Consider the following 288,358-nt stretch of genomic DNA (forward strand, 5'->3'; position numbering starts at 1 on the left):
AATGAATAGAGAATTGTGAAAGTATTGACAATGTTAGATACCACCAACATGCAAGGGGGTCTCCCCAATGAAAATTCCCAATTACACTTCACATCATTTGGTGTGGGGGCCCTTTCAAAAATGAGGCCCAACTACCATATATTATTAGAGATTTTCCTTGGCTACAATGTTCAGCATGAGAGATTAATGCACAGGTACTTTTAGATTAGCAAGTGATTATTGCTTGTGGAATGTTCAACTACAGAATGTATCAAGGTTATTCTACTGAAAGGGGAGAGAAAAGTGATGCTTTAAAAGAAAAGTAATAGTAATAATCTAGTAAAGGCACACAATAATGTACATATGAATGAATCATTGGACAACTAGAGAAATAGTTCACATAGAAGCAACATTTATTAAAACGTGTACAACACACCTTCAACAAGGTAAGTACCAAAGCCACCGAAATAGTTCAATTTCCTTAGTACAAATGAAAACAACATACATCGTAAACATTCAAATAATAGTCTTACAATATTTATGACATGTTCACGAAAATGCGTTGGCTCAACGAGCTTCAAAATTAATCAAAAGTTCCAAGATATATCAGTACAATGAACACCACTAGCCCCAATAGTGGAGCATTAGAGAAACCACGTGCTCCTCCAAAAGAATTATTTTCATCTCTAATGCCTGGTAGGAGGATCCAAGGTGAAAAGTCTTTTGCATGAGCTATGATCGTGTATATATAACAAGTGGGGTGACCATTCACCTCCCATGTGACTCTTGGACTACCCTCATGACCGTTTGTCTTCTTTATGAATCTTTGACTCCTTCATGACTTTTCACATTCTATGGATGACTCTTGGACTTCCACTTTACAGTAAATTTCTCCAATATTGAATTTACACAATCCAAAAATGATGTGGAAAATAATGACTCATGACATGACATGACATGACATGACATTGATGACATGGATTTCATGATGACATGGCAATGCCAAGCCATTCTTTGTTGTTTCTTTCTTTGTGTCTCCTTGAAAGATGGAACATGCTATTATTCTTCCTCCTCCATAGGGCTTAAAGTTAGGGAGTCTTCAATGTAATATTTATCTCCAACTGTTGTTTCAATTTGGTGTCCCTTTGTCTTTCTTGATTGCTCAATTTATTTTTATGGCTTCAAAGGTTTCTTCTAGCATGATTTCCTTCTTCGTCTCCTTCATCATCATCCTATCATAACATGACAGAATACGTACAACTGAAATCTGATCATGACAAGATGACATTAGTTTGATTAACCCCTAGTCTAGCATGCTTCATGAAAACTATTAATTGAGCTGGAAGTAGGTGATAGGCTATGAGACAGGCTCAGGGATTGTGTAGTTTCACAACTTAAGAGGTCAAGGGAATGGATTGAGACTTGATATTGTATAGTGCACAGTTCAGGCAGGCCAAGGCTAGACATATGCGTAGGTGAGGGGCTCAAGAAGTCAGGCTTAGGGATTAAGGCTTGAGGTTTCCCACTGCATGGTTCTAGAGGTAAAAATGCTAAGGGATTGTGCAGTTGCACAGTTCAAGAGGTCAAGGTTGAGGCATCATGCTTGAGAATGCACAATGGACAGAGGAGGATGACTAGAGGTAGGGGTTGTGTAGTTCTGCAGCTCAAGGGTTGAGGTTGAGCACTAAGATTTCACAATGTGCAATTATGGAAGGTAGGGACTATGAATTTCATAGTGCCAAGAGGGAAGGTTGAATCTTGAGCACTGAAACTACGCAGTGCGGTTTAGACTGGCTGAGTGAGGTCAACTTGTTCGGATAGGAAAATTTCCATATTTGGCTAAGTGTGCGATCAGTGAGGCCAAAGTGAACAATGAATAAACTTAATCATGATCACACACTTAGAAACATTGACGACACAACATTGATGACTCAAAACACATGAAATACATATTTCCCTGAATGTGATGATATTGTGATGGCTTACCCTAAGTGCGACACCAAAGATACACTTTGCGACGATTGTGACGACACTTGTGCAAAAGTGATTGAAACGTTTGGAATGAGTGCAATACATATCTACATGATAATAATGACTCATTAGCACCAAGTTTACCACTTGAAACAAACCAAAACTACATTTTTGCGATATGTGACACTTTCCATGCTTAAAGACAACACTTTTATTTATTTTTAAATGGGAAAATAATACTTAGAGAAAACACATGTGATTTCTCTTTATACGTGCAATGGAAACATGCAAAGTCAACGTTGGATCCAAAATTTTAATGTAGGCTAAAAAATTTGATGGTTTTGTAGCAGCAACAACACTTGGTGACACACTAGTTGAATTCCAGCTTCACTACCTTGGTCAAATATTTTGTGCAAGGTCCAGTTCCTTAGGGAGTATTAATTCATCATTCATATTACTCTAGTTTCCCCACTTACCCTGTGTATAAACATAGTCTCCTTTATCCTTTCTCGGCTAAACACAATAATTAATCCAGTCATATCACAATGTTTCGAATTATGAGAAGGGTAATGTGATTCATGAGCTTTAGATTTTCAAAGTATATTTTTTCATCTCTGGTGTTGCTCTACAACCAATAGGATTGTATAGTACCGTGACGGAGTCACTTCAGGAACACAATCATTTCTTCACTACCAGTGGGCATGGATAGTACCCTAGCAAATTTGATTGCTTCACCTCCCTGTGCAGGAAGCCTTTCTTTTCTTTCACCCTTAATTTATTTATTTTATATAGGATTGTGCATTGACATTTATTCATTTAATGGGGAAGAAAATGGATCCTGACTCATTGAGAGAAGAATAGGTTGTTCCTTCAAAGAAGCATATATAAAACCTTTGATATTAGTTTCATCATTTATATTTCCCCTTGTCCTTCTCTATTTCATTGGATCAACGTGGAAAATAATGAAACATACAAAACTGAGTGTAGGCATGAGGTTGCTAGAATAGACACAGATATCATGGTTCGACACAAAGCTTTACTTATGCAAGGATAATATTTTCAATCAGAACATAATCAACCAAAAGATGTAAACAAGATGAAGGAGAAGGATTGGAGGTTAGCCAAATGTTGTAGTGTCACAAGACTTTTCAATTTTTCCACGCACATTGGAACTGAAAAACACAATTGCACATGACACATATTTGCATGAACAAAAGACAACTGAACAAAAAGAATGAACATTACAAACAACAAAAATAACAGACTATGTACATAAAAAAGAGCACAACCATAGATTCTCATTGAAAATATTGTTTCAAATCTTGGATATTTACAAGAAGAGAATCAGTATTTCCATCCAAATATTGGAGATGATAAGTGTGATAGCCAAGCTTCGCATGAACAAAAAATGGTTTGATCCATAAGGATTGGAACTTAGTGTGTTTCCCATTCTCTTTGTGGGATTTGTACCACTTAATTACCAGATCACCCACATTGAATTTTCTTTTCCTAGTACACTTTTTAAAAATCCATCTCTTGATACGACTTTGGTGAGGAGAAAAAAAATCTTTTTTTTTTTTCTTTTTTCCTGTAGCTTGAGGAGAGTGTCTATCCTACTTTGAACCAAGAGACAAGGCTTACCCTGTGATTCTTATGAAAGTTTAAGGGTAGGCAAGTAGATGTTCATAGGTAGGATGGATTATTTCCCATACACTAGAAAGTAAGGAGAAGTATTCAAAGAAGGTTTAGATGTGACATGATTAGCCCATAGGGCATTCACCAAAGGAGTGTGCCATTTCCTTTTTTCAAAGAAGATAGCCTTTTTAATGATGTAGATAAGATTTTTATTGGTTAACTCAATAACATTGTTCGGTATGGATAGTAGTTAGCTTAATGTTTGAATATGATTCCAATTTCCAATCCAAAATCATAAAGTTTTAATGATGACAAATACCTTGCATTTTCAAAAACAGGTGAAGTCAGAACGTCGAAACTGGTAATAATATTCTAATTGGGGAATTTAAGGACTTCCTAATCATTCAATTTCTTGAAGGAAAGTGCTTCTTCGCATTCTGTTAAGTAATTTGTAGCAGTGTTGAATCAATAAGCGTGGAAAGATCTCATCGATAACATATAAGGCCCATTGTTGAAATTGTTCTTCTACAACGATGGGATGCAATGGGGTAGCTAATGCCTTTTCTCGGCCAACACATTTCTGACAAATGAAACATTTATGGGCATAAGCATGAGCATCTTTGAAAAATGTGGTCCAATATAAACTATCGCACATAAATTTGTGTGCCATAGTGTCACCTACAAAATGTCATCTAGCTTGTCTGTCATGGAAGTCATGTAGCACCCTTTCTGAATCTAGTGGTTCCAAGCATTTGAGTAGGACTCCGTTGTGGTACTTCCTGAAATGCACTCCATGTACCAACTAATAAGATAGAGATTTCAATTTGATTTCTCTATTCTGTATCATTGATAAATGAGAGGGCAGAGCACCATTCTCAAGATATTTTTTCATGTATGTGTACCAAGAGGTTGGTGTGTTAATAGGGGTAGCTTGTTTGATATTGTACATTTCAATCTCCTACTCCCATCTAGAAGAGTCATTTTCTAGTGCATTTGTCACTTATGATGCTAGCTGGCATAGACCATGGTCCTTGATTGTATGAAATTGTTTGAACTTAACATCGTACTCATGTAAACCAATCATCCATTTCACTCTTCTTTCACCTAGCTCTTGTTTAACAAACAACGATCTTACAGGTGGTTGTGACACAAATATAATAAAATGATTCTTCATAAAATAAGGTTGAAAGTATTTTATCACCTTGTAGACTTAGTAATATCGTTTATCTATGGTGAGATAATTGAGTTCATTTCCTTACAAGTTGAAGCTCATGAATGATATGGGTCGCTCGTTATTTTGATCATCATATTTCTTTGTGAGAACAAAAGTAAGAGAAGTATCAAAATCAAAGGTGTAAAGAAGGAAATCTTGCTAAAGTTTGGACTATATAGTGTTTTTGCTTCTGCGATCACTTGCTTTATATGAGAGAATTCATCCTTTTCCCATTTATCCCACTTGTATATCACATCATTCTTTATCATCTCCTATAGTGGTTTCATTATCTATGCATAGTCAGAGATGAATTTGTGGAGAAAATTGATTTTCCCAATCAAGGACTGCATGGCTTTATTTTTCACTAGGATAATGGTTTTGGCCCTTTCAGGGTCCACCTTAATCCCACTCTTTGTGATGATATGGCGCAAGATATTTCCCTCGAACACTGCAAAAATGCTCTCCTTGGGACTAAGAGATATCCCGTATTTGAGACATCACACAAAAATTTGTTTCAAATGGTGCAAGTTGTCATATCTTCTTTTTGCAAACACCATTACATCATCAAGATAGACCACTACGCTCAATTCAATCAACCGAAAAATGTGATGTTCACCACATATTGAAAATTTTCACCTGCATTGATAAGTCCAAATGAAATTGTTTTAAAAAAAGGCATACCCACTTGGTTTAAGGTGTCGCTTTATGTCTATCGGTTTTTGACATCAGAACTTGGTTATAGCACAAAAATCTAATTAGCAAGGAAAACATTTCAAACCCCAATATTGTTTGTAGAATTTGTTACATCAACAACTCTGATTAATTTTCCTTGTTCGAGGCATGATTCAAATTCTATAAATCCACACACAAGAATATTTCCATGGACCTCTTCGCCACCAGCACCAAATTTGAGACCCATGTTGAATGTTGCATTTTAAAGATAATCCAAGCATCCAACAACTTCCTCTACTCTTTCTACATTAGAGGCTTAAGTGTTGGATGGAATTTATGTAGCTTTTGTTGAAAAGGCTTGGCCCTTTTCTTGCTTGGAATTATGTACTAGATTATTCACGTGTCGTAAGTTTTAAGATCATCATATGTCCACACAAAAATATCTTGGTACTTCTTGAAAAGGTGGATGAAATCTTGTCTCTCTTAAGGTGTGCAGAAAGTGCCGAGATTGATAAACTTCAGATCTTATTATGTACCAAGACTAATTTGTTCATGCGGTAGAGTCGAGTTATGAGTATTCATGTTCACTGACCCCTTAAAGTGATTTCGCAAGTCATACATCTTTTCCAGAGACACCACAAAATTAGGCATGGGGTTTTCTTTTCTTTCTTAAGTTTCATTCTGTAACACTTTATCGTGCCCATATTTAGCAATGGATGCATCTTTGAACACATCAGCATTCACCATAAAATCCAATATTTGTTGGTTGTCATTGAAAACGTGAAAATTATTAGTATTATCAGGAACAAATGGCGTATAAATAATTTCAATAGAAAATCCATACCTTAGCGGTGACAACCTAGTAGTAGCATTTTCTAATGTAACAGCAGCAGCGTTGCGTATCCTAGGAACATAAACAATATTGAAATCTTGGAATTGGGAAATTAAATGCCATACATCTTGTTGATAACTTTTGAGATTAGGTGACACATAGTGTATAGTCTTCCTTACCTATCATACAACTATTTTAGAGTCACCTATTGCTTTAAGAAACCCAAATTTAAGGTCGATGGGTTTCTTCAAACCCAAGAGGAGTGCTTCGTACTCTACGATATTACTGGTGCACTCAAATTCCAAGCAGAAAGAGATCAATTTTTTTCTTTATTGTGGGTCTAATAAAATGCAATGAGATTCAGAGCCCTCCTACATTTTTGAACCGTCAAAATACAAAATCAAAGTATTAGAAATGCTAGAGCTATGACCTACAGTAGTACTACCTACATCTACTATACAAATGTAACTATCACTAGTTAGATTTCTAGGATGGAGTTCCAACTATGTATCTAGGGGGACTGGAAAAGGTTGAGCTAGATAACATCCATGATCTACTCAAGAAAAGAATTTCTAAAGATCACTTATGCAAATCCCATTGGTTCATTTTTTCTTAAAGTTGTGTCATAGTACGCTTCATGTACGACTCACTTTCAACTCGAGTCTAATTATTTTTTCCCTTGTACAGAAGCCATAAATGAGACCAGTCTATCACAAATTATCCTTGGAGTTTGCTGGAACAATATATGCTTAACAGTAATCCATAGGCTTCTGGAATGTCCACAACTACAATATTTATACACTAATGAACTGTATGATCAAATGACAAATGGATAAGAACATTTTTTAGTTCACCTATAGCCTGAATAAGTGATTTGTCTAGTTTTATGATCTGTACATTAGATTTATCCCATTTTGCATTAATGTTATTAACAACCGATAATGGCATAACATTCACAGATGCACCAGAATCAACTAAACAATTGTGAACCTTATAATTAAAAAATTCAAAAGTTAATAGAAATGGGGGGAAGAGAGTGTTAGAACTTAAATTTACAGCATTTACAACATATTCAAGGATATTACGAGAGTTACCAGACATTACTTGTGATGCAAAAAATTCTTTACCTACCAGAGTGTTTCCTAGAGAATCAGTTCATGCTGACCCATTATCTTTGCGAGATCGAAGAGTGAAATGTTGGCACAAGCTCTCTTCATATCTTCAACGATGTTGTAATCAACGTTTTTCATTGCAACGGGATATGGCAAAGAGTTAGGTGGTGTAACTTTGTCCGCTGTAGTAGGAGTAATGGACTTGTTTTTGTTGTTGTTGTAAGTGTTCTTGGAAGAAGGAGCACCTCCATACTTGTTCTGTGAATTTTAAGTTGGATCCAAAGGTGGAAAATTTCTATGCAACAATTGCTTCTTAATTCCTACTTAGAATGAGGTCCCTTTCTCCTTAGATTGTAACGATTAGATGACTGCTTGGGAGGAGCTTCACTAGTTGTTGGTTGATCAACACTCTATTTTTTAGTGTTGTATATAATACTAAATATGTTTACTGAATGTCCAACACTTGAACTATCTTTCGTCGTGACAGGTTCACTTGTTTCTTGATTTTTCTCAGGTTTTTCTCATGTTAATAAGATATATATGATATTATCCATCATATTGTTCATGTTATGATTCCACTGCGGGTATGTATTTTCTGAATGTTTCTCTTGATGAAAAGTGCAAAAATTATCCATGCCTAGGCTTTCTATATTAAACATTGTTATAGAACTTTGAGAAGACTTGACTGGTTGCGAATTCTTTTTTCTTTTAAACAACAATGGCCTAGAAGATCTATTGTTGGTAGTAGATGCCTCTCTTGACCGCCTCTTCTATTCTGAAACTTCATTCTTGAGAAACTTCAAAGACTTGGTCAATCCTTCCATATTGAAAGAGTCTTTGTCTTTAATTCTGCTGGAAGAGGCTTGGTTTTTCTTACCAACTTCTTTGGAGTCTTTGGGATCATCATCATCTATGATGACTCTAATAGATCACAAATATTTTTCTACAAAAATAGATTTTTCAAATTTTAAGGCCAATGTTTCCTTCACAACTCTCTTTACGGAAATGGAAGTGTTAGTTGGCAAGGTTGATGTGTAATAATACTTGGTAATAGCATCGTGAGGTTGCACATCGGTGGGGAAATTGTTCAATAATCGCATAAATTTGTAGTTAAAATATTTGACTCTTTATTTATCCACCACTTTCAAATTCCAAAGTTCTTTCAACAACATGGCGAAAGTCTTATCATCAGCAAATTTTTCAAAAAAAAGCTTCTTAAACTCCCTCTAGTTTCGAATTGAATTGGCTTGAAGACTATGATACCATACAAATGCTCTACCTTCTAAAGCATATGGAAAGAGTATATAAAAAACATCATTGAAACATACCTCAAGCATCTGTAGATACATGTAGAAATCATCTATACGATCTTCAACTTTGGTCTTCTTGTCCGGATCGAACTTTGACAACAACTTTTTCTGGATGTTTGGTCATCTTATGAAGATTGTCTTGAAGAGTGACTGGCCCTTGGGACATCCAATCCAAATTTGTGGTATCCATGTCTTCACCTTTATTTTCCTCCTCTTATTCTGAATCTAAAGAATTGTCTCCCCCGATGTTCAGATTTTTGTTGTAATCAGGGTGCTCCTCATCAAAAAACTGAAAATCCTCTCCTTATTATCTAGATTCTGAAGAAGTGGAAGTTCCCCTCAATTTTATGTAGGTTCAATGACTAAATCTTCCACCAAAAAATCTAGTACACCACTAGTAGTTAATTCTTTATTTACATGCTTATGAGGTAGAATCACAATGATGGGGAGTAGACAAAGAGCTCTCGCAAACTAAAAAGTGATGGGTTTTATAGTCTAGAGTTGGTAGTAAGTAACCTCAAAGGCTTGTCATGGGCTAGACTAAATTGTTTCTTCATTTTCAAGAGTATGAGTGGGTGTGGAAATGGGAATATTGTTTCCTTGCACTAATGTTTTTTGGTTAGGATGTGGTGATATTTCAGCCATACAAAGGTGGTTTCCCTCCTTCTAGTGCCAAAATGTTGATGGTGTTGGACCAACATGCAAGGGGTTTCCCCGATGAAAATTATGAATTAGACTTCACACCATTTGGTGTGAGAGACCTTCTAGAAATGAGTCCCAGTTGCCATATATTATTAGATATTTTTCTTAGAAACAATGTTTAGCATGAGAGAGTAATGAACAAGTACTTTCAGATTAGAAAGTGACTATGCCTTATGGAATGTTCAACTGTAGAATGCATCAAGGTTATTCTACTGAAATGGGAGAGAAAGTGAGCGTTTAAAGAAAAGTAATAGTACTAATATAGTAAATACACACAAGCATGTAGATATGAATGAATTATGGAACAACTAGCGAAATAGTTCACATAGAAGCAATGATTGTTAAAACACATACAACACACCTTCAACAAGATAAGTACAAAAGCCACTGAAATAGTTCAATTTACTTAGTACATATGAAAACAACATACATTGACACCATTTAAAGAATAGTTTTAAAAGATTTATGACATATGCATGAAAGTGTGTTGGCTCAATGAGCTTCAAAGTTAAGAAAAAGTTCCAAGATACATCAATATAGCGAACACCAATAGCCCCAATAGTGGAGTGTTAGAGAAACCACTTGCTTCTCCAAAAGAACTATTTTCCTCTCCAATGCTTGGCAAGAGGATCCAAGGTGAACAATCTTATGCATGAGTTATGAGGGTGTATATATAATAAATGGGATGACCATTCACCTCCCTTGTGAATCTTGGACTACTATAGGGGTTAATGCACGAGTGGTTGTGGCTAGAATACCCTCAACGATCTTCCTAGGATCCTTGGCAAACATATCAGATTAACTATAGATCGCGAATGACTTGAGGGTCCTTATGTTCCACCTGTCATCTTGTTCCCAACATTATACATAGGGTTTTCTGAATAATAGTTTCCTTGAGGAACAGTCATATAGTGTGCTTGTCCATATGGGTTGTTAGACTGGGGAATATGAGATTGATTCCCCCCAGGATAATAATTTCCCCCTTGACTCAATTTTGGTTGATAAAGAGGTGCCCAAATGGATTGAGCGAGACCGGGTTGAGGGATCTTGCTAGCCACGTAGTTGGTCATCGACACTTGACTGACATATGGAGGATTGATGTCAATCAATGAGTATCTAGCATGTCCTATAAGTAGAGGGAGAACCGTAATGCCCCCTACCGGTATGTGCATGTTGCGAAAAGTGCCCCCTAGAATTTGAACCTCAGGTTTTGAACTAAACAAAGGATTCCAACGAAAGCAATTACTGAAGGGACCCATGCTAACAACGCTATTTGGAGCACTAGCTGAAGGTCTAGGAGCAAACACGAAAGGGGCAAAAACTAGTATGTATTGGGTTCCGCTCATGTTAGGTGTAACTAAGTTGCACGGACAAGGAATAGTTTGGATAGCGGGGTTTCCGATCATTGGTGTATTACTGACTATCGGCTGGGGAAGTGAGGTTGGACCAAATTTGTCCACAAAATCCCATGACCCGTTAGTCACCGATGGAATGGTAGATGTAGGTACACTGGAAGACATGGTAGGTGCAAGTGAAACTTGAATCAATAACGGTCCCAAAGGATTAATGATAGGAGGATTATTAGTGTTGAGTCACGAAAAGGGTATGCGTTTATTATTAATCTCATCATTCTTTTCCTTTATTATTATCTGTTCTATATCTTAATGTGTTAATATATTAAAGAATTATGGAAAAAATGAAGGAATTATCTGCAGTTACAACTTAGCTAATTATTACCCTTCTTTATGCAGGAAAACAACAAAAGGGACAAATGTTGTTCCCTAATGAAGGAATAGCAAAAATCAACAAGCCAAGGAAGGAACATGGCTGTTATGGTCAAGGCTAAAGATGAATCAGGAGAATCAGTGTAAGAAAGGAAAGGATGTCTGAAGTTGGAAATTGGTTGCGAATCCCTCAGGATCGGGAGATCCTAAGGGATCACATTTACCATTTATCTTTTACCCTTTCTGATTATGAAAGGGACGATTGTAAAAAGAAGGAAAATCTCTGTTGTTATTGAATTTGTGATTTAATTACAGACTCTCATTGTTAAGAGAACATAGTGATATTGTAATGCTACTTATATTCGATGATTAATACATAAGTGAAGTTGTTGTTCCCTCAAGCTATCTGAAGTAACTTAGCAGTGTTCACTGGTGGCTATGGGCCCAGCCTCTGGTGGATTCAACTGCTTTCTTTGTGTCATACATTTCCAATTCTCACAAGTGTGATGGTTTGATAGTATTCTTACTTTCTGTGATTTTATCTCCTTTGCTGTTTATTGTTTTCCGGTGTTGACAGAATATCTTTGCTTTATATAACTTAGAGTATTGTCATTGATTCAGTTCACTTTCATTTCGAATTGAGTTACTTAGATAAATATTCTACTTGATTTAATCAACTGTAAAGAGTTTTGACTATCGTTGTTGAAACTCTCAGATTGATATCATTGTTGTTTAAATTATTTATTGAAGATTGGGTTTGATTTAGATTAAATCAGTTAAGAAGAGATGAGTTATCACTACTGTACTCTCAACTGATGTTGTTGTTACTTGAATTGATGTAAGATTTGATTTCATTGGAGGATTAAGTTTTATTTAATTGCAATTGGAATTTAGTAGATGCATCTGTTTATTCTTTTATTTAAAGATCTATACTGCAATTTAGGAAACATTACTCTCTGAATTAAATAGCAGCCACATACTGTGTACACTCTTGAAATAAGAGGACTTTCCCAGATTGATAATTAATCTGAGGATAATTAGGAGTTTTAAAAGGCACCTTTTATCACCTTTCAAATTGTGCAATGCACCTACCACATTCCAGAGGGCTATACTCAGCATTTTCTCAGACTTGATAAACGAAGGGCTCGAGGTGTACATGGATGACTTTACACCTTACGGAGATGACTTCGAGCTAGCATTACAAATGCTAGAGAAAGTTTTGCAAAGATGCATTGCTACCAAGCTCTGTTTAAGCCATGAAAAATTCCACATGTTGATGACTGATGGCCTCATCCTGGGTCACTACATCTCAGCAGCTAGAATTCAGGTAGATCCAACAAAAATTCAGATAATTCTTTTAATACCTACCCCCTCCACACAAACTGAGGTACACAGTGTCTTGGGATTTTCTGGATATTATAGGAGATTTATAAAGAATTTCTCTCAAATTACTACACCATTATATGCATTAACATGAAATATCGATTTCATGTGGACTGACAAATGTGACACTGTGTTTGAAGATTTAAACTGGCTTGTATCAACATCCCCAGTATTACGGGGCCCAAACTGGGATTTTCCATTCCATATTTCATCCAACACTTCAGATACAGCCATTAGAGCAGTTCTCAGCTAGGAGGAAGATAAGAAACCTTATGCGATATATTACATCATCAAGAATCTATCTCCGGCTGAGTTGAATTACACTATGACTGAAAAGTAATTTTTGGCTGTAATCTATGCTATTAATAAATTTAGACATTATATAACAGGATACCCTGTGGTTTTGTATACTGATCACTTTGCTATTAAATATCTAGCTAATAAACCTATTACAAATGGAAGAGTGACAAGATGGTTGATCCTTTTGCAGGAATTTGACATAACAATTAAAGATCTACTAGGAAAAGAAAATCCAGTAGCAAACTTCCTTTCACGTATGCCAAAGATAGACGACTCGACAGCAGTAGAAGACCAGTTCCTTGACGAAAACTTATTCGTTATCACCGTGAAAACACCATGGTATGCGGATGTCACAAACTACCTAGTAGTGGGAAAATTACCCAAGCACTTGACGCCCAGTGAAAGAAAACAAATTGTATAGCGTAGCACTCGGTTCTACTGGATCAGAGAATATTTATTTCATACAGGGGCCGATATGCACATTCGAAGATGTGTTAGGGAAGACGAAGTATTCGACATCCTGAAATCTTGCCACGATGGGCCTTACAGTGGATATTTTGTAGACCGCAGGACTGGTGACAAAGTCTTACATACGAGGTATTATTGGCCCACCATTTTTAAAGATGCCAAGAAGTTTGTCCAGGCATGTGATAGTTGCCAAAGGATGGGATGCCCTGGGCAGTCTGATGAGATGCCCCTACATCTGCAGTTAGTCATTAAACCTTTTGAGTGATGGGAGTTAGATTTCATTGGTCCAATAAACCCATAATCTAATCAAAAGACATACATACTAGTCGCAACAGAATATGTGACTAAATGGGTGGAGGCAAAAGCATTACCAAGGGTAATGTAGGAATCAGTCAGCCACTTTATTTTCCAACTGTTTGTGTGATATGGCTTGCCTAGAGAAATAATCACGGATGGAGGGCCACAATTTATAGGCCATAAGATTGCTATGACATTAAAAAATCATCATATCATGCACAAAATGACAACTCCATACCACCTACAGGCAATTGGCTAGGTAGAAAGTACCAATAAACTAATCGAGGCAATACTCACAAAGACGGTTGCATCACATAGACATGACTGGGCTACCCGATTGCCAGAAGCCCTGTGGGCATACCGCACAACATGGAGAAATACCACGGGATATTCTCCATATCAGCTAGTGTTTGGAAAAGAACCTATCTTCCCAATCGAATTTGAAATTCAGACATTGAGGATAGCTCAGGAGGTAGGCTTGGACTTAAATGAAGCACAGATTAATAGGCTACATCAAATCAATGAATTGATGAAATCTGGCTATCAACTCTTCAACATACTGCACTGATCCAACAACAAAGAGAGAAATGGCATGATGCCTTATCAAGAAGAAGATCTTCCACGAAGATGATTGGGCACTTCTGTATGATTCTAGGTTCCAGGATTTCCCGGGAAAAATTCAGACCGGATGGTTAGGCCCCTATGAGATAAAAGAGGTGCATGATAATGGAACCCTCACATTATCCACCATTGATGGGTCTGGCTACTCTTTTAAAGCAAATTGACGTCGAGTACAACTCTATCACAAACCGCTTACCAGGGAGTCATTTTGCCAATAGTTATGGGAAGATTCCAGTATACAAATTCTTGTTGAGGAGGGAAACCCGTCCACAACATTAGTCCAGTGAAGAATTCATTTGTTTTTGAAATTTGTATATAAATCTTCCTTTCTGATTGATTGAATTTGCTTGTATAAATTGTATATAAGTTGTTTTTTTTCTATTATTCCTTTGTTGTTCCCTCTAAGGAAAAATTGTTGTTCCCACTAAGTAACAACTGTTGTTCTGTCTAAGGAACAACAATGTTCACATGGATTTTCTTCTTGTTGTTCCCTCAACAGCCGCTGTTCCCTCTAAGGAACAACAATTTTGTGTGAAAATTTTCTTGCTGTTCCCTCTAAGGAACAGCCGCTGTTCCCTCTACGGAAAAACAATTTTGTGTGTAAATTTTCTTGTTGTTCCCTCTAAGGAACAACTGTTGTTCCCTCTAAGGAACAACTGTTGTTCCATCTAAGGAACAACTGCTGTTCCATCTAAGGAACAGTCACTGTTCCTTCTAAAGGAACAATCACTGTTCCCTCTAAAGGAACAACAATTTCGTGTGCAATTTTTTCTCTTTGTTGTTCCCTCTAAGGAACAACAATTTTGCGTGCAATTTTTTCTTTTTCTTTTTTCTTGTTGTTCTCTTTAAGGAACAACTGTTGTTCCCTCTAAGGAACAACTGTTGTTCCCCTTAAGGAACAACTACTATTCCCTCTAAGGAACAACTGTTGTTCCCTTTAAGGAACAACTATTGTTCCCTCTAAGGAACAACAATTTCACATCTAGTTTTTTTTTCTTTTTCTTGCTGTTCCTTACAAGGAGTAGCTGCTGTTCCCTCTAAGGAATAGCCACTATTCACTCTAAGAAACATTTCCTATGAAATTTTCCTTGATGTTCCCTCTAAGGAACAGTAGTTTCGACATGCATTTTGTCTTGCTGTTCCCTACAAGGAACAACTGTTGTTCCCTCTAAGGAACAAAAAATTTTCTCAGCATTTTCTTCGTTGTTCCCTATAGGGAACATCAAATTTTTTGGCGTGTATTTCCCTTGCTGTTCCCTTCCAGGGAACAGCTGCTATTCCCTCTAAGGAACAACAATTTTCTTATGTATTTTCTTTATTGTTCCCTACAGGGAACAACTGCTATTCCCTCTAAGGAACAACACCTTTTTGTGTGTGTTTCCTTGCTGTTCCCTATAAGGAACAACATTTTTTGTGTGTGAGGTTTTATTTTTCTATTTCTTTTAGGAAATATAACTTTGTGAATATTTGTTTGAGAACACCCTTTCTTTGCTTTTCTCACTCTTTATGATCCTCTATAAGGCACAAGTGTACAAATATATGTGTAAGGATACAAATCTGAAGTTTACTGGAACAAGAAAATATATTTAATATTATCATCTTTAACAAGATTGCTTTGTATTGATCAAAAATGAAAGGACACAACCATCTATCTCACTTCATTGCCCTCATTTCCACTATAAATCGAATTGATTAATTATTTGTACCATGCTGGTTCTCCCCTCCCCCTATAATTCTCTTTGTTCATTATCATGAAATAAGGTTAAGGACATACCTTTTTTCTATTGATATGTTCAGACTTCTTCCGCCATCCCTACTCCTAAGGAGTGTTGAGCCACCCTCTATATATAAATAGGAAGTGTTGTACAATATATATATATATATATATATATATATATATATATATATATATATATATACAAATATATACATATGTTTACTAACAATTCTATGATTTTTATAGATGGATGATAGGGCTCTCATCATTAGCCAACCTACCATGATCATAAGGAAGCAACGAAGTGGCATTCCCACTATGGCCACCACACCAAGGATATGATCCAATGGATGCATCAAGAAATAAAGTCCTTGGAACAGGAGGTCTCATTACGAGCCGAACTATCCACTTTTCACTCCTTCCCAGTGAATGGCAGTGTGTTCATCTGGTTACCATGCTAGCACATTAGTCTCTACTCTGATATCATAATGCACTTCCCCAATTATACATAGAGGATCATGGTTCCAAAGGGTGAGAAACCAACTCTATCGAGGCTATAGACGCCTGCAGGCAACAGAAGCTCTGCTGATGGTATTGAAGTCGTATTTTGAACATCAATAGTTATTATAATTCCCTTTTCTTATTTTTTATCTTTACTATAGAAAGATTATGTTCCTAATTTATTTTGAACCTTTATGCATGTGATACCTTTTAAAAATCAATCATAATAGCTTTAAGTGGAATGATGACGGTAAAGTATACTTCCTGCTTTAGTTTTCCTTTTTCCGTTTCAAATCACCTCACGACATCTCCTCACTTATTGATACTTCTCGTTATATGCATTGATTTCAGCACTCTGATATCTTTTGGGATCCTTTCATTAATATGTGTACCTTGCCACTTTCTTCATCCCTATACTTCACCTCCAACACGTTATTCCTTCACTCATTCGGTCGAAAGCGACCTATTATTTCAAAGGGGGGCGAGGAGAAACCTCTAGTGTACTTATGCATGTGTGTCAGCTCTTTATTTGATTTACAGGGCAATATGACTTTCCATGATCACGAAGTATGTGGTATAATATCAAGTCCTAGATAACGGTATTTAAACTTGTAAAGTATCATCTAATATAACCATTATAACAACTTGTTGTTCCATCACTAGGCTCTATCTATTGCTGTGCTATCTCTACCACACTAACTATTTGTAGAATTCAGGCAGCATGGGAGGAAGAACAGTGTGCAAGGAGCCGCTAATACTGGCTGTTTCTAATGCAGCCAGAGAAATTTTAGCCCGAGCTGGGTGGATAGCATACTTCACATGATTTCAGCCACCCAACAAAGAAATTTCCATTGAATTCCTATAAAATTTATAGAACAGACAATCCATGGTAAGGGGCAGACAAATCACAGTATCAGATGCTGTGATAGCAGAAGTATCTGGGTTGCCAGCCGAAGGACCCATATGGGCTAACAAACGATTGAAGTTGCATGATGCCATCGAAGTCTTTAAGGACAAAGGACAGGAGCTGATCATCAAAGGCAAAGGTGTTTGACCATCATCCCTTGGAGAACCATGGGGAGAACTAGCCAGAGTCATCCAGAATTACATCACATGTGACGGGTGAAAAGACGTGGTAAGGCCACGTCAACTTAAACTCTTAGCAGTCCTGAAACAAAAGTGTTCTGTGAATTTACCTGCATATTTGAATTTTCTACTGCATGACACCGCTGAAAGGATAAAAAAGTCCCAACACATAGAAACCGTCGTAAGCCACCACTGTTTGATTAGGTTGATAGTTAGCTACAACCTCGCCCAGTAGCAATCAAGTTGGGAGGAATTAATATTTGCTATTGAAGGGGGTTTAGCTCTGCCTGTGCCTAACCCTGTTCTGAAAAGGAAGAGGACTACCCTTATAGAAAACATTCCCCAAAAGCGTAGACATTTCGCCAGGCTGAGGACAAACTTAGGAGCGACTGAAAATCCCCATGGCAGTAGCAGCGAGCCCATAGAACTATCCAGTCTAGGAAGTGAGCAGTATTTGCAATTAGAAGGACGGGATGACCCTGAATCAAACCATGAGGAAGAAATAAGGCATTCTGAAGACAAGGAATGAAATGAATTAGGACTCCCCTCAACATCAAATACAATTCCCCTAGGAGATTTATTACATGATATCGAATTAGCCCAGATCTTGGCCAATATGGATGATTTCATATAGCCTGAAAGCCCACTCAATTTTAATTTGGGAGCAACCCAATCTTTAGAGAACTCTGGCCACGATAGAATTACATCAGAAAATGTAAGTTGTGAAGCAGAAACAAGGGCAGAGGCAACTCAAGAAGAGGTGAACCAACCTAGTGACATGCCTCCAAGAGAACCCAGCCAGGCAGGCCTAAACACAGAGAATACAGGCCAAATAGAAGAAGTAGAAATAAACCAGGAATATGACTACCAATCTGAGGACACGGTTCTTTTAGAACAGAGCCAGGATGAGCAACCGGGCTCGTTAGGAGAAAAAACTATTAACAGAACAGTTGCTTCTCCGAAGAAGTACAGAGCCAAAATTAAAAATCTTAGGAAGGAGCAGTAGAGGCTTCTGAAAACTATAAAAAGGCTCAGACGAAACATAAAGGAATTATCAACGGGGAAGGTTCCAAACAAAACCCCGGAGATAGTAAACGCAATAGTTAAAACTGAATTATATGAAAGAAGAGCTACAGGGACTCAAACTAAGCCCATACTCACTCAACCTGTTAAGGAACAACATGCAATTCTTGCAGAAATAGCTACCCAGACAGAGGTTGTACCCTCTTATGACTTAGCTATTCAGATGGAGGTGATACCCTCCTACAGCATGGCTACCCAGATGGAGGTTTGGACCTCCCATCATAAAGGAACACAGACAGTAGGCATTCCTTCTCATAACAGAAGTACTCAAAAAACCATTCAAGCCAAAGACATCATGACAAGCAACGACCCCAGTATATTGAATCTTCAAGAAGATTTAGCACAGGTTCGGCGTGCCGTAAAACGGCTTGAACTAGAAAATGTCTCCTAGCAAAAATACCAAGAATTACAGAGGCAGCTTCAGGACATGAATACATCAAAGAGTGAGACCTTTGACAAATACCAAAAAGTAGAAGAGAAAATTGAGAAAATGAAGCTCAGATTACAGAAGGTCATGGGTCAAACGGATACTATATGTTCATTATACACTGATGTCTTGGCATGCAGATCTCCTGCCAATAATTATGCCTTATTTTTGTTAGACTGATACTTGCTCTTAAAAATTAAAACTATGAGAGCTGCGAAACCCATCAAGTTAAAAACAATTGAGGATTTTATAAATTGTTGCAAGCAACATGGGGTAAAAGTTTAAAGGTTATTTTGTGAATTTTACCTACATAATTTTGTATGAGAGGAAGAGGTGGAAAAGAACCCCAACCTTTTTGTGGGGATGTTCAATTCCAAGCCTTTATCTCATTCACTGTCAATCAACTGAAGTGGTTCAAGTCTCATAACGCATTCCAAAGACAAGAGCATGGACTAGATCTTTGGGTCAGAGGTGAAACTAAGCACCCTTTACAAATGCTGGCCAATCACAAGAGTCTAATGACAAGGGAAGGAGTGATCAAAATTTTGGGGCCTATTCAAAAAGAGATAGTACAAAAGGGAGTAGAATACTTCCTCTCCATTCAGGAAAGCTCCTTGGCTACAGCCAAGCTTAGGTGGACAGTCTCCACTAGTAATGTACAGAATATAGAGCCGTTTAATTATAAAAATTTTAAGTTAGCTGCAGACCGTTTTTTCACATATAGCAATCTCATTTTGATAGAAGGTCTTTATTAGCTAGGATGTCAGTTCCGTAAACCTATCATTTGGTATCCTCCTGAAGGTTATCAGGCTATATACGAATTTCCTGAAGGACAGACAGGGCCCATCTTTGAGCTCTTGGCCAAGAACCATGGTTTTAGACCACTTTATGACATTCTTTCTCCAGCTTATTCTTTAACTTCTCTACATACAAATTACTTTCTTTTCATGAGGACATGAAACAGGGTAAGCAGGGGAGTATGTTGAGTCACAGAAAGGGTATGCGTTTATTATTAATCTCATCATTATTTTCCTTTATTCTTATCTTTTCTATATCCTAATGTGTTAATATATTAAGGAATTATGGTAAGAAATGAAGGAATTATCTTCAGTTACGACTTAGCTAATTATTACCCTTCTTTATGTAGGAAAACAAAAAAAGGGACAAATGTTGTTCCCTAATGAAGGAATAGAAAAAATCAACAAGCCAAGGAAGGAATGCGGTGGTTACGGTCAAGGCTAAAGATGAATCAGGAGAATCAGCGCAAGAAAGGAAAAGATGTTTGAAGTTGGAAATCGGTTGCGAATCCCTCAAGATCGAGAGATCCTGAGGATCACATTTACCATTTATCTTTTACCCTTTCTGATTATAAAAGGGATGATTATAAAGATAAGGAAAATCTCTATTGTTATTGAATTTGTAATTTAATTACAGACTCTCGTTGTTAAGAGAACACAGTGATATTGTAATGCTACTTATATTCGATGATTAATACATAAGTGAAGTTGTTGTTCCCTGAAGCTATCTGAAGTAACTTGGCAGTGTTCGTTGGAAGCTAAGTGCCCAGCCTCTGGTGGATTCAACTGCTTTCTTTGTGTCATAAATTTCCAATTCTCGCAAGTGTGATGGTTTGATAGTATTCCTGATTTCTGTGATTTTATCTCCTTTGTTGTTTATTGTTTTCCGGTGTTGACAGAATATATTTTCTTTATATAACTTAGAGTATTGTCGTTGATTCAGTTCACTTTCATTTCGGATTGAGTTACTTAGATAAATATTCCTCTTGATTTAATCAACTATAAAGAGTATTGACTATTGCTGTTGAAACTCTTAGATTGATATCATTTTTGTTTAAATTATTTATTGAAGATTGGGTTTGATTTAGATTAAATCAGTTAAGAAGAGATGAGTTATCACTACTGTACTCTCAACTGATGATGTCGTTACTTGAATTGATGTAAGATTTGATTTTGTTGGAGGATTGAGCTTTCTTTATTTACAATTGGAATTTATTAGATGCATCTGTTTATTCTTGTATTTAAAGATCTATACTGCAATTCAGGAAACATTACTCTCTGAATTAAATAGCAGCCACATACTGTGTACACTCTTGAAATAAGAGGACTTACCTGGATTGATAATTAATGTGAGGATAATTAGGAGTTTTAAAAGGCACCTTTTATCACCCAACAATGAGGTACAAAAATTTCAGTGAGAAAATCTTCGGATAGTATTGAGTTTTGGGATGTATTGATTTATTTGGTGTTAGATACTAGAGATTGATTACCCGAAGATGGGTAATCCGGTTCATCGAGGTTCGGTGGATCCTCCACAGTCAGGAGAGGAAGAGCTTGTTGTCACTGAGATTGATGACGAGGGCCATATGTAGCCACAATGACCAATATATTTTATCAAAAAAAATTATAGTGATATTGATTATAGTCTCAATGATAACAAATCGACACCTAAAAAGTAAAACATACTCTAAAAAGTCAATCGGAAAGCAGGGGATATGACTCTCTCTGATAACCACCATTTGCTGGATATGAAACCCATTATGACAATGGATAAAAGAGAGAGATGGCCAAATTTACAGTTGCGATTAGTCTTGAGCTTTACCCGAACCTCAAATTAAGGGGCCAAGTAATCTTGTCAAGATGAGCACCCTCACAAAAACCAAAGACAGAGTAGGTTCGTCTATTTAGATACTAGGGCAGCCCACCCCAGTCACCTTATGTTCATCCCTAAAAAGTGTGAACAATATGGTTACCTCAAATCACAGGCACTACTGGGCAGGACATGGTCGCAGATAGTATGTTGTGTGGGAAGGATACCTTAGTCCCCGACTCAGCTCCAATATCCACGAAGGGATCCCCGATACATAGAATACCCAATTGATATGAAATCGAAAGCGAGCTACCTTCTTTCGCATTCCAATGTTGTATCACATTTAGATACGCTTTGATTGGAGTGCTCCCGGATAGTATGAGTGCAGCATGATTTTCCCTCTTTAATGACACTACTCTTGATTTTACAATCTTGGACAATTAACTCACAACTGCCTAACCCAGGATCCTAGACTAGACTAATATGTGTGTACCGGGACAGGGTCCCCTGGGGTCAGTTTTGTAATAATTTTTGTTCTGAGGAAGTGGAGCACGAAGGTTATTAGAAGTCAAAGGGGCTTTAGGAAGGTAAATGCCCCTTAGTATGTTAGAAGTTAAGATGTTTTTTGACCCACCCATGGTTCGCGAACCATGATATTGTAATGAAAGAAGTTATATAAAGGAGTCATAGCGATTCATACGAAGTGGTTAATCATTGAAGACCTATTTATGGGCAAGTGATATAAGGAAAAAGAGTCTCTTTTCTATACTTAGGTGAAGGGGAAGTCTCCTAAAGCTGTGTGCACGGAGACCTTGGTATGTCCACAGCTGAGTGCGCTAGCCCCTGCAGTTGTGTGCGTAGTTAAGAAAGAGTCTGTAACATAATGATTGAACATAATAAAGGCTATTTTGAAGCAATATCTATGTATCTGTGCCTTTATGCTTACTTCTGCATTTTCTGTGCATTCGCTCTGTTTTCTACAATTATATTAAGAAACACTTAATTGATGCACGAAAGTAGTAGATCTGTTAGATTACTTGATGTTATGGATGTTTAAAGAAATCTGCACAGAGTTAGGAGTTGTTATCTGTAAGTTATATTAATCTCCGCATTTCAAGGGTTAGGGTCCGCGAAGGTTGTAATAAGGCCCTAGAAGTAAGAAAAACCCATCACACAGACCTTGAGATGTAGAAATCTAGTTTTTTCATCTCCCATTACTACCTTAGGTGAGACTGTAGCCTTCTCTATGCAGATTGTTGCCGAAAGGGCCAGAAGTTTAGGGTTTTGTTGGTTGGTGCAGCTAACTCTGAACCTGGGTCCAAACCCCCTTAAGCCAACAAATGGTTTCATTACCAGGACCAGGATCTATTTAAGGAATGTGTGTTGTCGAAAAAATGGTTCCCAATTAAGAAGGAAATTGAGAAGTGGATAGATCGGAAGCTGCACGAATTTGCATCCTAGGAAAACAGGAATCTGCACCTGTCTAAGGAAGAGTGGTTGAATAGATATCTATATACAGATGAACAATAAAAAAATTTCTTCTTTTTCCCATGCAAATTACACCAGTGGATGTCTAAATTGGAGGACAATCAAGGTACATAGAAGTTGGAAAAACTTATTGTCGTGGCGGAAAAAGTCGTTTGTGCGGACACAACTGACCTCCCTAGGAGTCTAAACTCTCTAGCGACAAACAAGACAAAATGGAGTGATCTTTCTCTAAATACACCTTTTAAAACATGAAAACTACAAGTGTTTAGGCTTACCTTATTCCAAAACGCTGTTGTTGTAGTCCGTCCTTGCCGATCCGGATGAGCTCCTCCTTCACATCAATTCCTGCAACCACAAACAATCAAACAATTACCAAGCACTTGCATTTCATATAATAAAACATATATCCAACATGCAGACCAAGGAACACATGAAATAACTCATTAACACAAGCTATTGAGAAAAATAAACCAGTTTGTATTAATAACGAAACAAAGGAAACTCTTACAACCTGGCCTTGGTGTTGTGCAAGTTCCTCCCAGGGTCCACCAAGGGTTTTCCTCTACTTTGACAAAGCTCACCCACTTCCAAGTAGAATCAAGCAAAGACAATCTCTCCTCACAAGGTTCTAAATGGGAGTCCTAAATTCTGCAGCATTTACCCAAAGAAAATGTATAGCTCCAACCTCCCCTCCTTCTGGCCCAAGGTCTTTATTTATAGTGCTGTAAAGAGGTTATTCAGGTCCACCATCAATGGGATAATCCCCCTCTTTGGGTGGGATAGCTCCCTTATTGATGGGATAAGTTCCTCCTTAATAGGGATACATGAACCAGCTGGAGGCGCATCCATTTCATCAAACCGACCTCTAGAAAGTTCTAGAAGTAACCACAAGTAACTTTTTTAAGATGAAACTTGCGCATTTTGCCTTTTACAGAAGGACGCACCTGTCCCTTGACATACAGAGCGTCCAAAGACGCAGTTTTTGTGAACATTGTGAGCGTCCCCGTAGGTAAGGCTTGAGAGAACCTGCGACCCCAGAGATAAACACATTTTTACAAGACTTTCTCTCATCTTTGAGTTTGAGATGGATAGCAGAGGCATAAGACTTGCCTAAGAGGGTAGCATGACTGTTGATTTGAGCCATACTAACTGTAAGTGGTCATGGTGACATTTTTTAGTGTAACAGATTGCCCCCTAAAGTGCGAAGCCTGGAATAGATTAGGGTTTGTAATTCTAGGAAGGGTGAAGCACTTTATCTTTTCAAGGATTGTCTTGTGGATGACTTGGTTGGAACCTGCAATTTTCAACACAAAATACATGTATAAGATTATATCATCACTGAGGTAGGCATTCCCATACTCAGGTTCAAAACTTTAACTAATGGACTAACTACTCTGATACAGGAATGATCTTGCAATACATCATTTTTATAGACTTTTGTAGACACAGTATGGACACAGCCATCTGTTTATGATTAGTCTACATAGATAATGAATACAAAACTCCTCGCAGCCTGGATGGTAGAAACTAGATCCAGGGTCTTCACTTCTACTTCCCGAATTGGTACGATTCTAGCCATGTGATTAAATGATTTGATGTCGAACATGGTAGAAACCACTTGATTACCAGTCAATGATGTAAACTGTTAACAAGCGTGAGAGAGACCACCAGTAATGTCAATGGTTCTCAAAGTACCAAGCACAACCCGCGAAATGTGAATAGATGTTTTGATGTCGAACCTTTCACGGAGTCCTTTGATCGAAAGTCAATGATGTAAACTGACGTCAAAGGCGAGAAACCTGCCATTGATGCATGCAGACTTCAAGGTACTGTCGATTCCTAAGTCATCTTTCTAGATAATGTGTCGATGTCGATAGAAAGCGACCCGTTGCAGGCAAGCCCACAACAAGAAATCATTGTTCAAGTTGAAGAAATGTTGCTGTGAGGACTGACTCAGGGATGGTCAAATGGATGACAAGTATTTTGCAGATGAAAGTTTTGCTCGCAGACCTCTTGAACACATAACGACACAACAGATGGCTTGGTGACGAATAACTCAAAGTGATTCCCGAAACCCGCTAAAGATTTTCAAAGTGGTTTGGTTAACTGTGAGGTAAAAGATTTCCCAACCCAGGTGAATGAAAAAGTGTCGTGTTCAAGAGTGGTAATAAAGTTTCTTTTGAGACAGAAGGTGACAAATAGGTTCATTTTTCTCTCTTTTCCCCCACCATTTCTGGCAAGTACCTCTTTATTTTTAACAAGCTTGAGGAGGATAACATATGCTTGATTGTAAGCTCATCCTTCGGACGAGTCCAACCTAGTTTAAATTCGAACCCTAGGAAGGAGTGGTTCGTTCCTGTTTGTAATTGAACAGGTCCTCTACTGTAAAAGTTTAACGAGCCCAGTATAGGAGAAACTTGGCGTTTTTCAATTTTAGAGAGTCTGAAAAAACTAAAGAAGACTCCACGTTGAACTTTTTCGTACATTTGTGTCCCTCAAGCCCGAAAAAGTATAAAATAATACCTGGGGGAACCGCTTGATCTTGCGACCAAGGAGTACTTTCATAATAGTGTCGTTGACCTAAAAAGTAAAAAGCGATCAAGGACACGTCGTTTTATTTCCTTATCGAGTTTGAAACGACAAAAACCCGGCAATCTTTTCCTGATTTTACGGTCAGAAAAGAGCTAAAAGGGGACCGTCTTTTAATTCCGTTTTAACGAGTGTAAAAGAAACGCTCGGCGATCTTTTCATATTTTAGGAGTCAGAAAAGGGCTTAAAAGATGACTCTGGTATTTTTGTTTGTGAAAAATGACAATTTCCCTTGAAATCCCTTTGTCCTGCACAAAAGCAACACATTACTCATACCTGTCTAAAATAGGCAAAAATACATCGAAAAACATCTTTTCATGGTAAAAAATGAACTAATTCATCCAAAAAACCTATAAAAGACTTTTACCATGTCATTTTTACCGTTTCACTGTTGAGGTTGAAAAAGGAGCTTTTGACAAGAAACTTCCCGTGGCTGCTGCGGAAAATCTGACCGTCGGAACTGAACACCGTCTTATCCAGGTATTTTACACATCCTACTCTGCATTTCTATCCGTTTAGAATTAATTTTTAGGTCTTAGTTTCATTTTTTGGGGGGGTTTTGGTTTTGGAATGCGCTTCTCGGCGGACGCGGGTGCCCTTCGGGTGACCTGCGTCCCCCGACTTTTTCCTACACAGGAAAACGGTCGGAAGACGCAGCCCGTCTTCGGAGAAGCCGCGTCCGAACGCCCTGTGCTGCAAAGTCGGGGTGCGTCTTCTGTGAAACGCGCATTTCAAAACCCCAACCTCCTCAAAAAACCATAAAAAATTCCCAAATCAATTTCTAATTACTGTTTTTGATGTGCAGGGCATTAACCATGTTAGATTGGAGAGAAAGAGAGCATGTAGATGATGATGAAGCTGCAATAAATCATCAACCTTCCCTGGACGCCCTAAGAGCATGTGGATTATACAAATATTGGACCATACCGGGCATGAGGGGCCAGGTAAGATTCTTGGAATGGCTGGTTGAGCGATGGAACGTTCAAGAACAATGCTTTTACATAGGAGGGCACCAGCTCGAGATAGAGCCCTCGGATGTATACTTTCTTACTGGCTTGCCAAACAGAGGCGAGCAACTTAGTCTTGCGGGGACTAGGCCGGGTGGCCAATCCCTTGATAGTCTCCGCGACGAGTGGTGCACACCTGGGGCTCACCATGCGAAAGGCATAGAGATAAAACACATCACTCTGCGTGAACTCAAAGTCATAGCGTTCACGGTTACCAGAATTTGCGGCGCGGCCACTTTACACATTGCTTCCAGATCCCAAATGCGGATGGCAATTGACTGTTACCAAGGCACCATTTTCAACTGGTGTGAAGCTGTGTCGGCTCATATGAAGAGCCAACTGACCAAGGTGAAGAACGGACGACTAAAGACTTTTGGATATGGGCCTCTAGTCGTGAGCTTTGCCTTGGAGAGAGTTCCAATGCTGATCCCTCAGCAACTCACTGTTGATACGTTGGGTCCTCGGGAGCCAAAGCCGATACGATGGGTTGCGGTGATGGCCCGGCATCCTGACGAGGGCGCGACAGTGGTTCGGTTCTCAGATAGTTACTTTCACTGGTTAGAAGACCAGGTTTTTGTGATACAGGACTTTCCGTATGCCGGAGTAGACTTTCGACATGATCCGGACATGATTCTTCCACAGGGAGAACAATGGGATGACAGAGGTATTTTATTTTCCACAAGTTTTCAAATTATGTATTTTTTAATTTTCATATATATCGTCTCAAAACTAACAGTAAAATTTTCAAAATGCAGATGTTGGTCCACAGCGTCCAGCCAACCTCCGGCCTTTTGATAGACTACATCCAGCTGCACCGGTACCGGTCCCACAGGATGCGGCTGCAGAAGTACTAGCTGAGTTGGAGCATGATCTAGAGCGTCTCACGGCAGATATACCTGAGACAACAATGGACGATATTCCTATTCGGCTTCAGCGCTTCGTAGTCGCGGTCCCTGGACCGCTTAGGAGTTTTTTGCGTAAGGTAGCCCGTGCAGTGGTGTATTTCAGAGAGCACCACCAGTGATCGACCAGTCACTTTTGTAGTCACATGTGACATTTTGACTTTTTGTACTATCATTTTGCCGATCATAAGGTGTTTTCAACCTATGATCGAAGACGATGTATATCTTTTTTGACACACTTCTATCTATATATATCACTATTACCGGCTTATCCTGTTTAACATATGTGATGAAATGTTTTTAAATTTACTTACATGATTATTGTAAATGTCTGTCCAACACTCGAGAAGAAATTGCATCTGCTAATGTATTCAAAGACCTTGGAATATGTTGATATTCAATGTAATCAAATTCACGTTCCAAGAGACGCACTCTCAAAAACAACCTTAATAACACAGGATTTCTAATGGCATAAACTCTATTAAGCTGTAATACAACAAGTTCAGAATCTAACCTCACTATCAAACGTCGAATTCCAAATGAAATAGATTCGGATAATAATTCAATCATTGCACTGTATTCTGCAATGTTGTTCGTTGTTTGACCGAGGCTTACCCCATGCATAGAAACTAACTCGTCAGAGGGCGAATAGATAACCCAAGCTGCGGAAGAAACATTCCGTGTACTACGACAAGCACCATCAGCAAATCGAATGTATGTTTGGAGAGGCGTCGACATCTGCAATATCAAGAGTAAAACCAAGATAAGCCAGAATAACGACGAAAAACCACACTCTCTAAGCTAAGTACACTGACTAAACTAACACACTTTGCTAGCTAGAAAGAAAATCTAACCTATCTAAAAATTTCTCCATACCCATCATTTTAAGCATAATACCTCTTTAGGTAAAGTCCATTTCTGGGTTTACCCAAAGAGTCCCCATCAAAGTCAACTAGCTCATAAGCCCCTTTTACTAGCTTTCGCTTTACAATGTAGGGCCCATGCCACATGGGAACGAATTTTCCGGCACCTAGCTTATCGTTAGCTTGATCATATAATAATACTAGGTCTCCTTCCGAAAAACTTCGAGGGGTTACATTTTTATCATACTGAGCTTTCATTCGTTTCGCGTGAGTCTCGATAGCTAATATAGCGTCACGTCGAGTCTCATCTAATTTAGCTAAGTATAATAACCGTTTCTCCTCTTCGGAAGTAGCTGGAAGTAATTCGACAGCCATTTGAAGTGATGGGATCTCGCATTCAATGGGTAACACAGCTTCCAAGCCATAAACTAGCTGGAAAGGAGTGAACCCTGTTGAATTTTTCACTGAAGTTCGATATGCCCATAGCGCCGAAAATAACATGTTGTGCCAATTCGTTCGATGGATACCAATGATCCGTCGAATCATGATGACTAGAACTTTGTTGATTGACTCAACCAAACCGTTGGCTTGCGGATAATAAGGAGTAGAGCTATCGTGGCGCAAACCAAGCTGGCTTGTTAGCTCAGTCATCATGACGTTTCGAAAATGGCTCCCATGGTCAGTAATGATTGCTTGTGGGACACCAAACCTAGTTATGATATGATTGAATATGAAAACTGTAGCTGTCTTGCCGCTTGCGTCGAATGTAGGCATCGCCTCGGCCCATTTAGTAAAATAATCAACCGCAAGGATGATATACGCATGCCCCCCGGCCGAGTGAGGGTTACAAGTAATAAAGTCAATACCCCATTTGGCGAATGGACTAGCGGCAATTATAGGGTGGAGAGGAGCAGGTGGAGCACGCATCTTGCGATCAAACACTTGACAGTTGTGGCATTTCCTGACGGCAATGATACAATCCTTAAACATAGACGGCCAGAAATAGCCAGCGCGCAACACCTTCTGAGCTGTGGCATACCCAGACATATGACCGCCACATGCTCCAGAGTGACAATCATTCAAAACTCTCTCAGCCTCTTCGTGAGTTAAACAACGTCGAAGAACTAAGTCTGCCCCCCGGCGATAAAGTGTATCTCCAATAATTTTAAATTGCTGGGATTGAAACCGAATTTTTTGACGTTCTTCCTTAGAAGCTTCAGGCCGAAAGGTTTGGGTTTGGAGATAGATGATTATATCCCCGTACCACGGATCTAACGTACTGATAAGAAACAAAGATTCGTCCGCAATGGACTCCTCTGCCACAGTCTCTGTTTCAGCACTCGGGAAATCACACATCAATTCCGCAAAAACTAAGGATTTCTTAGACTTGGACTTCTCGAACTCCAAGTCGAACTCTTGCAGGATGACAATCCATTTAGAGTACTTGCCCCCTAGCAGTTGTTTTGTCAAAATATAAATCATAGGGTTGCAATCCGAAATAACTGTAGTTTTGCGGAGAAGAATGTAGTGACGGAAACGCTGGACAGCTTGAACGGCTGCCAGAGCCAATTTCTCCACATGTGAATATTTTAACTCAGTGGGATTTAAGGTCCTACTAAGATAATATATTACATGTTCCGCTCCGAACTCATCTTCTTGAACTAACACCATTCCGATGGTGGAATGCGAAGCTGCGAGGTATAAGAAGTAGTCCTGGTTGTAGTTGGGAGGATGCAACAACGGTGCATGGGTCAACGCGTGTTTAAGTGCATCAAAAGATTGTTGGGCAATCTCGTCCCAAAAGAATTGTGCATTCTGTTTCAACAACCGTGTAAAACCTTTAGTGACCTCGGCGTAGTTTGGGATGAATCGGCGTAAAAAGTTCGCTTTCCCTTGCAAACTTTGGAGTTGGCGCAAACTCGAAGGAGGAGGCAATTTGATGATAGCTTCGACCTTCGAGGGATTGACGCGAATACCGGTTTCTGAAACAACAAATCCCAGCAATCGACCTGTTTCTATACAGAAAACACACTTGTGGGGATTCAACCGAATTCGATAATGCCTACACCTCATAAAGATTGCTCGTAGGTGGACAAGGTGATCATCTCGATGTAAAGAATGAGCAGGCAAATCGTCGAGATAGGGTTGCACAATGTGCTTGATGTCATGAAATGCATAAGACATCGCCCGTTGAAAAGTGGCCCCGGCATTCTTAAGCCCAAAAGGTAACTTGCAATAAGCAAATGTCCCCCATGGACAAATGAATGCCGTTTTTGGTTGATCGGCAGGTAGAATATTGATTTGATTATAGCCTGAAAAGCCATCCATAAAGGAAAACAATTCACTTCCGGCGCAATCATCAATAATTTGATCGATATAAGGCGTAGGATAGTTGTCTTTTGGACAAGCTCGATTTATATCCCTATAGTCGATACAGATTCTTATCGTTCCTTGTTTCTTGTTAACCGGAACAATATTCGATACCCAATCCGTTAACGGGATCGGATAAATGAAACCTGCTTTCAGCAACTTTTCGACTTCTGCTTTAATCGCAGCCGCTTTTCGAGGGTGGATCTGATGCAACCGTTGCCGGACGGGTTTAGCATCTGGGTAGGTCTTTATTTCATGAACAACAATGGCAGGATCAATTCCCGGCATTTCCTCATAAGACCAGGCAAACACGTCGCGGAATTCTTGGAATAGGGCCTTGTAAATTTGGATTTCATCTTCTGTACAAGCGGCACCTATATGAATGTTTTCCTCGATTCCGGGCTTCACTGAAATATCAACGGGAATAGTACGAGAAATATTCCCTAAATTCAACTCTGAATCAGAATGTTTCGTTGGATCCTGAGCGTCTTTGACATATTCAGCGGTAAAGATAGATGAAAAATCATTTTCAAATGCATCATCCTTAGGTAAAAACGAAGATCTGTGATGGAGATCCTCCCATGGTAGATCATCTACACTTAGGATTTCGCGAAGTTGTTCGTCAGATGACACAACTTCGGGAAACGCTATCCGTTCCAAGGTTGAGGTGAAAAGTGATTCTTCATTGACCACATTCATTTGGTCGATTTCGGTTGAAGGCGAGTCGGCAAAAGACACGACAGCTTCATAAGCAATTTCATACGGACTCAAAGGCATAACATCACCGAATGAGTCTATCTCAGAGTCAGATGGGACAATCCAAGGATCGTCGTAAATAATGTTTTCTGATGTAATCATATGAATTGTCGCGAATGAAGGGTCTGCGTTAAGTGGAGGGAGAGGAAAAGTTCCCAGTAAACCGGAATCTTTAACTAAACCTACACCAACGTCCCTATAAGGGATTGTCGTCTTACCGACATGCTGGATACTCTCTGAAGAGGCTGGGTCGGATGAAAAGTATGTCAGCTGATCAATAATCACGATCTTACCGTTATATGGAAACTTGATTATTCTGAAGACCGATGAAACGATCGCTGTCATAGCATATGACCAACTTCGACCCAAAAGAAGGTTGTAGTCTAGAGGGGCATCAACCACTTCCACATCTAGACTAACGGTTTTACCTTCTACCCCTATAGGCAATTCTTGTAAAATACCAAACGGACGGAACCCACGGCCATCAAAGGCCTTAAGGATGGTGGGGGATTGGTTCAGCGGAGGAGAACCAAGGGATCTCCAACATTGAATCGACATAATACACGTTGAGGCTTCCTCATCAATCACAGTCCGATGAATAGGCTTGTTTTTGACTATCACTGGAATTTGGAAAGCCATTTGATGGGGGAGACACGGTGTACTATTTTCTAGATCAAAGATCATTAGGTTCGGGTCCTGAACATCGACAGCTCCGATAGCCGACAAAAGTAATTTCCGTTGTGCTGGACATGATTGCAGCACTTCGAGCGCCGACATTGCTGAAGGTGAAACAGCTAAGTCTTCAACAATGTTGTAATTCTGGGCTGCTCTCGCATGTGGATTGAAAGCAGACCTTCGAAGTACACCCTTGGCGGGCGGCTTTATCACTAAGTCTGGGTTAGGTTTTTCTATCTGTAGTGGATCGGAACCAGGAGTTGAAGTTGATGGATTAGAGTGAGAAGATTCTGCTTCCTTACCATCAACAGGAGCCTTACTACCATAATCTTGCGATCGAGTCGCAATCCTCACATGAGACATCATCAAAATGGGTTCTTCACTGGCATTCGAAGAAGAACCTATCATCTTATTCTCCTGCTCCGGAAATGGATTCTTTAACACAGCAGGGGTGGGAGAACCTTTGACTATTTTCACAACCTCGGCCCAATGAGGGCAATCTCTTGTAAAATGATCCTCTTCACAAATAAGACAAGGATATCGAGGTTTGCGTTTTTCGTCATTGGTTTCTGACTTTTCAGTTTTCTCCTTTGGAGCCTTGTCTGCTTTAGCCTTCTTCTTTCCTTTCTTCTTTCCACCGTTTTTTTATTTGGCCGTAGATGACTCTATAGCGTGAATGTCGGCGGTAAGTTCAGGAGGAGAAGACTCTCCTGTCGGAGAATCAGGCAAAGTGATTATTGGAGTATTGGAGGCCTTGGAAGACTTCTTCTTACTCTTCGTAGTCACTATACCAATCATACCATCAGCGGCATGAGATCCCGAAGGAGCAGCAGCGATTTGATTCGACTTTGGAAGATCCGGAATCTTCTCGTGTAACGTACCCGACTGAGTGTAAACTAAGTCAAGGTATTGCACTTGAGCAATGACTTGCTCCTCAGTAACTACTCCGGCCTTAGCTACGTCTTCAGTAATCTTTGGTAATAATGATTTGACAAACCATTCAGCTAAGATTTGGTCCAGAATAAAAACTTTCACTAACCTCCTACGACGTCTCCACTCATGGATGTGATCAGAAATGTACGTGGACGTCGATTGTTTTAGCGAAGTTAATAATTCCGTGCCGTTATCGTATCTAACCGGCAATTGAAAGTGAGTTAAGAACGAGGTAGCTAACTGGCTAAAGTTGTAAAAGGAGGCCCGTGGCAACTCAATGTACCACTTGGCCGTGAGACCAATGAGTGTACGCTGAAAAAGACGTAAGCAGATGGAATCATCAGAGATAGAATTCGAAGCACACCAGAGGTGGTAAGTCATCACATGATTGGACGGATCCTCTCCAGACTTACCTTCGAACTTGGGTATATCGCTGGGCAACTTATTTGGCATTGGCAGCCAGAACTGAAGATATTGAATTGGATCATTAGTTAGGCGCGTCAAGTCGGGTAAATCCAAAGTTGCGATAAACGGTAACTGCCGGTTAGGATCTCTAAAACTCTGGGTCACAATACCAGCCCCAGGAGGAGGATATCCAGGATAACTAGGAACAGGAGTCGCATTTGGGATATTATATCCTCCTGGAAAACCAGGATTAACCGGACCGTACTGGGGTTGTTGAGGTTGTTGATAAGTGTACCCAGGATACGGTTGATACTGGTAGACCGGTTGTTGGACAGCTTGCCCATGTTGGTACTGTCCCTGGTATGGAGGTTGAACAAATTGAGGTTGAGTAGTGACAACCGTACTTATACCAGGCTGACCTACAGGCATCTGGACCGTGGTTTGAATCGTAGATCCAGACAACGGTAAAGATGTCTGAGGTGTGGTAACAGGGACAGTAGAAACTGGAGCCGTCGATACTCCAGAAGTGAGTATGGTAGATGTAGCAGTAGTTGCAGCAGCCGTTTGAGATGGAGTACTAGGTGCAATTGCCGGCTGAGTAACTACCGAAGCTACAGAAGTTTGAACATTGGGCTGGATAGGTTGCGGTTGCTGGGTTGGACCAGAAACTACGGGCTGTCCAGCTTGAGGAAGCATCTGTATACTTGGTTGCAACACCTATTGACCCTGTGATGGATCCCACACTAACATTCCAGGGTATTGACCCGTAACAGGTTGAGGATACTGAGATCCATAACCAGATTGAGGGTAGGATTGATAATTGTAAGGTGCAGTTCCCATACTTGGAACATATGATTGACCTTGAGGCGGTTGATAACCTTGACCTGAGTATTGACCTTGAGGTTGATAACCTTGAGGTAAATACTGATACTGGGGTTGTCCTTGACCTTGAGGTTGGTACCCTTGAGGTTGATAACTTTGGGGTTGATACCCTTGAGGTTGCCATCCTTGGGGTTGCCATCCTTGAGGTTGATATTGATACTGAGGTTGACCTTGGGGTACATATTGAGGCTGAGGTTGACCTTGAGGCACGTATTGCACCATAGGTACATACTGACTTTGAGGTTTCCCCCCAGACACGATTTGTGTACCTTGAGGTTGCCCCCCAGGCGTTAACTGCGGTTGCCCCCCAGGCGGTAATTGGCCACCTTGAGGTTGGGAAACGGGAACTGAACCTGACATCATGTAAATGTCTCCTACACCCAATGGTACATTACCACTATTTCCAGCAAATAACCCATGATCAACGGGTTGAGGAGATGCCCCCGCAAAGGTACCAGAAAGTGACTGATACCCAGTGGGAACAGAAGGACCGCCGTGTACAAAAGATTCAGGACTTTGAGTAAACACGGACGACTGACCAGACATATTTACAGGATTATATATACCTCCAGGTGGAAAAGGAGTACGAGGTGTAGAAAAACCTACTGAGTTGTCCAAAAAGTTGGTTAATGCAAGGTACCAAGGAGTACTTCTAGGAGGACTGTAAAAGATGGATTCACGCTCCCTTAGATCAATAGTAAGTTGACCTTCAAGGTAAGAGACACCTATATCCTCTTCTGGAGCAAGTTCTTCTATAGCAATCAAACCAGAGGGAAGATCTTCGGTGATAATTCTTTCTATTCTCGGTGAATCAGGGACACTAGAAGTTGGAGTAACAGGTTCAGAAATTTCAGGTTCTTCGCCTGTTTCACTGGCAGATGAAAAACTACCAGCAAGCTCGGAAACTGTAACAGTTTCGGGATTGTAACCTGTTTCTAAACTTTGGTAATCTGGATGGACTACCAAGGAAGATTCTCCTTCTTCAGGCGAACCTACTCTACTATCACTAGGAGGAGTTACAAGGACCTTTAAACCTTCTAAATTACCCGGGTCGTCTCGAGGAGGTGATCCCCTAAGTCTACGGGATCTTCTCAACAATTCGGCCACAGAAACAACTTCAGGAGACTGGCCCCGAAGTCTACGGGACTGTCTCGGTAATTCCGCCACAATTAAAGATTTTAACACACGAAAACAAAGTAAAAATTTCAAATCAAACCACCTAAAGTCTTCTAAGAAGCAAACAAATTTGAAGCACACGCCTAAATAATCTAGAGCGTCAAACCAAACACAAACAGTAGTCTTCCGGACCAAAAGCGCTAGTTGGTGATTAGGCCCAACATCGCTGGATTCAGTACAGAAATGGCGGTTGAAACAGTTACCCCGGCAACCTGCTTAATGAATAGACCGGCACAAGTTCCTCCACTTTAACCGTCTCGAAGTGAAGTGAACCCCCCGGAAAATCCAAGTGAGTATAACCGACGTCTGCTCCAGGTACAGTGGGACCTTCCCTCCACCGTCACCTCGGTAGAACCCTAAAGATTATGGTCACTAAAGTTACCAATCACAACAATTACACCTGGGGGAACAGTCTAAACTCCGACAGCACGCAAGGGCAGAGTAACTAGCTCAATCCCCTTACCGGCTCCTTGACAACAATCCAAGGTTTACCGATAAGTGACCCCTGGCTCCTCGACAATGGTTAATCCGAGGTTTACCGTTTGTAATACGTACTGTCTGGCGTCGTTCCCAACGAGGGAGGAATGATCCCCTCACTGGTTCGGACACGAGCTCATGCTTCTCCTTTAAGAGGAGCTTTCCCAGAGTGTAACTGAAACAATTGGATTTATTCTACTCAAGATAAACTATCTGTTTGGTTTTGTAGTGTTGGAGAGTTAAGTACTCACCTACTCCAAGACCGTAGCCTAAGCTATGTTGGTGTTTCAGAGCCCTAGAAAAATAAAGATTACTAGATTGATTTTAATTTAAGCGTTACTTTTAAGGTTGTTTCTTAAGTCAAAAGGTGATGGAAGTGAAACCGGTGGTGTGTTGACTCGACTCGAAACCACTACAAAATGCACCTAGAATGATTTACCCACTACTTTACTTTTTCGATGAATTGCTTAACTAAAAAGTTGAGAGAATGCAATCTTTATAAAAGCAACTTCTTAATTAAAGACAATCAAAGAAACAATTCGTTTGTCTTTTCCAAGCATAAAAACATGACCGCTCTTTACATGCACGAAAAAACTCTTTTTCTTTTTCAAAAACAAAAAGCTACTTGAAACAAGACTTTTTAAAGAAGATGTTTTTGTATTTTTCTTTTAATAAAGCAAATAAATCTAAGGTAACAAAAATCAATCTTAACAACTCTTAAAATCTACGAAAATTCACTCACAAGCAAACTAAAAAGTAAATTTACTCTAAGCAATCTTAACGAGGCCAAAACTAACAATGATTATTCTAAGGTGTTTTACTTGATCACAATCAAATCAAGGACTAGCTTATTGCAGAACCAAAAACTAGTCAAAACAAAACTCTAATCTTTTTGTTCTTTTGTAAAATGGAAATCAACACTTTATAAACAAGTAATTCGAAATTTGACCCAAAACAACTTAAATGGAAAGCTGCTCACACAAGGAGACTTTACGACAGGCCCGACTTCTAAGAAGGCTGACAAACCAGAGAGATCTAAGGTTGGACAACTTTCTACCGTCAAAGTCACTACAGGACCTATGTAAAAATCAAACCCTAGGCCTAAACTTTGTTGAAAACCACTAAAACACTCAAAGCTCACAAAACAAGTTCAGGTGAAAATTTTTGACAGGGTACTAAAGGATCTGGGCAGAAAACACTAAGAAAAATCAAAATCTAAAAGCAATTAAAGCAAAAAATGGAATTTTCCTAAATTTTACAGGAAGACGCAGGCAACCCGTTGTCACAGGTGCGGCCCCGCTCTGTGCAAACGGCAACAGCGCATCCAAAGACGCACTGTGCAGTACTTAGAGGATGCGTCCTTCGGGAAAAGTTAAGAAAAACCAAGACTAACCAAATCTAAAGCTAAGCCACCCAAATACTAATTCTCACAGTCAAAAACCAGAAAACAAAAATGATTTTCTCAGAGCAAAGTTCACACAAAGGAAAAGACTCTCTCATTAATGGATTCCCCAGTGGAGTCGCCAATTTGTCGTGGCGGAAAAAGTTGTTTGTGCGGACACAACTGACCTCCCTAGGAGTCTAAACTCTCTAGCGACAAACAAGACAAAATGGAGTGATCTTTCTCTAAATACACCTTTTAAAACATGAAAACTACAAGTGTTTAGGCTTACCTTATTCCAAAACGCTGTTGTTGTAGTCCGTCCTTGCCGATCCGGATGAGCTCCTCCTTCACATCAATTCCTGCAACCACAAACAATCAAACAATTACCAAGCACTTGCATTTCATATAATAAAACATATATCCAACATGCAGACCAAGGAACACATGAAATAACTCATTAACACAAGCTATTGAGAAAAATAAACCAGTTTGTATTAATAACGAAACAAAGGAAACTCTTACAACCTGGCCTTGGTGTTGTGCAAGTTCCTCCCAGGGTCCACCAAGGGTTTTCCTCTACTTTGACAAAGCTCACCCACTTCCAAGTAGAATCAAGCAAAGACAATCTCTCCTCACAAGGTTCTAAATGGGAGTCCTAAATTCTGCAGCATTTACTCAAAGAAAATGTATAGCTCCAACCTCCCCTCCTTCTGGCCCAAGGTCTTTATTTATAGTGCTGTAAAGAGGTTATTCAGGTCCACCATCAATGGGATAATCCCCCTCTTTGGGTGGGATAGCTCCCTTATTGATGGGATAAGTTCCTCCTTAATAGGGATACATGAACCAGCTGGAGGCACATCCATTTCATCAAACCGACCTCTAGAAAGTTCTAGAAGTAACCACAAGTAACTTTTTTAAGATGAAACTTGCGCATTTTGCCTTTTACAGAAGGACGCACCTGTCCCTTGACATACAGAGCGTCCAAAGACGCAGTTTTTGTGAACATTGTGAGCGTCCCCGCAGGTAAGGCTTGAGAGAACCTGCGACCCCAGAGATAAACACATTTTTACAAGACTTTCTCTCATCTTTGAGTTTGAGATGGATAGCAGAGGCATAAGACTTGCCTAAGAGGGTAGCATGACTGTTGATTTGAGCCATACTAACTGTAAGTGGTCATGGTGACATTTTTTAGTGTAACACTTATTGTGTGGACTCTACAATTTGTCAGGCACCTGGAAGATTCAGAAAACAAGATCATGAGGGTTTTCGATTACTGGATCGATAGCATTTTTTGGTGCTTTCACCATTGAGTTTGTGATTGATACATCTATCAGTTATAGTGAAGCTGAATGCTGTTTTTTCAAAGGACCAAGAGGTAAGTATATGAAGTCCTTGAAAACTTGGATTAAAATTCTATTGTGCAAGAAAAGGGTTATGCCATGGAATTAATGTTTAGAAGAGATTTGAAGGGGGCTACAGGAAGAGGAAAAACATTCCAAAGAGATCTAGATTTAGGTGTTGATTATAGTCCTCTGTTGGTAGAATCTGATAGTGATGAGGAAAGTAGTGTTCTGAAGACACCTCTAGGTGCGCTGCAGACAGTGAAGCAGGGTATTGCAGGGATACCACATCCACCCACTCCACTTCCACCATCACCTCCACCTCACAAACCTACACCTACACTTTCGCTGCCACCTCCACCTCCACTATTCAATATGACCAACGCTATGAAGATGCCCATATTCAAAGGTCTAGGGACAGAAGACCCTGAACAATTCTGGTTTGTAGCAAATGTTATGTGTAAGTCAGAATAGATTACAGATGATGATTTGAAGAAAGCGCAACTAGTTACAACACCAAAATATAGAGCACTAAGCTGGTATATTAAGTATTTTTTGGTTCATCCAAATGCAACACTGGAAGAAATGAGGAAAGCGCTCAATAATGAATTCAAGAAGTCCAAGTCGCAACCTTAGTCGTTAACAAAGATAAAAGAGATATAACAGAAGGTAAATGAGTCTGTATGGGACTTTGGTCAAAGATTGAAATTTCTGCTACAATAGGCTAATATGCAGATCATGGATGAAAAACACAAGGGCTGGTACATTTCTTCTCTATTGCCCCATTTGAGATTACCACTGTCATAACAGAATATTCGAATGTAGGCTGAAGCACTAGAGATTTCCATGAAAATGGAAGCCTCACCTATTGAGGATACAAATCTAGGAGTGCATCAGATTCAGTCACAGTTGGCTAGCGTGCATATGGAGTTGCAGAGCCTCAAAAAGGGAAAGGAAATCTAGAATGAGGTTCGTGTAGAGGTATGGTGTTTGAAATGTAAGGGCCATGGTCATGAAAAGGACCATTTCCTGGTGTATCAAAATTACCTTGTTGGGGGAGGAATTGTCCCCCTGAATCGAGAAAAGACTTCTGGGCCAAGTACGAGTGTAGTACAGTGGTGCATTATTTTCTAGATTACAAGGAAACATATGACAAAAAAATTTCATTTTCTACAGAAGTTTGTGTAGACTCCACAATAGTTGTTCTGTAATTTCTGTAAGTCTGTGGGTCATGATGAGCGCAATTTCTGAAGTTATGAAATGATGATGGACATAACACCAATGTATAGAGTACAAATGGAGGCTCATCCTTAGGATCAAGGAACAACTGCAGCGCACAGAGGGTTTCAAGGACAAGGAATAGGATATGGAGGAGGAGTTGGAAGAGGTCGTATCTAGATCATTTGCTACAATTGTGGAGAACCAAGTCACTTTGCGTGAGATTGTCAGTATCTAATGCACCCCTCATGTCAATATTGTCGCAAGTTTGATCATGTCATAGAATATTGCCTCATGTTCATTGCAAATGTGAAAGAAAAGAAGACTTAGACTCAATATCCTACCCAAAACATCTAGATGATGAGATCTAAATTGCGTGAAGAGGGTCCTAATGTCAATATTGTCATGCGAAGTGGCATAGCGACCAGGGAGGATAAAGGGAAGAAACCAGAGGAAAATGTATGGGTTCACAAGGTTATTGATAAGGAGACTGGATTTGATGTAAATAAGGTGAAGGAAACATTTATGGAAGAAAAAAAGAGCTTCACGGATCCAGGGGCTTCTACTTCAAGGACTCAAAGTACACACACAGAGAAACCTAAAGGAGTCAGCACTGTGTGATCAGAAAATTATCCTAGATGACTTTTTGCTCAAAAATGAAAGTCAAAGGATGCTCCTGAAAATAGTCTCATTGCATAGATCTCTTCATTTTGAATCTAATGCAATTTGAATGGACCAAAATGGATTCTGGATGAAGGAGTTATTGTAAAAAGAAATTTTCCCAATGTCCTTAGAAAAGGAGGCAATTTCTTATAAATGGGACTTAATGGAGAATATGCATTTCTTAAGGAAATGTAACATCAGAAAGGTTCCAAGGGAGTACTTAGACCAAAGACCTTAAGGACCCCCAATTAGCAATCTCTAATATATCGCATCAGATGAAGGTCTACATGCAATATTGAAACCTTGGGCAAAGCCAATTGCAATTGCGATGAAGCAGGTCAACGATTGGCGATATCCATATATCACATCGAAATAATGCATCATATGTGATACAGACCTCGGGCCATTGGACAAAGCGATTGCGATGGGCCGATAGCACCAATCGGCGATTGGCGATTGGATCACAACAATACAAAGGGCCAGTGCAAAAGTGACTTGCAATAGTGTGATGAGTGATGATGCGATCACATATTGAACGTTGGATCGTGAGCTTGATCTAACGGTGGATGATTGATGGTGGAGTATTGCATTGATATTGTGTTAAGTTCATGAACTGGGGCTCCTACTTATTGCGATTGCGATATGCGATCAGAGTGCGGATCCAATAGGATTATGGATGTGATTGAATCCCATTTGAAATCCCGCTTTGCATCTAAACATTGGATTTCTGTATTTTTTTCCGTGTATTGGTCAGTTCATGGGTTTTGAGCATTACGCAATGCGATTGCCATATTGCGGTAAAGGAACAGACCCGAGAGGATTACAAATGCGATTGCATATTATTTTAGTTGTGGCTAAATGGATCGTGATGTGTTTTTGTGAGTTTCACCTGTGTATTTCCATTATATGCCTAATTCAGGATTTCTGCATAGGAAGGTCAAACGACCAGGTTGCCCATGCCCGCTCGTTCATTTCAATGGAAAACTGCTTCTTATAATGAAACAGTCAGTCTTTGATGATGGAGGCAGACTGTAACTGATGTGTTACAAAAATCACAGAGAACACAGTTAAAAAAGGATTCACAGAGGTTGAGAGATAACACAAAGAGCTTGAGAAAGCCAGCGAAGCCACCAGAGGTTGGGGGCGATGGAAAAGGGGTGATTCTCAGAGAGCTTGAGTGTAGTAGAGTTGCAGAGCCAGAGAGCTTGAGCGCAGCAGAGTTGCAAAGCAAGAGAGCTTGAGCGCAACAGAGTTGTAGAGCCCAGAGCCCAAAGCCAGAGCCCAAAGCCAGAGCCCAGAGCCCAAAGCTAGAGATGAGAGCCAAGAGGCAAGAGCCAAGAGCCGAGAGTTAGAGCCAAGAGCCGAGAGCTAGAGCCCAGAGCCTAGAGCCAGAGTTGAGAGTCGAGAGCCAGAACCGAGAGCCAAGAGCCGAGAGCTAGAGCTGAGAGCTAAGATCCTAGAGCTAAGAGCCAAGAGCCAGAGACGAGAGCCAAGAGCCAAGAGTGAGAGACGAGAGCCGAGAGCTAGAGAGCCAAACAGCCAGGAATAAAGATGGTATTCTAAGCCCATTGGTTTAGTTGTAAACCTATGGAGTTGAGTGTGAAACTTATAAAAGAAGCATTACCATAACCCCAAAGAGCCAAGTCAAGTTGACAAGAGCTCACAGAGACATAGCCCAAGAGGTTTGGGTGAACTCCTAATTATATTGTTATATGCATTATTTGTTGTTATATGTTTTTATATCAGTTTAAGAAAATCAACTTAAAGCACTTAACAGTGAAAGGAAAACACAAGCGTACACCTATTTCAAGTTCTTTTAATTCCGCAAATTATCAATCATAAGCATAGATCTTGGAAATATATAAGCTTTGGAGTGGGAGAGGTTCTTGTAAGCTGACAAGAAGCCTTCAGTGCCCCATTTTAGATTAGGTGGTATCAGAGCATCAAGTTGATTAACCCCACCTTCAAAGAAGGTGATATCAGAACAAGTTATACGAGACCAAGTTATACTAGAGCAGGTGGTATCATGAAACAAGTGGTATCATGATGCTTGATTGATCAAAGCAGGATGATTGATTGACAGAGTAATCTATTTTCTTGCTTAACTTGAAAGGTGTTTAAACAATCAAGGATTGATTGTTTGATTGTTTGTAAACTGATTGTTGTTTGAGTTTGCAAAGGTGAAGGGAAAGCTATTGATAGCTAAGTCTAGGAGAGGAAAAGAAGGAAGAAGAGCTAAAGGCATTCTTCTTATCCCAAAGGACCTAAAAGAAATCCTGGAAGCACAAGAGGTTTGTTGCAAAAGGTTGCTTGAATAAGCTCTTTGTTAATCTTGTTTGAAGTTCTTTTTTTCATTTTCATAATGACAACTTCTACAAGTGAGTCCTCAAAATCCTCCTTCATCACAGGATTCTTTGATGAAGACATGAAGCAAGACTTGTTCATCATGATGGATATGGTGAGAGAAATGTATGAGGATGGAAGGAAGAGCATCATACTTCGAGAGCAGTTGAATTCCATGAAGGAACAGAAGCAGTTGCTTTCTGACAAATTGCAGCAAATGAAGAGACAACTTCATATTGCAAATATGAATCTGGAAAGGATGCATGAGTTGGAGACATAGTTCTTTGTTGCCAAAGAAGACTTAGTCAAGTATCAGCTTGAAGAAGAGGTAAATAATTCTAGTTTGTCTTCAATTTCCTCTAAAAATGATTATGTTGGTTCTTTTGAAAAACATACCAGAGGCGTAGGTTCCAAGTTAGTGTCCAAGATGGGATATGAAAGAAAAGGCTTGGGAAAACATGCACAAGGTATAGTTGAGCCAATAATGGTTGAGGAAAGGCCTAAGTATTTGGGTCTTGGCTATGGAAAATCTTATGGAGAAAGTTCCAAAGCTGCCATGAAGACAATTGAAACAGTTCCAAGAAGGAGTTTCATTTCAGGTCTTCCACCTCAAGAGTGTGAAGATTGTATTCTTGAGGAATGTAATAGTGTGAAGCATACTTTGCAGAAAGAAGTTGTTCATAAGCATACACTTGAACCAAAGAGTTGTTGAAACTCTGAAACCATTAAAGAGGTTGATGGTGTTCCAAAGGGAGCTACTTCTTCATTCGATTCACCCCCTCATGAAGGCGATAAAGGTGAAAGAGAAACATATAAATCTGGTTTTAACCATATCCCTTTTGATTATGTTCAGCATGGTAAATTTCCATTTAAGTATGGGAAAAGAATTGCATGTTCCTTTTGTGGTTTGGATAACCATAGTGTTTCTAGATGTTGGAAGAGAATGGCCACATATAGGAAACTTTTAAAGGAAAGGAAGCAAGAAGCCAAAGGTCCACTAGACAAGGCAAATCATGTTGTGAAGAGGATGCACATGTGTTGCACTTACTACCATAAGCAAGGACATATTGCTGCAAAATGTTGGACTCTGAATCCAACAATGCTTCCACGAAACTTGAAGAGGGTGGAAAGAGAGAATCGCAGGAATGGAAAGAAAGATGCCATGAATGATGTGTTTCAGGATGATTCACATGTTGATGCTGACATGTAGACAAAGGTAGCACCTTTGAAATGGATTGTTAAGAAATGGTTAGAGTTGTTATCCAATTAAGGTTGCATGTCTTTTGAAAATGCATCAAATCAATAGAATGCATTTCTTTGTTAATGGAATGCAAGTTGCAGGGTTTTACCAACAAGGTGAATGGAAAAGTTGAGTAGGATACTCACTTTATTGCTACAACATTATGTTCATTTCAGCTTCAAAAGTACAATGTATTTAAGCGAATGTTGAAGGATGAAACATTATATTTCATTTCAACTTTGAAAGTACAGTGTACTTAAGCGAAAGTTGAAGGATGAAATGCATGCATGAGAATGATGTGCATGAACATAGGGATGTTGATGATTTCCTTGTATTTGAACATGTATGTGTAATTAACTTGAAGGGTTGATTGCTTTGTTTTTAAGCATGCATGTAATGTTAATGTTGATTGGGAAAAAGTTGATTTGGTCTCCAAGATGGAGATGATGATGAAGTGTTTCATATTTGAAAAATAATCCTACAGTTATTTTTCTGCATGCTTGACTTGAAGGGTCAATTGTTTTAAAGGCATGTTTTGTTGGCTTGTTATCTAGTCAATCATTTGTATGCAGATGTAAAGACATGGAGGTGTTCACAAGATGTGAAATCTGTTTCTTTTGATGAAGCAAGAGTTTAGGCCATCTAGTTTTGTCTGTAATTCTGTTGTTCTTGAAAAGATGTCAATAGAAGATTTTTGTAACAGGTACAAATGAAAATTTTTGTGAAGAAGATGTAACTTCACATTTTTTTGAGCCACCTTGGATCAATGATCAAGGTAGAAAGGTTTAAACTACCTACTATAACGTTCTCAGCAGGAGTTCTGTATGAAGTCAAGGAGGAAGACAGTTCTTAACTGGAGGACAAGCACACATCTAGGAAGGAAGGTGTTGACTATCTTTGAGTTTTGGTTTAGAGGCACTATGCAAGGCAAGTGTATGGAGGCTGAAAGAAGAGGGTGTTGTTACTCTCATCTACTATTCAGATCAATATATCAAACTTTTGGGGTCCAAAAGATTTCCAGTGGGGAGGAGTGATCAGAAAATGATCCTAGATGACTTTTTGCTCAAAACTCAAAGTCAAAGGATGCTCCTGAAAATAGTCTCATTGCATAGATCTCTTCATTATGAATCTAACGCAATTTGAATGGAACAAAACAGACTCTGGATGAAGGAGTTATTGTAAAAAGAAATTTTCTCAATGTCCTTAGAAAAGGATGCGATTTCTTATAAATGGTACTTAATGGAGAATATGCGTTCTTAAAGGAAATGTCGCATCTGAAAGGTTCCAAGGGAGGACTTAGACCAAAGGCCTCAAGGACCCCCGATTAGCGATCTCCGATATATCACATCGGAGGTATGTCTACATGCAATATCGGAACCCTGGGCAAAGCCGATTGCGATTGCGATGAAGCGGGTCGGCAATCAGTGAATCGACGATATCTATATATCGCATCAAAACAATGCATCTGATGTGGTACAGACCTCGGGCCATTGGAAAAAGCAATTGCGATGGGCCAATAGCGTCGATCGACGATCAGCGATCGAATTGCAACAATACAAAGGGTCGATGCACAAGTGACTTGCGATAGTGCGATGAGCGATGATGCGATCACATATTGATCGTTGGATCACGAGCTTGATCGAACGGTGGAGGATCGATGGCAGAGTATTGCATTGCTATTGTGTTAAGTTCATGAACTCGGGATCCTACTTATTGTGATTACGATATGTGATCAGAGTGTGGACCCGATAGGATTATGGATGCGATTGAATCCCATTTGAAATCCGGCTTTGCATTCAAACATTGGATTTTTGTGTTTTTTTTTATGTATTGGTCAGTTCATGGGTTTTGAGCGTTATGCAATGCGATTGTGATATTGCGATAAAGGAACGGACCCAAGAGGATTATAAATGCGATTGCATATTATTTGAGTTCTGGCTAAATGGCTCATGATGTGTTTTCATGAGTTTCACTTGTGTATTTCGGTTATATGCCTAATTCAGGATTTTTGCATAGCAAGGCCAAACAACCGGTTGCCCGTGCCCGCCAGTGCATTTCAATGGAAAATTGATTCTTGTAATGAAATAGTCAGTCTTTGATGATGGAGGTGGACTGTAACTAATGTGTTACAAAAAGCACAAAGAACACAGTTAACAAAGGATTCAGAGAGGCTGAGAGATAACACAAAGAGATCGAGAAAGCTAGAGAAGCCACCAGAGCTTGGGGGCAATGGCAAAGGGGTGATTCTCAGAGATCTTGAGCGCAATAGAGTTGCAGAGCTAGAGCCAAGAGCCAGAGCCGAGAGCCAAGAGCTGAGAGCCAGAGCTGAGAGCCAAGAGCCGAGAACCAAAGTCGAGAGCCAGAGCCTAGATCTGAGAGCCAGAGCCCAGAGCTGAGAGCCAGAGTTGAGAACCAAGAGCAAGAGCCCAGAGAAAAGAGCCAAGAGCCAAAACCCAAAGCCAAGATCTGAGAGCCAAGAGCCAAGTGCCAAGAGCCAAGAGCCAGAGCCAAGAGCCAAAAGCCGAGAGCCAGAGCCGAGAGCCGAGAGCGAGAGAGCCAAACAGCCAGGGTAAAAATGGTATTCTGAGCCCATTGGTTTAGTTGTAAACCTATGGAGTTGAGTGTGGAACTTGTGAAAGAAGCATTACCATAATCCCAAAGAGCCAAGTCAAGTTGACAAGAGCTCATAGAGACATGGCCCAAGAGGTTTGGGTGAACTCTTAATTATATTGTTGTTATGTGTGTTGGTTATTATTTGCATTATTTGTTGTTCTATGTTTTTATATCAGTTTAAGAAAATCAACCTAGAGCGCTTAACAGTTAAAGGTAAACACAAGCATACACCTATTTCAAGTTCTTTTAATTCCGCAAATTATCAATCATAAGCATAGATCTTGGGAATATATAAGCTTTGGAGTGGGAGAGGTTCTTGTAAGCTGACAAGAAGCCTTTAGTGCCCCATTTCAAATCACTGTGCCAAATACATATCCCTCATTGTTGGCATCTTTTTTACAAACCTACATGAAGCTCCTAAGGGATAAAAAGGTTGTAGATGGACTGCAAGAATTGATAGATAACTACACTGGAAAGAATAAGTCATTACCGGAATAGTGCATGGCACATAAGGTGGACAAAATTGAGAAAAGGACTGGTCGCGAAATGAAATTGACTACCCAGATTGGAGAATACGAAATGGACAAGGTAATTCTTGATTTAGACTCTAATGCAAATGTTCTGCCAAAACAAACTTGGGAAAGAATGGGAAGACCAATGCTACAGTGGTCCCTAATCTAGCTGAGGATAGTGAATCAGCAAAATATTATTCCTATGGCGCGCCTACATGGAGTGACTGTGGATATCGAAGGGGCACGCGCTATCGCCGATTTCGAAGTGATTGAAATAGTGGACGAAAGTAACCCATATCTAGAACTACTTTGAATCGATTGGGAATTTGATATGAATGCAATCATCAACCTTAAGAAGCACAGTATGACATTTGAAAAGAAAGAACTGAGAGTTATTGTGCCATTGGACCGAGCCCAAAGTGTGTGATATACTGAAGTAGTCCACGATTATGATGAGGAGGAAGATATTGAGAATATCTATAAGCTGACAGCGTAAGATAAATATTGGATCAACCCTACGACGGATGGATGGATTACGTGGGAGAAGGACAACTCCTGCAATTCAGATTCAGATGAGGAGCTTGAACAATGGAAAAAGAGGTTGCATGAGGTATCGTCATTGCAATTTGATGAGCCTCATAAATGGGTAATTATATGGGTTCATTTTACCTCCTAACCTAGTCAAATCAACCATTCTCTTAGCTTATTGTATGATTTTCTGATTATATTTATGCTTATAGAGTGAGTTGAGTTAGTTATGATGCCATGTGGTCTAATATGTGTTTAATGCAGATTATTGATGAATTTTGAGGTCAAAGTCAAGGATCCAGTGGACAAATGGCAACAATAACTTGAAGTGGACAAAGGAGAGGACTTATAGGAGGGAATCCCCCTCATTTATTACTCCTCACTTCGAATTCCCCTTCATTCAGCTCGGAGTACAAGCAGCCAAGTCATGCACTAGAAGGCAGTCGAGCAAGTGGAGGATGACTGATGATTACCTCGATTTTTGGGAGCCAAGCGTCCCTAATTTTAAGGAAGCTATTGGAACCTTCATTTGTATAAGTAGAGAGGCCTAGGGCCTTACTAGGGTAAGATTTTTGGCGGATTTTTGCTTATGTAAACCCTGATCAACTTCGAGCTTATTATTTTGTGACAGTTTCATGCAATCTTGTTATTGTTTCGATAATAAAGATGGAATCCTTTTTGAGCTAGCATTGAAATACCTCAGAGGGCTGAAGCACTTGGGTTAGGAACCAATCCAAGTAGCCAAGCTCCTCTTTACTTGTATTTGTATGTTTTATTTCAGTTTGTAGATCAGGTTGTTGTTAAATATATTTCTTTTATGGTTAAGAATAGGTTTTTGTTTTGATGATTCAGTAGAATGCTTCCATTTGTGCTTTCTATAGCAGGTTAAGTAGTGATAAAGAGAAGATTAAAAAGGCTAGTAATAGTGCCTTGGCCTCACTTCCTCCCTTTGGGGACCATGATTTGAGGCAAAAACCCTCTTTCTGCCCCAAAAACACAGTTTTTCTTCCTTCATAGGACTTCTAGTGTTTGCAACATTTAGTAGGTTAATAGTATAGCTTTGTTTTGCTTCAGATATTATTCATCATGCTCGTTTCCTTATTTACAATAGTCTTCTTTCATGCTTTCCTTTCTTGTAGCATTTCTTAGAATTTACTTTCATAGATCATAGTTTAGACTAGTTTGATGCAAAACTCTATTTTTCTAGATGCACTCATTTCATTGCTTGTTTGATCTTATTGGTGGACTATCAGTTCCTTTGCAGTAGATATCTTCTTGAAATATGCCATCTTAGCAGCCATCACATCCTCCATCTGATACATGCCCAACAGGTTTCCCAAGTCTCCCCTCCATTCTACCTTAGTTTCCTGCATTTTCCATAGAATTTCTTCCTCTCTCCTTGAGAAAATCCAATCATCTTTCTCTCCTGATGACTCTTGGTAGACCCTAGGTGCCCTAACATATCATTCCACCCTTCATCCACCTCTTTCACCCACTCTCACACCCTCAAAATAGTTAAAACTGCTCTCGGCCTCCTCCTATAGGCCTCCTGTAGAACATTGTTTTTCCTCCTGTAGATCCCCTGTGTCCTCCTGTAGATTTTCCTGTAGGCTTTATTTTGAAGGAAGAGTATGGGAAAAGCCTCCAAAAAACCACCTGAGACCTCGTAGGACCCATACACACCATCCTACATCCTCTTAAGTCCCAAAACCGCCCTTCAACACAACCTATTCGCTGCCACATTCACACACAATAAATTACATGCATGAAAAATTCACATAAAAATCCAAAAAGATGTTTTTTGCTCATTTACTTCCAAAAATAGTTTAGTTAGATGTTGTTTAATTCCTTGAGTAGGTAATGGAATTCTTTTCATGGTTTTCATACTTCTTTCTGCAAAATTATGATTAGTTGGTTAATTAGGATTTACTTGCTTTTCTTTACATTTTAGTCTTTCTCCTTTCTGCAGTTAGAGTAGTATCTATAGAATAGTCTTTCTCTCCTTTCATCACATATAGAGCTTCTTCTGGAATCCATAGAAGTTGGCTTGAGCTCCTAGTGATCTTGTGTCGGCTGACCAAGTGACAACCTGTAGTAAGAACTAGTACTTGTGCATACATCATCGTCGCTTCCAAGTTTGTTACGAACTACCGGGTTGATAAGAGTAAAGTAGGCAGCACAGGAGTTGCAGCATTATTGTTGCAACACTGGTGCTCACCACTTTTTGCCGTCGTTTCCAGGGAAGCATCAGAGTATTCTGTGATTACTGCTTTCTTCTATTTTCTATTGCAACATTCTGCTAATAGTTTATTTCAGCAAAAGTAGACTAGTCCTTTCCTTGCTTTCCTTTTAAATTCTGCAAATTTCATTTCAGCAAGAGTAGACTAGTCATTTCTCTCCCTTCAAGTTCTACATTTCCTTTCTTTCCTTTTCAATTCTGCAAATTTCATTTCAGTAAGTTCACTTCAGCTAGTTGCAATTTGTTTTGTTCAATCAATTTCAATTTTGTAGGTACTATCAGTGTGGGGAAAAAGAAACAAAAACCAACCAAAAAGATTTCCTTTCATGCCTCATAGGAATAGAGATAACTCAGGAAAAGTAGTACCCAACACCCCCACTGCTGCACACAGCCAACCTTCTCTCTTCTTCGGTGGCTACGATCAAGAAGAACCTTTAGGAGAACAACCAGACATATTTGAAGAACCTATAGGGGAAGAAGAAGAAGAAAACATTCCTTTGGAGCCAATGGATGAACCCAGAAATGCTAGGGGGAATGGAGAAAGAATAGAGGGTACCTTTCCCATTAGAGAGACCAATGGGGATACCAAAATGAAGAATATAAGCCCTTCCACCCTACCTCATTTCCATGGTTTGACTACAGAAGATCATAACACCTTTTTGTTTGAGTTTGTTGTTATCTGTCGAACCTATGACTATGCAGAAGATGAGAAAAAGTTGAAACTGTTCCTTTCTACTCTCAAGGATGCAACATTGCACTAGTTCATGGGATTACCTGGCAATAGCGTCACAACTTGGGCTCAGATGCAGCAAGCCTTTAACAACAAGTATCAAGACTATTGTAGGTCAAAATATACTAAAGAAGAAATTTTTCGAATGACTATAGGAAGTGATGAGTCCCTGGAAGGCTATGAGGAGAGGTTCCAGCTTAGTTACAAAAGGGCCAAGTGTACACTTGACCCTAAGTCTCTGAAGTTGGTCCTGCTCAGGGGAATTCGGGAAGATCTTTTAGACACTCTCCATGTATTGGCTGAGGGAGACATCTACCAACTGTCCTATGAGGACATAAATACTGTTTTTATGAACCATTCTAGAGTAGCCAAAAAGAAAGGTAGGGGGAGTCAACCCATTGCCAGTACCTCTTCCTCTAACTCATCCATTAAAGGATAAATTGGAAACATGCTGGAAGACTTCAAGAGTGAGATGCTGTAGACTCTTGCCATGCAAATGGATACCTTGCATATCAAAAGGAAACAAGAGGAAGTAGAGAGGGCTTTGGCCATTTTTTTCCCTAGATGCACCAGGAGGCATCCTAGGAATGAATGCCCATTGAACTCTATAGAGGTTTATTCAGTCTGTGAAGAAAATCATTCTACAGATAAGTGCCTTTCCTTACCCGGACTTAAAGCTGTATATCAAGGGGCTGAGGGAGTCACTAAGTAGCTCTATTACATAAACCAAAGAAGGCCGCATGGACCTAGACCATACCAATAGGGGATGCAAGGGACATCTCAGGCATACTACAACCCCAACCAAGTCACTTCCATACCTTCTTGGGGCTCCCCTGCTCATCCTTCCTGGTCCACGCCTCCTCCTTGGTTCTTCACATCTCAATGTCATGCCCAACCAGCGAACCATTCATTTCAATCCTATGCTCAACCACAACCTCAGTGGAATGGACCTCATTAGTGGTGGAGGCCCCAATACAACTCTCTTCCCGCTCTTTTACCTCCACCACCTTCCCAGCCACAACCGTTACCTCCTACTCCTCCAAAGCAACCCCAAATGTCTTCCCAGCCAAATCCAAACCAGAACAACAGACAGGCTCAGCAAGTGTATAGTGGGGAACCATCATGCCCAACTTATGCTATGGAGATTTAAGAAATTAAATTACGATCTGGGAAAGTTCTCCCAGATAGCCAGCCTCCACCCAGGGAGGTTGAGGAAGATAGAGAGGAAAGTGAACCTAAAGCAATTCCACCCTTTCTTGAGAGACTATCCGTGATAGTCCACCCTACTCCAGAAGAAACTGAACTCCTGGGGGAATTGAAACATTTATGTGTGAAGATACCACTTCTCTAAGCCATAAAATATTTTCCTATCTACAATAGGTTGATCAAAGAGAAGTGCTTTAGGCATCCAGGAAGGTGCAAGAGAGATGCCCCAACCATCAATTTCATAGGGCAATTGTCCGACCTGATGTTGGGGCAGGTAATCTGTCTAAAATATCTGGACCCTAGAAGCCCAGTAGTTGATGTCCACATCAATGGCACCATGATCCCACACACCTTGATTGATCTAGGAGTTGCCATTAATGTGATGACAAAGGACACAATGCTCAAAATCAACCTCCAGGGCTCCTTGAGGAAGACCACGACCATGCTACAATTAGCAGACTACTCCACTGTGACCCCTGAGGGGATTGTGGAAGATGTGATGGCATCCATTAATTCTTGGGAGTACCTTGTTGATTTCTTAGTTCTCCAACCAAAGGCAAAGCTCACTGGGTATCCTCTCATTCTGGGAAGACCCTGGTTGGCTACTGCCAATGCCTACATCAGCTGTCGAGCTGGGAACATGACCATAAAGAATAGGCATATGTCCAAGTAGTTAATCCTATATCCTCCTGCCCAACCCTTGTTAGAACATGATCTACCTCTCTAGTTGGAGGAGGAAGATGAGGATGAAGTCTATTCTGCACCGCTTTGTGCATTAGGAATCACCATGGGGGGAAACAACAAGATGAGGATGTTATGATTGAAGATCTGATTCAGAATCCACCTCCCAGTGTATCGCCCTTAGAGGACATAGTAAGAGAAACCCATAACAACCCCTCAACTCATATCTGTGTGGCTGACTCCACCTCTCTCCATGTTAAGAATATAGAGTTCGGCCCAGAAAGAACCTTGAAAATCAATCCATCCCTATCCACTTCCCAGGAGAAGGAACTATGTATCCTACTGAGAAAACACCTAGATGCCTTCACCTGAAGTTATAAGGAGATGAAGGGAGTGCACTCTTCAGTATGTACTCATCATATATACATCAAAGAGGGTTGCAAGCCAGTCAGGCAGCCTCAAAGGAGGATGAATCCAGCACTTAAAGATATTGTTAAGGAAGAACTATAGAAATTGCTTGATGCAGCATTCATCTATCCCATCTCTAACAGTGAATGGGTCTCTCCTTTGGTGCTAGTGGCAAAGAAAAATGGTAAGTGGAGAATCTATGTTGACTATCGGAATTGAACAAAGCCACTAAAAAGGACAATTTTCCTTTACCTTTCATAGATCAAGTGTTAGACGGTCTAGCAGGGAATTTTTTTTTCTCTTTCTTAGATGGGTTTAGCGGGTACAATTAGATTCAAATCAGCCTGGAAGACCAAGATAAGACCACTTTCACTTGCCCTTGGGGTACCTTTGCATACCAGGTCCTTCCTTTTGGTTTGTGTAATGCTCCCGCCACTTTCCAAAGAGCGGTATTGAGTATATTCTCTGAATTAGTTCATGATGTAGTAGAGATATACATGGATGACTTTACTCCTTATGGCTCTGACTTTCAGGAAGCCTTATCTAATCTAGGAAACGTTATAGACAACTATATTGAGATGAACTTGTCCCTCAGTCTATAAAAATGTAAATTTTTTATGACTGAAGGGACCGTGCTAGGTCATGCAATATCTCAATAGGGACTGCAGGTGGACCCCAACAAAATTGCCATCATCCAAAGGGTCCCACTCCTCAAAAAGTGAGAGATGTCAGAAGTTTCCTAGGCTTAGCTGGGTATTATCGGAGATTCATTAAAGATTTAAGCAAGCTAGCCTCTCCTTTGTTTGGCCTATTAGGTAAATATGTCGAGTTTATATGGTCGGAAAACTGTCAAGAAGCCCTAGATACCTTGAAGAGCAAGCTCATGACTGCCCCAAGTCTGAGAGGCCCAAACTAGGCCCTACCTTTCCACATCCACACAGATGCCTCGAACAAAGCAATAGGAGTAGCCTTGGAACAAATTGATGAAAAGTTGCCTTATGCCATATACTTTATAAGCAAAAACTTGTCAGAGGTAGAGTTAAACTATATAGTGACCGAGAAGGAACTCCTAGTTGTCGTGCATTCCTTAAACTAATTCAAACATTATATCACAAGCTATCAAACCTTTGTGCACATTGATCATGTTGTAATTAGATATTTAATGAACAAACCAGATGTAAATGCTCACATTATTAGATGGTTGCTTTTACTGCAATAGTTTGATTTGACCATTATTGACAAGCCTGGTAAAGAAAATGTTGTTACTGACTTTTTGTCTAGACTAAATTTGTCTGCAGGTGAAGAAGGAATGGTCGATTACCAAATGATAGATGAACATCTGTTTGCTATCTTAGTACTCTCTCCATTGTTTGCTGATATACAAAACTACTTGGTTTCAGCACAGTTCCCACCACACCTTTCCTCAAAAGAGAAGAGCAAGATAGTAAGGAAAAGCACCCCTTTTCACCTGGATTGGGGAAAATTTCTTCAAACTTGGCCCAGATCAGATCTTGAGAATATGTGTCAGGGAGGAGGATGTCTTTGACATCCTCATGACTTGTCATGATGGGCATTGTGGAGGTCATTTTGCAACAAAAACAACTGCCTTCAAGATACTGCAAGAAGGCTACTACTGGCCCACTCTTCATTCGGATGTGAGGAGATATACCAGCTAGTGTGATCGGTGTTAGAGGATGGGGAAACCTACTCCAAAGGATGAGATACCCATGTAACCTCAAGTGACCTTTGAGCCATTTGAGAAGTGGGGCATGGAATTTGTGGGGCCTATCAGCCCTCCTTCAAAGCAGAAGCAATACATCATTGTGTGCACTGATTACCTGACAAAGTGGGCAGGGACAAAAGCAATCAAAGCAATGACAGAGGAAAAAGTAGTTGAATTTTTGAGAGAAAACATATTCTACAAGTTCGGGTATCCAAGAGAGGTGGTCATAGATCAAGGTAGTCATTTCACTTCCAATTTGATTGAGGACTTGCTCACACATCATAGAATCAAGCATAGGACTTCGACCCTTACCATCCACAAGCCAATGGGCAGGTGGAGGTCACTCAGAGAGCATTGGAATGGATCTTGACAAAGGTAGTGAGCAGCAACAGAAAAGACTGGGCGATAGATTATTTGAGGCCACTTGGGCCTGCAACACAACATGGAAGACCACTATAGGATTCACACCCTATGGGCTGGTCTATGGGAAGAAGGATTTGCTGTCAATAGAATTTGAATTCAATACCTTGAGGATGGCAGCTCAGCTGGACCTAGACCTTAGCCATGCACAGAAAGAAAGATTACTTTAGCTCAGTGGATTGGATGAACACAAAGTGCAAGGCCCTTTTCCATACAGAGGTAGTTCAGCTTCAGAGAAAGATATGGCATGACAAAAATATCAAGGAGAAGCAATTCCAAGAGGGAGATTGGGCACTACTCTATGATTCAAGATACAAAGATTTCAAAGGAAAGCTAAGGACAAGATGGCTGGGACCCTACGCTGTGGAGAAATGCAATGACAATGGTTCAGTTTTGATCAGAACCATTGATGATGAAGCCATCCCCATGCTTGTCAATGGACACTAGTTGAAAGTCTACAAGAAACCCCTCTCCAAGTGAGAGTTCATTGAAGATTTGAATAAGAAAATGATGGTAGTGGAGCATGTCTTAGCCTCCACTTCACCCACTCACTGAAGAAAAAGAAAAAAATAACACAAAAAAAATAAGGACTCAAGTGAAAACCTCCATGAGGCGCTTGAGTCCCATCATTGGCTTGAAAACCTCTTCTGAGGTGGCCCAATGATGTCAAAAAAAAGAAGAGAGAAAAATAATATCCCTGGGTGAAAATCTCCCTTGGAGGCACCCAGGGTAGGAAATTAGGGTGAAAACCTCCCTGAGGCACCATAGTTGTTTAAAAAAAAAAAGGAGGTAAAAAGAAAATGGATTTTCAATTGCATTGCAGGTTTGCAGGAGGACTACAAGAAGCAGTAGAAGGTGCCAAGGGAGCCCTGAAACCAACACTAGCACCTATCCTACCTTCCCACACCTTTCTCCATCAGTCTTGGCATTTTTTCACCTCACTGTGCTTCTTTTTCAAAAATTGTGTTTTCTACAGGAGGCTCCTGTAGGAATTACAGAGAGCCAGAAATGGATATAAAAGGCAATTTGAGGGACATGGAAGCTTCATAAAAAATCTATGAGTTCTCCTATAGTCTTCAAACCTCCTTGCATTCATTTCCAAGCTGGCATCACATCCCAAGCATCATCCTTCTTCATGTTCAAGAAAAACACAGAAAAATTAGTTTTTCGGGAAAAGAAAAAAAAACAAAAAAATAAAAAGGGAACAACACCATCCACCTCACCTGAAGCCTACCTATTACCTCTCCATCTCTATCTACATCTATGGCATCATCCTCACAGCTCCAAGCATAGAAACAAGATGAAGTTTCAAGAGGAGAAGCAGCTATAGGAGCTCCTGTAGGAATTCTTGTAGCCGCTGATCCCATTAAAATCTAGCATCAACTGCAAGAGGGTTCAAATATGAAGGTTGAAGAAGACACCTGAAGCTCAGATCTAGCAAGAGAAGAGCCTGCACAAGGCATAGCCATACATCAGCAAGCAGACAACATGCATCAAAAGAAACAAAGGCATGCAGTAGAGAGAGAGAGAGAGAGCCACAACACCTCACAACAAATGCATTCGGATCTCAGGTAAGTAACTAACCCGCACCTCTGTTTGCATTTGTGTAATTAGAAGGCATGCAAAAACAATGAGATGGTTGAGGTTGAATGAGGGAATGGTGGCCAATTAACTTGCCACCTTCATCTAGTTGACTCCACTCATCTGAAGATGTCACCCACACATGCACACAGTCAACTCAAGAAAGATGTCAAGGACAGGTAGTGGAGGAAGTGTGAACTCCGATGCAATCATGAGGGATGATTACGACGAAAGGGCCATGATGACAAGGCAGGTGGGGACCAACAGTCCAAATATGGCCAACACACACTTTGCCAGCTCACCCTCCATCACCGGAAATATCCATAAAGGGAAATAAGTACTCCTCCCAAAGCACTCTCACCACCTTTTCCTTCATTCTCTCCTTGAAAATATTCTCTTGCAATCTCCTCGTGCCCCCACAGCCTCGTAACCATCGTTCTCCATTGATCTCTCCCATATTCCTAATCTCAGAATTTTCTACAGGAGCACTTATAGGTTCTACAGGAGCACCTACAGGAATTCTACAGGAGGGACAACAGTCTTATACAGGAAGGCCAGTGAGTTGTTTTGAAGGGAGAAAACATGGGTTGTAGCACGATTCTTGGGTTGAGGAGGTAGGCTCCATGCATACCCCCATTGAGTATCAAAATATTCAAGAAGTGGTTTAAATTCGAGGGTGAAATCAAGGCTTTAGGTGGAGGAAATACATTAAAAAAAATAAAAAAAATAAAAAAATAAAAAAATAAAAAAAAATAAAAAAAAATAAAATAGATAAAAATAAAAAAATAATAATAAAAAAATTGCTTATTTCTTAAAAAAAACACAGTCTCTCTGTTTCTCTGTTTTTCTTCAAAAAATTGTTGTCTCCTTATCCACATTTGGTTTCCCAACAAAGCATAAACAAAATTACAGAAGGTTCTATGAGGAAGGAGCCCACCAACTACTCCAGGCTCCATGCACATCCCAAAGTAGTGAACATATTCACAAGAGAAAATTGGATGAACTTTTTTGACAAATTTCGAGGGTTTGATGAGAAAATTGCTCAAGAATTTGCCCACTCTTTGGTCCCTCACACTACAACACATGCCACTGTCACCTTTAGAGGTCTTTCCATGGAGATAACCCCTGAATTTATCAGTAGGGTCACTACCCTTCCTCTTGGGCTGCCTTAGAGTAAGGATGAGAAACCGATTGGCCAGGATGCTAAGAAAAACTTTTTCCAAAACAATGAAACCCTTGTAGAGGATAGAAATGGAATTAGAAGGGCTAGCATACCATATCCTTGGGATGAGGTTAGCTACCAAATAATCAAATATATTTCCTGTGACGGGAGGTACAACATTGTCTATGGTTACCACTTTAGAATCCTTCATGAATTAAGGAATGGCATGGACACTCCAGCCCCTCAGAATCTTAGCATCCCCTACTTCCTCCTGCAGTCTCTCATTGACCCGAGCACTAAAGTTCAAGCAGGAAATTCAAAGCAGCTAGCTCACCATGCGTTAATCAAAATTTTAGTGGAAGAAGCCCTCCATACATTTACACTCCCTATAGCATGGGAAATCTTCTGAAACATGACAGTTGAGGATGACATAAAGAACCTAACCTATGATATCAGTCCTACTAGAATTGAGGAGGAAGAGAAGTAAAGGGGAGAAGGTGAAGCAACTGGTGATTTAGTAGAACAAGAAGGGAAGAAGGAAGAAACTAATATAGAGGAGGAGAAAGGTGAAGAAATAGAGCAGGAAGAAACAGAGCAAACAAAGACAAAAAAAGAGACAGAAGTAGGAGAAAAAGGGGCAGAAAAGACAAAACAAGGAGAAGTGTCCCCTGAGACTATGGAAAGAGAAGCAACAGCTGCTCTCATTGCCCTCAGTACACCCATAAAGCCAAAGCAGAAGAGTAAAAGGAAGGCCTCCATGTATTTTAGGGCTAGGAAGAGCACAAGAATCAAAACAGGGAAACCCTAGCCTTCTTCAAAAGTGCCAATTATAATTGAAGATTCACCCTCTGCCCAAGGAAAGGAATCCCCTTCTAAGGCACCTATCACATATGAAAGGGGGACTCCTAGATCTCCCACATGGAAAGAAAAGGTAGAACTACAGGACCCAAAAAAAGTCCTATAGGAGGCACAGATAGTTTTACAGGAGACACTGTCAAAACTACAAGAGACCCAAAAGCTTGAGAAAAGGATAGAAGGATAGCCATAGGGAAAGGAGGAATAAATAGAGCTACAAGAACCTGATACCCAACCTAGTCTTGGATCCTACTACAATATTCTTGAGGGGGAATAATAATTCCACAAAAATTTACAATTCCACTATTCTTTGAATTAGAGAAAGAGAGAATAAGAACACATAAGTAGATGCAAATAGCCAAATCCAAAGGAGTTGAGGATATTGGCCATATGGAGAACAAACTCAAAGAAATGGGCAGAGAGTTGAGTGCTATCAGACACAGAGAAGAAATTACAGGAAACCAACTTGAAACTGAAAATGAATTGCTAAGGAGGCAACTAAAAGAGAAAGACACCCAACTGGCATGCATGGCCAGCTGGTCCATGGAGGCATTGTAATGTAGAACACCAACAAAATCCTATGGCCTGTATCTCAAGGACCAATGGTTGCAATTTCAGATAAAGACTTTGGCACAAAGAGGCACAATGCCTTTCCAAGATTACAGTCAGTTTATGGACCTGTGTGACCAAAGCACATTAGAAGATAAGGCAAATATGGTAGAATTCTACCTACATGACTTGGCCCTCACAGACATGAATGTGTGGGACCCTAATGCCAGGCTAGGGGACCTGCAACTAATGGCCATGGTTTCATGGGTGAACCATGAATAGTTAAGGGCAGTAGAAATAAGAAGGTTGATGATAAAGGAGCAGAATGAGCCATTAATGATCAGAGCTGAGCCATCAAACCCCATGTCACTCATCATCACATAACCTGCTTGCCAATAATCCTCAGATTGCCCCTAGATATATAAGTGATCAGGCACAAGCCATTGCACACTTTGAGGATATGGAAAGGCTACTTGGGGATGAGTGTGTGCATGCATGTATGATGAGATGGAACACCTTACCACACAGTCTACAGATCAAGGAATATCATTCCCAAATGAGGATTAAAGAGGCATTAAGGAGAGTGCCAATGTATAAGCACTCCATGCAGAGGCTGAAGGTCAATTGGATTTGGCCTCAAATTGAGTCCCCCACTATTGCTAGACATGCTAGAAGGCAAAAGAGAAGAAGAAGAGCAGGAGCAGTGGGAAGAGATAGACAGGAAGGTGGGATTCTATGACAAGGAAGAGGAGACCACATTAGAACCATGGGATGATAGGGAGGCCACCAGGGCCATAAAAGATGCGGAGATGGACTAAGTTGCTCAGAGGATGAGTAACACTTTCAGTAGGGGGTGATGATGAACCTCATAAATGGGTAATTATACGGGCTCATTTTACCTCCTAACGTAGTTAAATCAACCATTCTCTTAGTTTATTGTATGATTTTCTAATTATATTTATGCTTATAGAGTGAGTTGAGTTAGTTATGATGCCATGTGGTCTAATATGTGTTTAATGCAGATTATTGATGAATTTTGAGGTCGAATTCAAGGATCCAATGGACAAATGGAAAAAATAACTAGAAGTGGACAAATGAGAGAACTTATAGGAGGGAATCCCCCTCATTTATTACTCCTCACTTCGAATTCCCCTTCATTCAGCTCGGAGTACAAGTAACCAAGTCATGCACTAGAAGGAAACCGAGCAAGTGGAGGATGATTGATGATTATCTCCAGTTTTGGGAGCCAAGCAGCCCTGATAAGGAAGTTGTTGGTAGCTTCATTTTTATAAGTAGAGAGGCCTAGGGCCTCACTAGGGTTGGATTTTTGTCGGATTTTTTCTTATGTAAACTCTGCTCAACTTCGAGCTTATTATTTTGTGACAGTTTCATGTAATCTTGTTATTGTTTTGATAATAAAGATGGAATCCTTTTTGAGCTAGCACTAAGTTACCTCGGACTGCTGAAGCTCTTGGGTTAGGGCCCAATCCAAGCAGCCAAGCTCCTCTTTACTTGTATTTGTATGTTTTATTTTAGTTTGTAGATCAGGTTGATGTTAAATGTATTTCTTTTATGGTTAAGAATAGGTTGCTTTTTGATGATTCAGTAGTTTGCTTCCATTTGTGCTTTCTATAGCAGGTTAAGTAGTGATAAAGAGGAGATTCAAAAGGCTAGAAACAGTGCCTTGGCCTCACTTCCTCCCTTTGGGGACCATGATTTGAGGCAAAAACCCTTTTGCTACCCAAAAAACACAGATTTTCCTCGTTCATAGGACTTCTAGTGTTTGCAGCTTTTAGTAGGTTAATAGTACAGCTTTGCTTTGCTTCAGATCTTCTTCATCATACTCATTTCCTTATTTGCAATTGTTTTCTTTCATGCTTTCCTTTCTTGCAGCATTTCTTAGAATTTCCTTTCATAGATCATAATTTAGACTAGTTTGATGCAAAACTCTATCTTTCTAGATGCACTCATTTCATTGCTTGTTTGATCTTATTGGTTGACTGTCAGTCCCTTTGCAGCAGATCTCTTCTTAAAGTAGGCCAGCTTATCATCCATCACATCCTCTATCTAATCCATGCCCTACAGGTCGCCCAAGTCTCCCCTCCATTCTGCCTTAGTTTCCTGCATTTTCCATATAATATCTTCCTCTCTTCTTGAGCAAATCCAATCATATTTCTCTCTCTTGATGACTCTTGGTAGACCCTAGGTGCCCTAACATCTCATTCCACCCTTCATCCACCTCTTTCACCCACTCTCACACCCTCAAAATAGTGAGAACTTCTCTCGGCCTCCTCCTGTAGGCCTCCTGTAGAACGTTGTCTTTCCTCCTGTATATCCCCTGTGTCCTCCTGTAGATTTTCCTATAGGCTTTCTTTTGAAGGCCGAGTATGGGAAAAGCCTCCAGAAGGCCACTTGAGACCTCCTAGGACCCATCCACACCATCCTACATCATCTCAAGTCCCAAAACTGCCGGTCAACACCACCTATTCACTGCCACATTCACACACAATAAATATTATGCATGACAAATTCACATAAAAATACATAAAAATTCAAAAAGATGTTTTTTGCTCATTTAATTCTAGAAATAGTTTAGTTAGATTTTGTTTACTTCCTTGAGTAGGTAATGGCATTCTTTTCATGGTTTTCATAGTGCTTTCTGCAAAAGTAGGATTAGTTGGTTAATTAGGATTTACTTGGTTTGCTTTACATTTTAGTCTTTCTCCTTTATGTAGTTAGAGTAGTATCTGTAGAATAGTCTTTCTCTCCTTTCATCACATATAGAGCTTCTTCTGGAATCCATAGAAGTTGGTTTGAGCTCCTAGTGATCTTGTGCCGACTGACCAAGTGAAAACCTACAGTAAGAACTAATACTTGTGCATATAGCATCGTCGCTTCCAAGTTTGTTACAAACTACCGGGTTGATAAGATTAAAGTAGGCAACCCAGGAGTTGCAGCATTATTGTTGCAATACTGGTGCTCACCACAATGCAACCAGATTTCAAAGTCACTCCTATGTATATCCATTGAGATACGCAACTTATCGCATTATGATGGTTTAGAAAATGTCAATTTATTTCTCGATAAATTTGTCAAAGGGATGTATTGGAGGAACATCGATTCCAAGCACTAGACATCACATTGTGAGCTATTCCTACTAGATGGTGGGGTACCCATAAGAAAAGGTTCACAGATTGGAAGGAATATCGGCGGATGATGAAGCTTTGGTCTGGGTATGCCAATACCCACATTACGAAGAAATATACAGGGAAGGACGATCCACGCGAGCATATGGCTTGGTGGGTGAAAGCATGGGGAGAAGAGCCACATCGAGAATGGGTTCATATATTTTTCCACACATTGGATATGATCTCGATGAATTGGTATCTAGAAATGGCGCTGTGACATAGACCCTTAGAATGGGATGTTCTGAAGGAAAGTTTTCTATTAACATTTAGCTTTGAAGATGTACTTGAATGTATTGATGAAGCTTTACAGGAGATCAAAGTTGTAATATTCAAAATTCCTGAAGAACCTGTTGCATGGGTACAACTAGATTGGATCATGGAACTACGCTATGCACTTGAATGCTACAATGTGACCACTAAGGAAGGTGAAGAAGATCCTAGGAACATCAATATCACTGAGTTAGAAGGACAACACAAGGTCACAGGGCCTAAGGCAGAGGTCCTTAATACTTTACAGCCCTTGAAGACCAAGAAGGTGAATATTGGATCGGAAGTGCAACCAAAGTTTGCAAACATAGGTCACTATTGGGACGAAGATACAATGGACAAAGTTGTGGAGCTACTATGAGAGTATTAGGACTTGTTTCCCACCAAGTTCACTGATTTGAAATGGATTTTAGGGGATCTTGGCGTCATGAAGATCACTATAAAGCTAGATGTGAAGCCAGTGTTGAGATTGCAACAAGATGATGGCGCTTAGTGAAAAGAGTCGCCTTCACTAAGTGGGCCCGCAGGCTATTTTTGGCGCAAGTCTATTTTTAGACATATGTATCATGTCTATGGATTGCAAGTTGCTGTTTATGGATGATTGGTCAAGTTGGGAAAAATAGATGGACTTCTATTTTTGATGAAAGTGTGAGTGATCACAGTGTGAGTGATCAAAGTCTATTTTTAGACTGGCTGTCAAAAATAGAAAAGTCAAATATTATTATCTCATAATAATATTTGGACTATAAACTTGATCTTATTCTCTTCGAGCACTTCAGTTTGAGCTACAGAGGTGGCACATGCAGCTATCAGAAGGAAATACGCTTTTCTTATGAGTCAGTTGAGTTGTTGAATGCATGACTTCAGTTAGAACTCATTCAGTTGAGTTTGGTGGAGTTGATTGTGGAGTTGATGGAGTTGTGTTCAGTTTAGCTTTGTTAAACTGGTTGTATTTAGTCTAACTGGCAAATAGACTAGAGATGAGTTGGGTGAATTAGTTATTAATTAATTCACAAGTTATTAACTCATAATACAACTAATGAATACATCAGTTAACTCAGTTGCATGTCAGTGCATGTTCAGTTCAACAGGGACAGGTGATAGAGAATCAGATTGCTATCAGTTGTGACTATAGTTGTGCACCAGATCTTGCACAATCAAGGGATTGAGTATGCCAATGAGTTTGCTCACGTCCAACAAAGTGTGAGTGACTATTTGCAGGTGAAAAACGAGTTTGGTGAGCCATTCTCATGAGTTCTTGAGAAGGTATTGAGCAGTGGAGGCAGGCAAGCAGTGGAAGAGATTTGGAGATCAGATCTGAGCTGTATTGTGTGTAACAGAGGTGGAGATACTTGTGAGAAGTATTATGTTGTGTAATGTTACATGAATCAATCATTAATATACAGATAGTTGGGGTTTTTAGCGAGATGCTTTCCCCGGGATACATACTGTGTTAATGTGTGAATGCTCTTGATGTTTTATTGTTATTGATGCTGCTATATTGATGATCAACGTAGAGGAGCTTATGTATTGTGTATGTTTTCCGCAATAGTACATGATCAGGATAATCTCCATTGAATATGTGTTAAATTACTCAAAATTTCTACATGGTATCAGAGCTAGATGATTTGTAGAAAAAGTTTCTACATGGTATCGGAGCTCCCTGATTTGTAGAAGAGATTTTTACAGGATATCAAGTGAGGATTGATCATCAGATCTACTATTCATGAAGTGTTTACATTCTATGTCTCTAGGCAGAGCCTGTAATTGGGCCAGGCAGCCTCTGGATTCATCCTTCCTTTGGAAGGTGAAATATCCGGTAAAAGCCCATACAGTCAATCTCTGTACGAGAAATATTTTGTTCTCACGAATTCTAGATCGGAAGCAGTTGAGTTGGTGCTGGTGGAATTCGAATTTGCAACAGTGTTGTTGAAATGTCTTTCAACGGATTGCGAATGTTATTCCAAAGCAAGAGCGACCTGGCGCTCAAGGATAAACTCAGTAACAATAAGGATGAGAATGGATCTTCATCAAAGGTATCTGATGAAGAGAATTGTGATTTGGCTGCCAAAGCAAAGAAAGGGAAGAGCAAGAAAGCTTCTCAGTCTGGTGCGAAAGGCAAGAAGCAGGATATGTCCAAGGTGAAGTGTTTTCACTGTCACTAGCACGGACACTATGCCACAAATTGTCCGCAGAAGAAGAAGAACAAGCAAGCTGCTGGATCTACAGGGGGAGAGGCCTTAGCTTCTCAGTTTGAGCTTGATTTTTCATTGATCGCATGCTTGGTTTCAAGTGTGATGGGATCAGTGTGGTTCTTGGACAGTGGTGCGTCTTTTCACATGATGGGAGATAGAGATTTGTTCTCTGATTTGGAGGACAAAGATCTTGGAGTGCACATCGAGATGGGCGATGATGGTAGATACAGTGTGACCGGTATCGGTACCATTTCCTTTGAGAGGGAGTCTGGTAAACCCTTTGTATTGAAGGAAGTCATGCATGTTCCGGGATTGAAGAAGAATCTCATCTCAGTGGCGATGTTAGAAGACAAGGGGTATGATGTTGTTTTCAGTGAGGGAAAGGCCTTCTTGCGCAGCAAGACAACTGGTGAGACCCGAAAGATAGGGGTTCGAGTGAGGAACCTTTATCAGTTGCATGTAGATGGATGCGCAGCAATGGCAGGCAAGGCAAAAGGATTGGTGAGCCGGGATGATGGCGAGTTGTGGCACAGGAGATTGGGTCACCTTCACCATGGAGCCTTGAAGATACTACAGCAAATCACTACAGGGCTTCCTAAAGGCACACTTGCGCAGTCAGATCAGTGCAAGGGGTGTACTTTGGGGAAGTTTGTGAAAGCCAGCTTTCACGAGAAGGATAGTCGCGCCACGACGATCCTTGAGAGAATTCACACAGACGTGTGTGGACCTTTCTCAGTTGCTTCGACAGCAAAACACAGGTATTATGTGATTTTTGTTGATGATTTCTCTCGTAAGTGTTGGATCTTCTTCATGCAGAAGAAGAGCGAGACATATTCAAAGTTCTGTGAATTCAAAGCACTGGTCGAGAAGGAGTCGGGGAAGAAGGTGAAGGCTCTTAGGAGTGATAATGGTGGTGAATACATCTCGGACGAGTTCAAGGATTTCTGCAAGACAGAAGGGATTCGTAGAGAGCTCATAGCTCCCCATAACCCACAGCAGAACGGGGTAGTTGAGCAGAAGAACAAAACGATTGTGGGTGCTGCATGGGCAATGTTGCATGATCAGGGCCTACCCCTTCACTTGTGGGCGGAAGCATGCAATACAACAGTTTATGTGCAGAACCGTTGTCCTCATAGGATACTTGGCATGAGTACACCTGAGGAGACTTATTCTGGTAAGAAGCCTGATCTTTCTCATTTGAGGATTTTTGGTGCTAACGTTTACATGCATGTGACGAAGGATGCCAGGAGGAAGTTGGAGCCGACCTCAAAGGTTGGGATATTTGTGGGGTACACTGATACGCCCCACAACTATCGTGTGTATTTTCCAAATAGTGGTAAAACTGTTGTGCGACGGGATATAAAATTTCATGAGGAGAAAGCCATGAAGTGTTCGCTTGAGAGGGAGCTACACTTGCATGCAGATGAGGAGCTATTAGTTCCTAAGGATGAGCTTCAGGACGTGGATCAGCCATAGGACGAGGTTCATGGAGTGGAAGAGACCACTCATGCAGTGCCAACCATCAGAGGGCGAAAGCGCTTGACGGAAGCTGAGCGACTGGCTCAAGATGCAGAGAAAGTTGTAGGACCACCTACAGCCCAACGCAGGCAGAGACAGTCACCTGATCGGTACACTGGATACATGGCTCTTATGAGAAAGTGTGTTGTGACTGAGCCATCCTCTTTCAAGGAAGCTGTGGAGGATCCCGCATGGGTAGATGCCATGGTGGAAGAGTATGATTCTATTGTCAGAAACAGTGCATGGGAGATTGTTCCTAGACCGGAAGGGAAATCAGTGGTGGGTTCGAGATGGATCTACAAAGTTAAGCAGGCAGCTGACGGGAGTGTGGAGAAGTACAAGGCAAGATTTGTTGCCCGAGGCTTTTCACAAATTGAGGGGATCAATTATGAGAAGACCTTTGCACCTGTAGCAAGGTATTCTTCCATACGGACGATTCTTGCTCTCTCAGCACAGATGGGATGGCACATTCATCAGATGGATGTGAAGACTGCGTTCCTCAATGGAGTCATTGAGGAGGAGGTGTACATTGAGCAGCCCGAAGGCTTTGAGGTCTTCAGCAGCGAGTCGCATGTGTGCAGGCTCAAGAGAGCGCTGTATGGGTTGAAGCAAGCACCACGTGCTTGGTACACATGGATAGACAGCTATTTCACAGGACTTGGATTCTCCAAGAGCGAGGCAGATCCTAACCTATACCAGATTGTGGTGGAGGGTAAGTTGCTTATCATTGTACTGTATGTTGATGATTTGATTCTAACGGTGATGAGCTGTTGATACTGTCATGCAAGAAGGATCTTGCTACAAAGTTTGAGATGAAGGATTTGGGCCTCCTTCACTATTTCCTGGGATTGGAAATATGGCAGCGCAGTGGTGGACTATTTGTTTCTCAGGGCAAGTATGCTCGGGAGATACTAGAGAAGTTCAACATGCATGGCTACAAGCCTGTTGATACTCCTCTTCCTGGAGGTTGGAGGAAGGAGGATGCCACTTCGGGAGAAGAAGTGGATGCCACTGTTTATCGACAGTTGGTGGGGTCGCTGATGTATTTGGTCAATACACGACCTGATATATGCTATGCAGTTAACCAGCTTTCACAAGCTATGGTTAAGCCTACCAAGCTCTTCTGGAAGGCGGGCAAGCATGTATTGCGCTACTTGAGAGGCACATCGGGATATGGTTTGTGGTACAGACAGGAGGATGAGGTGAAGCTATGTGGCTTCACAGATGCAGATTGGGCAGGGAGCCCAACAGACAGAAAAAGCACATCAGGAGGGGTCTTCAGTATTGGATCGACAACAGTTTCTTGGTACAGCAGGAAACAGAGATCCGTGGCACTCAGTTCAGTGGAGGCCTAGTATATGGCAGCAAGTTTGGCTGCATGCGAGGCTATATGGATGAGGAAGATCTTAGTTGGTTTGTTCGGTTCTCATTTGGATCCTACTGTGATTTACTGTGATAGCGAGAGTTGCATTAAACTCTCGGCTAATCCTGTATTTCATGATAGATCTAAACATATTGACATCAAGTACCATCATATCAGAGATTGTGTGCAACGGAGGATCATGTTACTTTCGTACATTCCAACGGAGGATCAGGATGCTGATATTCTGACGAAGGCTCTCACTAGGAGCAAATTCGAGTACCACTGAGGCAGGATAGGGGTTGCTGATAATCCATATCTTTTCGAGAGGGAGTGTTGAGATTGCAACAAGATGATGGAGCTTAGTGAAAAGAGTCGCCTTCACTAAGTGGGCCCGCAGGCTATTTTTGGCGCAAGTCTATTTTTAGACTATGTCTATTTTTAGACATATGGATCATGTCTATGGATTGCAAGTTGTTGTTTATGAATGATTGGTCAAGTTGGGAAAAATAGATGGAGTTCTACTTTTGATGAAAGTGTGAGTGATCACAGTGTGAGTGATCAAAGTCTATTTTTAGACTGGCTGTCAAAAATAGAAAATTCAAATATTATTATCTCATAATAATATTTGGACTATAAACTTGATCTTATTCTCTTGGAGCACTTCAGTTTGAGCTACAGAGGTGGCACATGCAGCTATCAGAAGGAAATATGATTTTCTTATGAGTCAGTTGAGTTGTTGCATGCATGACTTCAGTTAGAACTCATTCAGTTGAGTTTGGTGGAGTTGATTGTGGAGTTGATGGAGTTGTGTTCAGTTTAGCTTTGTTAAACTGGTTGTATTTAGTCTAACTGGCAAATAGACTAGAGATGAGTTGGGTGAATTAGTTATTAATTAATTCACAAGTTATTAACTCATAATACAACTAATGAATACATCAGTTAACTCAGTTGCATGTCAGTGCATGTTCAGTTCAACAGGGAGAGGTGATAGAGAATCAGATTGCTATCAGTTGTGACTATAGTTGTGCACCAGATCTTGCACAATCAAGGGATTGAGTATGCCAATGAGTTTTCTCACGTATTTTCCCATATTATAGCTTTTTCTCACGTCCAACAAAGTGTGAGTGACTATTTGCAGGTGAAAAACGAGTTTGGTGAGCCATTCTCATCAGTTCTTGAGCAGGTATTGAGCAGTGGAGGCAGGCAAGCAATGGAAGAGATTTGGAGATCAGATCTGAGCTGTATTGTGTGTAACAGAGTTGGAGATACTTGTGAGAAGTATTATGCTGTGTAATGTTACATGACTCAATCATTAATATACAGATAGTTGGGGTTTTTAGCGAGATGCTTTCCCCCGGATACATACTGTGTTAATGTGTGAATGCTCTTGATGTTTTATTGTTATTGATGCTGCTATATTGATGATCAACGTATAGGAGCTTATGTATTGTGTATGTTTTCTGCAATAGTACATGATCAGGATAATCTCCATTGAATATGTGTTAAATTATTCAAAATTTCTATAGCCAGTGATGCGACTCCCCTACAATTGAATCCTAATATAAATAAAAGGTGCTCAAAGAATTAAATAAGATGCTTACAGCTGGAATTATTGAAAAGGTTGAAGAATCAGACTAGGTTAGTCCTATGGTGGTTCAAGAAAAGAAAACACAGCGTGAAATTTGGATATGTGTAATGATACTTGTGTCCATGATCCATTTCCTACGCCATGCACAGACAAAGTACTAGAAAATGTTGGAGGTGAGGAAACTTATTCCTTTACTAATGGTGTTACACAAAATATTGTCACCGTGACTATTTGCAGTCAGTATGGGTCTATCATCATTCATACTGTCCTCCTAAGCAAGTCTCAAACCTCAACTCTTCATGTCAAGCTTTGAAAATGAGAGAAAGACCTTAAAAATCATTAAAGTTTTGGTTCCGCACTTTCTCTCATTGTTGCCTGCGGTCCCGCACCCCCTGTTCATATTACCTGCGGACCTGCCCGCTCTGTCTCTAAAGGAGTGGGTGCAGACCCCTATGAAAGTCAAAAAGGCGCAAGTTTATTCTAAAAAACTCACTTTGGGTTAATTCTAGATGATTCTAGAAGGAATTTTGATGTGGATGGTTCGCTCTTAGGTGGTTCATGCATCCCAAAAGAGAAGGAGCTAATCCCTTGATGAGAGGAGCTATCCCTTTGAAGGAGGGCTTTATCCCTTTGAAGGTGGACCTAGTAAATTCCCTCCATTGCACTATAAATTAAGGCATTGGGCTGGTTGCTAGGGAGGTTAGAAGCTGAACATTTTTTAGGGTAAATGTTGGTGGAATTGAGACTTCCTAGTTAAGCTTGAGAGGAGAGATCACATACCTTTTGGCTTCATTGGGAAGAGAGTGAAACTTGTCAAAGTAGAGGAGACTTCTTGTTGGACCCTGGGAGGAGCTTGTACAACACCAAGGCACAGGTTGTAAAGTTCTTCTTTGATTTGAATTAATACAATCAGATTCATTTTTCTCAAGAAATTGTCTTATGTCATTTGTTTCATGAATTCTTTGATCATCATGATAAGTATGCTTTATGATATTGGCTTTTCAGGTGCTATTTAATTTGTGTGCTTGTTTGTGTTTGCACATTTGCTACAAGGGAGCTCATTTGGATCAAAGGAGCGAGGCTTCCACAAACTTGCATTGGACCCAAGGTAGGCCTAAAACACTTGTTTGCCTTTGTTTATAAATTGCATACTTAGAGAAAGATAGGATTTGATTGGCTTGCTTGTCACTAGATATCATTAGATACTAGGGAGGTCGATCTTGTCCACAAGAACGACTCATTCCGTGTGACAAAATGGCGACTCCACTGGGGACTTGATTTCTTGATTTGGTTTACTTTGACTTGAGAAACTATGTTTTTGTTTCTGTTTTTGGCTTGTTGTGTGTGGAATTGGGTAGATTTAGTAGATCTTGGATTATTTTTTGTTTTTCATACTTTTGGGAGAGGACCGCACCCTCTGCTTATAACACAGTGCGGACCTACCCGCACTTTTGCTTTACACACAGAGCGGTACCGCACCCGTGTGGTCTGCGGACCTGCGGACCCTGTCAAAATTTTGGAAAACTTAAGATTTTCTCTTTTAGTCAGCTTAGGATTTGTTTAGGTATTGTTATCCCCTGCCCAGACCTACATGTGACTTGTCAGGAATTTTTCTTAGGTTAATTCCATTGGTGTTAGGGTTTTAGGTGAAATTCCTAGAAGTTTTGGTTATCGGGCTTGGTTTTCATTTTGGTCTTGTAGTAGCTCAAAGCTTAGAAGCCTTAGAAGCCTTAGATCACCTTGGTTTTTACTGGCCTTCTTATGAGTCTGACCATTTGCAAAATCTACCTTTCTTGGGGAATCCATCTTGTGTTTTCTCTTTGCAAAACTTCGAAAAGACTTGTGTTAAAAGTTTGGATTTCATTTTTAGAAAAGAAAACAAAAATTGGTTGTTTTTTGACTGATTTGTGATTCTGGAAAAATTAGTCCTTAGTTTGCTTATAGCTAAGTAAAACATCCTTGAAAATAAATCTTGTAAGCTTTTACTTCAATTAGTTCTTAGAATTTGTAGATCTCAAGATTAGATTTTTCCATAGTTTTGAGTGTTTTATAAAAATAAAAAAATATCTTTTGGAAAAAGTTTGTTTTTGTAGTATTTGAGTGTTTGAAAGAAAAATGAATTTTTTGTGAAGCATAACTAGTTGTCTCGTTTTGAGTGCATTGGAAAAGACATAAAGCTCTTCTTTTGATTTGTTTGTTAAGGAAAAGATTTGTTTTTACAAGCATTTGCATTCTCAACTCTTTCCTAGCTAGAAATTCATTGAAGGGAAAAGATTGCTTATCATCTTAAGTGCATTTTTTAGTGATTTTGAGTCGAGTCTTCACACCATAAGTTTCATCTCCGCACCTCTTGACTTAAAGAAAAACCAATAAAAATAACACTTAAAGTAAAATCTATCTAGTAATCTTTTTATTTCTAGGGCTCTATTACACCAACATAGCTTAGGCTAGTATCTTGGAGTAGGGAGTAATTAACTCTCCAAGATAGTAAAACAAACAAGTAGCTATATCTTGCAGTAGGAGAAAAATCCAATTGTTACATCTATGCTCTGGGAAAGCTCCTCTTAAAGGAGAAGCACGAGATCGTGTCCGAACCAGTGTGGGAATCAATCCTTCCTCATTGGGAACGACGCCAGATATTCACGTATTAAAAACGGTAAACCTCAGATTAACCATTGTCGAGGAGCCTGGGGTCACTTGTTGGTAAACCTTGGATTATGTCAAGGAGCCTTCAAGGGGATTGAGCTTGTTACTCTGCCCTTGCGTGCGTATCGGATCGTAGACTGTTCCCCCAGGTATATTTGTTTCTGTTGGTAACCATAGTGACCATATTCTATAGGATTCTTTCCTAAGGTGACGGTGGAGGGAAGATCCCACTGTACCTAGAGCATACGTCGGCTAGACTCACTTGGATTTTCTGGGGGGTTCTCTTCACTCGAGACAGTTTAGTGGAGAAACTTGTGCCAGTCTATTCATTAAGTAGGTTGCCGGGGTAACTGTTCCAACCGCCATTTCTGTATTGAACTCTGCGACGTTGGATTTCATCACCAACTAGTGTTTTCAGTACGGAAAGTTACTGTTTGTGTGTGGTTTGATCTCCTAGATTCTTTAGGCATGTGATTCAAAATTGTTTGGTTCTTTAGAGGCTTTAGGTGGTTTTCATTGAGATTTTTCTTTGTTTGCGTGTGAAGTAGTTAAAATATTTAATCGTGGTTGAATTATCGAGGAAGTCCTGTAGACTTCGGGGCCAACCTCCTGAGTTTTCACCAAGCCAGCCTGAAGGGTTACGAGCCCTTGTAACTCCTAGAGACAGTAGAGTTGGGTCACCTGAAGAAGGAGAATCTTATTTAGTGGTACATCCTGATTATCAAGCTCTAGTAGCAGATTATAATCCACAATCTGTGTCTGTTTCCAAAGTTACTGGTAGTTTTTCATCTACTAGTGATTTAGGTGAGGAACCTAAAATATCTGAACCTGAAACTAAATTTGCTGCTACTCCAACATCGGGATTTACCTCTCCAACTTCTAGTGGTCCTAGTTCACCCAGGGTAGAAAGAATAATTACCCAAAATCTTCCTTCTGGACTTATAACTATTGAAGAACTTGCTACTCCGGAAGAAGAAGGTATCCCTATCCCTGAAAATCAACCTGTTATAGAACTTAGGGAGCGTGAATCAATCTTTTACAGTCCACCTAGGAGTAGTGCTTGGTATCTTTCATTGACCAATTTTTTGGAAAACCCGGGACTAAGTTTTTCACCACCTCATATTCCTTTTCACCCAACACCTAGGGGTTACTATCCTCCGTTAAATATGTCAAGACAGTCGTCCATGTTTTCTCAATCTCCAGAAACCTTTTTATACGGCGGTCCTTCTATTCCCTCTAGGTATCAGTCACTTACTGGTACTTTTTCGGGAGCATCTCCTCAACCTATTGAACAAGGGTTATTAACTGGAAATAATGGAACTAAGCCGTTGAGTGTAGAAGATATTCTCATGATGTCAGGTACTATTCCTAATCCTCAACCTCAAGGTGGCCAGTTACCACCTGGGGGGCAGCCTCAAAGTCCTCAATTATCGCCTGGGGGGCAACCTCAAGGTACCCAATTTGCGCCTGGGGGGCAACCTCAAGGACAGTACATACCTACGGGACAGTACGTTCCTCAAGGTCAACCCCAGACTCAATATGTACCTCAAGGTCAACCCCAGTATCAATATGTACCTCAAGGTCAACCCCAGTATCAGTACGTGCCTCAAGGTTATCAACCTCAAGGTCAGTACCTGAACCAAGGTTTCCAACCACCTTCCGGTCAATCATATGTCCAAGGAACTGGAAATGTACCGGTGAATTATCAACCCTACCCTCAACCCGGTTATGGTCCTCAATATTCTCAACCTGTTATGGGTCTGTACCCTGAAATGAACTTAGTATGGGATTCATCTCAAACTCAAGAGGTCTTGTAACCGAATGTACAGTTGTCATCTCAAATTGGACAACCCTTGGTTTTTGGTTCACCCCAGCAACCTGTCCAGTCTACTATTCAAACTTTTGCTCCTTCTGTAGTTTCTCAGTCTGGGCCTAGTACACCTCGTACTCCACCTCAAACGACTGTTGCAACATCTGTTCAATCTACCCCACCTACTTCTGGAGTATCGACAGCTCCAGTTTCTACTGTTCCTGTATCAACTCCTCAGACATCTTTACCTCAGTCTGGATCCACAATTCAAACTTCGGTTCAGATGCCTGTAGGACAACCTGGTCCAAGTACGGTTGTCACAAGTAAACCTCAATTTACTTATCAACCGTACCAGGGACAGTACCAATTCGGTCCTGCTGTGCAGCAGCCAGTCTATCAGTATCAACCGTACCTTGGGTATACATATCAACAACCTCAACAAAACCAGTATGGTCCGGTTAATTCTGGTTTTCCGGGAGGATATAATATCCCAAATGCAATTCCAATTCCTAGTTATCCTGGATATCCTCCTCTTGGGGCTGGTCTCGTGACCCAGAGTTTTAGGGACCCTAATCGTCAATTACCGTTTATTGCAACTTTGGACTTGCCTGACTTGTCGCGCCTTATGAACGATCCAATTAACTATCTTCCGTTTTGGCCGCCAATGCCGAATAAGTTTCCTAGTGATATTCCTAAGTTTGAAGGAAAATCAAGAGAGGACCCGTCGAACGATGTGATGACTTATCACCTCTGGTGTGCGTCTAATTCCATTTTAGATGATTCAATCTGTTTAAGGCTTTTCCAGCGCACTCTAATTGGTCTTGCGACCAAATGGTACATTGAGTTACCGCGAGCCACTTTTTATAATTTTAGTCAGCTAGCTACTTCGTTTTTAACTCATTTTCAGTTGCCAGTCAGATATGACAATGTCACGGAATTATTAACTTCATTAAATCAGTCAACGTCCACCTACATTTCAGATCACATTCATGAATGGAGACGTCAACAGCGTTTAGTGAAAGTTTTCATTCCAGATCAGATCTTAGCTGAATGGTTTGTAAAATCTTTGTTACCGAAGATCATTGAGGATGTAGCTAAGGCCGGAGTCGTTACTAAGGAGCAAGTAATTGCTCAAGCTCAGTACCTTGACTTAGTTTATACACAGTCAGGTATGTTACACGAGAAAATACCCGATCTTCCTAAACAAAATCAAATCGTTGCAGCTCCTTCAGGGTCTCATGCCGCTGATGGTATGATTGGTACGGTTAATACCAAAAGTAAGAAGAAATCTTCCAAGAATTCTTCTCCTATCATAACTTTACCAAATTCCCCGACAGGAGATGCTTCTGTGGAAATTTCTGCCGATATTCATGTTGTAGAGTCATCTATAGCCAAATCAAAATCCGGCGGTAAGAAGAAAGGGAAGAAGAAAAATAAAACAGATAAAAATTCGAAAGAGAAACTAGAAAAAGCGGAATCAAATGATGAGAAATGCAAACCTCGTTATCCTTGTCTCATTTGTGACGAAGAGAATTTTACAAGAGACTGCCCTCATCATGCAGAGGTTGCGAAAATTGTCAAAGGTTCCCAAACGCCTGCTGTTTTGAAGGATCCTTTTCCAAGTCAAGACAGTAAGATGATAGGTTCTTCCTCAAATGCCTCCAAAGAACCCATAATGATGATGTCCCATGTTAGGATTGCAACTCGATCGCATGATTATGGAATTAAAAGTCCTGTTGATGGTAAGGAAGCAGAATCTTCTCATTCGAACCCATCAACCTCAGCTCCTGGTTCCGATCCGCTACAAATCGAGAAACCTAACCCAGACTTAGTAATCAAACCGCCCGCCAAGGGTACACTTCGAAAGTTAGCTTTCAATCCACATGCGAGAGCGGCTCAGAATTATAACATTGTTGAAGATTTGGCTGTTTCACCTTCAGCAATGTCGGCTTTGGAAGTGCTGCAATCATGCCTAGCACAGCGTAAATTACTATTGTCGGCTATAGGAGCTGTTGACGTTCAGGACTCAAACCTTATAATTTTTTATCTAGAAAATAGTACACCGTGCTTACCTCATCAAATGGCTTTCCACATCCCAATGTTAGTAAAAAACATACCTTGTTATAGGACTGTGATTGATGAGGGAGCCTCAATGTGTATTATGTCGATACATTGTTGGAGATCGCTTGGTTCTCCTTCGCTAAATCAATCCCCGACAATTCTAAAGGCCTTTGATGGCTGTGGCTTTCATCCTTTTGGCATTCTACAGGATTTACCTATAGGGGTGGAAGGCAAAACTGTTAATCTAGATGTGGAGGTGGTTGATGCCCCTCTAGATTACAACCTTCTCTTGGGTTGTAGTTGGTCTTACGCTATGACAGTTATCATTTCATCGGTCTTTCGGCTATAAAGTTCCCTCATAATGGAAAGATCATAACTATAGACCAGCTGACTTAATTTTCATCCGACCCAGCCTCTTCTGAAAGTATTCAGCATGTCGGCAAAACAACTATCCCGTATAAGGATGTTGGAGTAGGACTAGTTAAAGATTCTGGTTTACTAGGAACTTTTCCTTTTCCTCCTATCAGCACATCGTCTTCTACTGCAACCATTCATATGATTTCGTCAGACACCATTGTTTATGATGATCCTTGGATCGTACCTTCTGAATCTGAGATAGACTCATTTTGTGATGTTATGCCTTTGAGTCCATATGAAATTGCGTATCAGGTCGTGCAGTCATTTTCCGACCTTTCTTCAACCAAAATTGACTTAATGAATGTGGTCCATGAGGAATCACTTTCAACGTCAAACTCGGATTCAACAAAATTTCCCAAACTTGTTCACACTGATGAGAAAATTCGTGAAATCCTATGTGTCGATGATTTACCATGGGAAGATCTTCATCATTGATCTTCATTTTTACCCGAGAGTGATCATTTTGAAAATTATTTTTCATCTATTTTTACAACTAAATATGTCAAGGAACCTCAGAATCCAATGAAAAATCCTGATTCAGAGTTAAATTTGGGAAACATTTCTCGAACTATTCCTATTGACATTTCGGTTAAGCCTGGAATTGTTGAAAACATTCATATAGGTGCCTCTTGTACGGAAGAAGAAATTCAAACATATAAGGCCCTATTTAAAGAATTCCGCGACGTGTTTGCCTGGTCATATGAGGAAATGCCAAGAATTGACCCCGCAATTGTTGTTCATGAAATCAAAACTTACCCGGATGCTAAACCCGTCTGGCAACGTTTGTGTCAGATCCACCCATGAAAAGCTGCTGCTATTAAAGCAGAAGTTGAAAAATTACTCAAAGTAGGTTTCATTTATCCAATTCTGTTAACGGATTGGGTATCGAATATTGTTCATATTAACAAAAAGCAAGGGACAATAAGAATATGTATCAATTATAGGGACATTAATCGAGCCTGTCCAAAAGACAATTACCTAACTCCCTATATCGATCAAATCATTGATGATTGTGCCGGCAGTGAAATATTCTCCTTCATGGATGGTTTTTCTGGATACAATCAAATCAATATTCTACCTGCTGATCAACCAAAAACGACTTTCATTTGTCCATGGGGGACATTTGCTTATTGCAAATTACCTTTTGGGCTCAATAACGCCGGGGCAACTTTTCAAAGGGCCATGTCTTACGCATTTCATGACATCAAGCACATTGTGCAACCCTATCTCGATGATTTACCTGCTCATTCATTACATTGAGCTGATCATGTCATCCATTTACGAGCAATCTTTATGAGGTGTAGGCATTATCGCATTAGGTTGAATCCACACAAGTGTGTTTTCTGTATAGAAACGGGTTGGTTACTGGGGTTTGTTGTTTTGAAAGCCGGCATTCGCGTCGATCCCTCGAAGGTTGAAGCTATTATCAAATTGCCTCCTCCTTCGAGTCTTCGCCAACTCCAAAGTTTGCAAGGGAAAGCAAACTTTTTACGTCGATTCATTCCTAACTACACTGAGATCACAAAGGGTTTTACCCGGTTGTTGAAACAGAATACTCCATTCTTTTGGGATGAGATAGCTGATAAATCTTTTGATGCACTAAAACACGCGTTGACCCATGCACCATTATTGCATCCTCCCAACTACAATCAGGACTACTTCTTCTATCTCGTCGCCTCTCATTCCACCATTGGAGTGGTGTTAGTTCAGGAAGATGAATTTGGTACTGAACATGTGATATATTACCTTAGTTGAACTTTAAATCCAACTGAGCTAAAATACTCACATGTGGAGAAATTGGCATTGGCAGTTGTTCAAGCTGTCTAACGTTTTCTTCATTACATTTTACTACGCAAGACTACAGTAATTTTTGATTGCATCCCTATGATCTATATTTTAACCAAGAAATTGCTAGGGGGCAAGTACTCCAAATGGATTGTGATCCTGCAGGAGTTCAACCTGGAATTTGAAAAGTCTAAGTCGAAGAAATCTTTAGTTTTTGCGGAGTTAATGTGTGACTTCCCGTGTGCTGACACAGAAACTGTGGTGGAGGAGCCCATTGCGGACGAATCCTTGTTTCTAATCAGCACTTTAGATCCATGGTATGGGGATATCATCGTTTATCTCCAGACCCAATCCTTTCGGCTAGAAATTTCAAGGTCAGAACGTCGAAAAATACGATTCCAATCCCAACAATTCAAAATTATTGGAGATACTCTTTATTACCGTGGGGCAGACTCTGTTTTTCGACATTGTTTAACTCATGAGGAAGCTGAAAGGGTTCTGAATGACTATCACTCTAGAGCGTGTGGCGGCCATATGTCTGGGTATGCCACAGCCCAAAAGATATTGCGCGCTGGCTACTTCTGGCCGTCTTTGTTTAAAGATTGTATTAACGTGGTCTGAAAATGCCACAACTGCCAAATTTTTTATCGAAAGATGCGCGCTCCACCTACTCCTCTCCACCCTATAACTGTCATCGGTCCGTTTGCAAAATGGGGTATCGATTTTATTACATGTAACCGTCACTCGACCGGGGGTCATGCGTATATCATTCTTGCGGTAGATTATTTTACCAAGTGGGCCGAGGTGATGCCTACATTTGAGGCAGACAGCAAAACAGCTACAATTTTTGTGTTCAATCATACAATTGCTAGGTTTGGTGTTCCACAAGCGATTATCACTGATCATGGGCGTCATTTTCGAAATGTTATGATGACTGAACTTACAGGCCAGCTTGGCTTGCGTCACGATAGTTGAACTCCATATTATCCATAGGCTAATGGTCTGGTTGAAGCCATCAACAAAGTTCTAGTCATCATGATCTGACGAATCATTGGGATTCATAGGTCTAATTGGCATAACATGCTATTTTCAACACTTTGGGCGTATCGAACCTCAGTAAAAACGTCAACAGGGTTCACTCCTTTCCAACTAGTTTATTGTCTGGAAGCTGTGTTACCCATTGAATGCGAAATCCCGTCATTGCAAATTGCCATCGAATTACTTCCAGCCACTTCCGAAGAGGAAAAACGTTTGTTATACTTGGCTCAGCTAGATGAGAATCGACGTGATGCTGCATTGGCGATCGAAACTCAAACGTATTAAAGCTCAGTATGATCGAAATGTTACCCCTCGAAATTTTTCAGAAGGAGACCTAGTCTTATTGTACGATCAAGCAAATGATAAATTAGGCGCTGGAAAATTCGTACCTATGTGGCATGGTCCTTATGTTGTCAAGCGAAAGTTGGCAAAAGGAGCCTATGAATTGGTAGACTTTGACGGTGTCTCTTTAGGTAAACCCAGAAATGGTCTTTACCTGAAGAGGTATTATGCTTAAAAATGGGTGTGGAGATTTTTAGTTAGGTTAGTTTTCTTTCTAGCTGGTGTGTTTTAGTTTTTAAAAGTGTGCTTTAGCTTAGAGAGTGTTTTTCGTCATTATTCCTGCTTATCTTGGATTTACTCTTGATATTGCAGATGTCGACGCCTCTCCAAACATACATTGGTTTCGCTAATGGTGCTTGTCGTAATACACAGAACATTTCTTCCGTAGCTTGGGTTATCTATTCGCCCTCTGACGAGTTGTTATCTATGCATGGGGTAAGCCTCGGTCAAACAACGAACAACATTGTCGAGTATAGTGCAGTGATTGAGTTATTATCTGAATCTATTTTATTTGGGATTCGGAGTTTGATAGTGAGGTTAGATTCTGAACTCGTTGTATTACAGCTTAATAGAGTATATGCCATTAGAAATCCAGTGTTATTGAGATTATTTTTGAGAGTGCGTCCCTTGGAACATGAATTTGATTATATTGAATATCAGCATATTCCAAGATATTTAAATACATTAGCAGATGCAATTGCTTCTCGAATGTTAAGTAGACATTTGCAATAATCATACAAGTAAATTTTAAAACATTCCATAACATGTTTTACAAGATAAGCCGGTAATAGTGATATAGTATAATATAGGAGTGTGTCAAAATATACATCGTCCTCGATCATAGGTTGAAAAACACCTTATTATCAGCAAAAATGATAGTACAAAAAGAAAAAATGTCATATGTGTCTACAATAGGCGATCATCCTATCACTGGTGATGATCTCGATAAGAAACCACTGTACGGACCACCTTACAAAGGAACCTCCTGAAAGGTCCTGGGACCCCAATCACATAGCATTGTAGCCTAAGAGGAATGTCATCTATGCCGGTCTCCGAAATGTCTCCTGTCAAACGCTCTAAATGGCTCTCCAATTTGGCAAAGGTCTCTGCTGATTCGTCCTGTGGGGCTGGTGTTGTTGCAGCTGGTTGTTTCCTCTCATAGGGCCAGAGAGCGGCTGGTCACCGTGGACCTACATCTGCATTTGAAACTTTTACTATCAATTTTGGGACGAGATAAAAACAAAAAAAAATTAAATTAGAAAAATGTTGAAAATGATTTTACCTGAGTCATCCCATTGTTCTCTTGGTGGAAGAGCCATGTTTGGGTCACCACGAAAATCTACCCCAGCATAAGGAAAGTCCTGAATAGAAAAAACTTGGTTTTCCAACCAATGGAAATACTCAGGAGTGAATCGAACGACCTCTGTCCCCTCCTCAGGATGACGGGCCATAACTGCAACCCATCGCATCATTTTGGGCTCTCGAGGAAGTCCAGCTCCAATAGTGAGGTGCTGTGGGACCAACATTGGAACCCTCTCCAGACCAAAGCTCACGACTAAAGCACCATATCCAAAGGTCTTCAGTTGTCTTTTCTTGGCTCTAGTAAGTTGGCCTTTTATATTAGCCAACACAGCATCACACCAGTTGAAGATGGTGCCTCGAGAGCAGTCAACTGCCATCCGCATCTGGGACCCAGTGGCTACATGTAGTGTTGCGCTCCCGCAGAGCCTGGTAACAGTAAATGCAATTACCTTTAGTTCAGGAAGGGATATGGTTTTGATATCTATCCCTTTGTCTTTAGTCTGGTTGTTACAGAACTCTAGCCGGAGGCTATCGACAGACTGGCCACCTGGCCTAGTCCCGAATAGAGTTAAGTGTTCACCTCTCTTAGGCAAGCCAGTCAAAAAGTAAATGTCTGCCGGCTCCATTTCGAGCTGGTGACCACCAATGAAGAAGCACTGGTCCTGTATGCTCCACCTGTCTACCAGCCACTGCAAGAAGTCCACCTGGGCCCTCATGCCAGGTATGGCCCAGAATTTGTATAAGCCGCATGCCTTCAATGCATCAATCGAAGGTTGATGATTTATCGCGGCAAGATATACATCCTCATGCTCCCGATCTCGCCAATCAAGCATGATGTAGACTCTACATTCAATAAAAAGGCGAATTAGAATCTCTAAAAGCAAAGTTTTTGGGTGAATTTTGTGAGATTTAGGTTTAAAAACCCTTGTTGCGGGGACCGCACCCTCTCTGTTAGAGACAGTGTGTGGGTCTGCACCTTGCCTTCATGGCAGGTGTGGACCCCTGACTTTTTTCCCATTGCGAAAAAGTCAGGGTCCGCAGGTTACCTGTGCTATGCCTGCAGACCCCCGCGCGCGGGTTTCTATCCTAAAAATCCTTGAAAAAATGAAATTAAAACCTAAAAACAAATTTGAAATGGATGAAATTGAAGAGTAGGATGATGTGGATTACCTGGAGGAGACGGCGTTCTATTCCAACAGACGGATTTTCCGCAATCTTCACAGGAAGTTTTTGACCAAAAGCTCTATTTTCTCACCCAAAACTCAAACGGTAAAAATGAATTTACAAAAGCCCTTTTTATAAGTTTTTTGAATAAATGAGTTGTTGATTTGTTTATGTTTCACTTTAAAAAGGTAACTTTTGCAGCATTTTTATCCATTTTAAACAGGTATGAGTAATGTTTGAGTTTTTGTTCAGGATAACGGATTTTTCAGGCGAAATCGGTCATTTTCGACGAAAAACATTAAAGTCACCTTTAAGCTCTTTCTGACTCCTAAAACATGAAAAGATTGCCGAGTTTTTCTTTTTAAACTCGTTAAAACGGAACTAAAAAGACGGTCCACTTACAGCTCTTTTTCTCACCGTAAAAACATGAAAATATTGCTGGATTTTTGTCGTTTAAAATTCGATATTGGTTATAAAACGACGTGTCATTGATCGCTTTTTTACTTTTTCGGATCAGAGGCACTAATTACGAAAAGTACTCCTTGGTCGTAATGATCAAGCGGTTCTCTCAAGTATTATTTTATACGTTTTCGGGCTTGGGAGACACAAATTCACGAAAAAGGTCAACCATGGAGTCTTCTTAAGTTTTTCAGACTCTCTAAAATTAAAAAATGCCGAGTTTCTCCTATACTGGACTCGTTAAAATTTAACAGTAAAGGACCTGTTCAATTACAAACAGGAGCAAACCACTCCTCCTTAGGGTTCGAATTTAAACTAAGTTGGATTCATCCGAAGGATGAGCTTATAATCAAGCAAATGTTATCCTCCTCAAGCTTGTCAAAAATAAAGAGGTACTTGCCAGAAATGGTGGGGGAAAAGAGAGAAAAATGAGCCTGTTTGTCATACTTTGTAACCACTCTTGAACATGACACTTTTATTCACCTGGGTTGGGAAATCCTTTGCCTAACAGTTGATCAAACCACATTGAAAGTCTTCAGCCAGTTTCTGGGTATTAACTTTGGATCAATTGTCACCAAACCATCTACTGTGTCGTTATGTGTTCAAGAGGTCAATGCAAATAAGCCATTCATCTGTAAAATATCTGGCATCCATCTTGACCATCCCTGAGTCAGTCCTTGCAACTAAATTTCTTCAAACTTGATCTATGATTTTGTGTTGTAGGCTTGCCTACGACGGATCGCTTTCTATCGACTTCAGCTCTTTATATAGAAAGATGATCTAGAAATCGTCAGTACCTTGTGATCTGCATGCCTCAATGGCAGGTTTCTCGCCTTCGACGATAGGTTGCATCATTGACCTTCGATCAAAGGATTCCATGACATGTTCGACATCAACACATCTATTCACATTTCATGGATTGTACTGAGTACTTTGAGAGCCATTGACATTACTGGTGGTTTCTCTCACACTTGTTAATAGTTTGCATCATTGACTGGTAATCAGGTGGTTTCTACCATGTTCGACTTCGACACATTCATTCACATGGTTAGAATTTTACTATTCTGGGAAGTAGAAATGAAGACCCTGGATCTAGTTTCCGCCATCCAGGCTGCGAGGAATTTTGTATTCATTATACTATGGACTATTCATAAACAGATGGCTGCATCCATACTGTGTCTACATGTGTCTATACTTGTGATGTATTACAAGATCATTCCTGTATTAGAGCAGTAGTTAGTTTTCTAGTCAGTTTTGATCTGAGTATGGGAATGCCTACCTCAGCGATGATATGATCTCATATATATATTTTTCATTGAATGTTTTTACAGGTTCCAACCGGGCTCTCCACAAAATGATCCTCGAAATGATAAAGTACTTCACTCTTCCTAGATGATAAATGAAATCCTCATCTACTACAGACTTCGCACTTTAGGGGGAAATCTGTTACACAAAATATTGTCACCATGACTATTTGCAGTCAGTATGGGTCTATCATCATTCATACTGTCCTCCTAAGCAAGTCTCAGACCTCAATTCTTCATGTCAAGCTTTGAAAATGAGAGAAAGACCTTAAAAATCATTAAAGTTCTGGTTCCGCACTTTCTCTCACTATTGCCTGCGGTCCTGCACCCCCTGTTCATATTACCTGCGGACCTGCCTGCTCTGTCTCTAAAGGAGTGCGTGCGAACCCCTGTGAAAGTAGAAAAGGCACAAGTTTATTCCAAAAAACTCACTTTGGGTTAATTCTAGATGATTCTAGAAGGAATTTTGACGTGGATGGTTCGTTCTTAGGTGGTTCATGCATCCCAAAAGAGAAGGAGCTAATCCCTTGATGAGAGGAGCTATCCCTTTGAAGGAGGGCTTTATCCCTTTGAAGGTGGACCTAGTAACTTCCCTCCATTGCACTATAAATTAAGGCATTAGGCTGGTTGCTAGGGAGGTTAGAAGCTGAACATTTTTTAGGGTAAATGCCGGTGGAATTGAGACTTCCTAGTTAAGCTTGAGAGGAGAGATCACATACCTTTTGGCTTCATTGGGAAGAGAGTGAAACTTGTCAAAGTAGAGGAGACTTCTTGTTGGACCCTGGGAGGAGCTTGTACAACACCAAGGCACAAGTTTTAAAGTTCTTCTTTGATTTGAATTAATACAATCAGATTCATTTTTCTCAAGAAATTGTCTTATGTCATTTTTTTCATGAATTCTTTGATCATCATGATAAGTATGCTTTATGATATTGGCTTTTCAGGTGCTATTTAATTTGTGTGCTTGTTTGTGTTTGCAGATTTGCTACAAGGGAGCTCATTTGGATCAAAGGAGCAAGGCTTCCACAAACTTGCATTGGACCCAAGGTAGGTCTAAAACACTTGTTTGCCTTTGTTGATAAATTGCATACTTAGAGAAAGATAGGATTTGATTGGCTTGCTTGTCACTAGATATCATTAGATACTAGGGAGGTCGATCTTGTCTGCAAGAATGACTCATTTCATGTGACAGATGGGTTCTCAGGGTACCATTGAATCAATATCCCACTGGAGGATAGATGTAATACTACATTCACTACTGAATGGGGGTGTTTCCAGTATATAGTTATGCCTTTCAGAATTAAGAATGCCCATACAATTGTTTCTAGGGTAGTAGTCGCAGCCTTCGAGGAGTTTATTCACAAGTTTTTGGAGGTTTACTTCAATGATTGGACAATGTTTGGGTTGGTAAAAGGACATGTCTCCAGTCTTTGCCTCATGTTGGATACTTGTCAAAAGTATTAGATATCCCTTGATCTAAAGAAATGAATATTCTATGTACCATATGGGATATTGTTGGGTCGTGTCATCTATAAGCAGGGATTGATGGTGGACCCTACCAAAATTGCAGTGATTATTAATTTGGAGCCTCCAAAGAATGTCAAACAACTATGCATGACGTTGGGACACGCAAGGTATTACAAAAAGTTCATATAAGCATATGTGCATATCACTGTGCCCATGGAAAAATTGTTGAAGAAGGATGCAACATTTTGCAGGGATGATGATTGCCAGAAGAGTTTGGATGTTTTGAAGGAAAAAAAGGTCACTGCACCCATTTTAGTGTTCCCCGACTGGAAGAAGGAGTTCCACGTCCATGTTAATGCATCTTGAATAGTCCTAGGAATTGTGCTGACCCAACGAGGTGAGGGTGATATCGACCATCCGATAGCATTTGTGAATTGGAAGTTATCGAAGGCATAGAAGAATTATTCAACCACGGAGCGTGAAGGACTAGAAATGGTGTATGCACTGCAAAAATTCAAGTACTACTTATTGGGTGCGCACTTCAAGTTGTACACTAGCCATTCTGCTTTGAAGTACCTGGTCAACAAGCCTATGTTGCGGGGGGGTGTATTTGTAGATGGTTGTTGCTCTCCCAAGAATATGACTTTGAAGTAATTGTGAAGCCAGGGCTATTAAATGCTATACTAGATCACCTCTTGCAGATTGGGAATGGTGACAAACCTACAAATCTGAAAGAAGGATTGCCTGATGCACAACTCTTTGTTGTGTGCATTGCTAATGACCATTTTGCAAACATAATCCAATTCTTATCTACAGGTACAACTCTTGAAGGGTATTGCACACAATAGAAGAAAGAGTTGGTGGTCTGGGCTGCAGATTTCTTTGTTATCGCCAAAGATCTATATAAAATGAGATCTGATGAAATATTGCACGGGTATGTCCCCAAGTATGAACGACAAAGTATCCTCAATGAATCGCATGGAGGAGTTGTAGGAGGACATTATGTAGGAAGAGAAACCATGCAGAAGATTTTACAAGTAGGACTATGGTGGCTGACCGTGCACAAGGATTCAAAGGCTCATTGTAGGGCATTTTATGTCTGTTAGAGAATGGGGAGACCATCGTGAAGAGATGAATTACCTCTAAATCCGCACATGTCTTTGCAGGTGTTTGATAAGTGGGAAATAGAACTTCTGGGACCAATTCAGCCACTAGGAAAGAATACAGGAGATAGGTACATCATTACAGCAACCAAATATTTAACCAGGCAGGTTGAGGTGAAGTCTGTGAAGGATTGTAATGTGGGCATAGATGTGAAGTTCATCTTTGAGTATATTTTGTCTTGGTTTGGATACCTGAAGATCTTACTGAGTGATAGATGTTCACACTTCTTAAATGAAACAATTTCTGCTTTACTTGAAGAGTTCCAGATGTATCACCAGAAGACTACGTTGTATCATCCTCAAGCGAATGGCACAGTGGAAGCATTTAATAAAATTATGGAGAATGACTTAATGAAGATTTGAAATGTGAAGTGGAATGATTGGGATGTGTGCATACCATCTGTTCTATGGGTGTATATAACTATCTGCAAGAAATTGACTCAACAAATGCTGTTTAGATTGGTTTATGGCTAAGAAGTTAAAATGCCGATGGAGTACATAGTGCCTAGTTTACGGATTGCTGCAGTTACATACATGGCCGATCGGGATACCATGGAAGAATTCATTATGCAGCTCATTGAGTTGGAGGAATATCGCTTCTTGGTGGTTTTTCATTAGCAAGTGCAGAAGGATCGCGAAAAGGAATGGCATGATCGCCATATCAAATAGCACACCTTTAAGAACAATGATTTGGTATTGTTGTGTGATAGTAAGTTCACAAAGTTTCAAGGGAAATTCCAAATGCATTGGCTAGGTCCATATATTATTAAGGATATTATGGATGGTAGCACAATTTAACTCGCAAATATGAATGAAGAATTATTTCCAAGAAAAGTCAATGGGAGTGAGTTAAAGTTGTATAGGGGTGATCCCACCCCTGTGCAATGACTATATGGATGCAGGATAGTCTTAGTGCTCTAGGCAGCTGTAAGGGAGCACGGGACTATAAACTACACTGCCAAAAGGAAGGTTGGACAGATTGATTAGGCGATGCAACGAATCAAGGGTAGGCGAAGAGAAGAGCTACAACGAAGATGTTGCGCTCTGATGGTGGGTCCTAGACAGCCTGGCCAAAAAGTGACCATTGGAAGCATTGTAGTTGATTAGATGACAATTTTTCCATTAAAAGGAGCAGGGGGGAGCATTTAAGATGCATATCTTTGGAAATATTCCACCAAAAAGCATTAATGATAGGGAATTGGAGGGAACAGACGAATTTGAATTCAAATTGAGCTCTAAATATGGCATCCTACTCCACATTCGAACACTTTGCTTCCATATAATTTTCCTTAAGATGTTGCATTTTCAGTTGTGTCTAGAGCAGTGATATATGTATGATAAGGTTTGGGAGAGAATTATTTCCCGTCGAGCTTCACAAATTTTCCTGATTGGCAGCGCGATATATTCCTTGAGAAAATGGCTACAACAAAACTTGAGACAAATCTGGCCTAACCTGTACCTACAAGGTTACCTACTATCACGCCCAGGTGGCTAAGGCCAAAGCCATCTACTTTCACGGCGGGAGATAAGAAGCATAAGAAGTCTCAGAAATCACTGGTGTGACAATCGTCGTGGAAAAACCTGACCGAAACCCACCAGAAGGGAAAGATGGATAGGTCCAAACAGCTGACAGAGCCCCTGGACCTGGATGAGGAAGAACTGTGTAGGGAAGTAGAGGAAATTGATGAAAAATAGCTTGAGCTGATAATTCAGCTACTGTTGTATATTCCCCTAAGAAAATCCATAGATAAAGTACCCAAAGACCCAAATTCTGCGAAGTTCATGGTCTCCACACCTTTGCTACCAGAGAACGTGTTGTTTGAGGGCTAGTTTCTGGCTCGGATACCAAACTTGAAAATAGAGGATTGTTGGCATTATGATTCAAGTATTGTCCTTGATGGCAACTCACTCAGAGGTTGGTACAGGTGCTCAGAGGTTGGTACAGGTGATGGCAACTTAATCAGAAGACAGATCTTAGTACAGCAGGCCAAGAAAGTTCATACACGCAGGTTCATTAAGCCCAAGTCGCGTGTACACGCAGGTTGGCTTCAGTAAAAGAGCGTGTATGTGGAAAACTTATCTTTGGTCCACGGCGGTTATTCCTTGGAAGTTGTGCCTATGGTTTTGGACCTTGGTGTCTCGACGGACGTGTTGATCCCTAGTCTTAAGGCTGATGGTATTAGATTTCTATGGTTTTGGCTCTTGGTATTGAACAAGGCCTAAGGCTATATAAGGAGAAGATCATTAGGCAAAGAGATAAGGAATGTGTGTGAGCTGTGAAGATCTGAGGTAGTGTGAGATCCAAGTGCTGGTTATGGGTTGGTGATCTGAACCAAGGTTTCACTCATGTGGAGGATGATGAAGGATGGAACGAGATCTCAAGGCTTGAAAAGATTATCTTCATATGGTTTGACTGTTAATAAACTAGATCTATTGACGCATGTTTATTGTTATGATCTGGGTATGTTTGGATGTTTGATATAGCTGCAAAGTTTTAAGGTTGAATTTACAGATCTATACGCGGGTTGTCTTTGGTAAAAGAGCGTATACACGCAGGTTGGGCTCGTCAAAGTAGCGTATACAATGTGAAGTATGAATATGGAGTTGGATCTGGTTGTTGTTATGCTATCTGTGTTCTTGACAAGGTTTCAGTGATACAGTATTGGGTGATTCAGAGATTGATGATGCAGGTTGTTCTACAATGGTGATTGTTTCATGGATCCAGTCTGAAAATTGATGAAACGTGGTCCCTGAAGGTTGTAGGGTCAGCACCTACGTACTAGTAAATGGATCAGCTAGTACAAGAGCTGAGGGGGTTGTAGCTCCCTTCCAGAGGTAGTTGGAAAACGAGAGAGGGTTGTAGCCCTCTGCAGGTTGTAGCCTGCGTACTGGTAAAGGACTGCACCAGTACATTGTAAAAAAAGTTTCTCATTAAAGAAGAAAGAGACGAATTGCAGCAGGTGGTTTTCACCCACATTGGGTTTCCACCTTATATCATGGTGTTCATGTGTGTGGATCTTGTGTGATGTTCTGTTCTGTTATACTGCACCTGTTTACTGTTAATATGCTTAATAATGTTCTGATGCATTTACAGAAGATTAAAGCTAACTGAATTATAAGATCTCTGGGTATACGCTTGTTGCATTAGACACAGTCGCGTGTACACGCGGGTTCACTTAACGAAAGTAGCGTGTATGTTTCTGAGCATTGAAAAAGTTTTATAGTTCTGATAATACTGATTCACCCCCCCTCTCAGTATTATTTCCAACAATTGGTATCAGAGCAGGTCCTTCAGAGAAGCTTGATCGCTTGAAGGAGATTCGTGGAACAATGGGGAAGAAAGCACGTCAGAAGAAGAAGACAGCTCAAAGGAACAATGACAACCTGCCGTTGAGTGGAAGAAAGAATTCAGATCCTGAATCACCTCAGATTGAAGATGGACAAGCAAATGAAGCATCAGATCAAATCATAGATCAGCAAGATCTACCTAGCAAAAGGGAGAATGCCCTCAAAGAAGAAATCATCATATTAAAAGATCAGTTGGAATGTGCATCCAGAATTCGAGAAATGCTGCTAGCACTAAATAAAGAGCAAGAGAACGAGATCTTCAAACTAAAGCATCGGTTGGATGAAGGAAGGAAAGCTGAAGAGACCTTGAAGAAGCAATGTCTTGAAAAAGAAGAACAACATCAAGTTGAGGTAAATATCTTGAAAAGTAAATTAGAAGAAAAGGATAAACTATTACGATTTCAAGATAGTACTAAGATCTTGGATGATATTCTTAGTAGTCAAAGGTCCCCTGCTATCAAAACTGGACTTGGTTTTCATGAGTCTATTGAAGGTGAATCTGGTTCACAAAGTAAGACAAGAATCTCTAATGAAAGGGTCAACAAGGAGATGAAAGGACAACTCCATCAACAATCAAGGAAAGAGACTCCTCAAAGAAAATCTTTTACTCCTCCCATGAATAATTTTGAATGTTATGTATGTCATAATCTTGGACATGTTGCAACCATATGTAGAAGAAGAAGGTTTCAAGACCATCATGTAGAAAGATCATCACATTCAAGGTACTTTAATGGATATTGCTTTTCTTGCAATATGTTTGGCCACAAAGCTGCTGATTGTTATAGGAGGAATATGAAACATGTAAGATGCTATGCATGTAACAAGTTTGGACATAGAGCAAAGGATTGCAGGAACAAAGCTCATGATAAGAAGAAATCATCAACATGCCTGAAGATATGGAAGAAGAAGGAAGTTCAGTCAGAAAGATGTGGCACAGCACAGGGTACTCAGCACAACACAGACATAATAGACTCAGGGGGAGCTGAAGGTATAGAACTTCAGTGTTCTAATTCTCATACGCAAGTTTCATGAAGGAAATATGCGTATATACGCGAGTTTCACACTGCAAAATTGCGTATATGTCAGTCTGAAGAAATGCAGTGGGGATAGGCTTAGAAAAGGGGTCTGATATGATTCAGTCCAATATCTGCTCTCTTGGTTAATGGTTACAGTCTGCTGAGGATGTTTGGAAATGTTTTGATACTTGTAAGATGTTAGAAGTGTTTAATCCTAACTTGATGATGATGAGATCTTGATGCTTATGTATGCATGATCAGATCTAACTACAGATGGCACAGGCTCAGGGGGAGCATATACTTCAAATAATGCATTGTTGGCATTATGGCTAGAAGTTGTTGATAAAGTCTATAAAGCTAAATGATACATCTCGTTGTTTGATCAAAGGAATGGTATTGCAGGCTGATGCTTATGGTACAGATCATGATGCTGCTGGTGGCTTTCATAAGTCTTGGTCTAGATATTTCATCACTATGTCATGTATCTCTTTTGTGATATCTCTTTTATGATGTCAAGGTCATGTAATGGCCTATGTTGGTTTCCCCACTATGCTTGGGATGAATGATGTAATGTTCATGTCTTATCATGAGTAAACTCTTAATGTATCTCCACATTGTTAGGTGGATGAGTCAATATTGGTATATCCCCACTAGGTTGGGTGATGAATGTATGTATTGAGTCTTTTGGTGATAGGAAGGTCTTCTATGATGTATAAGTCTTTGTTCTTCTTGAAGAACATCTTTTGCAGATCTTGCCTACAGTCAAGGCGAGCATGAACAGCACAATTCAGCAAGAGCAGGATGGATAGATTGGTACACTTTGGCATACACAAAGGGGGAGCACATTTGGAAATTTCAGCAGGTACTCAGGGGGAGTATGGACAGCAGAAGGTATATCAAAGAAGAGAATATCTTGGTCCGCCCTTTGCCCTTGATGTCAAAGGGGGAGAGTGACTTGGTGTGGTGGTTGCCATCAAGTCCAAAGGGGGAGATTGTTGGCATTATGATTCAAGTATTGTCCTTGATGGCAACTCACTCAGAGGTTGGTACAGGTGCTCAAAGGTTGGTACAGGTGATGGAAACTTAATCAGAAGACAGATCTTAGTACAGCAGGCCAAGAAAGTTCATACATGCAGGTTCATTAAGCCCAAGTCGCGTGTACACGCAGGTTGGCTTCAGTAAAAGAGCGTGTATTTGGAAAACTTATCTTTGGTCCACGGCGGTTATTCCTTGGAAGTTGTGCCTATGGTTTTGGACCTTGGTGTCTCGACGGACGTGTTGATCCCTAGTCTTAAGGCTGATGGTATTGGATTTCTATGGTTTTGGCTCTTGGTATTGAACAAGGCCTAAGGCTATATAAGGAGAAGATCATTAGGCAAAGAGATAAGGAATGTGTGTGAGCTGTGAAGATCTGAGGTAGTGTGAGATCCAAGTGCTGGTTATGGGTTGGTGATCTGAACCAAGGTTTCACTCATGTGGAGGATGATGAAGGATGGAACGAGATCTCAAGGCTTGAAAAGATTATCTTCATATGGTTTGACTGTTAATAGACTAGATCTATTGACGCATGTTTATTGTTATGATCTGGGTATGTTTTGATGTTTGATATAGCTGCAGAGTTTTAAGGTTGAATTTACAGATCTATACGCGGGTTGTCTTTGGTAAAAGAGCGTATACACGCAGGTTGGGCTCGTCAAAGTAGCGTATACAATGTGAAGTATGAATATGGAGTTGGATCTGGTTGTTGTTATGCTGTCTGTGTTCTTGACAAGGTTTCAGTGATACAGTATTGGGTGATTCAGAGATTGATGATGCAGGTTGTTCTACAATGGTGATTGTTTCATGGATCCAGTCTGAAAATTGATGAAACGTGGTCCCTGAAGGTTGTAGGGTCAACACCTACGTACTAGTAAATGGATCAGCTAGTACAAGAGCTGAGGGGGTTGTATCTCCCTTCCAGAAGTAGTTGGAAAACGAGAGAGGGTTGTAGCCCTCTGCTGGTTGTAGCCTGCGTACTGGTAAAGGACTGCACCAGTACATTGTAAAAGAAGTTTCTCATTAAAGAAGAAAGAGACGAATTGCAACAGGTGGTTTTCATCCACATTGGGTTTCCACCTTATATCATGGTGTTCATGTGTGTGGCTCTTGTGTGATGTTCTGTTCTGTTATACTGCACCTGTTTACTGTTAATATGCTTAATAATGTTCTGATGCATTTACAGAAGATTACAGCTAACTTAATTATAAGATCTCTGGGTATACGCTTGTTGCATTAGACACAGTCGCGTGTACACGCGGGTTCACTTAACGAAAGTAGCATGTATGTTTCTGAGCATTGAAAAAGTTTTATAGTTCTGATAATACTGATTCACCCCCCCTCTCAGTATTATTTCCAACAAGGATTGGGACCTAGGGGGCCACGAGAGGTTTCCACAATTTTCATCGAGCAAGTACCTAAAGAAGGCTTATTATGAAGAGTCAGACATCATGCGGCTTGAGCCGATAAAATGGGTGGCTAGAATTGGGGGAGCGAGGCTCCTAAATATGTTGTGGGTGCCATATTTTAGTCGTACCATTATTAATACAGTCTGTGTGTGCCAATCGTTGACACTGTTGCATGATGGGTTCCTCCGGTTGGGAGGGCTCATCTAGATCACTGACATGATGATCCAAAGAATAACGTTGATGCCATACCAAGGCATGGACCCTGCAGAGGCATTTGTAGGGAAATCGTAGGAGAAGAAGTTAGAAGAACAAATGAAGAGTGATTTTGGTCTAGTAAATAATTTGCATGGGTATTCCATACAGTCAATCTCAGATGGTGTAGTGAATTTTGCTACACAAATCCTGGTTGGTAAGATCATGAGGAAGTGTCGTGTCGATGAAGTGTTGGCACCAATCATCTCTTTGGTTGCGCAATGCACCAAAGGATTCCATTATAACTAGGATCAATATTTATGTCATGAATTTTTGGAGGACTGTAGAGAGGCCTAGGATGAGGGCAAGGCATTCCAATATGCGTGGTTTTTTTTTTATTGATTGCGTTGGTAGTCTGGAGGATGCTCAAAGAAAGCCAATTCCCTCAGTAGGACTCAAACCTGCCATGGAATTATGGACCTCACTACAGGAGGATCTAACTATGCAGAAGATTGAAGCAGACAACAGAGAGAAGCATATATATATCGACAACGTGAACCTTATCACTCGTGCAAAGGTTCACCAGATTACAGGAAGACAAGCTCATCCAGAGAGAGATTGATGAGCTACGTTGCAAGGAAATCATCATATCTTCAAGGACACAACCCTAGGCGGATGAGGCAAGTCAGCTGACAATATAAGTGCAGAGTAAGCTTAAGGAAATCCAACACACATAGAACCATGGGCCTTGCAGTTGAAGGCCCCACCACTAAAAAGTTGTTTGAAGAAGTCTGTCAGGCTATTGCACAAGGGACAGTTGACATGCAGGTGTTAAATATTGAATTCAGTGAGTTGCAGGTGCAGATCGAGGTGCCACAAGTAGAGTGACTGTTGGGCACGGGATCCTCCAAGGGCAGTTTTGGGGCTTAAAGCCCAGATTTTGGTCCAATTTTGTAATCCAAATGTAAAGACTCCACATTTTGTGGTCATGGAGCACGTAGTTGTTAAAGAGTCATAGGGTTGTAAAGGATCTACCCATGGTCCACAGACCATGGGATTGTATAAATAGAGCTAAGCTCTAAGTAGGTAAAAGAAGATATATCATGAAGATGTATGAGGGATAGGTCTGAGTAGAAGTCTAATTTTTGGGTCGTAGTGTAGGTAGAGGCTCTGCAACTGAGTGTGTTGAGGCCTAGAAGTCTATAGTAGAGTGTGTGGACCCCTGTAGCAGAGTGCGCAGGGTGAGTTGAGTCTGTAATCACCTGAAATTATCAATAAAGAGAAGTATTCTATAAATTCTACGTCTTTATTTCTTGTTTATGCTTCTGTTATATTGGGTATGAATTTCACTTCTAATGCTTATATGATGCGCAAATGTGTATAACTGTATTGGTTAAGTGAACGCAAGTAAGAGCATCCGTTTATGTGAAGCTAACTAAGATCTGTTAATAAATCAAGTAAGATACTTAGTGTAGTTTGGGGAATATCACAGTTCGCTGCCCTAATGGTGTGAAAGCATATCAGCCCCTGGTTAGGGTTGTGCAGAAGCTGATTGTAACACTTTATGAAGGTAATGAAGGATAGAATAGAGGAATAAGAAACCTACGTGAAGGTAGGTATAGTTGGAATAAAACGACATCAAATCCATCTCAAGGGTGCAGAAACTTGGCTACAGCATCCCCCCATACTGCTTCAGGTGAGACTTCAGCCCGCGCTCCGTGGGCTGATGCTGAAAGGGCCAGTAGTGTAGGGATTTGTTTGGCTAATAAATGATGAACCTGGGTCAGGCCCCCACAAGCAAACAAATGGTTCCATTTCCGGGACCGAAATCTGAATGAGATATGTGTGATGTCGTATGACTGGAATCCAACTAAGAAATAAATCGAAGGCTGGTTGGACAGAAGGATTCACGAGTTTGCGGCGTAGGAGAATAGGAACCCACGACTATCAAAAGAACAGTGGTTGGACTAATAACTGTATACGGAGATCCACAAAATCTTTTTCACCTCTTTCACTACTGAGCTATACAAGTGGATCACAAAGCTAGTAGATAGCCAAGGAAGGTGGAAACTTGACGGTCCTATTGTGTGGACCCCAGAGCTAGTGCGAAGGTTGGAAGCATCAAGGGATAAGATCACACGTGCCAATGATCATTGGCTTGATCATATTATAGGAAGATTTGTTACTGAGTTCGCATTGACGCCTCAGTCAGCTATAGCGAGGCAGAATGACACTTTCAAAGGATCGCGAGGTAAGTATGTAAAATCTCTTAATAATTGGATTAAAATGTCGTTGTGCGAAAAATGGGTTATGTAGTTACCTTGATGTTTGGGACTACGCGAAGTGGAAAAAGTTACAGAAATGAAGGGAATAAGGGTGTAGAGGGATTTCTGTGAATACCACCTCCACTGACACCACCTACACCTTCACCGCCATCACCTCCAACTTCACGCATACCACCACCTCCACTACCACTGCGATTTAGTATGGCAAACATAGTGAAGTTGTCTTTGTTCAAAGGCTTGGGAAATGAGGACCCGACCCAATTCTAGTTCATTGTGAGGGTTGTATGGGAAGCTCAAGGTGTTATAGATGATAACATAAAGAAGGCAACATTGGTTAGTGCTCTGCAAGATTGCACGCTAACTTGGTATATTAAGTACTCAAGCGATAACCCAAATTCTAGAGTAGCAGACATCCAAAGAACACTTAATAGGGAATTTAGCAAGCCTAAATCTAAAGCACAGTTGATTGTGGGATTCAAAGAGATCACAATGCTACCAGGAAAAATGACTTGGGAGCTATATCAAAGGTTGAAATGTATGATCCGCGAAGCCAACATGAATTTGATAGATGGACATCATCACGAGTGGTTTGTGGCTTCGCTACTACCACATTTAAGGAGTGCACTATCGCAGCAGAAGATAACAACTCAGGCATAGGCCTTGGAGATTTCCATGAGACTACATGAGACTCCATTGCAAGATCCTAATCTAGGAGTTCCACAGATCCATGTGCAGCTAAAGAATCTATGCCTTGAGATGCAAATCTTGAAGCAGGATAGGATGGTTCAGCCAGAGGTATGCAAAGAGGTATGGTGCATGAAATGCAAGAGCCAGGGTCATGACAAAGGCCACTACGCAGTCTTTACAAATTACCTTGCAGGAGGAGGACCGATATCTTTAAGGTTGGAAGCTCAAGTAGGACCTAGCGCGGTGCCTTCTTTGTGGCACGCTATCTATCAAATAGACGAAAAACATGCCACATATAACTACCACCTATTATAGAAGTATAAGCAAACTCCACAATAGTTGTTCTGCAACTTTTGCAGATCGGTGGGACATGACGACTGTACTTGTAGAAGCTATGAATTGATGATGGATACAAGTCCCACCTATAGGGTTCAGGCTAAAACACAGCCCCTTGACCAGAATGCAGGGATGGTGTGGACAAGATTTCACACACGCGGACGAGGCCAAGGTGGAGGAGGACCTGGTAGAGGTTGTAAATAGTTGATTTTCTACAATTGCGAAGGGCTAGGACACTATGCGCGTGATTGTACAAATCCAACGTTCCCGTCTGCAAGTATTGCACACTATTTGATCATGAAACAGAATATTGTCCTATGCTGCTAGCCAGGATATGGGACAAAGGAGTGCTATCACCTCCCCTGACTCAGAACCTACAGATGATGAGGTTTGACCCACGGGAGGAAGACCCGAATGTAAATATAGTGCCCCGATGTGGAATTGTGACAGGAGATGACAAGGGGAAACAGCCAGAAGATAGTACATGGGTTCGCAAAGCCTTGGTGAAAGAGGTCGAGTTTGATTTGGGGCACGCTCGAGAAACCTTCATGGAAGATAAGAAGAGCTTCGCTGAGGCCTCCACTTCAGGAAGCAAAGATAAACCTGAGCCGGAGATGGACCCATCCATGCTCACAACTTTCCTGGAAGCCTGTATGAAGTTACTGCGCAATAGTAAGGCTGTGAAAGGATTACAGGAACTTATAAATAGATGTGTTGGGATTGCGCCAAGTGAACCGTGCGTATTCCGCAAGATTGAAAAGCATAAGACAAGGACGGGTCATGAAATGAGACTCACTGCGCAGATTGGAGAATATGAAATGGATCAAGTCATTCTGGATTTGGGATCAGATGCGAATGTTCTACTGAAACAGACATGAGATTGAATGGGGAGACCTGTTCTACAATGGTCTCCAATTAAGCTAAGGATGGTGAATCAACAGAAAATAATACCCATGGGGCAACTGCAGGGAATAACCGTGGATATTGAGGGAATGAGCACGCTGGTATATTTTGAAGTAATAGAGATTACTAATGACAACAATCCCTACCCCCACGCCATTGTGAATTGACTGGGATACTGATATGAATGGGCTAATCAATATGAAGAAATGAAAGATGATATTTGAGAAGGTATCACTGTGCATAATAATACCCCTGGATCCTGCTGAAGGATCGCGCTATACGGAGTCAGTCTGCGATTATGAGAGTGATGATGACTTGGACTGCATCTATAAGATAATAGCATGAGACCAAGACTGGGTAAGTCCCACTGTGGATGGGTGGATTACATGGGAGCATGAGAGCTCTTGCACTTTCGATTCTGATGAAGAAATAGAACGATGGTAAAATCGGTTACATGAAGTAAGTACACTGAATTGCAACATGATGACCCAATCACTGCACTGTGTATCATCAGAGGTAAGAAATATGCCTATCTATGATGGTCTAAATGAGGTAGATATCTTTTGGATGCATTCGAAAGGGAGGTGCCAGAAAAACAATGCTTCCAGGCCTTGAACTAGGCACTGCGCACTACACCCGCAAGATGGTGGGGTACGCACAAGGGGAGTTTTGATGAATGGTGCGAATGTAGGAAAATGATGAGAACACAATTTGGGAAGCCTAAGATGTGACTGACAGACAAGTATGATGGGTAGAATGATCCGTGCACATGGATGCAGGCCTATGAATAAAAGCCCCAACCTGAGAAGGTGCACCTGTACTTCGTGTTGAAGTACCTCGTCAATAAGCTTGTGTTTGGGGGTCACATCTGGAGATGGATCTTATTGTTTCAGGAATACGATTTTGAAGTTGTTGTGAAGCTTGGACAATTGAACGCAAGACTAGACCACCTGTCACACATTGAGACAGGGGAGGAACCCACTAATTCAGAGGAAGGATTACGTGACGCGTAGCTCTTTGCTGTGCGCATTGCAGATGGACATTTTGAGGATATAATACACTTCCTAACAACTGGAATTGTGCCAGAAGGATACTCTGTCCAGCAAAAGAAGGAATTAGTGTTGTGTGCAATAGATTTCTCTGTCATTGTTGGGAATCTATACAAGATGGGGAATGATGAAATACTGCGAAGATATGTACCTGAGTTTGAATGAAGAAACATCCTCACAGATGCTGATGGGGGCAGCGTGGGAGGACATTATGCAGGGACAGAAACTACACAGAAGATTCTACGCGCAGGTTTGTGGTGGACAACCTTTCATCAGGATTCAAAAGCATATTGCAAGACATGCGACGCATGTCAAAGAACAGGTAGTCCATCGCAAAGGGATGAAATGCCTTTGAATCCACAAATGACATTAAAACCTTTTGAAAAGTGGGCAATAGATTTTGTAGGACCTATTCAGCCTGAAGGAAATATAGGGCTGAGGTACATTATCACTGCGATGAAGTACTTGACTCGTTGGGTAGAAGCACAACTGGTGAAGGATTGCATGGGCATGACTACAGCGAAGTTTTTATTTGAACTTGTACTGAAGTGATTTGGCTATCCAAAGATCTTGATGAGTGATTGTTGTACGCACTTCCTAACTGACACAATCAACGCACTGATGGAGGAATTTTAGGTGTATCATCAAAAGAGCACACCTTATGACACAAAGTTCTTGAAAATGCGCTAACCAAGGTATGCAATGCTCAACAAAGTGATTGGGACCTATGCATACCTGCAGTATTATGGGCTTATCAGACAACTTGCAAGAAGTTAACGGGACTGACACCTTTTAGGCTAGTATACGGGGTTGAGGTTGTGATGCCTATGGAATACATCGTGCCTAGTGTTATAGACATTTTTGGGCACTGCAACCCCAATCAAATATGTCCATAAACCGAGCGCTCCTAAGTCCCTAAAAGTGTTGTTCCATCCCCTAAAAGAACAAGTTCAGTTGATTACATCATCTCCCAGAAATTCTCCATGAAAAACTACTCAGAACTGGTCAAAACTGGACCATCTCACCTGCTCCATGGTCAAAGTGCGCTGCATCCCACCTAAATGCACACGGGAGGTGCGATGCATACTAAAAGGCCCTTCTATGGGATGCAATGGGCAAGAGTGGACAAATGGCAGAGTCAATTTGCGAGGTGGATGATCATGGAATCTTCCAGAAACTTCTCTTGTGTCACTTGCCTCTCTGCATTCGCCCAGGGATGAGTAAGAGATCATCAATCTCCAAGTGGAATCAAGAACTATCAGAGAGAGGACACTAATCAAATCTCAGAAGCTGACTCACCTCCCTGCAATCATCTATATATGGATCCCTCATCCCAGAGATCTAGAGGCTGGAATTTTGTATCTTGTAAGGAAGTGCTGCTGGTTTCTTGGTGTAACGTCATAGTGTTGGGTGATCTAAGTTTTTTATGAGGTAAAGAAGGTCTTTCTTGCTGAGAGGATGACACTGGGTTAGAACAATTGGTTGTAATCCTCTTTTCTATTCTTGATATTAATAAAGTTATTCAAGTTTTCCTCCACATTCTTGTATGATTGATGATATATGCATTTGTGTGGACAATATATATCTGGTCCTATATTGTTTATGATAGTAGATCTCCGTTCTTGGATAGTGTTATGCTGCTTTGATTCCACAGGTGCTCTTTGAAGCTGGGTAGACGAGGAAGCGAGTGGCAAAGATCTATCAGAAGGGAGAGGAATCAAGCAAGAAACCAAGCGCAAGACAGAGGTTGGTGTCCTTTGTTTCCCTCTTATCTACTTCTCATAAAGGAAAACGAAAGTAGTTTTAGTTTGTTTGTTTCTAAGATAGCTACCAGTCTTAGTGGGACTAGTAGCTCTGCATAGACACTAGATTTCCTGATAACAAAATGGTGACTCCACTGGGGAGCGAATGGATTGTTTGTTTGTCTATATTCGTTTGCTTTATAAACTTACAGACGGAGCCTAAAGTCAAGCCAGCTAGCCTTCGAACTGCATTTTCTATGCAAGTGCAAAGTAGATCAATGTTGCTTCAGTCTATCTCCAAGTTTTGTTTATGAACTGAACAATCGGTTTACGAACTCTCTAATTGCCCTTGTGGTGTCTCTAGTAACCTCCTTAGATCTACCCCTGTGATTTATTTACTAATTATCACTTGCTTGGCCTAAATCCCTGAATTGTGCTGCAAACTGTGATCAAGAACTGGATCAAAAGTCTCGCACTATACCATCGCACCCTCTCTTCAAGGATATCAGTATGCATCGCACTTCCCGTGTGCTGTGGGTGGGATGCATACTGGAATCCCTGTGTAACAGGTGCGCTGATCAGAAAGGGCTAATTTTGCCTCCATACTTTGTTTTTTCTTCACTCTTTTCAGTTCTATTCAGGAGTTTTGTTGTCTATAGTCAGTATACCTCTGTTGGAAACCTCGTTCCTTGCCATTATTCCGCCTCCATTGTGCAAATAACTGTAAATGTTTTTATGTATTGTAAGCCATTTTTAGTTCTCTTTTACAAAGAAGTAGCGTAATTGAACTGTCATTTCTTGATTTGGAAGTGTCGCAAGTGTCGTTTTCAGTCATAGAAGAGAATCCGACTGTTCTTGATAGTCGATTACACTATTAATCTTGTATTTGATTTGAATTAGTAGTTTTTCAAGTGTCGAAAGCAAGTTTTCCATTCCAAATCGCAAAGTGTTGTCATTGTCTTCATTTTGTCTTGAAAAGAAGCTTGTTAGTAATGTCGCTTTGAAAAATAATTCAGATTTGTGCTTAGCTTTCTTTTTATCATTCACACATTAAGAAGGCTGAAAACAAATACATGCATGTGCATTTGCATTTAGACTGTTTGTTGGTTTGATTTAGGACAGTGCATATAGTGTGTGCTCTCTACTCTATGTTGAAAGAATATCATCTCTCTTTCTTTAGTAGCTAGGATTTTCATTGCAAAAAGAAGATTAAATGATTGTTTATCATCTTAGATTGCTTTTAGGAATTGTATATATACATCACGCGGTGAACCTGAAAGGAAAATTTCTTAAACAAGATCAACTGTAAAATAAATTTATTGAATCTAAAAATGCTTTGGAAGCTAACGCACAACATTTAGAAGTCTAGGCTAGAGACGTATTCCGGCATCGTAAAGCCTGGTAACTGTTGTTTTCATTGCTGGTTGGGTGATTCCTCCACTTTGAGACAACAAGTGATAGTACGGACTTGTGCTCCCACGTACTGTCGAGTATATATTGGGAGACCACAATAGGCTATATCTTTTATCCATAGGAAGCCGTGTTTGCCGCCCTATGATCGCAATGCACTGAACACAGCATTTGGGAAGATTGACTGCCATACCGTAAAAAGTATTTTGCAGTTTTGCGATTGGTTTGGTAATCCCTCTATCTAGATTTCTAGAGTAGTCTCTTTCATTCCTTTTCAGACTCCTTAAAGGAAAAGGTCCATCTGAGCACTTGTCACTTCAAGCTCATTAAAAATCGAAGGCGACTAGAGTCATCTTTTGTTTTTTCTCGACTCTTAAAAATTGAAAAAACAAGTTGTGTCAAAGCGTCTAAAATTCATTTAATTTGGAAACATATTTCCCCTTTATTTTTAGTTGATCAAGTAATACGCAATCGTGGAAGAAAGTCAATTGAAACCCCATCATTCGCGAAGGCTTACGAGTCAACCGTCTTTGTCTCCAGAACCAAAACTGTTACAGACAAAGCCAACTCGTTTAACCAGTTCAAAATCTCCTGGTAAAGTTGGAACAAGTGTTCCGACATCATCGGAGGCTCCGGTTACTCCAAAAATTTCTGGTATCCCTACCTTTATAGAAGAAGTTCCGCAGCCACCAAAGGACAGTAGGGCTGATCCTAGTGTGAAGGTAAACACTTGTATTACTGAACCAGCTCCATCTATAGTTGATTTGGAAGGTGTTATTCCCCAAACATCTGTCGCTGCAGAATCTATACCTTCTTCGACATCGGAGATATTTTACAGACCTGACGGTCTACCTCTTCCACCTAGTCTGATTGCTATAGAAGAGATTGTGGAGGATCCTCCATCTAGTACTCCATCGCAATTTGGAGTCGAGATCAACCTATATCCTTCTTCATCAGAAATTAGTCTACCGTTATCAGAAGCTCCTGTAGAATCACTAGGAAATCTTTTGGATAGACTAGAAATGTCTGAACAACCGTCGACATCTAGGACTATGTCGTCTGACAAAGCGGCGACAGAACTTCCTGCTGTCACTCCAACAATGTTCACCGGCATACCATCTGTCCCAACTAGCTCTCAATCGCTAGATGGGGCCCACTCAGGGGCTCAACAATGTGGTTTGTTCCTGTTTGTTCATCCGGAATAATATCCGGGAGCTCTTATGTTGAGTCTCAGCAAATTGATCCTTCACGGTGTCAATTTGGGCAGTCTGGTCCTCAAGGACAAATCTTTCCTTTGAGTACCATATTACCACCGTATGGGGGGTAACATACCCTTTCATTGTCTCCTCCGGGAGAACAACCATATGAGAGTTCACAACAAAATTCAGGTTATGATGGAATTACATCTAGCGGTTGGGTGCCAATACTGCCTCAACAACCAAGAGTTGTATACTCGATGCAACAATGTTTACCTATGTCAAATATACCAACTACACCGGCTATTGTGATGGTGTCGCAAGTACAAGCGTTGCCTATTGTATGCCAACCTCAGGTTTCTCAGGTCATAATGCAATAACCTCTTATCCCTGCGACTCAACCACAATCACCAACTAGTGGAATGACATAGGCCCAAACGGGTACAATTACCCCTCATCTTGGTCAAACAGCCAGTATTGGACAACAGCACATGGCTTCACAACCATGGCTGGTGCAATACCAACAACCGTAATTCCAACAAGTTTACCAAGGATCTGAGCAACAAATCTTTGCAAATAATGGGCAGCCGTATATTCAAAACGGTCAAAATCAACCATTCTACAATGGTTATGCCCATCAACCTTACCAAAGTTACCAGCATCAAATGCATTATGCTGGTATGCAAAGACTAACTGCCCAGGCAATTCCATCTTATCCTGGGTATGCTTCGCCAAACCTGAATCAACAGTTACCCTTCGTGGCGACTTTAGAGTTACCAGATCTAAATCGCCTAACGAACGATCCAATTGCTAACGCCCCTTGGTGGCCAGCGATTCCGCATCAACTTCCATCAGATATTCCTAAATTTAATGGAAATCTGGGTGAAGACCCGTCGAATCATGTGATGAACTTTCATCTGTGGTGTTCATCAAACACCCTAAACGATAATTCAATTAGGCTTCGCCTTTTTCATAGAACATTAACTGGTCCGGCAGCAAAATGGTATATCGAATTACCTAGAGCTTCGTTTGATAGCTTCAGTACCCTAGCCACAACCTTTTTGACCCATTTTCAGTTACCCATAAGGTACGAAATGGGAACAAAACTTCTTACCAATTTCAAGCAAACAACGGCCACTCACATATCCGATCATATTCATGAGTGGCGACGTCGTCGTAGAATGGTAAAAACGTATGTTCTTGATCAGCTTTTAGCTGAATGGTTTATTAAGTCATTATTACCTTCCATTACAGAAGATGTGGCAAAGGGAGGAGTCGTCACTGAAGAGCAAGTTATTTCTCATGAGCAATATTTAGACTTGATTTATACTCAGTCTGGCACGCTCTACGATAAAATCCCTGACGCTCCTAGACCGAAATTTTCCATTCCTCTTCCTCCTAAATTGAATAATGACTCTCATGCTGGCAATGGCGTGATTGGTACGACAGACATGAAATCAACAAAGGCTACATCTAAAAAGGCTCGTAAGATTTCTAGTCAAAATGCAAAAGAAAAACTTCTCGCCTCGGAAGTAAATGCCCTCTCAACAGACAAAGGCAAAGAAACCAAGAAACCAGGAGGCAAGAAGAAAAACAAAGGGAAGAAGAAGAAACAGGAGGAATAATCACCTAAAAAATCTTCTGCAAACCCTTCTAGAGATGAGAAACCAAATCGTCCATGCCTTATATGTGATGAGGATCATTGGGTAAGAGATTGTCCATATAAAGCTGAGCTTAAAAAATTCTTCAAGAATTCGAAAAACTCGGTGGTATTAACTGATCCGTTTCCAAATCCAGGAACAAATCTGGTTGCCAGTGAAAATGCTTCCCCATCCCAAGTGCTGATGTTTTCGGTTTCGAAACAGCAAAATGATGCTTTGATAACAACAAGGAATAAAGATTACGGGAATCCACAGCTATCAAACAACAAGGATAAAGATCAACCTAGTAGTTCGACAACAACTTCGACAGAAGTTGCACCGCCCATCATTCCAGAGCTAACAATAAAACCGCAAAAGGGAGTAGTAAACAAGTCGACATTTAATCCTCATGCCAGAGCAGCACAACATTATAATATAGTGGAAGATCTGGCCCAATCGCCATCTGCTATGTCGACACTTGAGGTACTGCAAAGTTTCCCCTCCCAAAAGCAGGCTTTATTATCAGCAATAGGTGGGATTGACCCAAAGGATTCTAATCTTGTGTCCTTTAATCACAAAGGATATGATCCTCAGTTACTAGCTCAACTAGCTTTCCTCATTCAAGTGAAAGCCCTCAACAAAACTGTTCATCGAACAATTATTGATGAGGGGGCATCTACATGTATTATGTCGATGAGTTGCTGGAAAAATTTAGGATATCCAACCTTGTCGCGATCTTCGACGACATTAAAAGCATTTTATGGACGAACATATACCCCATATGGGATTTTAAGTAACTTGCAAGTTGAACTGGGGGGGAAACAGTAGAAATAGATGTTGAAGTAATCGACGGAAACCTCGATTACAACATCCTACTGGGAAGGCCCTGGATATATGCTATGGCTGCGATTGTGTCGACCTACTTTAGGAAGATTTAATTTCCCTTTCAAGGGTGAATTACAATCGTCGACCAACAAACATTTCTCCCCAATAGTTCCCAAGTTACGGGAAGCATTCCGATGATCCATGGAAGCCTCCATTCGCTTCAAAATATCGGAGTAGGCCTACTAAAAGACCCTATATTAATGGGGACTTTTGCCCTCCCACCTCCAATCAATTTGGCGGAAGTGGCAACGGTAGGAACCTGCAATATGATATCTTCTATTCAAAAGATCTCAGAAAACAATATTAGCATGGATCATCTACAGGTTTTGCCTCCAAGCCCAATAGAAATATTGTAGCAATCAATGTTTTTAGCATGGGAGGCAAACCCAAATCAATGCTCATCAAGCGTTTGGATAGATAGGTCTAAGGAATATGGCACCCCTTCAATCCTTGGTCGCAAGTACATTACACAGACGAAGGAATTGTTCAGTCAATGATAATTGATTGGGCGCCATGGGAAGATTACCACCATCGTTCCCATCTTCCGGATTGTCAGGAAGATACTCCTAATGACCTTCATCGTCCTTCAATTTTTGATTTCCTATTAAATACTGTAAACACGGTGGATTCCGAGCGAAACTTGTCCAATATCAAAGAGACTATTGCCATAAATATCTCGACCAAAACAGATGTTGTAGAGAATATTTATGTTGGCAAATGTTGTCCTCCTTTAGAACTGGAAATATACAAAGTTCTTTTTCGCGAATTCAGATGTCTTTGCTTGGTCATATGATGAAATGCCAGGCATTGACTTGAGTATAGTTGAACACAAAATAAAGATGTATCCATATGTCAAACTAGTACGACAACGGCTACGGCAGGTGCACCCCAAGAAAGCCACTGCCATCAAGGCAGAAGTCGAAAAAATTCTCCATGCTGGTTTTATTTACCCAGTTCCTCTAACCGATTGGGTATCAAACATTGTTCTTGTAATGAAAAAACAAGGAACGATTAGAGTGTGCGTCGATTATAGGGATGTAAATCAAGCTTGTCCAAAAGACAACTACCCTACACACTTTATTGACCAGATAATTGATGAATGCACCGGATGTGAAATCTTTTCATTTATGGATGGATTCTCCGGGTATAATCAAATAAATATCCGCCACAGGACCAGTCAAAGACTGCATTTATTTGTCCGTGGGGCACATTTGCATATCGCAAGTTACCTTTGGTTTAAAGAACGCAGGGGAAACATTTCAGAGGGCAATGAATTATGCCTTCCAAGACATCAAAAACATCGTTCAACCATATCTCGACGATCTTCTGGCTCATTCGCAAAAGAAGACCAATCATCCGCAGCATTTGAGAGCGATATTTCTACGTTGCCGACACTACAAGATACAACTCAATCCACACAAATGTGTGTTCTTTGTCAGTTCTGGTCATTTGCTTGGCTTTGTAGTCTCAAAGGACGGGATTCGTCTCGACCCATGTAAGGTTCAAGCAATCATAAATTTGCCTCCATCTTCAAATTTTCTTCAGATTCAGAAACTCCAAGGGAAAGAAAACTTTCTAAGGAGGTTCATTCCAAATTATGTCGAACTTGCTAAAGGTTATACACGTCTATTGAAAAAAGAAGTACCCTTCGTCTGGGATCAGGTCACGCAAGCTTCCTTTGATGCTTTAAAGGAATCCCTAATAAAATCATCATTAATATCCGCTCCTGATTATCAAAAAGACTTTAACCTATATCTGGCTGCAGTGGATACAACCATTGCAATGTTTTTAGTTCAAGAAGTCAATGGAATTGAACATCCTATATATTATTTGAGTAGAAACTTAAATGATACAGAAAGCAAGTATTCCTACATTGAAAAGCTGGCTCTCGCAGCTGTTCAAGCGATACAGAGATTTCGACACTATGACCTCTTTCGAAAAACTACCATTTTGTCAGATTGCAACCACATGACTTATATATTGTCGCGACAGTTGCTGGGGGGAAAATATTCAAAATGGATAGCAATTCTTCAAGAGTTTGATCTGGAATTTGTAAAATCCAAATCGAAGAAATCCCCGGTTTTCATGGAATTAATATGTGATCTCCCATCATCATCCAACGATGAAACATCCGAAGAAACCATCGTGGATGAATCTTTGTTTTTGATATCTTCAAGTAATCGTGGTATGGAGATATAATCATCTATCTCCAAACCCAAAAATATAGGTCTAGTACCTCTCGCTCGGAATGAAAATGTATTCGATACCAATCAAAAGACTACATGATCGTCGGTGATACGCTTTACCATCGTGGTGTCGATACAATTCTGAGGAGGTGCCTCACCCATGAGGAGGCCAAAAAAGTCCTGAATGATTGCCATTCAGGCACGTGTGGGGGGCATCAATCTGGTAACGCTACGGCGAAAAAAAAAATTACGAGCAGGATACTTCTGGCCAACAATGTTCATAGATTGCATAACCACAGTCAGAAGTTGCCATGCATGTCAAATTTTCGATAGCAAAACCAGAAGACCACCCGCACCCCTACAACCAATAGTTGTTGTTGGGCCATTCGCCAAATGGGGCATAGATTTCATGACATGTAACCCCACCTCGATCGGGGGGCATGGGTATATCATAGTCGTGGTAGACTATTTTACCAAATGGGCTGAGGCGATGCCTACATTAAACAACACTGGCGAAACAGCTGCCCTTTTCTTTTTCAATCATGTAGTCACCAGATTCGACGTTCCACAGGCCATAGTCACAGATCGTGGATTGCATTTTCACAATCACATGATGGTTGAATTGGCTGCCAAATTGGGGTTGTCCCACGACAGCTCTACTCCATATTACCCGCAAGCCAATTGACAAGTTGAAGCAATCAACAAAGTCCTGAAGTGGATGCTGCAAAGGATGATTGGAGTCCACAAAAGGAGTTGGCATCTGATCTTGTACTCAGCCTTGTGGGCATACCGAACATCGGTAAGGAATGCAACTGGGTTTACACCCTTTCAACTGGTGTATGGCCTAGAAGCAATCTTACCAGTTCAGTGTGAGGTCTCGTCCCTCAAACTCGCAGTCGACCTTCTCCCCGGAACTTCAGAAGAGGAGGCTCGTTTCTTGGAACTAATCCAATTGGATGAAACCCGTCGTGATGCCGCTTTGGCTAATGAAGCCCATAAGAAACGAGTCAAGGCGTAGTTTAATAAGAATGTCAAACCCCGTGTCTTCTCAGAAGGTGACTTGGTCTTACTTTATGACCAGGAATTCAATAAATTGGGAGCAAGTAAATTCAAGTCTTTGTGGATGGGCCCCTATATTGTTAAACATGTATTAGCAAAAGGGTCCTACGAGTTAGTGGATTATGGCGGGATTCCACTGGCGCAACCCCGTAATGGGTTGTACCTTAAGTGTTACTACACATGATTCAGTGTAGTAACCCCTCCTTGCGCCCATCGCACCCCCAGCAGTGTACTGTGTGGGATGCATGCTGACTGGCCAATGGCCAAGCCAGTATGCATCGCACTTTTCGATATAGGAAAGGTGCGATGGAGCCAGGGTGAATTCTTCAAACCCCAGGGGCTCAGAAAAACCAGGAAACATGCTCAGAATTCAAAAAGGAAAGAATGAAACTGAAGAGATCAGGTTTAGCTCTTACCTGGTCCAGACGGTGCCAAGAATCGTCCATAGAATCTCCCGGAATCAGCTAGTGAAAATCAAGGGGGAAAGCACCTCCAAAGCTCCAACAAACCAAAGTTCAAATGAAATGGTAAAATGAGAGGTAAAAACCACTTTTAAATTACTTTTCACATAATTCAAGTAAAATATTAGTGTTTTGACTCATCTTTCAAGAATATATTATTCGTTTCTAACTAGTTTGATGAAGAAATGGAATAGGCAGTACAACCTTTGAAGGAACAAAGTTGTTAATGGTAAAATCAAGGTAATCAATGACCATTGTATCAAGTAGTTTTTATGTGGAGTTCAAGCTCTTTAAAAATTAAACATAAGCAGTGAGAAAATGTTTCCCCCAGAGTTTAAGCTCATTCATTAAAAAATGAACCAATTTCCGGTAAATAACCATCGTGAATGCATTATCATCAGCCTTTGAAGCCTTGGTCGTGTTCTCATCATCACCTCCACTCTGTATTGGCCGATCATTCACCTCCATTTGATTGTTTACCCTTTTTGAGGAACAGCTGCGAAGAGTGATCCTGTTAGCCATCCTTGTGACACTGTCGTGATTGGAAAATTCCAAACCTTACCTGGAATTAGCTGCTACCCGAATTTATCACTTGTTCCTCGAAAAACGAGTCTCCTTTAAGCTCTTTTCATCTGACTTGTAAAATATGAAAAGATTGTCGAGTAATTGGCCTCTCTAGCTCATTAAAGTGATCGAAAGTGCTATCCCTCCTTTAGATTTTAATCTTTTTGGACCTGAGGAATTATTACACAAAAAGATCGAGTGCTTGTTTTGTTCGGCTCGTTAAAATTACCGAAAATTCATCCCTTTTGTATTATTTTATACTTTTTCGAACTTAAGGGATTATATGACGAAAAAGGATTGTTGGAGTTTTCTTTACGTCCCTTTCAGACTCTCTAAAATTGAAAAGGACCGAGTTATCTTTGTCGTTAAACTCGTTAAAACCGAATAGTGACAAACTTGTCCATACCAACAAGAACGAGTTTCACTATCGCTAGGCTCGTTAAAACATAGCGATGGGTTTTCCCAAAGGGCAAATTATAGAAAAAGCATATTTTATCCTCCTCAAGCTTGACAAAAATAAAGAGGTACTGGTCAGCAACGACTGGGGAAAAATTGGGAAGAAAAGTTGAAGAAACTTTATTGGTAGCAAGTCACTCTTGAACATGACACTTTCACTCCACATCCGAGTCGGGTTGGGTTGTTCCATTCACTGGTCATATCACCATTGGTCCATCACACCATCCACATTTGGGGTTAATGCTACCAATCCATCATGTCAATGTCGCCGATATGTTCAAGAGAAGTCTCTCCAGAGAATTCACCTCTGTCTCATCCACTGCAATACATTTACGCTCCATTCTTTCATGACCGCCACCCTGAAGCTTATATCATCAGATCGTTTTCACCTCCATTAAAATCATTTGCTCCATTTCGTGTCGTAGATGTGGGATTCATTAAGGCCCTCCTATGACGGATCGCTTCTTGTCGACATCAGCTCATTATCCAGGAAGTCGATCTAGGAACAACCCTTTCAGTACTTTGAAGCTTGCATGCCTCAATGGCAAGTTTCTCACTTCCGGCGACAGGTTTACATCAATGGCCTTCGACCAAAATATTTTGCGTGGTGTTCGACACCAAGTCCCTTTTTCACACCACGTGAATTGTACTGTCGTACCTTGAGGGTCATCATCATTATCAGTGATTCCTCTTGCGCCTGTTAACAACTTACATCACTGGCTGGTAATCAGGCAATGTCTTTCCATGTTCGACTCCAGAACATCTCTCACATGGATCGGCTTGTACTTTAAGTGAAGATCGAACGAGATTGAAGACCCCGGATCTACTTTCATCCATCTGGGCTGCGATATATATTCAGGAAAATAAAGACATCAAATGTACATCATTGCTGAACAGATAATCATCCAATCTAAGGGATGATGGCTCTACCAGAATCATCAGTCTACACTCAGACGATTGTCTGTCTTATGTACATGAAAATGAATTTATAAAGCTGAGCATGGGAATGCCCGCCTCAGCTAGATCATGAAAATATTATAAAGATAATGTATTGTATTGTATCTTATTACAAGTTGCCTTCCAACTCGAAACAACTTCGGATCCTCATGATAAAGCATTTCACCCGACATCAAAAGATTAACGACCTCATGCTTTAGGGGGCAACTGTTATAGACATTTTTGGGCACTGCAACCCCAATCAAATATGTACATAAACCGAGGGCTCCTAAGTCCCTAAAAGTGTTGTTCCATCCCCTAAAATAACAAGGTCAGCTGATTACATCATCTCCCACAAGTTCTCCATGAAAAACTACTCAGAACTGGTCAAAACTGGACCATCTCACCTGCTCCATTGTCAAAGTGCGTTGCATCCCACCTAAATGCACACGGGAGGTGTGATGCATACTAAAAAGCCCTTCTATGGGGTGCGATGGGCGAGAGTGGACAAATGGCAGAGTCAATTTGCGAGGTGGATGATCATGGAATCTTCCAGAAACTTCTCCTGTGACACTTGCCTCTCTGCATTCGCCCCTGGATGAGTAAGAGATCATCAATCTCCAAGTGGAATCAAGAACTATCAGAGAGAGGACACTAATCAAATCTCAGAAGTTGACTCACCTCCCTGCAATCATCTATATATGGATCCCTCATCCCAGAGATCCAGAGGCTGGAATTTTGTATCTTGTAAGGAAGTGCTGCTGGTTTCTTGGTGTAACATCATATTGTTGGGTGATCTAAGTTTTTTATGAGGTGGAGAAGGGCTTTCTTGCTGAGAGGATGATGCTGGGTCAGAACAGTTGGTTGTAATCCTCTTTGCTATTCTTGATATTAATAAAGCTATTCAAGTTTTCCTCCACATTCTTGTATGATTGATGATATATGCATTTAACAATGTAAACTTTGAAACGGGAACTGATACTGTTACCCATTTCGTAGAGATAGCAAAAAATTGACCCGATTTTGAAACGGGGCGATGCAGAATACACATTTTTTTTAGAACATAGTTTTTGGCACTTTAAATAACCTTAAATAACCGATACGATTACCCGTTTCATAGAGGTAGTAAAAACATGACTCGATTTTAAAAAGGGGCGATGCAGAATACACATATTTTTTTTAGAACATAGTTTTTGGCACTTTAAATAACCTTAAATAACCGATACGATTACCCGTTTCATAGAGGTGGTAAAAACATGACCCGATTTTAAAAAGTGGTGATGCAGAATACAATAATTATTTTTTGGAGCATATTTTTGACAATTTAAATATTCTCATGTATCAAATATAAATATTCGTTTTTAAATGTTAGTGATTTTTATGTTGATTTTGAAACGTCGTTATACATCATACTTTTTTTCTTAGAGGACTTATTTTTCACACTTTAAAATTTATTATGTCCATTTTTTTTTTTAATTATGATTACTTAAAGAATTTTTAAGTTGTTTTATTTTTATTTTTTTAAATGTTGATTACTTCAAGAAAGTCATATAAAAATATATATATAATAAGACAAAATAAAAATGTTAATAAAAAAAAAATTATTTCATAAACTATAAAAGAATTTGGCAAAAAAAAAAAACATAATTTAAAATATATATATATATATATATATATATATATATATATATATATATAAGTCAAAATAGAAAAAATAAAAAAAACATTAATAAAAACAAGAAGAAAAAACGTAAAAAATAAATGAAAACAAACTAGATTAAAAAACAAAATAGAAAATTAACAAAAATAAAAATAAAAAACTAGTAAAATTAACATTAAAAATATTTAAAAAAAAACTAAAAAAACAAAAATACACTGAAATTTACAAAAAAAAAAACCATAAAAATATAGAAATTTTAGAAATATATGTTTAAAAAAAACAAAAAAAAATTAAAAAAGCATGTATTTAAAATTAAAAATTAAAATTTCCAAGAATTATGTATTTTCTATTTAAAAAATAAAAAACAAAATTGACTAAACACGGAAAAAAAAATAAAAAATAAAAAATTTGAAGAAAATTTAAATTTTTTTAAACTTACCTTTTTTTTTATTTAAAACACCCCAAAAAATATATAAAAAAATTTATACAAATTTGATATTTATAAACAAATTTGTTTTTTTTTATTATTTAAAAAAAAAACAATTATTAAATTATTTTTTTTTAAACACCATTTTTGTTTTTTATTTTAATATTTGTTAAAAAACAATGATTAAAAATTTTATTTAAAAAAAATAAAAAAACAAAACAAAAACAAAAATAAAAATAAAAAACAAAAATTTATTTTTGAAAACAAATTTTTTTTTTTAAAAACAAAAATTTATTATTTTTTTTTAAAAATTATTAAAAAAAAAAATTCATTGCCCTCGGGTGTCCCGCGGCGGCGCGGCCCCGGGCGGAGGTCCTACGTGCAGGCCTCCGCCCTGGGCCGCGCCGCCGTAGGCCGCCCGGTGGGCGGAGGGTCGATTCCCAGAATTTTTTTTTTTTTTTTAATAATTTTTTTAAATTAAAAAAAAAAAAAAAATTACACATTTTAAATAATAATTTTTTTTTTTAATCATTTTTTTTTTTAAATATTAAAATAAAAAACAAAAAACATTGTTTAAAAAAAATAAAGTTTTTAATAATTGTTTTTTTAAAATAATAATAAAAAGCCCAAATTTGTTTATCAATTAATTTTAAAAAAACTTAATATATACTTTTTTAAATTAAAAAAACGATATGTATTAAAAAAAAATATTTTTTTTTTTTAAATAGAGAAATAAATGTTTCTTTAAAAATTTTAAATTTTTTGGTTTTTTTTTTTTAAATTTGAAAAGACATATTTCTAAATTTTTTTAAATTTTTTGGTTTTTTTTTGTTTTAATTTCAGTGTATTGTTATTTTTTTAGTTTTTTTTAAATGTTTATGATGTTAATTTTGCTAGTTTTTTATTTTTAATTTTGTGGATTTTCTATGTTTTTTTTTTTTTTTTTAGTTTTTATTTTTATTTTTGTTGATTTTCTATGTTTTTATTAAATTTAGTTTGTTTTTAATTTTCATTTTTTTTTAGTTTTTTGATAATGTTTTTTATTTTTTTTATTTTTTACCTGAATTTTATAGTTTATATAATTTTTTTTTCTTTTCCATATATATATATATATATAGTTTCTTTTCTTTTCTTTTGACAATGTTTTTTATTGTTTACAGATTTTTGATATTTTTTATTATTATTTTTTTTTTCCAATTTTTTAAATATGTTTTTTATTATTTATTTGTTTAATTTTTAACTGTTTTTTAGTTTTTTTAATTTAGATTTTTTATGACATTTCTATGATTGATTTTTTTTTTTTTTTTTTGTTTTAGTATATGCTCGAATTTATGTTTTGTTAATTTAAAAAAAAAAAAATGTTTTGTATTTTTTCATTGTTTTAATTTTTTTATTTTTAATTTTATTTTATGTCTTCATTATTTGTTTGAAATTTTAATCTTTTTCAGGGTCATGATAAAATATTTTACACTATTATTTCGAAATGTTGAAATATTACCCTTGAAAAAAAAGGGAAAAAAAAAGTGTTATTCCAACGTTAAAACTTTTTGTTTTGAGGGCATTTTTGGGACAATTTTTGCATAAAAAATTGGTTTTCACCGCCATTTTTAAAACATGCTCAAAATTTACCCTAGAAAAAAAAAGTGTTATTCCAGCATCAACACTTTTTGTTTTTAGCACTGTTTTTGATGTTTTAAAGGGGTTTTTTGGCTAGAGTTCTCGTTTTCAGTTTACAGTTCCCGTTTCAAAGTTTACATTGTTATTTATGTGGTCAATATATATCTGGTCCTATATTGTTTATGATAGTAGATCTCTGTTCTTGGATAGTGTTATGCTTCTTTGATTCCACAGGTGCTCTTTGAAGCTGGGTAGACGAGGAAGCGAGTGGCAAAGATCTATCAGAAGGGAGAGGAATCAAGCAAGAAACCAAGCGCAAGACAGAGGTTGGTCTCCTTTGTTCCCCTCTTATCTACTTCTCATAAAGGAAAACGAAAGTAGTTTTATTTTGTTTGTTTCTAAGATAGCTACCAGTCTCAGTGGGACTAGCAGCTCTGCATAGACACTAGATTTCCTGATAACACCTAGTTTTCACACAACAGTGCTCACAGGTATGATGGATCGCTTAGCCCTGGAAGAAAGGCTCGCGCAGTTGGAGGAGCTAGAAGAAGAGATATTTTTGGTTGGATTTCACCAACAGGTCCAAAAGCAACACGAAAAGGCATTGCACGATCGACATATTAAGCTTCACACCTTTAAGGTGAATGACTTGGTGCTATTATATGATAGTAAGTTTGATAACTTTCCAGGGAAACTCAGAATGCATTGGTTGGGGCCGTACGTTATTAAGGATATTACCGACGGTGGCGCGGTCCAGTTGGTCAAGTTGAATGGAGATCCCTTGGCAGGAAAAGTGAATGATAGTCGTTTGAATCCATATAAAGGTGGCCCAACCATTTGACTAGCCAATAGAATCATAGACTTAGTGCTCTAGGCAGCTGAAAGGAGGCGTGGAACTCTAAACTACACTGCCCGGGAGCTGCACGATTTAAGGACTGCGCGAAGCAGCAAAGTGTCACACGGTCCGCGACAGCATGAAGACGGTTGCGCTCGCACGCAAGTATGCCAGAAAGTGACCATTAAAGTCACTATTCACTTTTTGATGGTTGGTTTGAGGCCAAATGGAGCAGGAAGCAGGCATGTAAGGCAAACTTTATGGGCTAGATTCTTGAAAATCTGCCGCCAATCTAGCATTAATGAATCGAATATGGGGGGAACGGTCAAATTCAAATTCAAAATACCCTATAAATTACAAGTGGTTGTCCAGGGGAAAACACTTGGCATTTTGAGAACTGATCTGTTGCGCTTTCAAGTGTGTATGGACCTTTCGAACTTTGAGGCTTTGAGAGAAATTTTAGTGTTTGAAACATTGCCGAAGGAGACGTAGGACCTCCTGACTCAAATAATGTCGACACTCGAGGAAGCCGTGTAGGAAATTGCGGTAGTGGAAGCCCCAGAGAGTGCTAGAATAATTGTTGAGGTCCCTAAATCACCCCACACACCGAGACCTGAGAAGGATAAGCAGGCTATGATCCCGGTGCTCGTCTCACCACAAAACCCACAGAGTACCAGGCTCACATTGTAGGAAAAGGGGAAGGCCATTAATCTAGAGGCCGATGAGGAAGAGTCTGAAGAAATCCTGGTGGAGGAGGAGGGCAAAGAGATGGAGGCTGAAACCCAGGGTGCAGACCCTATTACCAGGCTGCCAAAATATGTTCCTCTGCACAAGGGTAAAGCCAAGGTGTCGAAGGACATAGATGAGAGCAAGAGCTCTCTGCAAACTCTGCTGCTCCCAGACGATCTTGTTTTTGAGGGACCACACTTGGGGCGGGTTCCTGTCTTGAAGTTTGAAGATTGGGACCTCACAGACCACGAGAAGTTCCCACATTTAGCGACTGCGAAGCTAATGTGCCAGAGGATTGATGAGACCGCTAGAACAATTCAATTAGAGTCGTGGACATGGCTCACAGATGTAGAGAAATTCGGGTTTCTTAACTTGTTCTGGGTGCCGCATTACCACCGTGCACTAGTGACCATTTTCGTCATCAGGTAGTTGCTCTGCTTGGTGCATGATGGGTGTTTGTGGCTGGAGGATCCCATTCCCATCACAGACCATTTGATTCACCAAATTACACAACTGTCTTACTCAGGGGAGGATCCAGCTAATATTTCTGAAGGAAAAGGTGGCGAGTTGGCCCTCGTGAAAGCAATGAAGAAGGGGTTCAACTTGGAGAAGAATAAGCGAGGATACGCCATCTCCATCATTAACAACCATGTCATCAAGGTCGTGACACAAATCCTAGAAGGGAAGGTGATGCGGAAGTGTCACATGGATGAGGTGCCCATGCCCGTAGTTGCACTTATGGCCCAATGTTCGGAAGGAGTCCAGTTCAAATGGGCGAACTATTTATGCGTCGAGTTCCTTGCGAATTGTCGCGAGGCACAAGAGCAGGGCAAAATGTTTCATTACGCGTGGCTCCTATTGTCGATAGTACTAGTAGCATGGGAGCTACCTGAAGATAGCTAGTTCCCTTCGGTCGCGCTGGACCTTCCATAGGCAACAAATTATGCTTCGCTATGAGCAACTAGGGATGTGCAACAGATAAAGGAGAGAAAGATATTTTAGATATTAATGGAGATGAATATCCAGATGGGGATCAATTGCAAGCCGCGATTGTCGCCCACAACATACGCCAGTCTACAGAGCTTTGCAGAGTTCAAAGTGGATTTCCACAATGTTTTTATCAGGGCACGAAGGACCCTGCAAAGACATGGCACAACCTACCATACCTGGTGACTGACGATGTCATTTTTGCAGTCCTTAAGTCTTGGCCACCAGAGTGGCGTGCTCCAGTTGGCTCTTCGGTGGAAACGGATAAGTTTTCCACGTAGCACAAGAAGGAAGAGATAAAGCTTCAAATGGTGTAGCTGGCAGAGAAGCACAAGAAGGAGAAAGTAGAAGCTAGGGCCCAGGAAGCACATGACGTTGCGAAAGTGGTGACATAACAGAAAACAGGGGAAGAAGAGCGCAAAGGACAAAAGTCACCTTTGCTCGGAATTGAGGTAGAAACAGAGATAGAACAAGGTGGCGTGGACCCATAGAAAAAATCCACCCAACTCAAGCGTCCGCAACTGCAAGAGCAGACAGTGCCACGAAAGAAAACAAAGGCCTCAAAAACGTCTTTCGACCCAATCAACCTCACTGAGGGGGATTTGCATGACATCAACAAAACGGTGAGGGATGTCACGCGGAGGCCCTCCAACAATTCTAAGAATAGCAGTAGTTGGTATTGGGGGCTCTCAGGACATATTTTCAGGAGTTGTAGGTACGTACTCCACAGGCTGGCACAATGTCCACCAACCTCGCGATCGACACATTAGTTGCCGAGCAGATGTTGCGCACAAGGGTCACCAATGCGATACTGCTACCAGATGGGGTGATCACTACAAACATTGAGGCCAACAGGCCTATGGTTAGCAGTATGAAAGGGGTAGGGTTGAACATGGCCGTGCTCCCTCAGGAGACACTCTACTTCACCGTAGAACTCAGGTCCTAGGAGAGTCGCTCTCTGCATGTGATGAGCAAGTAGCGCATCAACATTGAATAGTTTGGCCTGCAACATAATGAGGTAGTGGAGCAGAATAGGCAGATAATGTAGGTTGTGGAGGAAGCCTCCTGGATAGTCCCGGAGTTGGACATCCAGGCAGAAGAACTAGTGGCGGCATGTGTCTGCAAGTTGGCCACAAGGGTCCGTGATGCCAGAGCAGAGATGGCCAGTGTTCAGTTGGAACTAAGCCTCCAAATCACAGAACTGCAGTTGAAGGCTTAGCCTTCAATTCCACTAGAAGCGAGGGAATAGCGAACCATCACTATTACAACAGCAATAGGGGTAGTTGACAGTGCAGTGGCAGACTGCATGCAGTTGTTCGAATAGTCATTCGAGGTCCTAACTACCCTACAGGAGAACCCAAATGTAGAGCACCTAGAGACAGAGGCACGCGAGCTACAACAAAATTATGTCGAGGTAAAAGGGACCGCGCAAATGGTTTCCCTTACACAGAGGCTTGCACGGATGCAGGAAACAAAGGCGCTCAAGGAACAGGTGGATGCCGCTCGACACAAAGAAGTGGTCTTAAAAGTGTGCCTACAACCATGGATTGATGAGGCTTACGTGATCATAGGCTCCATTGAAGGGAAGCTCACAAAACTGCAAGCAGCTCAAAAAAATATTCAGAGCAGCAGTTCAATAGCAGTCACCGAACAGTGCGTGGAAGAAGTCCGCGAGGCGGCTGCTCAGTGTGCTGCCGAAGTTGCGATGATCCGAACAGATTTGGGAGGTCTTTGCGCTAAGATCTCCACACCTACATAGTGACTTGAGGGTGAGTCACAATGTTTGTGTTGGGGGCCTGTTGGGCGCAAGATCCCCTAAGGGCAGTTTTTGGGCTTAAAGCCCAGATTTTGGTCCAATTTTGTAATCCAAATGTAAAGACTCTACATTTTGTGGTCACGGAGTGTGTAGTTGTTAAAGAGTCATAGGGTTGTCTACCATTATTTTGATAATATAATGTCGGTTTCAAAGGATCTACACATGGTCCGCAGATCATGGGATTGTATAAATAGAGCTAAGATCTAAGCCGATAAAGTAATATAGATTGTGAAGATGTATGTATGAGGGATAGCTCTGAGTAGAAGTCTAAGTTTTGGGTCATAACATAGGTAGAGGCTCTACAACTGAATGCGCAGAGGCTTAGAAGTCCGCAGCTCAATGCACGGACCCCTGTAGCTGAGTGCGCAGGGCGAGTCGAGTCTGTAATCACCTGGAATTATCAATAAAGAGAAGTATTCTATAAATTTTGCCTCTTTATTTCTTGTTTATGCTTCTATTATATTGGGTATGAATTTCACTTCTAATGCTTATATGATGTGCGAATGTGTATAACAGTATTGGTTAAGTGAATGCAAATAAGAGCATCTATTTACGCGAAGCTAACTAAGATCTGTTAATAAATCAAGTAAGATACTTAGCGTAGTTTGGGGAATATCAAAGTTCGTTGCCCTAACAGTGCGAAAGCATATCAGCCCCTAGTTAGGGCTACACGGATGCTGATTGTAACACTTCGCAAAGGTACTGAGGATAGAACAAAGGAATAAGAAACTTGCATGAAGGCAGGTATAGTTGGAATAAAATGACATCACATCCATCTCAAGGGTGCAGAAACTTGGTTCCAGCATCCCCCCATATTACTTCGAGTGGGACTTTAGTCCGCGCTCCGTGGGTTGATGTCGAAAGGCATAGTAGCGTAGGGATTTGTTTGGCTAACTAACGTTGAACCTTGGTCAGGCCCCCACAAGCCAATAGTGAGTCAAGGACAAGTCACAACTTTGTGTTGGGGGATTGTTGGGACAGGGTCCCCTGGAGTCAATTTTGTAATATTTTTTGTTTTGAGGAAGCGAAGTGTGAAGGTAATTAGAAGTCAAAGGGGATTTAGGAAGGCCAAAGCCCCTTAGTATGTTAGAAGTTAATATTTTTTGTGACCCGCCCATGGTTCGCAAACCATGCTATTGTAATGAAAGAAGTTATATAAAGGAGTCATAGCGAGTCATAGGAAGTAGTTAATCATTGAAGATCTATGCATGGGAAAGTGATCGAAGGCAGAAGAGTCTAGTTTCTGTACTTAAGGGAAAGGCTCCCGTAGCTATGTGCACTGAGACCTTGGTAAGTTTACATTTGAGTGCGCGGGCCCCTGCATCTGTGTGCATAGGGAAAAAAGAGTATATAACATAAGGATTGAACATAATAAAGACTATTTTGAAGCAATATTTGTGTATCTATGCCTTTATGTTTACTTCTGCATTTTCTGTGTATTCACTCTATTTTCTGCAACTATCTTAAGAAGCACTTAATTGATGTGCGAAAGTAGTAGATTTGTTAGATTACTTGATGTTATGAATTTTTAAAGAAATTGGCATAAAGTTAGGAGCTGTTATTTGTAAGTTATTTTAATTTCCGCATTTCAAGGGTTAGGGTTTGCAAAGGTTAGAATAAGGCCCTAGAAGTGATAGAAACCCATCACATAGACATGTAGATGTAGAAACCTGGTTCTATCATCTCCCAATATTGCCTCAGGTGAGACTATAGCTTGGGCTACACAGGTTGTTCACGAAAGGGTCGGTAGTTTAGGGTTTTGTTGGTTGGCGTAGCCAACTCTAAACCTGGGTCTAGACCCCCTTAAGCCAATAGTGTGTATACTCAAAAAAGAGTTTCTGATTGATTTTATTACGAGATATATTTTAAATGTACTTTGTCAATGTCTTCGGAAGGGGTGTTTACGCATGGTGTTTTGTGGGACTCTGACACAAACCATGCAAAAAATGTTTTTCAATTATAGTTCAATGAATGAGTTATTTGTACAAGGAGAGAATCATTTATAAATCAATCAATATCATGCATCCAATGTAATAAACACAAAAACAACTTGCAAACATGCAACACTCTCTAACAACTTACCCAAATAAATGCAGAATCTAACCAACTAAACAAAAAAAACTTTAACAAATTTTTATTTTTATTTTTCTGAAAAACATAAGCACTTAAGTTATTCTCCTAAAAAGGAAACATTCTCTGGAAACAGGCAACCAAACAAAAGTGCATAACTGCAGATCCTTGAGTAGACTAAAGGCAGCTTTCCCAACCCAGGAATTCATAGAACTAGTTGTTTATCAAGGTATAGATGGCTGACACACTTTAGAAGAGAGCACAAAGAGTTAGTGACTATAATAACGCTCTGTCTCCAAGCCAGCAGAGCATTATAACTCTTTGTTTGCATTACTGGGGTGCGTTAGGGGTAGAGAACCTCAAAAATAATCTTTCAGGGTCAGAACAAAGGCTAAGCACAGTGAGGAGGGTGTTGAAGAGCCTTGAATGGTCAGAGAAGGAACCAAGAAGTATAGGAGGGCCTAGAAGAAAGAGAGATCCAGGAACTTGGTAGGAGAGAACTGGAACTAAGTATACTCCCCAGCAGAGTCACCAATTCTGCTATAGGGATTAATGCACAGGTGGTTGTGGCTAGAATACCCTAAAGGATCTTCCTGGGATCCTTGGAAGATAGATCAGATTAACTGCAGTTGACACAAAGGATCATATACATATCCATATTAAGGAATGATATTCAAAGCAGAAGGGATGATATTACCTCAAATCTTGATGGATTTTTGCTGGAGAACTCAATGTAGTGGAGCGGAAGACCTCTCTACTAGCTCCTATCTCAACTCCTGCATATAAATAAGACAAGAAATAATGCTAAATCATATAGACTCTGATAATCAAAACAATAATATATAAGGAAATAAAATAACAAGCATCTAAGCTACTCATAAACTATGGCATCGCATCAACTTTTAACAGAACACAACATAAACACCATAGATAGGCAACACAACTACATGTCTATATTATTAATAGGAAAGGGTGATTACAACCATCTGGTGAATCAAGCTTCCCTTAATCCTCTAGCTCCTTTCTCTCTCTCTCTTCTTAACCTCTTCGTAAACCACGATGTCTCATACAAAGTTTCGATAATAAGTTGGCAATACTTTAACCTTTTGACCTCCTTCACAATGCCCCAAGCCTCCAATATATACAATGAGAGGCTAATCCTTGCCAACTCTCTCATGAGTTCCCTTTGGAAAAAGATATAATTTTTCCTCGCTTTATTACTCCTTCCCTTTTTATTAGACTCCGTTAGAAATAGAAATATCCTCAAACAGGTCGAAGATGGAATTTTCCTACTTTTCAGGCTGACATATGAGTAAAACGTAGGATATTATTTAGTCAGTCCACTCCTTTAACCTTTGGAACCTCACAAAAGTTGACTAACGCTGCCCCTAACACAACACAAAGAGTTACTCTAGGGACTAATGCCCTTGCCCTTGGCTCTTGCATGGGGAGTGGTATAACTCATCGTGCTAGTTCCTCGAGAGCGTTACCCTAGAAAAAAGGACTGTGAACTTGGTCAAACCTTCAGTCAAACTATCTTCCTCCTCTGAGCTGATGAGAAGGTCATTTTCCTATATAACAGATGCCCCCTAAAGTGTGATATCAGAGACGAAGACGATGGCCGAAATACTTCAGAATTTTCATGTTGGAAAAGAGAGAGAGAGAATCGAAGCTTCGAGACTATGAGAAACCTGATACAACCACATATGTTAAAATCTAAAATCATGTCTAGAGTCAGGCATTCCCACACTCAATATCTATGCCAGAGTTATTTTTCAACAAAGAGGTATGAGGATCATGTCCACCGATAAGCACAATGTGGAATTGTGTCATAATAGGATCATTTTGACGAGTTGTCTTCGAAAAACAATATACGTAGCTTGGGAGTGGAAACAAGGTTGAGTGATGTAAGACTTTACCCAAGGTCTCGATCGCCGCTTCATCTCAACAACATATTTCGATACATGTGAATAAAGGCATTGAGGTCGAACATGTGCGAAATCATCTAATTACCAGTCCATAATGAAAATTGTTAACAAACACAAGGATGGCCACCAATAATGATGATGGTCTCCAAGATGCACAGTACAATCTAGGGAGTGTGAATAATTATGTTTTTGTTGAACACTCTTATACTCATTCAACTGAGAGCCAATAATGAAAACCCCCAATAAAACACAAGATAACCTACGGCTAATGACTACAAGTTCCAAGGCACTGATATGACTCTAGATCTGCTTCCTAGATAGAGTGTTGAATTCGATAGGAAGAGATCTATCTAAAGGTAGGAAATGATCTTTCCTACATCAGTTGGCACAAAAAAGGACAAGAATGATTGTTTTTGAAGATAAATTTTGAGCAATGGGTCAAATTGACGAAGGGCATGATGGAAGTATATGAGCGATGGTTGATGCAGGAAGAAGAGGATAAATGAATCCCTTGAACAACAGAAGGCATGAAACAAAGGTTAACGAGGTAACTTTAGACTCATGAACACCAAAGAGTGTTAGGATATAGAAATGCAGGAACATCAAAGTATATAGGCTAAACTCATAAGATGGTAATGTTCATCTGAGAGGTTGACAAAAAGGAGGATTTTTTGAGGGACTACCATGTTCAAGGGAATGATTGCTGCCAAAAAATATTTCCAAATATAGACATAGAGCCATTGTGTTGTCCAATTTTTCCCCATCTGATTAAGTTTAACGAGTCCAGATGGGTAAACTCGATGGTCTTTTCATATTTAGAGAGTCTGAAAAGATTGTAAAGAGCAACTCCAGGGGGGCCCCTTTGTCATAGTTGATAACCAGGAGAAACAAAGGTTTAATAGTTTAACCAACACATTTCCTTTTCCATAAGTTAGTCTATTGAGTCTGGATAAAGTGATAAACCTATGCTCAATGGAAGTTTACCTCATTTTGTTACGAGTATGAGGGGATGGAGTAAACTCAATATTCTTCGCGAAATTTTAATGAGTCATGCAAAGACAAACTCAATAGATATTCATCAAATTTTTAATGATTTAAATGAAGAAAACTCAATATATCTTTTTCATTTTAATGAGCGAGGAAAAAGAGATCAAAGAAATGCTCATTCCTTCTTCATAGATTTAACGAGCCTAAAGAAGAGATAAACTTAGGGATTTTTCAATTGAAGAGTGAGAAAAGGTCCCAAAAAAGAAAGCACTCATATTGTCGTCATAGGAGTTTTATGAGCCTCACAATGATAACTAGGGGTTGTTTCAATTTTACGAGCGAGAAAAAGATCCTAAAAGGAATGCTCGAAGGTTCCTCATAAGATTTTAACGAGCCTGAAGAAGTAACTAGGGGTTTTTTTGATTTTATGAGAAAGAAAAAGTCCCTAAAAGGAATGCTCGAACTATATTTTTAGTTTAATGCTATAAAAAGAGAGAAAAAGAGTTTCTTAGATCTTGTTCATAATATTTTAGCAATCCTGAAGAAGTAACTCTAGGTTTTTTCAATTTTATGAGCGAGAAAAAGTCCTTAAAAAGAATGCTCATATCTTTTTTGTAGTAGTTTAATGAGCCCAAAGAAGTAGACTTGAGATTTTTCAGATTAATGAGAAAGAAAAATACCATTAAAATAATGCTCGGTCTTCTTTGTCATAGTTTAACGAGCCCGAAGAAGGAGACTCGAGGTTTTTTCAGATTAACGAGCTAGAAAAATGCCATAAAACGAATGCTTGAAATTTCTTGATCTCATGCTCATCAACAAAAGGGCCTACTTCATGCATTTCCTCATAATACCAATGGAAAACATTGCGGAATTACTTAAAAGGATAGGTGAAGCATGAAATTTCCTAAGGATTGCAATCAGATCCAATCTGTATATTTTCCCCTATGACTGCCTTGACTGGGATATCAATGAGCATTGCCTTTGAAATATTGCCCATGTTCCCTTCCGAATCCAAAGTTTGAATGGTTTTATAACTTAATGGAATGGCCTAAGGTGGTTCAAAGGAAAGGATTTGTATCGGGGTCACGTCTGAATCAAATATTGAAATGTGATGGTGAGAGTTTTCCCAAGCACTCCTCTAAACACATGATCTCTCGAATAGCTTTATTTGAAGGTAGGACTTGATTAAGTAGATCATTAGAGGAAGTAGTTGTGGGAGAGGATATGGCACCATTGGTTGTGACCAAAGTGATAGGAGAATCAGATGTAGATTGAATGGCTTGATAGGCCAATTAGACTGGTGACAACAGCATTTATTCTCCATAAAAGTCAATGTCTGAAGGGATCGGGAGGATCCAGGGATTTTTTGGGTCATGAGGAATAGTGGAGACCATAGAAACCATCTGTGGAACCATGGGCGACGGGAGAGGAAAGAAACCCATCAGGGAAGAACCCTTCAAAAGACTAGTACCAATACTGACATAACAGTCAGGTATGCCACCCACTAAAGGTACAGTGTTGCTAGGCAATGGGGAGTAATCTAGGGTGCAGAAGGACAATTGGTCCATCGCGACTATTCTTCCATCCAATGGAAATAGGATGATGTAGAAAACCATAGACACGATGGCAGCGATGGCGTAAGTCCAACTGCAACCCAAAAGTTGATTATAGTCAAGTTTTCAATCCACAACTTCAATGTCCACCGTTACCATTTTCCCACTGAAAGTGATGGGGTAGTTGGCAAGGTAACATTTTGGGATGAATGTATGGCCATCGAATGCTTTAAGGGAATTCAACAACAGAGAGAGGGTTGGAGAACCCAAGGTGAGCCAATATGAAGTAGACATGACGCAGGTCGAAGCGCCTTCATCAATGACAGTTCTATGTACACCTCAGCATTTCGAAAAAAAATTCACCTGAAATGTAAGTTGTTGGGAAAAGGGAGGTTTACATTTCTCCATGTCAAATGTTGCTAGCATGGAACCCTGAGGGTCAACCACACCAAAGCCGAAAGAAAATATTTCCTTTGTGCTGGTATCATTTGCAATACTTCAAGTGAAGAAATAGCTGACGGTGCTTGCGCCAAGTCTTCTACAATACTGTAGTTTTGGGCTAGATGTGCAGATGTATTATGTGTTGTACGATGAAGTTTCCCCTTTTGGGGGGAAAATTACAAGATCTACAACATTCCTTTCGATATGAAGATCGTTGGGTGGTGGTGGGTTTGAACTCAAGGCATTGTCCTGAGCGTTAGCAACTGGAGCTACATATGTTTTGGCTCATGTTTGAAGATCAACCATTTCAAAGGTGTAAACGATCGACGATCCTTCACGAGAGGAAGGATGATTTGAACCGTCATTTCCCCTTTGCAGGGGTTGAGGCGGGTACACAATAAGATGTTGTTGTTGCTGAGTAGGGAAAGGGTTGCGTAGGACTGCAGGGGTTTGCTTAATGTTCTTTTGAGCAAGAATATATGTGCATTGTTGGAGACATGAACAATGATGTGTCATATTGCCTTCCACACAGATTTTGTAGGAGAACTTGATAGCTTTGTCCTTTCCACTGTCAGATAGTGCAGTAGCTTTCTGCTTTGGGTTGGATTTCTTGGTTGGTTGCTCCTCATGAGGAGCGACATTTTTCTTATTCTTCTTATTCTTATCGTTGGGTTTTTGTGTAGACTACATAGAGTTTATAGCAGTGATAAGAAAAGTAGCCGATTGGGTAGCGGGATCAACAGACAACTGGGCAATTTTCCCACTAAGTTGTTTTACAATAGACTCAGAGGTAGCGCCGATAATACCATCATCATTTTCCTTGGGTTGCTAAGTAGCGAGAGCATTGGAATTTCTAGGGGTATTAGGGATTATGTCATATAATGTGCCAGACTACGAATCAATCAAATCTAAGTGTTGGGCATGAAGAATGGATTGGTATTCAGTGACCATATCACCTAAGGAAACGTCCTTAGCAATTTGGGGAAGAAGAGATTTATAGGACCAATCTGCTAATAGATAATCTGGAATGGGAGCTTCAACTAGCCTCCGCCTATGTCTCGATTCATGAATGTGATCGGAGATGTAGGTGGAGGTGTCTTGGCATAAGGTAGTAAGGAGTTCCATCCTGGTTTCATAGTGGATGGGTAACTGAAAGTTCTTTAAAAATTCCATCATCAAGGCACCAAAGGTATTAACTGGCACACGTGGTAACTCAATGTACCACTTGGCAGAATTGCCACTAAGGGTGGAGGGGAAGATTTGGAGCTGGATACTATCATTCACCATTGAGTTTGATAATCACCATAAATGATAGGTGGTAATATGTATACCTGGATCATCCCCTTGTTTTCCTTCAAACTTCGGGTTGTCAGATGGTATTTTGTGCAGGATTGGGGGCCAATATAAGTTATGGTAGATCGGGTCATTAATTAGCTTGTACAGATCAGGGATGTCGAGTGTTCCCAAAAAAGGAAAAGCATTTGGTGCCCTCGACTTTGACAAGGGTAATGACGAATGACTTGAGGGTCCTTGCAGTATTCCCATCATATTGTTCCCAACATTATATATAGGCTTTGTTGAATAATAGCTTCCTTGAGGAACAATCATATAGTGTGGTTGCCATATGGGTTGTTAGGCTGGGGAATATAAGCTTGATTTCCCCTAGGATAATAATTTCCCCCTTGACTCAATTTTGGCTAACAATGGGGTGCCCAAATGGATTGAGTGAGACCAGGTTGAGGGATCCTGCTAGCCACGTAGTTCGCTATCGAAACATAATTGACATATAGAGGATTGATGTCAATCAATGACTGTCCAATTTGTCCTATAAGCGAAGTGGGAACTGTAATTCCCCCTTCTGGTATGTGCATGTTAGGAACAATTCCCCCTAGAATTTTAACCTGGGGGTTTGAACTAAACAAAGGATTCCAACCAAAGGTATTACTGAAGGGACCTGTGCCAACAATGTGTTGGGAACAAGATCCCCCAAGGACAGTTTTGGGGCTAAAATCCCATGTTTTGGGTCAAATTTTGTAATAAACTTGTAAAGTCTCAACATTTTGAGGTCGCGGAGTGCGAAGGTGTCATGAGTCATAAAGGGTTGTCCGCCCTTATTTTTGTAAAGTAAAGTCAGTTGTAAAATATCTACCCATGGTCTGTGGACCATGGGATTCGGGTGAGACTTCAGTCCACGCTCCATGGGTTGATGCCAAAAGGGCGAGTAGTGTAGGGATTTGTTTGGCTAACTAACATTGAACCTGGGTCAGGCCCCATCAAACCAACAAATGGTTTTTTTGTAGGGACTAGAATCTACATAAGAGATGTGTGATGTCGTATCACTGGAATCCAACCAAGAAAGAGATCGGGGATTGGTTAGATAGGAAGATCTAGAAATTCGCGGTGCAGGAGAACAAAAGCCCATGACTAACAAAGGAATAGTGGTTGGACAGATACCTATATACAGAAATACATGAGATATTTTTCTGGTCCTTTTTGGTTGAGCTATATGAGTGGACTGTGAAGCTAGCAGATAGCCATGGAAGGTGGAAACTTAACGGTCCTATTGTTTATACCCTGGAGCTAGTACAGAAATTGGAAGAATCTGAGGATAAGATCACCCGAGTTGTCGATCATTGGCTCGATCGTGTCATAGGAGTATTTGTAACTGAATTCATGATCGACACCTTGGTCAGCTATAGCGACGGAGAGCAGTGCTTTTTCAAAGGTCTGTGAGGTAAGTATTGAAATCTTTGAATACCAAGATTAAAATGTTATTGTGTGAAAAATAGGTTATGCAACTACCTTGATGTTTGGAGCTATGCGAAGCGAAAAAACTTAGAGGAACGAGGGAAGAAAGGGTCCTGAATATAGTCCATTGATTTCACCTCAGCGAAGTGACGAAGAGGGAATAGCGCAGGCTTCTCCACAAAGTGCTATCCAGTTAATAAGACAAGGATTCCCATGACTACTACCTCCACCCACACCACCTCCAACTTCACCACCATCGCCTGCAACTTCACCCATACCACCTCCACCTCCACCGCAGTTCAGTATGGAAAATTCAGTGAAGCTGCCTTTGTTCAAAGGCTTTGGAAATGAGGACCCGAACCAATTTTAGTTCATGGTGAAAGCTGTATGGGAAGCTCAGGGCATTACCGATGATCACATTAAGAAGGTGAAACTGGTTAGTGCTCTTCAGGATCACACACTAACCTAGTATATCAAGTACTCTAATGATAACCCAAATGCTGGAGTGGCAGACATCCAGACCACGTTGAACAAAGAATTCAGTAGGCCTAAATCTGAGGTATAGTTGACTGTGGGGTTCAAGGAAATTGCGATGCAACCAAGTGAGACCCCTTGGGAACTAGATCAGAGGTTGAAGTGTAAAATCCGTGAAGCTAATATGAACCTAACAGACAGACAACACCGTGAGTGGTTTGTGGCTTCACTTTTGCCACACCTAAGGGTTGTGTTGTCACAACAGAAGATAACGACTCATGTAGAGGCTTTGGAAATTGCAATGAGACTGCATGAAACACTAATGCAAGATCCAAATCTGGGCATTTAGCAGATCCATGTGTAGTTGAAATCTCTTTGCCTTGAGATGAAAAGTTTGAAGCAGGACAGAACAGTTTGACTAGAGGTGCGTGAAGAGGTATGGTGCCTGAAATGCAAGGGTCAAGGGCATGACAAATACCATTGCCCGGTCTTTGCAAAATACATTGCAGGAGGAGGGCCGATGCCTTTAAGGACAGAAGCTCAGGTAGGACCAAGTGTTGGGCCTACATTGTGGTGCACTATATGTCAGGTAGCAAGAAAACATGCCATGAATAACTATTATTTGTTGCAGAAGTTTGTACAAACACCACAACAACTGTTATGCAACTTCTGTAGGTCGGTAGGGAATGATGAGCACAACTGCAAAAGATATGAATTGATGATGGATAGAACACCTGCATATAGGGTACAGGAACAAATGTGGCCCCCTGACTAGAGCGTGGGGATGGCACAAACAGGCTTTCAAGGGCGCAAACGGGGCCGAGGCAGAGGAGGACCTAGCAGAGTTTAGGGACAACTAATCTGCTACAATTGCGGAGGACCAAGACACTATGCTTGCGATTGCATTAACCCAACACGTCCGTCATGCAAGTATTGCACTCTGTTTTATCATGAAATAGAAGACTATCATATGCTAATAGCAAGGATACGTGACAAAGGGGCGCTACCAACTCAGCCGACTCAGAACCTGCAAATGATGAGGTCTGAGTTGCAAGAAGAGGATCCAAACGTGAATATAGTGCTCCAAAGTGGAATCACAATAGGAATAACAAGGGGAAATAGCCTGAAGACATCACATGGGTCTGAAAAGCTCTAGTGAAGGAGGTTGAGTTTCATTTGGAGTGTGCATGTGAAACATTCATGGAAGCAAAGAAGAGCTTCAATGAGGCCTCCACCTCAGGGAGAAAGTATAAGCCTAATCAGGAAATGGACCCCTCTATGCTTACAACCTTCCTGGAGACCTGCATGAAGTTACTGTGCGATAGTAAGGCTGTGAAGGGGTTACAGGAGCTCATAAATAGATGCGCCAGAAGCACTCTGGGTGAGCCACGCGTAGTATGAAAAATTGGTAAGCATAAAACAAGGACGAGACAGGAGATGAGACTAACCACATAGATAAGAGAGTATGAGATGGATCAAGTTATCTTGGACCTGGGATCAGACACAAACATCCTACCAAAGCGGTCTTGGGAATGGATGGGGATACCCATGCTACAGTGGTCTCCAATTCAGCTAAGGATGGCAAATCAGCAGAAGATCATCCCCATGGGGCAGCTGCAAGGGGTGACTGTAGATATTAAAGGTACGAGCGCGCTGGCTGACTTTGAAGTAATAAAAATTGTGGATGACAGCAACCCCTATCCTGCGCTCCTTGGAACTAATTAGGCTACTAAAATGAATGGGGTAATCAACCTAAAGAAGGTAAATATGATATTTGAGAAGAAATTGCTCCATGTAGTAGTACCCCTAGACCCTGCTGAAGTATCCTATACTAAACCATTCCGTGATTATGAGAGTGATGAAAATCTAGACTGTATCTATAAGATAACAACGCGAGACCAAGATTGGGTGAATCCAACAGTGGATGGATGAATTACATGAGATCGTGAGAGTTCATGTACCTTGGACTCTGATGAAGAATTAGAGTACTGGTAGAATCGGTTACATGAAGTAACTACATTAAGCTGTAGCATGAAGACCCGATTGCTGCGCTGTGTGTTGTAAGAGGTAAGAAATCTACCCACTTATGATGCCCTGGATGATTTAGATATCTTTTTGGATGAATTTGTGAGGGAGGTACTAGAAAAGCAGTGCTTCTAGGTGTTGGATTGGGCACTGTGCGCTATGCCCGCAAGATGGTGGGGTACACACAAGGGAAGCTATGATGATTGGTGTGAATGTAGGAGGATGATGAGAACACGCTTTGGGAAGCTGAAGGTGCATGTAATAGACAAATATGATGGGCAATATGATCCACGCACGCACTTGGCTAAATGGGCTTAGGTTATGGAGAGAAGCCCCAACTTGAATGGGTGCACTTATTTTGTCACACCCTAGATGTTGTACCAATGAACTAGTATGTAGAAACAGAGCTTTGCAAAGGATTCATAATGACATTCAACTTTGAAGATGGGTTTGACTATATTGATGAGGCACTATAGGAGGTGAAAGCAGTGATCTTTAAGGTACCACACGATCCTTTGAACCTGATTCAGCCTGATTGGGCTACTCAGCTGAGTCACGCGCTGGAATGCTATAAAGTAATCATTGAAGAAGAGGATAAGGATCGGCGGAAGATTAACATCCCTGAAACAGAAGGTCACCGCGAGGTTGAAGGACCACAGGTTGAGAATCGTAATATAATCGTGCCACCGAAAGCGAAATGAATAAACATTGGTACGGAGGTAGAGCCCAAGTTTGCAAAGGTTGGAGATTACTTAGACAATGGGATAGTGGATAAGGTCATTGAATTGCTCTATGAATACTAGGATTTATTCCCTACCAAGTTTACGGATCTAAAAGAGATAATCGAGGACCTATCTGTTATGAAGATCACGTTGACACCCAATGCAAAGCCTGTTAAGTGAAGACCTTACCGTCTCAATCCCAGGTATAAGGAGAAGGTCTGCTTAGAGTTAGACAAGATGCTTGCAGTAGGCATCATTGAGCCCGTGGAAGAATCTGACTGGGTAAGACCAATGGTGGTACAGGAGAAGAAGCAAAAGGATGAAATACAGATATGCATGGATCTTAGAAAGTTGAATGATGCTTGCGTACATGATCCTTTCCCGGCTCCATTCATGGATGAAGTATTGGATAATGTAGGTGGCCAGGAAGCATATTCCTTCACTGATGGGTTCTCTGGGTACCATCAGATCAAAATCGCGCTGGAAGATAGGAGAAAGACGACCTTCGCAACTGAGTGGGGGTGTTTTCAATACACTGTAATGTCATTCAGATTAAAGAATGCACTTGCGATTTTCTCGTGTGTAGTTGTTGAGGCATTCAAGGAATTTATTCATAAGTTCCTAGAAGCATACTTTGATGACTGGACTATGTTTGGATTAGTGAAATTCCATGTGGCAAGTTTGCGCCTGATGCTAGATACCTGTCAAAGATACTAGATAGTGCTCAATCTGAAGAAGTTCTTGTTTTGTGTTCCTTTTGGGACCTTGTTGGCTCATGTGGTTTGCAGACAAGGACTGATGGTAGATCCCGTGAATATCACGGTGATACTAAACTTGGAAGTGCCAAGGAGTGTGAAATAGTTGTGCCCTACCCTAGAACATAGAAGATATTACATAAATTTTATTAAAGGCTATGCCCAAATCACCACACCTATGGAGAATTTGTTGAAGAAGGATGTCACATTCTGCTGGAACGAGGACTGTAAGAAGAGCTTGGATATATTGAAAGAAAAGATGGTCACCGTGCCAATTTTATTCTTCTCGGATTGGAAGAAGGGGTTTCATGTACATGACGACGCATCATGTATAGTGTTGGGAGCAGTACTACCACAGGCTAGTGGAGGAGACTTGGACCATCCTATTGCATTCGCAAGTAGAAGGTTATCCAAGGTGGAGAATAATTATTCCACCACCGAGCGTGAAGGTTTAGCTATGGTATACGTGCTCCAGAAGTTTAGACACTACTTTTTGGGTGCCCATTTTAAGATGTATATAGATCATTCCACATTGAAATACCTAGTCAATAAGCCTATGTTGGGGGGGGGAGAATCTACAGATGGTTGCTATTATTCCAGGAGTATGATTTTGAAGTTATCGTGAAGCCTAGATGACTGAACATGGGACCAGACCATCTGTCGCACATTGAAATAGGGGAAGATCGCACTAATTTGGGGGAAGGGTTTCCTTACGCGAATCTATTTGCAGTGTACGTTGCGGATGGTGATTTTGAAGATGTCATGCACTTCTTAATGACAGGAACTGCCTCGAAAGGATACACCGTCCAGCAAAAGAAGGAGTTAGTGGTGCGCATGGAAGATTTTTCTATCATTGCTAGGCATCTATACAAAATGGGTTCAGATGAGATATTGAGATGATATGTACCAGAGTTTGAAAGAAGTAGCATCCTCGTAGACACTCATGGGGGCACCGCGGGAGGACATTATGTAGGGAAAGCGACCGTGCAGAAGATTCTATGCACAGGGTTGTGGTGGCCAACCCTCCATCAGGATTCGAAAGCATACTGCAAAGCATGTTATGTGTGTTAAAGGAATGGTAGGCCATCGCGGAGGGATGAACTACATCTGAATCCACAGATGACATTACAACACATTGAGAAATGGGCGATAGATTTTGTGGGACCTATTCAACCCCAAGGAAAGATGGGAGCGAGGTACATTATCATCGCGATGGAGTATTTGACTTGTTGAGCAGAGGCACAGCCTGTGAAGGATTGCACAAGTGCGACTACTGCAAAGTTCCTCTTTGAGTATGTATTGATGCGATTTGGCTGTCCAAAGATTTTGATGAGTGATCGCAGTATGCACTTTCTGAATGAGACGATCAGCACTCTGACAAAGGAATTTTAGGTATATCACCAGAACAACATGCCTTATCACCCACAAGCTAATGGGATAGTGGAAGCATTCCATAAAGTGTTGGAAAGCATGCTGACCAAGGTTTGCAATGCTCAGTAAAGTGATTGGGACCTACGCATACTCGCAATACTATGGGCCTATCAGACAACATGTAAGAAGTTGACTAGCCAAACTCCATTTAGGTTTATCTATGGTGTTGAAGCGGTAATGCCTATGGAATATATTGTGCCTAGTCTATGCATAGTGGCACTCACAGGTATGATGGATCACAGAGCCCTAGAGGAGAGGCTCGTGCAGCTGGCTGAGCTTGAGGAAGAGAGATTTTTGGCTGGATTTCACCAACTGGTCCAAAAGAAACGCAAAAAAACATGGCATGATAGGCACATTAAGTTGCACGCCTTTAAGTTAAATTACTTGGTTTTGTTATATGATAGTAAGTTTGATAAATTTCCAGGGAAGTTCAAAATGCACTGGTTAGGGCCCTATGTCATTAAGGGGATTACCGACGAAGGAGTGGTACAACTGATCAAATTGAATGGAGAACCCTTCCTAGGAAAGGTGAATGGCAATCACTTAAAGGCATACACCGGTGGTCTAGCCATGTGACTACTTGAAGGTAGCACAGTCTTAGCACTCTAGGCAGCTGAAAGGAGGATCGGGACTATAAACCACACTGCCCGGGTTTGGGAGTTTCACGATTGGAGGATTGTGCGAAGCAAGGAAGTGCCACAAGGTTCGCCGGAGTGTGAAGGGAGTTGTGCTACCCAGGGAGAAATCACGCAGGTCGACCAAAAAGTGACCGTTAAAGTCACTGTTCATGATTTGACGGTAGAAATGTGGCCAAATGGAGTGGGCATCTGACATTTAAGATGAAATTTATGGGTCATATCCTTGAAGATCTGCTGCCAATCTGGAATTAATGAACCAAATTTGGGGGGAACAATCGGATTTGAATTCAAAATTCCCTATAAATTACAAGTGGATGTCTAGTGAATAACACTTGGCATTTTGAGAATTGAGTTTTCAAGCTCTCATGTGCACATGAATTGTGAGCACTATGAACTTTTGATAGCCAGTAAAGTATTTGAGACATTGCTGAAGGAGACATAGGAGTTCATGCAAAAAATCATGTCGGCGCCCACAGAAGCCATAGATACTGAAGCAGAGGAGTCAGTGCTGAAATGGAGATGGGGGTAGAGGAAGTTGCTCCAGAAGTGGCCGAAGTATTAGCAGAAGTCGCTAAATCACCGAGGATTCCCAGACCAAAGCTGAACCAAACCAAGTAGACTGCAAAGGATAAGAAGGGAAAGTAGCCTGCAATACCAGTGCATGCATCGCCAAGAAGAAATCCACCAAATCCTACCACACAAGAGAAGGGCAAAGCCATCAATTTGGAGCCAGAGGAGGAAGAAATTGGAGACATCCCAATGGATGATGAGGATGTGGGAGTAGAAGTGGAAGAGGTTGAAGACCAGGGTGCTGACCCTATCACTCGGTTGCCTGAGTATGTCCCTCCCTGCAAGGGCAAGGCCAAGGTGCCGAAAGACATCACTGAGATCAAGGTCCCTGTTAGGTCCCTAAAATATTAGTGATTACCCCATTACTATTGTATTTGTATCCCTTCTTAATATTGTTGTGCCCCTATTCACCCCATATTGTTATTACTGTGCCCCACAGAATTCCTCTATTGTTATTTTTGTGGCTTTATATTATTATTGTTAGGTCGGCTGGGTTATATTGTGACTCCTTAGACTCCTATATATAGAAAGGAGGTTTTTTCATTTGAATCATCCAAGAATTGTTCATTTATGTAATGTAAAGGAGGTTTCCCCCTCAAAGAGGCTTAATTCTAAGGCGTTCAACTATCTTTTCTATCTTTCTGTGAGCTGGTTTCATAACATTTGGGATCAGAGCATTGGATTCTAGGGTTTTGCTGCTCTAAATAGGTCATCGTGGCATTTTCGCTATAACATTTTTTCTGCGACGTTTCAGAAGCTAAAAAAAAACCTAATTTGAGACGAAATCGCACTGAACGTCAGGTCCGAATTTCATAGCTTTTCGCACTAGATTTGCGGAGATATGATCTAAGGAAGTTGGTCTTTTTGCAGACTCCTTAATTACATTCCAAACAGGTGACCTGGGGAAAATTGTAATAACTTTCTCTCTGGTCATCAGATTGAAATTTCGTAAGAAGTTATAGAAAGAAGATGGACCGTAGTTTCTTGTATATATTTTTCAGAGCCAAAGGTCGACATAGTGATTTGTGGCACATCGTACAAGTTTTCTCTACTAAACTAGTCTATAATCAGGTCACTATGGAAGATTTGGCATAACTCTTCTGTGGAGAACCCAATTTGGATCAGACTGGTGGCATTGTAAAGAGGACACAGAGGGCTACTGCAAGTCGCAATTTCAGAACTAGATGATCTGAAAGTACAAAGATACATCAGATTCAATATCAAGCTCCTACAAAGTGAAGAAAGGTGTGTAGTTTCTTTTAATTTTTTCATAAGCTTGTTTTGAAAAATTAGTTTGAAGGAATTCAAAGGGCATAGTAAAGAATTATTATCAATAATTGATTGCTAGAGGAAAGAAAATGCAAACACCTAGTAAGAAACCTGAAAGCTCTAGCATGACTCATGAAGAAAAGGAAGAAATGCAACATGATATATCAAAATTACGAGACCAATTGCAACAAGTGTCACTTGCACAAAAAGGAACAGAATCTAAGATGGATGGTTTAAAGAAAGATGTAGAACCTAAGATGGATGGTTTAAAGAAAGGCATAGAAGCTAATATGGATGGTTTAAAGAAAGGCGTAGAAGCTAATATGGATGGTTTAAAGAAAGGCGTAGAAGCTAATATGAATGACATGGAAGCTAAGATGGACAATTTGAAGATAGATTTGAAGATAGACATGGAAGATTTGAAGACAGGCATGGAAGATTTGAAGACAGATTTGAAGACAGATTTAACAAATTTCTACAAGAAATGCTTAATAATGGTGAAAGGGTAGTAAAGGAAACTCATGATGAGAACAAAAGAAATGGTAATCATGATTTCATAGACTCTAATGTTGGATCGAAGACCCACCATATTCCAAAAATCGATATGATGAAGTTTGATGGCAAGGATCCCGCAACATGGATATTACAGATGGAGCAATTTTTCGATCTCATTAATGTGCAAAACACACAAAAGGTACGTATTGCCACTTTATATTTGGAACCAAATCAGTTTGTATGGTATCAGTGGCTTTGCTCTCGTAACAAATTATCAATTGGGCAATTTTTACGGAATAATTGATAGCACATTATGAGGATACAAAAAGCAACACTTTTTTTTAGCCAATTGATAAGTCTCAAACAAAAGGGTTCAATAATGGAGCACATTGAGGAGTTCCAAAAATTGAACATAAGGGTAAAAAATATTCCAGAGGAGCATAGGATTGATGTGTTCATAGGGAATTTAAAGGATAATATCTAACATGATGTTCGCCTTTGGGAACCTGATTCATTAGAGAAGGCATTCAGGTTAGCAAGAAAAATGGAAAGCAAAATTATGGCAACTAGGAAGCATACCACTCACAACTATAAAGATGGAAGTGTTGTTGCCCCTAGTCTTCCACAACCTATAAGGTTGACACCACAAAAATTGGAAGAAAAAAGAGCAAAAGGACTTTGTTGTAGTTGTGATAGCAAATACACTAAAGATCATAAGTGTGCTGAGAAGAAATTATTCTACATAGATTGTGAAGAGGAAGAAGAAAAGGAGCAAGAAAGGTCAAAAGAAGAGGATATACTCCAGGAACAAAGCCTAGATAAAGAAGAAATGAATCCAACCATATCTTGTAATACATTGGCTGGAATTACCACTCCTCAAACCATCAAGATAGAAGGAAAAATCAAGAAGAAAAAGGTAATAGTGTTGATTGATTCAGGAAGTACCCACAATTTTATTGATTGTAAGATAGCAAAAGAATTGAATTGCTTCCTATATCTAGCACCAGAGTGTCAAGTGATGATTGCAAATGGAGGAACAATAAATTGCCCTGGAAAGTTCCATAATATCAAGCTATCCATGGGAGAATATGTATTGACTAGCCCAATTCTTTCCATTCCAATTGGAGGTGCTGATGTTGTACTAGGAGTCCAATGGCTACAATCATTGGGTACAATAGCTTTTAATTTTCAACAACTTTTCATGAAATTTTCTGCAAAAGGAAAGGAAGTTGAATTAAGGGGTATTGCAGGGAAACCAGGAAAGATAATAAGCTCTAACAGTATGACAAAGCTTCTAAAAAAGCAACAAAGAGGTGTAATTGCACAATTATGTTCGCTAGATGTTTCCACATCGGAATCATCTATTTCTCCAGATCTCCAAAAAGTCTTGGACAATCATTCCAAGGTATTTGAGACTCCCAAAGGTCTACCACCTATTTGTGATCATGATCATGCTATTCATCTGATTCCAGGAAGTGTTCTCCGAACATCAGGCCGTACAGATATCCCTATGCCCAAAAGAGTGAAATTGAATGTATGGATGCAGAAATGCTAGAGGATGGTATAATTCAACCTAGTCAAAGTTATTTCTCTACTCCAGTAGTATTGGTGCACAAGAAGGATGGATCATGGCACATGTGTTCGGATTATAGGGAGCTCAACAAGCTCACTATTAAAGACAAGTTTCCCATTCCTGTCATTGATGAATTACTGGATGAATTGCATGGATCAATTTACTTCACCAAGTTGGATCTTCATTCAGGATATCATCAAATCAGAATGAAGACTGAAGACATTCCAAAAACATCATTTAGAACTCATGGGGGTCATTATGAATTTTTGGTCATGCCTTTTGGCCTTACCAATGCACCTTCTACATTTCAATGTTTGATGAATTCCATTTTCAAACCCTTCCTTACAAAATTTGTGCTAGTATTTTTTGATGATATACTAATCTACAGTAAGTCTTGGAAGGATCATGTTGAACATGTTGACAGGGTGCTACAACTATTGGAGGAGAAGCAATTATATGCAAAAAGATCCAAATGTTTCTTTGGAGTACAAGAGGTGGAATATCTGGGTCATATTCTATCTCATGAAGGAGTTAAGGTAGACCCTAGCAAAATTAAAGCCATTAAGGAATGGAAAATCCCCACATCCATAAAGCATCTATGAGGATTTCTCGAGTTGATAGGGTATTATTGCAAGTTTGTTAAGAATTATGGGAGAATGGCAGCACCTATAGCAACATTATTGAAGAAAGATGCATTTTCATGAACTCCAGAAGCAACAAAGGCCTTCGAACATCTTAAAGAGGCAATGTGCCAAGCACCAGTCTTAGCGACACCAGACTTCACAAAAACCTTTATTGTGGAATGTGATGATTCAAGAAATGGAATTGGTGCTATTTTAATGCAAGATGAAAGACCCATTGCTTTTGAAAGTCGTCCAATCAGGGGAAAGATTTTACACAAAGCTATTTATGAGAAGGAAATGTCGGAAATACTACATGCACTTAAGAAATGGTGACCCTACCTAATGGGAAGACACTTCAAGGTAAAAACGGATCATGATAGCCTTAAATACTTTTTAGAACAAATATTATCCTCTGAAGAGAAACAAAAGTGGGTCACAAAGATGTTGGGTTATGACTTTGAAATCATCTACAAAAAAGGGAAGCAAAATGTGGTGGCAGATGTACTCTCAAGAAAGGACGAGGATGTGGAAGCATTGTTGTGCGCCATTTCTATTATCCAACCAGATTGGATAAACGAAGCAAGGGAGGAATGGAAGAATGATGAAGAAGTGTGGGCACTTATTCAAAAGTTACAACAAGATTCCAGTACATCTGATACATTTAGCTAGCAAAATGATTCGTTATGGTACAAAGACCGCTTATACCTCTGTAAGAATTCCCAACTCAAACAAAAGATTCTTATGGAATTGCACACTTCTCCCTTAGGAAGGCACTCAGGATTTTTAAAAACTTACCACAGGGTTAAGAAGGAATTTTTTTGGGATGGCCTTAAATCAGATATTCAAAAGTTTGTGGCAGAATGTTTGGTTTTCCAACAAAATAAAGTGGAAACAATTAAGACCCCAGGTCTATTACAACTTTTATCCATTCCAAGGCAACGTTGGGAGGAGGTTTCAATGGATTTTATCACAGGTTTACCCAAGTCTAAGGGAAAGAGTGTCATTATGGTGGTAGTTGACAGACTTACCAAGTATGCACACTTTTGTGCATTATCACATCCATTTAAAGCCAATACAGTTTCTACTGCATTTATGGAAACAATTCAAAAGCTACATGGAAATCCAAAGATTATTGTAAGTGACAGAGATCCGATTTTCGCTAGAAATTTTTGGATAGAATTAATTTTCTTGTCTTGGTACTCAATTAGCTCATAGCTCATCTTATCATCCTCAATCAGATGGGAAAACTGAGATAGTAAACAAATGTTTGGAAGGATATCTTCGTTGCTTTGTATCTGATAAACAGACACAATGGGTCAAACGGTTGCGTCTGGCTGAATGGTGGTATAACACTTCCTTCCATACAACAACAAAAGTGACCCCATTTATGGCACTTTATGGATATCAACCACCATCCATCACATCATATTTAAGAGAAAATTCTAAGTTTCAAGCAGTGGAACATCACATCGAACATCAACAACAAGTCCTCCAACTCTTAAAGGATAACCTCGTGTTGGCACAGAATAGAATGAAACAACAGGCAGATCAACATCGCAGTGAAAGAAGTTTTGATGTAGATGATTGGGTATTCCTACGGCTACAACCATATAAACAAATGTCCCTCAACCAAGCTAAGAAGGATAATAAATTATCACCAAAGTATTATGGTCCGTACAAGGTGTTGAAAAAGATTGGTACGATGTCATACAAATTGGAGCTTCTTGCAGCTTCTCGAGTGCACCCAGTTTTCCATGTTTCATGTTTAAAGAAGGTTATAGGTGACAAGCTCCCAGTTTAAACAATATTGCCAGAACTTGATGAGGAAGGAAAAATTATATTGGAACCGGAAACAGTCACAGAAACAAGAACTTGACAGCTATGAAATCGATCAATTTCGGAGTATCTCATCAAGTGGAAGAACTTATCCACTGAAGATTCCACATGGGAGGATGAGAATTTTATACAAAAGCATCCAGAACTACTCAAGCATTAAGGACAACACTGTTTTGAAGGAGAGGGGCATGTTAGGTCCCTAAAATATTAGTGATTACCCCATTACTATTGTAGTTGTATCCCTTGTTAATATTGTTGTGCCCCTATTGTCCCCATATTGTTCTTACTATGCCCCATAGAATTCCTCTATTGTTATTTTTGTGGCTTTATATTATTATTATTAGGTCGACTGGGTTATATTGTGACTCCTTAGACTCCTATATATAGAAAGAAGGTTTTGTCATTTGAATCATCCAAGAATTGTTCATTTATGTAATGTAAAGGAGGTTTCCCCCTCGAAGAGGCTGAATTCTAAGGCGTTCAACTATCTTTTCTATCTTTTTGTGAGCTGGTTTCATAATAGTCCCCTTGCAAACCCCTCTATTGCCGAATCAAATTTCTTTTGAAGGACCGCGCATGGGGCAAATTCCTCTGTTGAAACTTGAAGACTGGGACTTGGCCAATCAAGTGAAGTTCCCACACCTGACGACCAAGCAGTTGATGCGTCACATCATCAATACAAACACTGGAATGATTGCATTGGAGCTGCGGGGGTGGCTCAAAGGAGTAGACAAGGCAAGGTTGTTCAATCTGCTTTGGGTGTCGCACTATAACCACACCCTCGTTATAGTACTAGTCATCAAGCAGCTGCTATGCTTGGTGCATGATGGGTGTCTGTGGCTGGAGGAGCCAAACCCCTCATGGATAGGTTGATCCACAGGATCACGTGATTGCCCTACACTGAAGAGAATCCGGCCATGATATTTGGTGGAAAAGGTAGTGAGTAGGACCTTGTAGAGGCCATGAAAGAAATGTTTAAGTTGGTGAAGAAGCTGCACAGATATGCCATATCCATCATCTGTCACCCTGCTGTAAAATTAGCTACGCAGATTTTAGCACGCAAAGTGATGAGGAAGTGTCACACCGATGAGGTGCTAGCACCTGTCGTCGTGCTAGTAGCCTAGTGCGCCAAAGGAGTCCAGTTCAACTGGTCAGACTACCTTCGCAGTGAGTTCCTAGCAAACTACTGCGAAGCGCAAGAGCTCAGCAAGACATTCCACTATGCGTGGTTATTGCTGTCAATTGTGCTGGTAGCGTGGGAGCTGCCAGAGGATATTCAATTCCATTCTGTCATGCCATACCTACCAGAAGCAGCAAAGTACACTTCATTGTGGATCACCAAGGATGGGCAAAGCGCCAAGGACAGCAAGATCTTCTGGATCTTGATGGAGATGAACATCAACATGGACATCAGTCGCAAACTACAGTTGTCACCTACGATGTATGCCAACCTGTAGGGCTATGCAGATTTTAAAGTGGAATTTCACCATGTGTCCATTAGGGTGTGGAAGGACCCTACGTAGAAATGGTATGACTTGCCTTACCTGGCAATGGATGACACCATTGATGCAGTACTTGATCAATGGCCGACAAAGTGGAATGATACAACAAACTTGGCAATGGGAGGAAGCAAGTCTGCCATGCAGAAAAAGAAGGAGGAGGCCAAGCTTAAGATGACATAGTTGGCCGAAAAGAGGAAAAAGGAGGTTGCTGACAAGGCCCAGGCAAAGCATGATGCTGCTCAGTAGACCGGGAAGCAAATAGGTGGAACAGAGCGAGGCTCTGACAAAGGCGCGAGGTCACCTTCACTTGAGACAGAGGAAGAGACGGACGAGCAGACAGAATAGAATGACACAGACACTTAGGCGACGTTTTCCCACATCAAGCATCTAAGGGAGCAGGAGAAAGGAGGGTTCAGGATGAAATCAAAGGCTACTAAAACATCATTGAACCCTATCACACTAACAGAGGGCTATCTGCATGACATCAGTGACACGTTACGGGATGTCACCATGGAGGCCCTACAACAGTTTGAGTTGCAGCAGTAGAAAATCTTGGGGGCTATCTGGACATGTCTGTAGGAGCTGCAGACCCGCACAGCATAGGCTAGTACGGTGTCTACCAGCCTTGTTATCGGAACTTCAGAAGCCGCCGTGATGCTACGTGCAAAGGACTCTAGCACGATAGTGCTGCCGAATGAACCACTAACCACAGAGAACGAAGCTAACAGACCCACTGTCAGCACCATAAAGGGAGTAGGGTTGAATCTGGCAATGCTCCCTAGTGAAGCGCTCCACCTCTTACATGATGGAGTGATTGCAAAAGTGAGGGCCCATGATCGCCATGCCCTCCAACTGATTAGTGAGCAATGGATCAAAAATGAGTAGATGGCCCTATAGCAAGATTCTGTCATCACCGTTGTGACTGAGGCAACCAACTAGAATAAGCACATTATGCAGGTTGTCGAGGAGGCATGCCGAATGATCCTAGAGTTCACCATTCCTGAGGAGGAACTAGTCGAGGTGTGCATCCTCAAGTTAGCCACAGTGGTGCGCGACGCTCAGATAGAAATGGAAAGATTTTAGTTGGAGTTGAACCTGCAGATCACAGATTTGAAGTTGAAGGCCCAGCCTTCAACTCTGCCAGAATTAAAGGAGTAGTGGGCGACCACCATCACAAAAGCAGTAGCGGTAGTGGAAAGTGTAGTGGTAGACTGCATGCAACTTTTTGAGCAGTCATTTGAGCTCCTCACAAGCTTGTAGGATAACCCCAACGTACAGTGACTAGAGACAAAAGCGCGCGAGCTACATCAGTGCTATGATGAGGTCAAGGGCACTGCGCAAACCATTGCGCTAACACACAGAATCGAAAATCTATAGGATGCCAAGCAGTTGAAAGAACAAGTGGATGCAGCGCTGCACAGGAAGCAGTGTTGAAGGCACGAATGAAGCCCTGGATAGATGAGGCTTACATGGTAATAGGCTCTATTAAAGGAAAGCTTGCAAATCTGCAAGAAACTTAGCAAAAGCTTCAGGCCGATAGTTCATGAGCAGTGACCAAGCAGATGGTTGAAGACACAAAGCAGGCGGCAATTCAGTGCATTGCCGAGGTTGGGGTCATATGAGTTGAGCTAGAAGGTCTTCGTGCTAATATCTCCACCCCTGTTGAGTGACTCGAGGGTGAGTCATGCTATTTGTGTTGGGGGCCTGCTGGGAACGAGATCCCCCAAGGACATTTTTGGGGTTAAAAGCCCATGTTTTGGGTCAAATTTTGTAATAAACTTGTAAGGTATCTGTATTTTGTGGTCGTGGAGTGTGAAGGTGTCATGAGTCATAAAGGGTTGTCCTCCATTATTTTTGTAAAGTAAAGTCAGTTTTAAAATATCTACCCATGGTCTGCGAACCATAGGATTGTATAAAAAGAGCTAAGTAAGTAAGCTCTAAGGCGAGAGGAGTCAGATAGTCATAGCATTGAAGTAAGAAGTCTATGTTTCGAGTCATAGCGTAGGTAGAGGCTCTGTAGCTGAGTGCGCAGAGGCCTAGGGTGGAAGTCCACAGCTGAGTGCACACACCCCTATAGCTGTGTGCACAAGGTGGATAGAGTCTGTAACCATCTAAAGATATCAATAAAGAGAAGCATTGTACGAATTATGTGTCTTTGTTTCCTGTTAATGCATCTTGGCATTTCATGTATGAATTTCATTTATAATGTTTATATGATGCACGAATGTATGTAATTACATTGGTTAAGTGAACGCAAGTAAGAACATCTATTTATGCGGTGCTAACTGTGATTATCTAATAACATAAGTAAGCCACTTAAACTAGCTTGGGAATCTTCACGGTACGTTGCCCTAGCAGCATGAAAGTATCTGAACCAAAGGGTAGGGCTGCACAAAGGTTAGTCATACGCTTTCACGGAGGTATCAAAGGGAGGAATAAGGGGCTAGGCAGATAGAGCCCTAAAACTTAAAGACCTATGCAAAAGCAGGAATAGAAGGAAAAAACTAACATCACAACCATCTCAGGGTGCGGAAACTTGGTTCTAGCATTCCCCCATACTGCTTTGGGTGAGACTTTGGTCCGTGCTCCATGGGCTGATGCCGAAAGGGCGAGTAGTGTAGGGAATTTTTTGGCTAACTAACATTGAACCTGGTTCAGGCCTCATCAAGCCAACACAACGTATTTGGATCACTAGCTGAAGATCTAGGAGTAGACACAAAAGGGGCAGAAACCAGTATGTACTAGTTTCCGCTCATGTTAGGTGTAACTAAATTGCTCGGCCTTGGAAAAATTTGGATAGAGGGGTTTCTGGTAAGTGGTCCATTACTGATTGTCAGTTGGGGAAGTGAGCATGGATGAACGTTTTCCAAAAAATCCCACAGCCCGTTACTTTCCGACAGAATGGTGGATGTAGGTATAGTGAAATACATGGTAGGTACAGGTGCAACTTGAATCAATAGCGGTCCCAAAGGATGAGTGATAGGAGGATTATAAGGAGGTACAAAACCTTAAGTAAAAAAATCTTCCTATAGTATTGGGTCTTGGGATGTATTTATTGATTCTGTGTTAGATACTAGAGACTGATTACCCAGATATGGGTAATCCGGTTTACCGAGGCTTGGTGGATCCTCCCTAGTCAACGAAGGAAAACCTTGTTGTCGTCGAGATTGAGGACAAGGGTTGTATGTAGCCATGGTGATCGATATATTTTATCAAAAAAAACTATAGTGATATTGATTATTGTCTCAGTGATAACAAACCGACACCTAAAAAATAAAAAACACTCTAAAAAGTCAATCAACAAGTAGGGGATATGAATATGTCTAATAGCCACCGTTTAGTAGAGATGAAACCCAGTATCAAAATACATAAAAGGGAGAGATAGCCAAATGTACAATTACGATTACTCTTGAGCTTCACCCAAACCTTAGATTAAGCGACCAAGTACTCTCGAGAATATGAGCACCTTCCCAAAAACTGAAGATAGAGTAGGTTCGTCTATCTAGGTAGCAGGGCAGCCCACCCGAGTCAACTTGTGTTCATCCCTAAAAAGTATGGCCATCATGGTTACCTCAAATCATAGAAACTACTGGGAGGGAGGGGGGAGGGGACATGGTCACAGATAGTACACTGTCTGGGCAGGATACCTGAGTCCCCAACTCAGCTCCAATACCCTTGAAGGGATCCACGATACATAGAATACCCAATGGAGATGCAACCAAAGGTGAGCTACCTTATTTCACATTCCAATTGACTCTCACATTTAGCTCCGCTTTGATTAGAGTGGTCTTGAATAGTATGAGTGCAGCAGGATTTTCCCTTTTTAATGACACTAGCCTCGATTTTACGATCTTGGACAGTTACTCACAACTTCCTAAACCAAGATCCTAGCCTAGAATAATATGTGTGTATACTCAAAAATATTTTTTGATTGATTTTATTACGAGATATATTTTAAATGTAATTTGTTAATGTCTTCGGAAAGGGTGTTGATGTATGTCATTTTGTGGGACTCTGACCTAAACCATGTAAAATAAATAAATAAATTTCAGTTCGATGAATGAGTTATTTGTATAAGGAGAGAATAATTTATACATCAATCAGTATCATGCATCCAGTGTAGTAAACACAAGCACAAATTGCAGACATGCAACACTCTCTAACAACTAACCCAAATAAATGCATAATCTAACCAACTAAACAGAAAAAAATTTAACAAAATTTTATTTTCCTTTTTCTGAAAAACATAAGAACTTAAGCTATTTTCCTAAAAAGAAAAAATTCTCAGGAAACAGGCAACCAAACAAAAGTGCACAACTGCAGATTCTTGAACAAACTATAGGAAGCTTCCCCAACCTAGGAGTTTACAAAACTAGCTTCTAATCAAGATATAACTGGCTAACGCACTTCAAAAGAGGTCACATAGAGTTAGTAACTACACAAATGCTCTGTTTGCAAGCCACCTGAGTGTTATAACTCTCTTCTTGCACTACTGGGGTGCGTTATGGGGGCACAAGCTCAAAAATAAGTCTTTAAGGGTCGAGACAAAGGCTAAGCATAGTGAGGAGGGTGTCGAAGAGTCATGAATGGTCAGAAAGGGAACCAATATATACAAGAGGGCCTAGAATAAAGAGAGATCCAAGAAATTGGTAAGCAAAAAATAAGAACTAAGTATACTCCCCAGCGGAGTCACCAATTCTACTATAGGGATTAATGCACACGTGGTTGTGGCTAGAATACCCTCAAGGATCTTCCCGGGATCCTTGGAAGACAGATCAGATTAACTGCAGTTGGCACAAATAAGCATATACATATCCATATTAATTAATGATATTCAAAGTAGAAGGGAAGACATTACCTCAAATCTTGATGCAGTTTTTCTGGAGAACTCAATGTAGCGAAGCGGAAGACCTATTTTCTAGCTCCTAGATCAACACATGCATATAAACAAGACAAGAAGTAATACTACAACATATAAATCTAATAATTAAAACAATAATATATAAGGATATCAAATAACATGCATCTAAGCTACGCATAAAATATGGCATTGCATCAACATGTAACATAACATAGCATCAACATCATAGAGTAGACAACCAAACTAGAGGTCTATATTATTAATAGGAAAGGATGATTACAACCATATGTTGAATCAAGCTTCCCTTAATCCTCCATCTCTTTTCTCTCTCTCTCCTCTTAACCTCTTGGTAAACCATTATGTCTTATACAAAGTTTCAACAATAAGTTGGAAATCTTTCAACCTTACGACCTCCTTCACAATGCCCCAAGCCTCCAATATATATAATGAGAGGCTAATCCTTGCCAACTCTCTCATGAGTTCCCTTTATTAAAAGCTAGGATGTTTCCTTGCTTTATTTCTCTTTCCCTTTCTATTAGCCTCCATTATAAATAGAAATATTCTCAAACAGGTTGAAGATGGATGTTCCCTACTTTTCATACTGACATATGAGTAGAAAGTGGAATATTATTCAGGCAACCCAATCCTTTGACCTACACAACCTCACAAACATTGACTAATGCTACCCCTGAGGTAACACAAAGATTTACCCTAGGGACTAACGCCCTGTCTCATGTATGGGGAGCATAATAACTTATCCCGCTAGTTCTTGGGGAGCGTTACCCTAGAAAATAGGACCATGAACTTGGTCAAACATTCAGTCAAACTGTCTTCCTCCTCTGAGCTAATGAGGAGGTCATTTTCCTGTATAACATACCCTCTTGATTGTTTGACTACTATATGACTCTTTGACTCCATGACTTTTAACATTCTATGGATGAATCTTAGACTTCCACTTTACATTAAATTTCTGCAATATTGAATTTACATAATCCACAAATGATGTGGAAAATGATGACTGATGACATGACACTGATGACATGGATTGCATGATGACATGGCAATGTCAAGCCATTCTTTGTTGTTTCTTTATTTATGTCTTCCTAAAAGATGGAACATGCTCTTCTTCTTCCTCCTCCATAAAGCTTGAAGGTAGGAAGTCTTCAATGTAATCTTGATCTCTAGTTGTTGTCGCAATTTGGTGTCCCTTTGTCTTTATTGATTGAACAACTTTTTTTTGTAGCTTCAAAGGTGTATTCTAGCATGGTATCCTTTTTCATCTCCTTCATCATCATCTTGTCATAACATGATAGAATACCTGCAACTCGAATCCGATCATGGAAAGATGACATAAGTATAATAAATGCTTATTCTAACATGTTTCATGACTGCCACTAACTACGCTAGAACAAGGTGATGGGCTGGGAGATAGGCCGAGGGATTGCGTAGTTTCACAACTCAGGAGGTCAAGGTCCAGGATTGAGGCTTGATATTGCGTAGTGAAAATTTTAGGCAGATAATGGCTAGACATCTATGTAGTTGAGGGGCTCAAGAGGCCAAGCCAAGGGCTTGAGGATTGAGCTTGCCCACTACGTAGTTCCAGAGGGACAGAGTCCAAGGGATTATGCAATTTCACAATTTAAGAGGTCAAGGTTGAGGGTTGATGCTTGATATTGTGTAGCGCACAGAGGAAGATTACTGGAGGCAAGCAATGCGCAGTTTTGAATTTTAAAGGTTGAGGCTATGCACTAAGAATGCATAGTGCACAGTTTTGGAAGGAAAGTACTATACATTATGTAGTGCCAAGACAAAATTTTCAATCTTGAGGACTGAGACTATGCAAAGTACAGTTCGGGAAGGCTGAGTGAGATCAAGTTGCTTGGGAAGGAACTTTTCTAGATTTCGCTAGGTGTGGGGTCCGTGAGGCCAAACTGAACAATGAAAAAACTCGAGCATAATCACACTCTTAGAATAATTTATGACACAATATTGATCACTCATAACACATGAACAATATACTTCCCTCGATGCGACGACATTGCGATGACTTACCCCAAGTGTGACACCAAAGATACACTTTACGACAACTATGACAACAATTGTGCTATAGTGCTTGAAACTTTGGGAATTAGTGTGATACATTTCTACATGATAATAATGACTCATTAGCACTAAGGTTACCCCTTAAAAAAACCAAAACTACATTTTTTTATGTGAAATGCTTGCCATGATAAAAGATGACACTTTGATTGTCTTCTAAACAGGACTAGAATACTTAGAGAAAACACATGTGATGACTCTTTATAATTGCGGCGAAAACATCCAAAGTGAAAGTAGGCTCCGAAATTTGTATGTAGGCTAAAATTTTGGATGTTGTTGTAGAAGCGATAACAGAAAGAAGAAATTATTCTTGTATCCTTTTTTTTCCATCTTAGTCTTGATTTTTGTTTCCAAAATATTTCTTCTTGACAATCTATTTGAGATATATTTTTCCCTATATACTTATTTTTATTAGTGAGATCCCATGTTCAACAATTTTTAATAATATCTATTTGGATTACTTCCATCTCCTTTTCCAATTTGATTTTTACGTTAATGATATTCCTAAAATATTCTTTGTTCCACAGTTTGATTCTAAGTTTGATGTGCTTTAACCTTTAATAAAATTAGTACATTATTGTTCAATCAATATCCAATCACTCATGCTACAAACTCTTGTTATTGTTCATACATTATAAGTGTCCCATCTATAATTTTTCAAATCTAAAATGTTTAGGCCTCAGTTGAATATTGTACTCCCAAGAAAGGAGGGTTGGACAATGGTTTGATCTAGAGAAGGGTGAAATTTCGGTAGACAAGACTGCATAGATTGAATTAATATTTCAAATAATAGAAATTAATAAAGTCTAATATCAATTTTGTGGGTTTCCCTTCTCTTATTATTCCAAGTATTAATTCTATTTCTTTTGGGAATGCTTGAAGTCTCACTACAATTTCCCTAAAGTTCTCATTTTCTACCAATAACCTCTTAATATCTCCTCTTTTCTCATGTAGGGTGGCTATCATATTATAAAACTACCCTCCAATCAAGTAGGGATTATCCTTCAGTGTAATTCCTAGTTGGTTAATAGATCTATAAATATATCTTTCTGAGAAGGGATATGGGTTCCATAAGCATTAGTGATATAGCCCTTTTCTAGAGATCTTTAGACCTAAAATATTGTTCTTGTTAACCTTGGTGTTTATTTTAATATATCCATACTCTTAATATCATGGTCTCATAACAACTCTAATTCAAATTATTTCATTGGTTACTTAAGTAAATTTTCTAAGAATGTTTTCTCTCTTCTTTCTTGTTTTGTAGTAGCTAGTCTAAAAAAAATTCACACATACGTCTTGAGCTTATGTTTAAAACCCTACATGGTATTATAGAATGTGTGTTTGTGAAGAATACTAATATTTTATTATAGTTTTAGCAATTTAGAATAGTCAACAGGGAGAATGGATCAGATATTAGTAATTCTCACTCGTTTCAACTATTATGATTGGAAGCTAAAAATTCTAATGTTGTGTAGAACAAGGGATTCTATGGGATCACAATGGGGACGTAATCTAATTCTACAATAGCCATTGTGAAATAAAAATAATTCTATGTAATGGATGAAGCCTATGGGATTCACTTTTTCTCAATTTCCATTGCTTTTTTATTTTATATAAATGATTTTAAATCTCCTAAAGAAATTTGAACCAAATTGGAGGAGCCATTTGGAAAGAAATATGGGTTGAGGGGACATCATCTTAAGAATGAGATGATCACTATCCATCCATTCAAATTTGATTCCCTATAGGAATACTTCTCCATATTCAAGACATTAATGACTCTAGTAATGGGTTAAGGCATAGATACAAAAGAAGAACAACTCATTATTTTGTTGCTTTATAAGTTAGAACCTGAGTACTAAATTTTTGGCTCTTATTTCTATACAGCTAAAATTTACATGGGTAAAAATTCAAATATGCCATATTTGGATGAGTATATCGAACCCTTAATTCAAGAGTAGACAAAGCTCATACTCAAGGCGGCTCTCATGTCTTCCAAACAACATAAACTTGTAGTGTATAAATCAAACAAGAATACTAAGTATAAGAACAAGAATAGAAGGAAATAGATAACAATAAGGAATCTTAGAAAAAACCTACTGAGGAGGTTTCAAGTTCCAATAGAGGAAAGGGAAAGAAGGAGAAAAAAGAGTACACATATTGCAACATGGGATTCCATATTGAAAGCTCTTGCATTAAGAAAACTATTGATTAGATGGCATAGTTGCTCCCACAACACGAATTGGATGATTACATACAAAATAATTATTATAGCCTATTTCATGCACACTTAATTCAGTTGCATTTTCCTTTATACTGCTGACCTTGGTGCATATCTTGTCCCCTTTTCTTTAGCCTTTTAGAGTAGGGACACTATTTAACCATGCATATTTTTCTTTCCTCCCCTGATTCTCCATTGATATTCTGAGTTTGGGACACATATTCTCTCTATGAAATCAACATCCAAGTTGTTCTTTCTAGAATTGCTCATTGCGAAGGAGATAAACTTGACTAATTAGCTTTATGACTTAGCTAGGGGTGAATTATTATAAAAAATTCCTAATTTATCTTCCCCCTAAGTATCTAGGTACATTATCCCAGGGAGACCTAAATTCCTATATATATATTTCATATCAAGGGGAAAACTAGATCTGGTATCCATATTATAGTGTGAGAGCTCTGTTCATTTGAGAGGTCATCCTTCTAGGAGGAGGAAACAAAGTTTCTAGTTGAACAAGAGGTTCTTCATATGCCTTTAGGTCTATCTTACTCCTATGTTTTGCAGCTTAGTTCTATTGAGTATTTGATTCAAAATTATTATTTTGATTTAGATTTGGCTTCTTTCCCATTGTTGGGTTTCCTTTAAAAAAACATTTATTGGTTTTCAAGGGGCTTTCCCTCGAATCTTTCTTTCATATTTTGAATATGTTCTTTTATTATTTATATTAGTTCAAATCTGTATTAGATATCTATCAGATAATTTTTCTTACAAAGGATCTTATTTATTCTCTAATTTTGGTGTTTCCAGTGAAGGTTTTTGCTTGATTTTTCTTTCTTTCCATGTCACTTTTCCTTTTGGATTTTTGTGGTTGTGAAAATATGGACTTGAGAGGTCTAGTTGAGTGTTTTGGATCTATATATCTTATTAGATTCAATCAATTCTCTTTGGTATACATTATTTTCTAGTATTTACCTTGAATTAGGGTTAGGTTTTTTTTTACCATTGTAGATCATTTCACTTGCTTGATTTTGTTGTCCATTGAAATACAACCAGATACTTCCTTTGGACTTCCTCTTGTTGTTCGTAAACTTTATCTTGATTGCTTTTGAGTGATATTTTGTTTAGAATATCCAAGTTTGAGCTTTTGGGTGCTTGGAGTTCTTGCTTGATTTCTTTTTTGAGCTCTTTTTTAATGTTTTTCTTGGGTTGCTTTTGGGGTCTATTTTGCTATAAATTTAGAAAATTTCAAAGATTGATAATTTAGAGTGTGTGAGGTTGTTTATTTCATTTAAAAATGAAAAAGACTATCTTCCCTTCTATAGCTATCATTCATTAAATAGAAAAAGGAAATTTTTTTCATTTCCATATAGCTTGAATTAAGGTTGTGTCTCGATTCTATTCACACCATATCAGTTGCACATCCATTCCCTTTGAGTAAATAATAACCTCAAAATTAATTTGTGATAAAATCTATTTGATATTTTTTCATTTTCAGTGGTAGCAGACTAACAATAGCTTAGGCTAGGGTATTGGAATAGGGGAGTGATGTTAATTTCTCCAATACCACAAAAATAAACCTATCATCTTGCGATAAGGAGGGAAAATCCATTTGCAGTTGAATGTTTCTTGGGAAGCTTTTCTAACGAGAGGTTGTGTATGAGGTCACATTAGGGCTAATAGAGTGATCTACATTGATTCATTGGTCTTGGTGGCATGGTTTACACGTATTACTTGGGGACTCACTAGTTAAGAGTATCGGTTTCAAATGTAGTTTCCCTTGCCTTACATGTAGATCTAAGTAAAGATTGTTCCCCTAGGGCAGATGTTGTAAGTGGTAACCTTAGTGGCCATAATATTAGGAGGTTTATTATTGAAGGTGAATGGTTATTGAAGTTTTTGTCCTATATGGAATAACCTGTTCACCCAAACATCATGATGCACATATGGTCATTAATGTAAATGTTGAATATTAAAATCATTTATATAGTATAAGTTTTCATTATGGAAACTTATAAATTACTTTTGCTAATTTTTATACTTGGATGGTTTATAATGTCTTAATATAATTTTTATATTCAAAATTTCCTTATGACTTAGATTAATTTATTTTAGTAAAAAAATTCAGTATCATTCCATGATACTTTATGTTTATTATCTATATTGGTAATAACATTGGAAAATGGTGTAATATTTACATTTTCTTTTGTGAATTAAGATAACAAATCGTTGCACTTATTTTCATGTAATTCTTAGATATTTGAATAGTGAATCAATATAATTAGGTTAAACACAAGAGTAATCAAGTTAATCTAATATCCCCCACATCATCCACAATGAATCTTACTTGATGAGTTTTAGCGATAGCCCCTTAAGAAATGAATATTCTTTTCCTTAAGTCAAATAGTGGGGCAAGACCACTGAAGTGATATTGGATGCTTTCTCTAATAGTTGCTCGAGGCTTTCACAATTTGTAGTTACAAATTTCTTCACCTAGTAAGAGTTTGAGTAATGACACATTCCAAGACAACCTTGTAATGGAGAACTTTGAAAATTTCTTTCTTAAGGATAATAATAATGTTATTGATGTATTATATCTTCAATATTAGTATTGTAGCCCTAACTAATTATGGATAGAGGAATTTTGTAATTCATTCCATTTTGAACATGAGAAAGACATGTTTTGGCTCTTGGTAATGGTTCTTTATTTTCTAACTTCATGCTAATGAAGATTCCAACCCTCATGTTTGTAATAATGGATGTGTCCTTGTTTTGATTCATAACCAAACACAATTTAAGAATCTTCAATGTAAACAAAGAGAAGTTGGTTTCATTATTGTAGAGTAGGAGAATGAATAATAAGTTCCTAAATAGCATTAAGAGGAATCTATTTCACTTGATTGGAAGTTGCACCCACAAATAAGCAAGTGAACATTGCTTCTAGTGCAATTCTAGTTCTTAAACTGTCTATTGTGGTTGCAATTTGTTCTACCTATAGTAAATATAACTAACATATGTTATTTTTTCTCCATATCCTTGAATTTTCTAATAAAGAACACCATAAGTTCTATCAAAGAACTTTCTGAAGAACTTTTTAATTAAAAAATTTAGTCTAGACATGTTTTAGTGTCTATAAGTAATGCAATGATTAATCATTTAGTAAGTAAAATTGTAGCTGGGGAAGCATACATCAGATCATACAACTATTTTCTCATCATAAACTATTTCTCAAAACATCCAAATTGGCCTTTGGTGTGTTTGAAGTAGATTATACAGGCCATATTATGAATCTCGTTAGTCATGTTACATTTGTCTTGTAATTCTATAACTCCTATGCAAAATTGTATCATTTGTCAACTTTTCTTGAGAATATTGTTAAAAATCCTCTAAATAAGGTAGGACATGTTCCTCTTCTTGATCTAGCATGGAAGGCCTGTAGAGTTTTAGATTCTCTACATTCACGACTGAGAAAATGTGCATGTGTGGGGGTAGAATGAGTTTATAAGTTTTATCTGCCACCTTTTCTAGCATCTCAATGAGACCATATCGTAGAAACTTGATTTCATACTAGGAACCTATATCCTATCCTTGTTTAGTAACCATACTCTATCTCCCACATTGAATTACATTTCTATTATGTGTTGACCATTCCTAACCTTGTATTTTTCCTAAGACTTCTATAGTGTCTTCTATACTTGTATATGGATTTGCTTGATCTTCTCAAAAAAAAATTTAACACTTAAGATACCCCCTATAATATCCTCCCTCACTCCCCCTTGCTACCCATATGTAATATCAAAAGGTTAAGGTGGAAAATATCCAAAACAGTATTAAATGGGGACTTACTAGTAGAAATGCGGATTGCATTGTTATAAGAGTGTTATATATATACCATATTTTCATCTCAATTCTTTGAATGCTTCTGATTGTAACCCCCAAAAGTTGCTCTAAGTCTTGTTGATTAATTATGTCTTCCCATCTATGTGTGGATGCAATGTTGTAGACCTATTCAACTTTGTATCCATATTCTCCCACAATGTATTCCGAAATGCACTAAGAATCTTGTTTGAAATGATGCTTCTCGATATCCCAAAGTGCACCCATACCTGTCCAAAGAAAAAGTTTGATACTTCTTTACTAGTGATTCTCCTTTTACAGGGCATTAAAACACATATTTTTTAAGCCTGTCAATTACTACAAACAAATAGTCATTTCCCTTCTTAGTTGTTGATAAACCTCCTACAAGGCCCATGGAAATTATTTCCCAAGGATAAGTGGTTATATGTAAGGGATTATATATAATGTGTTTCATGATCCTAATTTTGTTGGTAAAACAAAGCATGCATCCTCTTCTGAACCTATCTACATGTTCTTTTATCTTGGGGAAATAAACATACCTATGTAAGTTTCCCATAGTCTTCCCTACACTAAAGTTCCCCACAACCTTGAAGGTGTGAGCCTCTCTAATAAACTACAATCTCTCAACTCTAGGAACACATAACATATCCCACTTATAGAGTAACCCATCCCATAGATGGTAGTCAATTATGTTGTCACCATCATGCTCATGACTTTGGCTTTCAAACTATTAAAACATCTTGTTGACTTTGTCTTTGCAACTATTGGAACAACTCCTTAAAGTTATCATCCTTTGAATATGCCTCTCTATGTGTATCATGGGTGAATGGCTGAATATGTAACAGAGTTCCCAAAGCTATGATATTTGATGTGGGTGGCCTTGAAAGGATGTCAAATAACTTGTTTGTGTTTCCCTTCGTATACTTGATCATTAAATGAAATTGCTACAAAACCCCCATCCACTTGCACTGTTTGGTCTGTTGTAGCTTACTTTGGACATGTAGATATTGTAGTGACTGCTGATATGTGTGGATTACTGTCTCATTTCCCATCAAATAGTGTTTCTACTTCTTTAGGTCTTACACCAGGGCACAAAGCTCCTAGTCATGGGTAGGGTAGTTCAAAATTGCCCCATGAAATAATTCATAATAGTAACATACAGGCCTTCCTCCATGCATCAAGACCACTCCCATAGCATACCCTCTCACGTCTATCTCCACTTTGAAGGGATTTTATTGGTTCAATAATGCTACATTTGGTGCTTGACTAATATTCATCTTTAACTCCTTAAAGTCCCTTTGTTGACCCTTTCCCCATTGGAAACCCTTGCCACTCATTTTTATGGCATGGAGTGGTGTTTCTACTACTGAAAATGAGGTTATGAATTTACTCATGTACCATGTTACCCCAACAAAACTCCTGACCTCAAAAACATTAGTAGGCATTGTCACTTCATGATGGCCTTCATCTTGGTAGGATCTATCTTTAGCTCTCCTCCACCTACCATATACCCCTGATACACCAAAGGTTGTCATGCAAACTCACACTTCTTGAGATTTGTTGGAAGTCGGTGCTTCTTTAATGCTTATAGCACCTGCATCAAATGTGAGATGTGCTCCTCACAATTATCACTATATACCAATATATCATCCTAATAGACAATAAAAAGTGAATCTATAAAAGGTCCCATTATATTATTCATTAACCGCATAAACGTAGTTGATGCATTGTGTTGTCATTTTGTATTTTTTAGGTTGAGGGAGTAAATGCATAAGACAACATCAAAACCACTTTGGAAACTGGGATCTAGCCCTGCCATCTTTAGAGAGGGATCTCTCTGTAAAATTTAGCTTTGTTTTATGTGGATTTTAGGCTAGTTATGATTGTACAGATTATTTTGATGGAATGGTTTGGTTGATTTAAGTGTTATAATTCCATTGGGCTATGGAGTCTAAATATTTAACTGGATTTGGCAACAAATTTTAGAGGAGTTTCACAAGGCAAGCTAGGTTGTACTATTTGGATCTTTTCAGAAATGCGGATGGATTATGAGAGAACAAAAAAGTAAGATTTAGTGGAAATCAAGGAGCAATTAATAATTCCTTAATTTGACTTCAGTGGAAAACATGAAAATTACTAATAGCCAGAATAGGGTGCTCTAAATAAAAAATCATATACATCACAGTTTCTGTTAAGTAATTAAGATTTCAGAGTAACAAAGAAAGAAAAACAATGTTTAAACAAATAAACTAAAGAAACACATCACCATTTTTTACACCACATGAATCCTGTGAAGAGGCCCTTGTATTATTGAAGCTTCGACACTTTGAAAAATTACAATATGTGGAGGAAATTACATTAAAAAATAAACCCTTAATACTTTAAGCAGTGAAGTATTTATACTAATAATTACAAAATCATTACAAAATCAATGTCTCAATAGACAATGTATTATTAGCCTAACTACAAATAATAATATTTAGCTTTGGCAGAAAAATAGGCCACCTAAAGAGATGGATGGAAAGGTGGCTCTGTTTTGGTGGATTCAGTTGTTGAGTCAACCTGAAACTGTGCTGTGTTGATGTGTTGACTGTTGTGTTGGTTGATGTGCTGACCATTGTCTTACTGCGCCTGAATTACCTTTTTAATCTAGTAAATTGCAAATTTCTTCCCATCTCTTTTCATCTAGTATGGTCAATTTAATTACCCTTCGATGAATTTCATCGACCTCGTGTATTTGGCAAAAGTTGTCTTCACTGTAAAAAAAAATGTTTTACCTCATTTTGTATATAGAAACAATTTGACATGATTTCTAAAAATGCTTTTTTTTCATACTACCCTTTATCCCACTGAAATTGACACTACTTTTGGCCACTTCCTTCATCTTTATGACATAGTCTTCCTGAGTGATCAATTTATCATTTATCACATAAATACTGGGCAACCCTTTCTGGATTAATGCTTTAATTCTATTGCAGAACATGTTTACTCTCAGCCCTAATGTTTCACACCTTTCCTCCAATTGGTCAATGAGGTTCCTTTTGGTCAAAACTTTCTTGACTTCTAAAATAGTGGTAGTCCTATCACTAATTCCTAATTTTTCAAGTTCATATTTGGACTTACAATTCAGAAATATGATAACATTGGAGCCTTCTGTGGGCATTTCTCCAATCTTCTCCCTTCCTTGAACAATGGTTTCTATAGCTTTTTCTATCAATTCCTTCTGCTCAAATATGATTTGGATAGATGACCAAATATCTTTCATAGAATCTAGAATACCCATCCAAATGGTTTCCTTGGCTTGGGTCAAGGTCTGACCAATTGAGGTATCCCTTTCTACCTTCTACAACTTCTCCAATAGTCTCTTTGATTTTTGCATTTCAGCAAGACGAGAAGTTTCATCTCTTCGCTTCTGTACTTCTAGAGCTTTGATCTGCCCCTACAAAGACTTGATCTCTTTTGACAGGATGGACATGTTCTCTAGTGTCTTTGTTACCTATTGAGCACTTACAATATGAGTGGAAGAAGTAGATGCAGTGGTTGTTCTAGTTGTCGGAAGCTGAGAAATGGGTATGGCATCCAAGGGGACAATGTCCATATTTTGACTCTATTCTTTCTCCTTTATCATCTTCTCCATTTCTGCCTCCATCTATCTAATCAGTATGTTTTGTTAGTGTCAGTGTCTTCACACTGCCATCAGTGATCAAAACTTACTCTTTTGCATTTCATACTAGGAGTCCCATTCTGATGAGTTGCATTCCATTAGGACATGGATCTACTGATGTTAGGGTTCATTTCAGTTTTTCCCTCATGATATATATCTACTGACCTCCTTTCATACTATTTCAGTCAATGATTCATGCTCATTTTCAGTTCATTTCACCAATTACTTAGGGTTTCAATCTCATTAGGTCTTAGGGTTTTCACCATGGTCAAAATTTAGTGATTATTGCTAATAATGGTCAATAGACACATGAGGATGAAAATAATGATCAGAAAGCTATAATTTCTTAATTTGTAAGCTTAATAAAGTTCTAACTTCAAAACTAGTTTTGAGGTGAAAACAGAGCATTTGTATTTCATTTTTAAATTTCATGTAATTTTATTGTTCTAATATGTAATAAATGGTTCCACGCTTCTCCTGGTCACCCAGTGAAATTGCCAAGTACCTGCCACTGCAAAAATTCAAATAATTTGAGCATCAGTCCACCTATCAAAGCAAAAAGATCAAGCATCGAAAAACAGAGTATTTGAAAAAGCACATAGACATTATAAAAGTGGGTTTTCACAATCAAAAATAAAAATTGAAAGTCATATAAAGCCATATCTCTATTGATCATTTCATTATGCTAATGTTGAAGTTCAAGTGCTAAAAGGAGAGCCAAGAAGTGATTTTTAAGTATCATTGAGCAAATGCGTGCAGTTGCTGCATCTTTGGAGAAATTCTGACCGGCGCTACGCATCAAAGACAGGCTCTACGCACCCGGAAGTCATTCCCAGTGTAAAATTGCACGGGTGCTATGCATCTAGGAGGCACTGTGCACCTAGGTGAGGCACTGTGCATCTGCCCAGCCAAACCCAAAAACTTCACTAAGTTGCCATTTCACCTCAAATATTTAGTTTCTCCCTCTAAAGAAGTAAGTACAATCATCATATCTTGTGATCAAGGGTTTTATTGCTAAGCTTGGTATTTAGCATTTTTAAAATTCAAACCCTAGCCTCTAGGGTGAAACCCTAGTTCTCATCATCTCTCCATTGTTTTACTTACCCTATCCTTGCCATTATTCCCTAGACCAAACCCCATTCCCATTTACCTATTTCCTAAATCCCATTCCCCTCATACATTTTCCCCATTCCCACTTACACTCTTCCCAAACCCTACAACTATTCACATCACTAAACCCTACCCACTCTCCTCAAATCCCATTCACACTCCCTAAAACCCTAATCATACTTAAAAAATCTCTTCATACTCATCTTCATTTCATTCATCCACCCTACCTCATCATTGTCCACAAGTGTTCATAGCCACGAAAAAAGCAATGGAAGGAGACAATGAATATGAGTTTGAAGAAGACACCCTTAGTGACAGTTCCAGGGAGAGAAACATACAGCAAAGGAAGCCTCATAAAGGAGGAAGAATTATCAAAGAAGAGCCTACTAGTTTGAGGGAGTTGCAAGCCTATCCACTTGCCATTTCTTTCTTTAAACACCATTCATGCTTTGACTTTTGTAAAATGATAGAAAGAGTTAAATTTCATCATGAGTTGGCAAGGTTATTTGTGACGCATTTGCACAATAATGAAGTAACCCTTGCCAGAATTACGTTCACCATATCACTAGTTGTCATCTCAGAGGCTATAGGTATTCCAGATGTGGGTGAAAAATGGAACAAGGGTCAAGATATTGATAGGGAGTACTATGAGCCTTACATCAAGGCTAGATACAAAGACAAAGTGAAGAGAGTGTTCCCTTTCAAGTTTTTGGAAGACAGGTTTGCTCGAGTGATGAAAATTATTATCAAGTACTTCACTTGTTAAGGTAGGTTCTCTTGGTTGTATGCCTACCACATTAGACTACTGATGCATTTCACTAGAGTAAGAATGATGAATATCCCTTACTTCATGTTCAGAAACATTGAGAAGATGTCACATATTGTAAAGGGGAAACCATACCCCCAGAAGTTGAATAGCATTTTCCATTACTCTTTGATTAAAATCATTGTTCTACATTAGCTAAACCTTCTTAACATGCCATGGGAAACTTTCATTTCTCATGAGATGTTCAAAGGCCCACAAATCTTTTCATCAGTACATCATGAAGAAGGTGGACCTTCAGGACATGAAAAGGTCAAAGAGACTGAAATTGTTGGAGTGCTAGTGTTTGTGACATATAAGAGGGGCACTAGAAAACTTTTTTCAGCTGCTAGGTGAGTATTATCTCCACAAGGTGTGGAAGGGGTCTCACCTTCATCTTCAGGCCAGAGGCAAATGCTATCTCCATAAGGTGTGTAAGGGGCTTTGCCTTCTTCTTCAGCAAAACAGGTACAAGTTGAGCAATAATCAAGGGAAAAAGTAAGGGCAAGAAAAAGATGCAAAAGAAGGATCTAAGTGATGAGCAAGAAAGAGATTTTAACCTTGTTGATCATGAAGAGACACAACAACACTTCACTCATCAAGGAGTTGATGTCATTGACTTGGAAACTCAGGATCCAAAGACTGCCAAAGACATGATCATAAAGGAACAAGAGGCTGAGATGCAGTCCTTGTCAGATAACATAGAGAGAGCTAGTGGATCATCAAATATTTAGAGCAAGAAAATAAACAATTAAGCCACAAGCAAGTCCTCATGGAGCTGCAAATGATCAAGGAAAACAGGTAAAAGGCCAAGGAGGCAAATGTCAAGTTGACTTCAATTGAACAAGAGATTGAGAATGATAGGAAAACTTGGCTTGAGAGAGTTAATATACACCTTTAGGGGCTGATTGAAAACGCCAATAGAGACTAGAAGATGCTTCGCCACATGACCTACCACTACATCACCAACAACAAAATCTGCAACATAAGGGTAAAGAAGCTTAAGGCTAGGTTGAGGAAGGCCTTAAAGAGCAAAAAGGAGCAAGATAAGTTCAAAATATTTGCTGAAGCCTCAATATCCCATCAAAGCAACTAATGGTGGTGTCCCATGTCAAATCTGGGCAAGTTTTGATGAATTTTTGTCTTTTTCAAATTTTGAAATTTTGAAAACATAAAATTGGCCTAGATGTGCACCACCACCGGCACTGCGCTTTTCCCTGGAACACTTTTTGGAGGAAAGGCTTATATATTGGGATTCAACATGATGATAGCATCAAACCCAAAAAATTTCAGCAATTTTGGAGCAAAACTAGGTCACCGAAAGGTCAAAAAAACCAAAAAATGACCTCTCTGCCTCTTTTTGGAAACACAGAAGTAGCCTTGAGAGATTTCACTTTTGAGGGTGAAAATGACCTCAAAATGCACAAATTCAATACGTTCCAGAAACTAGACAGAAATAACTTTCCAATGAGCAATCTATGGCTCAATGTGGTTAAAGGGAAGGCCTCCAAAAGTGGGTGTGAAGTGGTGCTACGTACCTGGCCAATGGCACTGCGCATTGAGCCAGTTTGCCAGAAAATCTAGTTTTCGCCTACTTTCACTGCAAGTTGACTTTTTCTCTCTCTATGGATGAATTTATGATTGTAATTAATGCCTTGGTATGTAAATGTAATAGTGAAATGATCTTAGAGGGTATATTAATCAGTTTGAGGTGGTGTGGGAGTCAATGAATCAGTTTCCGTGCTTATAGAGGCAAGTTTTTCCACTGCCTATATTCCTATTCCCTGTTTGGAAATGGTTGTAACAGCTACGTTTCTATTGGATTTGACCCCTAATGGCTAGCATAGGTGGTTTGATGTCTATATTATGTATTTTTTCTGTCATTAGCAAAGGTTGGACTCTCTTGGATGCTCTGAGCTACATTGTACACCTTTATCAACAGTTTGGCAAGGAAATAAACCAGGATTTGTAGTTATTTTTATGGGATACTTGTGGTAATGTGTTTTGGTATAGTTTATTCTTCTGTTATTATTTCTTCCCATGTTTTATGTGTGCCACAATCTAATTCATTTCTTCTAGCTGAATGATATCAAGATAGATAGGTAGAATACATTGTTTACAGTTCTCTTCCTTGAGAAACCATTCAGTTTTTGATGTTTTCTACTGTTTGAGAAGTATACATGATCTTTGCATGCCCTCCTCAGCTCCTCGCCAATATTAGACCTCTCATCTCACTCAATTCCAAGTGCCAAAACACCTACCTACCTCGCCCCATAGAACACCCTGCATCCTGACTTGATTTCTCGGACCCAAAGCTGCTTGCTCCATTTGATCCAACAACAAAACCAACAAAAATCAATTAAAAACCCTAGAGCTACTATACCTAGCCTAAAATCCATATTTGATCCAGTCATCTTGACTGAGATTCACAAGGAGAGAGCCATCTCCCGACATGGTAGGGCTAGTTACCAGGTTAAGCTTGGTTTCTGGTTATCCTAGGATTGCCTCCCTTCAGCCTAAGGTCAATCTAGGCTCTAACATAGTGGAGACCATACTGGGGAAGAAAGACAAATCACCCCAGTACTACTAAGAAGTTTTGAACTTTTGGATGATAAGTTTGGAATTCATTAGGCTAAAAAGTGGAAAGTTGTAAAGCAATATAAAAATCTCAAGAACTTTGAACACATTGGCTTCAAGAAGATACACCAAGTCCAATCATGATCCTGATCCTCCTCCCGTATTTGAAAATAATAATCTCATTCCATGGATACTCAGACAAGAAAGTTCACCAAGTCCAAGACCAGTTTTCAAATCTCATTCATGCCCTATGGAGTGGCTGTTCCTTGAAGATCTCCCTTTCGATGAATATTTTGGTCTCTCCCTGTTTAGAACCACATCTGATAGTGAATTGTTGGACATAGTCTCAGACCCAGGATTCACCAAAGAGCTTGAAATCCAATGGGCCAAATTGCTAAGTAACCAAAATCTTCAAAACTCTCCTCAGTAATCCCTCACTACTGATAGAATTCCTGAACTCTCTGATTCGGCTTCAACATCTTTTACCTCATCATCATTTCCCCATATTTTAGAGAATCATCCATCATCTCCACTCATACCTTCACTCCCTCATCAGCCTATCATTACCCCTCAAACACCCATCGCCTTTGTTACATCAACTGCCCTTGTTGTCATAAATCCCCCTATTTCCCCAAGACCAGTTTCAAATCCACCTCGAGTCATGGCTGCCAGATATGCACCTCTTGTTTTTCCTTAGAATTTGGATGATATGCCCACTGATTACCAAAGTAAGATACCTCGGTTTGATGCCACTCAAAGTATCACAGTGCAACAACATGTTGACAGGATGAATGATTTCTTCGACCTTCATGAGGTAGATGTAGAAAATGTGTCCATGAGATTATTTGTACAGAGTTTTGGAGGCAAGGTTCGAAAGTGGTTCAGAGCATTACTAGTAGCATCTATCAATACTTTACCGATTCTTGGATCAATGGGAGGTAAAGAAGAACCTGCTCCAATTCTCTCTAAGTATGAAAATATCAAGAGGAATGTGGATGAAAGTGTCCAAGATTACTCTGTAAGGTTCAATGCAGTTTATAATGCTATTCAAGCTGACATTAAACCACCGATGGGGTTAGAATTGATCAAATTTCCAAACGGTTTCGATGCTGATATGGCATATCAATTGCGGGAGAGAGATCCTACCACACTTGAGGATATGCAGAAGAATGTGGTGAGTGTAGAGGAAAATTTGCTGGCCAAAAGAGTAAGGATGAAAACTGAAAAGAAGGTGACTACAAAGGAAGAAGCATCTTCCTCAGATGTTAAGACAGATAATATACTCTGGAAAAGTGAGAAAATGTTTGACCGGTTCACAATTGCAGATAAGCCTAAAACAATGATCAGAAATCCAAACTTTAGAGGATAGCAGCAACCTCAATTTAGGATTAATCAAAGGGAACGAAAGGCACAAGATCCGTCACCACAGTAGCAAGTCAGGACTCCTTTGCAGCAAAACTATGTCCATGGAATAGAGGATGAAGATGATGATGATCTGGTGGTAGAGGTGAATCATTTCTTTACTGCTGATGGTTTGCCCATTTTTCTCACGGAAGACGAAGAATATTCGTAGGTCCCAGATACCCAAAGGGATGAAGAATACATACTAGAAAATGAGGTAGTTTTGGAGGATGAGTCAGATGATTATCAGTGAGGATATATGAATGCATTGACAACACAACAGAAACAATACTCATTGAGAAGCAGAGATGTACCAGTCAGTCCAGTTCAAAAGAGAAAGGAAGCACAATCCAAAAATGACTCCTCAAACATTCAGAAGAAAGGGAAAGAGCCTGTTGATCTGACTTCTAGCAAAGGAATATCTACAAATAGCATTGCAAATGAGAAGAACAATCAACAAAGTGCAGCAAAAGAAAAAGTCAAAAAGAAGGACCCTCCAGTCAAAGAGGTAGATAAAGTTTCAGCTTTTAGTTTAGAAAATGAGATTTCTAAATTAAATTTTCAATTCCTTTGACTGAATTGATTAAGAATAGCAACAATAAACAGCAAGTGTCCAAAATTTTTCACATAGATCCTTTACCTAATATGGTCAATGTAGAAGATGATCACCCTGAGCTCATTTTTGGCTTTGCCTTAGAAGGTCAGTCTGAGGATAGTGAAGTTCCTCCATTCTATATAAGGCTTAGACTACATGAGTATGTCCTTCACAATGCCATGTTTGATTCCAGAGCTTCCCATAATTTGATGCCAAAAGCCATTATGGAGAAACTGGTCCTTGAAATTACTCGAAAATATCATGACCTGTATTCTTTTGATTCTGATAGAGTCCGTTGTATTGGCCTAATCAAGGACTTGGTGGTATCTTTAGACAAAATCCCGGCCAAGAATGTTCTCATGGATGTGGTTTTTGCGGACATTCCACCATGGTTAGCTATGCATTTGTCTAGATCGTGGGGTGCAAAGCTTAAAGGGACTTTACAACTAGATTTCTCTTATGCTACTGTTCCCGTGTTTCGCCAATTGAGAAAACTATACAGGGAGAAGAAAATGAAATACATGATTACAGGCAAGGAGAAATGACTTAATCATCCAATTAATGTTGTACATACAAATTTAGAGTCATTTGTATTATATTCAGATAGTGGTTTGAATGATGTTAATAGTCAGTTAGTTGAAGTAGAAGATGTGCTAGAGATTTTAGAAAATTTTAGAGCAGTCCTTGATCAAGAGAGACACAAAATTGCAAGTACCTCTGAGCACTCCACATACCAGCAGCAGCAAAGAGGTAATGAACAACAGCAAAATGAAGGGGTCAGTCAAGGTAAGAAAGAGAATGAAACAAAATTTCAGCATCTAGAAGAAGAGGCAAGTTTATGGAGCATGGATTTTGATGGAGCTGTGGGTAAGGATGGTGCTGGCATAGGGATTTGGATTCGTAGCCCTGTTTTCTAACCAAATAAAGTCCCTAGTAATGTTGGAATTTGTTCATATAAATTGGCTTTTGATTGTTCTAACAATAAAGCCGAATATGAAGCATTGATTGCAGGTTTGAAAATTCTAAAAAAGCTAAATGCAAAAAGGATAGCAGTCTATGGAGATTTGGTGATGATAATCAGGAAAGTCAAGGGTGAATATCAAGCTAAACATCCAAGGATGAGAGCCTACCAAAATGTAGTTTTAGATATCTTGAGGATGTTTCCAGATTATACCTTGACAGCAGTACCTCGTCCTCAAAATTTTATTGCAGATTCACTTGCCACTGCTGCAAGTAATTTGAAGATTCCGATGAATTCCAACAACAAGTTTGAGATCCATGTCAAACATGGCCCCGTTGTTCTAGAAAATTTAAGGTATTGGCAGGTGTTTTGGGATGATAAGGAGATCAATACCTTTTTGCAGAATGAAGGAAACTACAAGGATGCTTCCATAGATGTTGACTATGATACCGATGAACCAAATGGAAATATTGTAGCTGAAAGACAACATTATTCCTAAAGGTCTCATACCTTTAGAAGAAATTTTCGATCAGGATGATGTGGCTAGAAAGCCAAGCTTGGTGCCTACAGAAAAAGGTGTTGAGAATGTGAATCTTGGAACAACAGATAAGCCCAGGTTTGTGAAATTGTCGAAGACATTGTCTTCCGAGGTAAATTTTAAATATGTTAGATTGTTATTTGAATTTTCTAATGTGTTTGCTTGGGATTATTCAGATCTAAAGGTGTATAACAAAGACATAATTCAACACACTATTCCCATCAAGCCAAATCAGAAGCCATTCCGCCAGAAGCTGAGAAGAATCAATCCCAAGTTGTTTCCTTCCATTGAAAAAGAGGTGAACAGATTATACAAGGCTGGTATAATTGTCCCAATCAAATTTTCAAATTGGATTTCGAATCTTTCTCCTGTAAGAAAGAAGATCAGAGAAATCAGATTGTGTATCGATTTCCAGAATCTAAATAAAGTGTCATTGAAGGAAAATGACCCACTGCCGAAGATGGATCATATCCTCCAGAGAGTGGTTGGAGCATCACGTATGTCACTGCTCGATGGATATTCATGGTATAATCAAATTTTAGTGCATGAAGAAGACCGAGACAAGACTGCATTTACCACCCCTTGGGGAACTTTTCATTATGCTAAAATGCCATTTGGTTTGAAAAATGCTAGAGTGACATTTCATCGTGCAATGGACATCACTTTTGCCAATGAAAAGGATGTATTTCTGGTTGTATATTTAGATGATTTGACAGTTTTTTCAGGTTCAGATGATGAGCATCTTCACCATTTAAGGATTGTGTTTCAGTGATGCCAAAAATTTGGGATATCACTCAATCCAAAGAAAAGTCTTTTTCCCATGGATGAAGGGATGTTGCTTGGCCATATTATCTCAAAGGAAGGAATTTGTATTGATCCTCCAAGGGTAGAAGCAATTCAACAGATATATTTTCCCAGGAACAAGAAAGAGATACAAGCTTTCAACGATAAGATAAATTTTCTAAGGAGATTTTTACCCAATCTAGCTGAGCATTTGAGAGAAATTACTAATATGTTAAAGAAGGACAGCGTGGTAAAATTGATGGAGGATGCTATGAAATCATTTAATCTAGTAAAGTATGCTTTATCTACAACCCCAGTTTTGATTAGTCCTGATTATACACAAGATTTAATTTTATTCTCATTTACATCTGAGCATACCATGGCAGTAGTTTTAATGCAAAAGAGAGATCAGCTACAAAAGCCCATTTCATTTTCTAGTAGGACTATTAGAGATGTTGCGTTGCGCTACAACATAATTGAGAAAGAGGAACTTGCTTCTGTCAAAGCTTTGAAGGACTTCACAGTGTATATTATGCACACCCACATCATAGCATACGTTCCTAACGCAGTGGTTAAGGATGTGCTAGTACAAACGGATCTAGAAGGAAGGCGGGGAAATGGATTGCAGCAATGTTAGAATATGATCTCGAGATCAAGCCTACAAAGCTGATCAAAGGACAAGACCTGGCAAGGTTAATGGCGGAATTAAATCTACATGCTTTAGATAGAAATCTTATTGTAGCCATGTTGGAAGATGAAGAAGAAAGCTTCCTAATTCAAGTGTCTGAAATTTTCCTTCAGTCACCATGGTATTCAGATATCATGTATGTACTTCAGCACCTCTCACCACCTCCAGGGATGACAAAGAACAAAGGTAGATCTCTCAAACTTAAAGCTACCAAATTCTGCATTTTAAATAATGCCCTTTATTGGAAGGATTCGGGAGGTGTTTTGTGAAACTGTTTAATTGAAGATTAAGCCCAACAGGTGATGAGTGACTTTCACAAGGGTGATTGTTGTGGTCACTTGTTCTGGAAGACAACAGCAAACAAAATATTGGGAGCAGGCTATTACTGGCTAACCTTATTTTCAGATGTGTACAAAATGGTCATGAGCTATCATGAATGTCAGGTCTTTCAAGGTAAAAGAAAATTGTTGCTTCTTCCTCTAAAATCGGTTGAAGACAATACACCATTTCAGCAGTGGGGACTCGATTTTATCGGCGGAATCCATCCAACATCGTCGGCGCAGCACAAGTGGATCCTAACAACAACCGACTATTTTACCAAGTGGATTGAAGCAATGCCAACCAGGGAAGCCACCGATATGGTAACCATTCAATTCTTGGAATCAAATATTTTATCTCGTTTCGGTTGTCCTAGTAAAATCATCACAGATAATGAGCTGCATTCAAAGCAAAGAAGATGAACGATTTTTAGAGCAAATATAAGATTACCTTGGGTCATTCTATAGCATATTATCCACAGGGTAATGATCTGGCTTAATCATCCAATATGTCATTGGTGAACATCATCAAGAAGTTGATGGAAACAAATAAGAAAGGCTGGCACAAAAAGTTAGTTAATGCCTTGTGGGCTGACAGGGTGAGCCAAAAGAAGTCCATTAGTATGTCTCCATTTGAACTAGTTTACGACATTGATACAGTCTTTCCGACATATCTTGAAGTTTCGGTTGTGAAACTTTTACAGGAGGTTGGCTGTGAGCAGGATGACTTTCAGTGAAGAATAAATCAGATGATCCATTTACAGCAGAAAAGGGAGGAAGTTTTTCGAAACACTTTCAGATTGCAGGAGATGATCAAAAAGATCTATGACCGGAAAACAAAAGAAGATAAATTCCAACTTGAGGATGTAGTGTTGCGGTGGGATTCTAGGAATGAAGATAAGGGTAAGCATGGTAAGTTTGAAAAATTATGGAAGGGACCCTATAAGATTGCTACATACAGAGGATAAAATGCATTTCTGCTCAAGGAGATGGATGGACAAGATTGTTCAGGAGGACCAGTCAATGGTAGGCTCCTGAAGTGCTACTTCTTCTAAGGTGATTTCTGAAATCACGAACTGATCATTGTATATAGCATTTTCCTTTTTCATTGCAAGTTTTCAAAGGTACACAGTCTTTTTAGATTGGGGCCCGAGGTGAAGGCTATAAAGTTGAGTGATTTGTATTAGTTTTTGTGTTTAATTCAGTCTTTGAGTCTTGATTCAGTGTGAGTCTTGAGTCAGCTTTCATAGTGACAGTTTCAATTTTTGAAGTGTCTTGACCGTATTGCCCAATGGATGAGGCACTAGTCTACATGTTCCTAGAGATCTATGGTTCTTGGCACCTCCAAGGAGCTACCATCCCCATTGGAGCCAATGTTAGTGTCAGTGTGTTCACACTGCCATCAGTGATTAAAACTTACTCTTTTGCATTTCATACTAGGAGTCCCATTCTAATGAGTTGCATTCCATTAGGACATGGATCTACTTATGGTAGGGTTCATTTCAGTTTTTCCCTCATGATATATACCTGCTGACCTCCTTTCATACTCTTTCATTCAATGATTCATGCTCATTTTCAGTTCATTTCACCAATTACTTAGGGTTTCAATCTCATTAGGTCTTAGGGTTTTCACCATGGTCAAAATTCAGTGATTATTGCTAATAATGGTCAGTAGACACATGAATGAAAATAATGATCAGAAAGCTATAATTTCTTAATTTGTAAGCTTTATAAAGTTCTCATTTGTATTTCATTTTTAAATTTCATGTAATTTTATTGTTCTCATATGTAATAAATGGTTCCATGCTGCTCCTCATTACTCAGTGATATTGCCAAGTATCTGCACTGCAAAAAGTCAAAGAATTTGAGCATCAGTCCACCTATCAAAGCAAAAAGATCAAGCATCGAAAAACAGAGTATTTGAAAAATCACATAGACATTATAAAAGTGGGTTTTCACCATCAAAAATCAAAAGGTGAAAGTCATATAAAGCCATATCTCTATTGATCATTTCATTATGCTAATGTTGAAGTTTAAGAGCTAAAAGGAGAGACAAGAAGTGATTTTTAAGTATCATTAAGCAAAGGAGTGCATTTGCTACATTTTTGGAGAAATTCTGTTCAGCACTGTGCATCAGAGACCAGTGTTGCACACCTAGGAGACATTCCACACCAGGCAGTCATTCCCAGTGTAAAATTGCATGGGCACTACGCATCTAGGAGGCACTACGCACCTGGGTGAGGCACTGCGCATCTGCCCAGCCAAGCCCAAAAACTTCACTAAGTTGCCATTTCACCTCAAATCTTCAGTTTCTCCCTCTAAACAAGTAAGTACAATCATCATATCTTTTGATCAAGGGTTTTATTGCTAACCTTGGTAATTAGCATTTTTAAAATTCAAACCCTAGCCTCTAGGGTGAAACCCTAGTTCTCATCATCTCTCCATTGTTTTACTTACCCTATGTTACAGGGAAAAGTGTCTACACAGAACTGCTTATCCCACTAAGGTGTGGTAGCTACCTTAGAAACAAACAAAGTAAAGCTACTTTCGTTTTTCCTTTATGAAATATAGATGAGAGAAGAACAAAGAAGAACAAAGAAGACCAACCTCTGTCCTGTGCTCATCTCCTAGTTCGATTCCTCTCTATCTTGATAGTCTTTCGCTACTTGCTCCTTTGTACGCCCAGCTTCACAGAGTACCTGTAGGATCACAGTAGCATAAAAATATACAAGAACATGGGTCTATAATCATAAACAATCTAGGATCAGATGTAAATTGACCATATAAATGCATAAAACATAAATGACACAAGAGTATGGAGGAAAAATTGAATAGCTTTTATTGATAAACAAGAAAGAGCCAAGGGAGTTACAACCAGTTGTTCTGACCCAGCATCATCCTCTCGGCAAGTAAGCCCTTCTTCACCTCATACAAAGCTTAGATCACCCAACACTTATGATGTTGCCTCAAGAAACCAACAACAATTCCTTACAAGATGAAAAATTCCAGCGTCTGGATCTCTGGGATGACGGATCCATATATAGATATCTGTAAGGGAGATGAGTCAGCTTGTGATTTGATTAGTGTCTTCCCTCTGATATTTCTTGCTTCCACTTGGAGATTGATGATCTCTTACTCATCCTTGGTCGAATTCAAAGAGGCAAGTGTCACAGGAGAAGTTTCTAGAAGATTCCATGCCTCTCCACCTCACGAAATGACACTGCCATTTGTCACTTCTCACCCATCGCACCCTATAGAAGGGATTTTTGAAATGCAATGCACCCACACAGTGTATTTAGGTGAGCTGCAACGCACTTTGCCTATGGAGCAGCTGAAATGATCCTGTTTTGACCAGTTTTGAGCATTTTTTCATGGAGAACTTCTGGGAGAAGCTGTAATGAGTTGACCTTGCTCCTTTAGGGGTTAGAACAACACTTTTAGGGACGTAGGAGCCCTTGGTTTATGGACATTTTATGCTTGGGGTTGCAGTGCCCAAAAATGTCTATAACAGTTGCCCCCTAAAGCATGAGGTCGTTAATCTTTTTTGATGTCGGGTGAAATGCTTTATTATGAAGATCTGAAGTTCTTTTCAAGCTGAGAGAAGACCTGTAATAAGATACAATACAATACATTATCTTCATAATATTTTCATGATCTAGTTGAGGCGGGCATTCCCATGCTTAGCTTTATAAATTCATTTTCATGTACATAGGACAGACAATCGTCTGAGTGTAGACTGATGATTCTGGTAGAGCCATCATCCCTTTGATTGGATGATTATCTGTGTAGCAATGATGTACATTTGATGTCTTTATTTCCCTGAATATATATCGCAGCCTGGATGGATGAAACTAGATCCAGGGTCTTCAATCTCATTCGATCTTCACTCGAAGTACAAGTCGATCCATGTGAGAGATGTTCTGGAGTCGAACATGGAAAGACATCGCCTAATTACCAGCCAATGATGTAAGCTGTTAACAGGCGCGAGAGGAATCACCGATAATGATAATGACCCTCAAGGTACTGTAGTACAATTCACGTGGTGTGAATAAAGGACTTGGCATTGAACACCACGCAAAATCTTCCGGTCGAAGGCCATTGATGTAAACCTGTCGCCGGAAGTGAGAAACTTGCCATTGAGGCATGCAAGCTTCAAAGTACTGAACGGGGTGTTCCTAGATCGACTTCTTGGATAATGAGCTGATGTCAACAAGAAGCAATCCGTCATAGGAGGGCCTTGATGAATCCCACATCAATGACACAGAACGGAGCAAATGATTTTAATGGAGGTGAAAACGATCTGGTGATATAAGGTTCAGGGTGGCGGTCATGAAAGAATGGAGGTAAATGTATTGTAGCGGGTGAGACACAGGTGAATTCTCTGAATGACTTCTCTTGAACATATCGGTGACACTGACATGATGGATTGGTAGCATTAACCCCAAATGTGGATGGTGTGATGTGACCATGGTGATGTGACCGGTGAATGAAACAACCCAACCCGACTTGGATGCGGAGTGAAAGTGTCATGTTCAAGAGCGACTTGCTACCAACAAAGTTTCTTCAAGTTTTCTTCCCAATTTTTCCCCAGTCATTGCTGACCAGTACCTCTTTATTTTTGTCAAGCTTGAGGAGGATAACATATGCTTGTTCTATAATTTTCCCTTCGGGAAAACCCATCGCTATGTTTTAACGAGCCTAGCGATAGTGAAACTTGTTCTTGTCTGCTATGGACAAGTTTGTCGCTATTAAGTTTTAACGAGTTTAACGACAAAGATAACTCGATCCTTTTCAATTTTAGAGAGTCTGAAAAGGAACGTAAAGGAAAATCCAAAATTCCTTTTTCGTCATCTAATCCCTTAAGTCCAAAAAAGTATAAAACAATACAGAAGGGATGAATTTTCGATCCTTTTAACGATCCGAACAAAACAAGCGCTCGATATTTTTGTGTAATAATCCCTTAGGTCCAAAAAAGATTAAAATCTAAAGGAGGGATAGCACTTCCGGTCCCTTTAACGAGCTGGAGAGGCCAATGGCTCAGCAATCTTTTCATATTTTACGAGTCAGTTGAAAATAGCTTAAAGGAGACTCGTCTTTTGAGGAACGAGTGATAAAATTGGGTAGCAGCTGATTCCAGGTAAGGTTTGGAATTTTCCAATCATGGCAGTGTTACAAGGATGGCTAGTGGTATCACTCTTCACAGTTGTTCCTCAAAAGGGGTAAACAATCAAATGGAGGTGAATGATAGGCCAATACAGAGTGGAGGTGATGGTGAGAAAACGACCAGGGCTTTAAAGGCTGAAGTACTACATTCACGATGGTTATTTATCGGAAATTGGTTCATTTTTTTTATTGATATTAAACACTGGGGAAAACATTTGCTCATGACTTATGTTTATTTTTTAACGAGCTTGAACTATGTCCTAAAACTGCTCGATTAATCCAGTCGTATAATAAGAATGTCTCATATATATAAAAACAGCAATTTTTCAAATCTTTGCCCCACATCCTTTATTTATGCAAGTTAGGAAACGACCAATCCAAAAAACAGATAAATGATCGCTCTTTGCTTGCACGCCAACAGGTTTTCATGCCCCCAGGTATAAAACAGAGTTTCAAGGTTACCCCTCAATTTGCAAATAAAACATTTGTTTTATCAGGAAAGGCTTACCTCTTTCAGGTTACCAAAGATTGTTCTATTCACAGCGCAAACAAAACATTTCTTCGGCGATGTCTACTGAAATAGACAAAGGTGAGACAATTCGCCCACATAACTTTGACAAGGGAATCTTATTCCAGTCCAACGCCCTCTTCCAATCACGGATGGGAGTATGAAGGTCATATACCTCTCGCGGAAACCTATCCTATACCCGAAGTTTTCTTGCCTAAGCAGACCAGGGTGCATGCCCCCTCGGTTTCAGTCATGTCCCCCGAATCACTCGCGCTCATCAGGTGGACGGACTGGGGATTGATGAGACATTCCTTGCATGAAAAGACCATTCAGGGTTGGTATATGACTATTTGCTATGTGTGATCCGGGAAATGAAAGCTAGTCTACGAGCTTGACCACTCTTCCTTCGTGCGGAAAACACATTACTCTAAAGAGTGAGGAGACAATTGCTCCCATGCAATAAATATAGTCTCGTCCAAGGAGTAGATTATAATCCAGGGGTCCTTGGACTACCATTACGTTCATTTGAATGGTTTTCCTTCTCAATGTTATGGGCACATTGGGGAGGATCCCTAATGGTCAACTGGTTCCTTTGTCAAAGCCTGTTAGATTTCTCATCTCAGGCAAAAGCGATGGCGAACAAAGCGCTTTCCAAGCAGTCGAGGAGAGGATACTCACAGAAGCCCCTTCATCTATGATGGTACCGGCCATAACCATTCTATATATTTGAGCAATGATTCGGAATGGTACACTAGCCGGTAAACGGGGTCTGCCTAGTTGATTCCATTCAAAGGAAACAACTAGGTTGCTTGGAGGTGGGACTGAATAGACGGCTGGGTACGACTCTGATGAACTTCCTTCCTGTGGTAAAGGAATGGGTAAATTGCCCCCATGTTCATCAGAATATGTGCTTACGAAAATAATTTGGACAGTGTCATCCTTGTTCTCTTCGGTGACTGTATCATTTGAAGATGGAACCCCTGAAGGCAAGACCAAGTCAACTGCCATCTCGACCTTTTGACTTTCGTCTGGTATGGGTTCAGATGGTTCATCTTCAATGATAGATGCTTCAGCCGACCATCTGGGCCGGTCAGCCGAATTTTCAACTAGTGACGGACTTGGCAAGAGTTTTTTATATCCAGGAGGAAGTTGTAACAGTGAACCCGGACGATCGTCCAAAACTCTTTTAGCCTCATCTAAGAAGGCACAACGGTGGACGGCATGATCGCCTTCACACAATTTACAAGGAAATCTATATTTTCCTTTTTGTCCTGGGGCTTCACTTTCATTAGTCGACGGTGTGTTTTCAACATGATCATCATAGGTTGACGACACCGGGTTGTGCAAACGAGGAGACCAGTCCCTTAAGATCCGAGGGATGCAAGGACAATCTCTATGATAGTGGCCTCCTTTGCAAATGACACATGGCAATTTAGGCCTGGTCGGTGCAGTGTGTGGATTTTCGCTAGATGATGCTTGGTTGCCCCCCTTCGCTTTTGGCTCCTTCTTCTTCTTCTCTTTCTTCTTCTTTCCCTTCTTCTTCTCAAGTACTTGATTTTTGGCTTTACCAGCTCCATCAAGCGAAGAGGAAGGAGGAGAGGAAGAATTGGAGGAAGTAGAAGGTTGGTGGGTAACTCTGGAATCGTCTAGTTGCTGACTCAATTGTTCAGGAATTGTGGTGTTCTGAACGACAGAAGTTGAGAAGAGCCATACAAGCAAGCCGATTGTCAGTCTTGGAAGTGACAATGTGGCCATATGGGGTGCACCAACATCTCCCCAAGAGGAGAAGGGACTAGGATTTCCTCCAAGGGGAATTCCTTGGTTGGTGGGTTCCATTTTCTCAACCTAAGACCAACGTAGGAAAGGGTGATGATTATTCCGTTTAAAATAAATTTTAGACACTTTGACACAACTTGTTTTTTCAATTTTTAAGAGTCGAGAAAAAACAAAAGATGACTCTAGTCGCCTTCGATTTTTAATGAGCCTGAAGTGACAAGTGCTCAGATGGACCTTTTCTGTTAAAGATTCTAAAAAGGAACGAAAGGGACTGCTTTGGAAATCTAGGTAGAGGGATTACCAAACCAATCGCAAAACTGCAGAATACTTTTTACAGTACGACAGTCAATCTTCCCGAATGCTGTGTTCAGTGCATTGCGATCGATAGGGCGGCAGACACGGCTTCCTATGGATAAAGGATTAAGCCTATTGTGGTCTCCCAAAATATACTCAACGGTACGTGGGAGCACAAGTCCGTACTGGCACTTATCGTCTCAAAGTGGAGGAATCACCCAACCATCAGTGAGAACAACAATTACCAGGCTTTATGACGCCGGAATACGTCTCTAGCCTAGACTTCTAGATGTTGTGCGTTAGGTTCCAACGTGTTGTTAGATTCATTAAATTTATTTTAAGTTGATCTTGCTTAAGAAATTTGCCTTTCAGGTTCACCACGAGATGTATATACACAATTCCTAAAATGCAATCTAAGATGATAAATAGTCTTTTCATCTTCTTTGTGCAATGAAAATCCTAGCTACTAAGGAAAGAAAGACAGAATTCTTTCACAAAGAGCAAAGAGCACACACTAAATGCACTGTCCTAAATCAAACCAATCAAACAGTCTAAATGTAAATGCACATGTATGTATTTGTTTTCGACACTATTAATATGTGAATGATAAAAAGAAAGCTAATGGGCAAATCTGAATTACTTTTCAAGTGACAATTACTAACAAGTTCTTTCTCAAAATCAAAAATGAAGACAATCACAACACTTTACGATTTGGAAATGAATACTTGCTTTCGACACTAGAAAAACTACAAATTCAGACCAAATACAGTAGTAACAGGGTAATCGACTATCTACAGCAACCAAACTCTTTCCTATGACTGATGAAAAGAATGAATCACAGAAACCAAAACTGAACAATGCCTAGTCTGATCAACGCACCTGTTACATAGTGAACTTGAAATGCAGCGCACCTAATACACTCGGGAAGTGCGTTGAATTTCAGATTCACAGAACAGTACCTGCGCTGAGCTAGAGACAAGACTTTGCTTGGGTTTCGGGTCACATTTTGCAATTCAATTCATGGGTTTTGGCCAAACAAATGGTAATCAGTAATGTAAAAATCAGGGGTAGATCTAAGGAGGTTCTAAGAGCTACCACAAGGGCAATCAGAGAGTTTGTGAATCAGTTGTTTAAGTCATAAACAAATCTCGGAGATTGACTGAAGCGGCATTTATCTACTTTGCATTTGCATAGAAAATGCAGTTCGAAAGCTACCTGGCTCGACTTCAGGCTCCGTCTGTAAGTTTATAAAATAAACAAAAAGGAAGATAAACAAACAAACTAATTCGTCCCCAGTGGAGTCGCCATTTTGTTACAGGGAAAAGTGTCTACACAGAACTGCTTATCCCACTAAGGTGTGGTAGCTACCTTAGAAATAAACAAAGTAAAGCTACTTTCGTTTTTCCTTTATGAAATATAGATGAGAGGAGAACAAAGAAGACCAACCTCTGTCCTACGCTAATCTCCTAGTTCGATTCCTCTCTCTCTTGATAGTCTTTCACTACTTGCTCCTTTGTATGCCCAGCTTCACAGAGTACCTGTAGGATCACAGTAGCATAAAACTATACAAGAACATGGGTCTATAATCATAAACAATCTAGGATTAGATGTAAATTGACCATACAAATGCATAAAACATAAATGACACAAGAGTATGGAGGAAAACTTGAATAGCTTTTATTGATAAACAAGAAAGAGCCAAGGGAGTTACAACAAGTTGTTCTGACCCAGCATCATCCTCTCAGCAGGTAAGCCCTTCTTCACCTCATACAAAGCTTATATCACCCAACACTTATGATGTTGCCTCAAGAAACCAACAACAATTCCTTACAAGATGCAAAATTCCAGCTTCTGGATCTCTGGGATGAGGGATCCATATATAGATATCTGTAAGGGAGATGAGTCAGCTTGTGATTTGATTAGTGTCTTCCCTTTGATAGTTCTTGCTTCCACTTGGAGATTGATGATCTCTTACTCATCCTTGGTCGAATTCAGAGAGGCAAGTGTCATAGGAGAAGTTTCTGGAAGATTCCATGCCTCTCCACCTCGTGGAATGACACTGCCATTTGTCACTTCTCGCCCATCACACCCCATAGAAATGCTTTTTGAAATGCAACGCACCCACACAGTGTATTTAGGTGAGCTGCAACGCACTTTGCCTATGGAGCAGCTGAAACGATCTTGTTTTGACTAGTTTTGAGCATTTTTTCATGGAGAACTTCTGGGAGAAGCTGTAATCAGTTGACCTTGCTCCTTTAGGGGTTAGAACAACACTTTTAGGGACTTAGGAGCCCTTGGTTTATGGACATTTTATGCTTGGGCTTGCAGTGCCCAAAAATGTCTATAACACCCTATCCTTGCCATTATTCCCTAGACCAAACCCCATTACCATTTACCTATTTCCTAAATCCCATTCCCCTCATACATTTTCCCCATTCCCACATTCCCACTTACACTCTTCCCAAACCCTACAATTATTCACATCACTAAACCCTACCCACTCTCCTAAAATCCCCTTCACACTCGCTAAAACCATACTCATCCTTAAAAAATTTCTTCATACTCATCTTCATTTCATTCTTCCATGCTACCTCATGATTGTCCACAAGTGTTCACAGCCATGAAAAAAAGCAATGGAAGGAGACAGTGAGTATGAGTTTGAAGAAGACACCCTTAGTGATAGTTCCAAGTAGAGAAACATACAACAAAGGAAGCCTCATAAAGGAGGAAGAATTATCAAAGAAGAGCCTACTAGTTTGAGGCAGTTGCAAGCCTGTCCACTTGACATTTCTTGCTTTAAACACTAGTCATGCTTTGATTTTTGTGAAATGATAGAAAGAGTTAAATTTCATCATTTTTTGGCAAGGTTGTTTGTGACACACTTGCACAATAATGAATTAACCCTTGCTGGAATTGCATTCACCATATCACCAGCTTTCATCTCAGAGGCTACAGGTATTCCAGATGTGGGTGAAAAATGGAGCAAAGGTCAGGATATTATTAGGGAATACTATGAGCCTTACATCAAGGCTAGATACAAAGACAAAATGAAGAGAGTATTCCTCTTCAATTTTTTGGAAGACAGGTTTGCTCCATTGATGAAAATCATTATCAAGTACTTCACTTGTGAAGGTAGGTTCTCCCGGTTGTATGCCTACCACATTAGACTGCTGATGCATTTCACTAGAGTAAGAATGATGAATATCCCTTACTTCATGTTCAGAAACATTGAGAAGATGGCACATATTGTAAAGAGGAAACCATACCCCCAGCAGTTGAATAGCATTTTCCATTACTCTTTGATTAAAATCATTGTTCTACATCAACTGAACCTTCTTAACATGCCATGGGAGACTTTCATTTCTCATGAGATGTTCAAAGGCCCACAAATCTTTTTATCAGTACATCATGAAGAAGGTGGAACTTTAGGACATGAAAAGGTCAAAGAGACTGAAACTGTTGGAGTGCCAATGTTTGTGACATATAAGAGGGGCACTAGGAAACTTTTTGCAGTTGCTAGGTGAGTATTATCTCCACAAGGTGTGGAAGGGGTCTCGCCTTCATCTTCAGGCCACAGGAAAATGCTATCTCCACAAGGTGTGGAAGGGGCTTTGCCTTCTTCTTCAGCAAAACAGGTATAGGTTGAGCAGCAAAGCAAGGGCAAAAGTAAGGGCAAGAAAAAGATGCAAAAGAAGGATCTAAGTGATGAGCAAGAAAGAGATTTTAACCTTGTTGATCATGAGGAGACACAACAACACTTCACTCATCAAGGAGTTGATGTCATTGACTTGGAAACTCAAGATCCAAAGACTGCCAAAGACATGATCATAAAGGAACAAGAGTCTAAGATACAACCCTTTTCAAATAACTTAAAGAGAGCTAAGTCGATAATCAAATATTTAGAGCAAGAAAACAAACAATTGAGCGACAAGCAAGTCCTCATGGAGCTGCAAATTATCAAGGAAAATAGGAAAATTGCCAATGAGGCAAATGTCAAGTTCACTTCAGTTGAACAATAGATTGAGAATGATAGGGAAACTTGGCTTGAGAGGTTTAATATACACCTTGAGGGGCTGATTCAGAAGGCCAATAGAGACAAGAAGATACTTCGCCACATGGCCTAACACTACATGACCCGCAACAAAATCTGCAACATAAGGATGAGGAAGCTTAAGGCTAGGTTGAGGAAGGCCTTAAAGAGCAAAAAGGAGCAAGATAAGTTGAAAATCTTGGCTGAATTCTCACTAGCCCATCAAAAAAGCTAATGGTGGTGGAACACTTTTTGGAGGAAAGGCTTACATATTTGGATTCATAATGATGAGAGAATCAAACCTATAAAATTTCAGCAATTTTGGAGCAAAACTAGGTCACCAAAAGGTCAAAAAAACTACCAAAAAATGACCTCTCTGCCTCTTTTTGGACACACAGAAGCAGCCTTGCGATATTTCTCTTTTGAGGGGGGGAATTACCTCCAAATGAAAAACTTCAAGATGTTCCAAAAACTAGATAGGATTAGCTTTCTAATGAGCTATCTTGGGATCAATTTGGTTAAAGGGAAGTTCTTTAAAAGTGGGTGTGAATTGGCGCTACACACCTGGCTAGTGGCGCTGCACATTGAGCCAATTTGCCAGAAAATCCAGTTTTCGCCTACTTTCACTGTAAGTTGACTTTTTCTCTCTCCATGGATGAATTTATGATTGTAATTAATGCCTTGTTATGTAAATGTAATAGTGAAATGATCTTAGAAGGTAGATTCATTAGTTTGAGTTGGTGTGGGGGTCAATGAATCAGTTTCCATACTTATAGAGGCAAGTTGTTCCACTGCCTATATTCCTGTTCCCTGTTTGGAAATGGTTGTAACAGCTCCTTTTCTCTTGGATTTGACCCCTGATGGCTAGCACAGGTGGTTTGATGTCTATATTATGTATTTTTTTGGTCATTAGCAAAGGTTGGACTCTCTTGGATGCTCTGAGCTACATTGTACACCTTTATCAGCAGTTTGGCAAGGAAATAAACCAGGATTTGCAGCTATTTAATGGGATACTCATAGTAATGTGTTTTTCCATAGTTTCTTCTTCCGTTATTAGTTTTTCTCATGTGTTATGTGTGCCACAATCTAATTCATTTCTTCTAGCTGAATGATATCAAGATAAATAGGTAGAATACATTGTTTACAGTGCTCTACCTTGGGAAACCATTCAGTTTTTGATGTTTTCTACTGTTTGAGAAGGATACATGATCTTTGCATGCCCTCCTCAGATCCTCCCTAGTATTATACCTCTCATCTCACTCAATTCCAATTGCCCAAAAAACCTACCTACCTTGCCCCATAGAACACCCTGCATCCTGACTTGATTTCCCGGACCCAAAGTTGCTTGGTCCATTTGATCCAGCAATAAAACCAACAAAAATCAATCAAAAACCCTAGAGCTACTATACCTCGCTTAAAATCCATATTTGATCCAGTCATCTTGATTGAGATTCACAAGGAAAGAGCCCTCTCCCGACCTGGTAGGGCTAGCTACCAGGTTAAGCTTGGTTTGTGGTTATCCTAGGATTACCTCCCTTCAACCTGAGGTCAATCCAGGCTCTAACATGTTCTACTCTATAATCAACTTCATCATGTCAGCCTTTTGTGCCCTATTTTATTCAATGTCCTTGGTTAAGGGGACCTCTATGGTTGGCAGCTTAAGATGCTTTCTCAATGTTGCAATGTCCAAATTCTTCTTATTGATAATCTCCTCTACAACATTGACATCTTTAGGTTCATATCCTATCTTTACGACCAAATCTTCGAAAGACTTGATCCTGTTATCCTTTGCTAAGGAGGATACCTTCTACATTTTCAACCGAGATTGAATATTGGAAAATGAAACCTGCAACTTGGACAATGACATAGCAGTGTTAGTTAAAGTATAAGATATCATCTCACCAGTCTGCTTATGCATATCTATTTGATCAATGGGATGTATGTCTTTTGTGCTCAACTCAAATGTAGTGCTCTTGTAGTTTGCTGATGTTTTTGGATGTGGATTCTAGGCCTCAAGAAAATCCATTTGCATCTTCCCATGCTCCATGTCAAAAACTTATAAAAATCTGCTCTGTGAGCTGGAGGTCTGCTTCCAAAACTGATTATAGGTACTATTTTTAACAATCTCATTCTTAAGCTTAATCTCTCTATACCTATCAAAAACTACCTTTTCCTTCTCTCCTTGGACATTCTATGAATCTAGATTTGTTTCCTTCTAACCTTGTGATGATGAAGGTCTAGTAGGAGATGTTACAAATTTGTTGCTTGCAAGTGGTGAGTCTGTAATTATGATGGCAGCATGTCCTTCTGTCTCTTTGTCCACATCTATCCTAGGAGTCAATTTTTTCCTCCTCCTGTAACTGATCCTGAACTCTTTGGCCACACTTCCAGTGGTTGATGATGATCCCTCCTCCCTTTGTCTTTTTCTTGATTTCTCTTGAGGAGTAGGAGTCTGGAAACTTGAAGTAGAAAAGAGTTGTTCTTCAACTTCCTACATGGTGTTTTCTGTCCACTGCTATTGATTTGCATATTTTTCTATTTCAGGCCTTGAAGTATGGATGTAGGGAGTATTTTTATTTGCCACCTTGAGCCTTGAAATAATGCCACAAGTAATTGCTTCTTCACCTACTGCCCTGGTTTTACATACAAATTGGTCCACTTGTGTCTTTATTAGAAACTGTGATTTCTTCTTAGCCACTACAAAATGAATTTCATCACAATTTAACATCTTTCTGATGTAGTCTAGGGAAAAAATCCTCATAGGGAGGTATTTAGGGAGTTTTTATGGTGCCAATTCGCATCCATAAACTCTGATTTTTATGTAGTTTTGGTATAAATACCAATCACCAGTCTTAGCTTGATCTATTAGATGCAAAATTATTTTGATATCTTCACTAATTCTGGGTTGTATGGAACTGTTAAGGATGTTCATGGTTGGGTGAACAAATTCTTCAATAAATTTCTTGTAAGAAAATTATTGTTGTTCTTTCATGACCAATGAAGTCCAAAAGATCATTGGCTATTGGTTTCCTACATCATCAAGCTTCTACATTGCAAAATTGAACTTATCTACTTGATAATAAAGGAACATGTAGATTAAAAAGGAGGTGTAATTAAACACCTTCTCTATGGGAAATTTTTAGAAATTACTCATGAATTCTATTAGCCAAGAATTGTCTGAAATTGAATACAATGGATGGCTTACCATCTATGGAAAATTTGGAGAGGAAACTTAAAATGGGCTCATATACCCATTGATCAGAATAATAACCCAAAATATAGGAAATTATGGATATAAATTTCTTGGCTTGATTAGGGAAGATGGAGGAAGGATATGGAGGATTCTTCTTAGGTAATTGGGCATTCTCAGGCAAGAAAATCTCAAAAAATTTAGCTCTAGTAGCGAAATCCAGCTTCTGATAAAGCTGGGTGAGGGCTTCTAAGGAGAAAGGAGCATTATTTTTCATGGGAGATGTTAACATCATTTAGTCTATCGACTGAGCAGTAATGGTAAAGACGATGTCACCAGATGGGGCCATGATATCTCTTTGGGTAGGGACATAATAGGCTTGACATTTTCTGGTAAATTCAGGGGCTTGGAAGGTCAAAGGGAAGATATAATGGGGAATATTGTGCTCCCAGAGCCCAATTTCATTAGTTTTATCTGCATGCTTGACTTCCAGCCAATAGTATAACTCTAAAAAGTCACAGTCACACTAGGTTTCATTAATCTGACAATCCCTATCATCCAGAGGGATGTGATCTAAATATATGGAGGGAGGGATCAAGGGATTAGCAGTTTTATCTTGACTTTTTCTCTTGGGAGACATGACTGTATTAGCGAAAGATAAGAGAAACTGAAAATCAATCTTACCGTGAAATAGTTGGAGTAACCAATTGTCAGGGGAAGGAGACAGAAGACCGTCAATTTGGATTTGGTCCTAGTCAGGGAAAAGATCTGAGAATGGTCGATGTGCAAAAGATGTCAGTTGCAGAGAATGACCAGTAAAAAGAAGGAGAGCGATAGCTTCAAAAGCTTTTAAACAATATTGAGAAAGTTCCATTGGAAATGGCGCGGGACCATTAAGTTTGAACAGTTACCTGGGAATTGAATTGAATGTCAAACGATTGTTTTGTCTAGAGTGCATTTAAGTGGACAACGGTTAGGTGTGGCAAAGGGTGAGTGGAGGAAACATCGTGGTAGGGACACAGTAAAGTGGGTGAAGGGAAAGCAATTTCAAAGGAGTTAGAGGTTGGTAAGTAGTTTGGGCTGGGGGGTACAAAATCGGGAGATGCTGCCACGTTAGAATGGGGCCTAGCGGAAGATACAGCTTTTTCAGACTCCCTCGGGTGGTAAAGGAAGGATGGAGAGGTGGGGCTAAAGGAAAATGAGGGTCGTAGATGGTGAGGGACAGGTGATCCCAATGCTCAAACAACGACGTTGATTAATCATATATGACAAAACAAGATTTGTTTGTATGTGCCCTTATGTTTTTCCTTTTTTACTTAGGATAAAGGTTTAGGAATAAAATCATGAAAAATCACTTTATCCCATTGCGCCCGTTTTCCTTTTTACCATATCATTAAAACTTAGGATATAAATCGCATATGTATATATTTATAAAAACCATCTAATTTACCTACCCTTAACTAAACTAACATTTTATTTTTTCTAAAGGGTGCACTTAGACTAGCAAACCCATGTTATTTTCTTCTATACAGAATAAAAAAATATATAAATCCTATCACTTATTTCTCCTATTGATTCAGATTAAACAGTTGAATCAATGTCATTTTCTACCTAACTACTGATTTACCAATATTAGACTGTTGGGAAATTCTTTATTCTTTAACCTAATTTACATAAATTTAAACAAGTTTAACCATGATTACACTCTATGATTAAACAAGTAGCTAGACATTGTGGCATTTTAAACAAGCTACACACAACCTTTATTTAAAAACGATGAAGAAAATTATCTATCAGTAGTGGCATTTAGACTTGCAACACTTTCAATATTATTCCTTTTTTTTCTTTTTTATTTTGATGGGGTTCTATTTTTCATTCTTTTTCCAATATTTTTGTTTTTCCTCTTTTTTATTTATACCCTCTTTTCATTTTTTATTCTATTTTTCTTTTATTTGGAAATCATGACAGATTGACAATTATTTACAGTATAATATTCCTAAGATACAATAATCAAATAACTTGAGATCCTATAAATTATAGGACCCTAATAGTGGCTCCAGCTGGGGATGGTACTCTCCCTGTGAGGTGCCAAGAACATTTTATCAGTAGCCTTGAATGTTCTATTTCAGTAATATCTACACCTGATTTCCTTTGTTGTAGTACTTATGGCAACATATCAATGGAAGCTTAGGGCCTTCTCTGTGGGCTTCAACTTTTGTTAATAGGTCACCCAATCAAAATAATAAAGAAAATGATATTTACAATGATTAATGCTAGAAAAAATTATATTTCTCAGATAAATAGTGCTTCACCATTCTCCCATTCACAAGTCCACCAAGCATTTATGTCCCATCTATATGTTTGAGAAAAAATGCATTGTGTCCTCTGAAAGCATAAATGACATAAGGCCCTATCCATAGATTGTCAAATTTTCCATGCTTTCCTTTATCCTCTCTTTTGGACTCCCACTTTAAAATTTTATCACCCAAAGTGAAGCCGTCTGTTTTAGTTCTTTTATCAAAAACATTTTTGATATTCTCTTGGATGACCTGAGACTTATAATAGACTTCTTCCCTAGATTGTTGCAATTGGATTGTCTGATCAATTATCCTTTGGATGTCATTTGGCTCAACCTGCAATTCATGAGTTATCTTCATCACTGGAACTCCCAAAGAGGATGGAAAAACAACATCCATTCCATAAACCAATTAGTATGGTGACATGCCAATTGATTTCTTTGTTGTGAGCCTATCAAGCCAAAGTGCATTTATCAACTTATTGTGCCATGACTATTTTTTTCTCTTCTAATAGCTTCTTAATAATGTTTACTAGACTCTTATTTGAAGATTCAATCAACCCATTACCCTGTGGGTAATAAGAAGTTGAATGTCCCAAAGTAATATGGTATTTGTTGCATGCATCTATCATTTTCTTAGATCTAAAAACTACAGCATTATCTGTAATGAGCTTGTTTGGACAAACAAATCTAGACAGGATATTGGTTTCGAAGAATTTGATGATAACATCATCTATGGCTAGTATAGAAGGTATGGCCTCAATCCATTTGGTGAAGTAGTCAGTAGCGGTGAGGATCCATTTATGTTGGGCAGAGGATGGTTGATGTATTTCTATAATGAAATCCAATCCCCATTATAGGAAAGGACTTTCAACAGATATGGCCTTTAAAGGTATAGGCAATAACTTTCTTTTCCCCTCAAATATTTGGCATTTACGCTAAGAGGTTACCTTCTTATGAACATCTGGGAAAAGGGTAGGCCAATAAAAACCAGCTCTAAGGATCTTATTAGAATTGGTTTTCCAGTAGAGATGTCCACTGCAATCACCTTCATGGAATTCCTGCATTGTTCTTTATGCATCATCTTTCAATAGACACTTTAGTAGAATACCACCAACATATTTCCAATATAAAAAATTATCTATGATGAAAAATTTTACTTCTTTCAACTTTAGAAATTTAGCCTTTGTATTAGTTAGAACATGAGGAGCATTTAAATTGAATAAAACAAAAATGAGGTTTGCATACAAGGGTGAGGTCATAAAAGCATCATCTAATTGTGTAATTGATAAGCCTCATAAATGGGTAATTATATGGGCTCATTTTACCTCATAACCTAGTCAAATCAACCATTCTCTTTGCTTATTACATGATTTTCTGATTATATTTGTGCTTATAGGGTGAGTTGAGTTAGTTATTATTCCATGTCGTCTAACATGTATTTAATGCATATTATTGATGGATTTCGAGGTCAAAGTCAAGGATCTAGTGGTCAAACTAAAGAAATAACTCGAAGTAGATAGAGGAGAGGACTTATAGGAGGGAATTCCCCTTCATTCAGCTCAGAGTACAAGCAGCCAAATCATGCACTAGAAGGCAGTGGAGCAAGTGGAAAATGATTGATAGTTATCTCAAGTTTTGACAGCCAAGCCTCCCTAATTTTAAGGAAGTTGTTTGTAGCTTTATATGTATAAGTAGAGAGGTCTAGGGCCTCACTAGGGTCGACTTTTTGGCTTGTGTAAACTCTGCTTAAATTTCGAGCTTACTAGTTTATGACAGTTTTATGTAATCTTGCTATTTTTTGATAATGAAGATGGAATCCCTTTTGAGCTAGCACTAAATTACCTCAGAGGGTTGAAGCACTTGGGTTAGGGCCCAATCCAAGTATCCAAGCTTCTATTTACTTGTGTTTGTATGCTTTACTTCAGTTTGTAGATTAGTTTTCTGTTAGATGTATTTCTTTTATGGTTAAGAATAGGTTGCTTTTGATGATTTAGTAGCTTGCTTCCATTTGTGCTTTCTATAGTAGGTTAAGCAGTGATCATAGAAGATTCAAAAGGCTAGCAACAGTGCCTTGGCCTCTCTTCCTCCCTCTAGGACCATGATTTGAGGCAAAGACTCTCTTGTTGCCCCAAAAACACAGATTTTCCTCATTCCTAGGACTTCTAGTGTTTGTAGCTCTCTAGTAGGTTAATAGTCCAATTTTGCTTTGCTTTAGATCTTATTTATCATGTTCACTTCCTTATTTGAAATATTCCTTTTGCATTCTTTTCTTTCTTACAGCATTTCCCAACATTTCCTTCTATACATCTTACTTTAGGCCATTTTAATGCAAAAATCTATTTTTCCTAAGATGCACTCATTTCATTGGTCGCTTGATTTTCTTGGTTGATTATCAGTTTCTATGCAGCATATCTCTTCTAGTAGTAGGCCAGCTTACCAGCAATCACACCCTCCATCTGATCCATGCCCTATAGGTCTCCCAAATCTCACCTCAATTCTGCCCTAGTTTCCTTTACTTTTCATAGAACTTCTTCCTATCTCCTTGAGAAAACCCAATCATCTTTCTATCTCCTAGTGATTCATGGTAGACCTTAGGTGCCCTAAGACCTCATTCCAACCTTAATCCACCTTTTCCACCCACTATCACACTCTCAAAACAGTGAAATTTTTTCTCGGCCTCCTCCTGTAGGCCTCCTGTAGTTTCCCTGTTTTCCTCCTGTAAATTTCCTATGTCATCCTGTAGTTTTTCCTGTAGTCTTTCTTTTGAAGGTCGAGTGTGGGAAAAGCCTCCAGAAGGCCACCTAATACCTCCTATGACCCATCAAATCCATACTACATCCTCCCAAGCTCCAAAACCACCCTCTAACGCCACCTGTTCGTTGCCACACTCACACACAATAAATTAGATGCATGTTAAATTCACATAAAAACACATAAAAATCCAAAAATATGTTTTTTTATTATTTACTTCTAGAAATAGCATGGTTAGATGTTGTTTACTTCCTTGAGTAGGTAATGGCATTTCCTTGATGGTTTTCATAGTGTTTTTGGCAAAAGTAGAATTAGCTTGTTAATTAGGGTTTGCTAGGTTTTGCTTTACATTCCAATCTTTCTCCTTTTTGCAATCAGAATAGCATGTGTAGAGTAATCTTTATTTCCTTTCATCACACATAGAGCTTCTTCTAAAATCTATAGAAGTTGGCTTGAGCTCCTAGTGATCTTGCGCCAGCTGACCAAGTGACAACCTACAATGAGAACTAGTACTTGTGCATATAGCACTGACGCTTCCAAGTTTTTTACGAACTACCGGGTTGATAAAAGTAAAGTTGGTAGCCCAGGAGTTGCAATATTATTGTTGCAATATTGGCACTCATCACTTCTTGGCACCGTTTCTGGGGAAGTGTTAGAGTATTCTGTGATTACTACTTTCTTCTATTTCCTATTGCAACATTCTGCTAATAGTTTATTTTGGCAAAAGTAGACTAGTCATTTCTTTTCTTTTAGTTCTGCATTTCCTTGCTTTCCTTTCAATTCTGTATATTTCCATTCAACAATTTCATTTCAGCTAGTTGCAATTTGTTTTGTTCAATCACAATTTCAATTTCTGCAGGTACTTTTAGTGTGGGGAAAAAGAAACAAAAAACCAACCAAAAATATTTCCTTTCATGCCTCGTAGGAGTAGAGATAACTTAGGAAAAAAATTTCCCAACACCCCCACTGCTTCACACAGCCAACCTTCTCTCTTCTTTGGTGGCTGAAATCAAGAAGAACCCTTAGGTTAACATCCAGACATATTTGAAGAACCTATAGGGGAAGAAGAAGAAGAAAACATTCCTCTGGAGCCAATGGCTGAAAACAGAAATTCTAGGGGAAATGGAGAGAGAATAGAGGGTACCTTCCCCATTCGGGAGACCAATGGGGACACCAAAATGAAGAATATAAGTCCTTCAGCGCTACCTCACTTCCATGGTCTAACTACAAAAGATCCTAACACCTTCTTGTTCGAGTTTGTTGTCATTTGTCAAACTTATGACTATGCAGAAGATGAGCAAAAGTTGAAATTGCTCCCTTCTACTCTCAAAGATGAAACACTGCGTTGGTTCATGGGATTACCTGGGAATAGAATCACAATTTGGGCTCAGATGGAGCAGGCCTTTAACAGCAAGCATAGAGACTGTTGTAGGTCAAAAGATGCTAAAGAAAAAATCTTCTGAATGACCATAGGAAGTGATGAGTCCCTAGAAGACTATGAAGAGAGGTTCCAGCTCAGTTACAAAAGGGCCAGGTGTACACTTAACCCTGAGTCTCTGAAGTTGGTCTTGCTCAGGGGAATTTGGGAAAACCTTTTAGACACCCTCCATCTACTGGTCGGGGGAGACATCTACCAACTATCCTACAAGGACATAACGACTGTTTTTAGAAACCATTCTAGAGAAGCCAGAAAGAAAGGTAGGGGGAGTCAACCCATAGCCAATACCTCTTCTTCCAATTCATCCATTAAAGGTGAAATTGGAAACATGCTGGAAGACTTCAAGAGTGAGATGTTGTAGACTCTTTCCATGCAAATGGATACCTTACATATCAAAAGAAAACAAGAGGAAGCAGAGAGGGCTTTGGCCATTTTTTGCCCTAGATGCACTAGGAGGCATCCTAGGAATGAATGCCCACTGAACTCTATAAGGGTTTGTTCAGTCTGTGAAGAAGATCATTCTATAGATAAGTGCCCTTCCTTGCTTGGACTTAAAGCTGTATACCAAGGGGCCGAAGGATTCATTGAACAGATGTATTACATAAACCAAAGGAGACCGCATGGACCTATACCATACCAGTAGGGGATGCAAGGGACATCTCAGGCATACTACAACCCCAACCAAGTCACCTCTATACCTTCTTGGGGCCCCCCTGCTCATCCTTCCTGGTCCATGCCTCCTCCTTGGTCCTTCACATCTCAATATCATGCCCAACCAGCCACCCATTCATTTCAATCCTATGCTCAGCCGCAACCTTAGTGGAATGCATCTCATTAGGGGTGGAGGCCCTAATACAACTCTCTTCCCGCTCTTCTGCCTCCACCACCTACCCCAACCACAATCGTTACCTTCTGCTCCACCAAGGCAACCCCAAATGCCTGCCCAACCAAATCCGAACCCAAACAATAGACAGTCTCAACAAGTGTATAGTGGGGAACCATCATGCCCAACTTATGTTGTGGAGATTCAAGAAATTAACTTGCGATCCGAGAAAGTTCTCCCAAATAGCCAGCCTCCACCCAGGGAGGTTGAGGAAGATAAATAAGAAAGCAAACCTAAAGCAAATCCACCCTTTCCTGAGAGACTATCCATGACAATCCAGCCTACCCCAAAAGAGACTGAACTCCTAGGAGAATTGAAACATTTATGTGTGAAGATACCACTTCTCCAAGCCATAAAAGATTTTTCTATCTACAATAGGTTGATCAAAGAGAAGTGCTTTAGGCATCCAGGAAGGCGCAAGAGAGATGCCCCAACCATGAATGTCATAGGACAACTGTCTGACCTGATGTTGGGGCAGATAATTTGTCCAAAATATCTAGACCCTGGAAGCCCAGTAGTTGATGTCCACATCAATGGCACAATGGTCCCACATACCTTGATTGATCTAGGAGCTACCATTAATGTGATAACAAAGGACACAATGCTCAAACTTAACCTCCAAGGCTCCTTGAGGAAGACCACGACAGTGCTGCAACTAGCAGACTACTCCACAGTGACCCTTGAGGGGATTGTGGAAGATATGATGGTCTCCATTGATTCTTGGGAGTACCCTGCTGATTTCTTAGTTCTCCAGCAAAAGGAAAATCTCACTGGGTATCCTCTCATTCTAGGAAGACCCTGGTTGGCTACAGCCGATGCCTACATCAACTGCCGAGCTAGGAACATGACCATAAAGAATGAGTACATGTCCAAGCAGTTAATCCTATATCCTCCTGCCCAACCCTTGCTAGAACATGATCTACCTCTCTAGTTGGAGGAGGAGGATGATGATGAAGTTTATTCTGCACCACTTTGTACATTATAAATCACCATGGGGGGAAAACCACAAGATGAGGACGATATGATTGAAAATTTGATTTAGAATCCACCTCCCAGTGTATCGCCATTAGAAGACATAGTAAGAGAAACCCAAAACAACCCCTCAACTGATCTCTGTGTGGCCGACCCCACCTCTCTCCTTGTTAAAAATATAGAGTTTGGCCCAGAAATAACATTGAAAATCAATCCATTCCTATCTACTTCCCAAGAGAAGGAGCTATGCAACATAATGAGAAAACATCTAGATGCCTTCGCTTGGAGTTATAAGGAGATGAAGGGAGTGCACCCTTCAATATGTACTCATCATATATACATCAAGGAAGATTGCAAGCTAGTCAGGAAACCTTAAAGGAGGATGAACCCAGCACTTAAAGATATTGTTAAGGAAGAACTACAGAAATTGCTTGATGCAGGATTCATCTATCCCATCTCTGAAAGTGAATGGGTTTCTCCTTTGGTGCTAGTGCCAAAGAAAAATGGTAGGTGGAGAATCTGTGTCGACTATCAGGAATTGAAAAAAACCACTAAAAAGGACCATTTTCCTTTACCTTTCATAGATCAAGTGTTAGACGGTCTAGCAGGGAAAAAGTTTTTCTCCATCCTAGATGGGTTTAGTGGGTACAATCAGATTCAAATAAGCCTGGAATACCATGATAAGACCACTTTCACTTATCCTTGGGGTACCTTTTCATACCAGGTCCTTCCTTTTGGTTTGTGCAATGCTCTAGCCACTTTCCAAAGAGTGGTATTGAGTATATTTTCTGAAATTGTTCATGATGCAATAGAAATATACATGGATGATTTTACTCCTTATGGATCTGACTTTCAAGAAGATTTATCTAACCTAGGAAAATTTCTAGATAAGAGTATTGAGATGAACCTGTCCCTCATTCCGGAAAAAGGTGAATTTTTTATGACTGGAGGGACCATGCTAGGTCATGCAATATCTCAACAAGGACTGCAAGTGGACCCCACCAAAATTGCCATCATCCAAAAGGTCCCACCTCCTCAAAAGGTGAGAGATGTTAGAAGCTTCCTAGGCTTAGCTGGATATTATAGGAGATTCATTAAAGGCTTCAGCAAGTTATCCTCTCCTTTGTTTGGCCTCCTAGGCAAAGATGTTGAGTTCATATGGTCGGAAAACTATCAAGAAGCCCTAGATACCTTGAAGAGCAAGCTAGTGACTGCCCCAATTCTCATAGGCCCAAACTAGGCCCTACCCTTTCACATTCACACATATGCCTCGAACAAAGCACTAGGAGCAGCCTTAGGACAAATTGATGAAAAGTTACTTTATGCCATATACTTTATAAATAAAAACTTGTCAAAGGTAGAGTTAAACTATACAGTGACCAAGAAAGAACTCCTAGCTGTCGTGCATTCCTTAAACAAATTCAGACATTATATCACAAGCTATCAAACCTGTGTGCACATTGATCATGCTGCAATTAGATATTTAATGAACAAACCAGATGTAAATGCTCGCATTATTAGATGGTTGCTTTTACTGCAGTAGTTTGATCTGACCATTATTGGTAAGCCTGGTAAAGAGAATGTTGTTGCTGACTTTTTCTCTAGAGTAAATTTTCATGCAGGTGAAAAAGGAATGGTGGATGATCAAATTCCAGATGAACACCTATTTTCTATTTCAGTACTCTCTCCATGGTTTTCTGATATAGAAAACTACTTGGTTTCAACACAGTTCCCACCACACCGATCCTCAAAAGAGAAGAGAAAGATAGTAAGGAAAAGCACCCCTTTCACCTAGATTAGAGGCAATCTCTTCAAACTTGGCCCATATTAGATCTTGAGAAGATGTTTCAGGGAGGAGGAAGTCTTTGACATCCTCTTGACCTGTCATGATGGGCCTTGTGGAGGTCATTTTGTAGCAAAAAGAATCGCCTTCAAGATATTACAAGCAGGCTACTACTGGCCCACTCTTCATCAGGATGTGAGGAGATACACGAGCCAGTGTAATTGGTGTCAGAGGATGGGGAAACCTTCTCCAAAGGATGAAATTCCCATGCAACCTCAAGTGACTTTGGAGCCATTTGAGAAGTGGAGCATGGACTTTGTGGGGCCTATAAACCCCCCTTCAAAGCAGAAGCAGTACATCATTGTGTGCACCGACTACCTGACAAAGTGGGCAGAGACAAAAGCAATCAAAATAGTGACAGAGGAAAAAGTAGATGATTTTTTGAGGGAAAAAATATTCTACCAATTCCGGTATTAGAGAGAGTTGGTCGGAGACCAAGGTAGTCAGTTCACTTCCAACCTAATTGAAGACCTGCTCACACATCATAAGATCAAGCATAGGACTTCCACCCTTACCATCCACAAGCCAATGGGCAAGTGGAGGTCACTAACAGAGCATTGGAAGGGATCCTAACCAAGGTAGTGAGCAGCAGCAGAAAAGACTAGGCGGACAGATTAGTTGAGGCCACTTGGGCCTACAACACAACATGGAAGACCACCACCGGGTTCACACCCTATGAACTGGTCTATGGGAAGAAGCCTTTGTTGTCAATAGAGTTTGAATTCAATACCCTAAGGATAGCAGCTCAGCTCGACCTAGACTTCAGCCATGCACAGAAGGAGAGATTACTTCAGCTCAATGGATTGGATGAATACAGATTGCAAGCCCTTCTCCATACAGAGGTAGTTCAGCTTCATAGAAAGATATGGCATGATAGAAATATCAGGGAGAATTAATTCCAAGAGGGAGATTGGGCACTACTCTATGATTCAAGATACAAGGATTTCAAAGGCAAGCTGAGGACAAGATGGTTGGGACCCTACACTGTGGAGAAATGCAATGAAAATGGTTTAGTTCTAATCAGAACCATTGATGATGAAGCCATCCCCATGCTTGTCAATGGACATTGGTTGAAAGTATACAAGAAACCCCTCCCCAAGCGAGAGTTTATTGAATATTTGAATAAAACAGTGATGGTAGTGGAGCATGTCTTAGCTTCCACTTCACCCACTCACTAAAGAAAAAAGAGAAAAAATAAGGACTCAAGTGAAAACCTCCATGAGGCACTTGAGTCCCATCATTGGGTTGAAAACCTCTTCTGAGGTGGCCTAGTGATGTCAAACAAAAAAAGGGAAAAGAATAAGATCCCTGGGTGAAAACCTCCCTCGGAGGCACCCAAGGCAGGCAATTAAGGTGAAAACCTCTCTGAGGTGCCCTAGTTGTTTACAAAAAAAAAAAATAGAGAAAGAAAATAATGATTTTTTATTGCATTGCAGGTTTGCAAGAGGACTACAAGGAGTAGAAGAAGGTGCCAAGGGGACCTTGACATTCATACCAATGTCCATCTCATCTTCTCCACACCTTCCTCCATCACTTTTGGCATCTCTTTCACCCCACTGTACCTCTTCTTTCAAAACTGTGTTTTCTATAGGAGGCTCCTGTAGGAATTACAGAGAGCCAAAAGTGTCTACAGGAGGCAGTTTGAGGGACAAGAAAAGCTTCATGAGGAACCTATAATCCCTGTTACCATATTCAACCCTCCTTTCCATCATTTCCAAGCTTGCGTAACACTCCAAACATCTTTCTTTTTTTCCTTTCCTAGGAAAAACATAGAAAAATAGTTTTTCAGTTTTGAAAAAAAAAAAAGGAGGAAAAGGAACCATTAACTTTACCTGAAGCTTACCTACTATCCCTCCATCATTCATCTCCACCTCTGGCATCATTCTCAAGCTCCAAGCACAGGGAAATAGCTGAAGTTTCAAGGGGAGAAGCAGCTACAGGAGCTCCAGTAGGAATCCCTGTATCAACTGATCCCATATAAGTCCGGCACCAACAGCAAGGGACAACACATCTGAAGGTTGAAAAGGCACATGCAGCTCAGCTCCAGCAAAAGAAGAACCTGCAAAAACACAAAACAACACATCAACAAGAAGAGATAGCATGCATGAAGGAAATTGATGGCATGCAACAGAGAAAGCCATAGCACCTCACAGTCGAGGGTAGCAAATACACTTGAATTACAGGGAAGTAGCTAAGCCACTCATCTATCTACATTTGTGTGATTAGGAATCACACGAAGGTAATGAGATGGTTGAAATCAAAAGAGGGAAAGGTGGCCAGTTAACTTGGCCACCTTCATTTAGTTGACTCCACTTAACCGAGATATCACCAACATGTGCGCACAGTCAACTCAAGCAAAAGATGCGAAGGACAGGTAGTGGGAGGAAGAGTTAAATCTGATGCAGTAATGAGGGGATGATTACAAGGGGGGTCATTATGACCAAGAAGATGGGGACCAACGGTCCTAATCTAGGCAACATACACCTTGCCAACTCAACACTCATAATCGAAAACAACCATAAAAGGTAATGAGCACTCCTCCCCGCGCATTCTCACCAGCTTTTCTTCAGTTTCTCCTCGTTACTCAGCCACATAGCAGTCTTCTTATGCCCCCACAGCCTTGTATCCACCATCCTCCATTGATTTCCTCCATATTTTTGCTCTCGACATCTTCTATAGGAGCCCTATAGGTTTTCTATAGCAGCACCTACAGAAAATCTACAAGAGGGACAGCGGGCTTCTATAGGAGGGGCAGTGAGTCATTTTGAAGGGAGGAAATGTGATTTTTGGCACAAATTTCAGTCTAAAGAGGTAGGTTTCATGAATGCCCTTTTTTGAATATCAAAATGTGAAATATTTGGTCTCAAATTGAAGATAAAATGAGTCTTTAAGAGGGTAGAAATACATAAAAAAAGTTTGGTTTTTTTTCTAAAAACACATTCCCCTCTGTTTTTCTATTTCACTCAAACTTCTTTGTCTCCACCTCCATATCTATTTTTTCAAAAGAAATACAGGCAGTATGATAGGGGGGTTATGAGAAAAGAGCCCACTAACTCTACTAGACTCCATGCATATCCTCAAGTGGTGGAAATATTTACAAGGGCAAACTGGATGAATTTCTTTGAGAAGTTTAGAGGGTTTGATGATGAAATTGCCCATGAATTTGCCCTCTCTCTGGTCCCTCACACAATAACTCATGCTATTATAACCATTAGAGGCCTCTCCATTGAAATAACCCCTGACTTCATTAGTAGGGTCACTACCCTTCCTCTTGGGCTGCCTTGGAGTAAAGATGAGAAAATAATTGGCCAGGCTACCAGGAGGAAATTTTTCCAAGATAATGAAACCCTTGTTGAAGACAAAAATGGAATTAGGTGGGCTAGTGTACCATATCCCTGTGATGAGTTTAGCTACCAAGTGATCAAATACATTTCTTGTGAGGGGAGGCACAACATTGTTTATGGATATCATTTCAGAATCCTCCAAGAATTGAGATATGGCATGGATACCCCAGCAAATCAAAAGCTCAATATCCCTTACTTTCTCCTTCAGTCTCTCATTGACTCTAACACCAAGGTACAAGAAGGAAATTCACAGCAGCTAGCTCACCATGGCCTAATCAAGATCCTAGTAGAAGAAGCCCTCCATACCCTTACAATCCCTATAGCATGGGAAGTTTTCAAAAATATGACAGCTGAGAATGACATCAAGGCATTAACCTATGATGTCAGTCCTGTTGTTAGTGAGGAGGGAGAACAGAAAGGAAGAGAAGATGAAGCCAATGGTGACATAGTAGAGCAAGAGAGGAAGGAGGAAAGAAAAGAAATAGAGGAGGGGAGAGTTGAAGATATAGAATAGGAGGTAGAAAAGGAGACAGAGCATGAGGAGGAAAAAGAGACAGAAGAGGGAGAAAAGGAGGCAGAGAGGGGCAGAGCAAAGAGAAGAGTCCCTTGAAACTTTGGAAAGAGAAGCAGCAGTTTCCCTCACTACCCTCGGTACACCAGTCAAGTAGAAGCAGAAGAGGAAAAGAAAGACCTCCATGTATTTCAGGGCAAGGAAGAGTACCAGAATTAAAACAGGCAAACCTCAGCCCTGATCCAAGACTCCCATTAACATTGAACTGCCAAGGTGAAAGAATCTCCTTCCAAGACATCCATAACCTATGAAAGGAGGACTACAAGATCTTCTACATGGAAGGGAAAGGCAATTTTACAGGACCACAAACTAGACCTACAAGAGGGTAAAACAGTCCTACAGGAGACACTGTCCAAACTACAGGAGACACAAAAACTTGAGGAAAATATAGGAGGACAGCCACAGGTGAAAGAGGAAGCACAAGAGCTACAATAACCTGACCCCAACCTAATCTTGACTCCTATTACAGACTACTTGAGGGAGGCAAGATAATCCCACAGAAATTTTCAATTCCACTGTTTTTCGAATTGGAAAAAGAGAGAGTGAGAATGCATAGGTGGATGTAGATAGCCAAGTCCAAAGTAGTTGAGGATATTGGCCACATGGAAGACAAACTCGGGGAAATGGGCAAGGAATTGAGTGCTCTCAGAGACAGAGAAGCCATTACAAGAAGCCACCTTGAGAATGAGAATGAATTACTAAGGAGGTAACTGCAAGAGAAAGAGACTCATTTTGCATACATGGCCAGCTTATCCATAGAAGCATTACAATGCAGAACACTAGCCAAATCTTATGGCCTCTATCTAAAGGATCAACGGCTTCAATTCCAAATAAAAACTTTGGCACAAAGAGGCATAATTACTTTCCAAGACTACAGGCAGTTCATGGATTTATGTGACCAAAGCACCTCCAAGGACAAAGCAAAAATGACAGAGTTCTATCTACACAACATGGCCCTCGCAGACCTGAATGTGTGGGACCCCAATGCTAAGCTAGGGGATTCGCAATTAATGGCCATGGTGTCATGGATGAACCATGAAGAATTGAGGGCAACAGAAATTAAAAGATTGTTAATAAAAGATCAGAATGAACCATTGATGATAAGAGCTAAGCCATCAGATCCAATGGCACTCATCAGCACACACAACCTGCTAGCCAATGGCCCTCAGATTGCCCCTAAATATCTAGCCAATTAGGAACAAGCCATTGCACACTTTGAAGATATGCTTAGGCTACTTAGGGATGACTGTCTGCATGCATGCATGATAAGATGGAACACCTTACCCCACAGCTTGCAGATCAGAGAATACCATTCCCCCATGAGGTTGAAGGAGGCATTGAAAAGAGTGCCAATGTACAAGCGCTCCGTGCAAAGGCTGAAGGTCAATTGGATTGGCCTCAAACTGAGTCCTCCACTCATATTAGACATGGTGGAAGGTAGAAGAGAAGAAGAAGAGAAGGAGCAGTGGAAGGACATAGACAGAAAGGCAGGATTTTATGGAGAACATGAGCAGACCACATTAGAAGCTTGGAATGCTAGGGAGGCCACCAGGGCCATGAAAGACCAAGAGATTGACTAGGTTGCTCAGAGGATGAGCAACACCTTCAGTAGGGGGGTGATGGTGAGCCTCATAAATGGGTAATTATATGGGCTCATTTTACCTCCAACCTAGTCAAATCAACCATTCTCCTAGCTTATTGCATGATATTCTGATTATATTTATGCTTATAGGGTGAGTTGAGTTAGTTATTATGCCATGTGGGCTAACATGTATTTAATGCAGATTATTGACGGATTTCAAGGTCAAAGTCAAGGATATAGTGGTCAAAATGCAGCAATAACTCGAAGTAGATAGAGGAGAGGACTTATAGGATGGAATATCCCTCATTTATTGCTCCTCACTTCGAATTTCCCTTCATTCAGCTCAGAGTACAAGCAGCTGAATCATGCACTAGAAGGTAGCCGATCAAGTGGAAGATGATTGATAGTTATTGCGAGTTTTGGAAGCCAAGCTTCCCTGATTTTAAGGAAGCTATTGGTCACTTTAGATGTATAAGTAGAAAGGCCTAGGGCCTCACTAGGGTCAACTTTTTTGCTTGTGTAAACTCTGCTCAAATTTCGAGCTTACTACTTTATGACAGTTTTATGTAATCTTGCTATTTTTTGATAATGAAGATGGAATCCTTTTTGAGCTAGCACTGAGTTACCTCAGAGGGGTGAAGCTCTTGGTTTAGGGCCCAATCCAAGCATCCAAGCTTCTCTTTACTTGTATTTTTATGCTTTACTTCAGTTTGTAGATTAGTTTGCTGTTAGATGTATTTCTCTTATGGTTAAGAATAGGTTGCTTTTGATGATTTAATAGCTTGCTTCCATTTGTGCTTTCTGTAGCAGGTTAAGAAGTGATCAGAGAAGATTCAAAAGGCTAGCAATAGTGCCTTGGCCTCTCTTCCTCCCTCTGGGACCATGATTTGAGGCAAAGACTCTCTTGCTGCCCCAAAAACACAAATTTTCCTCATTCCTAGGACTTTTAGTGTTTGCAGCTCTCTAGTAGGTTGATAGTCCAGTTTTGCTTTGCTTTAGATCTTCTTTATCATGTTCATTTCCTGATTTGCAATATTCCTTTTGCATGCTTTCCTTTCTTACAACATTTCCCAGCATTTCCTTCTATACATCATAGTTTAGGCCATTTTAATGCAAAACTCTATTTTTCCTAGGATGCACTCATTTCATTGGTTGCTTGATTTTCTTGGTTGACTGTCAGTTTCTATGTAGCAGATCTCTTCCATCAGTTGGCCATCTTACCAGCAATCACTACGTCCATCTGATCCATGCCCTATAGGTCTCCCAAACCTCACCTCAATTTTTCCCTAGTTTCCTTCATTTTTCATAGAACTTCTTCCTCTCTCCTTCAGCAAACCCAATCATATTTCTATCTCCTGGTGATTCATGGTAGACCTTAGGCACCCTAACACCTCATTCCAACCTTCATCCATATTTTCCACCCACTCTAACACTCTCAAAATAGTGAAAATTTCTCCCGGCCTCCTCTTGTAGGCCTCCTGTAGTCTCCCTGTTTTCCTCTTGTAGTTTTCCTATGTCCTCCTGTAGTTTTTCCTATAGGCCTTCTTTTGAAGGTTGAGTGTGGGAAAATCCTCCAAAAGGCAACCTAAGACCTCCTAGGACCCATCCACACCATCCTACATCCTCCCAAGCTCCAAAACCACCATCTAATGCCACTTGTTCACTGCCACACTCACACACAATAAATTAGATGCATGTTAAATTCACATAAAAACACATAAAAATCCAAAAATATGTTTTTTGCTTATTTACTTCTAGAAATAGCATGGTTAGATGTTTTTTACTTCCTTGAGTAGGTAATGACATTTCTTTCATGGTTTTCATAGTTTTTTTGGCAAAAGTAGAATTAGCTTGTTAATTAGGGTTTACTAGGTTTTGCTTTACATTCCAGTCTTTCTCCTTTTTGCAGTCAGAATAGCATCTGTAGAGTAATATTTCCTTCCTTTCATCACACATAGAGCTTCTTTTGAAATATATAGAAGTTGGCTTGAGCTCCTAGTAATCTCGCGCCGACTGACCAAGTGACAACCTACAGTGAGAACTAGTACTTGTGCATATAGCACCGACGCTTCCAAGTTTGTTACGAACTACCGGGTTGATAAAAGTAAATTTGGTAACCCAGAAGTTGTAGCATTCTTGGTGCAATAATGGTGCTCACCAGTAGTCGATTGTTCCTCTTGATCGTCTAATGCAGCTACAAAGTTGATATCCAATGCAATAAATTTAGATTCAACCATCAATTTGGCTAATCCTTGTCCTTTGATAAACTTAGTTTGCTTGATTTCCATGTCATACTCATGAATGATGGAAATCCATTCCATTTGGTCCATTTTGTGTTAAAATATCCTTAACTAGAGCATTTGGTACATAAGAAATTATGTGAGAATGGAGGATATACACTCTGAAATCTTTAATTTCTTTTATCAATGCAAAGGCTTATTTTTCCATTATAATATATTTGAGTGAAGCATCCCTTAAAGCCTTGCTAAAAAGAGTAATGGGTTGTTCAAATCCCTCATCGTTTTTCTGTAAAATGATAGCTACAACAGTGTGTTCAGAAGTGAATGAAAAGATTATAAAATCCTTAGTAAAATCTGGACTGATAAGGATTCATGCTTTTGTCAATGCTTGCTTAACTTGATCAAATGATTTCCTAGCTTCAATGTTCCATCTGATTTCTGAGTCTCTTTTTATCATATTTGTTATGTTTTTGAGAATTTCTGCAAGGTTAAGGATGAATCTTCTTAGGAAGTTTATTCTACCAATAAATTATTGAAGTTCCTTAATGTTTCTAGGATGATTGATTTTCAGAATAGCCTCAATCCTTTTGGGATAAATTTTAATACCTTCCTTAGAGATGATATGACCAAGAAGTTTTCCCTCTTCAAGGCCAAACAGTGTTTTCTTAGGATTTAGTGAAATCCCAAACTGTTTTCATTTCTCAAATACTCTTCTCAGATGTAACAAAAGTTCTGGATCTTTTTTAGAATAAACAGTGATGTCATCTAGATAGATCACTATAAACCTGCCAATTTCATTAGCAAAAGCAATATCCATTGCTCTTTGAAATGTGGCTCCAACATTCATTAACCCAAAAGGCATCTTCACATACATGAAGGTACCACATGGAATAGTATAGGTTGTTTTATCTTGATCATCAGGGTGAACTAAAACCTAATTATAACCTGGGAAACCATCTATTAAAAAAATCCTAAAAGACCCAACTATTTTCTGTAGAATATGATCCATTTTTGGTAAACGGTAGTTTTCCTTTAGGGAGAGTTTATTAAGGTTTCTAAAATCTATGCACAATTTGATTTCACTGGTTTTCTTCCTAGGTGGCACAATATTGGAAACCCATTTAGAGTACCTAAGAAGAACTATGATTTTAGAGTCATACATTCTCTTAATTTCCTTCTCAATTAAAGGCATTAGAAATGGATTTATTCTTCGAAGTTTTTGTTTAAATGGTTTCTAATCTTCTTAAATTGGAATTTTGTGTTGTATAATCTCTATATCATATGTTTTAAGATCTTCATAGCTCTAGGAAAAAGCATCACTGAACTCCTTGAATAAAGCAATGTATTTTTGTTTTTCAACAGTTGGGATTGATTTAGGCAGTTTTATGATTTCAAGGTCTTTTTCACTGCCTATGTTACAGTCTTCTATTGTTGCTCCTGTGAGCTCAACCTTAGGCTTCTTAGCCACGTCATTGAAATCAAATAATTCTTCAAGTGGAACTAGACCTCTAGGTAAAACATTATCCTTTAGCTGAAGTGTTTCAAACTCTTCTTTTTCTGCGTCTATTTCAAGAAATTATAATTTATTTACAACTTTATCTATCGGTGTATTTACATATGAGTTTTCTAATTGCCTTTCTAGATTATAATGTACAACTTTCTGATTTTCTAATTCAGATTCCAAATATATACTATCATCTTGAAATTCATCCTTAGATTGTAGAAAACTTTCAATTTGTTTATCACTGTCAAACACCTGCCAATACTTCATATTATCTGGTACAATTGGTCAATGTTTCACTTTCAATGTATATTCTCAGTTGGGGTGAGGCATTTTATAGGAGTTGGCTAAAAAAGCCAGACTATTTGGAATGATATTTTGTTTTCTAGGAATTGTAGAAAGGTCATATTCAGGGAAACTCTCTAGAAAATCGAGCACATCATTTCTGTATGCTCTCATTCTAGGGTGTTTAGCTGAATATTGTTGGATGATAAAAGGTGTCTTTAAAAAATCCTAATGACCCCACATTAATCATTAACCTGGGAAAGTCCTCTTATTCCAAGAGTGTGCACAATATGTGCATGCTATGAATCCAGAGAGTAATGTTTCTTAGAATGAAGTATAAACCTTTGATATAAGAGTAAATGGATGCATTTATAAAACTCAAATTGCCACTGTTAAAGGAAATATTACATCTAGGCATCATGACTTAATCCTCTGTTGAAATCGTAATCAAATCTCAGACAAGCAATTCAATTGACAACAGTATCAACTGAGAGTGTAGGATAAATAACCAATCTCTTCTTAGTTGAATCTATCTAAATCACACTCAATCCCAATTAAGCAATCCAAATGGAAATGATTTCAACCGAGAGTTTAATAGCGATAACCAAACTCTTACAGCTGATTAAATCAATAACATTCACTATCTTAACGACTAAATAATTTAATCTACAATAAGTGTAAATCGAATCAAATGACAATGCTGCAAAACATGTAAAGAATATGTGCTACTTCAATACAGGAAAGCGGTAAATAGAGAATAAGATAAACTCGCAGAAAATGGGAAAAATATCAAACCAATCAAACTTGCGAGAATCAGAAATATATAACACAAGGAAGTAGTTTAATCCACCAGAGGTCAGGCCCTTAGCCACCAGTGAATACTGCTGAGCTACTTCAGAGAATATGAATAAAAAAGAACGCAAATTATATATTAACCATTGAACTCAGTCTCATTACAATCGGTCATGTTCTCCAACAGCACAAGTCTGTAAATTAGAATTACAATTTTAAATAACAGAAATCAATCCCCTTTACTCCTACAATATTTTTATTTTATAGTCAGAAAGAGGTAAAAGAATGAATGCTATCTTCAAACACCCTTCATATTTAGTGTTGATCATCCTGATTCATCCTCCGACCTGACCGCAACCAATGTGCTCCATTCTTCCTTGTTGGTTTATGTTGTTCCATCGCTAGGGAACAACAACTATTCCTTTCATCGTTTTTCTGCATAAAGAGGAGTAAAAGTTAGTTACGATGGCTAAATCTTAATTGAGAGTAGTTCATCCATTTCTTATCATAATCCATCAATATGTTAGCGTATCAAGATATGAAAGAGATAAGAAAAGAGGAAAAAGGTGATGGAATTAAGAGTAAATACATACCCATTTCGTAACTCAACATACTCCCCTGCTTACCCTATTTCATGTCCTCATGAAAAGTAAGTAGTTCTTATGCAGTGTATTTAACGAGTAAGCTGGAGAGGAAGCATCAAAAATTGGTCTAAAACCATGATGTTGAGCCAGGAGCGCAAAGGCGGGCCCTTATGTTCATTTAGGCAATTCGTAGATAGCCCGATAACCTTTGGGGGGATACCAAATAATGGGGCTCTGAAACCGACATCCTAACCAATAAGGTCCTTCTCTCAAAATATGATTTCTATAGGTGACTAAATGGGCCATAGATGCTTTAAAATTTCTATAATTAAATGGTTCCCTATCTTGCACACTGCTAGTGAAGATCATTCATCTGAGCTTAGATGCAATCAGAGATCTTTCTTGAATGGAGAGGAAATATGATACTCCTTTCTATACAATCTCCTTATGTATGGACCCTAAAGTTTTAATCACCCCTTCTGGTGTCATCAAACTCTTATGGTAGGCAAACATTTGCAAGGGGTGTTTAGGTTCACTTCTCACCCAAAGATCCAATCCATGTTCCTGTCTTTGAAATGCATTATAAGATTTAAACCATTTGAGTTGGTTAACTGCAAATGAAATAAAATCCTGGAATTGAACATCTCCTACAAAAGGGTTAGGGTTCTTTTCCACGTTCTCTAATATAAAATTGTGTAGATAAAACTCACAAAGAAGCCTTTGGACCTTTACACCATGTTGCTTGTAGCAATTTATAAAATCTTCAATTGTTCTTAATTCAATTGGTTTACTAGCTCTCACGGCTTTAATTTGCAATAACAGGTACCGTTCTAAGAAAAACAAGGCATAATTGGTGGCGGGAGACCTGCATGCCAGGACATTTGAATACAGTGAGTAGATGGTGTTTGTTTGACTTATGACTCTGTCTAGTTTGAGCTTGATCTTCTGTTGTGGGGAAAAATGCCTATGCAGGACGATCCTATCCACCTAAGGTGTGACAGTGCCTTAGCAACAAACAAAGACAGCTATTCTAGTATTCTTCCTTTATGAAATAAGAATGAAGAGAGATGGATGGACTAACTGATGTCTTCCGTTTGTCCCTCGATCCGGTTTCTCTTCTCTTTGGGAGTTCCCAGCTACTTGCCTTCTCGCTCGCCCAGCTTCAATAGGTTCCTGCAAGATCACAAGAAGGGAATACTACAAAAAGACATGGATTCATATTCATAACTAGTTCAGGATTAGAAATAAACCAAATACACTAATGCAATCATACATCAAAGACAGATCAGCATATAGGAGAAACCAAGATAGCTTTATTGATGAAATAACAAGGTTCAGGAGGAGATACAACCAAGAGAGTTCCAATCCAGCATCTGCCTCCCAGCAAATGAAATTCCTATCTTCACCTCCCTTCAAAGCATTAAGCACCCAATGATTCCAATCTCAAACCAACAACAATTCTTTGCAATAACCAAATTCCAGCCTCTAGATCTCATGGAGAAGAGATCCATATATAGATGTTTGGAGTGAGGATGAGTCAGCTCGTGATCTGACTAGTGTCCTCTCTCTCTGTTAGTTCTTACTTCCACTTGGAGACTAAGAGCCTCTTACTCATCACTTAGTCGAACTCATCAAGGCAAGTGTCATGGAGGAAGATTCTGGAAGCTTCCACAGTCTTGACACCTTTCACAAGAGACCCTGACATTTGTCACTTTCCGCTCAGCGCACCCTGGTAGTGCTTCTACCTGCGTTGCAATGCAACTAGCCAGTGTAACCTCTGCATTTCAACGCAGGCAGCTAGTGGAGCTTCTGAATTGATCGCGAATTGACTTGTTTTTGAGCCGTTTCTGGTGGAGAACTTCTGTGAATTGCTGTGGTTTGTTGGCCTTGTTCCTCTAGGGGTAGGAACAACATGTTTAGGGACTTTGGATCCCTTGGATTATGGACATTTCATGCTTATTACTGTAAGGCACAAAAATGTCTATAACAGTTGCCCCCTAAAGTATGAGGCCGTTTATCGGGTGAAATGCTTTATTAGGAGGATCTGAAGTTCTTTCATTGCTGTGAGGAGACCTGTAATACAATACAATACAATACACTATTTTCATACTTTTTTCATGATCTAGCTGAGGCGGGCATTCCCATGCTCAGCTTTATAAATTCATTTTCATGTACATATAACAGACAATCGTCTGATGATAGACTGATGATTCTGAAAGAGCCATCATCCTTTTGGTAGGATGATTATCTGTGCTGCAAAGCTGTACATTTTCATGTCTTTATTTTCTGAATATATATCGCAGCCCAGATGGATGAAACTAGATCCGGGGTCTTCAATCTCGTCCGATCTTCACTCTAAGTACAAGTCGATCCATGTGAGAATTGCTCTGAAGTCGAACATGGAAAGACATCGCTTGATTACCAGTCAATGATGTAAACTGTTAACAAGCGCGAGAAGAATCACCGATAATGATGATGACCCTCAAGGTACTGCAGTACAATTCACGTGGTGTGAATAGAGGACTTGGCGTCGAACACCACGTAAAATCTTTCGGTCGAAGGTCATTGATGTATACCTGTCGCCGGAAGTGAGAAACTTGCCATTGAGGCATGCAAGCTTCAAAGTACTGAAGGGGGTGTTCCTAGATCAACTTCTTAGATAATGAGTTGATGTCGACAAGAAGCGATCCGTCAAAGGAGGGCCTTAATGAATCCCACATCGATGACACGGAACGGAGCTAATGATTTTGATGGAGGTGAAAATGATCTGACGACATATGCTTCAGGGTGGCGGTCATGAAAGAGTATAATGTATGGTAGTGGATGGGACACAGGTGACTTCTCTGAACGACTTCTCTTGAACATATGGCGACACTGATGCGATGGATCGGTAGCATTACCCCAAATATGGATGGTATGGTGAGACCATGGTGATGTGACCGGTGAATGAAACAACCCAACCCGATTGTGGTACGGAGGAAAAGTGTCATGTTCAAGAGCGACTTGCTACCATCAAAGTTTTCTTGAGTTTCTCCCAATTTTTCCCCAGTCATTGCTGACCAGTACCTCTTTATTTTTTTCAAGCTTGAGGAGGATAACATATGCTTGTTCTATAACCTGCCCTTCGGGCAAGCCCATCGCTATATTTTAACGAGACTAGCGATAGTGAAACTCGTTCTCGTCTAAAGACAAGTTTGTCGCTATTTAATGCATTTAACGAGTCTAACGACAAGGATAACTCGGTCCTTTTCATTTTTAGAGAGTCTAAAAAGGTACATAAAATTAACTCCAAAAGTCCTTTTTCGTCATCTAATCCCTTAAGTCCGAAAAAGTATAAAACAATACAGAAGGGATGGATTTTCGATAGTTTTAATGAGCCGAATAAAACAAGCGCTCGATCTTTTTGTGCAATAATCCCTCAGGTCCAAAAAGATTAAAATCTAGAGGAGGGATAGCTCTTCCGGTCGCTTTAATGAGCTGGAAGGCCAAAACTTGGCAATCTTTTCATATTTTACGAGTCAGATGAAAAGAGCTTAAAGAAGACTCGTCTTTTGAGGAACGAGTGATAAAAAGGGTAGCAGCTGATTCCAGGGAAGGATTGGAATTTCCAAATCACGGCAGTGTCACAAGGATGGCTAGTGAAATCACTCTTCGCAGCTGTTCCTCAAAATGGGTAAACAATCATATGGAGGTGAATGATCGGCCAATGGAAAAGTGGAAGTGGTGGGCAAACATGACCAAGGCTTTAATGGCTGATTGTCGCTACATTCACGGTGGTTATTTACCGGAATAGTTCATTTTTTAATGAGCTTAAACGCGGGTGGAAACATTTGCTCGATCTTATGTTTATTTTTTAACGAGCATGAACTATGCGCTAAAACTGCTCGGATCTTGCGTTTATTTTTTAACGAGCATGAACTGTGTGCTAAAACTGCTCGATTATCCAGTCATAAGATAAGAATGTCTCATTAAAGATGCTATTTTTTCTGGAGCTTAGATCTTACAAAGCTTTGCTCGGATCCTTTCATTATGCAAGTTTGGAAACGACTAATCCTACGAGTTTAAAGGGTTAGACCTACAGGTTTAAAGGGAGGACCTAAAAATTTAAAAAGTAAATAGCCGCCCTTGCTTGCACTCCAAAAGGTTTGCATGCCCCCAGGTATAAAACAGAGTTTCAAGGTTACCTCTACTTCCTTCTCGCCAAAACAAATGTTTTACCGAGAGAGGCTTACCTCTTTCAGGTCACCCAAAGATTGTTCTGTTAATCTTTCAAACGAAACACTTCTTCAGCGATGTCTACCGAGATAAACAAAGGTGAGCGACGATGCCTGCCAACTCACATGACTTTGACAAAAGAATCCTATTCTATAATAACCCCTCTTCCTAGAAGGACGGGGTATAGACTAGTCATATTCTCCCGCGGAAACCTACCTTATACCCAAAGTTTTCCTGCCGAAGCAGACCAGGACGCATGCCCCCTGGGTTCCAGTCATATCCTCCCGGATTACTCGCGCTCATCAGGAGGATGGACCGTGGGTTGAGACATTTCTTGAGTGAAGAGACCATTTAGGGATGGTATATGACTATTTGCGATGCGTGATTCGGGGAATGAAAGTTGGTCCACGAGCTTGACCATTCTTCCTTCATGCGGAAAACACATTACTCTAAAGAGTGATGAGACGATGTCTCCCATGCAATATATATAGTCTCGTCCAAGGAGTAGGTTATAATCCAAGGGTCCTTGAACGACCATCATGTTCATTTGAACGGTCTTCCCTTTCAATGTTATGGGCACATTGGGGAGGATCCCTAAAGGTCGACTGGTTCCTTTATCGAAGCCTGTCAGATTTCTCATTTCAGGAAAAAGCGTTGGCGAACCAAGCACTTTCCAAGCAATAGAGGAAAGGATACTCATAGATGCCCCCTCATCAATGATGGTGCCAGCCATAACCATTCTGTATATTTGAACGATAATTCTGAATGGTATGCTTGCTGGCAACCGGGGTCTGCCTAGTTGGTTCCAGTCGAAGGACACAACTAGGTTGCTTGGTGGTGGGACCGAATATACGGCCAGGTATGACCCTGACGAAGTTCCTTCCTGCGATAAAGGAATGGGCACATTGCCCCCTTGTTCGTCGGAGTCTGTGTTGATGAAGAGAATTTGGACGGTGTCGTCTTTATTCTCCTCTGTGATGGTATCATTCGAAGATAGAGCCTCTGAAGGCAAAACCGGGTCAACTGCCGCCTCAACCTTTTGACTTTCGTCAGGTATGGATTCAGACGGTTCATCCTCAATGATAGGTGCTTTGGCTGACCACCTGAGCGGGCCAGCCGGGTTCTCAACTGGTGAAGGACTTGGCAGGAGTTTTTGATATCCAGGAGGAAGTTGCGCTCATAAAATCGGGCGATCTTCCAAAACTCGTTTAGCCTCGTCTAAGAAGGGACAACGGTGGATGGCATGGTTGCCTTCACACAGTTTGCAGGGAAATCTAGCTTTCCCTCTCTGTCCTGTGGCTTCACTTTCACTAGTTGATGGTGTGCTGTCAACATGGCTATCAGAGGTTGACGCAACCGAATTGTGCAAGCGGGGAGACCAGTCCCTTAGTATCCGAGCGATGCAAGGACAATCTCTGTGAAAGTGGTCTCCCTTGCATATGACACATGGCGATTTAGGCCTGGTCAGTGCAGTGTGTGGATTTTCATTAGACGCCATTCGCTTGCCCCCAGTCGCCTTTGGCTCCTTCTTCTTCTTCTCTTTCTTCTCCTTAGGAGCTTGGCTTTTGGCTTTTCCAGCTCCATCATGCGAAGAGGAAGGAGGAGAGGAAGAGTTATAGGAAGTAGAAGGCTGGTGGGCAGTTCTAGACTGGTCTAACTACTGATTCGATTGTTCAGGAGTAGTGGTGTTTTGAACAACATTAGTTGAGAAGAGCCAGACAGGCAAGCCTATTGTCAGTCCTGGAAGCGACAATGTGGCCATATGGGGCGCTCCAACATCTCCCCAAGAGGAGAAGGGACTAGGATTTCCACCAAGGGGAATTCCTTGGTTGGAGGGCTCCATTTTCTCAACTGAAAGATCAATGCGGGAATAAGGGTGATTTAATATTCCGTTAAAATAAATTTTAATGACGCTTTTAGACACAACTTGCTTTTTTAGTTTTAAAGAGTCGAGAAAAAGAAAAAGATGACTCTAGTCGCCTTCGATGTTTTAACGAGCCCGAAGTGACAAATGCTCGGACGGACTTTTTCCGTTATAGAGTCTGAAAAAGGCCAAAAGGAACTGCTCTGGAGATCTAGGTAGAGGGTGTGCCAAACCAATCACAAAACTGCAGAATACGTTTTACGGTACGGTAGTCAATCTTCCCGAATGCTGTGTTCGGTGCATTGCGATCAGTAGGGCGGTTGACACGGCTTCCTAAGGATAAAGGTTTTAAGCCTATAGGGGTCTCCCAATATATACGCGACGGTACGTGGGAGCATAATCCGTACTGGCACTTTTGGTCCCTCAGGAGGAATCACCCACCATCAGCGAGGCCAACAGATACCAGGTTTTACGACGCCGGAACACGTCTCTAGCCTAGACCTCTATGTTGTGCGTTATGTTACAAAGCGTTATTAAGTTCATTCAGTTTATTTTATGTTGATCTTTCTTAGAAGTTTGCCTTTTGAGGTTCACGACGAGATGTAGATACAACTTCCTAAATGCAATCTAAAAGATGATAAGCAAATTTTATCTCTTTTTCAACAATGAAAATCCTAGCTACAAAGGGAAAAGAAAGACACCATCTTTTCTCAGAGAGCAATCAGCACACTCTAAATGCACTTTTCCTAAATCAAGCATGCAAACTATCAAGATGCAAATGCACAATGCAAGTGTTTGTTTTCTGCTTTCTTAATATTGATGCCTAAAAAGAAAGCTTTTTGCACAACTTTGAATTTGCTTTTAAATGATAACTACAAACAAGTTTACTTTTTCGAAATCAGAAAGGGTAGAAGAGATTGCAACACTTAACAACTTTCGAAATGAATACTTGTTTCGACCCTTAAAAGAGACAAACTCAAACCAAAAGCAAAAATGAATCTATAATCAACTGTCAATCAGCCAATGAACTCTCTCCTAAGATCACAGTCAACAGATCTGAATCAAGGGCTACAGGATGACTATTTCACTCTTGCAAAAGGAAACTGTAAATGATTCCACAAACACATAAAAACACTCACAGTGTTTTGTACAAAAGGAGGCAGAATTTAAGCAGAGAAAAGGGATTATCAGACAGGTACCTATGCTGGTTACACGCTGCAAAAATCAGAGATCAAGACAAGGCAGAACAGAGCAGAGAACCCCAGCTGCACAAGGCAAAACTGGATCAGCACACCTGTATAACAGGGAAACTGAATTTCAACGCAGGTAACCTTCACGGGAACTGCGTTGAAATGCAGAGTCTCTTCACAGAGCCTGCGCTGAAGGAGAAACGAGAGTTTTCCTCTGGGTTCTGGGTCACGGTTTGCTATTTAATCTACAGTTTCAGGCCAAATCAAAGCAATAAGCAAGGTACAATCAAAGGGATGCTTTGAAGAAGGGCTAAGATCTATCACAAAGGATCATCAAATCATTTGTGAGTCCATCGTTCAGATCATAGACAAATCCAGTGGTTGGATCAAAGCAGCAGCTGTCTACTTTGCATCTGAAAATAGCAGATGCAGTTCGATTACTGCTCTTGAGTCTATGAAACAAACAATGATAGAAACACAAATAAAATGACTAAATAGATCTCCCCAGTGGAGTCACCAATTTGTTGTGGGGAAAAATGCCTATGCAAGACGATCCTATCCACCTAAGGTGTGACAGTGTCTTAGCAACAAACAAAGACAGCTATTCTAGTATTCTTCCTTTATGAAATAAGAATGAAGAGAGATGGATGGACTAACCGATGTCTTCCGTTTGTCCCTCGATCCGGTTTCTCTTCTCTTTGGGAGTTCCCAGCTACTTGCCTTCTCGCTCGCCCAGCTTCAATAGGTTCCTGCAAGATCACAAGAAGGGAATACTACACAAAGACATGGATTCATATTCATAACTAGTTCAGGATTAGAAATAAACCAAATACACTAATGCAATCATACATCAAAGACACATCAGCATATAGGAGAAACCAAGATAGCTTTATTGATGAAATAACAAGGTTCAGGAGGAGATACAACCAAGAGAGTTCCAATCCAGCATCTGCTTCCCAGCAAATGAAATTCCTATCTTCACCTCCCTTCAAAGCATTAAGCACCCAATGATTCCAATCTCAAACCAACAACAATTCTTTGCAATAACCAAATTCCAGCCTCTAGATCTCATGGAGAAGAGATCCATATATAGATGTTTGGAGTGAGGATGAGTCAGCTCGTGATCTGACTAGTGTCCTCTCTCTCTGTTAGTTCTTACTTCCACTTGGAGACTAAGAGCCTCTTACTCATCACTTAGTCAAACTCATCAAGGCAAGTGTCATGGAGGAAGATTCTGGAAGCTTCCACAGTCTTGACACCTTTCACAAGAGACCCTGACATTTGTCACTTCCCACTCAGCGCACCCTAGTAGTGCTTCTACCTGTGTTGCAATGCAACTAGCCAGTGTAACCTCTGCATTTCAACGCAGGCAGCTAGTGGAGCTTCTGAATTGATCCTGAATTGACTTGTTTTTGAGCAGTTTCTGGTGGAGAACTTCTGTGAATTGCTGTGGTTTGTTGGCCTTGTTCCTCTAGGGGTAGGAACAACATGTTTAGGGACTTTGGATCCCTTGGATTATGGACATTTCATGCTTATTGCTGTAAGGCACAAAAATGTCTATAACATCTTCTCCATTTTTTCTTCCACCTTTCTGCATCTATCAAAAGTATCACTCTCTGTTGTATTCATTTCCCGAAGTTGTTTCTGTAGCTCTTGATTTTCTGCTGGGAAACGGTTTCTTGTTCAATCCGTTCCAACGCGAGCTGAGCTTGTGCCAATTCTTCCTAAAGATTCAGTAGAATGAGGTCATGGTGTGTCATGATGTCTTTAGCTTGTATGCCCGTCTGAGTGCTTATGCTATAAGAAGGGATATCTTCTGTCTATATTTCTTTATTTTGGGATGTCCAAACCTCCGTCTAAGTGCCCATGCTATAAGAGGGTACATCTTTTGTCTGTACTTCTTTATTGTGGGAGGTCCAAACCTCCATCTGAGTAGCTACGTCTACTAACTCCGCATGCGGTTCCTCTTGAGTGATGATTGTTTGAGTAGGTATGGGCTTTGTTTGAGTTCTTGTAGCCCTATCTTCATATAATTCCGTTTGTACGGCCACACTTACTACCTCAGGTGTATTGTTTGGAACCTTTCCCGTTGTGATTTCTACTATTTTTCTTTGGAGCCCTTTGACCGTCTTGTGAAGCTTCTGGTGTTCTTTTCTTAGCTTCTTCAATTTCCTTCTGGCTCTATACCTTTTCGAAGGAGTAACTGGTTTGTTGATAGTCTCATTAATAGCTCCTGTCTCTAAAGAGTTTGGTTGTTCACCCTAGCTTTGTTCCAATAAGACCGTGTCTCTAGATTGATTATCAGATTCCCGAATAATCTCTGTCTCTGCTTCCTCTTCTTAGCCTATTTTTTCTGTATCTAGACCTTCATGACTGTTTTCCACTGGGAGCATGTCACCAGATTGGTTCTCTAGTTCCTAAATGGCCTCTGTATCTATTTCCTCTTCACGGTTTGTATCTTTTGAGGGAGACATAATTTTAGTATAGCCAGAATTCTCGAAAGATTGGGTTTCTCCTAAGTATTATTACACGGTCCTTCAGGCTGCATGTAGACATTCATGTTGGCCACGACCTGGGCCATCCCTGTCTCGAAATCATGCAACAGATCATCTTGAGAACTCATATTTGGTGTTGGGGGAGGTCCCACTTCGTTTCTTTGTTCATCGTCAGAATGCCCTGCTCCTTCCTCAGGTTCTGGTTCAGGGTTATCATATCCTTCTGACTCTAGTTGCAAGTCTTGTTCATTTACTGGGCTAGATAATTCTATGGGTTAGCTAGCGCTGCCTTGAAGATTTTTAGATGCTCCCTGTTTTGACTTCAACCTTGTAGATCATTTGCGTTTGTGAGATATGAATCCTGAAAGGGCAATCCTCTTTCTTTTTGGAACAGGGCTAGGCGTTGGCAGGTCTTCACCTCTTCCGAGGGCCAATATTAGATCATCCTAGGTTGATTGTTGTTGGGCAAGGTTATGACTAACTATTAACTTGATCAGATAATGGTGGCAGTGTCATGCAGTAATGAATTCAACAGTGCAGGCAAATTAACAGAGCATTTTTGTTTTAAAACTGCTAAAAGTTTGAGTTGTCGCGGCTTTACCATGTCTTTATGCCCATCGCGGGTAATATAGTTCTGGAAAATTCATGCCAATTCTCCGCATGGCTTTCCGAGATAAGATGGTCGAATGCCTTTTCCCTTCTTGATTAGCTCCTGTCCTTCGTCCCTAAAAGCCTCCATAGTGTCATGCAGCTTTAATCGCTTGCCAGCCGATACTGGTCCTTCTGCTGGCAACCCAGACACTTCTGCTATCATAGCATCTATTACATGATTTGTCTACCTCTTACCAAGGATTTTCCATTCTGTACATACCTTAAATATTCAATGGCGATTTCCTCATTGGGGGGTTGAAATATTGTAAAATATGTTGTCCATCCTGCGGCAACTAGAATTTCCCTGGCTTCATCGGAGACAACCAATGTTAAAGGTTCTCGGCACATTGTTCTTCCTCCCATGATGCTTTACTTCTACAAAAGATTAGTGTAGTGGGGAAAGCACAGCAACGAACAGATCCGAGAGATGGAACAACAAATGGTTGTAATGGCTCTATCAGGTGATGCTTTATAAACATAAATACCATTATCGAGGACTGTTATAATCCCACACACTCTGTGATCATGGGATGTCGTATTGTTCTACAAAATAAAATGAAAAGATGACAGTGCGTGTATAAGTATACTAGAGGTCCTTTCCCCCTCTCAAAATTATAGGTCTCCCACGACTGAAAGAATTAAAGGATGGCGTGCTGGTGGCGAAGTACATGGGTGATGGATTGGGTATGAAAGTGGCAAATGTATATTAATGAAAGGATCATAAAGGATATTGGAGTAATGAAAACAAGGTGTGTAACTAGAATTATCAATAAGTGATAAGATGTCATGAGGTGATGCGATAAATAAAAAGGACAACATACGCAGGAGATAATACTTTACCACCGTTATTCCACTTAAAACTGTTGTGACTGATCTTAAAAGATAAACTCATGCATAAAGGTTCAAGGTAAGTTAGGGACATAATCTCTCCGTAGAAAAAATAGAAACACAAGAAGAGGGCATTATAATAATTATTGATGTAGAAAATAAAACTTCAATACCATAAGTAGAGATTCTGTTGCCTGCAGGCATCCATAGCCTCGACAGAGTTGCTTTCTAACCCTTGGGAACCATGGTCCTCTATGTATAATTGGGGAAGTGCATTATGATGTCCATAGTAGAGGGAAATGTGCTGGCATGGTAACCAGATGAACACATTGCCATTCACTGGGAAGTAGCGAAAGTGGTCAGGTTGGATCATGATGAGACCTCCTATTCCAAGGATTTTGTTTCTTAATGCATCCATTGGATCATATCCCTAGTGTGGTGGCCATAGTGGGAATGCCACTTCTCTCCTTCCTTATGATCATGGTAGGTTGGCTCATGATGAGACACCCTATCCTCCATCTGTGGAAACAAAATTATAAATTTGTTATTGAATATATCTATATATATAAACACTCCCCGTTTTATATATAGAGGGTGGCTATTTCTTGGAAAAATAGTATTCCTGAAGAATGCTAGCCGTCTAGGTTTGGCAGCTACCCTAGAAACAATAGTTTAAAGCAATCCAATGATTTCTTCTATGTGTAACAGATAAGAGAAAGATAATGGAACCAACCTGGAACTTCTGCTTAATCCCTTGCTTGATCTATCTCCCCTTTGACAGATCCTGTAACTCCTCCCCGTACTTAACACACTTGGAGAGTACCTGCACAAGTAAGGCAACAAAGAACCATCAAAGCATCGTGATCTATTACAACATAAACATTACAGAATCAGATATATAATGAACAAATGATAGCATTCACAAATGATAACATTCACAATTGCACAATCATATGGAAGAAAACTTGAAGAACTTTGTTAATAGAAGGGAGGATTACAACCTAGTTGTCTGATCCAACATCATCCTCCCAGCTTCAATCCTTCTTCACTTCAAGAAATAACAAGATCACAACAACAATACAATGCTCTTTCCTCAATTACAAACTATCAACACTTCCTTGCAATTCACAATATTCCAGCCTCTAGATCTCTTGGATGAGGAATCCATTTATAGATGTGTGCAAGGGTGTGAGTCATCCATGGGGTTTTATTAGTATCATTCCACTTGTTACAATTCATTCCATAAGAGAAGGGATAAAAGATGGTTTTAGATCCCTTATTCATCCTTGGGCGAATTCAGAGAGGCAAGTGGCACAGGAGAAGTTTCTAGAAGATTCCATGCGCAACCACCTAGCAAACATTCTCAGAAATTTGTCCATCCTTGCCCATCGCACCCTATAGAAGGCATAAATAGTATGCATCACACCCTAGCAGTGTACCACTCAGTATGCATTGCACTTTGCCAGTGGAGCTGTCAGTATGGTTCAATTTAGGCAATTTCTGGATGGTTTCTCATATGGAACTTTTGGGGAATGATGTATTCAGATGACTATGTTCCTTTAGGGTATGAAACAACTCTTTTAGGGGTTGATGAGTCCTAATACATCGACATATAAGTTTTGGGTTTATGTGCCCAAATATGTATATAACAGTTGCCCCCTAAAGTATGAAGTCGTAAATATTGATGTCAGGTGAAATGCTTTATCATGAGGATCCGATGTTTCGAACTGGAAGGTGACCTACATAAGTTACAATACAATACATCATTATAATATAATTTTCATGATCTAGCTAAGGGAGGCATTCCCATTCTCAGCTTTATAAATTCATTTCATGTACATAGGTCAGATAGTCATCTGCAGATACAGACTGGTGATTCTTCAGATATAGAGTCATCATCCATGGTTAGGACGACCATCTATGGAGAGCCTCTGTACATTTGATGTCTTTATATCCCTGAATATATCGCAGCCTGAATGGATGAAACTAGATCCAAGGTCTTCAAACTCATTCAATATTCGCTCGATGTACAAGTCAATCCATGTGAAGAGATGTTCTAAAGTCGAACATGGAAAGACATCGCCTGATTACCAACCAATGATGTGAGCTGTTAAAAGACGCGAGAGGGATCACCGATAATGATAATGATCCTCAAGGTACTATAGTACAATTCACGTGGTGTGAATATATGATCCGATGTCAAACACCATGCAAAATCTTTCAGTCGAAGGCCATTGATGTCAACCTGCCACCGGAAGTGAGAAACTTGCCATTGATGTATGCAAGCTTCAAAGTACTGAAAGGGTTGTTTCTAAGTAAACTTCTTGGATAATGAGCGATGTCGACAAGAAGTGACTCGTCGTAGGAGGACCTTGATGTATCCCACATTTACAACACGAAACAAAGAAAATGATTTCTGGAGGTGAAAATGAACTGACGACAGAAGGTTTGAGAATGGTGGTCATGAAAAAATGAAGGTCGGAGGTATTGCAGTGGATGAGACATTAACTAGATGGTGATTTCTCAACTGAATGACTTCTCTTGAACATGTCGGTGACACTAAGATGAATTGGTAGCATTAACCCCAAAATATGGATGGTATGAAAGACCAATGGTGAGATAACCAGTGAACGGAATAACCCAACCCAACTCAATAATGGTGATGAAGTGAAAGTGTCATGTTCAAGAGTAACTTGCTACCATAAATTCTTCATGTTTCTTCCCTTTTTCCCCAGTAATTTCTGACCAGTACCTCTTTATTTTTGTCAAGCTTGAGGAGGATAACATGCTTGTTCTATAATTTTCTCTTCAGGCAAACCTGTTGCTATTTGAGGTTTTAATGAGTCTAGTGACAGTGAAACTCAGTCTCGTCTAGAATGGACAAGTTTGTTGCTATTGTTTTAACGAGTTTAAGGACAAGGGTAACTCAGCCATTTGCATGTTTAGAGAGTTTGAAAAGGGACGAAAAGAAAACTTCATATGTTATTTTTCATAAAGTAATCCCTCAGGTCAAAAAAAGGATAAAACAATACAGGAGGGATGACTTTTCTAATCACTTTAACGAGCTGAAAAAGACAAGAGCTCAACAATCTTTTCATATTTAACGAGTCTAAAAAGGGTTTAAAGAGGACTCTATAAGTTCTTTTTCATAAAATAATCCCTCAGGTTCGAAAAAGGATAAAATAATACAAAAGGGATGACTTTTCCAATCACTTTAACGAGCTGGAAAAGACAAGCGCTCGACAATCTTTTCATATTTAACGAGTCTGAAAAGGGTTTAAAGAGGACTCTATTTTGAGGAACGAGTGGTATCTAGGGTAGCAACTGGTTCCGGTGATGTTGGAACTTCTCAAAACATGGTGATTTCTATGAAGAGGCTGGCTAATAAGACCACTCATTGCAACTGTTCCTCAAAAAGGGTAAAACAACCAAGTGGAAGCGTATGGTCAGCCAAAGGGATGGTGGTGATGGGATGTACACAAACAAGGCTCAAAAGGCTAACAGAATGGCAATCGCAAGGTTAAAAATTGAAAATGGGTTCATTTTTTGGCAAGCTTGAACCATGGGGAACTATGCTTGGATTTAGTTTCATTTGTACACAAGCTTGAAACGACAAAACTATGCTTGAATTCTGTTTCATTTTTACACAAGCTCAAAACGAAAACTATTCTTGAATTGGTTTGCATGCCCCCAACATGATGAAAGGGAGAGTCTCTTGTAACTAGATGGAAGTCACTGTGGTGAACCAGGAAGGTTATCCAACACCTCTTTGGTTTCGTCCAGAATAGACAAAAGTGAATGGTGTGGTATTTGGCTTCGTTCAGATAGATGAAGGTGAATCTTAACCAGATGGAAATCACATAACCTACAGGGAAACTTATCTTTACAACTAGGTGCATTCCCCGAAGCTTCATTGCATTCACCAGACTACTCATGGTTATCAAGTGGATGGAATGAAGGTTCAAGTGATATCATTGATTTAAAAGGGCCATTTAGGGATGATGATTGACCTGGAGCTATGTTTGGACCGGGAAATGAAAGTTGGTCAATGGTGACAATCTTGCCTTCATGTGGGAAATGAATCACTCGAAAGAGTGTTGAAACAATAGCTTCCATGTTATAAACATAGTCATGCCCAAGAAGTAAATTGTAATCTAAAGGTCCTGGGACTACCCTCACGTTTAGGTGAACGGTTTTTCCTCCTAAAGTAATAGGTAACTTAGGAAGGATCCCTAATGGTTGACCGGTTCCTTTCTTAAAGCTTAATAGATTCTATGTAACAGGCATAAGCAGTGGTGAACCAAGCACTTTCCAAGCAGTTGAGGAAAGGATACTCACCGATGCACCTTCATCTATAATAGTGCCAAACACTATCATTTTACAAACTTATACTATGATCTGGAATGGTACATAAGAAGGAAGACGAGATCTTGCTAGTCGATCCCAATCAAAGGAAGTGACTAGACTACTTGGAGGAGGTACCAAAGAAATGAGAGAATTAACCCCTTGTGTTATAAGAACTGAAGGATTTTCCTCCTGTCTTGATGGAACAGGCAGATTGCCCCCAAGGTCATTAGAATCCGAAGTAACAAAAAGAACTTGAACAGTATCATTTTCACTCTCTTCGGGAAAGGTATGATTAGCTAAAGGTGAAATTGGGTCAACTGTTGCCTTGACCTGTTGACTTTGGTTGTGTATAGACTCATAAGATTCACTTTCAGAGAGAGTGGTTTCAACCGACGGTTGATTTAAGTCAGTTGATTTTTCTACTAGCGAAGGACCTAGGGAGAGTTTACTGTAACCAGATAGAAGTCGCTGCATTGAAGCAGGACAATTATCCAACACTCTTTTGGCTTCATCCAAAAAAGGACAAAGGTGAAGGGAATGGTTACCTTCACATAACCTACATGGAATCCTAACCTTTCCCTTCCATCCATGAACTTTACTACCACTAGCTGATGGTGTGTTACCAACATGATCTCTAGAGGTTGATGACACGGGATGGTGTGAACGGGGAAACCATTCTTTCAAGATCCAAGGAAAGTAAGGACAATATCGATGAAAATGGTCTCCCGCACAAATTATGCATGGATATTTGGCTTTCAGAGCAATGGTTGCTTGGTTTCCCCCTTGCGGAATTGGCTTCTTCTTCTTCTCCTTTCCTTTCTTCTTCTTCTCAGCCACCTGGTTGTTAGTATCACTACTTTCACCAAGCGAAGATGAAGAAGGGGAGGGAGAAACAAATGAGGAAGAAGGTGAAGGGTCAACTTCAGGATCAACTAGAGGTTGATTTTGTTCAATTGAAGGAGTACTTGATTGTGGAGAAACCACGACATTTTGAACCAAAGAGGTTGAAAATAGCCATACTGGCAGGCCAATGGTAAGTCTCGGGAGGGATAATGTAGCCATATAAGGAGCACCATTATTTCTAAAAGAAGGAAAAGGACTAGGATTCCCTTCAAAAGGGATTCCTTGGTCAGTGGACTCCGGATTTGTCTCCATATATCTCAACCTAAGATCAACTAAGGAACAAGGATGTTATTCCGAATTCAATTAATTTTAATGACACTTGGACACAACTTTGCTTTTTTAGTTTTTAAGAGTCGAGGAAAAGTTAAATATGACTCTAGTCTCCTTCGATTTTTAATGAGCCTGAAAGGACAAGTGCTCAGATGAACCTTTTCTTTTAAAGAGTCGAAAAGGAATGAAAGTGACTATTCTAGAAAATCTAGATAGAGGGATTACCAAACCAATCGCAAAACTGCAATATACACCTTGGTGATAAATTAAAGAGAAATTACCAAGGACTTATGTAGGGCAATCAATCTTTCTTAATGTTGTGTTCAGTGCATTGCGATCAATAAGGAGACAAACTCAGTTTCCTATGGATAAAGGATTTAAGCCTATTGTGGTCTCCCAATATATATGCAACGGTACAGGGAGCACAAATCCGTGCTAGCACTTGTCGTATCAAGGAGGAGGAATCACCCAACCTTCAATGAAAACGATAACCACTAGTTTTAATGACGCTGGAACACCTCTCTAGCCTAGACCTCCAGATATGTTGCATTAAGTTCCAAACAATTGTTAGATTCATTGAAATTCATTTTAAAGTTGATCTTGTTTAGAGTTTTCCTTTCAATGGTTCACCGCGTTATGATGATCTGAAATTCCTAATATGCAATCTACAATGATAAACAATCTTTGTTTATTTTGAGCAATGAAAATCCTAGCTACTAGGGAAAGAAAATTACAGTGCTTTAAGCAAAGAGCTAAGAGCACACACTATTGAATTTTCCTAAATCATCTTTTTACACACAAATCTAAAAAAAATGCTAAATGCAAATGCATGTATTTGTTTTCGTTCTCCTTAATGTGAAAAAATGCCAAAAAGGAAAACTAAATGCAGCAAAGATCTGAAATATTTCACTCAAAATGACATTTTCGACAATTTCTTCTTCAAAAGAGAAAGGAAGACTCAAACGACACTTTTCAATTTTGAATAAAAATGCTTTCGACACTTCGAATATAAAAAAATCAACCCAAATACATAAAGAAAAGTTCAATCAACTATCAAGGGAAGGAAGAATTCACAACACTCCTCTTTTTGACAGAAAAGGACAATTACGACACTTTTTGTATCAAAGCGACAAATCGATTTAAACAACTTTTCGACAAAGGATTGTAAATGACGAACAAATACACAAAAAAATTCACTAATCCTAATGTAATTGAGGCTGATCTAAGTGATGCAAGTAAGCTTCAGTAAAGAGGCACTGTTCATCAGCAAAACAACTAAACAAAACTGAAAACAAGGTCAAAAACCCTCAATTTCTAGAGTGGAAAAAGAGTTCAGTTAGTCATCGCACCTGGGCTTCACAGAAATAGAGATGCATTGCACTTAGTACACTCGGGAGGTGTGATGCATACTATGTTACAGTGGAAGACAGTGCGATGGTCCAGGGAGCACAACTGAAATTGGTTTTGGCTCAGATGTTCAGCTATTTTCAATGAGTTAGGCTGGGTTTTGATGAACAATAAAGAGAAAAGTATGTTGGAATGTCTTGAGAGGTTACTGAGCTATCAAAGGGCATCTAGATGTGCTTGTAAGTCAAATGTTTAATTCATAAACTAAACCAGAGATTGACTGAAGTAGCATTCATCTACTATGCAATTGCAAATCAAGAGCAGTTCAAAGGCTACCTGGCTGACTTCAGACTCTATCTATAGTTTATTAAACAAACAATAACAACAAACAAACATCTGTTCATTCCCCAGCAGAGTCACCAATTTGTTTCTGGGAAAACTAGTATTCCTAAAGAATGCTAGCCCTCTAGGTTTGGCAGCAACCCTAGAAACAACAGTTTAAAGCAATCCAATGATTTCTTCTATGTCTAACAGATAAGAGAAAGATAATGGAACCAACCTGGAACTTCCGCTTAATCCCTTGCTTGATCTCTCTCCCCTTTGACAGATCCTGCAACTCCTCCCTGTACTTAACACACTTGGAGAGTACCTGCACAAGTACAACAACAAAGAACCATCAAAGCATCATGATCTATTACAACATAAACATTACAGAATCAAATATATAATGAACAAATGATAGCATTCACAAATGATAACATTCACAATTGCACAATCATATGGAAGAAAACTTGAAGAACTTTATTAATAGAAGGGAGAATTACAACCCAGCTGTCTGATCCAGCATCATCCTCCCAACTTCAATCCTTCTTCACCTCATGAAATAGCAAGATCACACCAACAATACAATGCTCTTTCCTCAGTTACAAACTATCAACACTTCCTTGCAATTCACAATATTCCAACCTCTATATCTCTTGGATGAGGGATCCATTTATAGATGTGTGCAAGGGTGTGAGTCATCCATGGGGTTTGATTAGTGTCATTTCACTTGTTACAGTTGATTCCATAAGAGAAAGGATACCAGATGGTTTTAGATCCCTTATTCATCCTTGGGCGAATTCAGAGAGGCAAGTGGCACAGGAGAAGTTTCTAGAAGATTCCGTGAGCAACCACCTAGCAAACTATCTTGAAAATTTGTCCATCCTCGCCCATCGCACCCTATAGAAGGCCTAAATAGTAAGCATCACACCCTGGCAGTGTACCACTTAGTATGCATTGCAGTTTTCCAGTGGAGCTGTCAGTATGGTTCAATTTAGGCAATTTCTGGATGGTTTCTCAGATGGAACTTTTGGGAAATGATGTATTCAAATGACTATGCTCCTTTAGGGTATGAAACAACTCTTTTAGGGGTTGATGAGTCTTAATACATCGACATATAAATTTGGGGTTGATGTGCCCAAATATGTCTATAACAGTGGCTCAATACTCCTTAAGAGTAGGGATGGCGGAAGAATTTTGAACATATCAATAGAAAAAAAATATATACCCATAGTCTTATTGATAATAAACAGAGAGAGTTAGACGGGACAGGGGGGAACCAACATGGTACAGATAATCAATCAGTTTTATTTATAGTTGAAATAAAGATAGTGAAGTGATATAGATAATTGTATCCTTTCTTTTTTGATCATCCCAAAGCAATCTTGTTAAAGATGATCATATCCAAGATATTTGCGTGCTTCAGTAGACTCCATACTTGTTGTCCTTAGACATGTATTGTACTTTTATGCCATAAAGAGGATCATAAAGAGAGAACTAGGATGGCCTAGGAATGATCATGCAAGGGGGAGAAAGGGTGTTCTTAAAAATACTCACAAGGTGTTGTTCCCTGAGGGGAACAGAAAAATCAAACACACACAAAAAGTGTTGTTCCCTATAGGGAATAGCAGTTGTTCCCTGTAGGGAACATCAAAGAATAACACACATGAAAAGTGATGCTCCCTATAGGGAACAAAAACTGTTCCCTGTCAGGAACAACAACTTTTCCCTGTAGGGAACATCAAGGTAAAACACGCAACAAGTGATGTTCCGTATAGGGAACAATAGCTATTCCCTGTAGGGAACAACAAAGCAAAAATACACACAAAAAAGTGTTGTTCCCTATAGGGAACAGTAGCTGTTCCTTATAGGGAACAACAAGGAAAAAAGTCCACGCAAAAAGTGTTGTTCCCTATAGGGAACAACAGCTATTCCCTTTAGGGAACAACACAGGGAACAACAAAGAAAATACACACAAAAAAAGTGATGCTCCCTAGAGGAAACAACAACTGTTACCTGTAGGGGACAACAAAGAAAAATGCACACAAAAGTGTTGTTCCCTATAGGGAACAGCAAAGAAAAATGCACATGAAAAGTGTTGTTCCCTATAGGGAACATTAGTTGTTCCCTGTAGGGAACAATAAAGGAAAATGCACACGAAAAGTGTTGTTCCCTATAGGGAACAACAATTGTTCCCTGTAGGGAACAACAAAGGAAAATGCACACGAAAAGTGTTGTTCCCTATAGGGAACAGTAGTTGTTCCCTATAGGGAACAGCAAAGGAAAATGCATACGAAAAGTGTTGTTGCCTATAGGGAACAACAACTGTTCCCTATATGGAACAACAAAGGAAAATGCACACGAAAAGTGATGTTCCCTATAGGGAACAGCAGCTATTACCTATAGGGAACAACAAAGGAAAACAGGAAAAAAACTGACAAACAATCATCTCTACTGTCTAAGAAAATACAATCAAATATAAAGAAAACGAAAAAGTAATTTTATGTACAAGTTTCAAAAATGCATTCTTCATTGGACTGGTGTTGTCGAAGAGTTTCCCTCATCAGCGAGAATTTGTATCATGGAATCTTCACGTATCTGTTGGAAAAAGGATTCCCTTGTAAGCGGTTTGTGGTAGAGGCGTACTCCATGTCCATTTGCTTTAAAAGAGTAGCCAGACCCATCAATGGTGTCTAATGTAAGGGTGCCATTATCGTGCACCTCTTGTATCTTGTAGGGACCTAACCATCTAGTATGGAGTTTGCCCGGGAAATCCTAGAACCTAGAATCGTACAGAAGTGCCCAGTCACCTTCATGGAATATCTTTTTCTTGATGAGGGAATCATGTCATTTTGCTCTTTTTTGTTGAATTAGTGCAGTATGATAAAGAACTGATAGCCGGATTTCATCCAATTCATTGATTTGTTGTAGTCTGTTAACCTATGCTTCATTCAAATCCAGCCCTACTTCTTGGGCTATCCTTAATGTCTGAATTTCAAATTCTATGGGGAAGATAAGTTCTTTGCCAAACACTAGCTGATATGGGGAGTATCCTGTGGTATTTCTCCAAGTCGTGCGATATGCTCACAAGGATTCTGGCAATAGGGTAGCCCAGTCATGTCTATGTGAGGCGACTGCCTTTATTAGAATGGCCTCGATTACTTTTTTGGTACTTTCTACCTGGCCGTTTGCCTGCGGGTGGTATGGAGATGTGATTCTGTGCAAAATGTGATGATTTTTTAGCATAGCAGCAATCTTATGGCCTACAAATTTTGGCCCGCCATCCGTAATTATTTCTATGGGCAAGCCATACTGCATGAAAATTTGGAAAATAAAGTGGATTACTGTGTCATCTGTTGCCCTTGGTAATGCTTTTGCCTCCACCCATTTAGCCACATATTCTATTGCAACCAGTATATATGACTTTTGATTAGATGATGGATTTATTGGGCCAATGAAATCTAACACCCAGTGTTCAAAAGGTTCGATAACTAACTGTGGATGTAGGGGCATATCGTCAGACTGACCAGCGCAGCCCATTCTTTGGCAGCTATCGCATGCCTGGACAAATTTCTTGGCATCCTTAAAAATGGTAGGCCAATAATAGCCCATCTGTAAGACATTATGTCCAGTCCTGCGGTCTGCAAAGTGTCCACCGCAAGATCCATTGTGGCAAGCTTTTAGGATATCATAGATTTCGTCTTCTCTGACACACCTGCGGATATGCATATCGGCTCTTGTGTGAAAGAGGTATCCTCTGATCCAGGAGAACCGAGTGCTATGTTTCACTATTAATTTTCTTTCTCTGGGTGTTAGGTGCTTGGGTAATTTTTCCACTGCTAGGTAATTCATGACATCTACATCCCACAGAGTTTTCACGGTCACAGCAAATAGGTGCTCATCGAGGAACTGGTCTTCTATTGCCAATGCGTCATCTATTCTTGGCACACATGAGAGGAAGTCTGCCACTAGATTTTCCTTTCCTAGTCAATCCTTGATCGTTATGTCAAATTCCTGCAAAATCATTAACCATCGTGTCACTCTTCCATTCGTAATAGGTTTATTTGCTAAATATTTGATAACAGAGTTATCAGTGTACAAAACCACAGGTTATCTTGTTATATAGTGTCTGAATTTGTTAATAGCATAGATTACAGCTAGAAACTCTTTCTCGGTCACAGTGTAATTCAACTCAGCAGGAGTTAAACTTTTGCTGATGTAGTATATCGCATAGGGTTTCTTTTCTTCCTTTTGGCTAAGAACTACTCCAATGGCCATATCTGATGCATCAGATGAAATATGGAATGGTAAATCCCAGTTCGGGCCATGTAGTACTGGGGCTATTGATACTAGCTGTTTTGATTCTACAAAGGCAATGTCACATTTGTCAGTTCATATAAAATCGATATTTCTTGTCAAAGAATATAATGGTGTAGCAATTTGGGAGAATTTTTTTATAAATATTCGATAATATCCAGAAAATCCCAAAAAACTATGTACCTTAGTTTTAGTGTAGGGGGTAGGTTGTAAGAGGATTACCTAAATTTTTGTTGGATCTACTTGAATTCCAGCTGCTGAGATGTAATAACCCAGGATCAGGCCTTCGGTCATCATCATGTGGCATTTCTCGTGGCTTAAGCAAAGCCTAGTAGCAATGCATCTTTCGAAGACTTTGTCCAGTGTCTGTAATGCCGGCTCGAAGTCATATCCATAGGGTGTAAAATCGCCCATGTACACCTCTAATCCCTCGTTTATAAGGTCTACAAAAATACTGAGTATGGCTCTCTGGAATGTAGCAGTTGCATTGCACAGTCCGAAAGGTAATACCCTGTAAGAAAATGTCCCCCAGGGGCAGGTGAAGGTAGTCTTATCTTGGTCTTCAGGGGAAATTTGGATTTGGTTGTAGCCACTGAAGCCATCCAAGAAAGAGAAGAATTTTTTACCTGCCAATGTGTCTAGAACCTAGTCGATAAATGGAAGGGGAAAATGATCATTTTGTGTTGCTTTGTTAAGCTCTCTGTAATCGACACATATACGCCATTTCCCATTCTTTTTAGGAACCACAACTAATGGAGAAACCCATTTGCTATCAGATATAGGGTAGATGAAATTTACATCTAAAAGTATCTGTAGTTCATCTTTAACAACATCCTTTAGGTGAGGGTTTAATCTTCATTGAGGTTGTCGAATGGGTCTCGCATCTTTTTCAGTGTAGATGTGGTGCATACATAATTGGGGGTCAATCCCTTCCATATCTGGGTAATCCCAAGCGAAAGGCCCTTTATATTTCATAAGGAGTTGGATAAGCCTTTGTTGTTGGTCATCTGTCAGGTTTTTTTTATGTTTAGGACTTTCCTTGGTTCAATTTCAATGGGTTTGCTCTTATAAACAGTTGTTGTTGGTATTGTTTGGTCATTGATATCTTTTAAAGGATCTTCTTCAATTTCGTTATCCAGGGCTTCTTCAATCATGTGACATTTTAGATTAGATACGGTAGCTGGGTGGTTAATGTAAGTGTTAATAATGTCATCTTCTATTTGATTCTTAAATTCAGGAATCAGGAGCATCTGTTACAGTTAGTGGTGATTGAATATTTTCAGTTAAATATGTTACAGGTTGCTTCCTAGTTTTTATTATAGCTAGGCTTGGTTGAGCTGGAGGATATAAAGCTAGGTTCTTCACATTGTTTCCTCTGGCTATAGTCATACTGCCTGTTCGACGACTTATATAACATCTGCAGTCGCTAGAAAAGGTCTCCCTAATATTAGAGGATGTCCATCTAGCCGGTTTCTAGGATTAACAATTAAGAAATTTGTTGGGTACTCCCAAGAATCTACAGACACCATTACATCCTATAATGTCCCTTTTGGTTTAATAACTGATCAGTCAGCAAGTTCCAACAAGGTCATAGTTGGACCTAAGGTTGTGATGCCAAGTCCTTGACAGGTTGTTGTGGTGAGAATATTAATGGTTGCCCCTAGATCGACTAACGCATTGGGAAAGGAACATCCATTTATTTTTACTGTGACTATAGGGTTTTCTGGGTCCTCATATTTCACTGTTATCTCTCTTCCTAATAATAAATCAAACAAAGTTCTGACTACGTGGATAGTTCGTGTTGCTTTTATTTTCCTTGTAGGATTTTTGGTACACAATTCCTTAATGGTTTTTGCATAGATTGGAATATCCTGAATAGCCTGGAGGAGGGTTATTTTTACACAAAGATTTTTTGATTCTCCTAGGAGATCGAAATCGGGATATTCGATTGGGCAAGGTATAATCAATCTTTCTGGGAATGGTGGGGAAGAGGTAATAGTTGTTCGTGGCTTTTTTGTTTGACTATATTATCCCTTTGAGGTGTTTGTTCTATAGGTAGTGGTTCTTCCAATTTTATATTTTTATCCTCCTCTGACTCGATTATTCGTCCAAACTTCAATTTAAGTTCATTACACTCTCTCAACTCAGTTTCTAGATCCAGCCCTTCATTAATTTGTACCGACTAGACTAGTCTGTTCTTGGGATTTGGGTTGGGCTAGGCTGGGAGCCGTGGTCGTAGACTAGGTTAAGGATTCTACTGCAATGTGTAAGGTGTTGGTAGTGTAGGTTGAGACGGGGGGAATGTTCCTGCTGGCTGTTTCATAGGTCTTTGCTAGCTTGATTACCAGTTTTGGTTTTGTGAAGTGGATGGGGACCATTGATATGGATATGGATTGTTCTACTAGAATGGTGGAAAGTAAGAGGAATTTGGCCACCTATTGTTTGGATTTGACTTATTGGACCAAGGTGGCATAGAAAATGTTTGTGGTGGCCAATTAGGAAAAGGTGGTTGGTTCTACCATGTAGCCCCTATGTATTGCTGAGAATTATATTGTGAAGGTTGAAAGAATGAAGATGGGTCGGTAGGCATACCTGTTTGGGGTGCTTGCCATTGGCGACGTTGATTTAATAGGTAGACTGGTTCTGCTTCTTCCTCTGCCTCTTTGAAGACCATTTTTAATCCTGGGAGCGATGGGAAATTTTCTGTGGCATGTTCTTTAGTGCATATGGCACAAGTCTATACCATATCTAGTGGGCATTCTTTATGACTATGTTTCTTCCTGCATCGAGGACAAAAAATAACCAGGTTTTATTCTGCTTCGACCTGCTTCTGCTTGGATTGCATGATGTCTAATTGTGTTGTCAAGGTTCCTAGGATATCTGTTTTGAAATCTTGCAACACGTTGCCGATTTCAGTACGAGTAATGAATCCACCAGATATTTTTTTGTCCCTGGTGATCATATCACATTCAGCTGGTTTCAGTCTTGTACTGCCCCTCGAGCACCTAATACACAAATAAATAATGTTAGCATAGTCTTCTTGATAGATATCAGCTTTACCCAGTCTTGTACTGCCCCTCAAGCACCTAATACACAAATAAATAATGTTAGCATAGTCTTCTTGATAGATATCAGCTTTACCCACGATATTTAATGTCTCTATCCATTGGTATTTCATCCCTTTAATCAGCGTGGTTTTTAGCACATTATCAGGCAGAGGCAGATTTGCGTAGGGAGACCTTTGGAGGTTATATTGGAAACGCTCCACATACTCTACCAAAGTTTCACTAGGCCTTGCTACCATTTGTAATATCTCATCTTTTAGTTCTCTAGATCTGCAATAATCTTGATATTTTTTAAGGAAGGTAGTTTTCATTTAGTCCCAATCATTGATGGTGCCTCCACCCAGTCCCATAAACCAACGCAAGGTTGCTCCCTTTAAACTGGAGGGAAACAGCTTCAGTTTCTGGGGGTTGGTGGTGTAATCATAACCTCGACATAGGACGTCGAACTCAAACAGGAATGCATCTGGATCTTCTGAAGTGAGTCCATGAAAGGTAGGAATATTTTGTAGAGGGATATCTTTCATGGGGGTGTTGACAACTGTGTCAACAGTAGGATACTATAATGTAGAGGTCTGGGGTGTTTGTGGATTATTGGCCATTTGATCAAAGATATGCAGTACCCTTCCAGGATCTCTGGAGCTAGAGAGTTATCCCTAGGATGTCTAGAAGAGGCAGGAATGATCCTAACATCACTCCCTTGATCTGGGACACTAGGTGTCCTCTGCTCAATTACTACCTCAGGGGATCTTGGTTCCTCTGTTTCCCCTGTTTCTCCCCCTCCTTCACGGATGTTGCAAGAATTCCCTTCTTGTGAGGGAATTGGTCGTGAATTTTCAATATCTTGAAAACTATGCTCAATCCCTTCAATTTTAATGTGGACCTCAGTGTAGGCTACAAATGGAGACCTTGTGGCCCGAAGGGAGACAATAGGTTGTCTAGAAGCAACAGTCCAGGGACCTACTGATGGCTGAGATTCAACTTTTCTTAAGATGTCGTCGATAAAAATTGATCGTCCAAGGGTCACCGGTCCCTTAGATTTTTCAAGTTTGGGGTGTGGGATTGTATTTTTTTCTGGTCTTTTCTTCTTAGTCATTGATGCAAAAATTCAAATGTTTATTTCTACCTTAAATTCCTAGCAATTTTGATAGAAAGCGGGCGGGGGAGCAGGCATTTTACTTGCTCCGTATGTAGGTTCTTACCTTCCGTTTTTAATACCCAGTTCTCTCTCAACAGACAAACATCAAACACCTACTTCACCTCTCTGTAATTGTGTTGAAAAGCAGGCGGAGGAGCAAGCACTTAACTTAATCATTACGTAGGTTCTTACCTTCCATTTTCAATACCCAATTCTTTCCCAACAACAATTTTCAGATATACATCACTCTTTGTAAAATGGCGACACTCTCCCCGGAAATGTTGCCAAAATGTTGGCTGAAAAAAGGTGTCTTTGAAAACTCCTAATTACCCCACATTAATCATCAACCTGGGCAAGTCCTCTTATTCCAAGAGTGTACACAATATGTGCATGCTATGAATCAAGAGAGTAATGTTTCTTAGAATGAAGTATAAACCTTTGATGCAAGAGTAAACAGATGCACTTATAAAACTCTAATTGTAACTTTTAAAGGAAATATTGCATCTAGGCATCAAGACTTAATCCTCTACTGAAATCGTAATCAAATCTCACATAAGCAATTCAATTGACAATAGTATCAACCGAGAGTGTAGGAGCAATGACCAATCTCTTCTTAGCTGATTCTATCTAAATCACACTCAATCCCAATTAAGCAATCCAAATGGAAATGATGTCAACCGAGAGTTCAATAGCGATAACCAAACTCTTACAACTGATTAAATCAATAAGATTCACTGTCTTAACGGCTAAATAATTTAATCTACAATAAGTGTAAATTGAATCAAATGACAATGCTGCAAAACATGTAATGAAGATGTACTATTTCAATACAGGAAAGAGGTAAATAGCGAATAAGATAAACTCATAGAAAATGGGAAAATTATCAAACTTATGAGAATCATAAATATATAACACAAGGAAGCAGTTTAATCCACCAGAGGTCGGGCCCTTAGCCACTAGCGAATACTGCTGAGCTACTTCAGAGAATACGAATAAACAGCAACGCAAATTATATATTAACCATTGAACTTAGTCTCATTACAATACGGTTGTGTTCTCCAATAGCACAAGTCTGTAAATTAGAATTACAATTTGAAATAACATAGATCGATCCCCTTTTCTCCTACAATCTTTTTCTTTTATAGTCAGAAAGAGGTAAAAGATAAATGTTATCCCTCAAGATCTCCCAATCTTGAGGGATTCACAATTGAATTTTATCTTCAAACACCCTTAATATTTGGCGTTGATCCTCCTGATTTGTCCTCTGACCTGACCGCAACCAACGCGCTCCATTCTTCCTTTGTTGGTTTATGCTGTTCTGTCGCTAGGGAACAACAACTGTTCCTTTCATGATTTTTCTGCATAAAGAGGAGTAAAAGTTAGTTACGATGGCTAAATCTTAACTGAGAGTAGTTCATCCGTTTCTTATCATAATCCGTCAATATGTTAGCGTATCAAGATATGAAAGAGATAAGAAAAGAGGAAAAAGGTGATGGAATTAAGAGTAAATATATACCCATTTCGTAACACAACAAATACTCTCCTTTAATTTGTTTTATGATTAATTCAACATCCCCTTGAATGGATATTCTCTTAGCACCTAATTTTTTCAGTAACTGCAATCCTAATATAAGGGCTTCATACTCTGCTATGTTATTGGTACATTTGAAATTGAGCTTGTATGAGTGACCCTCTGCATGATTGTTTCTTGTGTTTACCACCCATACTCCTACTCCAAAACCATCTTTGCTGCAAGATCCATCAAAGTTCATGTTCCAAATAGGTTCAGGAAGAGTATTTGGTTCTATTGTTTGTGTTTGGTTTGGATCTGTTTTAGAAATTTTAGTTTCAGCATTGATCACCTGAGTGTTGAAGTCTCCATCATTTTAAAGAATGAAAGAGTCTAAATCTGAGTGGACAAAGTAAAGTGGAGAGTTGTGAGGCTTCTCTTGACTACTCACCATGGATTTCATCAAATTTTCCCTATATAATCTTCTTTGCTACCCAAAAACTGGTATAGTGGCAAAGGTCATATCCATCTGTAGGGTACCTTGTAATTTTTCTCCCCATGAGTGTGACAACAACATGTCATACTTAGGGGGAATAACTACAACCACTATGTCCATTACTAGAGTTTTGGCAGGGATTTGAGCTAAAGTAACACATAGGTCTTTGATGAGACCTAGGCATCTTACTTTGCTGGAATCAAAAGAATACAAGTATTTGTAAGGTCTGGTAATGTCAAGTCCTAATTTCTCCACAACAACTTTAGGCATTAAATTGTGTGAAGCACCTGAATCCAACATAGCATTATGGAGAATCTTGTCAGGAATATTTAGGCTAACATAGAATGGAGGAACTCCTTCCTGTGGTTTTCCCTCAACTTCTAGTCCAAATAAGAGTTCAGGTTGGTCATCATTTAGATTTATAGAATCTATTTTTTCCCCTATGTTTAGAGCTTTCATCACTTGGGGTCTGTCCATGTTTTTGTTCATTAGCTTTGTTAGAAGAATAGGAATTTTCATCTTTACTAATTGATTCTCAATGTTGAACGATGTTTGAATCTTAACCAGGTTGGGAAGTTCAGATTGATTTGTAATTTATTTTGTCATATGCTCTTTTAGCTGACTTATGGTTGGGGTATCTATTTGAGTAGTTCTAGAAACACTGTCAACTGTCTTTTTGATAGGAATTTCCACTTTATTTTTACTAGAATTATCAATAGTTTTCTTAGGAAGACTTTCTGTGGTTTTCCTAAGGATAGTTTCAGAGGATTTTTTAATAGGATTTTCAGAGTTTTTGTTGTTGACAATGTCTGGATTGTTTTTGATCCTAAGGTTATACTACCTATGGAATTCCGTGATGGAATTTTCGAAACCTTGTTTATATTCATCTCATTCTTCAGAGTCTAGTTCAGTTTGAGCTAGGAGAAAAAGTTCTTACTCCTCTTGAGTGAGAAAAATTGTTTCATCATCATTTATTCCCATCATATTTATTTGATTATCATCCAAATATTCAATAATATTACCCTCATCATCAGTGTAGTTTTCTTGAAAAGGAGCCCAAACCTGTTGGTTTGGACCCTTTTGTTCTCGTTGTTTGATTTGGGGAACATTCCTTCTAAAGTTTTGGTTTCTATTTTGAGGAGAATTTTGGTTCTCTCTCACTTGAGTTTGGCCATTTATGTTTACTCTTTGCATCATCTTTTCCACTACCCTCACTAGATTATCAATTTTATGATCAAAGGAAGAAGTGGAAGGCTCTTCTTTAATGGTAACCTCATGTTCAGAGTTTAGTTTTGCCTTCTTGGCTAAGATGTTAGCTTCAATTTTTATAGCATTATCTTGCATTTCTTCCAAAGTTGTCGAGTCTCTCTCTCTCTCTCTCTCTAATTTTATATTCCATGTCTACATCAAAATAATCAAGAAGCTAGGTTAGGGGAGGGCTTGATGTCTATGGGAATGGCATTGTAAACAGTATTAAAGTGTTCACAGTATTCTTCCACAGTTTCATTTGGATTTATTTTCAGTCTTTTATATTCATTTAGGATTTGAAGTGGATTTTTCTTGATTTCCCATCTAGCTAAGAAAGTTTGATGGAATGCATCAAAGTTAGCTATACTTCCTGCAGGTAAACTCCTAAACCATTTTTTGACATCACCTCCTAAACTTTTAGAAAACAATCTCATTTTTACATCAGCTTCATCTACTTCTTGAAGGTCAAACACATCATTCATTCTATCCACATGTTGTTGAGAAGTATGAGAACCAGTGTTATCAAAGGTCAGAATTTTAGATTGATAATCTCTAGGCATAGAATTTAGCTAGCCTGGTAACACCAAAGGTGCAAACCTACCTACCATAGTTGGTCTAAAAGATTGATTGGAAGATGGTCTTGTGGTAGGTGTTGTTGTAATAACTACAGGGATAGTAGGAATAATAGTATGAGATATCACAGGTGAAGAAGTAAAGACTATGGAATAAGTGGGACTAGGGGGTTGTAGATTAATAAACTAAGAAGATTGGTTGGACAAAGAAGCTGCTGCAATGGTTAAAGCTGAAAATTCAATAGATTGTTGAATATAAGCTTCATCAATGGCTTGGTTTAAAGTTGAAACCAGATCCTGTAATTTATCAAATTGATGTAGGGATTCAAGATCAGGATCTATTTGAAAAGGTTGGGTTTGGTGTATATGGTTGCAGTATGGTTTTTTCAATGACAGTCTGATCTACAAAAGTATCAGATTTTGATTTAAACAAACTATGTTAGAAAGGCAAATCAAACTCTATATCTTGAATAGTTTCAAATTTCTCTAGAAGAGAGTTAGAAATTAACAAAGGAATATTCTCAGGAAGAGAATTGAACCTAGACAAAGGACTATTTCTACCTTGACTCTCTGTAAAACTTTTCTTTCTCACAAACTTCTCTGGACTATCTACAAATTCAGTAGGGTTGGGATCAGGGTGAGCTCTAGTGAAAATTATTTTGGGAGCCACTTCTATTAAAATTCATCACACAACTAATAAAATCGAAATTAAAAGAAAACTTCAATATATACAAGATAACAACCTCAGATCATGTATTTCATAATGATATATAATATTTAATTTATAGAAGTAATGATTGAATACCAAGGAATAATTATATCTAAAGAGTTTTAGTCCCCAGTATGGTCACCACTATGTTGTCGTTCTGTATTTTTGAGGTTGAGGGAGTAAACACATAGGCCGACATCAAAACCACTTTGGAAGATGGGATCTAGCGTTGCCAGATTCAAAGATGGATCTCTCTGTAAAATATAGCTTTATTTTATGTGGATTTTAGGCCAGTTATCACTGTACTGATTATTTTGATTGAATGGTTTGGTTGATTTAAGTGTTATAATTCCATTGGGCTATGGAGTCAAAAGATTTAACTAGATTTGACATCAAATTTTAGAGGAGTTTCAATGGGAAAGCTAGGTTGTACTATTTGGATCTTTTCAAAAATGCAGACGGATTATGAGAGAACATAAAAGTAAGATTCGGTGGAAATCAAGGAGAAATTAAGAATTCCTTAATTTGACTTCAGTGGAAAACATGAAAATTACTAACATCCAGAATAGGGTGCTCTAAATAAAAAATCCTATTCATCACAATTTTTGTTAAGTAATTAAGATTTTAGAGTAATAGAGAAATAAAAACAATGTTTAAACAAATAAACTAAAGAAACACATCACCATTTGGTACACCACATGAATCCTATGAAAACATCCTTGTATTATTGAAGCTCCAGTAATTTGAAAAATTACAATATGTAGAGGAAATTACATTAAAAAGTCAACCCTTAATACTTCAAGCAGTGAAGTATTTATACTAATAATTACAAAATCATTGTCTCAACAGACAGTATATTATTAGCCTAATTACAAACAATAATATTTATCTCTGGCAGAAAAATAGGCCACGTAAAGAGAAAGATGGAAAGGTGGCTCTGTTTTTGTGGATTCAGTTGCTAAGTCAACTTGAAATTGTGTTGTGTTGATGTGCTGACTATTGTGCTAGCTGATGTGCTTGTCATTGTCTTACTACGCCTCAATTACCTTTTTAATATAGTAAATCTCAAAGCTCTTCCCATCTCCTTTCATCTGGTATGGTCAATTTAATTACCCTCTGGTAAATTTCATTGACCTTTGTGTATTTGTAAAAAGTTGGCTTCAATATAAAAACATGTTTTACCTCATTCTATATATAGAAATCATTTGACATGGTTTCCAAAAATTCTTTTGTTTTCATACTACCCTTTATCCCACTGAACTTGACACTGCTTCTTTCCATTTCCTTCATCTTCAGGACATAGTCTTCCTGAATGATCAATTTATCATTTATCACATAAATGTTGGGTAGCCCTTTCTAGATTAATGCTTCAATTCTGTTGCAGAACCTGTTAACTCCCAACTCCAATGTTTCACACCTTTCCTCCAATTTTATAATGAGGTTCCTTTTGGTCAAAAATTTCTTGACTTCTAAAATAGTGGCAGTCCTGTCACTGATTCCTAATTTTTCAAGTTCATATTTGGACTTAGAATTCAGGAATCTAATAATGTTGGAGGCTTCTGTGAGAATTTTTCCAAGCTTCTCCCTTCCCTAAACAATGGTTTCTGTAGATTTTTCTATCAATTCCTTCTGCTCAAAGATGATTTAGATAAATGGCCAAATCTCAATGGTTCATAGAATCTAGAATACCCATCCAAATGGTTTCCTTCGCTTGGGCCAAGGTCTAACCAATTTAGGTATCGATTTCTACCTTTTGCAACTTCTCCAACATTCTCTGTTGTTTTTGCATTTCAGCAAGATGGGAAGTTTAAGCTCTATCCTTTTGTACTTCTAGAGCTTTGAGCTACCCCTACAAATTCTTGATCTCTTCTGATAGGATGGGCATGTTCTCCAGTGTCTTTGTTACCTGTTCAACACTTCCAGTATGAGTGGAAGAAGTAGTTACAGTGTTTTTCCAGTTGCTGGAAGCTGAGAAATGGGTATGGCCCTATACTACTAGTGTAGGGGCCTAACAGGCATCCAATGGGACAATGGCCATCTTCTGACTCTATTCTTTCTCCTTTATCATCTTCTCCAATTCTGCCTCTTTCTGTCTAATCTGTATGTTCTAATCTATAATCAACTTCATCATGTCAGCCTTCTGTGCCTCATTTTCTTCAATGTCCTTGGCTAAGGGGTCCTTTGTGGCTGGCAGCTTAGGCTTCTTTCTCAATGCTGCAATGTCCAAATTTTTCTTCTTGATAATCTCCTCTGCAACATTGACATATTTAGGGCCATATCCTATATTTACCACCAAATCTTCCAAAGACCTTATCCATTTTCAACTGAGATAGAATATTGGTAAATGAAACTTGCAACTTGGACAATGACATAGCAGTGTTAGTTAAAGTAGAAGATATCATCTAACCAGTCTGCTTATGCATCTCTATTTGATCAATGGGATGTATATCTTTGGTGTTCAACTCAAATGTAGTGTTGTTGTAGTCTACTGATGTTTTTGGATGTGGATTCTGGGCCTCAAGAGAATCCATTTGCATCTTCCCATGCTCTGTGTCAAAAACTGTTAACATTCTGCTCTGGTTGCTGGAGGTCTGCTTCAAAAACTGATTATAGGTACTGTTTTTAAGAATCTCATTCTTAAGCTTAATCTCTCTATACCTATCAAAAACTGTCTTTTCCTTCTCTCCTTGGACATTATGTGAATCTAGCTCTGCTTCCTTCTGACCTTGTGATGATGAAGGTCCAGTACAAGATGTTACAAATTTTCTACTTGTAGGTGGTGAGTCTATAATTATTATGGAAGCTTACTCTTCTGTCTCTTTGTCCACATCTATCCTAGTAGTCAATTTTGTCCTCTTCTTGTAACTGATCCTGAACTCTTTGGCCTCACTTCCATTGGTTGATGATTATCCCTCCTCCCTTTGTATTTTTCTTTGTTTCTCCTAAGGAGTGGGAGTCTGCAAACTGGAAGTAGAAAAGAGTTTTTCTTCAGCTTCCTACAAGGTGTTTTTTGTGCATTCCAACTGATTTGCATATTTTTCTATTTCGTTCCTTGCAGTATGGATATAGGGAGTACTTTTATTTTCTACTGTGAGCTTTGACATAATGCCACAATGGTCATAAGACCATGTAAAACCCTCGCTGAACTTCATTTCTTTAAGCATCTTGTCTGCTTCTTCACCCTATTTTCCTAGTATTACATACAAATGGGCCCACTTGTGTCTTTATTCAAAACCTTGATTTCTTCTTAGCCACTACAAAATGAATGTCATCAGAATTTAACATCTGTTTTATGTATTCCAGGGAAAAAATACTCATAGGGAGGTATTTAGGGAGTTTGTATGGTGCCAATTCGCATCCATAAACTTTGATTTCTGTGTAGTTTTGGTATAAATACCAATATCTAGTCTTAACTTGATCTTTTAGATGAAAACTTCTTTTGATATATTCAATAAATATGGGTTGTGTGGAACTGTTAAGGATGTTCATGGATGGGTGACAAAATTCCTCAATAAACTACTTGTAATAAAATTCCTATTGTTCTTTCATGACCAATGAAGTCCAAAAGATCACTGGCTACTAGTTTCCTACATCATCAAGCTTCTGCATTGCAAAATTGAACTTATCTGCTTGATAATAAAGGAACATGTACATTAAAATGGAGGTGTACTTAAACACCTTCTCTGTGGGAAATTTTAGAAATTTCACATGAATGCTATCAGCAAAGAATTGACTAAAATTGAATACAATGGATGGCTTACTATATGTGGAAAATATGGAGAGGAAACCTAAAATGGGCTCGTCTACCCACTGATCAGAATAATAACCCAAAATATAGGAAATTATGGATATAATTTGCTTGGCTTAATTAGGGAAGATGGGGGAAGGATATGGAGGATTATTCTTAGGTAATTGAGCATTATTAGGAAAGAAAATATCGAAAATTTTAGCTTGGGTAGCGAAATCCAGCTTTTGATAAAGCTAGGTGTGGGCTTCTAAGGAGAAAGGAGCAGTATTTTCCACAGGAGATACTGGGATCATTTGGTCTATAGACTGAGCAATAATGGTAAAGAGGATGTCACTAGATGGGGCCATGATATCTCTTTAGGTAAGGACATAACATGCCTGACATTTTCTGTTAAATTTTGGGGCTTTGAAGGTCAGAGGGAAGATATAATGGGGAAGATTGGACTCCTAGAGTCCAATTTCATCAGTTTTATCTGCATGCTTGTCCTCCAACCAAGAGTATAACTCTGAAAAGTCACAGTCACATTGGGTTTCATTAATCTGATAATCCCTATCGTCCGAAGGGATGTGATCTAAATCTATGGAGGGAGGGATCAAGGGATTAACACTTATATCTTGATTTTTTCTCTTGGGAGGCATCATTGTATTAGCAAAAGATAAGAGAAATTGACAAGAAATATTACCGGGAAACAGTTGGGGTAACGAATTGTCAGACGAAGGAGACAAAACACTGTCAATTTAGATTTGGTCTTGGTCGAGGAAAATCTCTAAGAAGGGTTTTGTACAAAAGCTGTTAGTTACAGAGAATGAGCAGTAAAAATAAGAAGATTGATAGCTTCAGAAGCTTTTAAACAATGTTGTGAAAGTGTCGTTGGAAATGGAGTGGGACCGTTAAGTTTGAATGGTTACTCAGGAATTGAATTGAGTGTCAAAGGGCTTTTTTTGTCAGGAGTGCATTTTTGTGGACAACAGCTAGGTGACGTGGTGAGGGTTGAGTGGAGTTAATGTCATGGTAGGGACATGGTAAAGCATGTGAAGGGAAAGCGGTTTTAGAGGGGGTAGAGGCTGGTAAGTAGTTTCGGCCAAGGGGGGTGGGTGTGTGAAATTGGGAGATGCTGCCACGTTAGGATGGGGCCCAGGGGAAGAAACAACTTTTCTGGACCCACCCGATGGTAAAGGCAGGATGGAGAGGGTGGGCCAAAGGCAAATGAGGGTTGTATATGGTGAGGGATGGGTGATCCCAAAGCTCTGATAGTGGCGTTGATTAACCGTATATGAAAAAACAAGATTTGTTTGTATGCGCCTTTATGTTTTGCCTTTTTGACTTAGGATAAAGGTTTAGGAATAAAATCATGAAAAAACACTTTATCCCATTGTAGCCGTTTGCCTTTTTACCATATAATTAAAACTTAGGATATAAATGGCATGGGCATATATTTATAAAAACCATATAATTTACCTACCCTTAACTAAACTAACATTTTATTTTTTCGAAAGGGTGCACTTAAACTAGCCAACCCACATTATTTTCTTTTATACAAAATGAAAAAATATCTAAATACTACCACTTATTTCTCCTATTGATTCAGATTAAAAAGTTGAATCAATGTCATTTTCTACCTAATTACTGATTTACCAAGATTAGATTGTGGGGAAAATCGTTATTCTCTAACCCAATTTACAGAAATTTAGACAAGTTTAACCATGATTACACTCTATGATTAAACAAGTAGCTAGACATTGTGGCATTTTGAACAAGTTGCACACAACCTTTATTTAACAATGATGAAGAAAACTATATATCAGTAGTGGCATTTAGACTTGCAACATTTTCAATATTATTCCTTTTTTCCTTTTTTTCTTTTTATGGGGTTCTATTTTTCATTCCTTTTCCAACATTTTTGTTTTTCCTCTCTTTTATTTATACCCTCTTTTCATTTTTATTCTATTTTTCTTTTATCTCGAAATCATGGCAAATTGACAATTATTTACAGTATAAGATTCCTGAGATACAATACTCAAATACCTTTAGATCCTATAAATTATAGGACACTAACACATTGCATAGGCCAAATGACATGATTAACCATTCATAAAAATATTCCCTAGTTTTGAAGGTGATTTTCTAGGTATCTTCTTCTTTGACTCAAACCCAGTGATATCTAGACTTAAAGTCTAGCTTGGTGAATTATTTGGATTGTTGCAACTAATCTAGTAGATCATCTATTCTAGGTAGCAGGTACCTATTCTTGAGTATAATTTTGTTTAGCACCATGTAATCGATGTACATCCACCAAGTCCCATCCTTCTTTAGCAAAATGATGATGGGTGACCCACATAGTGGAATGACACCCTATTTTAGTAGATTCTACAACTACTTCTTTACTTCACTTGCTTCCATAATGGATAACCCATATAGCCCAATGTTTGGCAATGGGGAGTTTGGAAATATTTGGATCTCGTGCTCCATTTATCTCTTGGGTGGTATCCCTTTAGGATCCTAGAACACATTCCTATATGCCTATAGAAAATATTCCAACTATTGTTTATGTTTGTTAGTACACCTCTCTAAGGATGAATTTTCTTTCACTGGCTCTTCTACGAACTGATTTTCTCTTAAAAAAATAACACACACTTCTTTCTAGAATTGATTAGTTTCTTGGCTTGGTTGGCACTTACTAATCAAAATTTTGACTTTCCTTTATGTGCATTGATGGTGAAGGATTTCCATCCTTGATGAGGTGGGAGTGGTTGGCTCTTCGCATGAAGATTACATCTTGGGTGTACACATACGGACTTGCAAAGACCATTCCACATACATCAAGGGAAACTAAATCTAGTTCTACTTCATAAATAAAATCATCACTAATAAGAAATCTAATTTTGTGTTGTTTGGTTACCTTTATTTTCGCATCCTTATTTACCCATAACAATGGATATGGTCTTGCATGATCGCGAACTTCTAATTCCAATGTGTTGACTAGTTCTGTTGCAATGATATTTTCCTATGATCCTAAGTCCAACATAGCATCAATATTTATCTTCTTAACTTCTATCTTTATATACAAGAGTCTAGTATTTTTGTTCTCTTCATATTTTGAAAGATACTCAGATTCACCTCCTTCTACACTCATGTCAAAACAATATTATCATCCATGTTTGAACCACTTTCAACCTATTTGCTCGAATAAATGTCCATGAGGTTCTTCCTATTAGCAACTTTCTTTCCTCTTATTGGGTTAAGCTTTGGATACAACTTCCAACACTTCTCCTTTGTATTACTATCAATTTTATAATGGTTGCAATGGTTGTTGGGATCTTTTCACTAGTGTGATGTGGTTATCATCTTTCTATATTTCCCCCTTTCCACTTTTTATTCCCCTCCTCAGAAGCATCTTGATTCTCTTTTTTCGTGGACCCACTTGATTTTCCTTTATTTTGTCCTTTGTTCTCCAGTTATTGTGCTTATACGCATGCCTCATCCACTGATCTAGGCTTTGAAAAACATCACTTTCTTCTGCAAATAGATGTGTAGACCCCCCAGATACTTGAGGAGTACATTTGGGTTCTCTAGTGAGATACCCAACTTTATTGCCATCTTTCTAAACTATGTGGTGCACTCATGTACACTTTTCCCTTGCTTCTGCCTGAAGTAATGCCACCAAATCCATTGGTCCTTTAGATACTTGATAGGGTAAAATTTTAACCTTATGAGGGTCTTGAAATCCACCGACTTAGTCATTGGAGGATATCCCTATAACCTTAAGGTATTTGTGTGGCTTTCCCACCAAGTTATGGCATGGTTCTCTAATTTTAGCTAAGAAAATGAAAGCTTATGATCTTCCTCTATATGATGAAGACTAAAATAAACTTCTAATTCTTGCAACCAATGATTTAGCTTAAGAGTGTCAATATCACTTTTATATGGCTTTATTTTGACCTTTTCTTCCATTTTGAATAAGGATCGTGAGTGGTTCATGACACTCGAATTGGGTTGATCTTTTCTGGGTTCTTTCTGCAGCTTCTTCTCTGTTTCTTCTCAATTTATTGAACATCTACATTAGAACCTCCATTTTCTTATAATAACATGAGCTTATTACTTAGGGACACCATGAGGAGGCTCACATTATGTTTATATCTACAAATTTTGCTTCTATGCACAAAAACCTCTCCTCTATAGGATCATGGGGGTTATTCACATATTTGTCAGCCATGACTAGGGTTTTTGACTTTTGGCTAAACTGATATAGATCCCTTGCAACTCCCCACACTATAACCAACTAAAATTTCTCTAACACCAATATGGTTTGTAAACTACCATGGATATTCCATTGGAAAGTTCATCACAATAGATCTAATAAAATTATGCTTAAAATCTAGAATCTACACTATGAGTGTTTATTTCTCCTTAGATTTATGGACCTGTAAATTGATATTTCTTCTATATGGATGTAAAATATAATTATGCAAAAAATACTAAACAATAAAATGAAACTCATAAACCACAAATTAACACAAGATATATGTTAGGTCCCTATAATATTAGTATAACCCCCTTATTGTTATTGTTATTATATCCCCCTATTGTTGTTGATGTGCCCATGTAGCCCCCATATTGTTATTGTTGTGCCCTTACATTATTATTGTTTTGTAATATTTGATTATATTATGACCCCTTAGACTCCTATATATACTAAGGATGTCATGTCATTTGAATCATCTAACAATTGTTCATTTATGTAATGTAAAGGAGGTTTCCCCCTCAAAGAGGATAATTTTTAATTCGTTGATTTATCTTTTCTTCAGTTTTGTGAGATGGTTGCATAAAATTTGGTATTCTAGGTTTTCACTGCTTCAAACAAGACATCCTATAATTCTCGCTATAACATGCTTTCTACAAAGTCTCAGAAGCAGAAATTTTGATCATGTGGATACGAAATCTTAGTGAACTTCATGTAGAAATTTCAGATCTTAGTTCGCTATATTTTCTGAGATATGATCCGAAGAAGTTAGGGTTTATGCATGTCCATAATCTAGTATCAAACATGTGACCTAGGTAAAATAATCATAAATTTTGTTTCAAGCATCATATTTGAATTCCGTAAAACTTGAATTTAAGAGCATAGATTGTAGTTTTTTTTGTAGCAATTTCAAGTGCGAAGGATGAAACAGTGACATGTGGAAACCTGTACAAGTTTTCTCTACTGAAATAATAAATAATCAAGTCATCATGGGAGATTTGGGATAATTTTATATTTAAGAATCCAATATTGGTCTGAATTATGAAGTTGGAAAGAGAGCTCAGATTGATACCCCAGGACCAAGTTTCAAACCTTCGGAGGCTGAAATTTCAGAGATACAATAGTTTCAATATCAAGCTCCAAAAATGAAGAAAAAAATTTGTATTTTTTAAAAATTCGCATAAGGTCTGCTTGAAAAAATTGTCTAAAGTAATTCAAAGGGCATAGTAAAACATAGATATCATTATTTAGTTCCAATATGTCTCAAAACAAAATTGGATGCTCCTAGTAAGCAACCAGAAAGCTCTACTATGACACATGAAGAAGAGGAAGAAATGCAACATGATATATGAAAATTACATGACCAAGTGCAACAAATTTCGCTCTCAAAAAGAGTAACCAAAAATGAAATGGAAGCTAAGATGGATGGTTTGAAGAATGGCTTAAAAGTAGACATGGAAGTTTTCAAGGATGGATTAAAATCAAACATGGAAGGTTTGAAGGATGGATTAAGAGCATACATGGAAGCTAAGATAGATGGTTTGAATAATAGTTTAAAAGAAGATGTGGAAGGTTTGAAGGAAGGTTTGACAAAGTTGCTACAAGAAATGCTTCCTAATTGTGAAAAGGTATTCCATGAAACTCATGAAGAGAACAAAAGGAATGTTAATCATGATTTTATAGACTTTAACTTTAGATTGAATACCAACAATATTTCAAAGATCGATATGGGGAAGTTTGATGGAAAGGATCTAGTAACATGGATACTAGAGATGGAGAAATATTTTGATCTACATGATGTGCAACACACACAAAAGGTACGCATTGCATCTTTATATTTTGAATCCAAATAGTTTGTCTAGCATTGACGTGTTTATTCTTGTAAACCACTTCTCACTTGGTCAATTTTCATAGAGGAAACAATAACACATTATGAGGATACAAAGAGAAACATATTCTTTAGCCAATCAATAAATATCAAACAAAAAGGTTCAATGGCGGAGCAGATTGAGGACTTCCAAAAATTGAAAATTAGGGTAATTGATATTCCAGAGGAGCATATTATTGATGTCTCCATAGGGACTTTGAAGGATAACATCCAACATGAGTTTCACCTTTAGGAACCTAATTCATTAGAGAAGGAATTTGGAATGGAAAGAAAATTTGAAAGAAAAATTATGGTAATAAGGAACTCTACCACTCACAACTATAAATATGGAAGTGTTGTTTCTTCTAGTCTTCCACAACCAACAAGGTTGAAACCACAAAAATTGGAAGACAAAAGAAAAAAATCTATTTGTTAAAGTTGTGATAGTGTTGACAGTGTTGGAAATTTGTCAATCAAGGGGTATCCATGATGTGAAGTCCAAATTAGACCTCACACCATTCGGAGTAGGAGCCCCATCCGAAATATTGACCCGGTTGCCATGTATTCTTATACATTTTCCTTGGCTCTAAATTCCAGCAAGAGAGGAATGTGTGGTGCCTATGGAAAGAAATAAGGTGTGCCTGATGAGTGTCCAGTTATAGGCATGCCAATTTTTTTCTACTGTGGACGAAAATAGTAAAGTGAGCCTCTAAGAGAGAGATTATAGTACCACCCAAGAAGAGACAAACACAAACAAGAGGGATCCGTCTAACATCCAATGAAATACTCCACAAAATATGTGACGGTCATCACAACCAATCAATGAGAAAGATATTTCTAGCATCCTGCAGAATAATCCACAGGGACAGGACAACAATAAAAACCATTACAGCACATTCTCAATAAGATAAGTACTAAAATAATTGAAATAGTTCAACTACTTTAGCACATATGAAACCAAACATGAAACACAAACATATACAGAATAGTCTTACAAATATTCATAATCCATGCATGTATAATGTGTCATCCATGAAGGCTTTTGTTATTAAGTAAAATTTCCAAGACACAAGTATACAATGAGCATCACTATCTCCAATAGTGGAGCATTAGAGCCACTCCTTGCTACTAAAAATAACTAGTTTGTCTCTCTAATGCCTTCGAGGAGGAGCCAAGGTAAATATTCAGTTTCTCTTACAATGAGGGTGTATATATAACAATGAGGAAGTGATGCTTCACCTTCCTTATGCCTCTTCACCTACCCTCATGAATGTTTTACTTCCAACGACTTTTCAACTTTACATGACTCTTCATATTCCATACATGTCCTCTGGACATCCACTTTACAATACACTTTGAATATGTAATTACATAATCCACAATAATGATGTGGCATATGATGACTTGTGACATGACATGACATGACACTAATGACATGGACTACATGATGATGTGATAGTGCCAATTTTTCCTTCTTGTTGATTCTTTCTTTGTGTCTTCTTGAAAAGATGGTGTTAGAACTTAGTAATTTTCCTACGCTAAGGAGGAAAATGTAAAGGTAACCACAAACCTCTTTTCGACCAGAATCTAGCCCTTCTGGCCTATAGAGGGATCTCTCTATCTAAAAATAAATCACAAACTTGGGTTTTAGGCTAGTTATTAATATCAAAGATGGGTTTTAAAATTGTGGTTGCAGGATGAAGGCGAGGTCCATTGGGCATGGAGTCATAAAACTTTTCAGAAATCAATCACAAATATACAGAGTAGCGAAAACAGGGCGAGGTAGGCAAACTCCTGGATCTTACAAATTCATTGTAATATGGATGAGATGAATGAGAATGATGATCTATTAAATATAAAGCATACAAAGATTAACTTTATATTTAATTTCAAAAGGAAAACATTTAGATTGCTTAACAAGCCAGAGCAGAGTATTGCGAGTAAATTGTACTCATAATATTCTTGTAAACAATTTAGAAAGTGAATCCATGTATAAACTAGAAGGAAAGATAGATTTACAAAGAGAGAGACACCCCCATTTATCTGACACACGAATCCTGAAATAAAATACCATTGTATTAGTGAATTGATTACTTCAATGAAACTCCAAAACTTTACAATCAAAAGAAAGATCTTCTCTTTCTCCAAAATCAAACCTTTCTACTTCATTTTACAGAATATTTCTAGAGTCTATCTCAAAAATATTTGGATTCGAAGCATAATTTATTACAAAACTAATATTTACTAAAATGGTGTAGATGTTTTTGTTAGAGAATTATATATTACATAGCAATGGAACACATCAAATATATTGCAGAAATACAAACACAGAAAATGCATAAAACAAGAGAGACACATATATACGTGCTTCACCCAATTTGGGCTACGTCCATGGAGAAACAACTAGTCCTTTCTTTTATTATCCATCAAACTGAAGGGATACAACCTACAACAGATCCACAGTAATTCCCTCTTTGCTCTCACACAATCTCCTCTCTCTTTCTCACTCAGAATACGATCTACATAGACACAATACAATTCTCTCATATATAGTGAGGGGTTGCCTTCTAGGGAAAAAAAACCTAAATTAAACATAACTTCTACCATCCGATCTCTGCTTAATGAACAACCCAGATTGACTACGAAATTACAACATTTTACAAGGCAATTTTACATCTATTTTTAGCTTCGGGGGTGCTACCCTCGATCCAAAAGATCGAAGTTGCCCCCCCTGGAGCCCCCTTGCAGCGAAAATATTACAGGCGGTGTTGCCATCACATTACTGACTAGGATCCAATGTGGTGATACCTTTGAATAAAGAAGATAATCAGGCTCCACACCCAACAATCTCCCACTTGGAGACTGATTATAGCAACTCCACCACTACTTCATTTATTGGACAATGACTCCACTTTGGACCTGGTTGTTTCTCATATTCTTCATCATACTTGAAGACCAATTGAAACTAAGCAAAATCTCAGTTTCTCCCTAGTTACAACTTTTGTTAACATATCTACAGGATTCTGGATAGTTTGTATCTTTTCCAACTTCAATTGTCCATCTTCCAACACTGACCGTATGAAATGGTACTTGAGATGTATATGTTTAGTCTTGGAATGAAATGCAAAGTTCTTTGCAAGATGTATGGCACTCTAGATGTCACTGTATAACCTACGCAACTCCTACTTCTTACCCAATTCATACAGAAACCTTTGTAACCAAATCATTTATTTACTAGCCTCTGTAGCAGCAACATACTCTGCTTCTATTGTTGAGAGTGCAACAACACTTTGCAGTTTTGAAACCCAACTGACAATTGTTACACCTACAGTAAACACATTCCCTATTGTGCTCCTCCCATTACTTCTATCATCTGCCATATCTGCATCAACATATCCCTGTAGAGCAATTTTTGAACCACCAAAACATAATGCTTGATTTGTGGTACCTCTCAAATACCCGAGAATCCACTTCACCACCATCCAATGTTCTTTTCCCAGATTGTTCATGTACTTTCTTACAACTCCCACTGCATGTGCAATATCAGGCCTTGTACCATTGCATACATTAAGCTTCCAACTGTTGATGCATATGGAACTTTAGACATATAAGTCATTTCTTCTTGAGTCTTGGGACACACCTCCTTACTTAGTTTGAAATGGCTAGCCAAAGGTATACTAATAGGTTTTGCATTCTGCATATTAAATCTTTTCAACACCTTTTCTATGTACTCACTCTGAGACAATGTTAATTTTCGATTCTTCCTCTCTCTAGTTATTCTCATACCAAGAATTTGTTTTGCAACACCCAAATCCTTCATTGAAAATGAGTTCGCCAGTTTTACTTTGAGCACTTTTCTTTCCTGCATGTTAAAACATGCAACAAGCATGTCATCTACATACAATAACAATATAATATAGTTGCCATAATTTTGCCTTTTGAGATAAACACAATGATCAGAGTGACATCTAGTATAACCTTGTTCAGACATAAAATTGTCAAATTTTAGATACCACTACCTTGGTGCCTGTTTTAAGCCATACAAGCTCTTCTTCAACCTACACACTAGTCTCTCCTTCCCTTTTACCTCATATCCTTGTGGTTGTTGCATATATATATCTTCCTCCAAATCCCCATGGAGAAAGGTTGTATCTACATCTAGATTCTTAAGATGCAAATATTCAGCTACTACTAGACTTAAAATAGTTCTGATTGAAGTCATTTTAACAACAGGAGAAAATATCTCATCAAAGTCTATACTCTTTTTCTGTGCAAACCCCTTCACCACAGGTCTAGATTTATACCTTTTTCTACCTCTATCTTCTTCCTTCGACTTGTAAACCCATTTATTCTGCAATGTTGTTTTACCTGCAAGAAACCTGACTAAGTCCCAAGTCTGGTTATGTGTTAAGGAGTCCATCTCTTCTTTCATGGCTTGCTCCCACTTATTCCCAGTTTCTACCTACACTGCTTCTTCATAACATTCTGGTTCACCAGAATCAGTCAACAATACATAATATAATGAAGGAGAGTATTGTTCAGTGGGTCTACTTATCCTTGTAGATCTTCTAACACCACTTTTAGGTGTTTGAGGTGCTTGTTCCTGTTGTGGTTGTTGTTCTAGCTGTTGATCATTATGATTTTCAGGCACCATCACTTTTTCTGTGATGTCATCAAGAACTTTGTATTGTCTGTTTTCTTTTTCATGTTTCTTTTCCTGCATCTGATCCCTATACAAAACCTTTTCATTGAATATGACATCTCTGCTCCTAATGATTTTGTGTTTTTCATAATCATAAAAGCGATAACCAGAATCATTAACACCATATCCAATAAAGGTACATTTCTTTGACTTTGCCTCAAGCTTTGTTCTATTTTCTTTATTAATGTGGACAAAGGCTTCACAACCAAAAGTATTTAAAAATGAGTATTTTACCTTTTTACCTATCCATGCCTCCTCTAGAATACCACCATCCAAGGAACTTGAAGTCCCTCTATTTATTAGATAAACAATAGTATCTATAGCATCTGGCCAAAATTGTAAAGGCAATCCTACATGCAATCTCATGCACCTTGCATGCTCCATGATTGTCTTCTTCATCCTTTCTGACACACCATTTTCTTGTGGTGTTCCTGGAACTCTCTTCTCTCTGTGAATTCCATTCTCTAAATAGTACCTATCAAAATATTTGCTGCAAAATTCACCTCCATTGTCTGATCTGAGACACTTCAACCTTTTTCTTGTCTCATTTTCAACCAAAGATTTCCATTTCTTGAACGTATCAAATACATCAGATTTATTTTGAATACAATAAATCCTGATTTTTCTGGTTGCATCATCAATTAAATTAACATAATAACAAGAGCCACCAAGAGATGATACCTGGGTAGGTCCCCATATATCTATATGCACAAGCTCTAATCTTTCATTCTTCTTTTCTTTCCCAACTCTGAGGAATATGACTCTCTTCTATTTTCTATAAACGCAATTCTCATAGGATTTTAAATCTACATGCTTCAAACCTGGAAACAAATTTCTTGAGTGAAGAATCTACATCCCCTTCTCAATCATGTGCCCAAGCCTATGATGCCACAATGTTGTATCTTCTCATGTAGAGGTTAAAGCATTAACAGAATTAGAAATACCATTGCATAAATACAATGTACCAACATTTTCTCCTTTTGCTATTACCAGGGCTCCTTTAGTGGCCTTCCAGGTTTTATCTGTAAAAGCAGTCACACAACCTTCACCTCCCAACTGCACTATTCAAATTAGATTTTTCTTTAGATCTAGAACATGCCTTACCTCCTTCAATAGCCATTGATTTCCATTCTATTGTTTTATGAAAATTGTACCCATTCCAATGATTTTACAGGGTTTATCATCACCCATTCGAACCTATCCACAATCGCCTTGAACATAACCATGAAAATGTTTCCTAAATGGTGTGGCATGGAATGAGGCCCATGAATCTACCACCCAAGCATTAGTATTATTTTCTAATGAAAGAAACAAAGAATCTTGCAACACATCACCTATCACATTCACTTCATGATTGTTTTCTTGCTGCATGTCTCCTTCTTTTCCCTTCCGAGACTTACGGTCTTTCTTCAAGTGTCCTTTCTTCCTACATTTCTAGCACACTATCCCTGATTTGGACTTGGATCTACCTTTCCTTGACTTACTACGACATCCTAGGCTCTTTCCTCTTTCCATTTTTCTTCCCCTAGTCTCTGCAGTCAAAGCATTACTTGATTTCTCACCGGAGCTTTTCATCACATTTCCTCACTAAGGATTGCATCGGCAACATAATCAAACTTTAAAGTACTAGATCCGAAGACAGAGTTACTAATGACCATAACTAAACCATTCCAACTTTCTGGCAATGAGCATAGAAATAATAGAGCCCTAACTTCATCATCAAAAGCTACCCCTACAGAACTTAACTGACTGGTAACTGTATTAAATTCATTTAAATGGTCAGCAATATATCCACCTTCTGACATCTTCATATTAAATAAACGCTTCATAAGAAATACCTTATTTGAGGCCGAGGGTTTTTCATATATTTTGGTCAATGCCTTCATTAAACCCTATGTTTCCATTTCCTTTGAAATATTAAAGGCTACTGATGCTACTAGGCACAGCCGTATTGTTCGAAGTTCCTTTATGTCGAGAATATCCCATTTTGTTTTTGTCATACTCGTCGGATTCTTCGTCTTTCTGCTCAATGGTAGGTGCAGATATTTCTGGTACAAATAATCTTCCATCTACATCTTCCATAGTTGGTAATTTTGTCCGTTAAATTTTTCGACCCTAAACCTACCATCTTCTACCATTACTCCCACTCAAACCAGGAACCCTTCTCTCCTCCAAGTTATCAGCCAAATAGACCTTCGGCTCTAATACCATTTGTTAGAGAATTATATATTACAGAGCAATGGAACACATAAAATATATTGTAGAAATACAAACACAGAAAACACATAAAACAAGAGAGACACAGATATATGTGGTTCACCCAATTTGTGCTACATCCATGGAGAAACAGCCAGTCCTTCCTTTTATTATCCAACAAATTGAAGAGATACAACCTACAGTAGATTTGCAATAATTCTCTCTTCGCTCTCACACAATCTCCTCTCTCTTTCTCACTCAGAATACAGATCTACATAGACACAATACAATTCGCTCATATATAGCGAGGGGTTGCCTTCTAGGGAAAAAAAACCCTAAATTAAACTTAACATCTACCGTCACATCTCTGCCTAATGAACGACCCAGATTGACTATGAAATTACAACATTTTACAAGGAAATTTTACATCTATTTTTAGCTTCGGCAACACTACCCCCAATCCCAAAGATTGCAGTGCCCCCACCTAGACCCCCCTTGCAGCGCAAATATTACAGACGGTGTTGCCACAACATTACGAACTGGGGTACAATGCGGTGATACCTCTTAATAAAGAAGATAATCAGGCTCCACACCCAACAATTTCAAAAATAGAATTCAATAGTAGCAATTCTGGATTGATTTAGATGTTCTGCACACACTTCGAGCATTGTTGTTGATGATTGTAGCTATAATTTTTCCCTTCTATTCACTACTCCTGATATTTAGGATTTTGTTCCCTTTCTTTGTCACTGGTCATTAGAATTCTACTTGATTTACTCGATGATCTCCAGTAGTTTATAGCATCTGTTTTCACTTGGAATAAGGAATTTTTCCATGTTTCTAAATCTTTCATCCACCTTTTTATATGTTTCAAAAGTTGGTTTATTAAGAAACAGGTGATGGATTTCATGCTAGATAAACAAGTCATATTGTAAAACTTCAATGAAATCATGTCCACTTATTATTCCTCTCATTTTGGAAAATTTAGATCTATCTGTAGCTATGTTGCATAACTGGTCCTGGTAAGTCTCTAACGGAATCAATTTTCCATTAGAATCTCTCAAAGGTGGAAGCCCTTTCTTCTGCAATAGATTGAATTTTCTGTTGAATCTTCTTAACTATAGCTCTAACTCTTCACACTTTTTGTCTGGCTATATCATAAGATTTTTCTTTGTTATAACTCTTTTTACCTCCGTGAGTGTGTCTATTCTGTCCTGAATTTGTATTTCTTTGAGCTAATCCTTGGTTTTTGAGTTAAACACCTTTATGATTATGTGCGATTCTATTGGTTTTTGTTCAATATTAACTTTTGTTTGTTCAATTGCTGCCTTGACATTTTGCACCAACTCTTCTTGCTCAAATATAATTTGAAAGGATGACCATAGCTTTGTGATATTGGAATTAATATTATACCATATGTTTTTCTTAGCTTCTGCCAATATTTGTGCGATTAATGATTGGTCTTCATACTTTTCAAGCTATTAAATAAACTTGAAGTTTTTTTGCACTTCTACTAAATATGCATTGTCAACTTTAATTTTATTTTCTTTCATTATTTTTAATGTCGTTGACAATCTTTCATTTTCTTTGTGGGTCAATGATAAATCTCCCAGAGCTTTCACTAATTTTTCAAAAGAGTCTGTAGTGGTTTACTATGTTCTTTTTTTTGAGGTGGTTTCCGTTGTTTGTTGTATTGATGTACCTGTGGCTGCTAAATATTCCTTTTCTTTCAAAAGTATTTCCATATCTGTCTCCATCTTCTGAATTTGAACATTTTTCTCGACTATCAACCCAAACAAATTTTCTTTCTCTACTTCAAACTAAGTAATTTCTTTGGCATGTGGGTTCTCCGTAATTGGAAGCTTGAGTTTTTATGGCTTGAATATCAACATTTTTGTTTTTTATCATTTCCTCTGCTGCTTTAATGTCACTACGATCGTATCCTAGTTTAATCACCAAATATTCAAGAGCTTTAGTTCTGGTGTATTTGGCCAAGGATGACATTCTTTTCATCTTCAGTTGTGAATGAATATTGTTCAGAGAGGCTTTCATTTTAGAGGTTTCCATGGCTGAACTTGTTAATGTTGAAAATATCATCTCACTAGCCTGTTTATGCAAGTCAATTTGATCAATTGAATGAATCTTCTTGGTGTCAAAAGAAAAGATAAATGTTTTGTAATCTTCTAAAATTTTAGGGACTAGAATCGTATGTTCCAAGAAAGCTAATTGGAAGTGTCCCTTCTCTGTGTCAAGTGTAGAAAACACTTTATGTTGGGTAGTAGAATATTGCTTCCAAAATTCTAAAAAAGATGTGACCTTAAATGCTTCATTCTTCCTCTTAATCTCTATGTACCTCAAAAAAATATTTTGTTGTGTTGCAATATGAAAATCAGAAGACATAGGAGACTCTTTTGTTTCTTCAATATGACAAAAAGAAGTCATGGGAAAACCTGTTAGCAAAGTTGTAGTTTGATCCTGTGGACCTTTTTCTTTTAAGGATTCCTTCTGTGTTTGTTTTCTTTCTTCTCTTGAAAACTAGAAAGTCTGCAGCTTGAGATCCCAAGTCTGTAGGAGACATACTTTCCCTTGACCTCTTAGTTTATTTTTCTTTTGAGATAGGAGTTTGTAGGGATGTGTAACTAACAATTTTTTTCATCTTCTTCTAGTGCATTTTCTGTCCACTCCTCTTGATTTTCATATTTCTCTATTTATGGTCTAGGTGTATGTACATAAGGTGTGGTCCTCTACTCCCCTCTTAATTTTGAAATTATCCCTAAAGGATCATAAGACCATATGAAACTCAATTTGAATTTCATTTGCTTCAGTAAATCATTTGCCTCCTTTGTTGTTTCTCTGGTATTGACAATGAGAGGGCCAATATGTGCCTTAAGCTTAAACTATTCCTTCTGATTTCTTGATACAAAATGTAATTCATCCATATTCATCATCTTCCTTATGTATTCTAAGGCAAAGATTCTTATTGGCACAAAAATTGGCAACCTGTAAGGAGGGAGTTCACATCCATATATCTTAACTTTCTATATAGTTCCAGTAAAGATACCAGTCTCGAATCTATGCTTTCTTGGTAAGATGTAAAACTCTCTTGATTTCTATTTAAATCCTTGGTATAACATCACTGCTAAGAACAAATAAGGACACATGCAAGAAATGATCTATAGAATTACTAAAGGAGTGTTCTTTTGAATTCTTCCTCACCATGGAAGTCCAGTGAATGACTAACCATGGTCTTCCCTATGCATCCAACCTCTGTAATTGAAACTTGAATCTCTCTGCTTGATGAAACAACAAGTATACAAGAACTGACTGGTGTTTGAATGCACCTTCAACAGAAAACTTAAAAAATTGATCATGAATAACATCTAACACAAATTGACTGTAATTGAAAATGATTTAGGGCTTTTGAGTAGTACAAAAAATTGATAAAAATCATAATATTACCTCATCTATCCATTTATCTATAAGATAATCTAATAAGCAAGAAACTCTAGAAATAACTTGCCTTGACATTTCAATAAAGTCATGCAACATCTACAACCACCCTCCAAAATTTTTCCTATTCTTCGTTTTGAAGCCTCCCTCCTAAAATAACAGCAGCTCATCTTATGCTAACCAAGGTACCTATCATTTGATTGAGCTTTATCTTCTTCTTATGGTTTGTGTTTTCTAACTTGATTTATTGTCTAACCCACAAGTTGATCTCTTTACTTGGTTTCAACCTGGCTCCAGGCTTGCCTCAGTGAACTACGCAATCTTTGAGGGAAACCAACCTTGCTCTTAGGCATTACACAGTCCAAACCCGTACTAAGCCTTCAACTCCAAAACTACACAGAGCCAACTGACAACTTGCCTTCATCTGGGAAACTTCATAGAGCATGAGAGGCGGCCTGGGCCACTCAACCCAGAAATTGCACAAAAGCTTTCCCTCAGCAACTGCCTAATGCATGAGCTAGTGACTTGTCCAGTTTCCTCGAGAACTACACAATTTCTCCATTCATGCATGGCAATGTTTTTGTAAAAAATAAAAAATAAAATAAAAACAAAAAATCATCCCTAAAAAATAGGGTTCTACTTTGAGCAGTCGGAGTTACACTTGAGTAATTTTTGGAAATTTCTGCCAATTGTCACTTTTTCCTAGATTTTTGGCCTTCGCGTCATAAACCTTAAATCGGCCAAATCTATTTAATGTACACCCCCAGATCTCATTTAAACATTCGATATTGGATCTTTTGCATTCCCAAGGAGATCTAGGAACCTTCAACACAGTCATTGTAGATTTTCCAGGTAAGTCTTACTTTTCTAGCCTTTCGCTGCTTTTTCAGTCACTTTTGTTTTCTTGGCTTGAGAGAGGTTTTTTTACCTATTTTATTGAATGACTACTAGAATTTTGATTTGTTTTAGCTTGTAGAATTTTGGTTTAATTTTTTTCATTTCCTTTCCCAAGTGTCGCATGCATAACCCAGATTTTGTACTAATAGTCATCGTTGTGATGACTCTCTCCACATGCTTCATTGTTCTTCAATTTGATTGATTCTTGCACTCATCTTGTTTGCATGCATCATCATTCACTCAGATATGCACCCACCTTCACTTCTACTTTCATATTTTCTCATTTTCATGTTGTCACTGGGCCGATCTGGGCTTCCTTGGCCTGGATCTAGCTCTTCCCAGGCATGCACTATACATTTATGGATCTCAAGGCTTTGCCTTGGCTCCAAGAATTGTGCATATGTTGCTAAGGCCTAGCTCCAACTGTGCACAACGCAGTTCTAGGAGCCAGTCCTGAGCCTTAGTCACTAGGATTGCACAATGCACAGTCCTAGCTAGCCTAAGCCAGACTAAACTACACATTACGCAGTTCCATTCAACAACACCTCCCCACTGGCAATTGGGACTACGCAATGCAGAGCTAGCTAGCAGTCAGTCACCTCTAAGAGCCAATATTGCGCAATTCTTCCTGGTAGTTCCTAGTTTGTTGTTTGGTCTGGTCTTGAGGTCTTTTTTGTTTCACGCTAATATTTTCATTCCATGAGTGTCCTCTCTATCTCCAGGTACAACAATTTTTGAGAAAATCTCTAATAGTTACAGGTAATATGGCTTCCAAGAGAGCTAAATCAAAGGATACAATTGAAAGTAGCACTGGGGATGTAGTTGAGCAGGTGTCAATGAATTTGCTATTTTATGCAGACAATCAATTGTTCATTGAGGAGGGAATGAAGTTAACATGGCAGGAAATCAAGGATATCTTTGCAGGGAACTTCAAGGAATATCTAGTGGATCAGCAAGTATATGTCAATATCCACTAGTCAGGTTTACACAGGCTTGCATGCAAGTACCCTATCTTCCCATGTGCGGACATCATCCACTGGATTGTATCACACACAAATCTTGAGAATATGACATTGAGCAGTGCAAGTGGAACACATCTTTGTACCTCCAGGATGTAGAATTATCATCAGATGTATCACTTACCTCAACCAGTGAATCGCATGGATGAAATTTTCTATGCCACCCACAGCTATGTGAACACCAGAGATATTATAAAGCACTAGGTGAAAGAGCCATCGAAGTTCAGATCAACACCCAATAATGTTTACAAGAAGAATCCACTCAAGAAGACCTACCCGTTCTTGATCATCTTTACATGTAGATTGTACGATCAAGAGAGCACAGAGACCTTTTCACAGAATTGGGTGGCTGTTTTGGACCAGTTGGTGAATAATGGAAAACCATTCAACAGGTTGGATCTATTGGTTCATCATTTGAAATTCCATGAGACTAACACCCGAAATCCACCCAAGATGAGCAAGCAAGATTCTACATGTTCGCATATCTACTTAATGCAATATGTGCCTAACATCATTTTCCTAGCATGGGTTGGATATGGACACCATAGGGGCATGTCGCCAATATTTATTGCAAGTTTCTTTCCAAGTGCAACTATCGAGGAGTTATGGCGAGGCTAGCTAACCATTTCATCACCCTAGTGTACAAGTTGATCTTTGAGCAGGATCCAACTTTCATGTCAGAAGAACCAATGGAGGCATTACTTAACATTGTAGATTGGTATGCCTCACCCAATGGCACCTTCATCGGGATGTTTGGTGGAGAGAAGCCTTCGCATTTTCTACCAAGGTTTTCCATGAACAAGTTGGTCACATAAGAGATCACATATCACATCTCCATAGGGTTATTAGCAGGGCTACATAGGAGGAAATGGAACCTTGGACTACTCTTCCTTTGCAGACTGGATTGTACGAGATTAAGAGCTTGAAAGATGCAGATGTCGAAGCCAAGGAGATAGTGAAGTTTGAGTTTGGCACTGATATTATAATTTTTATGATCCCCATGATATTTTCAAGAACCACTATACGAGGGTGTATTATCCATGGATCCACGGGGCATGTAATTGGGCAAAGGAGGACCCTTGGAGGTATTGTTACAACCACCTCAAGCTCAATGAACCAGTCAATAGAGCCATAGAAGGGAAAGCTTCTCTTTAGGAAGCAACACCATAAGAAGAAACAACAACAACAACAATAAGAAACAAACCAACACAAGATAAGGGTAAGAGGAAGATTGTCGAGAACCTAGAGGTTGAGTAAAGCTACAAGTTCAAAGTATATCCTCTCATTGAGAAAGTAGCTTTGGCCACGGAGGCAAAGAGGCAACAACACATAAAGAGACAAGAACGAAGGAAGAGAGAAGAGGGAGAGAGAGGGAAGAGAAGCATAAATAGGAACAAGAGGAAGGGCAAGGCACGATCATAGAGAAAATTGTGCCCATATAGGTTGAGGAGTCATAACAGCCAGCAGATGAAGAAGAGGGTGAGAAGATGTAGGATTGGGAGCTTTCTTGGTAGATTGAGAAAATGGTTGAAGCAATGGACATGGAGTTGGGATAGGAGCCATAGGACCAAGATATTGACCTCATGTCGAGAGCATCTGAGGTCACCCCGCAGCCTCCACAACCTCCAATATCATAACCAATCTCAAGCAAGAAAGGAGAGGTTTTTCTCCTTTATGATGATCCGATGATGGATATGTATAATCTACCACTTGATGAGTTGCAGTATAGGATTGTACAGGCACATAAAAATCAGTTCTCGGATGATCTAGCACATCACTTTCATTTATGAAGGAAAGGGTGATAGTGCCAGATGTCAGAAAGCATTAAGTCGCTATGGTTGATACCACTATGGCTTATACAGGATCCATGAGCTCAAATTTCAAGTTCTTACTAGCAGAGAATGAACATATGGCAAAGAACTTGCAAGCAGCCGGTAGAAAGAAGAACAATCCGCAAGATCTGCAATGGCAGAAATGAGGAAATTGATACTTGATGAAGCATTAACTCTTGAGGACACCATGTGGAAACTCTATTATGGATTTTTCACTGTGCATAAGGCGGTTGTTCATCTATTTGGTTTCTAGCGGCAGAGCAGAAAGATTGTCCAAAATCTAGGAGACATACAAAATGTTATCTCCCATGTGCCGGAATGGACAATGAGATACAAGGGAGCCCCACTTCACTTTCCCATGATGATGAGGCCATAGGAAGAGATAGAAAAAACAAATATCTGGATGCAAATCTAAAACTATGAGCAACTCACCCAGTTCGTAAGTAACATACAAGCTTCATATGCACGATTATTTAAGAGTTTGGATATCATGGTTAGAATGCACAGGATCCCATCAATCGGTTCCCTCACTGTGGCCAAGGATAAGAATCGAGTCTAACTAGAGATTGATAGGTACATGGAGCAGCTAAGGCGAGAGACCACCAGCGATAACTTGGTACATTGGTGGTCCTGTCATAGTCAAGACCATTTTGCTCATGCTTTAGGATGAGTTGGACAAGAGTTCCAAGACCATATACCCACAAGCTATGGAGGCAAGAGTCCACTACCAAAAAGACGCTATCAAGAAGTATGGGGAAACCATAGCATAGTACCAATATTGGTATCAATACGTCACTGAGAGTCATCAAGGGGATGATTCCAAGTTGGTCTTTCTGCAGACTTCTGAGTCATAGTGTTTTGTCTTGTTAGGATGTCTCTAGCCTATTTTTTCCCATTTTGGTACGTGGAAAATGTATATTATTTGTAAATATGTTGTAAGTGACATTCCAAGTGTCATTAGTGGAATGTGAACAGACACTATGTAATGTAATGAGTTATTTATAAAGAGGTTGAAAAGTCATGAGGGTAGTCAAAGAGTCAAAGGGGAATGTCAAGTGTCACCCCAACCTTTGTTATAAATAGAACCTCATAATTCATCTAACGAGCTTTTGGGAGCCAAGATTTTAGCTAGGATTAGGCTTAGAGAAGGCTTGGAAGTATTGTGATGAGCCTTGGCTTCTCCATAGTGTAGAGAAAGTATACTTCTTTGGAGGAGCAGGTGTTCATGACTGTATTGTTCCACTATTGGCGCTCGTGGTTGTCAATAGTGTATTTATGGATGGAACTTTCACTTAATAATAATATAACTGAACCAACATGTTTCCATGCATATATTGTTATTGTAGTTTGACTATTCTAGTTGCTTTAGCAATATATGTTGCTTATCTTACGCATTATCTTATGAAATATTTTGTATGCAATTGTATGAATCTTGTTGAAGGCGTGTTGTTGGATTAACCCGTCACTTTGTTTTGTGGACTATTCCACATTGCAGCTTGTGATGTCATTATGCTCGTGTGTTCCTTTCAGGATGAGTACTATCACATGCTTCTAAGGGACACACTTCCTTTTCCCCTCCATGTGTTAGAACCCCCCATTCATCTCACTTGAATCGCTACAAAGTCGCACACTTTCTTCGAACCAAAGTCATCATACTTAAATATGTGTGCTACCATGGTCAAGGCACTACATTACCACCCACTACTGGGACTCCCACTCCAAATGGTCTGAGGTCTAGTTGGGACATCGTATAGGGGAGATCCCCTTGAATGTTTTTGGGTGCATCACCATCAACATTTTTAGTGCTAGAAGGAGGGCCAAATGATAAGATGAGTCCTTAAAGTCTATTTTGAATCTTTACACATCATTCATGGTTTACATCACAATCACAACCCCAACATGTTTTTCTCATGCTCATGATTTCAAAGTGTCAAGGGATGTTATAGATGACTTATCACATCTTAAATATGATGGTGAAAGAGGAACAACCCTGTTAATTCAGGAAGTTTCCTTTTTGTGTTTCTGTGGTAGGAATGAAGTCACCTTTGAAGACATTTCCTGTGGGTTGTTTGCTTACACGTTCGAAGGTCATGTTAACCAATGGTGTCTCACATTGCCCACATCCTCTATTCACTCTTTCAATCACATAATTAGAGATTCAGGTCGTGCTTTCTTTCGTTATGGCCGTAAAGAACTCAATTGCAAAATTCTAAATTTTTGAAAATCACCTCAGGAATCTATAGTGCACTTTTATGAACGTTTTCATCATCCTTGTTTTGAATTTCTAGAAGATGAAGTTTATTGGAAATTTATGACTAAAATATTTCAGTATCTTCTTCACATCTCAAAAAATACACACAAGTTAGAATTTTTTGAGCCCCTCCCAACATACCTCGGTGTTATAGATTCTAAATCTAAGATAGGAAACGTTGTTGTCACAAGTGACCCTTCATCCTCTTCTCATCAAACAACTCTAGCTCCACGGGATGAGGTGGGAGAAGTTGTGAATGTACCTTTTGAACTGCCACCTCCTCCCACCCCACATTCTCTAGATTTCTGTACAAAATTGGACTGCAAGCATAATGGTTGTCACATGGTCTCATCCCCTCGACCTCCATCCACTGGTTCCTTTGATCCTCCAGATTTTCCTGTCTTTTGTTCATTCGTTCAGATTCCACATGCAATGTTTGCGAGCATCAAGTAATGGAAAAATTTGGTGTTGAGAAACCAACCTGCACTATCATTTTTTATGAGTATGTGTTGGAATTTGAAGAAGAAGTTGCGGTGAAGGATGACCTCCTTTTGTCCGCACCTCATCCACTTTATCCTGATGTCTTTTGAAATTTTTCCATTTCTGATTTTTCTTGTGAAAATTTATCCTTGGATGTTTCCACTTCCTGTCATTCACAAAACGCGTAGGAAGTTAGTCTGTCATTTGATTGTGAAGAGGACAAATCTTTCTTTTTGAATCCACTTGACCTCTCATCATTCATTTCTAGAAATTTAGGGGGTGAAAATTTTTGTTTCTCATCAACCCCTCTATATGATTCATCAGATCATGAGGATGCCAATGTCCATCTTGAATTTTTGGATTGTGGATGTCATGATCGTTTCACTCATTCATTTGATCACGATTCTGAGTCACATACTATTTATTTTTCTAAGTCACCAGTCCTTGATGATCCATGTTATGATGAAGTGGAAACCCCTCAGGCTGTTGAGGCACTTCAAACCGAGTTGATGGTTATGTTAGGTTCTTGTAGCCTTGAGGTCAGTCCCACTTCAGATAAGAAATATGTTCAATCACCCCAGGCTCCTCAGCACTCTCTTGTTTACATTAGAAATCAATCTAGTTTACAATTTTCACATCCTCCACCATAATCACACAATCCTATCTCTCATGCATTGGAGGATTCATATGTAGCGAGCACTATTGTGAAACAAAAAAAAAAAATTCCTTGTCATGTTTTCTCATTTGTCACATTTAAAAGAGTGTATATCCTTTTCATCCACACGTAATGTGACACAACACCATGATACATCCAAGAGATTCCTTTCATGTGCTTTCAATATATTCTCTTCTGTAGACGCGTTCAAACTTCAAATGTTTTGGTTTGAATTTCTTTATCTTTCTTGTTTATTGGTTTTCTTGAATATATTTCTTATTATTCATGCCATCACTTACATGGGTCAACCAATGCACCAGTGGCTACATTGGAAATATCACTTCACATGAGTTGGCCCATGCTCTGCTTAGCTTAGGAGTAGGAGTAGTGTTTGCTTTATTTTTTGTTTTCTTTCTTTGTTTTGCTTCTTTCCTTTGCTTGTTTGTTTGTTTTTTTATGCACCCTTAGGATTAGTTTCCCCATGAAACTGTGTTTGGATTCTTGAGACAAGCAGGGTGAAACACAAGAGGAATTGTATAACTATCAACATTTGGTTATCTGTCTATTCCCTCTCTTTATGAAGATCTTGCATTTAATTTAGTCGATGATACCTTGATGGAAAATGTTTTCCTTTCAGAGTGAGTCTTTGTGAAATCACAACACTTGCACTTTTAACTAGTACCACCTACTCTAATTGGTTTTCTATATTCAGTTAACCCTTGCCAACTCAGTAAAGTAGAGTAAGGTGAAGGGGGGGAACCTTAACAAGTATGTTAGAGGTATATATAAACATCCTTCTCTAAAGGGACAACCTCTTATGCTCCCAATAAGTCAGGATCCCTCTTTTGCCTCATGAAATAAATAAGTGCCTACGCACAGTTCTTTGAAAAATGAAAAATGAAAGAATAAAATAAAGGCGAAAGAAGATAAATTCTTCTTGCATAGGGAGGTGAATAAAGTAACTCCGCAGGGATACTTTCTAGGCTCGCTGGCAGTGGATCAATGCTTGTGTTCCTGAAGTGGCTCCATTAGGGTACTATCCAGGCCTACTGGCAGTCGAACAACACCAGATATGAAACTAAAACCCTGACAATATATATTACTTGTGCATCAATATACCCTTCATCCCCAATTGAAACAACTCAGTTGACTTGCCTTGGTATGTGTGTTTCTGATAAAGAGAATGGTAGGAACTACATCTTTAACTCAAGCTAGTGAAGAATCCATGACAATCAAAGAATCGAACAATACTTCTGAAAGATTTAGACTCGCTTTACATGAGACAAGGTCCACACAGAGAGCTGGAGTTCTACCAGTGTGTGGCCAATATTTTAGCGATGACAACCACACTCCAAAATTTTACCTATGCTTCATTTTGGAGCCCCCCTCCTAAAAATAGAGAAACTCATCTTACGTTGAACCAAGTACTTGTGATTTGATTGAGCATTGTCTTCTACTTATGGCTTATGTTTTATAACTTGATTTATAGTCTAACCCATAAGTCAATCTCTTCACTTGGTTTCAACCCAGTTCCAGGCTTTCCTTAGTGAACTACGCAAACCTTGAGGGAAACCATCCTTGCTCTTGGGAATTGTGCAATCCAAGCCCATAGTGAGCCTTCAACTCCAAAAATGCACAGAGCTAGCTGACATATTTCCTTCACCTGGGAAACTGCGCAGAGCATGAGAGGTAGTCGGGGCCACTCAACCTAGAAATTGCACAGAATCTTTCCCTTAGCAGTTACATGATGCATTTGCAGTGAGTTGTCCAATTTATCTCGAAACTGTGCAGTATCTTCGTGCATGCATGGCATCTTTTTCTCAAAAAAGAAAAAAAGGAAAAATCAAAAAATCATTCCTAAATAATAGGGATATATTTCTAGTATACGGAGTTACACTTGAGTTTTTCTGGAAACTACCGCCAAGTGTCACTTTTTCCTAGACTTTTGGCCTTCATGCCATAAACCCTAAATCGACCAAATCTATTTAATGGATTCCCCCATAGCTCATTTACACATTTAACCTTGGAGCTCTGGCATTCCCAAGGAGATCTAGCAACCTTCAACATGGTCATAGTATATTTTCTGGGTAAGTCTTGATTTTCTAGTCTTTTGCTGCTTCTTCGGTCGCTTTTGTTTACTTGGATTGTGAGAGTGTTTTTTTACCCATTTTATTGAACGACCATTGGTGTTTTGATTTGTTCTAGCTTGTAGAAGTGTTTTTTTAAGTTTTTCATTTCCTTTCCCAAGTGTCACATGCATAACCCAATTTTTTCACTAACAGTAACCGTTGCGGTGACTCTCTACACATGCTTCAATGTTCTTTAGTTTTTATTGCTTCCTGCACTCATTTTTTTTGCATGCATCATCATTCACTTATATCTGCACCCACCTTCACTTCTACTTTCATATCTGCTCATTTTCATGTTGCCATTGGGCAGATATGGGCTTCCTTATCACAGATCTAGGTCTTCCCAGGCATGCATTACGCATTTATGGATCTCAAGGCTTCGCATTGGATCCAAGAATTGCACAGAGGCTACCAACACCTCACTCCAACTGATCACTGCACAGTTCCAAGAGCCAACGTTTTTCACTAGGATTACGCAATACGTAGTCCCATCCATCATAAGCTAGATTGAACTGCGCATTGCGTAGTTCCAGTCAACAACACCTCCCCACTGGCAATTGGGACTGTGAAATGCATAGAACCATTTGGCAATCAGTCACCTATGAAAGCTAGTATTGCGAAATTCTTCCCAGTAGTTTCCTAGTTTGTTGTTTGGTTTGTTCTTGAATTCCTTTTGGTTTCACACTAATATTTGCATTCCATGAGTGTCCTCTCTGTCTCCAGGTACAATAGTTGTTGAGAAACTCTCCAACAGTTATAGGTAACATGGCTTCCAAGAGAGCTACATCAAAGGATATTGTTGAATGTAGCACTTGGGATGCAGTTGAGTAGGTGTCAGTGAATTTTCCATTTTATGAAGACACACAGTTGTTCATTGAGAAGGGCATAAATTAAACATCGGAGTAAATCAAGGATATCTTTGCAATGGACTTCAAGGAAGATCTAGAGGATCGGCAAGTGTATGGCAATATCCATTGGTCAGGCTTACACAAGGTTGCATGCAGGTACCCCATATTCTGATGTGTGGACATCATCCATTGGATTGTCTCACACACAGATCCTGAGACTATGACATTGAACAGGGCTAGTGGAACACATCTTTCTACCTTCAAGATGGAGAATTATCATCAAATGTATCACTTACCTCAGTCAGTGAACTACATGGATGAACTTTTCTATGCAACCCACATCTATGTGAACACCAAATATATTATAAAGCACTAGATGAAAGAGCCATCAAAGTTCAGATCAACAACCAATGATGTTTACAAGACAAAGTCACTCAAGGAGGCCTACAAGTTCTTGATCATTTTTGCATGCATATTGTACGGTCAAGAGAGCACAGAGACCTTTCCGCAGAATTGGGTGGTTGTATTGGACTAGTTGGTGAATGATGGAAAGCCATTCAACTAGTCAAATCTATTGGCTTATCAATTGAAAGTCCATGTGACTAATTCCTGAAATTTTCCCAAAGATAAGCAAGCGAGATTCTACATTTCCGCATATTTACTTGATGCAATATGTTCCCAACATAATTTTCTGGGCATGGGTTGGATATGGACACCATAGGAGCATGCCATAAATATTTATTGCAAGTTTCTTTCCGAGCGTAGCTACCGCGGAGTTATGGCAAGGTTAGCTGACCATTTCATCACCCTGGTGTACAAGTTGATATTTCAGCAAGATCCACCTTGCATGTCCCAAGAAGCGATGGAGCCATTAATTACTTAACATTGCAGAATGGTATGTCTCACCCGGTGGAACATTCATCAGGATGTTTGGCAAAGAGAAGCCTCTGCATGTTCTATCAAGGATTGCCATGAACAATTTGGTCATCCAAGAGGTCACATATGACATCTCCACAGTGTTATCAATAGGGATTCATAGGAGGAATAAGGCACCTTATCTTGCTCTTCCTTTATGGATTGGACTATATGAGATTAAGAGCTTGAAAGATGCAAATGTCAAAGCCAAGGAGATAGAGAGCCATAAATATTTATTGCAAGGAGATTAAGAGCTTGGTATTAGTACGTCACTGAGAGCCATCAAGTGGATGTTGTCGAGTTTTTCTTTCCCCAAACTTCTGAGTCATAGTGTTTTGTCTTTTTAGGTTGTCTCTAGCCTATTTTGTCTCACATTGGTACATGTGGAAAATGTATATTATTTGTAAATATGTTTTAAGTGAAATTCCAAGTGTAATTAGTGGAATGTGAACAGTCACTATGTAATGTATGAGTTATTTGTAAAGAATTTGAAGAGTCATGAGGGTAGTTAAAGAGTCAAAGGGGAATGTCAAGGGTCACCCCACCCTTTGTTATAAATAGAACCTCATAACTCATAGAACATGATTTTGGGGGCCAAGCTTTTGGCTAGGCTTATGCTTAGAGAAGGCTTGGGAGTATTGTGATGAGCCTTGGCTTCTCCACAACGTAGAGTGAGTATACCTCTTTGGAGGAGCAATTGTTCATGACTGTAATGTTCCACTATTGGGGCTACTAGTTGTCAATGGTGTATGTATGGATGGAACTTTCACTTAATAATAATATAACCAAGCAAGCACGTTTTTATCCATACGTTGTTATTGTAGTTGGACTATTCTGGTTTCTTTAGCAATGTATGTTGTTTAACTTACACATTTTCTTATGAAATATTTTGTATGCAATTGTAGGAATCTTGTTGAAGGACTATTCCGCATTGAATCTTGTGATGTCATTCCACTTGTGTGTTCCTTTTAGGTTGTGTACTATTATAGTCTTCCAAGGGACATAGTTAATTTTCCCCTCTATATGTTAGAACCCCCCATGCATCTCACTTGACTCACTACAAGTTCACACACTTGCTTGTGACCAAAGTCATCATACTTATCTCTGCACGCTACCACGGTCAAGGCACTACATTACCACTCGGTGATGGGACTCCCATTCCAAATGGTATGAGGTGGTATGAGGTCTAGTTGGGACTTCTTAATAGGGATATCCCTTGAATTTTGGTGGGTCTAGTACCATCAACAGAAAGATAGAAGCAGAATATGGGGGATTAGTTCTAGGTAACTTGGAATTCTATAGCAAAAAGGACTCAAAAATACAGGTGCATTTAGGGAAAGTGAGTTTCTGATATATCTCCATGAGTGTATCAGTGGAAAAATGATACAAGGGAGTTTGAGGATCAATCTAGAGTGCCTGAAAGGTAGCTTCAAGTGTAATTGCAAATAGAGTTTCATCGTTTTGGGAAATTAAAGCCCTCTCACTAGGGAGATATCTAACATGACACCATGTTAAAAAAAAATTGAAAAACATGAGTTTGGGCAAAAATGAATTGAGGTAAAAATGATTCCCAAATGCTCAATTCAGCGTTGACATCTAAGAACTTTTGGTTTGCCCAGTTGTGGAGTTCATACAAATCGAACTCACACTAGGTCTCTGATATCTCATACTGTGTATCAACTAGGGGATGTTCATCAAGGTTTACAATAGGGGGTAATGTAGGGCTTTCTACAACCAACTTTGATTTTCCTTTTTTGGATGACATTTCTGACTACAAATTAGAATCTAGGGAATCGAATTATCGGATTGCAACAATCGCTAGTGTAGGAGGACGATGGCGTGTTTACGAAATTTGGGACTGAACCTATACTGGTAAGGTATGAAATAGTGAAAGGAATGTATGTAGGGTGACGGGTAACTTTTTAAATAGGAGGGTGACTGGTTAAACAGGACAATAAGTGTTTTTTGGCTCGTCTCATTAGGGAAATTAGACGTTGATGGGAAGTATTAACCATTAAAAAATCATATGACTATCATTGGGGGAATTTAATGGTTTAAACGGTTATATGGTAAGGAAAGAAAGGAGAATGACAAGTGGCATAATGTGAAGATAGTGGAAGCGTGAGTAGGAGGAGGAAAACTGTTTTTGGAGGCGGGGGGGTAGGAGGTTAGCTATTTTGGAGAAGGGAGCCTCGAACGCATCATGGGGCTGCCACGTATGGTTCGGTGGTTTCCAAAAAAGTCACTTTTCAGGCCCCCCCTGTTAACTTCTGAAAGCGCAGGGGGGACCCAACTTGTCCTCTGTCGTTGATCCAGGCAGGGACAATCTTGTCCATTCATTCATGAGATCACTTTATCGAAAAGGACAAAGCATCACTTAGTCACTTTATTTACAAATTAAATAATAATCCTCCAATAATAAAAAGCATTAATATAAATAAAATGGTTTAGTGCAGAATTTAAACTAGTCTCTTTATTTGGGACATTTATTTTTTATTTTTTCATATATTTTTATTTTGTCCCTTTTTTTATTCTTATTTTATTTTTCTTTCTTTCTTTCTTTCTTTCTTTCTATTATTTTTTCTTTTCTATTGTTTTTATTTTTCTTTCAAAAAGATAAAAACAACTAAAGTAAAAAATAAGTTACAACATTCCTCGGGATAAATAGCTAGACAAGCATACCTTGATTACCTATATTATAGGACACTAATAAATGGTACATGTTCTTCTTCTTCCTCCTTATGACTTAAGGATGAGGAGTTTTCCATGTGATCTTCATCTTCATCTTTTATTATAGTCTGGTGTTCCTTCATCCTCTTGCCTGATGATCATCTTATCTCTTCTGCTCCATATGTGTCTTATAGCATGTCCTCCTTCTACGTTCTCCCTCTTCATCATCTTACCATGGCATGATAAGGTACATGTTTCTATAATTCACTCATGACGAGATGAAATCAGTCTGAAAACCCCCTAGTCTACGATTTTGCATATTGATCCATTTACTAAGCCAGAACCAGATGGAAGGCTAAGAAAAGGGCTAAGTGGCTGCACAATTATGCATTTCAAGAAGTCAAGAGGAGCCTTGAGCCTTGATACTATGCAGTGCACAGTTAAGGCTCAGCTGAGGGAGAAAACCGCGCAATTCTGGATATTAGTGTGACAGGTTAGGGGGATGAGCACTGGGAGAGCACATTACACAGTTTCAGGAGACAAGGGAGATGATGCCATTACATAGTTTCACAATCTAGGAGCTCAAGGATGAGCTTAAGGCTAGATACTATGCAATGTGAAGTTTACGCCTTGCTGGAAGGCATGATTATGCAATTATGGGCTTGATCACTGAGGTTGCGAAATGTGAAATTCTAAACTTGGGAAATAAGGTTACAAAATGTGTAGTTCTAGGATTAAGAACTCAAATTGTGAAATGCACAATTTTGGGCTTGAGCACTGAGGTTGCAAAATGCATAGTTCTAGGAGGCAGGATGAGGCTAGGATGCCAGGAATTTTCTGAAATTTGTCTAAGTGTGGGACCGAAGAGACTATTGTGAATAGTGATATTCCTTTAATGTGATCACACACTTGAAACACTTTGACAAAACAACAACATAGAACATCTGGAACACATTAACAACATATTTCCCTCAATGCGACAACTTTGCGATGACTTTATGACAAGTGCGACACTAAAGGTACACTTTATGGCAGCCGTGACAACACTTGTGTGATAGTGCTTAAAACTTTGGGAATGAGTGTGACTAATAGTTACATCGTTAGACCAACTCATTAACACAAAGATAACACCTTGAAACCACCATTAAAATCATACATACATTGTGTGACAACTAAAATGTGAAAAGATTACAATTGATAAAGTGTGAATGACTCTTGCAATATGTGAATCAACAGTGAAAGTAACAAATTCCAAAGAAACGACAGCATGAAACTAGCACTAATTAAAGTGAAAGCAAGTGAAAGCAACTTCCAAAAACATGAAAATGATGCTCGTGAAAAAAAAGGTGCATGGGAGAAAGAGTTTTCAAGACTCACCAAAATGGAAGTACAAACACAATTAAAATGTGAGAAATTATCGTTTCCAGTGTGCACTAAATGTCATCATGGATTGGACATCACATAGGCATAGACTTGATGGAACATGCTATGCTTGTCCAAGCTTGAATAAACAAATGTTCTTATGCACTTGTTATGGACTAAGCATGCGTGAGAAATTGACATTGACACTTCCATTCCAAGAAGGGAGCTCAAAAATCATCAGTTGGCTAAGCAGTGACTATAAAAAGATCAATCACAAGATCAACAGTAGGATCCAAAATTTGAGCATACGTAAAATTTTGGAGGGTGTTTGTTGTAGCAAAAACACTTGGCAACACACTGGTAGAACTCTAGCTTCTCTTCCTTGGTCAATTCTTTCGTGCAGGGTCTAGTTCTTCCAGAGGTATTAACTCATTGTTAAGATTTCCATGGCTTCCCCACTTACCCCGTGAATAAACATGGTCCCCTATATACCTCTCTCTCAGTTGAAAACATCATAAGATCTAGTGATATCGCAAAGTTTTGAGTTGGGAAGGGTAGTGAAGTTCGTGAGCTTAATATTTTCAGGGTATATTTTTTCATCTCCGGTGTTGCTCCACTGCCAACAGGCCTGGACAGTATCCTAACGGAGTTACTTCAGGAACACAAACATTGCTCCGCTACCAGCGAGCCTGGACACTACCCCAGCGAAGTTTCTTGCTTCACCTCTCTGCGCAAGAATCCTTTCTCTTATTTTGCCTTTATTTATTTATTTTATAGGATTCTGCATTGGAACTTATTCATTTTATGGGAAGAAGAGGGATCTTGAATTAGTGAGAGAAGAAGAGGTAGTTCCTTTAGAGAAGAATATAGAGACCTCTGATTTATGTTTTCTCATTTAGATTGTCCCCTTCTCCTCCTCTTCTAATTGGATAAGCATGACAACAACAAAACATAAAAACTGAGTGTCGGCATGAGGTTTTCTTGAATAGACATAGGTTCATGGTTTAACCAAAACTCTCCTCATGGATGGGTCGCATTTTCAGTTGAAAATTCATTGACCAAAAGGTATAACCGACACAAGGAAGATGGGCAAAAGGTCAGCCAAATGTTGAAGTCCTACAAAGTCCTTTTCTATTGTGCCACATTCCCTTTGATCCAACAGAGCATCTCCATGCATGATATCTCAAAATGAAAGGGAAGACAACACACAACAAGGAAAAAAAACAAGAAGACAATATAGAAAATGGCTATACCGAAACATGATGTGAAACCAAAAGTAGAAAACTCTAGATAAAATATAGGAAACAAATGTAGGATGCAGGTAAACTAAAATGAAATTAGACCTAATCCTAACCTAACCATCTAGAATGTCGAGGTCATGTGTAATGGGATTTCCAGCGTAGCCACCGTAATTATTCCCGACTAGGAATCACAAAAATGAGATCAATTAAAACTAATATAAAAAAATGTGCAATAAGAAATATAAGAAATTTAATAGGTTGCACAAAAAATTGAAGGTCTTTCCTATCAGCAAAAAGATAAGTCATGGCCACCGCTTCTGACCAATTTATATTCTTACCTTTTCTATCAGAATAATCATTCAACAAACCTCTGAAGCTTCCCACGAATGTGTTTCCATCTACACCAAAATCCTTAGAAAACATGAGGAAAGGTCAATTTTTTTAATTTTCGATGGACATTTCCAGGTAAAATTGTTCCAACCATTTAGCAATTGGATCATATAATTCATGATAATCCTCCTCAAAACCCTGAAATATTTGAGAAGATGAATTTTTAATTAGAGACACAAGATTACAGTGGGAATACTGTGAGGGAATATTGATTTGATCATACTCATTTGTCATGTTGAGACAGAGATGACCTGACATAACCATTAGTGAAGGCCAAAGTACCTCAATTGTTGGACAAAAATATGAATCGTGAGAAGTTGAACGATGAAGATCGAAAGATGTAAAAAAAATTTCATTGGATATACTGGTGGGAAAATGATAAAATGAATGAAATTCATCAAGGAAATAATAATGATCATATGGGTTGATTAAAGCACCTGATTCCCAGTTTGTAATCAACAAATATAAATCAATTTAAAGAGCTTTGCGAATGTTCTGAAAAATCAAACCAACTTCCTTGCAAGCCAAATCTGACAAACCATTTTCCTGTAACTGGTGATGAATTGTACAAGCATCGTAATCATCGAAAGAATTTAAAAGGGATGCTAAGAAGACAAAAACATAAGACCAATCAGTACATAGTGAGCAAAGAAGGATTTTATTCGCATGATAACTCATGCATTACTTATCACTCAAGAGGATTTCATGTGTGACGAAGAAAAAAATTTGCCAAGCAACACTCACAAGGAAAACTAGGAGCTGATTACTAAGAAATGAATATGATTAGCATGATTCCTTCGGCCAAAGATAGCCTTTGAAATGATCATATTCACAATTCCATGAATCTATGAGAGATACACATTCCAAAACCGAGTTTTATGCGAGAGATTTGCATGAAGATGAATCAACTGGAGAAGATTATTGAATCTGATCAAAAACCAAATCTTGAAAATTTGAAATATTACATCCAAAATACCAAACGCCTTTCAGAAAGAGATTTATATTGAGTGAAACCATGAAAAGAGAAGGATTATGTGAGAGAGACCAAATCTGACTTAGTTCAGGAGGCTTACTAGAGTCGTGAGACCATAACATAACCATCAATGAAAGTTGAAGTGCCTCGACTCTCTAGCAAGTCCTGAAACTTTCCATGATTTTAAAATCGCATTTTGAAGATTGAACCAGATCATGTTGATAAATGGAAACAAGAAATTCCAGTTTAATTTTTCCTTGAATTAAACTTTGAATTAAAATCGAATTCTATTTTCATAGCAACTTGTAAATAGTTAATTAAGTTTAATTAACTTAATTAGCTTAGGAATTTCAAGTTGGAAGTATTTATGTAGTCATGTATATGTTCTAGCTAAATTTTATGGATCCAAGATGAGTTTATTTGAGTTGTAATTAGATAACTTAGTTTGACTAAGTTATAGATGGTTAAACTAGTTCTAACTATTTGTGGAACTGGTAGAGGTTTAGTAGTGAGTTGGTGCACTGGTGCATCCTCAGTGCTACTCCAACTAACTAAATATTCCCTCATGAGAAACTCATGCATGTCAGTTCAGAGAAAGACCCAATTGAGACTAGAGTGTAGGGACAATGTACTATTAGTTGTAGAATGATCCGAGTTGTACAAATCATGCATGCAATCAGAAGAGGACCTAGATTTGGATTGCGCAGTTATGAAAGAAGGAATTTCCAAATAAAGAAAGAATTGCGCAAGAAAATAAGGGCTCAACAGGCAGTAGAAATTGGCTAAGTGTTGGTCAGTGTGGGCTTGTGAGGCAGAGAGCTGATCATACTTGTGCAGGAATTTTTCTTATGAGAACAAGCTTTGTATTATCACTCAGATTTTTGATTAATTCAATCGATAGTTAGGGTTTTGAGCAGTGGTTTTCCCTAGAGAAACAATTTTGTTATGTGTCTTTGATTATCTTCCTCTTTTCGATTATTATTTTCATCGATCTTTTGGTTTCCATTGTTTAAAGAGTAGAGTAGGTTCTGGTCTTATGTTTTAGAACATTACATGAGCTGTGAATCTATAGGAAAATATACATGTATCAGAGCTTAAGATAGTATACTAGAGGATATTTTGAAGTTTTGAGTTTTGGGTTACAGGAAAAATTCGAATTTCCAATACATACTTTAGGATCAGAAAATGGCTTTCTATAGTTTAAGTCTCGAGTATGCTTTGGAAGGAAGCTCGAATGATATAGCCTAGAAGGATAGGATCGGGGTTGTGCTAGAGGATAATGGCCTCAAGGAATTAATTGATCAAGACATTCCTAAGCCAACAACATCGAATACATAGAATCTGGATGAGTGGAAGAAGTGTGTGGCGAAGGAGAGGTGGATAACCCTTGAGGGAGTTTGAGACCACATTGTCTCAAGTCTCTATGGGAAGGAAACTTAGTATGCTATGTGGAAATCATTTACAGACCTATTCTAGAACAACAGTGACCATAGAATGTTGGCACTGAAAGACAAACTTCGAAAAATCAAGATGGATAAAGGTGAGACCATTCAAAAATACTTTACCAAGTTCACTCACTGTCATCATGCTCACTGTCATTATGAACCACAAAGTGTTGGAAGAATAATTTCCAAGGATGATACAGTCAACCTAGATCTCCTAGGCCTCCTTAAGATTTGGAATATCTATCAGGACTCTATTAATGGGATGGAGAATCTTCCAAATTGTGAACGATTGTGGTCAGATTTTATGCAGGAGGAGATCAAAAGGAACACCAGAGATGGTTCCTCATCAAAGACTGATGATGATGAAAGTTGTTCCTTAGCGAGTAATGAAAGGAAAGGGAGAGGGAATGCGTCCCATTCCAAATCGAAATCTTTCCATAGAGGTAAGAAGAAAGACATGATGACATTTAAGTGCTTTCATTTTCACAAGCTGGGCCATTTTTCTACAAATTGTCTGCTCAAGAAGTCCAAGAAGAATTCCTTAGGAAGAGCGACAGGTGAGGCTTTTGCCTCTCAATTTGAAATGGATTCTACTCTCATTGCATGCATGGTGTGATCAAAGATGAGTATTGTATGGTACCTTGATAGTGGAGCTTCATTCCATAGGACTGGTGATAAGGAGTTGTTCAGTGACCTGGAGGAGAAGCATCTCCAAATGCATATCAAGATGGGTGATGATGGGAGGTATAATGCTACTGGATTGGGCATGGTTACTTTTCAGAGGGAGCATCATGCTCCTCTCATCTTGAGAGATGTTATGTATGTGTCTGGGTTTAAGAATAACTTAGTATTGTTCACCATGCTTGAGGATAGAGGCTATGATGTGATTTTATCCAAAGGAAAGGCATTCGTTCAACACATAGCCACGGGTCAAGTAAAGAAGATATAGATTTGAGTTAGGAATATCTATAAGTTGGAGGTAGAGGATTGTGTTGCTTTGAGCATGAAAGCGGAGATGGTGCAGAGCCGAGACATTGGCAAGTTGTGGCACAGGAGATTGGGTCACTTGCATCATTGGGCTTTGAAATCATGCAGCATATCTCTACTGGTCTTCCCAAAGGTATGCTAGATAAATTTGATACATGCAAGGGGTGTACTTTGGGAAAATACACCAAAGCTTCCTTTCACGACAAAGACATTTGAGCAGAGGTGATTCTAGAGCAATTCCATTCAGATGTGTGTGGACCATTCTCAATAGCATCCACGACCAAACACAAGTATTATGTTATATTTGTTGATGACGTTTCTCATAAATGTTGGATATTTTTCATGCAGAAGAAGGATCAAACTTTCACAAAGTTTTTTGAATTTAAAGCATTGGTTGAGAAAGTGTCTAGCGAGAAGGTTAAAGCTCTGAGGAGTGATAACAGTGGTGATTATGTCCCAAATGATATTAAGAACTTCTATCTGGTAGAAGGGATTAAATGAGAATTGATGGCACCCCATAACCCACAGAAGAATTGGGTGGCGAAGAGGAAGAACATAAGTCTTGTAGGGGCATCACGAGCAATGTTGCATGATCAGGGCCTACCACTACACTGGTGGTCTCACCCATGCAACACAATGGTTTATTTGCATAACCATAGCCCACATTAGACACTTGGGATGGAGACACCAAAGGAGGCTTATTCCAGTAAGAGACCAGATGTTGGTCACTTCAAGATTTTTGGGTCATCGGCATATTTCCATGTGACCAATGATTCACATAAGAAGCTTGAGCCAACAGTAGAGTTGGGTATATTTGTGGGGTACACTGATACACCTCACAATTATTGGGTGTACTTGTCGAGCAACAAGATGACAATGGTTAGCAGGGATGTCATATGCAATGAGGAGAAGGCGATGTGATTTTCCCTTGAGAGGGAACTTGAGCTACATGTTGTTGAGGAGCTTTTAGCTCCTAAGTTTGAGGAGCCCCAGATTGATGTGGAGCAGCCACATGTAGAGGATCCGAGAGTGGAGACATCCACTCAGACAGAGTCTTCTAGAGATGGGAGAAAGTGCACTAGAGAGGCTGACAGGTTATTACATGATGAACGAGAGAATGTGGGAGCACCCACATATCAAAACAGGCAAAGGAGGTCACCTAAGAGGTACATTAGATACATGGCTCTTATGAGTGGATGTGTTGAGACAGAGCCATCTTCCTTCGAGGAGGCAATGCAACAACCAATTTGGGTTGATTCCATGGTGGAAGATTATAACTCCATAGTTCGTAACAATGTTTGGGATGTGGTCCTAAGAGTGGAGGACAAGTCAGTGGTAAGCTCCCAATGGCTTTACAAGGTAAAGCAAGATGCAGATGATAGTGTGGAGAAGCATAAGGCCAGGTTTGTGGCCTATGTCCTTTCATAGGATGAGACCTTTTCTCCTGTTGTAAGGTATTGTTGAAGCCTCAAAAATCGTTTCTTACAACATGGGGGAAAATAACCCAGTCTGGACCTTGGTTGGCAACTCCTTTTTTGTTTGGTGTAGTGGCTTCCACTGGGTATAATGGGACCAGTTTCCCAATATAAATTATGATAGTGCTGATGGGGTGATATATGATAGTTTGAAGGAATGTTTCAGATAAAAGTAATCTAATCTAAACTAATAATCACATGCATATATGCTAATTTAAACACTATCTAGCTATGACTATACCCATGAATAAAAATTGAAGTATGTGATGTACAATAATGTCCTAGAGAAATTGGTAATAATGATCATTCAACTGCAATAAGAAGTGAAATCGTTTTAACAATAATCATTTCGGATAAGTAGTTAGTCGAAACAATTGTGAAATATATATCGCATAAGAAATTATTCACATATTCAACATAAAATTTAGGCCATCACCATACAAAAGTGTAATAATGCTAACAAAGATTTAAAATTTCATACATAAACAATTTGAAGAAAAATTTATTGCTTAATACATAAATAAAACAAATTCACAAGATAAAAGTACCATTTGTAATAAGTTCTGCTCATGTGTTTCAACAATATTGACCTACTTCTAATCAATCCAACACCATCTAAGAGTACAGAAGTGCAATTTCAGTAGAATATGCCAAATAAAATGAAAATAAATCTTGTTCCATTCATTTCACCAGAACTTCCTCAAAGGGACAGAAGTGCATGTTTTGAAGATTGTTTCTGATAAAATTGTTGGACCCCTCTCTTAATGCATGAGAGGGGTTTAAATACTAAATTATAAATCCTAAGAATAAATTATTACAAAAATAGTTGAGGAGGTTTAAACGACCTTCCTCAAATTATGCGAAACAAAACTAAAATAGAAGTAAAACATGGCGAATAACTCCTTTTCATTTGATCCTTGAGATTACTGTTACACTAAAAAATGTCACCTTGACTACTTACAGTTAGTATGGCTCAAATCAACAGTCATGCTACCCTCTTAGGCAAGTCTCATGCCTCTGTTATCCATCTCAAACTCAAAGAAGAGAGAAAGTCTTGTAAAAACTATGTTTATCTCTGGGGTCGCAGGTTCTCTCTAGCCTTACCTGCGGGGACGCTGAACTTGTTCACAAAATATGCGTCCATGGACGCTCTGTATGTTAAGGGACAGGTGCGTCCCTCTGTAAAAGGTAAAATGCGCGAGTTTTATCTTGAAAAAGTTACTTGTGGTTACTTCTAGAACATTCTAGAGGTCGGTTTGATGAAATGGATGCGCCTCCAGTTGGTTCATGTATCTCTATTAAGGGGGAACTAATCCCATCAATAAGGGAGCTATCCCACCCATAGAGGGGGATGATCCCATTGATAGTGGACCTGAATAACCTCTTTACAGCACTATAAATAAAGGCATTGAGCCAGAAGGAGAGGAGGTTGGAACTATACATTTTCTTTGGGTAAATGCTGCAGGATTTAGGTCTTCCATTAGAGCCTTTGTGAGGAGAGATTGTCTTCACTTGATTCTACTTGGGAGAGGGTGAGCTTTGTCAAGGTAGAGGAAAACCCTTGATGGACCCTAGGAGGAACTTGCACAACACCAAGGCCAGGTTGTAAGAGTTTCTTTGTTTCGTTATTAATACAAACTGGTTTATTTTTCTCAATAGCTTGTGTTAATGAGTTATTTCATGTGTTCCTTGGTCTGCATGTTGAATATATGTTTTCTTATATGAAATGCAAGTGCTTGGTAATTGTTTGATTGTTTGTGGTTGCAGGAATTGACTTGAAGGAGGAGCTCATCCGGATCGTCAAGAACGGACTTCAACAACAGCGTTTTGGAATAAGGTAAGCCTAAACACTTGTAGTTTTCATGTTGTAAAAGGTGTATTTAGAGAAAGATCACTCCATTTTGTCTTGTTTGTCATTAGAATGTCTTAGACTTCTAGGAAGGTCAGTCGTGTCCGCACCCTTGACAGATTCCGTGTGACAAATTGGCGACTCCGCTGGGGAATCCATTAATGAGAGAGTCTTTTCCTTTATATGAACTTTGCTTTGAGAAAATCATTTTTATTTTCTGGTTTTTGACTGTGAGAATTAGTATTTGGGTGGCTTAGCTTTAGATTTAGTTAGATTTGGTTTTTCTTCATTTTCCAGAAGGACGCACCCTCTTAGTACTGCACAGTGCGTCTTTGGACGCGCTGTTGCCGTCTGCACAGAGCGGGGCCGCACCTGTGACAACGGGTTGCCTGCGTCTTCCTGTAAAACTTAAGAAAATTCCATTTTTGCTTTAAATTGCTTTTAGATTTTGTTTTTCCTTAGTGTTTTCTGCCCAGATCCTTTAGTACCCTGTCAAGAATTTTCACCTGAACTAGTTTTGTGAGCTTTGAGTGTTTTAGTGGTTTTCAACGAAGTTTAGACCTAGGGTTTGATTTTTGGAAAGGCTTTGTAGTGACTTTGATAGTAGAAAGTTGTCCAGCCTTAGATCTCTCTGGTTAGTCAACCTTCTTAGAAGTCGGGCCTGTCGTAAAGTCTCCTTTTGTGAGCAACTTGCCATTTGAGTTGTTTTGGGTCAAATTTCGAATTACTTGTTTATAAAGTATTGATTTCCATTTTACAAAAAGAACAAAAAGATTAGAGTTTTGTTTTGGCTAGTTTTTGATTCTGCAATAAGCTAGTCCTTGATTTAATTGTGATCAAGTAAAACACCTTAGAAATAATCATTGTTAGTTTTGGCCTCGTTAAGATTGCTTAGAGTAAATTTGCCTTTAGTTTGCTTATGAGTGCATTTTCATAGATTTTAAGAGTTGTTAAGATTGATTTTTGGTTACATTAGATTTACTTGCTTTATTAAAAGAAAAATACAAAAACATCTTCTTAAAAAGTCTTGTTTCAAGTAGCTTTTTGTTTTCGAAAGAAGAAAAGAGTTTTTTCGTGCATGTAAAGAGAGGTTATGTTTTTATGCTTGGAAAAGACAAACGAATTGTTTCTTTGATTGTCTTCAATTAAGAAGTTGCTTTCATAAAGATTGCATTCTCTCAACTTTTTAGTTAAGCAATTCATCGAAAAAGTAAAGTAGTGGATAAATCATTCTAGGTGCATTTTGTAGTGGTTTCGAGTCGAGTCAACACACCACTGGTTTCACTTCCATCACCTTTTGACTTAAGAAACAACCTTAAAAGTAACGGTTAAATTAAAATCAATCTAGTAATCTTTATTTTTCTAGGGCTCTGAAGCACCAACATAGCTTAGGCTAGGGTCTTAGAGTAGGTGAGTACTTAACTCTCCAAGACTACAAAACCAAACAGATAGTCTATCTTGAGTAGAACAAATCCAATTGTTTCAGTTACATTCTGGGAAAGCTCCTCTTAAAGGAGAAGCACGAGCTCGTGTCCGAACCAGTGAGGGGATCATTCCTCCCTCGTTGGGAACGACGCCAGGCAGTACGTATTACAAACGGTAAACCTCGGATTAACCATTGTCGAGGAGCCAGGGGTCACTTATCGGTAAACCTTGGATTGTTGTCAAGGAGCCGGTAAGGGGATTGGAGCTTGCTACTCTGCCCTTGCGTGCTGTCGGAGTTTAGACTGTTCCCCCAGGTGTAATTGTTGTGATTGGTAACCTTAGTGGCCATAATATCTAGGATTCTACCCAAGGTGACGGTGGAGGGAAGGTCCCACTGTACCTGGAGCAGACGTCGGTTATACTCACTTGGATTTTCTGGGGGGTTCGCTTCACTTCGAGACGGTTAAAGTGGAGGAACTTGGTCCAGTCTATTCATTAAGCAGGTTGCCGGGGTAACTGTTCCACCCACCATTTCTGTACTGAATCCTGCGAGGTTGGGCCTAATCACCAACTAGCGCTTTTGGTCCGGAAGACTACTGTTTGTATGTGGTTTGACGCTCTAGATTATTTAGGCGTGTGCTTCAAATTTGTTTGCTTCTTTAGAAGACTTTAGGCGGTTTGATTTGAAATTTTTTACTTTGTTTTCGTGTGTTGTAGTTAAAATCTTTAATTGTGGCGGAATTACCGAGACAGTCCCGTAGACTTCGGGGCAAGTCTCCTGAGATTTTTACCGGAATAGATTTGTTAAGAAAACTCCGTAAGTCGCGGGGTGAATCTCCTGAAGACATTCCGGGTCATTTAGAAGGGTTAAAGGTCCTTGTAACTCCTCCTAGTGGCAGTAGAGTAGGATCACCTGAGGAAGGAGAATCTTCCTTGGTAGTCCATCCAGATTACCAAATATTAGAAACAGGTTACAATCCCGAAGCTGTTACAGTTTCCGAGCTTGCTGGTAGTTTTTCATCTGCCAGTGAAACAGGCGAAGAACCTGAAATTTCAGAACCTGTTACTCCAACTCCTAGTGTTCCTGATTCACCAAGAATAGAAAGAATTATCACCGAAAATCTTCCTGTTGGATTAATTGCTATAGAAGAACTTGTTCCAGAGGAAGAAATAGGCGTTTCTGATTCTGAAGATCTAATTACCCTTGATCTAAGGGAGCGTGAATCCATCTTTTACAGTCCTCCTAGAAGTGAATCTTGGTACCTTGCATTAACCAATTTTTTAGACAACTCAGTAGGTTTTTCTACACCTCGTACTCCGGTTCCACCTAGAGGAATTCATTCTCCTGTAAATATGTCTGGTCAGTCATCTGTGTTTTCACAAAGTCCTGAATCATTTTTACATGGCGGTCCTTCTGTTCCTACTAGGTATCAATCACTTTCTGGTACCTTTGCGGGAGCGTCTCCTCAACCCATTGATCATGGGTTATTAGTTGGAAACAGTGGTAATGTACCATTGAGTATAGGTGACGTTTATATGATGTCAGGTTCAACTCCCATTAACCAACCTCAAGGTGGCCAATTACCGCCTGGGGGGCAACCTCAAGGTACTTCATTCGTGACTGGGGGGCAACCTCAAGGGTATCAACCCCAAGGGTATCAACCTCAGCCTCAATATGTACCCCAAAGTCAACCTCAGTATCAATATCAACCTCAAGGATGGCAACCTCAAGGATGGCAACCTCAAGGATGGCAACCCCAAGGGTATCAACCCCAAGGGTATCAACCTCAAGGATACCAACCTCAAGGTCAAGGTCAACCCCAGTATTCGTATTTACCTCAAGGTTATCAACCTACGGGTCAATACCCTGGTCAAGGTTATCAACCACCTCAAGGGCAATCATATGGGATTGCACCTTACAGTTATCAACCCTATCCTCAATACGGCTATGGATCTCAGTATCCTCAACCTGTTACGAGTCAATACCCTGGAATGTTAACATGGGATCCGTCACAGGGTCAACAGATGTCGCAACCAAGTATACAGTCGGTACCTCAAGCAGGACAACCTGCAGTTCTTGGTCCACCCCAGCAACCGCAACCTGTCCAGTCAAGTGTTCAGACCCCTGTAACTTCTGTAGTTACTCAGCCGCCAATTGCACCTGGTACTCCACCTCACACGGCTGTAGCAACTACCGCTTCATCTACCATGCTTACTTCTGGAGTATCGGCAGCTCCAGTTTCTACTGTCCCTGTAACCACTCCTCAGACATCTGTACCGTTGTCTGGACCCACGGTTCAAACCACAGTCCAGATGCCTGTAGGCCAACCTGGTACAAGTACGGTTGTTACTACTCAACCTCAATTTGTTCAACCTCCGTACCAGGGACAGTATCAGCCTGGGCAAGCTGCCCAACAACCGGTTTACCAGTATCAACCGTATCCTGGGTACACTTATCAACCACCTCAGCAACCCCAGTACGGTCCGGTTAATCCTGGTTTTCCAGGAGGATATAATATCCCAAATGCGACTCCTGTTCCTAGTTATCCTGGATATCCTCCTCCTGGGGCTGGTATTGTGACTCAGAGTTTTAGAGATCCTAACCGGCAGTTACCGTTTATTGCGACTTTAGATTTACCCGACTTGACGCGCCTAACGAACGATCCAATTCAATATCTTCAGTTCTGGCCGCCAATGCCAAATAAGTTGCCCAGCGATATACCCAAGTTCGAAGGTAAGTCTGGAGAGGATCCGTCTAATCACGTGATGACTTACCACCTCTGGTGTGCATCAAATTCCATCTCAGATGATTCCATCCGCTTACGTCTTTTCCAGCGTACACTCATTGGTCTCGCAGCCAAGTGGTACATTGAGTTACCACGGGCCTCTTTTTACAACTTTAGCCAGTTAGCTACGTCGTTCTTAACTCATTTTCAGTTACCAGTCAGATACGATAATGGTACAGAATTATTAACTTCGCTAAAACAATCGACATCCACGTACATTTCTGATCACATTCATGAGTGGAGACGTCGAAGGAGATTAGTGAAAGTTTTTATCCCGGACCAAATCTTAGCTGAATGGTTTGTCAAATCATTATTACCAAGAATTACTGAAGATGTAGCTAAGGCCGGAGTAGTTACTGAGGAGCAAGTCATTGCTCAGGCACAATACCTTGACTTAGTTTACACTCAGTCGGGTACGTTACACGAGAAAATTCCGGATCTTCCAAAGTCAAACCAAATCGCTGCTGCTCCTTCGGGATCTCATGCCGCTGATGGTATGATCGGTATCGTGACTACGAAGAGTAAGAAGAAGTCTTCCAAGACCTCCAATACTCCAATTATCACTTTGCCTGATTCTCCGACAGGAGAGTCTTCTCCTCCTGAACTTACCGCCGACATTCACGCTGTAGAGTCATCTACGGCCAAATCCAAAAACGGTGGAAAGAAGAAAGGAAAGAAGAAGGCTAAAGCAGACAAGGCTCCAAAGGAGAAAACGGAAAAGTTGGAAACCAATGACGAAAAGCGCAAACCTCGATATCCTTGTCTTATTTGTGAAGAAGATCATTTTACGAGAGACTGCCCTCATCGGGCCGAGGTAGTAAAAATAGTCAAAGGTTCTCCCACTCCTGCTGTGTTAAAAAATCCATTTCCAGAGCAGGAGAATAAGATGATAGGTTCTTCTTCAAATGCCAGTGAAGAAACCATTTTGATGATGTCTCATGTCAGGATTGCGACTCGATCGCAAGATTATGGTAGTAAGGCTCCTGTTGATGGTAAGGAAGCAGAATCTTCTCACTCTAACCCATCAACCTCAGCTCCTGGTTCCGATCCACTACAGATCGAAAAACCTAACCCAGACTTAGTGATTAAGCCGCCCGCCAAGGGTGTACTTCGAAGGTCTGCTTTCAATCCACATGTGAGAGCAGCCCAGAATTACAACATTGTTGAAGACTTAGCTGTTTCACCTTCAGCAATGTTGGCACTCGAAGTGCTGCAATCATGTCCAGCGCAACGAAAATTGCTTTTGTCGGCTATTGGAGCTGTCGATGTTCAGGACCCAAACCTAATGATCTTTGATCTAGAAAGTAGTACACCACGTCTCCCCCATCAAATGGCTTTCCAAATTCCAGTGATAGTCAAAAACAGGCCTATTCATCGGACTGTGATTGATGAGGGAGCTTCTACGTGTATTATGTCGATTCAATGTTGGAGATCGCTTGGTTCTCCTTCGTTGAACCAATCCCCCACCATCCTTAAGGCCTTTGATGGCCGTGGGTTCCGTCCGTTTGGTATTCTACAAGAATTGCCTATAGGGGTCGAAGGTAAAACCGTTAGTCTGGATGTGGAAGTGGTTGATGCCCCTCTAGACTACAACCTTCTTTTGGGTCGAAGTTGGTCATATGCTATGACAGCGGTCGTTTCATCGGTCTTCAGAGTCATTAAGTTTCCACATAACGGTAAGATCGTGACTATTGATCAGCTGACATACTTTTCATCCGACCCAACCTCTTTAGAAACTATCCAGCATGTTGGTAAAACGACAATCCCTTATAGGGACATTGGTGTAGGTTTAGTTAAGGATTCCGGTTTACTGGGAACTTTTCCTCTCCCTCCACTCAATGCAGACCCTTCGTTTGCAACAATTCATATGATCACGTCAGAAAACATTATTTATGATGATCCTTGGTATGTTCCCTCTGACTCTGAGCTAGACTCACTCGGTGATGTTATGCCGTTGAGTCCGTATGAGATTGCTTATGAAGCTCTTATGTCTTTTACCGACTTTCATTCAACCGAAACCGACCAAATGAATGTGGTCAGTGAAGAGTCTTTTTCACCTCACCCTTAGAACGGATAACGTTTCCCGAAGAAGTGTCATCTGACGAACAACTTCGCGAAATCCTAAGTGTAGATGATCTACCATGGGAAGATCTCCATCACAGATCTTCGTTTTTACCTAAGGGATGCATTTGAAAATGATTTTTCATCTATCTTTACCGCTGAATATGTCAAAGACGCTCAGGATCCAACGAAACATTCTGATTCAGAGCTGAATTTAGGGAATATTTCTCGTACTATTCCCATTGATATTTCAGTGAAGCCCGGAATCGAGGAGAACATTCATATAGGTGCCGCATGTACTGAAGAAGAAATCCAAACTTACAAGGCCCTATTCCAAGAATTCCGCGACGTGTTTGCCTGGTCTTACGAGGAAATGCCGGGAATTGATCCTGCCATTGTTGTTCATGAAATCAAAACCTACCCGGATGCTAAACCCATTCGGCAACGGTTGCGTCAGATTCACCCTCGAAAAGCGGCTGCGATTAAAGCAGAAGTCGAAAAGCTGTTGAAAGCAGGTTTCATTTATCCGATCCCGTTAACGGATTGGGTATCGAATATTGTTCCCGTCAATAAAAAACAAGGAACAATAAGAATCTGTATCGACTATAGGGATATCAATCGAGCTTGTCCAAAAGACAACTATCCTACGCCTTATATCGATCAAATAATTGATGATTGTGCCGGAAGTGAGATGTTTTCCTTCATGGATGGTTTCTCAGGCTATAATCAAATCAATATTCTACCTGCCGATCAACCAAAAACGGCATTCATTTGTCCATGGGGGACATTTGCTTACTGCAAATTACCTTTTGGGCTTAAGAACGCCGGTGCTACTTTTCAACGGGCAATGTCTTATGCATTTCATGACATCAAGCACATTGTGCAACCCTATCTCGATGATTTGCCTGCTCATTCTTTACACCGAGCTGATCACCTTGTCCACCTACGAGCAATCTTTATGAGGTGTAGGCATTATCGAATTCGGTTGAATCCCCACAAGTGTGTTTTCTGTATAGAAACAGGTCGATTGCTGGGATTTGTTGTTTCAAAAGCCGGCATTCGCGTCGATCCCTCGAAAGTCGAGGCTATCATCAAATTGCCTCCTCCTTCGAGTTTGCGCCAACTCCAAAGTTTGCAAGGGAAAGCGAACTTTTTACGCCGATTCATCCCAAACTACGCCGAGGTCACTAAAGGTTTTACACGGTTGTTGAAACAGAACGCACAATTCTTTTGGGACGAGATTGCCCAACAATCTTTTGATGCACTGAAACACGCGTTGACCCATGCACCGTTATTGCATCCTCCCAACTACAACCAGGACT

This window comes from Pinus tabuliformis, chromosome 8 (assembly GCF_031772625.1).
Source record: "Pinus tabuliformis cultivar Carrire ecotype Pingquan chromosome 8, CPIR1, whole genome shotgun sequence".
Taxonomy (NCBI): Eukaryota; Viridiplantae; Streptophyta; class Pinopsida; order Pinales; family Pinaceae; genus Pinus; species Pinus tabuliformis.